This window comes from Hippopotamus amphibius, chromosome 11 (genome assembly GCF_030028045.1).
Source record: "Hippopotamus amphibius kiboko isolate mHipAmp2 chromosome 11, mHipAmp2.hap2, whole genome shotgun sequence".
Classification (NCBI taxonomy): domain Eukaryota; kingdom Metazoa; phylum Chordata; class Mammalia; order Artiodactyla; family Hippopotamidae; genus Hippopotamus; species Hippopotamus amphibius.
Window position 1 is genome coordinate 2,116,697 of NC_080196.1, and position 283,804 is coordinate 2,400,500.

Sequence of the window (283,804 nt, forward strand, 5' to 3'; positions counted from 1 at the left end):
CCAGGGCTTGCACGAGGCTGGGAGTGGTCTGTGTTCCTATTAGGTAGACTGGAAACGCCTCATCGTGCTTGGCATTGCTGTAACACTGGGGTTATATTACCCCTGCATCAAAGACTGCCTTGGATTTAGCCTGGTAAAGCTTAGAAACATGTTTCCAGAGGACTCATCTGATTCCAAGTGATGTAACCGTGTGGCAGAACAGCAAGTCAACAACATAAAACTTACAATGTCTGGCGCCCAATCCAAAGATACAAAGAAGTGGGAAAATAGGGCCCATAACCATGAAAAAGATCAGTTACAGACCTGGGAATGACAAAGGTGACGAATGACAGACAAGGACCGTAAAGCAGTTGGTGTGTTATATGCTCCACACTCAAGAAAGTAGAGGAAAACACGAAGAGGGGAGAAATGGAAAATTTTTTCAAAGACACAAATAGAACTTCTAGAAATTAAACATATAATATCTGAGATGAAAAATACTTGTATGAGATTAACAGCAGATTAGACACTGCAGAGAACAGTGAATTGAAGGTACAGCAGCCACAACTTGAAGCACAGAGAAAAGACTGAACAAAAAATGATCAGATTATCCGTAAACTGTGAGACCGTGTCAAGAAGTCTAAAATGCATACAGTTGGAATCCCAGCATTAAGTAGGGAGATGGAAAAATATTTGAAGAAATTATAGGAGAAAATTTTATGAATTCGATGAGACTGCAAGCTCACAGAATAAAAAAGAAGAAACCATCCCAAGGCACATCATCTTAAAACTGCTGGAAAATAGTGATTATCTTGAGATCATCTTAAAAGCAGCTAGACAGAAAAATAAAACATTACATACAGGGAAACGAAGTTGATAATTATTGGTGATGTCTCATACAGCGCAAGTCAGGAGGCTATAGAATTATGTCTTCAAAGGGCTGACAGAAAACAAGCTGTCCACCTAGAATTCTGTATCCAGTGAAAATGTATTTCAAAAATGAGGCAACATACTTTTCTTCAGCCAAACAAAAGCTGAGAGAGTCATGGCCAGCAGATGTGCACTACAAGAAACATTAAGGGACGTTTTTGAGGCAGGAGGAAATGAGATCCACCCAAAAAGACAAAGGGACCTGAATTGGTAAATATTGTGGATGAATCTGTTTTTCTTAGTTTTTACTCTCTTAAAACTGTGACTGTTTAAAGCAAATGTGATAACAGTGTATAGCGGGGCTGTCAAACTATGTAAAAATAGAATATGGCCACAAAAGTATGGAAGACAGGAACCACGCTGTTAAAAAGATATCGCCCTGCACACTAAGTGAGATGTTATTTGAAGGTAGATGGGATCAAATTAAAAATTTATATTATAAACCCTAAAGCAACCCTAAAAATGTAAACACAGAAGTTAATAGTGGAGATGAAAATGGAGTAAAAAATACCTGTAATAGAGAAGCAATGAAAAGTAGCCGAAAGTGAAGTGAAAGGATGGGACCAACACAGACTGCCTGACTCCCAGGACTGCACTCTTACTGCAACGAAAATGCAGGAATGGGCCACATACCGCGTCGGCCTAAAGGAGGTTTTCTCAGAGAAGGTGGGATCATCACACGACGTTAGGGCTGAAAAGCATTTGGGGACAAGAATTTGGATATTTTAGGAGGGAGGATGGGGTCTGCGCTGGTGGAGGCGGGAGGTGGGGAAGCAGAACACTTTCAGCTGGAGACGAGGAGGCACAGGGAGACGACAGGAGAATATTGAGAGGGGGCAGGGCTTGGGCTTGGTCAGGTGCCTTGAATGGAGACGAGCCTGAAGGCAGGGCTGAGCTCTGAAGGTCGGCTTGTCTCTGAATCAGGCCCTTACCCTCAGCCGTCGCCCTGGACACCCCTTCTGAATGGGCCACAGTCACTGTTTTTGGTGTTATGTTGCAAACATGGTGCACTTTGGAGTCAGTAAACCCCCGGGATTTATACACAGGCCCTCCACTTAGAGCTGCATGATTCCGGGTGAAGTTACTTCCCTAAAGGATGCGTCTGCCGGGCATGTGGCCCTTGCTCACCCACCTCACTGGAGGACAGGTGGTCCGACCACGTGAGCAGCGCAGGGATGGGCGACGACACCTGTCTGGCCAGTCTGGCTCTTCTTTTCTCCGAGTCTCTAGGAAGAGGGTTGAATGAACCCAAAGGTGCCGCCAGGTGGGGCAACCCTGCCACAGCCTGAAGCCAAGCAGAAGGCTGCGGGGCCCCGAGGGCAGCAGGGCAGGACAGCGTTCGGAGAGCTCACTTAGAGGCCCCAGGTGCCGCCGAGAGAGAACCAGGAAGCTCCGCCCCTGGACTTTTAAATCGTGTGAGCCAGCGATCTCCCAACCTTACCCCTTTTGCAAGTGAATTTTGAATTGATTTTGGACACAATCAAAAGCACCTAAACTGCACAGTATCCCTGAGAGGAGGAAATGAGACAAGCATGTAACATACGTGTTCAATAAATACTGCATGTTACCACTTTCTTATCACACACACCCCCCTTAATGCCCTGTACCGGTCGAGTAAGAACTATGTTTTATAAAGGGATTTACAGAGGCGAAGCGACCCGATAGAGACCCCAGAGTCCACAAGTGACGTGATGGAGAGCCCTGTCCCCTCTGCACCGTGGTCTCCACAGTAGCTTTCCTGGTGCGTAGTCGGCACCTGGTAAGTGTGGTTCCTGCCCCTTTCCTGAAAACGAGACCCTAGCTTCTGCCCAGAGATCTACAAGAACGCAGACACTGAGCGGCCGCTTGCCTCCGTTCGGCTCCTCGAGGTGCCGTTGGCTCTTAGAGCGTTATCTCCAGGGCCCTAACCTTCTCAAGGCCGAATCTTCCTGTCTTCGCCTCCGAAGGCTCCTCCCTCTCCACTGCACCCTGGGGTCCCCGCTGCATCTGGAGGTGACTGTCCCACGGATCCCCCGCCCCCGCCGGCCCGCTGACGTCCACCAGAGCCTTCCTGGACCGGCCAGCCCCGTGACCCCGGGGGCCCCTGGCCGCACACACCCCGTGTGTGCCCTGCACCCTCTCCTCCCACCCAGCTCACCTAAGTCACCTTGGTTCTTTCTCCTCAGTGACCAGGTGTGCAGGTCACAGGGAAGACATTCATGAAAAAAATCCCACTGCTTTGACCAAATGAATGTTCACAGTGGGTGCAAGCGGGCGTGACCAGTTCCCTACAGGTCACTGAAGGGCGTTTCCCTAGAAGCCAGGGTGTGTGTTCTCTTCAATTGACTGAATGTTGGGACGATCCTAAAATAAGAGGAGTAAGCATTCTGGTCCAGAAATGTAGATCAAGAAATCTTCTCTGATTTGGTCTTCAGCCCCCTGTTTCAGAAAACAGGGTGGGGGGAGGGGGTGCTCCTTGCATGAGACACGTTGCAGGCTCGTGTCTGCAGAGAGCGCCGGAGCCTCTGAACTAAGAGGTGGGGGTTAAACGTCACTCCTCAGCCTCTCTCTGATTGCGGAAGAAACTTCCAGTTACCCCTCCGGTGTCCATTCTCCAAGAGAACCTCTGAGTTGGTGGAGGGGGCAGGGGACCACGTGTGTACATCTAAAAGGCGGCCTCGCTCGGCACCCCCCGCAGAGGCGTGTGGCCGGTGACATGCAGGCAGAAGCTGCGGAGGGGGCTCCTGGCACCAGCCTTTGAGGTGGTTGCTCAGCGGAAGGCTCCTCTTGACCCTCCTCCTTCTCCCTTCTTGCCTAGAACCCAGACACCGTGACCAGAGCTGCAGCCCGAGGAGAACTTGAGGCTGACAGCCAGTGGCAACGACGGGTAGAGTGCAGAGAGGATGTTGTGGAGCTACACGGCCTGGACTGGGTGTCTCCAGACTGTTTTACGTTAGAGGGAAAAAAGAACTCTAAGCCACTGTTGCTGGGAACGGAACATCAGCCTCAGCTGGACACAGTGACCTGAGGACATTCTTATTTGGAGCCTTAGTTTCCTAATCTATGAGCTGATGGAGTCATATGCCATCTCTACAGTTCCCTGCGTCTCTAGGACAGATGCACCAGTACGAAAACCCCAAGGCTCATCAGATCTTGTTCACCTTGGCCTCCTGGGTGGAGTCCCAAGAGCATAGTTGTGCCACATGACCCAGCAATTCCACTCCTGGGCATATACCCAAGAGAAATGAAAACATATACACACAAAAAACGTGTACATGAATGTTCATAGCAGTATTGTTCTTAATAGCTAAAAAGTGGAAGCAGCCTAAATGTCCGTCGATTGGCGACGGGGTAAACAGACCGTGGCCTGTGCACACGGTGGAACATTGTTCATCCCTGAAACATCACGAAGTACTGAGACGTGCACAACGTGCGTGACCCTTGAAAGCACTAGGCTAAACTTAGAAAGCCAGACACAAAAGACACATGTATGATTCCATTCACATGAAATGTCCAGAACAGACAAGTGCGTAGAGACGGAAAGATTCGTGGCTGCCAGGAGCTGGAGGGAGAGGTGAGCGGGGAGGGGTGGCCAGGGGGTACGGGTGCTGAAAATGTCCTGGAATCACATAGTGGTGATACTCGCACATCTCTGTGAATATACTAAAACCCACTGACTTGTACTCTTTTAAATGGTGAATTTTGTGTCATGTGAATCATATCTCAATTCACACAAAAAGAAAAAAATGGCCATGCAGGATTTTGAGTGAAATAGACCACACCAAACTAAGCTTCTCTGGGTACGTGTCCTCAGGCTTGCCTTAAGAAGAGCATGAAGGGTGGGGGAGGTGGGGGGGAAGAAGCCTCTGAGAAACAAAGGGACGAGTGAGGCTGTTTTCAAGTGAATGGCTGCATGTTTGCTAAGAGCACGACCTTGCAAGAGGATTTCTCCTCCACGCCGGAAAGAAAGCCGCATCGTGGTAATTGTCAAGCAGTGCTGTGTGGCACGAGTCACACCGAAAGGGAGCGTGTATGCACGTCTCACTCATCTTCACAGTAAGTGCCCCGATGGAATATTCTTGCAACCATAATTGCAGTAGGACGTGTGTGGTGTTCTAGAACCAGGAGATTCAGGCTTGCCTGACACTGACCCCGTGTGATGAAATGGGAGCTCAGCTTAGGTCATCTCTGGGGCTGATGTAGAGGTGCTGGCGAATCTGGAGCACGTTGGGGTTCCCATTTCCTCTCAGACGCTTGGGGTGACTGCAGCTCACCCTCCCTAACCTCAGCCTCTGACTCCTGCATCACATCCCAGTGGGCCTTGTAATTCGGGTACCTTGCCTGCCCAGAAGTAAAAGGTCTCCCGGTGGCACCTCAGGGAGGGATGCAATAATTCCTTTGTAGAAACAGTATGCAGCACACACACCGTCACCCCCACTACCAGATCCCATCACATAGTGCTAACAGTGACAAAGGAAACAGTTTCAAAAAGTATCTCGTAACTGAGCTCTTAGTCTGTGCATTTTCCTACTTTTGAACTGTTTTCCTAAGTGTGCATTTCAAGTCACTCTACACAACTGTGCTCTCAAAGCTTCGCCGTGGAGCGTCTGCTTCACGGGCAAGTCTGGCACCCCCGTTCCAATCGTGCAGACGCAAGCCCGGGCAGTGTGCCCATGTGGGTGTGCTGACGGCGGGCTGGCAGGCTGGCCTGCTGGGTACCTCCTGTCCACTCTTTTCTCACCAGGTGGAAAGAGAAGCAGGACACTTACAGGCGCCAAGAGGCACCTGGCAGGATTCCCTCTCATCTCCAAAGTTACCCGTCCTGTGTCTGGCAGGTCACGGGAAGGCACGGCCAAGGGCAGATTGGGGGGCCCTGCCAGCTGCCCCAAGTGTTCAGGGCTCTTCAAACCAATGCTCCCCTTCAGCGAGGTTGCTGGAAGCTCTACATCAGCTCAGCAGGAAAGGCACCTTCACTGTTAACTGTAGAAAATTAAAGCCGATGCCGCTGGTTCCTGACCTGTCTGACCCTCCCCATCACTGGGTCTGGTTTTTACCATGGATAATATTCATCAGGTGAGCTGCTGCTTATTTTCATCTAGGGGGACATTTGGTAGAATGAGCTTATTTTCGCACTACGTACAGTGACACTGCTGACACTTTTTCTTTGAAACTGTTTTCATACTCCAGCCTCTTTAATATGTAAATCCTTTATCCACCTCTCATCTTTCTCTTTCTCATCTTCCTCCTCTTCCTCCTTCTTTTTCTTCTTTAAAAAAAACACTTAAGTAGGTGTAGAACCAAGTAGAATGAAATAAATACAGGGTCTGATTGAAAGTAATATTTTCTCTAATTTTGAATTTGTCTAAAAATTAGAAAAAAATCATAAATCTACAGTTTCTTTGGTGTTTTTTCATTCAAGAGGGGTATGTAGATACGTTTCACACATTTGTTTACACTCCTCTTCGCAACATGAGAAACTGACTGGCCCAGCTTAATCCGGACTCTGCCCTAATGCAGAGCATTGGCACATTTTGACAAAGCATAATTGATCCCATAGGAGCTTATAATCTTAACTGAAAGTCACTTGTTAAAAACCTACAGCTTTTTTAGTGATTGAGGTGAAATCTAGAGGCAGGCTTGGGTTCAAATCCCAAATTCCAAAGCTGCATGGTAAGAACACAGTAAACTGAAAATTATAGTGACTTACCTACTTTAAGTAAAATTCTCCAATAATCCAGAATTTATAATTTCATATAAATTCAAAGGTAGTTAATGTGAAAATAGTTTGTAATGTAGTATAAACATAATTGCTGGGAGGAAAAGTTGCTTGAGAATTTCAGTGTATTAATTTATTAATCTAAATTTATAAAATTAACTTAAAATGTCACAGTATCATATACCCTTTGACAGAAAATTCCAGTTAGAGAAATGCACACAGTGATATGTGCACACCGTTAATCACTGTGGCACAATATAAAAGCACAAACAGCCTGCGTGTCCAGTGGCAGGGAATTGGTTAAACAAAATATGGCTCAACTACATAATAGATACTACGTATCCATTTAAAGGAGGCCGCTCTCTGTGTATTTTAAAGATACACTAGTGAAAAAATGAGGCAGCAGGACAGAATTAGTATCATAACATGTGTGAAGAAGGAAAAAGGCAATAATTTACATAGGTTTGAAGACATGGAATATTTCTGCAAGGATGCAGGAAGATGACCATATAAGAATGCTTGCCCTCCAGGGAAGAAAAATGTACCAAGAGGCACAGGAGGAAAAGAGGCTTACTGTCCACTCTCTGTGCTTTAGGATCTGTGCTGTGTGCATGTAGTAACTATTCAAAAAAAACTTTTTTGGGGGAGAGGAAATAAAGTATAGTAGGATTTCTCCATGAGAATCATCACTGTGCTTTCAAGCAGGCATGTCTCAGCTAATAATTTACTTGAAGGCATCTTAAAGTTCAGATTGGTCTCCCCTGGAAAACTGGGTGTGACTGTGGTTGGTTCAGTTTTACCAAACTGAACAGTAAGTTCGAGGTTTCACCCATCCCTTCGCTTTTCTGAAGGAAGGACTCAGTATACTGTGTTCTGAAAGTGACATTTAAATTGATGATAAAGAGGGAGGAGACAGAAAAGAGGACACTGTTAGGACACAAACGTTTATGTGATTTTAGCCATTACAACAGTAGTTCCGAAAGATCTCACATGTTACATGGACGTCATCAATATTACAAAAAGAAAAAAAAAAAGGGACGGGCAACAGTAAAGAGCACCAGAGAACCGGTGCCCACCCGGAGGGACCCCAGCCCATGCTTCTCTCCTTCCGCGAGCCCCCTCCCCCCGCTCTCCTCCCGGCCTCCCTACCCGGCCTCTGCCTCCCGCCGCGCGCCCAGGGCTCAGGCCTCGTCCTCGCCCTCCTCCTCCTCGAACTCGCCCTGCTCGTCGGCCGTGGCGTCCTGGTACTGCTGGTACTCGGACACCAGGTCGTTCATGTTGCTCTCGGCCTCGGTGAACTCCATCTCGTCCATGCCCTCGCCCGTGTACCAGTGCAGGAAGGCCTTGCGCCGGAACATGGCCGTGAACTGCTCCGAGATGCGCTTGAACAGCTCCTGGATGGCCGTGCTGTTGCCGATGAAGGTGGCCGACATCTTGAGGCCGCGTGGCGGGATGTCGCACACGGCCGTCTTCACGTTGTTGGGGATCCACTCCACGAAGTAGCTGCTGTTCTTGTTCTGCACGTTGAGCATCTGCTCGTCCACCTCCTTCATGGACATGCGGCCCCGGAAGATGGCGGCCACGGTCAGGTAGCGGCCGTGGCGCGGGTCGCAGGCGGCCATCATGTTCTTGGAGTCGAACATCTGCTGGGTGAGCTCGGGCACCGTCAGCGCCCGGTACTGCTGGCTGCCCCGGCTGGTCAGCGGCGCGAAGCCGGGCATGAAGAAGTGCAGGCGCGGGAAGGGCACCATGTTCACGGCCAGCTTGCGCAGGTCGGCGTTGAGCTGGCCCGGGAAGCGCAGGCACGTGGTGACCCCGCTCATGGTGGCCGACACCAGGTGGTTCAGGTCCCCGTAAGTAGGTGTGGTCAGTTTCAGGGTGCGGAAGCAGATGTCATAGAGGGCCTCGTTGTCGATGCAGTAGGTCTCGTCCGTGTTCTCCACCAGCTGGTGCACGGAGAGGGTGGCGTTGTAGGGCTCGACCACCGTGTCCGACACTTTGGGCGAGGGCATCACGCTGAAGGTGTTCATGATGCGGTCGGGGTACTCCTCGCGGATCTTGCTGATGAGGAGGGTGCCCATCCCGGACCCCGTGCCGCCCCCCAGCGAGTGGGTCAGCTGGAAGCCCTGCAGACAGTCACAGCTCTCGGACTCCTTCCTCACCACATCCAGGACCGAGTCCACCAGCTCGGCGCCCTCTGTGTAGTGGCCCTTGGCCCAGTTGTTCCCGGCACCGCTCTGGCCTGCCAGAGGGAAAGAGTCTTCATTAAGTCACAGATGATTGCTATAAATTCCTTTTTACCTTAAACCCTTTCATAGAGCTCAGTGAGTCAGAGTTCAGATATGAATACTTCAGGTTATCATTAAAATGGCCAGAAATTAAAATATTTGGTCATGGACATAATTATAAATAAGGAAGATTAGGGACCTGCCTGTTAGAGGTTGAACTGCATTTTGCTTTAGGTTATATTAAGACAAAATCAAATGCAACTCCATATGTTTTCTAAGGTGGTCACACCCCTCCACCCTGAGCTGTCCAGCATAAAATGAGCCTCCCAGGCCATCAGCCATGCCAGTCACTCACCAAACACAAAGTTGTCGGGCCTGAAGATCTGGCCGAAGGGTCCAGACCTGACCGAGTCCATGGTGCCCGGCTCCAGGTCCACCAGGATGGCCCGAGGCACGTATTTGTTACCTGTGGGGACAGAGCGGGACTCAGACCTGCAGGCAGAGAGCTCAAAGCCTGGTACCAGCTTCCTTCTTGCAGGCGCTGCTCGCTGCCGCCCGACAAAGAGGGACATGGGACGGCAGGGTTCTCAAAGGGGCGCCCGCTGGAAAACCTCGGGGAAAGAATCCTAAATCCGCCAATCCGCCCTCCCCGGGGGCCACACTCCTGGGGTCTGGGCGGGGGGGGGGGGGGGGGGCGGGGCGGGGTATAGGCAGTCACCAGTGGCTTCGTTGTAGTACACGTTGATTCTCTCCAGCTGCAGGTCACTGTCTCCATGGTAACTGCCAGTGGGGTCGATCCCATGCTCATCGCTGATGACTTCCCAAAACTGAGACACAGAAAAAGCCTGCTCTTAGCCACGCCCCACCCCTCAGAGAGGCCGCAACTTACAATGAAAAGCCCTGGACTCGGTTCCCACAACCCAGCCTCCCAGGAGCTTTAGGGCAGCGGGACCGGCACAGCCGCAGGGCTTGCATTTTGCAGGGTCACAGAGTTGAAACTGGGCGTTTCCCGGGCGAACAGCTGCTCGCGGCAGGAGGTGGGGGTCTCGGCGGGGAGGGGAGGGGCCGGAGGCAGGGAGAGGCGGGCGCGCAGGGACCCCAGCGGCGCCACGGGGGCGGGCGGAGGACCGGGGCCGGAGGGGGCTGCAGGAGGGAGGTTTGAGATTCAGAGCACGTCCTGAGACCTCCAGGCCACCGCTTTCTTCCCCTCCCGCCGCAGCTCGACTCGGGTTCAAGCGCGTAAAATCAGTTCTTCCGGCGGCCGGGCCCCGCCCTGAAAGCGGCGCGGACCCCCCCGCGCGCCCTCCAGGCCCGGGTGCCGGGCTCACAGCAGAGCCGGGAGGAAAGGGAGGCCGAGGGCCCGGGATTCCAAGCGGGTTACGGCAGAAAGTTGAGAGGTTCCTCCCCCGCCCCCCGAAAGTCGCCTGGGGCCCACGCCCCGCTCGGCGGCACGAAATGGCCGGGAACATCTGCGCTTGGAGAGCCCGGGGCCTGCTCACGACGGCACTCGTGCCCGGAACCCCGAGGGGCGTTAGGCCGGTCCCCGGCCCCACCCCGCCCCCTCCCCGGCCCGCCCCGGCGCGCACCTTGGCGCCTATCTGGTTGCCGCACTGGCCCGCCTGGATGTGCACGATCTCGCGCATGGTGCCGGCTCGCTTCTTCTGGCCCCGGTCGGCGTCTGGTCAGTCTGTCCGTCCCCCTACACACCCACTGCGGGGTCACCGGGAACGTGCTCGGGAACCAGGCGGCTGAGAGCGCCCGCCCAGCGGGCTCGGCCTTTTATGCGAGAAGGGTGGGGCGGCCCGCGCAGGCCGCGCCCCCAGCCCGAGCCCCCCAGTCCCCTTCGCGCCAGCGCTCTCCAGGCCCCGCTGACGTAATGCTCCGGGCCCCGGGGACCGTCCGGGGGGGCTGGACCACGGGCCCGCGGCCAATCAGCGCAGGCTTGCGGACCGGGCGAGGCGTGGGGGCTGCGCGGAGTAGGGTGGGGGCGTGCGCATTGTCTAGGACGGGGGATGTGGAAAAGCTGGGCACGGAGGATTGGGGGTGGGTGGAGGGACCGAGGTCGGGAGGGGGGGACGCGAGGGCGACCGCTGTGGCAGGCCTGGTGCGGGGGGAGAGCTGGCCCTGGATGGGTGGGGCAAGGGGACTGGAGCAGGTGTGCTCCGGGTGCTGGCAGGTGGCAGGGGTGGGGTGGCGCAGGTTTCGCTATCAGCGCGGATTGCGGCGCCTCCTCCGCCAAGGGCCGGAGACCCGTAAGCCACCCTCCCTGATGAGACCACTGCCCCTTTCCCCAACCCTTAGAGGCCAATGGCTGTCCGGCGGCCGAACCTCGGTCACACAGAGTGTTGGGGGAGAACAGGTGGCCCCAGGAGGAAGTCCTGTGTGATCAATTTGTTGGGGTCTGAGGGACGTAACTCTGGACACCTAAGGCCCAAGAGCCCCCGGGGGCCCTCCACCCCGCCCCCAGCATCCGCGCGTCCTCTCTTTTGTCCCTGTCAAGGGCCCTTTGCTCCCTCTCTCAGTGGCTGCAGCATCGGGGGTGGGGCGACCTCGGCGCCTCCTTCGCCCTGCCCGACCATCTCCAGGAGTCCATAGCTCCCCGGCTGGCACCCAGGACCCCTCCACCCCGCGGGTTGGCTTTTGTTCCTTGGGAGTGGATGGGGTGGGTGTGGCTGGCCGCGCAGGGTGGACTGTCCGGCGGTCAGAAGAGGGTGCGGTTCGGGGGCGGGGCTGCGGCAGAACAAAGAGCTGGGCTACCTCCCACAGCTGAGCATTTAAACGCTGGGTTCGGTCCATCCATTGTCCCGTAAGGGGATGGGTTCCAAGGGAGGTCATCGCCCGCCCCACCGCTAACATTCTCATCTGTCAGGCGCTGGACCCCGAGGCGGCCACGAGGTCCCCACTCTTCGTGCTGCTGATGCGGGTGAGGGACACGCCTGAACACTGCAGCACCGCGAGGTCGAGGCCGCCCGGGACCCTGGGGCGCCCTCAGTGCGCGTGCGCAGACGCGCAGCTCCGGCACTCCTTCACACCCGCAGTTTCTAGGGAGTCCAAGAGGAGCTGATTGATCTCTTTGTTACTGTGTGTGTGTGTGTGTGTGTGTGTGTGTGTGTGTGTGTGTGAGAGAGAGAGAGAGAGAGACACACACACACACACAGGCAGAGCGAGCGCCGGAACCTGGCCCCCGCAACTCCGTGGGTGAAGCTTCCCCCCCGACCCTGACCCTTGACGGGTCGTCTGCACGGTGACGTGACCCCTTTTCATCCTCAGGCGGGAGGGGCCGAATGACCCGGGTTCCCGCGGCGGAGCGGAGCCCGCAGCTGTTGCCGAGTGAGACCCTCCCAGAAGTGTCAGCAAGCTGTCATCGCCTCCCTTCCCGCTGGGGGTGGAAGAGGGGCTTTCCACCCAGTTCCAGCGCACAAAGAGAGACGGAGAGAACAAAAGCCCAGCCGCCCCCAAACACCCCTTGCGCCCGGACTGCAGCTCGGGGCGGAGGCCCCCAGGCGCGGCGGCCGGAGCCGGGGCGGGGAGGTCGGGCGAGGGGCAGGGGGCGGAAGGTCGGCCCCCGTGCCCGGCTCGCGGGGCTCCAAGGGCCTGACCCCGAGTGATGACCCAGCTCCCGCAGATGTAGCAGCGTGAGGGGCGGACGACGCCCGAGGTCACACAGCCAGTGAAAGACAGGGCTCAGGCTGGAATCCCGCTTCCCGGCGCCCAGCCCTGGGCGAGGTGACCGCGTCCGGGCGGAAAGCGCTGTGGCTGGTGTCAGCGCCCGGACCTGGGGGTGGCGGCTCGGGAGGCACCGAACCGCGAGGGGAGGAACCGGGCGAGGACCGCCCCCGCGCGGCTAGTGCGGACGCGCGGGGCCGGGGCGCAGAGCGCAGCGCCCCGGGCTCAGCCCCCGCCCGCCGTCGAGCCCCGCCAGCTCCCGCGCCTAACGGTTTGTTTCTCAGCTCCAGCCTCGGCGCCGAGTGCGCGGGGGAGGCGCGTGTTCAAGGGGATGCGGGCAGCAGGACCCTTTCCTCCCGGGTTTCTTTCAGGGAAGGGGCTTAGGATTAAAGCGAGGCTGGCACTCATCCTTCCGAACGCCTGGATGCCCTTGGGGACCAGCGTGTTCGGCTCAAGATGTGCTTTCATTTCACACCACGTGCGGGTACTGTCCTGCACCCCCGCCTCCACCGGAGGGGCATTCTCCTTCACCGTTCCACCGCCCCTCCCCAATTTGCAAGTGCGTTACTGCGCGTTTTAACTTCCCCGAGGAGGTGGTTTTGCGTCGGAAGGATGAGGGTTGATGACAGCCAGGTCTTTCCCTGAAGTTTTCAGTTTATCTGCCAACCCTTATCACCCTTATTCCGGGTAGCTCCCAGAGAAGAGACTGGTGAGGGGCTTTCAAAGCAAAAACAAAAACAACAAAACTAAACAAAATAACAAAACCCCAAAACAACAGAAAATTCCACAAAGCTCTCAGTTGGGTCCTCCGGCAGGCCAACATTTTTTGTCTGTTTATCAGACACAATTCCTCTCCACCTAGGTCGTTGTATATCAGACATGAAGGTGTTAGAACTATATTTCATCATCACTTACATGCTATTCACTTTAATGATGCACTAACATTTCTAAATTGTCCCTTCCTGAGACCATTGTAGAAATTACACAGTGTAAAATACAATCGAACCTTTTTTTTTATGCATAGCATTGTGTGGCTAAGGTGAGGAAGATATCTCTAAGCTATTAAAATTCTATTGTTCTCACACTTTTAGGAGTATTTTCAAGGGCAAATTCTCAGGTGATTTTGCGTTTATCTCACACAGAGTTATTGTGTTGATTAATTGAAGAAGTCTGATTGAAAGGGGGCATTACATAGGTGATTTGGTAGTAAATTTTTAAAGCATTCTTTTCTTAAAGCAAGATATATGTTTTTACACACACTGAAATTGCAAGGCTTCTAGCCTTCGGATTTTCCCACTGCCTGCCCGCATTCACCACTTAATACACAGCTCGCAGCCCGGGTAGCCTGACAGCCAAGTCTGTAGCGGAGATGCACGCGGTTTCCTAGGCAACCGACACTTAGCCAATGAATGAAGAGGAATCGAAAGAAAGAGCCTGCAAATCCATCATTATTTCCTTTTTTACTCGTCTCAATGCTCTCCAGCTAGAAATATTGGATAGCTACCAACCCTAACATTTATGTAAAGGAGTCAAATGCCCAGAGAATCGGGACTAGGAAGGGGTCCAGCCCTATATTGTGACTGCGGGGAGGGGGTTCCTGGGACCCTCCGAGACGTGTGCTTTCTCAGCTTTGTCACCCCCCCGTTGATGTCCCACTGTCCCCCGCCTACCTCCCAGGCCTTCCCTCCCCCCGTGAGAAGCCAGCAGCTCCCGGCAGAGCTGCCCCGGGGCTTTTTCATCAAAGGGCTGCCTGGGTGGGAGCCTCAGAGCCCTTGTCCCTCCGCAGTCGTGGGGCTCCGTGGGGACCAGCCGGCCCAGGTAACAAAAGACCGGAATGAGCAGAGAAAATTCCGAGGCCGTGAATGCAGGCGGTGCCCCGACATTCACTTTTGTTCCTCCGTGGGGCTGGCTGTTTTCCCATGGCCAGCGACCGAATGTGGGTTAAAATGGCCTCGGTCCAGACTGAGAGCGCTGAGCTTTCACCGAAGAGCTTTGCCTTCTTTGTCCTACAGATCGGCAGAGGGAGTCGGACCACGGCTTTCGCAGGCGCAGTTTCCCTTTTATACGCGGCCTCCCCTCCCCCACACTATCAGGGATTTGTAAGATTCTCGGGCTGGGGGAGGGGGCAGGCCAGGGGATGCGGGCTCTGCGAGTCCCAGGGGAATGGCATCTCATGACACAGAGCCCGATTGTGTGGAAAACAGAAGCAGAGGGTAGAAACCACCCTTGCCTGGGAACGTTATAGAATACTAAGACGGACAGGTGCAGACCATGAAATCAGCAAATGGAGAAATAAACTCCGTGTGAACTGAATGCTGCGTGCAGAAGGTATGCGGGAGCCATTTTAAGCCTCAGCCCAGATCGCTGTCGTATTGATGTGAGCGCCGGGCTCTCACCGCCCCTCCACCCCCAAACGGGTCCTCCAGCCACGGGTGCTCAGGGACACCCCGGCAGCTCACCATTTGCTTGCTGCTTAAATAAAATTAAAACGTGCGTTCAGATAGATAGATGCACACAAATACACAGGGTACCACCCTCTGCCTCTCGGATTTAGATGCCTGGTCAGCATTAACGGCGTCTTCACTGCAGAAACAGGTCACCTTCTGAGCAGCAACTCCTGGCCTGGCGTGTCCAGCCTCCTTCTGAGTGGTCACCGCATATTTATGGTACGTTTTCAAGAAAATAATGCAGTAAAAGAGGACCTTTGGGAGAACGTGCTACCTCTTGCAAATAACCCCCGGGGAGGAAACTGATGAAAATATTTGGTTCCTCACATATACCCCAAAGAATTGAAAGTGGAATTTCCAAGAGATATGGGTACACCCATGTACACAGCAGTGTTATTGACAAAGCCCAACGTGGAAGCAACCCTCAGTGTTCAGCGACAGATGAACGTACAAAAAACCAAACGTGGTCCACACATACATGGGATACTCTTCAGCCTGAAAAAGAAGAAACTTCTGATGCCTCTACAACATGGATGAACCTTGAAGATATTGTGCTCAGTGAAATAAGCCAGTTATGGAAAAGACAAATACTGTATGATTTCACGTATACAAGGTACCTAGAGTAGTCAAATCCATAGAGACAGAGCGTAGGAGGGTGGGTGCCAGGGTCTGGGAGAGGCAAGTGGGGAGTGGGTGGTAATGGGAACAGAATTTCCGTTCTGGAAGATGAAAAACATTCTAACATGGACGGTGGTGACACTAATAATATGAGTATACTTAACGCCACTGAACTGTATGCTTAAAAATTGGCTAAGATGGCAAATTTTATGTTTGTGTGCATTTTACCACAATTAAACATAAAAATAATTAGTTTCTCACTGTCTATGAAATGTCTAGTGGCACTTTTTTGTCTTGGTGCTAAATCGTGCTCCAAATTTCTCAATGATTGATAGGTAGATAGATAAGTAGTTATAGATAGATATGTAGATAGGTAGATGATAAATAAATAGATTGATATTTTTAAAACCAATATCAGTTTCCTCATTTATCGCTCCTTCTTCACTGAAAGTGGTGTCAGAGGGGTCAGTGCTGTTGGCCCCTGGCTCTCCTTGTTCTTACGTCTCCACAGACTCCCTGCGGTCCACAGTCTATGGTCCAAAGCCTCAGCACAGAATTCAGCCTCTCCCACCTGGGCAGTCACCTTCCCAGTGTCACCTGCACCCTCTGCTTCCACAGCGTATCCCAGGAGACTTGGACCCACCCACCGGTCTCCTTTCAGGACGTGCTCTCTGAGCCTCTGAGTCTCCACTCACACTGTTCCATCGACCTGGAGTGACCTCCCCTCTTCCTCATCGGGTGATGTTTCCAGTGTTCCTCACGCTGCAGCTCAGCTCTCTGTGATTCGTCCCCCTGTTGCCAGGAACGACCAAGTGGTGATGCTCTGTGCTCCCAGAGGCTTCTTCACGTGGTTAGTGCCGGTTTCGCATCTATTCCATTAAAGCAGTGGTCACCAAGCTTTTTCACTGCACAACCTCCACCCATTAAAAGAGTTGAGAATACATGTCCAATACCATATATGTATACTTATTTACCCATAAATTGTATATACTTATCTTTATAAGCCAGTATCTCAAGGTACCATATACTTAGTATAATTTTATCATGAATGTTATCAGAAGTTAATTGATATTTCAAATATACTTTTGCATAACTTTTAATTTTATTTTGGCCAACATCTCACGAGACTTGAGCTCCTCATGGTTTTCTCACCTGGTAGTGGGCTTGACTAAGAGCCCGTGGAAGGAACAGAGCGTCAGCGCTGCCATCTCCTTGTTTTTTTATGTCTGCATCACTAATATCATCTTCACTTGGCAATTTCTTCGCTGTAATGTTTTAAGCCCCTCCCTTGCCCAGTTGTGAGGGTCAGTGGAGCAAGATCTAGATAATGTAGTTGGTAAACCCATCGTTGTTTCCTCTTTTCCAGGCAAAGATTCACAACGTGTGACCACGAGACACAGCATCCTGTGAGGTGCCAGCATCACTGGCAACATTAACTATTTAAAGCATCATTTCTTTATTTTTATGGAAAATAAGTACAAATAGGGTTTCTCACAGCTTCTTCCCACACTGCAAAGGCTGCTGCCACCTGTGCCACCTCAAGACCTCTGCGTGACATTAGAGCTTGTTCCATCGAGGCCTCTGTTTCCTGCTGGGTTTGACCCCTTGATGGCAGGAACCATGTCTTCTTAGCCTTTGTATCTCCCCATTGCCTGAGTAAGTGCAGGCAAACAATAAATATTCCCCGAGTAAATAAAGTTTCTCAAATATCCAGCATCCAGAGAACCCAGCTGTTCCCAACCCACACGGAAGCAGGTTAGGAAGAGAAAAAAGACCAAGTCATTTAGAAAGGTGGAAAAAATCACAGTTGTCCAGACTGTTCTAAAACAATATTCAGTGCTAGAAGATGACAATTCCTACAAAATTTTCAAGGAGTGTGTGGCCCAGTATTTGTATATCCAGTTACATTGCCTTTTAATTTTAAAGGTAACAAATAAATATTTCTGAACACAGGAGAACTGAGGAAATGTAGTTTCTGTGAGTCATTCTGGAAAGAAAAAAGGATCCCTAGAATGTAGACATAGATGTTAGGAAGTCTGGCTGTTTGAAAGCATGTGACGTAAGAGACCATGGTGCCTCTGAAGGTAGCCCGGAAGCAGATACAGGAGCCCATCAGCGGGGGTTCTGCTCCTTTGGTGAAGGACGTTAGAAGTGCTTTTCCAGGACGCTGGCAGTGACCCTGGCTGAGGACCCGAGGCTGCCGGATCATCATCAAGTTCCCTGCAAGTTGGAATTATTACATCCTTACAGGGAACTGGTTGTTTGCCAGTTTATTCCAAAGCTTCTCTGCTACAAAAAGAAGATTTCAAGGGATGGAACAACAGATGCACAGACGTTTAAAAATGTCCCATGAAAATATAAAGTTCTCAACAAATTGTAAGATTTCAGACAGAAGATCAAAGCAACAAAGGCATCTTTTGAAGAACTTAGGATGCAAAATAAGAGTCTGTCTGAGGAGGTGAGTGGGCTTAGAGACACACCGGGGGCTTGAAGAAAGGAACCAGATTGCAGTAGAAAATCCAACTCTTGCTTTGATGACAAAGGATAAATGCCATGGAAAGAAGCAGGACAAGCTATCAGTAAGCCAAAAGTCCAGGGAAATCTCTCACTTTTTAAAAGGAATCCTGTAAAACTCAGGGACGCCAAATTAAAAAAAATGCTGCAATGAAGCTAAATCAGTAAAAAAAAAAAAGATGAAGTGTTAGGTCTACCAGGCTTACGAAAAAAATGACCAAGTTTGAGAGGAGTGCGGAGCAGTGATGGAGAAATGAGAAACACTCTGACCTCAGTGAACAAATAAGATTACATGGAAACTCCTAGAAAGATGTGTGAGGAGCCTCGCTTGCAGAGAAAGGGAAATTGACCTTTTAAATCATTGCATTTTGCAGTTGAAGCGGAGGCCAATCACTGGAGTGAGATTATGGTAAAGAAATCAGAGAAGCAGGAGGATGAAGAGCTCACAGACGCATCTTTGCTGAAGCCTTTGTTTCATAAGCTGACGGCTGAGAGGTCAGCTGGGCACAGCATTTGGCCAAAATTCTGCTGGGAAACGAAATAAAAAACCTTGCAGCACAAAGCACAGATCTGTAACGACCTCTCTCGAAAGAAATGCTGTACAGGGTTCTGGAAAAGCAGCTGATTCACGACTGGTGTAAACAGGAAAAGAAACTCAAGATGCCAGCTGCAGAGGGAGTGAAGCCTCACAAGCAGAGCAAGAGGAGGAAGAGGACACCCTGAGTGCAGGATGCCAGCAGAGAGATCTCCCAAAACCCCAGGCTGATCCTCGCGCGGGGGAGCTCGCGGCAGCTGGCCCGCTGCTCTGGCTGGAGCGCAGGGGAAACGTGCCAGCCCCGGACAAGACAGGATGGAAATCCTCCTCTCCCCGCTCCTCTGCTCATGCCCACGGGGACACGGTACCCACAGCTCTGGACCTCTCTTCTCTTAGGGAAGAGAGACACCCCCAAATGACCTGCAGGTGGGCCAAGGGGATCATATGCAGTTTCTGGAACAAAATTTGCCTTGACCGTGGGCCCCAGGAGCTGTCATCAATACCCAGAAAGCTCATCCCCTCGGCAGTGATGAGTGTCAGAGAACCCGGGCTTTCAACAGGAGGACGGAGGGTGCCCACAGGGTCCCCTTGGAGAGCTCCTCACCATCTCCCACCCCTCGCTCCCACCGGGCTCTGCCTCCAGGCCTAGGGAACTCTGCCCACTCGGAGCACACTCTCGCACGGGGGGAGGCCCTACAGAGCCCCCTCTAGAATTCCAGGCCCCCAGTGCTCTGCTCTGACCTCAGGCAGCCTCCCCCAGCCTCCTCCCATCCCAGAGCCAGGGACTGTCTGCCTCCACCTTTTGCCAGAGTCAGGAATGTCTCCAGGCTCCAGGGCTGACCCTGGTCTCGTGGCTGCAGACGGGAGGACTCCGGCCTCTCCCAGACCTTCCTCGTGAAGATGAACGGGCTGCCGGAACATCTCTGGGCTCCAGATCCCTTCCTATCATTACCCAGGCTGACCTGAAACTGTGCGCTCTGAGTCACAAATGAAGGAGGCTCTGCAGATGCAGCCGTCTGCAGCACCGCCTGTTCTATTTTGGTGACTGTAATTTGAGTAATTGGCAATTATTTTAAACATTATGAAAATATGATGAAAATGAAATACCCTTAACAAATATTTTTAAAGTTTAAAAGTGTTGTCAAGGTACCTTAAGATGGAGAAAGAAAAAAACCTTATTGTAATGTGAAGGGTAGCAAGGTGCCCACTTTTGCGTTGTAATAACCTCCTCGCTCAGGAATCAGATGACCCGGAATGACCACAGGGCCTGCTCCTTTGTACGAGTGAGGCCTTCATCCTGGAAGCCACGTGAAGGCAGGCGTGTTCCCAAGCGGGTTAGCACTCCGCCACCTGAAAAGTGCGCGATGTCTCAGGCCCAGCCGTCTTCACCATCAGAAGGACCAGGGAGGGTGGGGTAGGTCACAGTGCAGGCCGAGGGCGAGAAAACAGAGCTCGCTTCCCAGTGTTTCCAGAAGCCACCCTGGTTCCAGCACTTTCCCCAGGTGGGCAGAGGAAAGGGCCTGGTGGGCCTTCCCCGGAGAGCGGGATGGCTCTGGCCTCCTCTTCGGGTGAACCAGGACCCCCACGGTGGGCTTGGGGTTAGGGTCCCGGCCTCTGGAGGTGTTGTTCCACAGCCACACAGCCAGCTGCATCCTTTAGAGGCCACTGAATTCATCCAGCAAATACCTGCTGTGTGTGCGGCGCGGCTCTCGGCCCAGAGAGACAGACAGAGAGCTGGGGACGAATTGGGCAGAAACCCCCGCCCTCCTGGGGTGAAGCTGCAGCCCAAGTTGTCACGTTAGAAAAGTGCGGTTCCTGGGTGTTGATGTTTTTTCTTCCTTATTTCCTTTCCCTCGTTGGTTTTGTTCATTCTGTGTTTATGCTTCTCCAAACCTTTCTTTTCTCTGCTAAATCGAGTGTGTGGTCCGACGAGTGATTAAAGGTTGCAGAGGCCTGGGTGACAGTGGGTCTGGGACGGCTTGTCAGACGAGGGACGGTCAAGGTGAGTCACGCTGACACTCGCAGTAATGACACCCGGCCCCCAGACCCCCACCCCCTTCTGCTTCTCTCCTTTTCTCTCTGAATGATTACAGGTTACCTGGGGTGGGAAAACAAGTGATTGATTCTGGGATTTTATTGAAAAACAGCAAAGAAGCAAACCCTCCCCCTACATCCTGGTGTCTTAGTCATCACAGGATCATCGCGAAGGTGATCGCTAAGGCCAAAGGCAAAGGTGAACCTACGTTCCATTGTCCCCTTGAAGCCCTCCCTGCTGCGGACCAGCCACCCAGAGAGAGAGCCTGAATCTCTCTAGGGCCCCAGTGCCAACTCCTGGGAGAGGGATTCTGCACAGCCCGTCTCGGCGTCCCCGGGGGAGCATCACCAGGAGCCCACAGGGGTGACCAGAGGCTGCCAGGAAGGGGCCTTGTCCCAGGAGGTGTGTGTGCAGGGGCGGACGGGTGGGGTGCAGTGGGGTGGGATGCTGGAGGTGGGGAGCGCTGTGACCGCCGTGAGAAGACAATTCACGGAACCACACCAGCCCACTGTGGTCCCTAGGCTCATGCCTGTGGCAGCTGTGAGAGTTTCCAGAACCCATGGGAGTTTGTGAGGCTGGCAGGTGAGCCCTGTTCTCTCTGCCCTGAGCCCCTCGCAGATCTGAGCGATGAAAGAGGAACAGCTGAGGGCCTGCGGCTCCTCCCGGCCCTCCACCTGCTGCGGGGTCTCCGCGGCGTCTGCGCACGAGGGACGGGAGGGCGGAGGGCAGGGCGCTCGTCCCGTAGCCTCTGGGTCCATCCTTGCAGACGAGGACCAGCGGCTCAGGCGTGCTCTCCCCCCAGGCGGCAGGCGGGTGGGGGCAGAGGGCTTGCGCCGCTGTGGCTGTTGTTGCTGTGGGACTGGAAGCCTGGCCCCGCAGGCGTTGCGGAGCTAAGGGCCGGGATACAGGAGGTCGAGGAGTCGGTGACACAGTGAGACGCGTGGTGACATCCTCGCGAACCCGGAGCGAAGCCTTAAAGACACTTCCAAGGGGAGCCCAGGTCACACAGACGAAGCGGGAGAGCTGAGGGGGAAGAGCACCGGGTTTGGGCTCAAACCACGACCTAAACGGAGAAACTAGGGCATATGGACGCCTCCCGGGGCCTTGACGTGAGGATGAGAAGTTCGTGCAGCGAGGTAGGTGCCCAACTGGGAACTACTGTCGTCGGTTAGATTAGGGGGTGGGAGGCCATGGGATCTGGCGCCGGAAGGTTGGGAAAACCCAAGCGTCAGAACTGGGCCCCGGAGTCTGCGTCTCGGCGCGGCGACTGGAAAGAGAGTGCGCAGAGTTATGAGTACAAGGCTGCACGCCTGGAATCCTGTGCGCAAGGACGTGCCTGCTCAGCCCTGGCCTCCGCGGCCGGGTGGTGAGGTCTTAGCGCCTCCCTCCTGGGCCTGCTGGAGGGCAGGACTAGGCACGCGGTGGGCAGCGGCTGAACGGCGGTCCTCCTGGGCTGGGAAGCCGTGCACGGTGCGCTCACAGCAGCAGCTTGTGGAGAGGAGCGTCTGGAAAGGGGGCACCTGACCCAGTGGGGCCCTTGGAAACGAAGCTGATTCGGAGGCGTACGGGAGAGTTGTGAACCCGGGCCTTTGCAGCGGCCATAAAAATTTGTGATTCGTTCTGGGTTCTCAGAGAGTGTTGGCCTCCTTAATCAACAGAAATTGATAAGAGGCCGGAGAGAAATTCAGGCCAGGCTTTATTAGGGCTCTGCAGCCCCAGGGAGCAAAAACAAGTAACAGGTGCCCTTGCTCCTCCCCGAGGAGGGCCGGCTGACCACTTAAATGGGCGGAGGGGTGGGGCGGATCCTTGAGTCTGCCCTCTGCCTTGGTGGTGCTGTGTGCGGGGGCTGTTGCAGAAATCTATCCCACCAGAAACCAAGCACCGCACTGGGAGGGTTGGAGAACTCAGGTTTATTGAGCCAGCGGTCCCAGATGAGCTAACGCTCCAAAATTCTGGACCCTGTTCCAGGTGAATTCTCTCCTTACATAGGTTAAAACACTTAGCTACAATTGGCATTAATTGATTGGCTACAGTTGGCATTAATTGATTGGCTACAGTTTGCATTTAGTTGATTGAATTATTCGATTGGCTACTCAATTTGCATAGGTTACAGGTGATTACAGAGCACGGGAGTTGCTAGGGGTTACATGCAAAGGGTTCTCAAGCAAAGGCGAGCAGGCATAAAGCTATGACCTCCAAATTTCCCTTATCAGGGCGGTGCCCAGGACCCTGCTTTTGCTCCCTGCACCTGCGAAGTGGCAGCTGGGTTTTGGCCTTTTTGTCGCTTGTCCATAATTTGCCCAAGCTGCACGTGCGTGCAGTTATTTTTAGTCCCTTACAGTTTCTTTGTATTTTGTTGCTGGAGTTTGTCCAGGTGCAAGCACTTCAGCAAAGGGTCCCAGGTCCCAGCCTGTCTCAAGAGGACCTGGTATAGTTTGGGCAGCAGAGTGCCTGGAGGCTTCTTAGGGTGATGGGACTTGGTTAAATACATTGCATGAATGTATTTGAACTTCTGAGCTAAGGTCACCTTTTTTTTTTTTGATACGGATTCTGTTTATTTATTTTTGGCTGCGTTGGGTCTTCGTTGCTAGGCCTGGCTTTTCTCTCTAGCTGTGGCGAGCAGGGGCTTCTCTTCATTGCGGTGCACGGGCTTCTCATGTAGTGGCTTCTCTTTTTGCAGAGCATGGGCTCTAGGCGCACGGGCTTCGGTAGCGCAGCACTCAGGCTCACGGATTGTGGCACCCGGGCCTTAGAGCCCACAGGCTCCAGGGTGTGAGGGCTTCAGTAGTTGTGGCTCGCAGGCTCTCGAGTGCAGGGTTAGTAGTTGTGGCGCGTGGACTTAGTTGCTCTGAGGCATGTGGGATCTTCCCGGACCAGGGATTGAAACCGTGTCCTCTGCAGTGGCAGGCGGATTCTTAACCACTGCGCCACCAGGGAAGTCCCTCACCTTTCTTTTTCATTTTTTTAATTTAATTATCGTAAAACTTACATAACATAAAATTTACCTTTTTATCCATTTTGAAGTATACAGGTCTGTGGTATCAAGTACATTCACACTGCTGTGCAACCCTCACCACTGTGCATCCCCAGAACTTTAAATTCGTAAAACCAAAACTCTGTTCCCATTAAGCACTAACTCCTCCTCCCCCACCTCAGTCCTCAGCACCCACCCTTCTGCTTTCTGTCTCTACCAGTTTGACTCCTCTAGGGACCTCATTCAAGTGGAACCACCCAGTATCTGTTCTTTTGTGACGGGCTTATTTCACTGAACATGATGTCCTCAAGGTGCCTCCATGCTGTAGCCTGTGTCAGAGATCTCCTCCCTTCTTAAGGCAAGTTGCCATTGTGCGGGGTGCCTAGGCATCCAGATGAGGGTTTCTCGTTGGGAGAACCTTGCTGAATTCGGTCCTGCCTTTTCCTCGGTCTCGCTGCCCTTTCTCAGCTCACCTCTTTCCCCATTCATGTAACGGCCTCTGAGCCGCTCTGTCCTGTGCCCCAGCGGCATCCTCAGTGCTGACCCCACTTTCCGATCACCCTGCACGTCCCCCCCGCTTTGGTGCCTGTGTCCAGGCCTCCCACCTGGTCCCTCTGACTCCACCGCATCCTCCCACTCTGCTCCACCTCTTCCAGGAAGTCCTCCTAAGGGCCCCATCTGTGCTGGATGAACCTCCCAAGTCACTCTGTTTGCTTCTCGCCCAGCCCTTACTGTGCTGCATTGTCACTATTTGCTTTTCCATTTCTTTCACTACAAAGAGCTTTGTTTCCTCATTTTTTGTTGTTCCCCTGGTGCCTGGCACACCGTAGTCGCTCCATAATTGTTTGCAGGATAAACATGCACGCATACGTGAAAAACTGCTTGGGAACTCACTTTCTGTGCAAGCCACGGGGCATCATTAGGATCAATGGGCTTCATGGCTGCATTTTATGAACTGAGCTAAAGAGGATCTTTTTGGTGGAGACGTGATGAAGTTTGGGGTGAATACGGAAGAGGCCAGGACTGTTCAGATCTGGTTCTGTGCACAGGTAGGAGAAGAGCCGCCGCTAAACGCCTCCTGCTCTCTGAGTCAGTACACAAATATCTGTACAGACACACAGATTCTTAAGCTAGTCAAGGATCGCTTCAGAAAGTGCTCAGATCACAGCGGACGGCTCCACGACTGCCCTGGTGGACCCTGCACGCCTTCTAGAGCCCCGTGGTGGTCTCCGTCCCCCACCCCAGAGGGGAACTGCGGTCCTGACCCCCGCCCCCCCACTCGGGCACCAGGAAGCCAGCGCGCGGAGGCGCATGCGCTCCTCCCTGTTCGGTCCATTCATCCCGATGCGGTTCGCAGTCGCACGCCCGCGCCCCCTGGCCGGGCGGGGCGTGGAGGCAGGGGTGCCGCCCTCCCTCTGCGCCGCTGCCGCCGGGGGAGGGGGTGGGCAGCTGGGGGCAGGGCGCGCGCTCAAGGGCATCTCTGTGCCCCGAGCACTCCGGCGGGGCCTGGAGCACAGATGGCCTCAGTAAATGTTTGCCGAGTGAGCCCGTGAATGGGCGTTTTGTCCCTGGGTCTGTGTGTCACTGTTCATTTGCTCCTCGGCTCGCCGCTTCCCGCTCTCCTCGAGATACAGCTGCTTTCATGGGCCCCGTCTTTAGTTACTGGGTCGCTGGGCTTGTCTTCAGGGCCGGGAGGAAAACACCAGAAACGGACCCGCCCAGCAGCTCTGTCCTGGGCAAAGGAGGTCTCCTTTGTGTCAAGAACAGACCTGGCTACACACCAGCAGGGGCTCAGGGGCTGAGTGTGCAGAGTCAGAGGGGCCGAGGGGCCGGGCTGGCCCACAGGCCGTGACTCGGGCCGCTCTGGGCACCAAGGGGCTTTGACGTTCGTGAAACCCCCCCCAGCGTGCGGAGCAGCCAGCCACCTGCCCCTCCCACCCGCCGGCCTCTGCAGATGGAGGTCTGCATCACATGATGCTTTCAGCAGGAGACACACACACGAGCAGGGAGAAGCAGTCTTTTGTTCCGCGTCCTCCATGTCTGCTAATCCCGGGCTCAGCTCTGAAGTCTGGCCGAGGAGTCTGAGAAGGCCTCAGGGGCTGCACCCAGAGCCGGCCGCCTTCTCCTCAGCTCCGCTTTGGAGCTAGGATGTAAACTCCATCCTCTGCTGGCAGCTGTGTCTCTGCTTCCCTGTGAATGTCATAGTGCCACCCACCCCACGTGGGCCCCAGAGCCTTCAGGTCACTCCCCAACAGAGTCACACCCACGATGGCCAGGTTTCCCCACACCGAGCTGTACTCGAGATGCCTGAAAAGGGTCCCCTCCAGGTGGGTGTTTGCTTATCTGAAAAGTGCTGAGTCACACAGTAACATCACATTGAGACCAAAGTGTAATTGAAATGTTAAAAGTTGGGATTGTGGGGAATTCTGAGGTCTGGGACAAGAGACCCAAGTCCCCCTGGCTTTGGTGACACAGCCTCAGCGCCACGGTCCCCCTTCAGGGCCACAGCAGATGTCCAGCCCTGGGAGGCAGCATGGAGCGGGTTCCCCCCACCCCCTGCATCCCCTCCATCCCAGCTCCCCGGTCCACGTGGGAGGCCCCCTCTCTGGTGATGGGGGACGAGGTCCTGGTGGTGCAGATGGAGGCCCGGCTCCACCTGCAGTGACCCAGTGCCTTCTGGGCCCCTTGTCCATCCCGGGGTTCATTTCCTCGTCTGAAGACTCGAGTCACAACACCCACCTCATGGCATTGTTGCGAGGGTCTCGGACACGTGACCCCCTCCCGCCAGCTGGGCTCATCTGCTGGCAGGACGCGTGCGCCCTGGCCTGGTTCATGCTGTCTCTCCTGCCCCAGCTCACGAGCTTCTCCTTCCCCGTGTGGCTGTCCCCCAGCCAGGCCCAGCGCCCCACCTAGCCTAACCGTGTCCCCCGCCTCTCCCCCCACGTGGCCCCGCGCCTGCCCCCCCCCCCATTGTTAATTACGGGCTGGTCTCTGCCCGGGCATCAAGATGAAATGCTCTTCCCAGAGCTCCGTGTGCCCTAAAAGCTGATGGGAGAAGCGGGGGTCCGTGGGTGAGGACACACGGCCCCACCCCTCATTGCTCCCCTAAACCCTGGGCTTACATCCACCCTTCTACTGGGACTTGGGGCACCCCCGGGACTTGGGGGCACCCCCGCAGCCGCGTCCCTGGCTAGCTGGACTGGGGGGAGCCTTTCACTCACCACTCATGGTTCAGCCAGAGGCAGGGGCAGGGCCAGACCTGCTCTGTCCAAGGGTGGAACTGGGGCTCCTGTGGAGTCGGGGGTGGAGGGAGGGGGGCGCCTGGTCTGCGGCAGAGGCTGAGCAGATTAGCCTTTGGTGGGGGGCTGCATCGAAGCTTAGTTGGTAAAGGAACTGTATTAACATCTTTTTAAGAGTTTTATAGAAAAATCTCACAGTGGATGATTCTATCTGTGAGAACAGTGACGGCTCAACTTGTTTCCGTCCCCTTTAAGGTGGGTTTCCCCGGAGCAGGCTGGTAGGATGGTCTTATTTTCCTCTGGTGCTGGAGCCTGATGACATCCGACCTCGGGCAAGGGTTTTCCTTTGTGGGCTAAGGGATGAACGCCCTGGCACCGCTGCTGTCGACACAGAGATTTTGTCTGCACTTGTGCAGGGTGAGCGGGGAGCTGGGCCGAGGAGGTGGGGGAGGGGAGGGAGGAGATGGGTCACTGGGGACACAGCCTTTGCGGGATTTGAGGGCAGACGGGAAATTTAAAAAAGGGATGGTTCTGATAGCCGCAAGGAAGGTGAACATTCTAGAAGACTTCCTCGGAAACAGACTGCTCACATGAGGCAGTTTTGGTTGGAGAATGCTCATTCTCCTATTTCAGAAATGAGGTAAGAGGAAAGCTGCTTTATGGGACTTACTCTGTTGAGAATAGATGGTAAGGGGATGGGGGTGGGGGCGGGGGCCACGTAGAAGGTTAGCACCTGAGTTCAGGCGGGAGGCGATGAAGGAGGTGATGGGCGGAGCCAGTAGGATTTGCTGATGAGGGAGAGGCAGGTGTGGGAGGAAGATGCCGGAACACCTAAGAATCAGGGGCCACGTTCCAAGGGGGAGCCCGCGGGAGACAGGCTTCCTGGGGGATCCTCCTCAAGCTAGAGGTTTCTAGACACATTCAGATGGAGGTGCCAGGTGGGCAGCCGGCCTTATAGGGTTGGAGCTCAGTAAGGAGGCGGGCTCTGCAGACACAGGTTTGGGAGAAGTCAGTGTGTAGAAGGTTCCTGAGCCCTGGGCTGGGGGATGAGAGGGAGAGCAGCTAGGGGAGAGGGTGGACCCCGGAGCACAGGAGGCTGGGACTGTGACCCAGAACCAGCGGGGAGCCTGAGAAGGGGGCTGGAGGGAGGAGATAGCCCAGAACAGCCTGGAAGCCACGGCAGCGCAGGCCCCGAGGAGGCTGTGTCCGGCTACGGCTCTGACACTCAGGGTCTTTGGAGGCCTCGGTGGGAGCAGCTCAGAGACAGGAAGGGCAGCTCGAGGGCGTGAGTTCGGGAAGGAGAGGGTGAGGAATTGCAGATACAGTGGGGGGGGTCAGAGTCAATGGGGAGACAAGGATAGGCTTGAAGATGGCGTCTGCACACTGATGGGAGTGGTCTAGCAGGGAGGGGAAGGCGAGGATGCAGGAGAGAGACACCCACAGCTGGTGGTACCCGGGAGGTGAGGCGGGGCCAGTGCACGAAGGGGGCTTACCTTCATCCACGGTCACAGGGCGGAGGTGGACCTAATGTTTCAACTGGAGAAAGTCCGTCGGGTTTGGTGGGGGAACCGGCCTGGAGCAAGATGTGGGTTATTGCATGCTCTTGGGGTTAGAAAATGACTCAAATAGTTCAACCACTGGGGGTGGTGGATGCCGCTTGGGCCTTGCCTCCTGACCCCAGGCCACTGGAAGATCTGGATGATGCTGGCTGGCGGATGTGTTTCGTCACTGTGGCAGGGACAGTGGTGCTTACCAAACACTCCATCTGCCCCGCACATCTTGTAACCCCTCCACCCCCGGCAGGTAGGCTGTGACAGGTGACTGTTTCTGGCTAATGAGCTACGAGAAGGTGTGATGTGTCACTTCTAAGTTGGAGCATCGAAAGGCTGGACCCCAGCGCTGCCGCCGTGACCCAAGGTGGCAGTCTGGGTCCCTGAAGGACCACATGGAGCAGAATCCCCCACCCCACCTCCTACCCTCTTGCCACATCCCAAGCTAGAAATACATCGTGAGCTGAAGATAGACTTTGTTACATCACAGCACCGCCGTTTCAGGGCTAAAATGTTACCACCACATAACGCGGTCTATCACTAACCCAAATACTGCATTACCAACCATGGCATATGACAGTTTGGGTTTGCTTTTGGAGGAAGGGCCCAAGGATCTCATGAGAGACTGCTGGGATGCTGTAAGCATCCTGCACGTTCTTGTGACTCACTGATTGTGCCGTGAACAGGCCGCACACGTGTCCGGGGCAGCTGCGTCTCCAGGAGGGGCACGTCATGAACCCAGGGCTCACCTTTCCTCTCCTGGAAGGGAGCTGACAGGTGTCCTCCCCACGGGCAGTTCTCTTATCTATCATCTCAACCCCGTAGTGCTTGGTTCCTAATGAAATTCATACCTGACAAAGCTCATGACCCAAACCAGTGGCAGGAAGAAGAGAGGAATGGATGAGTCAAAACACCAGGGCCCTGTCCTCTCTCAAGGCAGACAGCTGGTAGGCTGGCCTCTTTCGCAGCCTCCTGCTGGGCCTTTGCATCTGTGGGCCGTGGGCTACCTGGGAAACAGGACCTGCTGTCTCGTCCGAGTGTTCCAAAATTGCAGAGTTTAGAGAAAACACTGGCCCTGACGGAGATCCCTGAGTTGAGGGCAGGAACCCAGGCCCTCGTCATCGCTTTGCAAAAGCCAAGGCCGCTCTGCCCGGAGCCTGCCTCCTTCCCACCTGCCACCCTGCGGTCCCCGGCGGAATTACACCCTCCTGCTCGAGTTGGAATGGAAAGATCTTGTTACCGTTCTGCATTCTTATCTGATCTTCACAGCATATTAGCCCTGGAAGGCGCCTTGGAGATAATGTTAGCCAGTCTTCTCCATTACAGCCCAGGTAACAGAGACCTCGCGGAGGGGCCCAGGCCTGAGTGGTGGCCAGCCCTGGGCCCTGAGGAGTTCCCAACCACTCAGTCCATATTCGCGTTGCCTATGACGTGCAAGGCCCGTGCTGGGTACCACCCTGAAGATGAGAGACCCCGTGGCTGCCCTTAAGGAGCTTCCTGAGAAGGAAGATGGGCAGGAGGAAGGCCATGGCATGAAATGACTGCTCTGTGGGAGGTAAAAAGGCAGGCCAGGAGAAGCTGCATCCCGCCTGCCTGGGGCAGGGAAGCCTTCCCTCGGGGCAGAGTTGGGGCAACCCTCGGGGGTTTCTCCTGCAGGAACGTCAGGGTGGGGGCGGGGGAAGGCAGGGGGCACAGGGCAAACGGAGGTGGTGGGTTCTGGCCACCACCGCGCGGAGCTCGGTGTCTGCAGAGCCTCCAGTCAGGAGGTGAGGGGCCTTGACGTCTGCAGAGGTGCTGGGGCTGAGCATCCTTGAAGAACGATTGGGGGGAGTAACGTGGGCAGGTTTATCCACTCAGCCCATCTCTCCGGCGACAGCGAGGAGGACACATTGGGAACCCATGAAGTGGGCAGCAGGGAAGCCAGGCGGAAGGCGGCAGCCGCCGCCCAGGCAACAGAGGGCAGGGTCTGCACCAGGATGAGGCAGGCATGGTGGGGGGCGGGCAGCGGGTGGAAGGGCCGGAGGGGGTGTGGCATCCGCACTGTTCACAGAAATAGAGAGGATTCCTGAGTGCCTGTCGTGAGAAAGGGAGGGACAGGTGCGTATTCACCCGTGTAGGGACGGCAGTGGGGAGGGGGCGGGGGAGCAGGTGGCAGGGACGAGGGGTCCAGGTGCTTTGGGGCAGTTGGCAGGTGCCGGCCAGGAGGCGTGTGTGTGGCTGGAAGAAGAGCGGGGCTGCCTGTAGGTTCACGCTTTGGAGAGTGCATGATGGGCAAGACCACGGTCACGGGTGAAACTGCCCAGGGGAAGCACTGAGTGAGATGAGAGCAGGCCCCGGAAGGAGCCGTCCAGCTGAGTTCTGCAGGAAGCAGATTCAGACAATGCTGATTAGAGAGGATGCTGGTTAGGAATCCCCGCCCACCGTGGGAGCGGGGAGAGGGTGGGACCGGGCAGCGGGGCGGTATGATGCAGACGCCACGGCCTCAGCTGGCCTGGCTCCCAGGGCCCTTGGCTGCAGTGCTTGCACCTGGACAAACGTCTCCTTGAGCAGCAGAAGAGAACGTATAAGGGACTCAAGGTAACGGCGTGCACGCGCAGCTGGGGCCCAGCGTGAAGGAGCTGCGAAGAGGCCACAAACCAACGGCCGTTTCTGAGGTGCTGGGAGCAGAGGCAGGGTCCTGCGCTTGCCGCCTGCACACAGCATCACCGGGAGTGGGGGGCACACCACCTAGGACAGCCCTCCGGCCAGACCCACCGACCCCCCGCCCCTTTACCCCATCCGAGGGAGCAGCCCTCCCCTCCCTGTCTCGGGAGCACCGGCACCTGCTGCTTGTGGTCCTTGCCTTGGGCTGCAGCACCAGCCCCAGTACAGCCTGGCCTGAACTTCTCGTCGGGCCTCTTACCAATTTCCACTGAGGGAAGAGTCCGGGGACCCGGCTTGGTAACAACCCTATGGGGGCTCCGGAGCTAAAATGGCTGTAGAGCCACCGGGAAAGACCTTTGGGCGAGGTGACGCAGCAGCTGAGTCATCGAGGCGGGTGACACTCGAAGGCCCAGGGACAGTTCTTTCCTGGAAGGGGGAGCTTTCCTGCCCTTAGACCAGAGGTGCTTTTTGGCCCCCGTACTGTCACAGTTGGGCAGGGGTACCAAAAGGCTCGCACGTCGACCACCCGGGAGCAGGACATTTTCCTCCCTTTCCCCAGGGGTGACAGCAGCCCTGCCTCCTCCTGACATCAGGGTGGACCTGCCTGCTGGGATGCTCCTCTGCTCTGGGCTCGAGGAGCCCGGACTGCCAGCCTCAGCCGGTCACTGTCGATGCTTAGTGGGACTCTCGCCGCATCTCCTGCGGGAGGTGCTCTCCCCCAGGACACAGAGCCTCTGGTCGTGCAGGTTTGGGAGCACAGAACAAATTGCTGACCCTTCTAGGTGGAAGGAGCCCATCACCACCAGCTGCTCCCACCCTTGGGAAGCGGCACCAGAACACAGCTGAGGCCGGGTCTCCTGGCGGGGGGGAGGGGCGGGGGGGAGTCTGGCGGCAGCAGCTGCAGGACTGACTTTGGGAAGTGGGGTTCTGTGCTGTCGGCCCCTGCAGAACCTCCATCTCTGCTACCATGGCTGTTTTGTTCATGGCCCTTTGTGCCAGCCCCGGGGGTGGGCGTGGCAGGCAGGGCTCACCAACAGCAAGTGATGGAGTCATGCTGTCACTCGGTTGATGAATTTCTCGTCTGTGCTGGATGTTCTCTGCTGGTGGTAGCACCTGATACGATGATCTCCACACTTCATGGACAGTCCATCCACACGCCTCCTCCCCAGACCTCCTCGTCCTCTGTCTCCCAGTCTTCCTCCCTACAGGTCCTTGACCAGCCCAGCGAGGTCACTGGCCATTGCCATGCGTCCGTATGTACACTGACCCTGGGCTGCTACTCTGTCCACACACGGTGGGTGAGCAGGTGCCCCGCCAGAGTGAATCTGTAATGCCACCACCATCCGTCTGTAGCTTGTGTCGACCCAGCCAAAAACCAAGCTCAGGCTTTTACCCCACCCTTCAGCTATTTTTATGGGATCCTGCATACAGCCACAGGTATGAGCTGAGGACGACAGGGCATTGCTGAAACAGGTGACAAGGATGTAACGCATCAGTGTGGTATGATGTGGAATGTCTAGACACTGTGGAGCTCTTCAGGCTACATTTTGTCAGGGGGCAGAGAGCTAACACGGCCCTGGGCGATGAGTACTGTTCATATAGACGCATATTGTCATCCGTCCCGTGTCAATGCAAACTGTTTCTGCTCCTCTTTTCTGATCGAATAGAAAAGACTGCATTTCCCAAATCCTGGGCCACATGCCATGTGCCTGAGGCCTTGTTATTCTGCTCTGGCGAAGATAACACAGCTGCTGTGGCAGCTGCCATTGGGACTGCTGCTTGGTTGAGTTTGGGGTGGTCTACCGCCATCTTCCAGGCTCAGCTGGTGGAGCAGAGAGGGAGGAGGACCACCGCCACTGCATCGCCCGCCCCCACAGTACTCATCCTCCTCTGGACGCAGTGCTGCCTGGCTGGGGCGGGCAGTACCACAGGCTTGCACCTGGCGTGCTCACTGTGACAGCTCCTGCCCGAGGCCAGGACCCGCGGTGGGGAAGGCGCCAGCTTCCAAGTATGCCCAGCCCTGTGATACACTCAGGGACCAGGCGCGAGGCCCCAGAGGGTCTGCAGGCCCCATGGACCCTTGTTCACTGTCTGGGTCCTGCAGGCCCCACGCTAGCAGGAGGGCAGGGATGACACTTCTGGTCCCCAGATCTCAGTGTCAACTCTGACCCCTGAAATGCCTGGGTCTTCCTCTTTCCCAAGTGTACTGTCACCTGAGTAAATGGCCACTGGTCCCTTTGGGGAAGGGCTGGGTGGTCACAGTGTGTTGCAGGGGACCTGGCCACTCCTTCAGTTATTGGGTTTCAGGTCCGGAAGCTGAACAAGGGACCACTGGGGGTGACTGCATTCAGCCTCCTGAGTAAGGTGACTGCTAGGCTCGTAGCTCCTTCATGTTATACCCTTAGCTGGCCCCGGGGGCACTGTGGAGCGAAGAGCCCATCACAGCTGTCCCGCGTTGGGCTGGAGGGGCCCAGCCTTTACACAGCTGCCCATGCCAGTCACTGGGTGAGGGCTGCCCTGCGGAGGGTGTGCAGGCACTGCAGGAGGCCCCAGCGGAAGGCTCTCTGCTAGCGGCACTGCTAGCGGCGAGGACAACCAGGCCTTTGCTGAAGCGGGTCTGGTGGCACATCTCGGAGTCCACCACCGAGTCTTTGAAGAAGCCAGCGTGGCTGATGGAGTGGGTTCCTGAGGACGTGGAGGAGGACAGGGTGAGCACGGGGCGGGGGGGAGGGGCGGAGAGCTACCTCAGACAAGGGGAGGGGCATCTCCCACTTAATGAGGGGGAGGAGGAGGTAAGAATGGGGGTCACGTGAAGGTCAGAGTTTGAGTAGAGGGACAAGGAGTTGGGGAAATTAAGCCCGCAGACCGGTATTTTCTTTGTAAAATCAGAGGCTGGGTCATCTGCTGAATGTGGCCTTGGGTAGGTTTAGGGCTTGAGAAAAGTGCTCAAGGTAAATGAAAGAGTGCAACCTGGGGACCGCAGGGCAGTGTGTTGAGGGGCAGCTGATGGTGGGGGCCTGGAGGTGGTGAGCCCTGCCTGCTGGGTCCTGCGGCTTCCCCAGAGGTTACCTGAGCCCGGCGGGAGGAGCAGAGAGGAACATGCTTCCACTTGTACTGGGTGGGTGTGGGGAGGATGGGCGGCAACAGGGTGTTAGCTAGTTGCCTTAGTTTCCCCAGACAGCTCTTCAGGATTCTTTAGAGAGAAACTCTCTGTTTTAAAAATGGCGTTTGTTTTCTAAGGGGACAAAGCACCAGAGGGTATTAGGAGTTGATGTGTGGGCAACATCACCTGCTCCGTCTGTCCAGTTCATCGATTTATTCTTCTGTGGATCAGGCTTTTGGTGTTTTATTGTGAAATCTTTGTCTGATTAAAGGTCACAAAGGATTTCTCCTATGTTTTCTCCTGGAAGTTTGACAGTTTCAGGTTTCATGTTTAGGTCTCTGAACCATTTTGAGTTTCCTTTGGTGTATGGTGTGAAGTATAAACTGAGGTTCATTAATAATTAAGGAAATGCAAATTAAAATCACATTGAGATACTCTGTAGAATGGCTAAAATGACAAAAGACTGACCACACCAAGCAGCTGATATGGTCCTGGCTGTTTGATGAGGACGTGGAGGACCCAGAACTCCTACGCGGCTGACGGGGACCTACAATGGTGCAGTCACTATGGAAATAGCTTGTTAGGCTCTTAGGTTACATATGGTACAACCATTCTACTCCTAGGTCTTTAACTACAAGAAATGAAAGCATATGTCCATACACAGACTTACTCATACACATGTATTCATAGCAACATGACTGTGATATCCCCAAATGGAAACCAGCCCCAAAGGGCATTCAGCGTGTGAGGGATCAACAGGCAGCAGTGCGCCCGTCCAGCAGGGCTCTGATCATCTGTGCCAAGGACGGAGCGGCTGACACCTGCAACAACCGGCGCGAGTCTCGGCCTCACTGTGGTGAGTGACAAGGCAGACAAACTCTACACACCGTGCATTCCACTTGCACAAAACTCTAGAAGATGCAAACGCCTCTGCAGGGACCAAGTGCGGCACAGTGTTTGGGGAAGGAAGGTTACCAGGGGCTTGAGGAAGCCGCTGGGGGTGATGGACACGGACACCTGCTTGATTGTGGCAGTGGTTTCATGGGTTACACATGCCACAGCTTAAATTCATCTCCTTTCAATAGTGCAGTTATTGTAGGTTAATTACACCTTAATAAAGCTGTTAAAATCTATTGAACTGAAAATCAAGTATATAATTGAATCGTTGATAGCGAACAGAACAAACTTTGAACGATACTTACCCTCTTAAATGTCAATTTAGTCAATTTAAACCTATTGGAGATTTAAAAAGCAGAACTCTAGCCCTGACATAAAACCCAACAGTCAGTTGTAACAGAATCTGACAAAAATGGGCGGTGTGCTTTTACACACTCTCTCAACACACTGAAGCCTTCCTGTGTCAACGCCGAGTGTCCCAGGGTGACACAAATCAAGGTCCCCAGCAGGGATGACAATGGCCCCCTTTCACCTGCTTCCCACGCCTCTGAGGGGCACCCGACCTCACTTCCACTCTGCAGATGGGGAGGCTGAATCTCAGGGGTTGAACGGTTAGCCAAAGCCCACGCTTGCACAGGACATCAGCTCCGAGGGTCTGGGTCCAAAGGCGCGCCGACCACCCCCCTAACTCAGTCCATGCACTTTTCCTTTTTAGAGTTTTCCCCAATATCGCTGCCATCCTCGCGGCTAGCTGCATTCAAAGCTTCCTGCTCTTACGGGCTGCTGGGAGCAGGAGGATTTTGGAAACTCTAACCAAGCAGGAGGGACGCAGGCGGCTGCTCTGAGTGCTCGCGGTACCGACTAAACAGCGCGGGTCTCTGCGAGGCGGCGCGTCTCCACCGGGAAAGATGCTCCTGCAAGTGTACGCGGCGGTCCCCGAGGACGCCGGCCAGCCCCGCCCACTCCCGGATCCCGCCCTCCCCGGAAACCCCGCCCACTCCAGGGCCCCGCCCTTCTCCGGAAACCCCGCCCACTGCCGGGCCCGCCCCCCACCCCGGGAGCCAATGCGAAGGCGCGCTCGACCTCTCGGCGCTCGCCTGCCCGGGTCTGGCGGCGGCGGGAGCGGGTCGGGCGCGAGCGGCGGGCTTCCGGGCGGCATGGCGGCGCCGGCGGCGGCCGCGGGCGGGGACGTCTCGCTGCACAACTTCAGCGCGAGGCTGTGGGAGCAGCTCGTCCACTTCCACGTCATGCGGCTGACGGACTCGCTCTTCCTGTGGGTGGGGGCCACGCCGCAGCTGCGCAATCTCGCCGTGGCCATGTGCACCCGCTACGTGAGTGCGGCCGGGGGGCTGAGGGGATGGGGGAGGGGGCGGAGGGGAGGGGGAAGGGGGGCGCGGGGGAGGGCTGCGGCCCCGGGGGCCGGGCCGCTGGGCGCGGGGGTCTGGGCAGGGCGGCGAGGGGCTCGGGTCCGCGCCCCGTGCCCGCCCGGTGCCCGCCGAGAGACCGCGCCGTCGGCGGGCGCCAGGGCTCTCCCGGGCTGGGGCGGGGGCTCGGGGCTCCCCGGGGCCCTTCCGGTGGGGCCCTGGGGACCGGGGTCGGTCGGGGGCCGCGCGGTGTCCCGCCGCTCGGCTGGGCCTCCTCCCGCCTGTCCGTCGCGGGACCTCTGCTGTCCGCGCGCACTCGCCCGGGGGCGGCGTCGGCCCCTGCGTGTCCCCCCGGCTCCGTACGTTTACTTACGGTGCGTTTCCAGCGCAGACCTCTTTCCTGCCCGTCCCCTCCCATCTCTCTGGGGCGCGTGATGGGCGTCTCGCACTTGGCATTCAGGGGCCCCTCCCCCCCCCCCATCCTCGGGCAGCCAGCCCCTGGTACAGCAGCTCCGTGCCAACCTTGGGGACCCCCTCCCACGCTCCATGCTGCCAGTGTCCGGGACGCAGCGGGCACTGCGGTCAGCAGAACCTGCGGAATCCAGCCCCTTCTCACCGGCCTCACCTGCCACCTGGGCCAAGCCCGCGTCTCTTCTCCCTGCCCGGGCCCCCTTTGCCACCTTACGGGTGTCTCAGAGCAGCTGTAGAAAGTGCCACAGACTGGGTGCCTGAAGACAGCAGAGGCTGATGGCCTCCCAGTTCTGGAGGCCAGGGGTCTGAAGCAAGGCGTCAGCAGGGCTGGTTCCTCCCATCTCTGGGCTTCTGGTGCTGCTGGCATCTTGGTGCTCCTTGGCTGGCAGCCTCGTCACCCCAGTCCTGCTGCCAGTGTTCAGGCCTTCTGCTCTGTGTGCCTCTGTCTCTTCCCTTCTTCTGAGGACACTAGTCCTATTAGATGAAGAGTCCCTCTCACCTTAACTTACATCTCAGTGACATCTGCAAAGATCCTATTTCCAAATAAAGTTACCTGCACAGGTGCCAGGGGTTAGGACCCGGTTGTACCTCATGGAGGTTGTGGCTTGGCCTCAGCACCGCCTTGGGCCAGTTCTCCCCGGGCTGCAGACAGGCCTTCCAAGAGTCCAGAGCCTGCACTGACCTCCAGGCCCTGTCACCCTCTGGGGCACCCCTGCCCCTCTGTCTTTGCACCCACTTGCCCCTCTGGGCTGCTCCAGCCCTATGCCGGCCAGGCCTGTCTGCTGGCAGGAGAGGCTGCAGAACTAGGACGACACAGGCCCACTGCAGGGGGAGGCTGGCCGGGGACAGGAAGGGGGGTCGGGGGACCCTGGGTGCTCAGGTGATCCAGGGGCCTTGGGCCTCGCAGGTGGAGCAGCACTGCTCTTTGTTTTCCTTGCAGGACCCCATCCCCGTGTCCACCGCCCTCCTCGGGGATACGTCCGACACGACGTCTACTGGCCTCGCCCAGCGCTTAGGTAGGTCTCGAGGCTTAGGCTGCCCGAGCGCCTGAGGGGAGCTCGCTGTTGAGTGGAGCTGGGAGGCGAGTCACTGAAGGCGGAGGACTGTCTGGGCGGTGAACCCCCAGTCGCTGCAGGAAAGAAGGCCTTCGTACACTAGTCTTCTCTGGAGCTGACCTGGTACCAGCACCGTGCTCCCCGCCGGCTCCCCTGTCACCTTGGCTGCCATCCAAGCCCATGAGTGACAGGTGATTTGCTCCTTCCCCTCGAGGGAGGAGAGGGTTAGTGATGCCCACGGTGCCCAGCAGGCAGTGGCTCCAGTAACCTCTGGGAATTTAGTGGGGCCCACGGAGCAGGAGGGACCGCTCTTTGCTGTAGGTGATGTCGCTCAGAGCTTAGAAGGGAGACAGCCTGGCTTGCAGGTGGCATGAAGGGGTGTCAAGCAGGGGCCCAACGCTGAGGGCTCCAGCCTCCGCTGCACCCCGAACACGCGTCCTGTGGGTGGTTCAGGCAAGGATTGCCTGCGGCTGGTACACATGACCGCTGGGTGGTCCCAGGTGCCCAGGGACCTTGACCAGCAGGGCAGCCTTGCCCCGTCTGGCCTTTGTGTCCCAGCCATGTACAGAGCCCCGTGTCCTGGTGATGGGGTGTGGCGATGAGGCCCTGTCCCTGATTTTGAGGAGCTTATGTTGTAGTTGTGTTGATAGTGCTGTCAGCCTGATCCCTGGGGAGTGGAGAATGTGTGTGTCAGCCATTCTGGGACACACGCGTGTGGATGGCACAGCCACGTGGTGGGGGCACCACCAGCACGTTGGGGGCGGGGGTGTCATGGGCAGCCCACGGGTCGCACTAGGTGGGGTGGAGACCTGGCGGCCAGTGGCCACATCTCAGGAACGTCCACTGCACTTGTCCTTTAGCTTGAAGTTAGAGACACCTGACTAGTAACTTATTTGGTAACTTCTTATTAGGAAGCAATTTTAAATTTACAGAAAACCTGCAAGAAAGACGTAAAGGATTTCTGTGTCGTGTTTACCCGATTCCCAAGTACTGTCATTCCTTCTCTGCAATCGGGCTGCTAGTTTTTTGTGAACCACGTGGAAGGAGGTTGAAAGCCCAATGCCCCTTTGCTTCACTGCATATTTGCCGGCGTTTTGGGGTCGCACAGCCCCAGCAGGCAGACTGCGTGTGCTGGGCCTGGTGGAGGAGGGAGGGAGGCTGCAGGTTTGTGGACCTGGGACCCGTGGGTCCCCACAGTGTGGACAGAGTGCAGGAGAGGAGGCAGCGGGAGCTCGTTTGGCAAGCCACAGATAAGCTGGTTATTCCAGTGAAGTGAGATGGGCTGCCGGTGTCCTTGAGATGAGGCCTGGAAGCACTTTGTGTGCAAAAACTAGGGTTCTTTTTCTTTTTTTTGGCATTTTGTGCAAATGTTGGGGCTCTTTATGTGGTTTATATCAGTTTATAATCTACATAATTTAAACAGAACACAGGGCAAAAAATACATCCTTTCTAACTTACTGAAGTCAGATGTCAAGGGAGGCTTTTACTTGCACATACCAGCAAACCCGGCAGCCTTCGGCCACTGCCCAGCAGGGACAGGCACTTGTGGTGAGATGCTGGCCCCCCAGGGGGCTGGGGGACATGTGTGCTGAGGTCATGGAGGGCTGCTCTGCAGGGTGGTCACCTGTAGTGGAAGCATTATTACTGTTTTTTAATTAATTTGCTTTTTTGGGTCTTCATTGCTGCACGTGGGCTTTCTCTAGCTGCGGAGAGTGGAGGCTGCTCTTCATTGCGGTGCATGGGCTTCTTATTGCGGTGCCTTTCTTATTCCAGAGCAGAGGCTCTAGGCGTGCAGGCTTCAGTAGTTGTGGCACATGGGCTCAATAGTTGTGGCTTGCGGGCTGTAGAGCGCAGGCTCAGTAGTTGTAGCACATAGGCTTAGATCGAACCCATGTCCCCTGCACTGGCAGGTAGATTCTTAACCACTGCGCCACCTGGGAAGCCCAAAAATGCACTATTAACCATCGTTGGTTGTCTGGACGGGGCTGAGAAGAGACGGGTCCCGAGACAGTGTCTCGTGTGGAAGGGAGGAGTGGCCTGGGGGTGTGGGGGCTTCGGTGTGGATGGGGACCCCTTGCTCTGTGCGGCTCTGGGGGGCAGGGGTTTTGCTGCCACTGAATGCAGGCAGGCTGAGCGGCTGTGGCTCGCAGGCTCAGCTCCCCCTGCCACCTCTTTGCCTTTGCTGATGGGACTGACATGGCCACTGATGTCCGTTGGGGGAGGAGGGTTTGGCACCTGCCCCCTGTCGGGTGGGGCCCAGGGAGGAGCTATTTCACTGGGTTAAGGGACCAGTACCGCCTGGCTTGTCCTCAGGACCTGTCCTGCCTTCAGGTTCTGGGCGAGCAACTGTGCTTGATCTTTGCTGTTGGAGCAGCTCACATCAGCTCTTAATGGTGCTGTGGAAAGGAGCTAAAATGTGTGTTCCACATCCAGTTGAAAACTGTGCTTGTGTGTGTGCACGTGCACACCTGCACATATGTGTATGCAGCAGCGTTGGCTGCCCTCTGGGAGGCGGGTGGGTTGGGGGAGAAGGCAGTATTGAAGGAGGGCCTTAGGAGATGTATATTTTTGGCTGTGCCACGCTGTTTGTGGGATATTAGTTCCCTGACCAGGGACTGAACCCAGCCCTTGGCAGTGAAAGCACAGAGTCCTAACCACTGGACCACCAGGGAGTTCCCAGGACCTTAATACTTTAAATAGTTACATATTATCTGTGTTTTTAAAAAGCAGAGCAACCAGCCAGCCTGTGTGCGGAGCAGTGGGTCTCTGATGTTGGAATCTGTGAACAGACTCAGTGGGTCTGGGTGGGGCTGGAGGGTCTGCACCTGTCAGTCAGGAGGTCCCGGCGCTGTGGCCGTGGGGACCAGGCTTTCAGAACCGCTGTTCTGGATGAGGGGCGGGTCCCAGTGACTGTATCTGGTTTGCAGCCGCTGCCCGTGATGTCGTAGGAGTCAGTGCTCTCTTCTCTCCCTAAAAGGCTGCCTTCCTTTCCCAGGCCTTTCCCAGCAGTGGGTCACGAGCATCCCCATGCTTTCTCTCTTTTCAGCCAGGAAGACCAGCAAGCAGGTGTTTGTCAGCTACAACCTTCCAAACACCGACAGCAGCTTCGCATTGCTGGTCGAAAACAGGATCAAGGAGGAAATGGAGGCCTTTCCGGAGAAGTTCTAGCCAAGGTGGCAGCGAGGACGCGGGACTCGTGCACAGGGACGTTTGAATAAACGGATTGGGTCTCCTGGCTAGCAGCAGGTTCATGCTTACGTTTGTTTTTAAAGGATCGGGCTTTCTCCCCTTCCTCCCATCACCAGAGTCGGGCCCTAGGGCTGACCTGCAGGGAGGAGGAAGGAGAAGGGCAGAGAAAGTTCCTTATGGTCCTGGTGGGAGGGGCCCAGGGGGATGTGGTGGGGCTGGAGGGGCTGCTCACAGTCCTGGAGAGGAAGTTAGACTCTGCTGGGCCATTCTGTCAGGATCAAGGCCTGAGGTCTGAGGTCTGTGAGGTCTGAGGTCTGTAAGCTCCTCCCACCCTGTGTCCCCACGACCCTGCGTGTTCTCCCTGGCCTGCGTCCCACCTGCTCCCCCCACTCCCCAAGTCTCACCTCTCTGGGCCCTGTTTCCTCACCTGTGAGGTGGGAGCAGTCTCACCTGGCTGGGTTATTGCTGGAAACACTTCGTAGACCCTGGTGCCGTGGCCACCAGGGCCGGCGCCCCAGTCCCGCCTGCTGTGTTAAACGGGTCTGAGTGCGTCAGCCCTCCCCGCACCTCCTGCCCGTCTTTCCCCCACGTCCCAGGGCCCTGCTGTGTCGTCTTAATCCTCTGCCTTTTCTTGCTGCTCGAGGTGGAGTCCAGTCTTTCTGGTACACGTGCTTCTTTCCAGAAGCCAGTGTTCCTCGGGTCAGTGGCTCCTAACTAGGCTTCTGTAGCATCCCTGGGGGAGCTTTTACAGATTCCCCTCCCCAGACTCAGGCGGCCGGGGGCCCAGGCTCTGTGGGGTCGGAAAGCCCCCCGACGGGCTTCTCAGCACAGCCAAGGCCGAGGGCCACAGGCAAAGGACTCTCTGATCTTTGGGGTGCACGTGGACCCGTTTTGGCATGAGATGCGGGTGTTTTGGACCCTGTCACACGTTTCACGCCGTGGCAAGTCTCGTGTTGAGCCAGCGCGGGCAGCCAGGGCAGTGACACTTCGCCAGGACAGAAAGGCCCTTCCGGGGACCAGGCCTGGGGCTCAGGGTGCTGCCCTCCGAGGCCCTGGCGGCCGTGGCTTGGGCACAGTGGGCGCCTCTCTAGAAAGAGTGAGTGACACAGAGTCAGGGCTATGGAGAGAGTTTGGTGTAAACACTTTATTAGAGAAATATTGCTTTCTTGTTAAAAAATACTACATTAAAGAGAGTTCTGGGTTCTCAGTCTCTCCTGACTGAATCACAGTGTGAGAATTGTTTCCTCTCCAGGAACCTTCAGGCCACGCATTAGATGAGCAGGACATCCATACACAAGAGAAAAGAACTCCGAAGTTCACTGCTGCCCCATTTCTCGGGGTCTGAGAACGGCACTAAACCAGCAGTTTGATGTTTCCTCTGCTCTCTGCCTGCCTGTAAGACGAGGACTCTGCAGGCAGAGAAGCCACCCTCTGTCTCCAGGGGCAGAGCGGAGGCTGGGTTTACACAGGCGCTGAAGTAGGGACACCATGAGACCTGAATGAACAGAGTTTATTACCCGCAGCCAGTGGTTGTGAAATGCCCTTCATCGGATACCGTCAGATGAGGTAGGGAAGACATTCCAGAGGAAGTGGGTTCATGGGGCAACGTTTTTATTTCTGTACATTTACATACAAGTCCTCCCACAGTGTGACAGCTGTGACGTCATGCAGACAGGATCGTGGGAGACGGGGCAGGACCAGGCGTAGGTCTGTGCCGTGAGCAGGCGCCTCTGGGTGTTCTGTCCACACGTGGGGCTCACACAGAAACCTCTGGGTGGGGCTGAGGGGCCGGGAGGGCACGCCCACCAGCACGGCAGCCCCGCGGCGTCCCCCCTGCGGCCCGGGGACGCATCCTTTTGTGGCCCCTCAGCTGCCCTCGTTTGGCTCTAGGAAGTGGTACTTGTGGGCAGGACTTCCTCTGTGCGGTTCCTTTCTTTCTGCTCTGTGGCTGAACCAGCTTACCAGCCCTCCATCCCCTAGCTGCGAGTGATTGTAGTCTTCTAGGAAATGAACCGTGTAAAACTTTCTCACTCTGTTTCGGGTGCTGATAGGGTATCGAATGAGTTATCATTGAAAAGAACAGAAGGCAGAAAGACCGTATCTGTGCTACTTGTTGGAAGGGGTCCTGGCTCCTGGGCGGCAGGGCCAGAGGGTGCGGCCTGGTGCTGTAGGCGGGGCGGGGCCTTCCCAGGCAGCGGGCGGGGAGCTGGGCTGCGGACGTGCAACGGCAGGTGCCCGAGTGTCTCCCTGCGAAGCACGGAGGGACCTGAGCCAAGGGGTCCACGCGTGACCACGGGGGCCTCGCGAAGCAAGGCGGGACTGGCGCCTGTGGGGCTTGGGGAGGGGGCCCTGTTGCCTCATCCGCTTGGCGTGGGGTCTCACGGGGCTCAGCCCACGGCAAGCTATTCTGCTTTGGCCACGCTCACAGCTGTCCCTCAGCGGAGCCAGCAGAGCAGGAGCTCGGCCTGACCTCTGGGGGCCGCGGGAGGCAGGAGCTGGGGACCTCTCTGCCGAGACATCGCCTGCCTCACACCTGCTGGACTTTGGTCCTGGCAGCCCCGCCCTCGCAGCCAGCGTCTCTCCTAGTCCAGGAGCTGGTCCTGAGCACCGAGCTGACAGTGCTGGTCTCTGCCCCCAGCATCTACTGTTGTCATTTAAGATGGAGCTCGGGCCTCAGAACAGGGGTCTGGGAGTGCTGTGCGAGCGCCCGCCTTCCTGCAGGCGCTGGCTGCACCCTGCAGCTTGAACACCACCCCTGCGGGTCTGCACGGCCTGCGGTCTGGTGAGCAGCCTGGCCGGTGTCCCGCTGCTGGGGAGACAGGTGCAGACACACCTGGCAGGTGCGGCCCAGGGACCCTGTTGGCTCTTTCCCCTTCCATGTGTCCCAGCGCCTGGCACGGCACGTCGTGTCCTGGACAGGGGCCCTCTGAGAAAGGCTGAGGTACATCCTAGATTTGGCACTCGAGCTGCACAGGTGTAAAGAAAGGCCTTGTAGATTCAGGTGACTGCGGACTGACGCTGAAATATGGAGCAGAAGTGACTTGAGACCAGGGAGGGCCCGGAGGAGCTGGGCTGGGGACGGGCCACATAGCTGGTGGCCCAGGGGACCGTGCGGCTAGCTTGCTGGAACCACACAGGCCTGAGAGTTTGCTCACCGCACGAAGTTCTCACTGAGCCAGCGGCTCCCACCCATGTCTGCCAGCTTGTAGGAGCGCTGTTGGGGGGACAGTGAGACACAGACTGAGGGGACAGGAGGGGAGTGAGGGGCTTGTGTCCACCTCTCCCCGGGCCTCGGAGTCTGAGCAGCTGTGGGCTGGAAGTCCCCTCGCTGCTTCACACGGACCCGGGGCCATGCTTTCCCTGGAAGAATAGCCCACGGCAAAGACGCCACACGTGGGGAGGTGGACCTTTCCAGAAAGAACCCAGGCTGTGCCCAAATCGGTGTGTGCGCTGCTACAAGGCAGCACCTGCCTGGCCAGTGAGGGTTGTTTCTCAGCATCTCCTGCATCTCCTCTGAAACAGCCCCAGACAGGTGCAGAGGGCCTGACCTGGGAAGGCAAGAGGACAAAGTGAGGAACATGATGGAACCCTCAGACACGGGGGATGGGGAGGGGTCTCGAGCTTTGGTGAGTTATTGCTTCTCTCAGTTGGTCCTGATACTCTCGGGGACTGAGGTCAGTTGGACTCCCCAGTGAGGAGCCCACCCCTCGCCCCCAGGCCCAGCTCTGCGCTAACGGACGCAGAGGGCACGGGACCATCCCCCGCAGACTCTGGGGTCTCCGCTGGTGGCCAGCAGAGCCAAGGCCTGGTGACATCAAGCTGGTGATTTCTGCGTGGTGTATGTTCAGGATGCGGCTGGCGGACCATATTTGCGAGAGCACACCTCCCTCCTGGGGGGCTGCCTTAGTCGTCTATTTAGTTATTTTCCTATTAGTTTTAGTTCAGGAAGTAGCTGTGTGTTCAAGGCGTGCTGGCAGAAAAGCAGACTGTGCAGGTGGGGCCTTTCCTGCTGGAGCTGAACCGGGAGGAAGGGTGGTAGCAGGAGGCTGTCTCGGGCTCGCTGCGGCTGCTGCTCGGGAGCTTTGCTGGGCAGTCCTGCAGTGGGAGACTGTGGCGGTGCCACCACATGTTAAGATTTCTGGTGACGTGGTTAAGCGTTTCCCCCAGAGGGCTTCCAGCCTCAAGTATAAAAGGATGATCTCGAAGGAAAGACGAAGCTGGTTTTAATGATATCGTGAGCTGCCTTCCCCTAACACATGGAGCAGAAGCTCTTACCTTACAGAAAAATCCTTTAAAAACCATACACAGACTCCAGCAAGACCCTAACCGTGTACATTTCAGTCGGAAGAAAGCACAGCCGTGGGAATGCTGCAGGTGGTGGCTGGTCGGTCTCTGCGCACAGCCTCGGGGACAGCTGGCTCTGAGGGTGTGGCCGACCTCCTGGGGAGCCTGGGCTGCACGGTCCTTGAGGCACGTCCTCGGCCGCTGAGTCCCTCTTCCCGAGGAGGTGGCTCTGTGCTGAGATCAGTGAAGGGAAGGGAATAAAGTGCTTCTTGTAAAAATGACCAAAATAAATACAAACATTTCATGGCAGAAAAGAAAGTCTTTGAAGGGTCATTTGCAAAGTCTGCTTCCTCAGACACGCACACCTCAGAGTTCCGCAGGGGTCCCCGCACCAGCCTCTGCGGAGTGGGGTCTCCCACGGCCGTGCTCAGCCTGGTCCGCCCGGGCCCCCGGCACCCCGGGGCCCAGCTACATGGGCCGCCCGCCGTTGGCCGTGGCGCCGTCCGGCAGCCCGTCTCCTGCGGCGGCCACGTCGTGCAGCCCCGAGTAGTCCTTGAGCTCGGCGTTGGTGAGCAGGAGCGGCTGCTCCCCGCGTCGGGGCGGCAGGAGCGGCTGGCGCGTGTAGTGCTCGCCGTCGGGGATGCTCTCGGGCAGGCTCTGGCCGCGGCTCTCGGGCAGCAGCAGGAGGCAGATGATGCAGATGAGCGTGCAGCAGGCGAAGATGATGTGGTGCAGGAAGTAGCCCTTCTGGTTGTGCAGCTCGATGATGGGCGCCGTCAGCATGCCGAAGCCCGCGCTGGCCAGCACCAGCCCCAGCCCGCCGCACCTGTGGGGAGCGCACAGGTCAGCGGTGGGCTGGACCCACACGGGCGCGGGGCTCCTGGCACCGCCGCACGGCCTGCGTGCCTGACACCCCAGCCACCTGCACCTCCTGCATCTGCTACCACTGCTCAGGTAACCTTTCCTCATCAGCCCAAAACGTCTCACTTTGTTTTGAGAGGCGACTTTATAATAAATACCACTGTAAGGGGAAAACTAGTCTCACTTGCCATAAATAACATACCGTGTTGAGAAACAAAGTGTTATCAATTTATGCCATTTTCCCAAGACTTGCTCTTCATTTAGAAGGGGGGGGGGGGTGGCTGGGGGTTCCACAAGGCATTAAAGACACGTTGACAGGAGAGCTGCCCAGATGGCGGAGCAGAAAGACCCTGTGCTCCCCTCCTCTTACAGGGATGCCAGACTCACAGCCATCGATGAAAAGGACCGGAACCTGCTGGAAAAGGTCTACAATGGAAGATGTAAAGAAGGAACCACAACGAGATGGCAGAAGGAGTGGACTCAAGACATAATCAAGTCTCATGACCCCCACCAGGCAGGCAGCCCACCAGCTGGAGAAGAATCAGATTGCCAAGCTTCTCCCACAGGAGCGAGTGCTGAGCCCCATGTCGGGCTCCCCAGCCTGGGGGTCCTGAACCAGGAAGACAAGCCCCCAGAGCATTTGGCTTTGAAGGCCAGTGAGGCTTTTAGGAGTCCCAAAGGACTGAGGGAACAGACACTTTCTTCTTAAAGGGCGCACACAAAATCTCACGTGCACTGGGACCAAAGGCAAAGCAGTAATTTGAGAGGGGCCTGGGCCAGACCTGCCTGCTGGACTTGGGGAATCTCTTGGAGAGGCGGGGGCAGCTGCAGTTCACCCTAGGGATGTAGATACTGGCGGCAGGTGTATTTGGGAGCTTTCTACCCTGTGGACATGGTGCTGGCTCTGAGACCTGTCCCCACCCCACAGCCTGCAAGCTCCAGTGCTGGGATGCCTCATGCCAACCAGCCAACAGGGCAGGAACACAGCCCCACCCAGCAGCCAAGCTGCCTGAAGACTTGCTGAGCCCACAGCCACCTCTAGACACAGCCCTGCCCACCAGAGGGCCAGGACCCAGCTTCACCCACCAGTTGGCAGGCACAAGCCTCTCCTGCCAGGAAGCATGCACAAGCCTCTAGACCAGCCTCACTCACCAGGGGGCAGAAACCAGAAGCAAGGGAAGCACAATCCTGCAGCCTGCAGCCCCCACCTGCTGACAGCAGACCAGTGCAAGCTTCAGGACACACTGGACCCCGTACCCAAATGTGTTAGGAGATGGCCCCACCTACAAGTGATCCTACACCAGCTCTGAGATCCCTGGGCCCTGCAGCCAGACTCCAGGACCCAGCTCTTCCTGCCAGGAGTCTGGCACGAACCCCAGGACCTGGCTTCACCCATCAGTGACCCAGCACTAAGCTCCAGGGCCCTCCTGGGGTTTTGTAGTCAGCTGCCTCCTGACCAGGCCCCACCAGCCAGCAGCCTCCACACAAGGCAGAGCTTGGCAGTCAGCCAGACTGGGTGCCCACCAGGCCACCCACACAGCCCACAACAGGAGGATACATGCAGCCCTCATGATGGGGGGAATCCCCTAGAGCATACAGCTTGGGTGACAATGGGGAGTGCACTGCTGTGACACACAGGACGTCTCCTGCAGAGGCCACTTCTCTGAGGTTGAGAAATGTAACCTACCACACACACAAAATACAAACAGCAACTCAGACAAAATGTGGCAGAGGAACACGTTCCAGACAAAGGAACAGGCTAAAACCCCAGAACAACAACTAAGTGAAGTAGATTGGAGATAGGCAATCTACCCAGGAAAGAGTCCAGAGTAATGACGGTAAAGATGATCAAAGGACTCAAGAGAAGAGTGGATGCACAGAGAGAGAAGTTAAAAGTTTTTAACAAAGAGTTAGAAAATACAAAGAACAACTAGACAGAGATGAAGAGTACAGTAATCAAAGTGAAAAATACACTAGAATGAATCAACAGCAGACTAAAGGATACAGAGGAATGGATCGGTGAGCTGGAAGACAGTAGTGGAAATCGCTGCTGCTGCTGCACAGAAAAAATGATAAGCAGTGAGGGCTGCTTGGCTGGGACAAAGCCAAGCACACGAATATTCACATCATAGGGGTCCCAGAGGGAGGAATGAGAGAAAGGTGCACAGAACACATCTGAAGACACAACAGCTGAGGACTTATTTAACCTGGGAAAGGAAACAGACATCCGGGTCCAGAAAGCACAGAGTCCCAAACAGGCTCAACCCAAAGAGGACCACACCAAGACACACTGTAATTAAAATACCAAAAAATAAAAATAGACTATTAAAAGCAGCAATGGAAAAACAGCAAATAACATACAAGGGAACTCCCATAAGGCCATCAGCCGATTTTCCAGCAGAAACTGCAGGCAAGAAGGGGTGGCATGATACATTTAAAATGATGACAGGACAAAACCTATGACCAAGAATACTCTACCCAGCAAGGCTCTCATTCAGATTTGATGGAGAAATCAAAGCTTTACAGACAAGCAAAAGCTGGAAGAGTTCAGCACCACCAAACCAGCTTTACAACAAACGTTGAAGGGACTTCTCTAGAAGAAAAATAGAAGGCCACAACTGGAAACAAGAAAATTATGAAATGAAAAAACTAACTGGTAAAAGCAAACATATAGTAGAGGTAGGAAATCATCCACAAACGAAGCTGGTGGGGGGGAGGGGGTTAAAAGGTAGAAGTAGCAAAATCACCATATCCACAATAAGCAGTTAAGGGATAGACAAAACAATTAGATGTAAAATATAATGTCAGAAACAGTAACCATGAGGGGAGAAGAGTACAAATGCAGGGTTTTAAAAATACATTTGAAATTAAGAGATCAGCACCTTAAAACAATCACGTGTATATACAGACTGCTATATAAAAACCTCATGGTAACCACAAACCAGAAATCTATAATAGATATATCACAAAAAAGAAAAAGGAATCCAAACATAATGGTAAAGATTGTCATCAAATCACAGAAGAAGGAAACAAAAAGGGAAAAAAGACCCCCAGAAACAAATCCAAAACAAGTTTGAACAAAATGGCAATAGGAACATACTTATTGATAATTATCTTAAGTGTAAATGGATTAAATGCTCCAACCAAAAGACACAGACTGGCTGAATGGATACAAAAACAAGACCCGCATCTATGCTCCCTATAAGAGACTTACTTCAGACCTAGAGACATATAGACTGAAAGTGAGGGTTTGGAAAAAGGTATTCCATGCAAATGGAAATCAAAAGAAAGCTGGAGTAGCAATACTTAGACAAAATAGACCTTAAAGACTGTTATGAGAATCAAAGAACACTACATAATGATAAAATGATCAACCCAAAAAGAAGATGTAACAATTGTAAGTATATATGCACCTAACGTAGGAACATTTAAGTAAATAAAGCAAACATTATCAGACATAAAGTGAGAAATGGACAGTAACACAATAATAGTAGGGGACTTGAATAGCCCACTCACATCAATGAACAGATCATCCAGATAGAAAATCAGTTAGAAAACACTGACCTTATATGACATGTTAGACCAGGTGGATTTTATAATTACACATAAATATATAAATATGTATGTTCCATCCAAATGCAGCAGAATACACATTCTTTTCAAGTGCACATGGAACATTCTCCAGGATAGATCACATGCTAGGCCACAAAACAAGCCTCAGTGAGTCTAATAAAATTAAAATCATGTTGAGTATCTTTTCCGACCACAACAGGATGAGACAGGAAGTCAACTACAAGAAAAGAACTGCAAAAACACAAACACGTGGGGGTTAAACAGTATTCTACTAAACAACCAATGGGTCACTGAAGAAAGTAAAGAGGAAATAAAATAAATACCTAGACACAAATGAAAATGCAAACACAACAATCCAAAACCTATGGACACAGCAAAAGCAGTTGTAAGAAGGAAGTTTACAGTGATAAAAGCTTACCCCAGGAAATAAGAAAAACCTCAAATGAATAAACTAACCATACTCTTAAAGGAGCTAGAGAGAGAACAAACAAAACCCAAAGTTAGTAGAAGGAAAAAAAATCATAAAGATCAGAGCAGAAATAAATGAAATAGACTAAAAAAAGAACAAAACAGAAAAGATCAGTGAAACTAAAAGCTGGGTCTTTGAAAAGATAACATTGATAAACCTTTAGCCAGACTCATCAAGAAAAAAAGGGAGAGGGCCCAAATCTATAAAATCATAAATGAAAAAGAAGTTACAACTGACACCACAGAAATAGAAGCATTGTAAGAGACTACTGTGAACAACTATATGCCAATAAAATGGTCAACCTAGAAGAAATGGACAAATTCTTAGGTACAATCTCCCAAGACTGAAAGAGGAATAGACAATATGAACAAATCAATTACCAGTAATGAAACTGAATCAGCAATTTAAAAATTCCCAATAAACAAAAAAGTCCAGGACCAGATGGCTTCACAGGTGAGTTCTACCAAACATTTAGAGTTAACACCTATCCCTCTCAAACTATTCCAAAAAGTTGCAGAGGAACACTTCTAAATCATTCTACGAGGCCAGCATCACCCTGATACCAAAACCAAAGATATCATAGAAAAAGAAAATTACACGCCAATATCACTGATGAACATAGATGAAAAATCCTCAACAAAACATTAGCAAACCAAATCCAAAAGTACATCGAAAGGATCATACATCATGATCAAGTGGGATTTATCCCAGGGATGCAAGGATTTTTCAGTATTCACAAATCAGTTTGATACATCACACTGACAAACTGAAGGATAAAAACCAAATGATTATCTCCACAGATTCAGAAAAAGCTTTTGAGAAAATTCAACATCCATTTATGATAAAAACTCTCCAGAAAGTGGGCAAAGAGGGAACCTACCTCAACATAATAAAGACCACATATGACAAACCCCCAGCTAGCATCATGCTCAATGGTGAAAAGCTAAAGTATTTCCTCTAAGATCAGGAACAAGACAAAGATACCCACTCTCGCCACTTGCATTCAACATAGTTTTGAATAAAAGTCCTAGCCAGAGCAATCAGAGAAGAAAAAGAAAAAGAATCCAAATTGGAAAGGAAGAAGTAAAACTGTCACTGTTTGCAGATGACATGAAACTATATATAGGAAATCCTGAAGATGCCACCATAAAACTACTAGAGCTCACTGATAGTTGCAAGATATAAAATATACAGAAATCTGTTGCATTTCTATAAACTTACAACAGACTATCAGAAAGAGAAATTAAGAAAACAATCTCATTTACCATTGCATCAAAGATAATAAAATACCTAGAAATAAACCTACCTATTGCAGTAAAAGACCTGTACATGGAAAACTGTAACTTGCTGATGAAAGAAACTGAAGATGACAAAACAGATGGAAAGATATGCTGCATTCTTGGATTGGGAGAATTAATGTTGTTGAAATGACCACTACCCAAGGCAGTCTACAGATTCAGTGCAATCCCTATCAACATACCCATGACATTTTTCACAGAACTAGAACAAATAATTTAAAAATTTTTGTGGAGAACATGGAAGACCCCGAATAGCCACAACAATCTTGAGAAAAGGAGAGAGCTGGAGGAATCATGGTCCCTGACTTCAGACTATACTACAAAGCTACAGTAATCAGAATAGTCTGGTACTGGCACAAACACAGACACAGATCAGTGGAACAGAATAGAAAGCCCAGAAATAAACCCACACACTTATGGTCAGTTAATCTAGGACAGGAGGCAAGGATGTACACTGGAGAGAAGACAGTAAAGGACTCGTCCCTGGAACACCCACGGCACATACTGTGCTCCATAAACACTGGGTTGCTGCAGGTCAGACCACCCTGGTTCCTTGGCGGGAGGGTTACGGGCCCAGTGAACAGGGTGGCGTGAATACAATGACCCTTACAAAGAGCAGTGTGACTGACTCCACCTGGAAGGTGAATAAATGAGCACCTAAACCAGCTGCTCAGTCCCCATGAGTCTGGCCACTCCAGGAGGCCACACAGGACATAGGGGGCACTGGGATAAAGGGTGTGTTTTACGGGCCTTTGATACCAGTGAGACATCACTTTCTCCAAAACTCCCTGGTGTCCAGCGGGCTTTCCTGTGACTGAGTGTGGACGGTGCTGTGGAGCATGAGAGGCTCCCTGCTCTGAGCAGTGTGTGCTCACGTGGTCAGTGTACAGGGAGGGTGCAGCCCACAAGGGAAGACGTGCATGGGCTCCTGACCGAGGAGCCGGCCTCCACTCAGAGTGCAGGTGAACCACTCACACTAATATGCTAGGTTAGCAGGTCACGTCAAGTGAGGTGAAATGTATTTGCTTTACGGTAGGATTCGATGACATGCTTTTAAAAAGTACCTATGTATCTACAAACACATACATGTACATGTGTGTATGTAACATGCAACATAGTTTTACGTATTTTTTCCCACAAGACCAACTTGGTTTTCTATCAAGGATACCTTGAAATTAGTAAGATTAGGAACAACTGTGGCAGAACCTGGTTTTCCATTTTTGACTCTGTTTCTTTTAGAATAAATCTCAGTTTAGAGAATGGGATCATTACGTGCTTGGTTGTAAGGTGCCAACTTCATTTTTTTCCCTGTAAATGCTGACTCTGTACGTTTTCTGCTTTTCTCCAGGTTGTCACGAGAGGGCAGCACACGCTCATGTTTAAATAGGAGCACGGCCGCCTGATTTACAGATAGAGGAGAACCAGGGCAAGGCTGCCTCCTTGTGCTTCAGGAGCAAAGGTTTTCCCTGGGCATCTTTATTTACGAGGAATAATACTAACTTACTTTAAGGACAGAACGATAGGTATACAGGCAGATTTCTTAGAGGCAGCAAGCTTGAATTAAAAATTCTGGAATCTTCAGAAAAAAATAAAAAGAATAAAAAATAACAACAAAAAAAGAAAAAAAGAATCTTCAAATCATCCTTGAAACATGCGAACCGCGGCATCTTGAACACAGAAAACAAATCCTCCTGTTTTCCACGTCCTCCTCTGTATGACTTAACTTGTCTTTATTGCCTTTCTGTGAGGTCAAGGATGAACAAATATTTCTGCCTATCTTTACAGAAATAAATATCACTGCTAAAAATATTCAGGTAGGAATAATTAATAACACCAGTTGTCACTTACTGAGGCCAGACCCTCTACGTACATTCTGTCCCCCTACCCGTCCCCCCACGACAAGGCTGTCATGACTCGTCTCGTTTGGGGGCAGAGTTGAGCCCAGCTCTTCAGGACCACACAGGACCGCAGGTTCCCCGCCTGCTGAAGGCCTGAGTCTGGGGCTCTGGGATGCGTCCTGCACGCTTTGGCTGTCCCCTGTCCTGTCTGTTCCCCTCCTGCGGTTTAACAGCGAGGATTACCCATCATCCCCTCGGCTTCAGGTCACTCACTGAGCATATGTTATAAACATTTATGTATGTTTTTAAGACACAAACTGCAAAAGGAGTTAAATGGCCCCACGTCGTTATGCACAGGCCATCTTTGTCCCTGATGCCCGTTCCTGACGCGTGTCTGGAGCAGTGACAGCGGGTGGGGGGGCAGATTCCACTGGAGTGGGAACAGGGAGGAGTCGGTCTGAAGGATGGTCTCCGAGGAGGCAAGTGCCCGGAAAAAAGATGCCTGGAGGAAGGGCTGGGGTGCCTGAGGGGAGGGGAGAGCTCCGACAGAGAAGGGGGTGGACGGCCAGGCAAAGGAAACAAAAGCAAAAATAAACAAGTGGGACCTAATTAAGCGTATTAAAGTTAAAGGTTTTGCACAGTAAAGGAGACCACTGACAAAATGAAAAGACAGCGTACTGAATGGGAGACGATATTTGCAAATGATGTGACCCATGAGGGGTTAATACCCAAAATATATGAACAGCTCACACAGCTCCATATCAGAAACAAACAACCACAACTGACACATAAGCAGAAGAACCGAAAAGGCATTTTTCCAAAGAAGAAATGCACATGGCCAACAGGCACACGGACAGATGCTCAACATCGCTAGTCATCACGGATGCACATCAAACCGCAGTGAGATACCACCTCACACCTGTCAGAATGGCCGTCGTCACAAAGAGCACAAATAACATGTTGGTGAGGATGTGGGGAAGAGGGAGCCCTCGTGCGCTGGGGGTGGGAATGGAAATGGTGCAGCCACTGTGGAAACCAGTATGGAGGCTTCTCAAAAAACTGAAAACAGGACTACCATATGACCCAACAATTCCACTCCTGGGTATATATTAAAAAAAAAAAAAGTACTAATTCAAAAAGATACATGCACCTCAGTGTTCACAGCAATATTACTGACAATAGCCAAGACACAGAAGCCATCTCAATTTCCGTTGACAAATAAAAATGTGGTGCATATATGTATATATATAATGGAACAGCACTTAGCCATAAAAAAGAACGAAATTTTGCCGTTTGCAGCATGGATGGACTTGCAGGACATTATGCTAAGTGAAATAAGTCAGCAAAAGACAAACACTGTCTGATATCACTTATATGTGGAATCTAAAAAACACAGCGAAGTAGGGAACATAAGAAAAAGGAGTCTCACAGATGGAGAGGACAAAGTAGTCAGTGGTATCCAGGGGGCAGGGGGAGGGGCAGCACAGGGTGGGGAGTAAGAGGTACAAACTACTGGGTATAAAATGAGCTGCGAGGATGTACAACATGGGGAATACAGCCAATATTTTATAATTTACCTTTAAATATATAATAACCTTCAAAAATCGTGAATCACTGTGTTGTACACCTGAAATTTATATAATATTGCACATCAGCTATACCTCAACAAAAAAGAAAAAAGAAACCCCACAACCAGGCCCTGGCGCTCAGGGAGCCTGAGGAGGTGAAGCGGCCGGTCCCTGCCGCCAGCGCCTGCCTCCTCCCCGAACCCCCACTGCTTTGTGAGGGGCCACGGAAGACATCGAGGCCCCGGGGACCCACCCGCAACTTCCAGGTGACACTGGGCCTGCCACACCAAAGCCACCAGCTGCCTCTGCACCAGCCGGGCCCCGCTATTCCTGCCGGAGCCCAAGGGCACGGGGCCTGCAGAACTGCCCACCCCCGAGGCCACGGGCCTGGTGGGTGAGAAGCACCTGCTGTACCTGGAGGCCGCGAGGGGGGTGGTGCCTCCACCGGCAGCATCCGGTGGGCACTCGGGGGACAGCTGTCACTTGTGGACGGCCGATACCCCGAGCCTCTGTGCAAAGACCTCATCCTCCTGTTTGCTTCTCCTTACTCAGTCCCTCACCTGCACTACTGCTGCTGTTCAGAGGGTGTGTTTGTAACACAGTGCTGTAGGAAAGGCTAGTTCTCTTTCAGGAAACATGAAGCTCGCAGAGCTGAGCGGCCCCTCCCAGCTTCTCCTGGGTTCACCCGTGAGACGTCGGGGGAGGGCAGGAAGCCCATCTCCTCCCAGCAACTCTGTGGGACTGTCCCGGGGTGGACGTGCAAGCAAGGGCCAGGACGAGGGGTGCCCGGCGGGAGAGTGACTCGCCGGCCACACCAGAAAGCCTTCCGTCCCCACCAGGAGATCCCCGCCCCCGCCAGACCTCATCCCTTCCTCTGCAACTATAAAGGCATCACCGAGGGTCAAGCAGGTATTGTTTCTAGTTTGCCATCCTGCAATTTGACCCTGAGAACATATTTGTTGAATTTCTATCCCCAAAATAATCTTTCGAGGTTTGCCTCAGAGAGGAAAAGGATACTGCGTTTCCTTCAGTTCAGCTTGTTCGGCAAAATCTAATGATGATTCATGAGATCTGCCGACTGCTGGAGTGAAGGGTGGCCGCCCCCAGAGAGGGAGACAACCACACAGAGGTCTGACCTTGACCTGAAAGAGCCCTGCTTGCTGGGCTCCTCTGTAGAGGAAGGACATTTAACTGGTAAAGAAAGACGCCGAGGGGCTGCTGTCTGCCTGGGGCGCGTCACAACGTCCGCCTCACGTCGGGTGAAGCAGAGAGCTGAACCAGGGTGAGTTACTTGCATTTAATTGCCTTTTCTTAAATCTACCGTTTCCTGGCATCCTGTTCCCCGGGTGCGGGGCAGCCTTCAGGCTCGGCGTGTACGTGAGAACCTGGCAGGATGAATCAAAGTGAGGCCCGTGAAGATTCTCCGTCGCCTGACGCCCACGGACGAGGGAGGGGCGCGCGTCTGCACGGCACCAGGGGCTGAGATGGTCAGTCCCGGGCATCCTGCCTCCAACGGGACTGGCCTCCGCGTGTCTCCACGTGGGGAAGCGGGGCTGAGAGGATGCTGTCATGCTGGCTTCTGGGCTTTACCTCACAGCTGAGTAACTGCCTCACTCACAATTATATTTTAATAAAGTGTGTGCGCTTGACAAGCTAAGGATGTTCCCACACCAAGTTCAGGGGCTCAGCCGAAAGTCACAACAGCCGTGACCAGGAAGACAACGTGACCGCAGGGAAGTGATGCCTTTACAAATGGAAACCCTTCCACGTCACTGTAACCTCAGCAGCGCCGAAGGGTGTGCACACCCTCGTACCGCTGCCCGGGACGGCGCCGGGCGGAGCAGGCCCCCCGCACGAGGGAAGCAAAAGCTGCTGCGTGCAGGGCACCCCGCCTGCAGGAAATCGGACCCACTGCGGATGCGTGGGGCCGGTCTGCACACTCGGCCGCTGCCGGACACACGGGGGTTCTTAACAGAGATTTGTCAGACAAGCCACTGATGCAACCTGCTGGGCTTTCTGCCTAGGAGGCCTTCCCTTGGACTACAGACATCACCTCTCAGGCCAGTAGAAAACCAAGGCCCTTTTTACTCCACTTTTTATGTGAAACAGACTTTCTGCTGAGCCCTCCTAGGAGACTGGACAGCGTGCGACGGGCTTTTCCAGGCCCTGCCGTGTTGTTTGTACCCTAAGGCTCCCCGTTCCTCCAGCCGCCTGGACAGGACCCGGGGTCCAGTTCTCACTTGACTCTGGGTTTTCCGGGGGTCAGGGCAGAACAGCAGTCTGGAAGCTGACGCCCAGCACAGGCCCCACCTCGTCTGGAGGCCACGCCAGAGCTGGTGGCTGGTTCACCGGGAGCCGTGCCAGACAGGCAGCCCTCGCCCCACCCTCCTGTCCTCAGAAGAACCCCCCCCCCCCCAGAGGCGGCCTGCCACGCACCTGATTACCGTGGGGGTGATCTCGGCACAGAAGAGCACGCTGAGGCTCCCCACTGCGTGGGAGGCAAGCATGCCCACGACGGAGAAGGTGATGGAGAACTGGTCCTTAACGCGGTCACTCATGCCTGGGGGAGAACCAGGGGGTGGTGAGGGGGGCAGAGGGGAGGGAGGACGCTGGGGGCGGAGGGAGCGGGGCGGGGGGGAGGAGGGCGGCCTGGGGCCGATGGAGGGTCTTCCCTCCTCCCCCCTGCCCGGTTTGAGGGGCAGGCCCGGGAGATGCAGCGGCACATGCAGGCGTGGGGGTCAGAGCCTCCCAGCAGGAGCCTTGGTCGGGTTCCCGCGGGTCCCTGTGGGTCTAGAATGTGGGGCTCAGGCTGTAGCCTGAGCCAGAAGCTGTAGCCTAGAGCGGCTGGGGGGGAGGGAGCCTGCTGGTCTCCCCAGTGCTCTGGCAGCGCCCTCCCAGCCAGCCTTCTGGGTCAGCTCCAGAGAGCCTGGCCGTCCTGGCCTCGGGCCTGACCAGCCCAATACAAGGGACAGGGCACCCCAGGCTTGATTCAGGGGAACGAGAACTCAGATAACCCCAAGAGAACTTATGGGCGTGGAGGGAACGTGCTGGACCAACTCGAGCATCTTGCCCGTGGGACCTCACGCCATGTGGCGATGGGCGGGGCGTGGCGAGCTGCTGGGGGCGTACATTTGGGGTGCAGCCCGGCTCCCCACAAGGCTGCATCGGGAGCCCTGGCGTCACGGGCTCGGTCAGGCCAGGCACGCGGGCAGCCGTGTCGCGTGCTGGGCAGTGGCTCTGCCGTCCCCCCAGCCGAGAGCAGCAGGCAGGCGAGGCTCACAGGCAGGGACGGCGGCTTCCCCGGGCAGCGCGGCCAGCATGCCTCCAGCGCTGCCAGGCCTGTCCCCGAGACCCTGCACCGCAGCGGGGGCTGCTGGGATGTGCTGCCTGCTGGTGCCAGGGGAAGGGGCGAGGGCAGCGTGCAAGGCAGGCGTGAACGGGGAGGGGGGCAGCCAGGCTTTCTAGAGGCAGGAGGGACAGAGAGGACAAGTGGATGCGTGTAGTGTCCAACCTACGGCCAACTTCAGCTGCAACTCTTGGGGCGGAAGACGGAGGGGAGAGAGAGGAAAGGGAAACCACAGGTCTGTGAGTCTTTGTGGAAACGCCCTTCAAGTGCAATAAACAGACGCCCGCCCGCGCTGGGGGCTCACCTGAGTCTGGGTGCTGGCTGTACTTCCCAATCACTGGGCCACGGAAACGGCGGCGGATGAGGATGAAGGTGGGTGGGGGGAGAAAGAAAGCAGGTCAGGACGGAAGTTAGGACCGTGTGCTTCCACGTGACTGGTTTCTAAGTGAACCTCCTCTGGGACCAGCCTTGCTGCCAGCCCCACTTGGAGAGCCCAGCTGATGCCACCAAGGGCCAGAGAGCAGGAGGGATGTGGCGCAGACATGGGGGAGGGTCCAGGGCATTTGACCAAATGCAGCCCCTCCTGTTCAGAAGGGAGGGCTGGGGCCCCTCCGGCCTGGGAGCCTGGGGAGGACGCCAGCTCCGGAGAGCAGGGCCCCTGCCACGGCGCCCGCCCTCAGGCCCAAGGGTGAATCTGTGTTCAAAGTTACTCAAGTCACTGCTGGTCTGTGCTCAGGGCACCAAGCGTGGGGAAGACCCAGCAGACGGCATCAAGGTGCCCTTGCAGCCTGGTCTCCTGGGCGTCTCTGCTCAGGGACTAAGGGCTGCTGTGAACCCGGGGCTGCCACCCCCCCCCCACGTCCGCCCAACCCGCGGGGGCCGTGGAAGGCTCCGCAAAGGGCAGTTGGGCGGCCCCACCAGGGGACAGACCCCGTGTAGTCACAGCTGAAAAGAAGACCAGTCTCCCGGCAAGATGCGGAACGCCCACGAGCTTGCCCAAGTCAGAAAGCTGTTCCTGAGTCTGACCCTGCCTGTTCTAGAATCCAGGTTGCACAACACGGCTGAGAAAGGCCTCAGTTTTTTCTTTCTCTTCCTCTGTTCTGGAGACTCACGCCCCACCTTGGACATCCTGCAGACCTGAAATACTAGAAGGCTTTTTACTTTCTCAGCAGCTCTGGTGGGATTCTGCCAGCTCAGGAGGGAGGCAACTGGTCCCCGCAGTGCCCGCGTCCACGGGGAACGGTCCTGGGCGAAGGGCAGACTGGGCTGCCTGCTCCTGCCTGGCTCCCAGCGGTCAGATCCCCCGGGGTCCCTCCCCGCCTGGGGGGCTTTTGTTCGCCAGGAGCGGCACTGAGCGTGCCTCTTAGAGCTGAGCGGGCCACGTGGATTGTGTAGCTTCTCTTTAAATTACTTTTAACATTTACTGAGAAACTCCCCGGCCCCAAAAGCAGCTGACAAACTTGGGAACACGTACTGAAAAGCAGTGTCCCAGTGCAAGGGTGTCAAAGTGTATTCATCTCGCCCTTGATTTCACTCCTTTGCTCCTTGTCCTGGGACGGATCACAAAGGGACAGTGTGGCCACCAGGACAGCGAGGGCCCCGCGTGCCAGGGGGCCTGGGGGTGAGTGGGAGGAGGGGAGACCGCGCACGTGTTCCACGGAAGCGCGTTCTTCCCAAAGCAGCCGCCTCCAGCCGTGGGCTCTGGGAGGACAGCCCCGGTCCCCGGGAGCCTCCGGCTCCCCCAGGGCTGCCGGGCGCCCCGCCTGCGTGCCGGGCCCCGCCCGCCGCCCGCCGCCCGCCCGCGGCCCCGGCCCACTCACGGTTGAGCAGCCCGAGCTGCAGCAGCGAGGCCAGGGCCGTGAGGATCATGAAGAGCAGCAGGCCCCCCCGGCGGCCCAGGAACCGCACCACCAGGCACATGGCCAGGCAGGAGGCCAGCGCGATGCCGGCCGCCGTGTAGTAGTCGGCGTAGAAGTTCTCGAGCAGCGGCACCTTCACCTCGTGGCCCATCATGCTGCGCGCGAAGCAGTGGTGGATCCCGAAGCCGGTCAGCCTGCGGGCACAGGGCGCGTGGGGGCGGGGCGTGGGGGGACACGGCGTGGGGGGCGGGGCGGGGGGGACACGGCGTGGGGGGGACACGGCGTGGGGGGACACGGCGTGGGGGCGGGGCATGAGGGGGCACGGCGTGGGGGGCGGGGCGTGGGGGGGACACGGCGTGGGGGGCGGGGCGTGGGGGGACACGGCGTGGGGGGCGGGGCGTGGGGGGGGCGCGCCCGGGGGGGGGGCCCCGGAGCACGGGAGCGGGGCGCGTGGTGGGGATGCGGCGCGTGGGGGGCGCGGCGCATGGGGACACCATGCCCTGTCCAGCAGCAGGGCAGCGGCTGGCCGGGAAGGTCGCGGGGAACGCACGACAGAGTGAGGCACAGAGCGCGCTTCGGGGAAGGGCCGGTGAGGCCACCTCCCCTGCCGCTGCCTGAGGTTGGCTGTGGGCGTAGCCGTGGGGAGGCCCCTGTTCAAACCCCGTCTCCCACGGAATCCAGCTGTGAGGCAGCCGCCCCCCCGGGTCCCTGCGTTTGGCCCACATCGTGGGCACCGAGGGCCCATCAGACCCACTTTCCAGGCGGCCGACAGGCTGAGGCGCAGCCGGTGGGCACGGCCTGCGAGAGGCGCTGCCCGTCGGCACCTCCGCCTCCCCAGGCAGCTCTCGGGGTCCGGGGAGCTCGGGGATCTCCCCCGGAGAACAGCTGCCCAGCCCCCAGCGCCGCTGCTGCGCACAGGCGGCAGGGAGCAGCCTGTTCAGCTCTTCCCCACCATCTCCCTCCTGCTGCCCTGGGGCCAGTCCCCTCCTGCCCCACAGGTCACGTAAACCTGCAGGGAAACGCGTGTCCCATCTGCCCAGACAGACACCCTTCTGGGACGGGCATACAGGTGTGTTGCGTCCCCTCTGGGACAGGAATACAGGTGTGTCGCATCCCCTCTGGGACAGGAATACAGGTGTGTCGCATCCCCTCTGGGACAGGAATACAGGTGTGTTGCATCCCCTCTGGGACGGGCATACAGGTGTGTTGCATCCCCTCTGGGACGGGCATACAGGTGTGTCACGTCCCCTCTGGGACGGGAATACAGGTGTGTCGCGTCCCCTCTGGGACGGGCATACAGGTGTGCCGTGTCCCCCTCTGGGACGGGAATACAGGTGTGTTGCATCCCCTCTGGGACGGGAATACAGGTGTGTCGCATCCCCTCTGGGATGGGAATACAATACAGGTGTGTCGCGTCCCCCTCTGGGACGGGAATACAGGTGTGTCGCATCCCCTCTGGGATGGGAATACAATACAGGTGTGCCGTGTCCCCCTCTGGGACGGGCATACAGGTGTGTCGCGTCCCCTCTGGGACGGGAATACAGGTGTGTCGCGTCCCCCTCTGGGATGGGAATACAGGTGTGTCGCACCCTCCGGCATGCGGGCAGCGGGCTCTGAGGCCCTGGGGGACGTGCCCGGCAGGAGCAGGGCTCTGAGCGCCCACATCCACCCCTGAGCTGAAAACGCCCTTGTCTCCCAGCCTCCCTCTGTGCTCTCAGTGGACCTAGAGGATGCATCAAAGTCAACTGCAGACCTGGCCCCGTGGGAGGAAGCCTCCCTCGGCCCTGACAGTGCATTTCCGCTTGGAAACACTCGGCAGGGCCGGTCCTTTGGGCCACGTTTTATAACTGCACAGGTGGTGACTTCGGCGAGGCTCCTGGTCTTGGGGGGTCTCCCACCTTAGTCCTCTGACCACAACAAAGCCAGAGAGACTGGCCCCCCTCCCCGCAAACAAGAGTCATTAACATGGAAGCCCCCCCTCCTGCCTATGTCACAGTTTGTGTTTTTTCCAGAATAACAGTTGGAGGAGCGACTCCACTGTCTACGGTCCACTAGCCCAGCCAGCGCCTGCCCGACACCAGGCCGCGGGTGGCCGGGCGGGAGCCACTCTGCCCCGACTAGGCCTGCGGCGAGGCCGGCCCTTCCCCTGCCTGGGCCTCGGCTGCTGGGCTGCAGGATGAGGAGTCAGTTAATCTGGGCTCTTCCACTGCTTTGGGGGTGGGACCTTTTGTGCCCTCCCCCAAATTATGTAACCTGGAGCCCCGGTCCTGGGAGCTGATGAAGGGGAGCTGCTCTGATGGAACAGCTGTGGGGACGCAGGGCCAGAGGCCACCCCCAGGCCTTACTCTCTACCTCACGGCAGTCCCGAGACTGCGCACGGAGGGTGCGACCCCCCACCCCCAGTGACCTCTAACCCCTGCACTGCTCTGATGACCTCTGACCCTGAACGAGGCCCCACCTGGGCAGCAGGGAAGGGCAGGGGTCCCGGGCCGGGGCTGTCGGGAAACGGTGTGAGCCGAGGGGGCGCAGGTCCCAGCCCGGGGCGCCGGGCTGGGTGTGGTCAGCAAGGCAGGAGGGCCTCTGTGGGCACGTCTGGGGGTCACGCCCAGGCTGGGACGCCCCACAGCACCAGCGGCAGCCTGGGGTCGGGGCCCCTGCAGCGCTGGCTCCACGCAGGGAGGGAGGACGCGCAGCGGCCTGGGCCTCTCGTCCGAGACGGTGCCTGGGAACCCCCACGTGGGGGTCCCGTTTTCCCACCAGCTGTGCCTCGAGGGGTGGTGCATCCCCAGACGGCCCTGCTCCCAGGATCTCCCTGGACCCGAGCCCGCCCTCTGGCAGCCCCGTCCTCGGACGCGTCTGTGCAGCCGAGTGGTGCGTGGGGGCGGGGCTGGGCTGCGGGGGCTGGGGGCCCGCGTCTGCCGGCACGCGTAGCCCCTCAGACCCCTGTGCGGAACCTCTGACGGGGCTCCTCGGGCCCCGCAGCGAAGAGCGCAGCCCTGGGCCGCCAGCCGGAGCCCGTCCCTGCACTCTTCTCCCGCCCCGCGCCCGTGACTCACGAGTTCACACACAGCACCACGATGTTCTTCCACAGGTTCCGCGTGCCCACCACCTTCACAATGCAGACCTTCTTGGGCCTCCGGGAAAGCTCCTTCTCCAGCTCTGCAGAGAGAGGGGACCCGTGAGCCCCGCTCGGCCCGGCCCGGCTCAGGCAGGCAGCCCCACCGACGGCCCGGTGCTCGAATTCGGGCGTCAGAAGGAGAAGGCTTGTGTTTCTTTAAGGCAGGGGTAGGGCCTGGCTCACAGGATAGAAAACGCGACACAGAGACACTGACTTTGCAGGGGCAGCTGCCCACGGGCCTGCAGGACACACGAAACAGCCCCCTGCGTGGGCTACGTCCACTCTGTAAGGACTACGGAGGCTGTGGGCGGGCGCTGAAGCCCTGGTTGGGCTCAGGCAGGCGTTCTCTTCCTTTAGAGCGTGGTCCCTCTGCTCAGGGGCCAGGAGACGCACGCGCTGCTTTGGTCCCCAAACCAACTCTGTGGGCGCAACAGACTAAGGCCGCTTCCTCTGCACCTGCCCCTGCAGGGTCTGCATCTTAGAAAGAGAAACAACGGACTGCATGAACACGTGGGCACGTGTGCCCTGGTGCCGTCCCCTGCTCCTGACAGCTGGGAGGGAGCAGGACCCAGAGCCGGTGAGAGCCGCGTGCCCCAGGGTGTGAGCGCGTGGCCGGCCCGGGCGGGGTGAGGTCCCCCAGCACAGACACCAGCATAGCTCCTGTGCAGGGATACCACTCTCCACACATAGGAGGGAAGTGAGTCCGTGTCATCGGGATGGAGAAAACAAGCTCCTCCCAGGCAGTATTTTAACCTGAAAGACGTGGAATGCAGTGATTTAATTAGGGAAATGCCAGAAATGAGGCCCTTTGACTTAAGAGCATTGGCCTGCTAATGGATGAGCCGGGACAAGTTTGGGGATGATGGCCGGACACTCCAAAAGGAGCAAATGTGGCCCGAAAGGAGAGAGGTCTACTCACCCCTCACTCCCCCACCCTCCACGCCAGCACATCCATCTCCCCGTCTCTTGGAAGCAGCACAGGGAAGCCGCTTCTGCTGGGCTTCCTGGGCTCCAGTCCCAGTGCTACTACTCACTAGCTGTGTGACCTCTGGCAAGATACTCAACCTCTCTGTGCCTCAGTTTCCTCATCTGCAAATGGGGATAATTACAGTACCTTGCATAGAACTGCTGTGAAAAAACTTAAGGTAATACATGTAAATCACTTCTAGGACTTATTAAATACACAGTTTTCAGGGTTCATTCCAAGACCTACTGGGTCAGAATCTCTGGGTGCTGGGTGGGGCCCCAGAGTCTGGATTTTAATGCCCTCCTGGTGACAGCATGGCTCGGATGCAGCTGGTGTAGACGTTCCTGATAAACAGGAACCCTATGTATCTGAACTTCCCCACTTCTTCGGATGCCCTCCCAATCAGTCCTGCCAGATACAGACAACAGCGGCTCTTGGGAGGTCCTACTTGGGGGAGAGAGGGAGCGAAGGCCGGCCCGGGCCAGCGCCGCCCCCCCCCCCCCCTCAGGCCGGCGCCCCTGGCCAGGACCGCCAGCACTAAACCCGTAGCAGGCAAGCCTGCATGCCTGGCGTGGGCACAGCCTCAAGTCTCCCCAGAGCAGCAGGGGCACATGAGGTCCTGCCTCCCTCCGGCCTTGGACTGCAGCACGTTCCTGGTCTGAGGACTGACCTTGGCAGGAGGTAGACAGCTGGCTGGGCAGCTGCTGTGGCCGAGAGGAGCCAAGGCGAGCACCAGGGGCGTGTTGGGGGTGACTCCCGTGCCTGCGGGCGGGCCGCGGGGCTGAAGGGGACCCGTGCTCACCCGGCATCACGCCTTTGATGTCGCTGTCGGGGCTCATGCGGTTCTTCTGTGTGACATGCAGGATGAGCTTCTTTGCCGCCTCGAACTGGTGGGTGGCCATGAGCCACCGCAGGGACTCAGGGAAGATCCTGCAGAGAGACGGGGAGTGGGTGAGGGGCTTCCCATCAGTGGGCGTGGAGACGCGGCTCGGTGGGGGCAGGGAGCAACCAGCTGGGTTGGACCAGGTTTCCGTCTGCGAGTGGTGGAGGCCGGCGGGTACTCAGGGCTCTCTTGGCCCAAGCAGCCAAGATGAGACTGTGTCCTGGGTGTTCTTGGTTTTCTTTTAGAACGTGTAAAAGTTGCAGTTTTTAAATGTGGCAGAAAGAAGCAGAATCCTCCCAGCTGGGTCAAGAAATCCACCTACACGTTTGACCACAACCCGGGATTTCTAAAGCACATTCCAGCAGCTCACTGAAGGGCTGCTTTTTGTGATACTTTGTCTCAAACAACATGTTCTAGAATGATTTTAAGTTTGAAAAAATGCCCCCACACTAGCAACCTGGCAGGCACTTTCCGTTTTGAACATTTGAAGGCTGACTTTCCCAGGGCTCAACTGAAGAGTTCCCTTCATCTTGCTACTAACTGCCTGGGATGCCTCCCTGAGATGATGGTTTTCAAGAGCTGGGACGTCCCAGGTGGCGCAGTGGTTAAGAATCCGCCTGCCAATGTAGGGGACACGGGTTCAAGCCCTGGTCCGGGAAGATCCCACATGCCGTGGAGCAACGAAGCCCGTGCGCCACAACGACTGAGCCTGCGCTCCAGAGCCCATGAGCCACAACTGCTGAGCCCACATGCTGCAACTACTGAAGCCTGCGTGCCTAGAGCCCATGCTCCGCAACAAGAGAAGCCACCGCAACGGGAAGCCCGCACACTGCAACACAGAGTAGTCCCCGCTCGCCGCAACTAGGGAAAGCCCGTGTGCAACAACAAAGACCCAACACAGCCAATAAATTAAAAAAAAGAAAGAAAAGAGTCCCTAGCACCAGATTCCTTGCTGGTTTGTGTTTAGGATGAAATCTGGCAAGGAGTCCCATCGGGAAAAACTAGGCACCAAACTAGTGTCTTATTATCAGTGCATTTTGTAATTTCACATTTATAATGAGCCTTGCAAGTAGGTCAAAGAAAACAATGTGCCTGTTTGGGGGGTGGGGTGGGGGTAGGTCAGCCTGATTTTTCTGTGCAGGTCCCAACAGTCAACTCTGCAGGTCACAAGGTCTCTTGAGAAACCAGCCACTGCCACATGCGCAGGGATGGAGGCTGTGTTCCCTCAGGACTTGACTCTGAAGCCGGCGGCACCCGTGGGTGGGAGCAGCAAAAGCTGGACATCAAGGTTGAGGATGACAGCGTAGCCTCTGTGGGCCCAGCACTCCAGGTGTCACTGTGTTTCAGGTTAGTTACAGGGTGTCAAGGAGTCAGCACTGACGCTGATGAGAAGCTGTCTTCGCTGCTACCCACCAGCTGCCCGGCCAGCTCTGGGAGCCTCTAATGAAAGTAAGCCTGACGCGGGAAAAGCTACCAGTGGTAAAGTGTTACTTCAAAGTCACATCACTAATGGTGTAATGACTGTCACTCCCTTACTTGTTTGAACAAAAATCAAGTTCCTAAATGTAGATGATGTATTTTGCAGAAACAGCTGACTGTAGTGGTACATTGGGATGGTCTGATCGGAGTGTTACTCTACGCTGGGAGACCCGGGTTGTCACCAAGAGTCGAAAAGCCACCCTCCCGGGTGGCTGCACGGAGGTGCAGGAGGGCTAGGGGCCCGCCCGGGGAGGTGTGGCCTGAGTGTTAAGACGGGCTCAGAAAGTCTCACGTCTTTTCACCCAGGAGCCCACACTGGAAAGATGATAAAACATAGGTTTCAAAGTGTAGGCACCGGTTTTTTTTTTTTTTAAATAATAAAAGTTAATGTTTATTAGCCTCTAGTTTTTACAAATTAATTTTGAATAATGTAGTTCAAGCAAACAGAAACACTCAGAATCAATATCCTATAGGTATTAGTATCTTGCCATCTTTTATCAGATCTTTTCTTTATAATGAAACAACCTAACACAAATGCCACCCCCACAGCTCGCACCCATGTCATCTCCAGCTGGCGGTTCCGTGGCTCCAGGGCTTCTGCGGGAGGATGCGGGCAAAACGAAAAGTCTCTACTCCTCCCGCTCGAGTCCTAAACCCCTGGCGGGACGCGAGTGGCACAGGAAGGGGAAACGCAGAGCCCTGGGCAGACGTCCCGCCTCCTGCCAGGGGATGGTCACAGACAGACGGACCGCTCACCCCGAGGCACGGGGTCTGCGGCCTCCGAGCTACATTCAGGATGGTTAGAAGGTCCAGGACCCCTCACTCACACTTCCGGAACCCAGAAGGTTCTGAATCCAAGACCTCCCTGTTCAACTCTCTTGCAACAAAACCTGAACTCCCTGGGGGCAGGACCAGACCTACTGGGTGTGAGTGTCCGCCTCAGGCGTCGCTCTCCTGCGAGGTGGACGCTTCCAGCGGACATGTGAGTGTCTGATGGACACGTCGCGCATCTGAACGGGGGTGGGGGTGTCTGTGGTGTCTCCACAGGCGGTGGCAGGGTGGACGCCCCCCCACGTCACCTGCCTTGTCCCTCCGGCTGCAGGCGTGAGTCACAGGTGAGGAAGCTGGGGTTAAACACTCCTGCTATGAAGTTAATTTTTGATTAAGCAAACCACAGAGAGATCTGTTCTCTACCTAAAAACTAAAATATTCCAGAGAAGACCGCCTCCCCCCGCCCCCGCCCTGGCGCCCCCGCCCCGCCCCTCCGCGCACTGACCCCTGCCCTGCGGGTGCGCGTCCTTCCACCACCGGAGCCCCGTTTATCTCGAGGTGCTCCCTCTGCTGTCACACTGCCGCCACCGCCAGCGCAAAATGCCAGCCTCACTCTCAAATCCCCCTCCTGCCAGATCGGCACGCGGTTGCCCCGTGGTGGTCCGGAGACCGCCACCCGGTGTTGTGCACCGTGGTTTCCACCCTGAGGTCCTGGGTAGGAGCCACGCGAACGTCCCGCCATGCGCTGGGGACACCAGCGCGGAGCAACCTGAGGCACCTCGTTTCCCAGCGCGTCCAGAGAACGTCCCACCGCGCCTGGACCTGCAGGCCACGCCCCCCGTGGCCTCCGTGACTCTACTGAGGCCGAGCACCAGAAGTGAAGGGGAGAGGCCCCTGACAGCGCCAGGGAGGGGACAGAGGACGCACTGCAAACCCAGGCTCTCTTCAGAGCAGAACCCCAGGTCTCACTCAGACAACCGAGTCCCGGGTGAGGAAGCCCCCGGTGGTGAGGGGGTGGGGGAGGTGGGTGGGGGCACAGAGGCTGGGGGTGCAGGCGGCAGGAAACCCCCAACGGGGAAGGCTTGGGCGTCCTGACCTTGCCTGGGGGCACAAGACGTCACCCCGCACCACGGGCACTGCTGCAGGAGCTCACTTCTGTGACACACGTGTTCCTGCTGACTTGATGCAGACCCTGCAGTCACTCACCACGGAAGGCAGAGTCACACATCTGGATGGGGGTGGGGGGCGGGGGGGGTCTCTGACTTGCCCTCAGCCCGGCCCCTCAGGGCACAGCGGGTGAGCCTGGGGGGCACTGATGTAGGGCCAGCCTGGAACCTGGCCCTTGGATAACCTAGGGCAGCGTCACTTTCCCCACTTCGTCCTTCCAATACTGCTCAGCAAGAAAAAGTATTCTAGAATGCTGCCCACCCAAAATAGCTACAATGAAGTACTAATTCCTAAGGAATTACACAGAATATTTCTTTACGTGGAACTACCTTCCCAAGGGTACACGTAACTATGTCAGGACGGAAAGCTCTCCCTGTTTCCTGACTGATGCCCTAGAGGGCTGCTCCTCCAAGCTGCGCACCAGGAGCCCCTCCCACCGGCCTCCCCTCTTCAGGCCTTTGATGCACCACACGCTTTTCAGACCTCGATGCTTTATGATTTCGTGGTAACGTGTTGCTCCTGATACACTTTCCCATCTCTGTTTCTGGTATTTCCTGCCTTTGCTGTTATTTGGCGTGGTCTCAAGCACGTCCGACGTGCATTCATGGATGTGTTTTACTTGCGCTGGATGGTCACTCGCAAGAATCAGAAGTTAAGATGCAGTACTGTGATTCTTGCATAATACTGTCAGGTTGATATTTTTTCCTTAACCTTGAACAATAAAACCCAGTATGCCTCCCCGCCCCTCGGAGGACCTGCCACAGACACGGACGCCGTGCTGGCTGCCTTCCTGCTCACGCCCTTAATGCCTGCTCTTGGCAACGCTCTGCAGTCAGCGCGAGTCGCTCTCTTCAAGTCACCCAACTGGAACATTTACTCACGAAGAAAACGTGGACAGGAAGTAAGGCTGACTGCTGATGCTTTTTGAAATTAATTTTATCCTCAAGTTGTTTTGTCTGTTTCCGATGTACTTAGTTTTGGGTGACGCACCTGTCGCAGGTGTGCTCTCGCGTTGCGGATGTGATATCACTGCACTCGGGATACATGTGCACGGAACACGATCAACCTGCCGGGGGGTGGGGTGGGGCGTGTAAATCAAGAAATGCCTGACCGATGCGGGGGGGGGCTTCTATCACACAGGTTGGAAACATAGAGGGAAGCACACGCGTGCGGTCGGAGGAGCGGAGCCATGGAAGCCTCTGCAGAGATGAAGTTTCCCTGAACGTGGGTGAGAAGAGCGTCTTCCACGGCTGTTCTCACGGTGCTGTGACTTAGAGGTGATTCTAGCTGTTGGTGTTCTGGGGTGTTGCCGAGGATCACGCTATGACATTCTGAAAAGATTCTCAAAATGAAAAAACAATCACTCAAAGGCTAGAATTGAATTAAACACCAGTTGGGGAAATATCTTAAGTCTTTCGGTCAAAGCTCTTACAAAAATATATGCTTGGTTCCAGTAGATATGGTTTCATTTGAATTTTTTTTTAAACTTTAGTTCTGTTTGGTATAAGCAAAAATGGCTAAGTAGGTTCAGTTCACGGTAGAGCAAATGGACCTGAACAAGCTTTTTAAAAAAAGTCAAGTTCATGATTTGAGTGAAATTTAGTAAATTAGGGAGAAGGGCGAGTATGAAATTAAAGAAAAGTTGGCTCTTCGGATGCTTAAACCCCTAAGTCTTCGTAAGGCAAATCAACTCTTCTTGAAAATCTTTGTAGAACTAGGAATTCTTTCATAATTAAATGGCCATGCCACTAGCGTATCTGTCACATGAACTCAGAACACGGCATCTCTGTTGCTTTTCAAAACGATACACACCTAAGCTCCGGAATTCTTCCACTACAGCAGAACTGTGGAGGGAAGATAGCGGGAGGCCAGGTTCATAGGCCCGTTTTGCGACCTTGGGCAAGTCACCTGAACCTCCAGGCCTCTGTCTTCCCCTCTGTAGACTGGGCTGGGGTTGTGGAGGGACACCAAGGCCTCCCCGGCCCCCGACACTCTCTGCCCGGTTTGCTTCCAGGGGCTGATGGTAACTGTGGCCCCTTCTGGAAGTGAAAAAGGACGCTGCTCAGGCCGTGCGCGCAACACATCCTGCGGCTGCGTCAGGCCCTGCCAGGACGAAAGGAGTCAGGACAGAAACCCCTCGGAGCCGGCCTCCTAGAGGCTACGTGGCGTGGGACGGACAGCAACATATAACAGCTGGGGTACATTTACAATGTGCTTCGGTTCCCACTAGAGACAGGGGAGCACGTGGCATTCCTCTGGGTTCACTTCCCCCATTTTCCCCCTCCTCCGACTCTCCTTCTTCTCCTTTTACTAAGTCGTCCATGTGGGCAAGGGTCGAGCGGGAGGGAGCGTTAAGACACACAGCAGGGCATCTAAGACGTGTGCGGCAGGGGACTCGTTCGGCATGTTTGCAAATGATAAAAATAAAACGAGATGTTGAAAAACAACCTGAGGAGACAGTGGGCGGAAGGAACACAGGCTTCGTGTGGTTCTGCTTCTAACGGGAGTTTTATCGGCACCTCTGAATCAGCAGCGCCTTACAGGGGGCTCCAGGGCCCCCTGACCCCGGCCTGTGGCTGCAGGCACGTCCCCCGACGGGATGATCACCGAGGCCACAAACGGGGGCCCTGCCGGTTGCGCCCTGACCTCAAACCCGGCTCAGGAAGGCGGCCTCTCGCACGGGCACGCGCCCCTCGCCCGACTCCAAAGCGACCGTCTCGGGGACGGCCCAGGCCCCTCCAGTCTCCCGGCCGCTCCCCCTCCTCGTGGGGCGGGACGTGCGCTTTGCCAGAGTCCCTGCGGCCCACCCACGGGGGCTTGGACCCAGACTCTGTCTCTTTATCTGTCCACGTGGGCTTCTGCCAGCCGCCAGCCAGGCAAACACTCAGCAGCTCTCACTAGACACCTGGCACCAGAGGGCCGTGTCCTCAGTTTCTGCCAGCAGCCAACAGCTCGACCACATCACTCCCCCCACCCCCCCGCCACAGCCTGGTCCCTAGGCTCCGAGGTCCTCAGGCTGGCCCCTGCGCCCCCACTTCCTCGGGCAGCGGACGGAATAGCGGAGCACAGGCAGGCGCGGGTCCGCGTGGACCACGGCGCGGCTCTGGGTCAGGGATGCTGCCTCCGGAGCGGAGGCCGGACCCGCGGCGGCCAGTGCCTCTCTCCCGCCCCGGCCGCCTCTCCCTGCGTCGACGTGGAAACATTTCAGTTGGCTGCGGGGGTTCCTCATATTTTACATACTCTCTGCCCACTCCGAAGGCAAACATGGGGCTCCCGAAAATTCCACACCGTCAGCAAATCCCTAAACACCCATTTGGAGAACATCCCGGCCTCACTCCTAATCGCTCATCCGACGCGCGGGCCACCGTCTTCACGTCTGTGCGTGTGTCAGTATCACCTCCTCTCCCCGCACCCAGATGACCTGCAGACAAACAGGATTTGACGAAAAATTTTTTTTGCTCTACATTTCCTGAAACTCTCCCCAAATTAACTACCTGATAACCTGCACAAGTAATCACTGCAGGTTCACTCGGGCTCCAGAGGCTACAGGCCTTTCGTGACTCACTTTTTCCACGTTCCTGGGAGGAAAACACCGTCCTGTGAGGCCTAACCTCTGGGGATGCAGTCACTGAATGCGGCCTCCCTCCTGGTGTGCGCGGGGCCCCGAGGCCCTTGTTTCACCTGTTTGCAGTGTTACTTTGACCCCCATTGAAATAAAACTGGTTTTGACGGAGGAAGGTTTTGTCCCCGAGGTGTGTGTGGGCAGGAGGCGGCTGCCTGCCGCCGGCCGCTGGGATACGCGCAGGTGCTGACTCTCCTGACGGCCGAGGCGTCGCCTGCCGGCCCTGCCCCTCGGAGCAGGGCTGGGGCCACCCGCTCTGTGCCTCCGTGTCTCCATCCGCCCGAGGTCCTCCTTCAGAGGCTCTGAGTCACATCAAGTGCCAGGCAGCAGCGGACTCCGCGCAAACCCTCAAGAAACATTAAAAATGTGTATTATTCTGGCCAGAATATTTCCGATGATATTGAGACGAGCCAAGTAATATTTAGGAGCGCTTCTCTACTGGAATTGTTAGTCATGTTTTTTCTGGATATGTATCTAACATGATGCCCCTTAAATATTTTATTGGATTGGCCAAAATGTTCATCTGGGTTTTTCCATAACATCTTGCAGAAAAACCCAGATGAACATTTTGACCAACCCAACACAGTGGCTTGTTTCTTGAAATTTTTAAAGCTCTAGGTCGCTTTTAGCAACGCCCTTCCCGAGGGGTTAATTGTTCCTCCTCTTCCGGGAGGCCTAGCTCAGCTCCCCCCCAACCTCCTGGGTTTCAAGGTTTATCTTCCATCTGAGGACTGGATACTGTTGCTTGTTCTCCAGTGAGACCAGCCAGCTGATCTTCCTCCCACTTCCTCCTGATTCCACAGGGTCTGTTTTCTTCTCCTCCTTCTCCCAGACGTTTCCCACGATCACAGCGACTGCCAACAGCACCCCATTAATAATTCAGCATTTGCACACATCTTGACCCTTCTCGGGGCAGTTCATGCAACACACACCTCAGGCGAGTCTCGGGGGAGACCTGTCTACCCAGGCACTTGGCTGGGAGTCTGGGGAGCGGGAAGGAAAGCCGCACGCAGGCTCCCTGCAGGGGTGAGGGGCACACGGACTCTAGGACAGGCATGCAAGGTGGGACCCTTCCCGCCCAGCAACCTCCGTCACAGGCCACAGCAGAAGACCCCGAGACGCACACGCATGAGGGTTTATGTCCTCACAGTGCAGATAAAATCACTGGGTTCAGTACCGAGGTTTTTTTGCCACCCTCTATGAGTTCCAGGAACACCTGCGTCTTCTGCTAACTGAGAGCACCACAGCGGAGCTGGGCTGGGCAGGAAAGGCTGTGCAGCGTCTCACAGTCCTTGAGGATGGCACCTGGCTCACTGCAGACGGAGACCCTCTTCCCACAAGAGGGTGGGTTCCCCACAGCCAGCCCACACCTCCTTTTACACCTTACCGCACCTTCATTGGAAGAGGACCGGGTCCTTTATCCCGGAAGCAGACGCCTGGCTTTCCCTTCTTGCTGGGCAGCCCGTCTGGGGCTGCAGCCGTCACCAGCATCCCTGGAGGGCGGGCATCCTGACCCAGGGGGCTGGGGGCGCAGCGTCTGTGTTGCTCACAAGCTCCCCGGTGGTGGTGGCGGCGGCGGCGGCGGTGGCGGTGGCGGCTCGGGCCCAGGGGCCGAGCTCTGAGAACCACTGACATTCGAAACTCAGTTTTTAATGACTTTCCACACATGTGAGTGTTTTTGGCGCAGCTTTTTGAGGTCCTGGTTCCCCAGCTAAAAACAGGAATCATCCCACCAACCACTGGCTCACACCTAATCCGAGAATCAGGTTAATATAGCTTCTCACGCAGAAGCCTGCAGCTGATCTCGGGAAAAACGTGTCCTGAAAACGTTAAGACGTGTTCAAATCACGATCCCCGGCGGCGCCCCTGCTGGGAGGGAGGCACGTGAGGTCCCCCCACCCCCACCCCGGCGAGCAGCTCCACGAGGCAGGAGCGAGGGCCGTTGGCGGTGGCGCCCGACACCTGGCAGACGCTGCCTGAGGAAGGGTGGCCACCCTGTTGCACCGAGAGGCCTCACCGGGGACCTTGCTGAACAGGCGTCACGAACGTCCCCAGCGGACGTGCACGTGCTCGTTCTCGCAAACCACCACAGGTGCTCGGCACCCACAGTGGTGCTCTGCGGTGGGTGACGGTGTGCACCAGCGAGCTGGGAGAGCGGCCCAGACATCTCCATCACCGTCCGGAATTCCTCCTCCCAGGTGTCCTTCCGAACACTGCAGGCAGACGGCGCGTGGGTGGCCTCCTCCGCCGGGTCACTCCTCGGCGGTGAGCTCCACCCAGGAAAGCCGAGGTCGCGTCTTCCGCGTGCACCTTCCCGATCGTCCACCCTGCAGTCGCCCTGATGCCTGGACCCCTGATACACCCCCCATGAGGGAGGCCCCTGGCTCCAAGTGCGTGCCCCTGAGGGACTCCCAGGGTACCACCTGCACACTCGGAAGCCGCAGCCCTGCCGGCCAGCCCGGCTCCAGCCTGGCGTCACTGCCACCCCCAGCGTGTCTCAGCAGAGCGTCTCCCGACATCCTCGTCCTTCCTGTGTTCAGCATCTTGCACTTCTCCCCCCCTCATGTGTTTTCTGTGGCCCTGGAAGAATGCCACATTTAGTCCAGAAAAATGATCGATCAGTATGACTTCCTTCCAGGTCAGCAGTGAAACTCCGCTGCCCTTTCTCAAGTGGCAGCAAACGCCCAAGCAGGAGCCGGCATTCTGGCCGGTGCCGGCGTCCGGAGCGCGCAGGCTGCGTGGGTCTAGCTTCCAGCACGGGCGTCCGTCCGTGGCATCACCAGCAGCTGGGACAGGCTTTACGTTCGGGCAGGAAGTGTCTCTGGGACCCCTCGGCCTCTGCTCCTGCTTCACCACAAGGCGCCCACATTCGACTCTGTGGAGCCTGCTGGAGGGCGGCAGCCCAGCTCTCCGCTCCCGAAGCTCTCCCCCCAGCTACAGCCCACAGGCCCACAGCAGCTGCTTGTGCCCGGACCCGGGAGCGGTGAGCCTCCCGGCAGCTCATCCATCTCCTCTCTCGGCTCCACGTGCGGGGGCACAAATCGTCCACGCATCACACCCCCAGCCCCGGCCGGCACTCCCCCCGGCCCCTGCCAAGCCCTGCGGGCCCCAGGCCCTGGCACCTGGCGGCTGCTGCAGCCCCAGGCTCACCTCATTCCAGAGCACGCTGTGCCCCTGTAGCTGCCCCAGGGCTGTGTACCAGTCATTCCTTCGTGTTCTGTATTTTCCGATGTGAGTGGAGGGAGGGCTGCTGCTCCCAGGGTTAGCGAATTCCTAGAGACAGCAAACAACGGGCCCAGTGAGGGCACCTTTCAGATGCACACCGACCCATCCTAGGCCACCTCCCACCCCCTCCTCTGCGGGCTCTGACACCCCGGCCACTGCCCCCCTTCCCTCATCACCCAGAGCCGGGGACCCGACAACCAGGACAGCCCTGTGCCCCAGAATCCACTGAAAGGATTCGGACAAGCGAAGCCCAAGCCTGCCCACCTGCCTCACACCCCTCCCCCCAAGAAACCACAGTGAGGCCCCTGCCCACCTGCCCTCCCTCCCTCGGCCTTCTGAGACCCGGGTGCTTCCCCGTGTGAGCCCCCCGCATAGTGTGGGGACCCCCTCCTCTCGGTAACCGTCTTCTTCCCAACCCTGGATCATGAAACACCCTACGTTTCAACATGGGCTGCGGTTTCAGCTAAGTCTCTGAGCTCTTCACAGAGGCTCCTCCATCACCCTCGAGATCAAAGCTTCCCTTCCCAAGCCCTCCCTCAGCTCCTGGTCTCATTTCTGTTATCCTTCAGATGCTTCTCCGGGGACTCACTGCTCTGCTCTTCAGCAGGCTCCACATTTCAGATGCCCCCAGTCTCCCATCTAGGGAGCTGGTCCAAGCTCGGGCCATCTGCCTTCTTACCCTCCTGTGCCCCAGCAGATCCACCAACAAGATCTCCTGGGGCCACGTGCAGAACAGACCCGGAATCAGACCTGTCAGGTGATCACCCTGCCACCCGAGCGCAGGCACCACCGTCCCCGGTACAGACCAGCAGGGCATCAGCACTGGCTCTGCCCCGAGACCCCTCCCCCACTGCAGACAGCATGGCTCTCAGGGCACAGCCCTGCCCCCCTTCAACTGCCAGCGTGTTTCCAGGTCTCAGAGGAAACTCAGTGCTCGAGGCCCCACACGTCCGACCCCCCTCTGTGTCCAAGGTCATCTTCTGCCCCCACTGGCCCGTCAGGCTGCAGCCACGCTGGCCGCTGCCTTCCTCTTCCACAGAAAGCCAAGTGAAGCCAGCGTTTGCCCTGGCCGTCTCCACGTGCCGGGAACACGGTTCCACCCAGAACCTCGTACGATCTCCTCTTTTGGATCGTGTAGTCTTGGTCCAAAAGTCACCTCCTTGGCGAGGCTGCTCCTCTTCATCCCAGTGCTTACCTCCCTCTCCTCCTAGTGCTGGTTATCTGAAGGCACGTCCTCGGCATGTCTGGGGGCTTCTGGGCTGTGGGCCCCCCACCCCCGTCGAGTACGTGTCAGCGAGCGGAGGCCTGGTGACGTGTAGGGCAGGGTCCAGGCCCCCTCGTGCCTAGAACAGCACGCGTGGGGCAGTGGCCACGACGTGACGCACGCGGTGAACTGGCTTCTCCTCCAGACGGCTCTGTTCTGCAGAGTCCCTGAGATGCCAACTCCCCGATGAACAGTTTTTGGCCTTGGTGACGGGTCCCCCGGGCTCTGTGAGCTCATCCTTGGTGAGACTCTTCTTCCGTGAGTCTCGGCTCCAGTGACTCCCCACGGAGGTTTCACTTCTGACCCCGAGGGTCCAGAGAGCTTCCCTGTTTTCCTGTCAACGTCTCCGCTTTGGAGAGCGGCTGGAATTTGGAACGACGTGTAGCCACGTGGGGTGCAGACTTCAGGGCGCCAGCGTCTGAAGGGTGACTCCTTCTCGCCCGCGGCCCGGGGCCGTGGGCCAGCTGTGGGGCCAGGCCCTGTGCTGCGCGGAGATCTGTTATCGCGGAGGCCCTGAGGCCTGGCTTCGTCCCGGAGGGCTCAGTGCTAAGTGCAGAAGGGGCCTGAGATCTCAGCCCCGGGCCCCATGCAGGGGTTAACCCCGGCCCCTGGGCGCCTTCCTGGTTCAGATGCCCTGTGTGGCCTCCGTGTCACTCCAGCTTGAATGCTGTCCTGGCCTGGGCCCCGGCGCCCCTTCCCTGTGCTGGAGGTTATCGCTGTCCACGTTGGGTTAACGCACGCTTTTGCCCGGTGTGTGCCTGGATGCCCCCAGCCTCCCCCCATCCTCTGTGCTCGTGACCTGCCCCTGCATCTGGGGACTCGATCGTGCGCCCTGGTTTACAGCCCTGTTAATGCACCTGCTCCCTAGGGCTGCTCCAAAGCACCGGGCGCGCACGCGGCAGATACCTGCTCTTACAGGAAAGAGTGACTTTACGCGTTTTGTCACCAACGCCGGTCGTGCCGGCCGCTGCAGCTCACCACCCGCCCCAGGGGCCAGTTCATCCCGTCAAACCGCAGAGCCTTGAGGGGCGAGGAACCTTCTACTGCTGCGGGGGGGCGGGAGGGTGGCCATCACGGGGGCCAGACGGAGGGGGCGCCTCCGAGGCCTTTAAAAGCCAGTGACGCCCCCGGAGCCGCTCCCGGCTGCAGGCAGGGGTGGGACACATCCCTCACCGCAGTCCCCTCACCTGGCCCGATACACCCGGGCTTCCACACAGGGCGGGGGTGGGGCACAGGAACAGGAAAGCAGCGGCTGGCGTCCACGATCACTGCTGAGGGCCAGACACGTGCCAGGGCCCCACACGGTAACACGCGTGACAAGCTCCACGGGCGGGTGGAGCGGGTCCACCCAAACTGGGGCCCCTGGGCGCCTCCGGACGGCGTGCATCTGTCTGTCCGCACACACATCTTATCAAAGGACCGTGGGCGCCCTTTCTACCGTAAGGTCATATTTCTACATTTGTGTGTTTCAAAGAACTGTTTTTCTTGGTTTTATAATGTATTTACGTGCATGAACAGTTTTACCTCGCCTGTCATTAAACCCTGATGTATTTTTTAAAACTTAAAATAAAAAAACAAGATAACGTTTTCCCCCATGGGCCAGGCCCCCAGACCTGCTCCAGGAAACCCTTTTCTGCCTTTTCTCCCTGTCAGGTGTCCTCCTACCCGGGACAGATAGGAGCAGAGCCTGCGCTGAGCCTCAAAGCCTGGAGGCGATGGAGACGCCGCCGCCTGTCCTTACAGGTGAGTGAGTCTCCGGGAGGCTGTGCCCCCGTGCCCAGGAGCCAGCAGGCAGCACCGCTGCCCTTGGGCGCCGTGGAGGCTGGGAAGCCAGAGGACAGGGGTGGGGGGGTTCCTGACGGCAGAGTAGATGCACCAGGGCCGTGGGCTCCTCTCGGTGGTCAGGGAGGTCGGGGACGGAGGCCTGGGGAAGGTGGGAGACAGCACAACCCCAGACTCGGGGCCAGCTGGGTGTCCTCACTTTTGTCACCTGTACAATGGGGCCGTGAAATGCCCAGACCGAATGACCTACCATTTGTCCAGTGTCACCGTCTGTGTCCGACACAAACACTATATGAGCAAGTGTTAAACAGGGAAACGCCCTCGACTTCCAAACCAAGCTCAGCTCAGCTCTGGGCTCAGCAAGAGAGGGGGCCCGCAAGCGCCGGCTCCAGAGCTGCCCGCTGCACCCCGCTGTGGGGAAGGATGTCGTTCCTTGCCTCTTGGGACCCTGTGGGAGGGAGCAGGGTGTCCTGAGACACACGGGCTCCTGCGGGAGGGGTGCCGTCCAGCCTCAGCAGCTGCCGCCCCGGCGCCGCCTCTCGGCAGGTGGCCCTTTCCTTATCTGTCCTCACCGCGTCCCTGGAGCTGCCGGGGCTCTGGGGACGCCGTGAGCGAGAACCCGGATCTCGAGGAAAAGGCACCGGAGTCCGGCTCACGTGATTTCTCTGCTGGGGGTCTACTGCCACGTGGGGGTGGGGCCAGCCTATGAAGCTGAAAGGTCGCCGCTTTCTTCCCCTCCCTGGCATCTTAGGAAAGGAAGCCCAGCTAATAGCTGTCTCTGCTAGAGTGAGCGCTTAAAGCTAAGACACAACTGACTTCTGGCCAGAAATTGGGTTTCCCTCAGTGACTAAACGATAGAAACACAATGTAGCAGGCACAATCTCCTCTCCAGTGCCTCGTACCCAGGGGTGAGGGGGGATGGGACGAGAGTTTGGCATAGAGAGGGGATGGGAGGGAAAGAAAGGAAGGAAGGAAGGAAGGAAGGAAGGAAGGAAAGGGGTTTTTACAGAAAGGGTACAAGGCTCGTTTTTGGGTAAACATCTCTCTATCCAAGAGCGGTGTTTTTCAACCTTTGTTAAACATTAATCCCCTGAAGGGTTTAAAAGCATCTAGTCACCCAGGTCATACCCCCAGGCCAGTGTGTTCAGTTGTTTTTTTCCCTAAAGTCAGCAAGCCAAACACTAAAAGTTACACACGGTTCTAAAAGGCCTCGTGGGCTGGGCCAGAGCAGGGGCGGACGAACTTCTCCTGCAAAGGACCAGAGAGTCAATGTTTCCGGCTTTGTAGGGCCATGTCGTCGGGTCATACCAGCTCAGCTCTGCCATCGTGGCATGAAAATGGTCACGGATGATACATGTGGACACACGTTAGCACAGCTGTATTCCAATAAAACTTTATAGACACAGAGGGCAGGCCAGAACTGGCCCCCGGGCTGGAGCTTGCCCATCCTAACCCAGAGGGGTTGGGGGCAGGGGTGGCTCTGCTCCATCGCTCCTGCACATCTTCAAACACATTTCCTCCTCCCAACCCCAGACCCCGCCCTTTGCAAACCCATTCACGAAAGTCACCTCTGAACACCCAGCAAGCAGGCGTCCCACAAGACCATGGAGGGCAGGTCTCTGGAGCCGGGCGAGGGCGCCTGGGGCTCACTCCCCTCCTCTGTCTGCTTTTGTGTACGTTAGAACGTTTCCCAAGATAAAATGTTTGGAAGAGAACATTTTTTAAGAAGAGAGGAAAATTCCCTCATTAAAAAGCCACACGCTGAAGCTGGCAGGACGTCTGGGGACTGTGGGGCCAACGCCCGGGACGCGGTGCAAGTGGTGGGGGTGGGGAGGGTACTCACGAGCCCGGGACGCGGGCAGGTGCAGGGGGTGGGGGCAGGGGGTGGGGCAGGGGGTACTCACGACCAGCAGAGCAGCAGCAGCAGGAAGGGGCCCACGATGAGCGCCTGCAGCAGCTGCCAGCCCCGGCACAGGGCGGCCAGCCCGGGCATGAGGAACTGCCCCGCCGTGGCCACAAAGCTCGCCACCATCGTGACCATGAACCGTTTTCCCGGGGGGCACAGCTCGATCCCTGCAACACAGAAGGGACAAGGGAGCGTGAGCGCCGGGCCCACGCGCTTCCCATCCGGCGGAGGACTTCGAAGGGCTACGTCGAGGCTGAGACGCTCGTTTTTACAGCCCGAGGCGCTGAGGACCCGCTGCGAGGGGAGATGGCTGTGCGGGGCCACAGGGCGCGTCGTGGCAGGAGAACGTGGCTACGGGGAGCAGCCCGGCCCGGGAACCAGGAGACGCTGCCTCACAGGGGGACACTGTGTGCCCCGCACGCGGCGCCCACGCCCTCTGCTCTCGGGGCGTCTCGGGGCCCCCTCTGCCGCCCCTCTTTCCGTCTCTGCTCCTGCACCAGGCGACCCTCCCACCCCCTGCAGAGGGCCCAGGAACGTCCTGCCCCCGACGCCCCCCCCACCTCACCACCTCCCAGTGCTCCCCGAACTCCGAGTCCCAGGCAACCCACCCACACGTGAGACCGGGACAGACCGGCCGCACCCAGCCTATCTTCTGACCAAGACAGAACCTGGACCGTGAAGCAGACTGGATCACCTGGGGCGGATCTCACCCAAGCGCCCCCTCCCCTTCAGAATTCCGCTGTCCCCGTGACCTGGGCGTCCCACGCACCCCTCTTAGATGAGGGCTCCGCCAGCAGGGGCAGGTCTGATGCACCCTCATAGCTCCAAAGGCACCCCTGTCTGCCTTCAGTAAATGTCAGGACATCACGGTCTCTCCTGTTTACAAGAATCTACGCTCTTAATTTGACCTTGAGTGGAAAAGATGGTCACAGACCCTTAAACTGTAGCACGCAAATGCCACCCAGCACATACCCACGACGTGAATTCCTGCAATAAAGATCCCCCACTAGAACATGCAGCTGCGTTGTACACCTTTCCCCCAAAGAACCTGTAATTTGTTTGCTATTCTTCAACAATTTGCAGGATTCCCTAAAGCGCGCTTTTTTTTTTTTTTTTTTTAAAGTGTAGTTAAAATGAGTTTTTAAAAAGGAAAGAAAGGCTCTCAGGAGAGAATACCTCTCATGCCTGTGTATCCAGAGACTGCCTGTCGATCAGTGGTTACCGCCCATCTGCTGGTTGTCCAGAGGCCAGAGTGGAGGTCGGAGGTTGAAAGGCAGTAAGAAGGGAGGCAGACGAGAGGGGGAAACAGGCAAACTACACTCGGTCACAAGGACGGACTTGGCGCCAACAAGGATGAGGCACGATGCCCGCCGACCCCTGTACCAGCCGATACCTACGCCCGCGGATACCTACGCCCGCGGATACCTACGCTCGCTCATCTGCAGGGAGAAAAGAATCCAGTCATCAGAATCTCCATCCCTGCCCTGCCACAGACAGGTCAGCATCACAGCTACCCATGGGTGAGAGAGGAACCTGGCCTTGCTAATACAGACCTTCTGCCGTTTTATGAAGAAAACAGGATCAAACAGCCCTCTCCTGGCCACTCACTGTGAGGCCCAGGCCAGGTTCACATAAAGGATTATTTCCTAGCGGGGCTCAGGTATTCACCCCACATCTGGCATTTCTGCGTTTAAAAACAGTAAAGAGATCAGGGTCTTTTCGAAAAGATGAACAGCTGCAGGTTCTCGCTTTCCCCCATTAAGCACAAGCAGTGGATGTGCTGCTATGGAAACCAGATTTCAGCATCTGCCAGGACAAATGTGATGCTCTGAGGCCCGCCAGGACAGGATCGGATGAGAAAACTTAGCACTTGGCCACTCGGAGAGGTAACGTCAAGACAGCACAATGGCTTCACACCCTCGGCTTCGCTCGTTCGACAGGCCCTGCACGTGGCTGGCACGTCGCCTTTTCCCTACCTGGCTCTTTGACTTCTTGATGCAGTAACTATGAAAATACCTGCAGTTCCCGTCCTGTTCCCCCCGGCCCCCTCTGGGCCGTCTGATCCCACCCACCAATCTCCAGCACGTGCCGTCGCTCCGAGGATCACAGGCGACTTCCCAAACCCGGGTCCGGGTTTGTGGATGACAAAGGAGCATCACCCCCGGAGGGGCAGGTGATTGCACGCTCTGACTCCTCCCTCTCCCCTCCCTGGGTATTCGGGTTACGGTCGCTAGGACGACGATGACGTCATCGTTTTCACGCTATAGGGTCTCTCCTTCCTCGCCCGTGAGTGGCCCCAGCCACCTTCTCACTCCCAGTGCCTGGGCCAGACGCATCAGCATCCCCTGGGAGCCTGTCAGACACACAGCGCCTCAGGCCCCGCCCACAGGATCACACCTGCATTTTAACGAGACCCCCAGAGGCCTCCCCGAGAAGCACCGGCGCGTTGCGTTTCCCCCAAACCGTGAGCATGGCTCACAGCAGGAGAGACGTTTTTGCCTCCCAGACACACATCTCCCAGAACTGAATAAGTAACAACATCGCCCAACCTCTCCAGGGCTTCTGTTTTGCTAGGAATCCTAGCAGACATTTTACTTTATCTCATCAGGTAGAAAAACGTAGAGCGTTCCAGCAGATCTATGGTATTTTAGCATTCCTGCTGTGGCAATGGAAAAACACTGCCATTTGATGTACGGACACGGGTATGACACCTGCAGACGATGACCTTTCTGCCTTGACTCGCCAGGAATTCATCCTGAACTGCCTGAAATCAGCTACGTTCTGAAGGTGACTGGAAAGATGTTTTTTAAAAAAAGCAATTATCAAAGAACCGCAGGCACTTTGGGTGTGCCATTAATCACATATTCCTTTTGGATGATGAGAAATCAGCTTTTCTGAAGTGAGGAGAGGAAGGAATACATCAGCGCGTGAAAGCCCTAAGTCCCCGCATCCGACGGGGGTGGGGATGCAGGTAGTTGCTTCCACCGGAGAAAGGCCTGAGCCAGCTCTGCCCGCAGGAGCACTCAACCCTTACCCTTTCTTAAATACACTGCAAACCTGTGTGTACGCTTGCTGCAGGTCGGGAGTGGACACGCTCCTGGGACCTCCAAGTGCTCCCAGATGCTCTAAAATGAACCCCCAGGGTTTCTCTGGATGGTAGTCGGCCGTAAGGAAGGAGGGCATGCAGCCGGCCGACAGCACCCACAAGGAGGAGGAGGAGGAAGTGGGCCCTGTAGGGGAGAGGCTGGGGCCCCAACATGGGCCCAGGGCGCACAGGGGACCCCTTCCCTGCCTCTTTCCGTCCTGCGGAGGTCGCGCAACCTCTCTGTGCTGCTCCGTCCTGGTCCACAAAGGAGGTAACAGCCGTCGGCTGCACAGGGATGCACATCCAACCGCCACACCAGGCTGGCACCCCTACAGACCTCAGGCTCAGGTCTGCGCCCGGCTCTGGGTGAGCTCGTGGCCCCGAGAGACCAAGGCCAGGGAAGTACGTTCTCCCGTTGAGTGATGCTGGGCTTCAGACAAAACTCCATCACCACTGACAAAACGTCGTGCGCACAAGCCCTGTGACGGGCTTCTTGGGTTTCAGCAGCCTCTACTCTCCAGGCCACGCTGCCGAGGCTGCTTGGAAAGCAGTGTCTGCCCCGGGAGAGGGTCCCGCTCTGGCTGCCCCCCCCCCCCTTTAGCTGTGAGGCCCACACCCGCCTCCCCTGCCCTCACCAACGCCTACACCAGGTCCCCCAGAAGGAAGCAGGGCGCCTGGACTGGAAAGAAACAAGCCTGCACGCGGAGGCCGGCACACGCCTGGCTTCTGTCCCCACGACTTCTCCAGCCCCTGCGGTTTCCCTGGGGCACCGCCCCTGTCGCTGTGGCTGAACCCAGACGCCGCCCCACCCGGGACGGGGTGGCGGGGCTCGACCCGCTGGAGGAGGGAGTCAGGCGCAGGAAAGGACGGTCTCCCCAGACTGTGTTCAAGCACCAGCACGGAACACGCTTCTGGATCAGCCAGGGAATGAGAAACCCAGGGCACTGCTGAGCGGCTCAGCCGTCCCCGCACAGGAGCCAGCCTGCCAAGGGCCACGGGGCCCCACGCAGCCCCGGGGCAAGAGCACAGGCCGCTCAGGCCACAGGTCCAGACTCACGTCCTTCCACGCGGAGCCCCCGCCCATCCCCCAACGGCCTCTGTCACCAGCCAAGTAGCTGAGGAGCCACTGGAGAGAAACTGCCCGAGGAAGGAGGAAGGGAGCCCCGCCGAACGGAAGGGAGGGCACCGCTGCCCCCCGCCTCGGGCACCAGCTCCCTCCAGCCTGGCCCGGCCCAGCCCAGCCTCGGGGCTCCTCCCAGCAAAGGGGGTGCGCTCACTGACCACTGCCCCCCAACACCTGCCGGCCTCGCTCCCCTTCCCTGCTTTCTGCGCTCACCCAGCTGGCCCGGAAGGGGACATGTCACTCGCTAATTAGTACCGCCCTGGCCGAGGACACGGGGCCCCCAGAGTCCCGGAAAATAGACCTGTGACATGGGATTGTGGAATCCTTATTATAGCAAGAGCACCAGAAATAACCAGTCATGGAGACTCAAGCAGCATCGGAGGGCGTGACGGTGAAAGGCTGCTATTATCACAGCAGCTCCACGTCTTCCCTTCCCCGTGGAAAACTTCCTTTTCCTCTCAATTTAGGACCTGCCAACCTAGCGGAACGATGAAAACCACCTCCATTTACAGAAAAAGAAAACAAAAATACGCAAATGTAAATATTTCCTGCACGCTACAGTGCAGGGTCTGCCAGACACACAGACTTGAATGCTTAACACTCAAATGCAGAACCACGTCACCTGCCTGCCGGTTACCCATCAGGTGTGCAGCCCTGGGCCAAGGCACACCCTTGCGGTGGCTAAGCATGCAGTGGGCACTTTTCCTGCGTTATACTCACTCAATCTGCACGTCTCCGTGATGGAGGTACTGTTTTTAATGCTCGCTTTACACAAGAGGACCGTAAAGCTCAGAGTTTAAGGTTAAGTGACTTGTCCAAGATCACACAGCTTAGGAGGGAACCAAGTAGGAACTGAAACCAAGTTCCCTGCCTCCCCCACCACCGGTGCGTCACCCTCCTCCCCCCTCGGCCGGTGATGTCCCTGGAGGGTCCGGCCTCCTTGCTGTGCCCGCTGGAATCTAAGCTCCTGGGGGCCGGGCCTCCTTGGCTGTGCCCACGTCTCCTCCTCAGGGCCCGGGACAGTGCCTGGCACACAGCGGGGGCTCAGGTATCTGTCACATGAAGACCTCATGATGGACTCTTCCTGTCTAGTCCAGTGGCTTCACCTGTGCTCCTCTTCCTTTAGATTTCTGCAACGGAGTCAATTAGGGTCACGGTGGCTGAGATGGGTCAGTGCATCTGCAGAAGCTCGTGGTGGCTCACGGATGCACACGCTGATAACAACTGGGGGGACATCGCCCACGCAGCCCAGCGTCCCTTCCACACGGCGAAGTCTTTCCATCCCTTTAAGCTTCTTTTAAAAGAATGTTACAATTACTCAAAATGAGGATGAAGTCCTTGCACTTCAGGTCTGCTGAGCATTTTCAAGCCGAGTGAAGGAGCAGGTGCAGAGAGTGGGTGATTTCGGGTCCAGAACACAGTTTAGGAATCACCGTCTGTTTCCAGCTGCCAGTTCCAAAGTGCCCATCCTCAACCCTCATGTTCTCTGGTACCATCCGTTCTATGGGTCAAAATCACACGTGTTGACCAATCACGATGCTTGGCCAGCGATGTATCCAAGCAAAGAGACGTCTCACAGGCATCAGACTGGAAACCTCAGAGGAATGTGGCCAAAGAGACTGGGCCTAAATGACGTCCAGCTTTGCCCCAAATCTGCCGCACACAGCCCCCCAGATGCCGGAGGGCTGGGAAGATCTTCACCTGCATTGTCTGCATTGTCGTTATTTTACAAGCTTGACAGGCACTCAGGAAACCAGGGGCTGGGTTTATAGTAAGTAAAATGTATCTCAACACAAGGTCATAGTATCATTACTGTATAATACCTGGTAATAGCAAATGTACTTCACTCTTTGGCATAATTTTCCTAAATAGAGAGGAATTCTTAGCAACCTAGTCTTTTCTAAACAAGGTCTTCCTTTTTTCTTATTTTCCTCTTCTTCTTACCCTCCCATGTCTCTTGCGTCCGCATTTTAAAACATTTTTGAAAGTTCACACATTCACCAAGAAGAGCGAGTCACGCAGTGAATCCCCACACGGCACGTGTAGGGCCAGCAATGACCATATTTTGCTTCTCTTGGTTCTTCTGCCTCTTTTCTTTCACTGTTTCCTGTAATATTTTATTTTATTTTTTTACATGTTTTCTTATTAAATCTTACTAGTATTCTTTAAGGAACAAACACACAGGTGAGTAGGCTACAGTGAAGAAATCTTCTTCTTATAAGAGAATTAAGAAGACATTAAAAGATACTTCCAGGTATTATCTTCAGTGATGCTTCTTATCTTCTTTCTGGGACTCCAGGTAACATTCAGCCCCTACAGCTACCACAAATGCAGCAAATCCCCATTTGCATCCTTTCAGTAATGCACCAACAAAGGAAACATTATTTGCAAAGCCATCCAGGTATCTCCAAGCTTCACTGCGGCCCCATGGGTCCCTTAGCCCTCGTGCAGCCAACTTCTCCTGGACAGTTTCCGATGGTGTCCCTTCTATCTTCCGTTGTTTATAATCTGGAAGTTCCATTTTACTATGACCATGTTCAAGTCCATGTCCATGGGCCATGTTGTTTGGTTACTTTCTTTCTTCAGATGATTCTTTAAAAAGGTAGTATTACTGTGGTTAACACATATGGATCACATGAACTTTATCTGAGAGCAATCTGATCTCTCAGGACACTCAACAGTCAACTCCTGTAATATTTTAAATCGAATTCTTGAAATCACGTCGTTTCACTTCTAAACACAGAGACGTCTGCCTATAAAAAGGCTATTTTCTTACATAAACACCAATACCATCACCACATCTAACAAAATTAATAATTCTTTAATGTTATTTACTCTCCAGTCTATGCTCAAATTGTTCAATTACCCCCAAAATCTAGTTATGGGTATATATTTAAAAAACCAGGTCCAAACGAAATTCATATGCTCAGCTCTAAGCCTCCTTCAACCTAGAAGAGCCTCTCCCGACCCCCTAGCTTGGGGCGCTGTCTTGTTGGAGAGGCCAGATGGGCTCTGGTTTTGTCTGAAGACAGTTCCCTGTGGGGTGTTGACTTCATTTGTTATTTTAACCTCCAAACTGTACGTTAGACCTGAAGGTCCAGCTGGACTCAGGTGCAACGTTTTTCGGTAAGAATGGTTCGCAGTGGCTCTGTTCTTCCTGCTGTAGCTCCCCTCCCTGCTGCCCCTCAGGAGGGGCACCTACTTCGGAAGATGCTGAGATTGACTGACAGATTCTCGTGGTGGTGTCTCCGCCTCCCGTTCTGGAGCCGCTCACCAACCCCGTCCTCCTGGCCTTAGCATCCTCTGATGGCCAATGCCCGCATCAGTGACTTCTTTAGGGGGCGCTTGCTTTTCTAATTCTGTCATTCATTGTGCATCTTTTTCACCTTAAATTATATTCGTAAAGAAGAACTTTTATTCACCAATGAGGGCCATCCAGAAGAGGCAGGACTACAGAATCACAGTCACACCAGGCGATGGATGAATTCACATGTCCCGTCACCTCTGACGGCTCCCATGCGCTCAGAGCAAACACAGGACTTTGCGGTGACTCGAGGCCTCACGGGACCTCCAGCCCCTCCCTGCTCGGACCTCATCTGTCACTTCTCCCGTCCATCACCCACTTCAGCCCCCGGCCTCTTCGCTGCACCTGCCGTCTGTCCCCTGTGCCTGGAACACCCTCCCCGGGTGTCACATGCTCCCTCCACCCAAGTGTCACCAGATCAGGGAAGCTCTGCCCAACGACCCCACACAAAACAGCCATCCCTACCCCATCTCACTTCCCCCAGCTCTTCCTGATGACTCACCGCACAGGGCACGGTGTCTCTGGACAGTGGTTCTCAAGTGTGGTCCCAGACCAGCAGCAGCACCTGGGACCGTGCTGCAAACATGAATTCTAGGGCCCTTCTCCAGACCCGCCAAATCCACATCTGGGGCTGCATCCAGCAACCTGTGTTAACAAGCCCTACAGCGGACTTGAAAATACCATCATTCAGTCCTTCTAATAACCCTGTGAGGGAGCACTAGTTTATCATTAAATTTTTAAAAATAAATTTATATATTTATATATTTATTTATTTATTTGTTGGCTGTGTTGGGTCTTCATTGCTGCGCATGGGCTTTCTCTAGTTGCAGAGAGCGGGGGCTACTCTTCCTTGTGGTACAAAGGCTTCTTAGTGCAGTGGCTTCTCTTGCTGTGGAGCATGGGCTCTAAGCGCACAGGCTTCAGCAGTTGTGGTGTGTGGGCTTGGTAGTTGTGGCGCACGGGCTTAGTTGCTCCATGGCATGTGGGATCTTTCTGGACCAGGGATCAAACCTGTGTCCCCTGCATAGGCAGGTGAATTCTTAACCACTGCGCCACCAGGGAAGCCCTATCATTAAATTTTAAAATAACGAAACACAGACTTCTGGGCCCCACCCTCAAGATGCTGGTTTGTGAGGTCAGGGTCCTGGAACCTGCGTCTCTAACTAGTTTGCAGGTGCTGCAGGTTCAGGGACCACACTTTGAGACCCAGAGCTTTGAACACCGAAGGGAGAGTTTTACACATCTTAACCTTGAGATCCCACATTAATGTCCCTTTTGCAACATTAGCATATGAAAAATAACACAGCTTCAGTCTGCACTACACCTTATAACACCTGTTGGCCTGCAGGCCTCGGGGAGACTATATATGCTCGCTTTTTTCCCCATTGAAGAAAATAGCTCTTCCATTGCCCCAAAGGCAAGGCAGGCAGTGGTATAAAATACCCGCAGTTGCAAAGAAGTTCAACTCTCAGCCTATTTCAGATGAAAGGAAGCTCGGAGAACACCCACCAGGGCTGGTGGAGTCAAACGCCAGGCAGGTAAGAAACGTGCAAACCAGCCTGGGTGAGTGGCGGGTCTGTGGCAAATCACAGAATGCGCGCTCTGTTCAAAGGCCTTTAAAGTCAATTAGAAAGTTAAACCTCTGTCTGGGCCACACGGAACGGGCGGGGCCAGGGTCTGCCACGCGCTGCCGGCCTGCAGGTTCCATTCATGGGGAAAGCGAGGTCGCAGAGGTCGCTGGTGGCAGCCAAGCCTGCTCCTCTCTGCCCCCCGTAACGTCCAGCACTCAGCAGATGCTCAAAAATGCTGAACTGAAATGACAACAACGAGGGAGGCGCACGTTTCCGTGGGAGCCCAGCCCCTGGGGCACGAGGGACTGCAGCTCCTGCCCGGCACCTCCCCGCGTGGGCAGGAGGGTCTCACGGCTGCCAGGAGCCCTCGGGGCTGCGGCCACAGGCGCGCCGGCAGCCTCCTGGTCAGGCCAAGCCCCGCCCGCCCCACGGCTCCCAGTGGGTGTCTGCGCCCGCGGCAGCGCAGTCAGGGGCCGCTGCCAGGGCGCTGGGGGGCAGCTGTCCCCGCGGACCCGGGCCTACGCCGCCAGCACACACGCCGCACCTGTCCTTCTCATCCTTTTTTCTCTTTATTCTTGGAATGAACCTACGAGGTAGGTAGTTACTATCTTTCTTTCAGATGGGATGGACGGGTCAGGAGAGCTTTGGCAACCGCCCTGGGTTCTCCCTGTGGCTGAGCCAAGTGCCTCACACCCCTCACCTCATCCGCAGGAACCCCCTCCTTGCCGGTGTTGGCAGTCTCACATGTACGCACAGCTGGGCAGGGAGGAGGCTGGTTTTGGGCAGCCTGGGGGAAGGTCACGGGAGGGAAAGGGGCAGGACCCAGTACGGGTCCCCTGTGTCCTGCACACGGGCTCCATGGAGGGGAACTGGCCGGCAAGGGTCCGGCGAGGCCCCGGGCTTGGCTCTGCCCCAGGGACCCTGGAGGGCTCCCTCTGGTACCGGGTTTTCTTTTGTAAGAGGAATGCTGGAGAAGATTACAAAGGTGCGGAGGGATCCGAACATGCTACTTTGGTGGAAGGATGGTTTTGAGCTGAAGGCAACGGAAAACCAGCAGAGGCAGGAAAAGCTCTCTATCCTCCTCCTTCCCGCCGGGAGGAAGGGCACAGCCTCTCTGTGCAGGGTCCCCCTTCCAGCTCCTGTCCCAGGAAGAGGGGATGGGACGGCTCAATCCTGGCGACACAGCCCACCCGAGTGCACGTCACATGCCTCCCTGAAACAGCCGTCATCTTCCATCAGTTTCCCCTGTATATTTACCTCCGCACCATCACCTCCCCTAGAAGCCCAAACCCTTTGTCTTGTCACTTCTCCACCCTTTGTTAAAACTGCCTTTAAGTTATCAGGCCTAACTGCTTTTTTGGGTTTTCACTTCCTTTTCTGTGAGACCTGTGTACACATAAAAATTAAAATAGTAACATCAAATAAAATCTGCACGCCTTTCCTCTTGTCAATCTGTCTTCTGTCAGTTTAATTTGCAGGGCCTCAGGCACTAGACCTAAGAGGGTAGAGAAAAGAGTTTTTCCCTCCCCTCCAGTTGCATCCTTCAAATTGTAACACTTCCTTGGTGTGCGATCACCTTCGTCATAATTACCAGCAACGAGGACAGTGGAATGAAAAGTCTGTACAGGATTTAAAGCACAGGCACTAAGGTGCCCTCAGTCCCACAGGGAGACGCAGCCTCTTGGGTTTTCCTCTTCTGAGATGTTGGCTCTTTCTAGCCCAGAGTCGCTCTTCCACCAAGAGTAACTGCGCGGAGCAGAAGGGGCAAGAGCGACCCCAGGAAGGGGCTCCAGGAGGAGGGTTTGGGGGTCCGGGGGCTCCACAGAGGCAGTGACCCCCAGACGGAAGCCTGATGTATGTGGTGGAGGGGCCAGGGGACCGGGTGGGAGAAGACACACAGAGGGGATGGAAAGGTCGGGGGAGAGTGGCCAGTCCCTCCTCGGGACAGCTGTGTGGCTCTCACTCCCACCGTGACTAGACTCCAACCCAGCCTCCTGCCAACGGGGGTGCGCAGCCTTTAAAACGTCTGCCCCAATTCGGATAAAAATGAAAGCAGTATTCCTTCCCTTGCCCTGCCCTCCACCCCCAACTCCCTGATGTGAACAGACGCTGACCATCACTTGCCAGGTGCAGCAAGGTTCCCAAGCCCTGGCCCCATCCCTCCTGGGGCGAAGTCTCAGCTTTCCAGCTCACGACCTCCTTGAGGGATATCTGCCCCGAGGCCAGCCTCCCCCTGCAGATGTATGAGATTAGAAAGGACTGTATCGGCGAGAATCCAGCTGCTGGCTGCTCCTTTCCCACGGAAACAGCATCTTCCAAGAGAAGCTGCCCGGAGGAGGCGGTGGGAAGAGCAGAAGTGCTGACATGGGCTGGAATTTCCATTTCCCAGGTACCAGCCTCATGGCTTTGAGCTGGGTACTTAACACGCTCACGCCGTCCCGGGAGAGGGTGACGGGTCCCGGCTGGAAGCACCGGTGTCAGGAGGTGAGCTGCCGGGCATGTCTGCTCCAGCGCCTGGCACAGCACATCTGGGTAAGAACCAGGGTCCCTGTCCAATGGCCCCAGGGACGTTCACCACTGTGGCAGAGGCGCTCACAAAACGCCCCTTTAGTTCCAGGTAAACACAAAACAAACGAACCTTTGTAAAAGTTTATAACTCTTGTGAAAGCTGGGGATTTTTCGCATGAGAGCAGCAACTTCCAAAGTGCCTAGAATTCTAACCACAGTACACGGAAGGGCCTTTCTAAATGGTCCATTGTGTGCAGGTGAGGAAGGATTCTCCGGGTCCCACATGAAAAGGAAGTAGACCATTGTCACAGCAAACGCAGAAGCAACAGAGCGCAGGCCTCGTGGAAATGGACGGGCCACAGGGAAAGGGCAGCCCCGGAGCGTGAGGATGGGAGAGGTCCCAAGAGACTTGTTTGTGGGTCATGATGGCATCTGTTTGGAAGGGACACATTTAGTATTTGGAAAAGCAGCGATGGAGACACTGTGGATTCCAAATAATTCTATTTAGAAGAGCAGTGTCTTCACACTCTATTCCTGGTGAACGGCCGGGAGCCCCATCTTTCATGCTCCCTGTGAATGCAGGCGTTTGCATCACACACACACCTTCCAAGCGCTTCATACTGTTCCAAACGGCCTGCTGTGAAGTCAGGGATCATACGGGCCCCCTGAGTTCTTGGTTCTCAAGGAGGTACGTTCAGGACGGACAGCACTTTATAGAGAGCAAGACCCCCGCGTCGAGGGCCTAGAGAGGCCGACCTGTCCCAGGTGCCGCGTGAGCCACAGTGGGGAGTTTCCCAGAAAGCATCCCTCCTCTCAAGTTGAGAGGGAGCCTGTCAGGTACAAGGAAAAGTTCTGTCATTGAATTATAATTATTTTCTTGTTTGTTTAAAAGATTTTATTCCAAAGGGCCTACTTTTAAACGGTGCAAGAGTCTGTCTCAAGGCCACGCTCTGAGGACACACCTGCAGCTCACTGTTCATAAGACGACTGTCAGAGGTCCTGGAAATGTTGATGGCGGGTTTGTTTTGTTCGCTCTCTCCCTCTCCCCGTTTCTTTGGTCCAGAAAATAAAAGCACAGAACGGGATGCTGCAGCCACCGGCAGTCGTCTCCGTGGTATCAGGTGACATTCAAGTATAAGAGCCGTCACACGAGACCACCCCAGCGTCTGGGGCACGTGTTCAGCCAGCGCCTCTGAGCTGTGCTGGGCTGCCTGGGACACAGTTGACAGAAGAGAAAGAGGCAAAGGGGCAGAAACCGAATGGACTATTCACTTATCATCCGCGGCTCCCACAGCTTTCCCGCCGGGGCGGAGGGGAGCGGGGTGGGCGGGCAGAGGAGGAGAAGAAGCCATGCTTGGAATCTGGTTCAGGAAAAATACAAATTTGAGTGATGGGCTTTATCCAGAATAAAAAAAAGTAAATTCTTTAAAAGAAAAGTTAACAGCTTTAAAAAATCTCCATGTACTTCTCTCATGTCCTAAACAAATTCTAGGATCCAAGTGATGAAATGTATTTTGATTCACGGACAGAGGAAGCGACCTGCTGAAGAGAGGTAAGAAGGTAACCCAGGGTTTGTAACACCTAAACTAGCATTTTATTCCCCTAGGGAGATAACGTGGGTTTACATGCTGGGTGCGTCTGTGTGAAGACGTAGGTCCAATCACCATGTTAAGATGGGACCCTGAATTTCAAATTAAACCCATTACAGTGTGATAATTTAAGGACACGGATCTCCTTAACATACTTCAACTCCTCCAAAAAGCCGTCATGTGGCTCATAAACTGAGATAAACCTGAAAAGAACATCTCAACTCATTTAGGCAACCGAATACTAAAGTGGAACTGCAGAATGCAGTAAGCCCCAGAGGCTATGCACGTGGGGCCAGGCTGCATCCCCCCAGGCGCTGTGCCTCTTCTGCGTGCAGAGGTCCCTGAAGGCAGTGCTTCTCCCAGTGTGGCTCCCTGAACCCTCCGCATCAGGCTCCCCTGGGGCCCCTGCCCACACCTACAGAATCAGACACTTCCTTGGTGGAAGCCGGAGTTTAACAGGGGGTCCAGGAGATTCTGAGCCACCTTTACCATCAAGCTTCAGCAAAATCGTTGGGATTTTTCAACTGCCTCAAACCACCGTCATGCAAATAACACCTTCACCTGTTAGTGCTGGGGAGGAAAAACTTTCCCCTACCCTTTTAGGTTCACTCATTAGGGGCCCGTGAATTAAACAGACAAAAGGAAGATTAGCAAGAGAAAAGACAACATTCACTGCTGATGAATGGACTGGGCTCACAAAGAAAGTGGCTCACAGACATGGTTCGACATCTACACACTCCTGCGTATGAGATAGATAACCAACATGGATCTCCTGTGTAGCCCAGAGAACTCTACTCAATACTCTGTAATAACCTAAATGAGGGGAAGAATCTGAAAAAGAATAGATACATGTATATGTGTAACTGACTCACTTAGCTGTACACCTGAAACTGGTACAGCACTGTAAATCAACTACACTCCAATATCAAATAAAAAGTAAATAAAAAAAGAAATTAAAAATTAAAAGAAGCAGTTAGAATTTTGGGTTTATATGTCGTCTTTTTTAAAAACTTAATTTTATTTTTTTACTGAAGTATAGTTGACTTACAATGTTGTATTAATTGCTGTTGTACAGTGTGAGTCAGTTATACACATGTAGACATGCCTTTTTAAAATATTCTTTTCCGTGACGATTTATCACAGGATACTGATGACAGTTCGCTGTGTTATACAGCAGCACCTTGTTTGCGCATCCTGTATCTCACAGTTTACATCTGCTCATCCCAATATGTACCATCTTAACATGAGGAAGGAGTCAGGATTTCAAAGGACAATGAATGGCGAGAAATAAATGCCAAGTACACAGATGAAAGCAATATTGGAAGGTGAGGTTTTCTGTTTACACAATTTCTCATCTCTGGTGACAGAGTCACCCTTCGCCCCTCCCCCCGGGATGGGAAGGGTCCTGTGAAGGGGATTTCTGGGAGTTGAATTATTTCGGAATGATCTGCTTTCAGGCAGCGAGGGGAGTGCAGAGAAACTTCCTGCATCTGTCAACGCTCAGCCGTCCTCAGCTCAGCAGAACCCTCGTGCCCCCGTGGTGCATTCTGGACCCCTTTCCTGGGAAACACTGCTTTGTTCTCACCACATTCTTGTCCTGCAAACAAGGCTATTCCCATTTTACAGGGTGGCCCTACGAGGCTGGTGACCAAACAGGCCTCGTGTCACGAGGCTTACAGGACCTAGGCCTTGAATCCAGACCTTTAGATTCTAAACACCAGATGAATTCTTTAAGAACGAAGCAAACAACCCTGCCCTCCAAACACACACGCGAATTCCCATTTAGACACACGGTCTCCCTGTTACTCATCTCTTCTCAATAAGACTCTCGGTTTATCACCACGAGCACTAACAAGACCAGCCCTGAGTAAGCAACGCTCACCCACGAGGGCTCACGCCGTGTTTGCGGAGACCTAGTTAAACACTCAGCAACCTGCCAACGTCTGAGGCCCCCCAGCTTGCTCCTCAGTTGTCCACCTGCTTCCAAACATGACGACACTGATTGATGACCCCAGGGACGGGGACAGGGTGGAGCCGGGCCCAGCGAAGAGCTAACCGTTGTCAAACACGCGTGCTGACCGGCGAGCGGCTCGCGCACGCGAGAAGGAAGGAAAACATTTTATTTGGAAAAGGACAAGTGGAGGGTGTGAGAAGGCAGAAGAAGGAAACCACATTCTACAAATATTCAGGGTATTACTTCCTTCAGGAAATTTTATGCTGGATTCATTAATTAATTTAAAGAAGATTTTTCCTAAGGAATGCAGCACACATTAGAGGGTTCAACCCCGTCTCTGACAGCGTCCAAGGAATGTTCCTGTTTCTACAGCTGTTTCTTCCAGAGCTGTACCTGACCAATACGGTACTCACCTAAGGCTTTTTAAATATAAACTTAATTAACGTTAAACAAAATAAAAAACTCAGTTGCTGACGTAGGCTAGCCACGTTTCACGTGTTCTGCGGGACAGCACTGATCTAGAATCTGCTGTCAAAGTGTCTAAATAAAGACAGTTTGTCAACATTCTCAAGAATATGTAAGTAGGAAGAAGGGGGAACTGAACTTAAAAGATTATTTTTAAATTATGAAACATTTCACGTATATTGAAAAAGTATAAGAAGTACTAGAAAACACGCATGTGCCCAACACTTGGCTTGGTCAAATCTTCACGTTTACCATACACCCCCGCTCCCTCTTCTTTAGTGAAGATAAGAAAATACAACAGATAGAGCGGAAGCCCCAGGGACCCCTTCGACGAGCCCAGCGAACGCTCTGCTCAAAGTTCAGAGCAGGCCCGCGATGCCGTGCAGCGGCCACGGGGTGAGGGCCCTGCGCTCTGGACCACACGGCGTGGGTTCTCAGCTTCCCGGACGGCTACGAACAGCTCCAGGACCCCTGCAGATCCGCTGGAGGTCAAAGGAAACTAATCTGAATGCCCAGAAAGACGTGTCAAGATCCTTTTCCTGGAGGCAGAACTGGAGAATGTGTCTTGAAAGAAGCAATTTCAAACTTCGAGCACGCTAAAATCCGTGACCCTCAGGCACAAACGCCTTCACAAAATCCTTCAATATCCCCCTTCGGTCCCTGTAACTGCAGAAACAAGCTTCTTACAACTCTCCCCCTGCCGCCTCCTTGAAACGAGTAAAGGCGCCTCCACCACTAGAGCAAACCCATGGAAACGCTGTGCTCCTGGCCGCTCAGGAGCCGGGCAGAGGCAGCTGCCGCCCTTCTCTGGGTAAATCATTCAATAAATCTTAATATCAGGAAACAAGCAGACCCCTCACTGAGCAAGCTTCCTTTATACAAAGAAAATGGCTATTTATCGTCCAATATTTGACAAAAGGTCCACTGCTAAGCTCGTAATAAAAATGCGAGTATGTCCCATGCGAAGGACATCTAGCTGCACCAGGATGCTTTACACGCTTTCACGTTAGTGTCACTTCTGTCATGTTCTTGAGTCCAGTGGATGCCAGGCTTCCGCACGTGTGGAATTAGCACACAGAGGTGTTCAGTGGCTACGGGGATTCGAATGCAAAATGTGTGTTTTTTTGTACAGTCCACCTTCATTCGCCCAAAGAAAACAGTTCTCAAAGGGGAAGGGCTCCCTTTTAAGTTATTAGGAAAGTACACGTAGCCTACAGCTCTACACACACGGTGCCTTTTGCAGGACAAGACGGGGGACGTGTGAGCAACAGGGGTGAGGTGCCGGCTCCCAGGTCACAGCAGCTGAACGCAGAGCACGTCTCTCCTGCTGTGTACCAACCGTGCTGCCCGGGAGTCAGGCAGCGGAGCTGGCCTCTCCTTCAGCATTTAAAACGCTCCACTTACAACTCGGGAGGTTCAGCCTGGAACCACCGACACCTCCTCCTGCTCCAGCTGCTCACAGCCACGGCCGGGCTCCGCCGTGTCACAGCACGCAGCTCCCTCCCGCGCGTGAAAGATGCCACCTGACCTCCACGCTGCCCTCCCGCTGAGCCCCAGCTCTGCTTCCCTGCTTCCCTGCTGGCCAGGTTCTGCTGCATCTAAACCCACCACAGCACATCCGGAGCTAAGCGCCCCATGGCCCTCCCCACCTGAAAGCCGGCCGTCCCCCTGACTTCCTACGTCTGTTAATTACACATCCTCCATCCCCCAGGCTGAGGGTCGCCCTACCTGGTCTCAGTCTGTGGGTCCGGGAAGCGTCCTCCCTGCAGACCCCTGAGACCCGGCTGTCCTGTCCTTCCCTCTTCCTTCCCTCCTGCTCCAGGGTATTTCCCCCGATCTTTTAAAGAATTATATAAAAAACAACATTGGCTATCTGCTTGCTTTGCAGGAAATTGTAGACATTTCCTCAAGCCATTAAATATTCCCCCAAGCGAGAGGTTTCGAGGCTGCAAGGGGTTTGACCCTATTCATTCAGGTACCGTCCACTCTCTGGTTGCTTCCCACTCTGCACAGTTACACTGTCTCCCTACAGGCACGTGCATGGTCTTGAGGGCCCGCGCCCCTCTCACACGCCTCCTGACCCGGAGCAGCCCTGGGTGACGCCGCTGGACTGACCGACCAGGGCCCCTGAAGGCTGCGCTGCCCTGGGCTCTCCTCCCAGAGGTGCTGAGTGTCTGCCTCCGGGAAAGGGACGCAGACCCGACCCTGCAGGAAGCCCCGCGCCGCAGGCCTCCTAAGCTGCTTCCCTACCGCGGATCCTCTCTCCAGCGGCGCCTGCCTTCACTCAGGGCTCAGGACGGGAACCTGGTGCTTCTCCACACGCCCTCCCTGCCCCTCCTCCCCACCCCCCCATCCATCCCTCCCCTCTCCACCGGCCTGGGCAGCCACAGGGGCCTCCTCGCGGCCTCCCCACCTCCCAGTTGCCCAGGTGCACTGCAGCCAAAGTCACCTTCTCAGGACCAAGTCTGGGAACATCTCGTCCCTTGTCTAATCCCCCCCTGCGGCTCCTGCTCTACCCAGGAGACAGCTCAGGAGGGCGTGAGGGGCCCGCCCGGCCCTGCTCAGGCCGCGGCCACCAGCCCTCCCGCCCGCCCCGGACAGGCCAGCCCTGCCCGGCCCCGTGCCTCGGCCCCGCCGCTCTGCTGTCCTCCCCGGGCCAAGCCTCCCGTGCCGCGCGGGGGACGTGGCCGCAGGCTGCGCTCCCCCTGCCCCTCGTGCGCATCCTTCTCGGCCCCTGCCACCCCCACAGCACTGCCCCGGTGGGGACGCACGGGTCCGCTCGCCCGTACAGCATCTGCCCGGACCTGCAGCCCCGGGAGGCAGGGAGGCAGGGGCCCACGTGGCTGCCGTCTTTAACCCCTGTCCGCTCCTCCTCAGAGCCTGCCCGTGACAGGCTCTCTGTGCCGCGGGGGGCAGGAAGTCAGGAAGGCCGGGCGTGAGCTGGCTTCTGATCGCTGCCTGATACAACGACCCCAACTTACAGGGCCCTGACACTGAACCAAAGCCCACCCGCCTCCATCCCGGGCAGCGGTTCTATCTCCCTGTGAGCTGCCGTTTCATCTTCCCTCGCAGGCAGGGAGGCGCTCTGGCTGGTCTGTGGCCACTGCTCAGTGACCGCTGCAGCCTGCACACTGCCACCTTCCTCTCAGGGTTCTTCAGCGAGGCCGCCGCCTGGTTCCCGGCTCCGCATCTCCCGCGTGTGCACGTGGGACGTAGGCCCTGGTGACGGGATGACGTGTCCTGCCTGGAGTGACTCGGCATCACCACCGGACACCCACCCCGTTCTGGATACCGAGCTGGGCGTGGGGCCCTCCCCGGCTCCCCACGCCTCAGGCCGGCCCCTCACCACGGCCACGGCCGCTTCCTCAGACCCACTGGGAGACTGTCCAGGGAGGAAACGGCCCAGGCCTTCCACCTGCACCGACTCACTGACCCTCACAGCCACGAGGGGACAACCGCCAGCCGACCTCCCGGAGCTGCCCCTCGAGGCCAGGCAGAGGATGCTTGAGAAATTGAGACTCTCCGTTCCAGGGAGGACGTGGCCGAGTCCCCTTCCCTTCCCCTCTCACCTCAGCCTCCATCCTCCACCACCGCCCTGGAAATAGAAGCTAATCTTTCATTCTCTCTTCAGAAGAGTTTCTCCCCCTGGGTGAACAAGGAAGCCACAAAGCACCACCTGAGCAGGGGAAGAAGGGAGCAGGACGGTGAGCCTTCCTCCCGACAGCTCGGACCAGGGGCACCCCACGGCCTCAGAGCTGGGAGAGCCCCGGCCGCCCAGGGATCCGGCCCTCAACCACCAGGAAGAACAGGGCTGTTCCGTGGGAACTCCAGCGTCTCCCCATCCCCACCTCCCCCCATCCCCCTTTTCTAGAACTGGTCCCAGGCAGGAACCTGAGGGTCTGTCTCCACCTCGCCCCCAGCCCCCATCTCCATCAACACCTCCCGAAGACGTTTCGGCCCAGCTGACTCTGACCACCAACACACAAAGCCAATAGCCCAGGGCAGCCCTGGAACCTTCTCCAGGTTACAGGTCACCCACAGGGCAGCCCCCATGGGCCCCGAATCATCACAGCCCCAAACATCCCTTCCTGCCTCCGCCTCCACCGCCTCACGGCCTGGCAAGCAGCCAGGGTTGGCATGACTTGTTTTTATCAGATTAAAATGTATCACCCCTCTTCCCACGCAGGATTGTGTTTCTTTTTGGTGAAGGCTACCCCCAGCCAACCCAACGCTTTAAATATCACTCCGTCTGGGGAGACAGGAGAGCCGATTAAATATCACTCCGTCTGGGGAAGAGAGGAGAGCCGAGAGGTGAAGACGGATTCTTGGAACCATCTGGAAATAAGCAAAACATGAGAGCAGTAAATTCATATTTACTGAGCAGCGCCCCAGACAACCTGGTATCTTAAGAATGGATATTTGCATGTTGCTTCTGTCTCTCAGGCTACAGACCTAGGAGAGAGATGTGCACTGAGCATCCCGATTCCTGGGATACAGGAAGGAAGGGGACCACACTCCCCTCTGTCCCCCTGACATCAACACTCCACTGATGCCGACTCTTTGAGTCCCTTGGGGTACACAAAGTTCTGGGGGATGGGGAGGGCCGTGGTTGATATAAAATTCTTCCCAAGTAACTGGACAGCATCGTGACCCAGTACACACACACACACACACACACACCAGAAGGTTCATGACACAGTACTTAACCCACAGAATGTGTGTCGCACTAAACTCTACTCTTTTCCTTTTAAAATGCTGGGAAGGATCCCCCTCAGCGGACGTGGTAGCCCCCTAATGTGCTAGGAACTGCAGTTTTCAAACACGGCTTTGGGGCAGGGCTCGGATCGCTTTAAAAGCAAGTGGACAGGGGGCCTCTGAGAACTGTGACCCCGGGCCCTGTCCTGCCCGCTTCCTGGTTTTGTACAACCAGCCGTTTGTATTCAGCCCGTGAACTACAAACGGTTTTTACACTTTCAAAGCGTTCAAAACAACCGAAGGAAGAATAACGTTTCTTGTGTGGAACGTACGTGGAATCTGCATTTGAGAGGCTGCCAGCAAAGTCTGGCTGGGACACAGCCGTCTGGGCTGCCCTCGCACCAGCGCACAGACCAACGGCCCGCAGGACCCAAAAGGCTGACTCTCCGGCCCTTTATAACAAAACTCTGCTGACGTGCTCTAAAGCTTTGATAGGTGCAGACGGGCCCATGTGGTCAGTCTGTCGAGTGGGTTGCCAGAGTTAGGATGTGTTAGGTTTACTTCCGTTTGTAACAGAATGATCAGTGACATCGCTCGAAGGGTGCAGTGGTTTTTATTAAGAGAACAGATTCCTTAAGTACGCTCAGCTGTTGGATGGGAGGCGCAGCCCTGGAGGTTCTCAGGGTGTAGGCGGCGGGCCCTCGCCACGTGTTCCGAGGGCAGTGAGCTTAGTCACCCAAAGGCATTTTCATTTTTAATGCTCTTCTCTTACTGAGGCATTTAATTTGTGGTGGAAGAAAAGGATTGTTTTAAAAACCCTTTTGGAACTTACAATCACGAGCGTGCATTTCCTCTACAAGAGCGAACACCAGGCTGATTAGAGCAAATTTCTCTTCACGTTCAAGAAACCACGGTGGATGGAAAGTTCCCTGGGAACGGCTGCAAACAGCCGCGGCCAAGCTGCCGCCTGTGCACAGACTCACAGGGGAGAGAGTGCGGGGAGGCTCGGCTTCCGTGGGGCCCACGCTAGAGGGGAAGACAGCTCCGCCGGCCCTGCAGCCTGTGGGCCTTTGTCCAGCTCATCCGAGGACGGGGAAATGCCTGGGGATTTGGCCGCTCGGGGGGACAGAGGAGGGAGAAGGAAACGAATGAGGAGGAGGCGGCTGACCTTGGCTGGGTGGGCGCTGAGCCGCGACCCTGGGCCCCGTGCGAGGGTGGGGCCGCGAGGCGCCCGCGGCCACGTGGGCACCTGCACGGGCAGTGGGGCATCATCGCGCCCCAATCAAGGGCCCCTTTGTGGCGCCCACTGCCGCCCCACCCCCCACCCCAGAAGCCTCTCCCCGTTGCCCCTCCTGGCCTTGGCCTGGGGACGTGCCACTGGCCACTCTGAAGGCTTGGCAGCCCCTCTCACCCCCGCACTGCCCGCAGCAGCCGGCCTCGGGGAGGCCACGGGGCTGCCATCTGGAACCAGAACAGTGCCAAGGGGACCCGGCGCTTCCCTGCAACGTGGGCCAGGACCCCGGCGCCAAGGGCCGTGCATCAGCCCCGCGCCCCGCCCGCTCCCCCGGGCAGGGCCCAAGGTGCCGAGGCCTGTCTGCGCCGGGCAGACGGCGGGGCCAGCGGGAGGGCAGGGAGGGGGACGCAGGGCTGTGGCGCCCAAGGCCCGGCTGGCAGCGCCCGACTCTGAAATCGAGTCATGGCCAAGGCATCCCAGCCTCGCCCGCGCTGGGCGGGGCCGCTGGCAGGGGGGCGGCGGGCCCAGGGCGCGGCCAGGCCTCGGGGCACACGACAAGGGCAGGCGGGGGCGGGGTGTGTGGGAGTCACGTGCACACACACTGCACAGACCCCACACTCCCTCCCTCACACACACCCCACGTGGATACCACACTCCACACACACCCACACCCACACACACCACACAGACCCCACACGTGTGCACACACGCACACCACAGACACACCGCTCACACCCCACACGCGCCGCGAGAGCGCCAGGCTTCAGCTACCACGGTGGCTGAACAAAAGGGAAAGAAAAGCGGCTCTGAGGACTTACTTTCCAGAGGCTCTGCTCTCTGCCTCCCCCTCACGCTCGTTTTTCCACCCTGAAATAAGAAACCTCTGTCGAGACTCCCCGAATCACGGAAAACAGGGTCCCCTGGTCCTCACGTCACATCCTCACAGCACGTGAGACCCGCAGCGGTCTAAGCCGCTCGTCTGCTCTGAGGACGCAGCAGCACTTCCAGGAATTACAGTTCTTCACCAGTCTGGGGGAGGGGGGGCGGTTTGCTGAGACTGAGCGTGACCACGGGCGGGGGCCGCGGGCCCGGCCTGGGACAGGCTGAGGGCAGCCCAGTCCTCCAGCCACCAGAACCAGCCCTGGTGATGACCCGTGCTCCGGCAGAACTTGGCGGCTGAGGAGCGGGGCAGAAAGTTTTATTTAAAAACGAAGGCGGAAAGTGAACATAATTACTGTACAAATATCGACCCGTCCCAGAACATCAGGCGATGTGAGGTCCCGCCCGTGCGCTGCTTCACCTGCACAGAGGAGTCACCTCCCTGCAGACACGGTGGCCGAGGCTACGGAGGGCACAGGGCTGGGGTCCTCGCCGGGCTGTCCGACCCCTGACACGAGAGAGCAGCCCCGTCTCCAGCACCCCGGCACCCCGGCACCCCTGCCGCACCCAGAACCCTGATCAGGAGGTGCCTCCGCCCCCAATTCCACCCTCACCCACAGTGGACCCGTTTAAACCACCTGCCACGTCTCCCGAGCTCTCTCATCATCCTGCCTCGGGGCCTGGGTCCCCCCCGACAGAGACCCTCGGTGCTGGGCTTGAAGACATCGCACTGCTCTGACTAGGGGTTTACCCCCCTCTACAAGATCATACAGAGTCAAAACATCAGGAAAGACGTTCAACAGAAAACAGAGGACTCGGGCAACTGGGATTTCTGTCCCCAGATCACCGAACGGGTCGAGCGCCGCGTTCCCCGGGGAGGGGGCGGTGGGGGTTGGGTGGGAGGCTGTGCCTCTTTACCCTTTACTGAAGCTCTGACGCGGGTCTGCGTCTCTCCCGCTGCCACCCAAATGGGAGGGTTCCCGGGGCCCTTCTCAGCAGAGCAGACCCTCTCCTCCACGGGCGGACGTTTCCGGGATCCCAGCGCGGCCTTGAACGTGACACATACAGAGGCTCCGAGCCCCAGCCATGGATTTTTCCCCATCTCCTAAAGGTGGGCTGCTTTGCTTTCTCAAGGGAGACGCTGGGGAGAAAACACACTCCTGGGGCAGACGGACTGAATTCGCAGCTGTTCCCGGGTGACAGGCAGCGAAGCCACCTTCTGGGGAGGCGACCTCCTGGGCACACGTGGGCGGCTCGTGGGGATTTAAAGGACGATCACGGGTATTCTTCCCCTTAGAGTAGGCACGGCCAAGACGAGCTGCATGAAAGGCTCATGGAGAATTCCAGGCCAGAGACACACAGACCGGACCTTCCCCCAGAGGTAGTCAGGGCACCAGACGGCAAAGACCCTGTCCCCAGGGCCCTCCGTGGGAAATTCAACGAGAGACGCACATTTGCCCAGAAGCCGGTGAGTGAGGCCCTCAGAGACCCCCGTTCTCCTGCCTTCACGTGAGGGTGGGTTGGGGAAGGGAAGAATATTCCAGAGAGGCTGGGAGTCTGCCCGTCCCGCACCCCCAGCACATTTGGTCTGTGCCTCTGCCACGCGAGCCCTGAGTGGGGTCAGACGCCACGGTCGTCCCCAAGACCCTGAGCCTCAATGGCCATACACTGTCCCTTCACCCCAGCATTCGGCAAGCACTCAACAAGTGATGGATGGACCATGTGTTCGTGGCGGGATGGAAACTCAGTCTCTGTTTTGCAGGAGATGCCTCATTACGAGTGTTGGGGGGAGAGGAAGCGTCGGAGGGGCTGCCCAGATTTCCGTCGTCTGCACCATCGCTAATTCCCACCGTTTGAATCAGTGGTGAATATCTACAGTGGGAAGGAGCTGCCCTGGGCCAGGTCACCGTGGCTGCTGAATCTCGTAAGTCAATGTCGTGACCTCCCACGTCACTTAGGAGGTAGCTGTGTCAGTCCACAGGTAAGATGGGATCACAGAAAAGTGATGATCTGAGGGTCAGAGGGTACAGCACTGATTCTGTCCCTAAAAGCGCGATGCATCTGGATGCCTCTGTGCTACACCTTTTCCTTTAAACAGGAAACAGGCAAAATACTGAGGTTTCTATTACTGAGTTTACACAAGAAAAAACCAGCGCCTCCACGTGTAGGACACGCGAGCGTCCACCTCCTTGTCTGTGGTCCCCGTCCCCACCCTCTTGGCGTGGTTACCGCCCTCACCAGTCAAATAAGGGACCTCCCTCCCAAATCGCGACCAGCATCTCTTCACCTCACGCCGTGGAAACAAAACGAGATGAAAAGAGGCCCTGCTGCCATCAATCTCCTCATCTTCGAACTGAAATCAGAAAGAAGAGCATCGGAGGAAAGAGATGACCGTCCTGTGCCTGGTAAGACGTCTCTGAACTTAAAAATAAGAGGAAGCACGTTTCCTGTTCATCGGTTCTTCACGTCCTATTCTGGCAAGATGGCCATCTCTCCTTCTCTCCGTTGGTACAACAGAAAGAAAGGGGGCAGGGCCGCCAGCTGAGGGCAGGCAGAGGCCCGAGTAAGGTCATGCCCGTTACATGACGATGGGGTCTGATCTGGGCCCTTGCACCCCGCTCCCCCAAGCAGCCCTGCGCCCAGGCTGCAGGCTTGGTCACCAGCTGCCCTGCCCAGGCTTCTAGAATTTAACTTCAAAGCGGAGGAAGCAGAAGCACAGGATTTTCTGGCTCCTCCATTGCACCCGTTTGCTGTTTCTTAAGCCAAGGCCCAAGTTCAATCCTGAGCAAATCCAACCATCAAAGCTGACGTGGCTCCAGGTCCTCCCTTCCGACCTGTCAATGCAGAGGAAACTCCCAAACACAGTGCTGAGCTTTAAAAAAGAAAAAAAGGAAGCTCAGAAGAACAGAACATAGGATACCACTTATTTAAAGTTTTTTTTTTTTAAGGCAAAATGGTAGCACACAGTGTTCTAGATACGGCTTAGGGACGCACACAGTTGGGCTAAGACGAGAAGAAAATTCATGGGGTGACACAGAGATGGGGGTTCCGGACGAGTGGGGAGGAGGACGCAGGGCAGGAGGGCTAGACCCCTCTTTTTTTAAAAAGTTTTATTGAAGTGTAGTTGATTTACAATATTGTGTTTCACCTCTGCTGTACAGCAAAGTGACTCAGTTGCACACACATTCTTTTCCATTAGGGTTCCTCCCAGGATGGGGAACGGCCCTGTGCTGCACAGCAGGTCCCTGCGGCTCACTGTCCTATATGTACCACTTTGCCTCATGACGCTTGGCTGCCGAGTGTGCGGAGGGCGTGTGACGTCAGGAATACCTCCTGTCGACGGAGCGTGAAAGAGATCAGAGCACACAGCACGTTCCTCTGAGTGCCTCCTGGCGCGTGCCAGCCCTCGGGAGCTGGACCGCGGGCTCCCGCGCTGTCGGGATGGAAATGGTGAGCAGCCCGACCGCTGTCAGCGCTGGCCCGAAGCGGGGCACTACTCAGCCGCCCGCAGGAAGGTCAAGGGTCACGCCCCGTCCTGGACCCTGCAGCAGCCTCCTCAGGAGGGGCGGCCTCAGAGGAGGGACCCCGGAGGCCGCTCACCTCCTCACCTGCTGCTGAAAACACAGCCCACCCTGGACAGAGCTGCCGTGCTCTGCCCTCGACCCGTGCCTGCACGTCGCGGGGCAGATTTCAGAGGAAGAGGGAGAGAACCGAACCCGCTGCCCGGGACCCCGTCCGCGCAGCACATCCCTCCCCCGTCTGAAGCTACGTGGTAAGCGCTCTGCTTCTGTCCTCTGCTCAGCGGGGAGGACCGGCTGGCTCGGGCCTCGGGGTGTCGAGGTCGGGCCAGTGACACCAACGGCCGCCCAGAGGGAGCTGCGCCGTCACACCCGGGCCCTTCGCAGCATTCTTAGAGGCGGGACTTCGGAAGCTGTCAGTAAATCCCATAAATAAGGACACGGGGTATTACGCCCATTTCTAAGATGGGAAATGGCACCCTCCGAGGTTGGTTCATCGACACAGGGGTGGACCAGAGGCACAGGCTGCTGGATTCCCACCACTGTGGCCTCCCACCCGGAGGCTGCAGCAGCCGGGAGCACACACAGTCTTTAAGCAGCCGGTCCAGCAATGCAGCCTGCAGGAGAGACAACCAAAACAGAACAAAAACCAAGAAGCGAGGCAGGTGCTGCGCTCAACGCTCACACTGCGTGCACTGCACGGCCCGCACCACAGTCCCTGAGTCTCAAAAGTCCAGCGGCCTTTAAAGCCAGGGGAATGTTTATCATTGTTTTTGCCAAACAAACCCTCCCTTACCGCAAGCAAAGGTCAAAAGCACAATAAAACTCCCAGTGCAAACAACCAGCCGGAGGACCTGACTTAGCCTCCTCGGAAAGTCTGTGCTAACGACCATCTAGACGGCGCTCTCAGGTCACGCAGGCAGGTGGCCCCGCGACAGCACAGGGGCTGGTCCCCAATCAAGCAGCGTGAGGAGGGGACCCCACAGAGTGGGCATGTGTTCCCACCTCCCCACTCTTGGCATCAGCCACGGATCTAACCTACTTCAAACACTGAACTCCGTGGGCTATGCTGTTTACCTCTTTCTAAACATCAAAAAGACACCTAAACACGTATCATACATAAAGATTCAGAATCAAATGTTCTTTCTTCTGACCAAATTAAAGCTCCTTGAGCTTAGGGAGTGTGTTCTTATTCAAAGTCCCATGTCCGGCTCTTGACCTGGAGAAAACCCTGAGTGATGGTGAGTCACGGAAAACAGAAGGCTAGCCGGGCACAAAAAAGGCACCCCGTGTGCCGACTCAGCAGGGACCGTGCAGAAGCACTCTGCCGGGGGAGATACAGCGATGATGAAGAGGCCTCAGGGGGCTGACAGTCCGATGGAGGAGGCACGGGACTGTGAGATCAGGCAGCTGGGGGTGAGGAGGGGCAGAGAACCCTGGGGAGGACTCTGGTGCAAAGGGGAACCTAAGCAGGCCTGTCCCGCCTTGAGGGTGACGGGGAGGGGGAGGGTGCAGCTCCCTCCCGGACAGAGGGTTTGCGCAGCAGAGGCCGAGAGCCGGCTTGGACGCCAGGCTCCAAAGTCCCCGGGTGGGTCTGTTTCGTCAACAAGGACGCCAGAAGGAGCCGCAGCTCCGTGAGGAAGCGGCCGCAGGGGTGAGCCCCACCGGAGGCCCGGCTGCCCTTGGGTCACGCGTCCTGGGCAGCTTTTGCCCTCCGCGCCCCCAGCCAGGTCTTCACCGCCTGTCCTGTTTCCACGCCGGGTTCGCCGCGCCCGCCTCCCCGTCCCCACCCCTGTGCGTCCACGGGAGGACAGGGGATGCAAGTTACACAACTGCCGAGAGGGAAACTCTTATTCGTTAGCGCCGCAGAGACGGGTCAGAGACCAGACAGGCCGCATCCAGGGTCACGGATCATCTCAACTGAGAAGAGGGTGGGCGCCGAGAAGGGGCAGGGCGGAAAGCGCCTCCTGAGACCCACCCGACGCGGGGACAAGCTGGCAGGCGCACCTCCCGCAGGGCCCGCCACCACCAGGCAGACACAGACGCTCATGAGCCAGCCGGCACCCTCCTCCCTCATCACAGGCCACACACAAACCTCCATCTGAGCACGGATCCCGAGGGCAAGCTTAAAACCAAATGGAAACCAAAGGAGACCTACAGCCAGCCAGCAGGCAGGTTAAAGATGTGTAACGTCACCGATCGCTAGGGAAACGCTGACACCAGTGACCACGAGGTGCCACGTCACACCCACTAGGACGGCAGGAAGTGGAGGAACAGGGACCCTGCGCACCGCCCGTGGGAATGTGAGATGGGGCAGCCGCTGTGGAAACCAGCACGGAGGTTCCTCAAATAGTTAAACATAGAACTACCCGTGTGACCCAGCAATCCCACTTCCGGGAATACACTCCAAATAATTGAAAGTTGAAACTCACAAGTGTATTTGTATCCTTCTGCTCACAGCAGCACTGTTCACAGTAGGCAAAAGGTGGAAATGATCCAAACTCCCGCTGACGGATAAACAAAATGTGGTCTAGACAAGCAAGGGGTTATTCTTCCATCTCAAGAAGAGATGGAATTCTGATACAGGTGCCGACATGGGTGAACCTTGAGGACATTTAGCCAGTCACAAAAGGACAAGTCTTGTATGATTCCACTCAAAGGAGGTCCCTAGAGTCATCAAATTCACAGAGAGAGAAAGGACAGGGGTAGCTGCCGGGGGCTGGAAGAAAGGGGATGGGGAATTAGTGTTTAATGGGGCAGTTTCAGTTTTGCAAGAAGAAAAACTTCTGGAGGTGGACACTAGTACAACAATGTGAACCTACTTACTGCTGCTGAAATATACACTTAAAAATAGTTAAATGCTAAATTTTACATTATGTGTCTTTTACCACAATAAAAAAATCCCCTCCCAAACAAACAAACAAACAAACAGGAAAGTAGGCACATTTGCCTCTGGAGCTCTGACCTGGTCTATGTCCACCCGCCCCACCCGCCGGGGTCCTCACTGTCCCCTTTCCCTGCTCGGGGATCAGACAAACTCGGTCACCACAAGGTGGAAGTGACCCGGGAGTCTGTTGTGTTACCATCCTCAGGGCCAGGAACCTGTGTGGCTTAAAATAGAGAATTGCATCCTGATGGTCAGATGTCAGGCACCCGCTCAGCAGCAGGGAGAGGTCACTTCAGGGCCTTTTCACCTCCTGGGGTCAACCCCGACCATCTCGTTCCGCACATCCATCTCCACGTCTCCACTTACTCCCATGTCCCCTGCCACCTAAGCCCAGGCGCTGTCCCAGTTCCTAAGGAAACGAGCTGAACCCTCCATGATGGACACAGGCCAGAGGTGCAGACACCCCCACGCGGTGCGTCCTCTCGCGGGGACCCCAGGCTTCCCTGGGATGGAGGGAGGGGTCGTCGAGAGCTGGGTGTGGATGGAAACAGTGGGTTGGTTAGAGAGAGCACAGGCGGGTAGCAGAGGAGCACGGGGCTGGGCGGACCCTCCGTCCAGGCCACGGACAGCATCCCACACCCCACACGTCCATAGTTCGTGGGCTTCCTATTTCTACGCATCTTACACTTGCCCCGAGTTAAACTGCTCCAACGACTTCAGCCCCAACCAGCTGTGATTTAGATCAGGGCTTCCTCCCAAAGAAGCCTGGTGGCTGCATGTCACAAAACACACCCTCTGACCAAACACATCTCCTACCAAAACAAGGTGCCGGATGGCACTCTGAGGGAGGGGTGTGGGGTCTCCCAAGCGCTCCCTTTGTAAGGCGCTGGAAGGTGCCCACGTCATCTTTTATCTTTTTAAAAGACTGGGTGGGTCCAGTCTGTGCCAGTGGCTACTTCATCCTGTCCTCTCTGCTAACCTCACACCCCTCAGCTCACCCCAAACAGCATCCTAACGGCCAGGTGAGGACCTATGTGTCACAGTGAAGCAGGTGCCCGAGGGTCAGTGGCTGAGCGGTCACAGAGCGGGTGGTGGTCCTGCCTGTCATTCGCTCCATTTCCAGAACTCTGGGGTTTGGGTGTTCCATCCCCAGGTTCACGGTGGGCAGGGGTGGGCGCGGCCCTGGAGAGACCGCGCCACATCAGCAGCACCTCAGTCTCCCTGGAAATAGCCGGGAACGCCCTCTCTGCAAAGCACAGGCTGACAACACCGAGCCCTACGTGATCCAAGAAAAACACCCGGTGGGTCTGTTTCCTGGAGCTCTTTCTGTTGAATCACATTTTGTGGCAGTGAGAAACGACGCCATCTCGATAGGTAACGAGAAGCCCCTGCAGCAGACGTGAGAGACGTGGGACACACGAGCGGATCCCCACGTCAGCAGCCGGGAGCGCGAGGACGCAGCCCTTGCCCTTTTCCGGGGAATGGCACTCAGCTGCAGAAAATACCGCACATCCGAAGAGCGCACCCCGGCGCGCTGCCACGCGGAGCGCCACACCCGCCGGAAACTCGGAGGAGACAGCGGACACCTTTCCCGAGAGTCACAGGCAAGGCCGCCAATTAAAGGCCCTGCGGACCTCTAGCAGAAAACAAAACAATTTTAAAGGTTATCATCTTAAAGTATAAAAGACCAGTATACATTTTAATCAGCGATGGAATGCCTACTAAGGAAACTATTTTCTGACTCACATAACGGTTGCACAGGCCAGGGTCCTGTTCCTTCTGGGGTCTCGCCCTGGAGCCAGCCTCCACGGGGTCAGGACTCAAGACCTGGCAAAGCCCCCAGACCCACCTTTCTCGGGAGGTGGTACAGGGCCAGGCGGACACCCCCAGTCCGTCACCCCTGTCTCTCTGGAGTGAGAAGTGGAAGAGAGCTGCAGGTCCCAGAACAGAAGCCCCCATCGGCTGGGAGAGGGAACCCGGGCCAGGTGGTGTTAGGGGACCAGCAGATGGAGATCTCTGCGCACAGGGGGCCCGCCGTGCCGGCTCCTGCCGCAGCGCCTGCTCGCCTGCGAGCGCGTGTAACAGCCCTCCAGCCACAGGCCGGGGACGGAGTTCTGACCCGCGTCCTCCCGTGAGCGGCTCAGCACTCAGCTGGGAGCAGCGTCCAGCTCTGGGTGAGGCTCTGCTCACCCCCTGCCGCCAGGCTGGCAGCGCCGGGCCGAACCAGAGCCCACCGCCGCCTCCGGCCCCTGTGCCCACAGCAGGAAACGTCCCCCTCCCGCCCCAGGGCCCTGCGCCGCTACTCTGGCCTGTTCTGCCGCCCCCTGCCCGTCACTCCCGACGGCGTCAGAAACGGGCTCCCCTCGGCCGAGGGCTGGATCGGCCGCGCTCAGGTGGTGGCGGGGCTCAGATCCCTGTGGTTTCAAATCAAAACAAAGAACACGAGCACAGGCCCCTCTTCCAGGCGGGGCCTTCTTCCTGCAGCCCTGGCTGTCCGGTCTCCCCTGGGCCCAGGAGCAGGGAGAAGCTGGCACAGCTGAGCCTGCGGGGACGTCAGGGCCCAGGGCCTCAGGGGCTCGTGAGGCTCGGTCCCCAGGGCCAGGCCACCGGCCAGGACAAATGGAAAGGACACAGACGCGGCCCAGCCGGGATGCCGCAGTTCAGCCGCCATCCTGCTCAGGGAGGTGTGGTGCCCGCGGCACAGGCAGAGGACAGGCTGGGGGGGGGTGGGGAACGGGAGGGCACGGTCCCCATCACTTTCGGGCCATCCGGGTCATCTTGATGAGAGAGGCTGCTGTGTGTAACCCACCTGGACCTCTGCGTGGGCTCCACTTTACAGGGGACTCCACTGACGGTCCCTCCTAGCCTAGCACCGCGGCGGCACCAGCTGTATACTTCCGGGAGGACACAGGGACGTGGGGCAGAGCCAGCGGACAGGTGACCCCGCAAGGCATCAGGTACCTGCCCGGCACAGCCAAAGGACCTTCTCAGACTTTAGGCCATGAGTCTGCTCTCGTCGGTGGCCTGGACGGTGTGGCTGTGCCTGACCTGGCCTACGTCCGCATCTACTGAATCAGGTGCTAACTTCCGGCTCCCCTGGGGCACGTCCGTGAGCCCCTTTGGGGTGGGACACAGGTGACCGTATACACAGGAGAAGTCTCTCTACGCAGCCCACACACAAAGCCACAACAAGACCCTGCTGGAAACCAACACCCAGTGTCCTGATGGTGTGACCGAACGCTTGCACGGGGTTTATGGTTTAGAAGAACCTTCCCTGCATTGGCCTCCCACAGTGGCTGGGGAGGCAGAGCAGGTACAATTCCCACTTTATGTTTTAAGAAAACAGGCATCAGCGCTCCGAAGTAAGTTGTCCCACGTTACGTAGCTACAAAGTCGCTGCAGGACCAGAATCCAGGTTTTCAGGCTCTTAGAGGTTGGCTCTCTCACGTTCATTCCCTTCTTTGAAAGAGAATAAACAGTGGTGAGGACCTGTGCCACCAGCACTGCAGGACGAGGTCGCTCCCCGGGCTGGGGTCACCCCTGGAAGGACACCTAGACTCAGCACAGGTGAGGGAGGGTGTCCGGAGGTGGCCTCACGGCTGCGTTTCAAGGTCAGTGTGCGCGGCTCACACGTGAAGGAGCAGCGGGGGAGGGGATGCCACCTGGGGGAGGAGGAGACACCCCACGCCCGCCCCTGGGCCTGCCGCTCGGGGGCGCAGCACAGGGAGTGGCGGGAGATGGGGGGACACGCGGGCTGAGACTGGGGCTCCGGGGTCACTAAATGATCTGAGGCGGAGGAGTGATGGCATGGGTCTGGGCTTAGAAAGGCTGCTGTGAGTGGAGAGGGGGTTAGAGTTCCCGGGCGTAACCAAGCCCGGGGGCTGGCGGCGTGGGCACGAGAGGAAGAGAACGAGGCGCGGGTGCTGCTGTGGTCGCTGGGATGGGAGACGGGTGTGTCCTTATTCCTCTCCCGGGCTCAGGAAAACGCGGGAGCGGGCACAGCAAACCTGTCTCAGCCGGATGCTCTGATAAAGCACCAGGTATCCCGAATCACAGGCTTCTCCACCCGCCCCGGGGGTATCTGCTGGGTCCCCAGGGAGCACCCATCCAGGTGCCGAGGATGTGGCGGCCAGAGAAGCCGGCAGCACACCTGCCCTGGGACACACGCATTCTCTACTTTAGTGTTTCTGGCAAAGAATTAAACACTAAAGGACACAGATTAAACCTACAGCCATGGAAATGACCCACCATGAATCACCAGAATAATCCCATTTAAAACATTCTTCTCTGTCGTTACCCAAAGACTGTGTTGGGCCACATTTTTCTCCCCCTGAAAATTTTAAAACACTTAAAAAATTAGTTGTCAGGTCTGTAATGCAAGTGTCTTTACCCTGAGTTCTTCTGGGAACATCTGCTAAGTGGTGGTAAATGTTTAACTCACAGTATCGTGGGGGGACGGGTTAATGTGTGTTAACTGTCTCGTACAGTTCCTGCAACAAATAACTTATTATTTTATTATCACCACTGGGAATACATAAAAATTAACTTTTCTTGAGTTGTTTGGTACTCAAGATACCTCACGTCAAAAAATCCTTCCATAGGATCTATACAACTGCTGAAGTCCACAAAACTCACTCCAACCTTTCCCAAGCAAAACAGCCCCCCCAAATATCAGTCTTTTCACTAAGTTACAGAGCTTGTCCTAGCAGAGGACCCCGTGGACCTCCAGCTGAGGGGTCCTAGCGATGGGAGGGAAAATCTCGGAAAAGCAAGCGGCCTCCATCTCCCACCTGATCCTCTGTGCAAAAATAAAACTTCACTGCGGGGCTTCCCTGGTGGCGCAGTGGTTGAGAATCCGCCTGCCAACGCAGGGGACACAGGTTCAATCCCTGCTCCAGGAAGATCCCACAGGCCGCACAGCAACTAAGCCCAAAAACAAAACAAAACAAAACTTCACTGTAACTTTCCAATGATGCAGCCAGCACCCTGGAAGGAAGGGGCAGGGGCTGCTTGAGAGTCTCGGGCAGGAGCAGGTGCGTGGACCCCAGGCACGCGTGAGTGTGGCCAGCATTCAACCACCCCGTGAACTCCCGATGAGAGCAAAGCTTTAGAGGAAGTGCACGCGTGGCTCAGAGGAGATGCCCTAAATGGTCTGGGAATGAGAGCGAGGGCTCAGGCAGGTCAGCTCGCTGGTCGTCTCAAAAGCGTCTGTTTCTAACACTGGCATCTCAGGCCCCAGGCCCCTGCAGGGCCGTCCTCCGCGGCCCCGGGACCAGGCCCCCGCAGCGCCTGCCACCGTCCCTGTGGCCATCTCACCCCAGCGGCCCCCAGAGGCAGTGCAGCCAGGGCGCGGAGAGAGGGGCCGGGCGCTCACCGCACAGCTTCCCAGCCTGGCTCACAGCAGCTCCAAGAGGACACCAGGGCATCACCCCCGCCCAGGCGAGGAGCCTGGGCCCAGGAGGCGAACTGGGTCGCCCGAGGTTACAGGGCTGCGGGGCAGACGGGCCGGGCGCGAAGCCAGGGTGAGGTGCGCTCGCGTCGGGCGACCCCTGACTACTTGTTCGCGCTGAACCATCAGTCACACAAGGTGAAGGAGCAACCCCCGTCCCCCTTGTGTCCCAGGGACCGCGGGCGGGGCTCAAAGGAGCGACCACCTTTCCTTCTGCAGAGGACGGGGCAGCCGCCCGCATCTTCCTCCCGGGGCTGCGTCACGTTTCCTCCCCTGCCACGTCCTACTACGCAGTCTGGGGCTCGTCCAGAAGCTTCCGGCTCTCTGCACCACCGCCGACAGTGGGAGAGGCCCACCACCCAGCACAGGTGGACGGGCAGTCCTCCCTGGGCTCCCGCAAGGTCAGGGGGACTGAGGGTGAAGGGCAGAGGCAGGAAGTCTCCTGGGGTCGGACGTCACCATCCTTACTCCCCTCCTGTTTGGACAAGAGGCATTTTCTGGAAAAGGAGTTTTGACCAACACGTGACCCCTTGCTTCTCTACGAGGAAGTGCTTGCTAGACCCACAGCGTGGGACTGTGCCTCCTGCCTGGCCCTTCTGTGACGCGCCTTCCACGTAACCCCGGCACCGGCAATGTAGTCGGCTCTCCAGGCCCCCGCCCCTCACGCCCAGCCAGGCTGTGTCACCTTCAGCCCGGGAGGCACAGATGCGTTTGGGGGTAGCCGTGAATTTTCTGTAGTTTTATGTGAGACTGTATGGGTGTGCAGCTGTAACATATGCATTTTTCCAGGGGAAGAATCCACAGTTTTCATCCCATTCTTGAAGGGGTCTCTGATCCACAAAAGATGCAGAAGACTCAGAAGCACCGCTTTAAAAGTTTTCATTGCTGTCAAATTGGCCACATTTCAACATAAAGTGGGTCAGAGAGATTGGAAGTGGAAAAAAGTCAAGGATGGGCAATTTCATCTGTAAGATTTCAGGAAAATTAAAGCAAATCCTCTGATGGGATATATTATGAGAAAAGACTGCCATCGAATGGGGGGTTCCTGGCCACGGAAGGGGTGAGCCGGGAGGGAGGACGAGAGCCGTCGGAAACGCCCAGCGGACCGGAGACCTTGCCGTCCCCCCGTGGACTGTTCCCAAGGGGGCTCCGCAGGCAGCTGGCTTAGCCTGCATGCTGGTTCCTATTTTTACTTAAGCCTACTGGAAAACCGTGTGTGCAGCACAGACGTCCCGGCCTCCCCCCGGGACCAACCTGCTGACACGTCGGAACTGCTCAGAGTTGAGCTAATTAAAATTCTGTGGTCTTTCCCAGAGATGCTCTATTTTTAACCTAATTCTGGCTGTCACTTAAAGTGTGAGGTTTACATTTTTTTTTTTCTTTCGGTGAGAAAATACCTTTCCCTTCTTAATATTCCCATGAATAATTTAGCCTAGCTGATAATTCCTCCAGTCTCCTTCAAGCATGTCTTCTGAAGACAGATGGGGACATTCCGGGCAGAAGAGAAATGAAAAAACATGTGAATCCCTGCTTCCCACCCTGCAGGGAACCTAATTAAAAATAAAAGAACCACAACAACATAAAGATGAAAAGGACGGCAGCCCAAGTGCTTTGAAAATCACTATCACCTCCCTGTAAATTTCCTACAACTCTGTGTTCAAAGCGACAGATCCACCTCATGAATGGTTCCCAAAAGTTCAAGTGTAACTTGCTTATTAGCAATAATGGTGTAAACAAATGAACCAGAAACAGATGCAGACTCACAGACAGGGGGAGCAGACTCGCAGTTGCCCAGGGGACGGGGGTGGGAGAAGAATGGATTGGGAGTCTGGGATGAGCAGATGCAAATTATTACATGTAGGATGGATACACAACAAGGTCCTGCTGTAGAGCCCAGGGAACTACATTCAATATCCTGGATGAACCATAACGAAAAGAATACAAAGAAGAATGTCTATATGTGTATAACTGAGTCACTTTGCTGTACAGCAGACATTGATACGTTGTAAGTCAACTGTACTTCAATTAATAAAAGAAAAAATGGTGTCAACATAGGTTCTCAATTCAAGGCCACATATTTTAGGGGCCTTGGGCCAGTCTGCACAACCATTTTAACCCAAAGATTGTTGAAATGCTTCATACTCCGAATGTCCATGTGTGGAAATACTCCTGCTTCGGTATTAGAAATGGTTAATATGTCATATTTTAAACATAACATTTTTTCTTGTGAAAATTTCCATCACACGCAGGTACACATCCAGCCAGATGTGCTGGCCCAGATGTGCGGCCCCTGCAGCCACAGGAGGCGCCTTCCGGGGTCCGAGGCCAGGGAGCTCCTGGCTCACGGGACTGTGGGCCCACCTGCCTGATCGTGGCTCAAACTCCAGGTTGAGCAAGGTCGCCAGTGACCTTGCTGGTGCCTCCGCCTGCCCGCCTTGTACACATTTAATGGGGAGGGAACATCGATCCTGGTTGAGTGTCAACAACCCTATCGAGCTCTTGAAACCAGTGGGGCCTGCAAGGCAGGACATCACGGACTCACTTCTCCGCCCACCTGCCGGAGGGTCTCCTGACCACGGGTGCCCCGCCACCTGTACCCACCACACGGCAGGCCTTTCAAGGGCTGACAGCACGGAACCAAGTGTTCAATTTCCTGCAAACAGCTCCTCCCCGGGGGCTTTTTTACCCGTTCCACAGCTCCCAGGGATCACTTTATTTCATCTACTCTCTAAGAGATGTGGCAACACAAACACGAACCTCTTTGGAAAAGAGTCTCGGAGAGTTTCCGTAACTGGATTCCTCTCCTTGAGCCCACGAGCATTTTACTTTGATGTTTATCTGGTACCCAGTTACTTGCACAACGGAAGACCTGCTTTCGAGACTCAGGGGCTATTACAGAAATTCGATTCAGGCACTGCTGGCTGAGCGGCTGCCAGGTGTGGAAGACGAACGTGAACAAGATTCCCCTCCCACGGGTGCAGGCCGGCGGGCCCAGGACAGGCCAGGCGTCAGCGGCCTTTGCCACCAAAAGCAAAATGGCGAACATCTTAGGTGCTGCGGGCCACGTGGTTTCTGTTGGGACCACCCGACACTGGCACTGCTGTGCAAAAGCCACCAGCCTGCACAGAACTACGCGGGCAGGGCCGGGTCCAACAGGACTCTACTGATGGACGCAGAAACGTCCATTTCTTACAGTTTTCACACGCCACCAAACATGCATCTTCTTTTGATGTTTTACAACTTGCGAAAAATATAAAAACCACTCACAGCTCCCCGACCATATAAAATGGACAGCTGGCCGAGCGGCCCGTGCCGTGGCGTGCAGGCTTCTGGGTCTGCCCCTCCCTTGCTCTGTGAGGGAAGGCGCGTTGCCTGGATGTCCCGAGCTTCACTCTCCTCATCTGTAAAATGGGGGTGAGAATCTTTGCCTCGTGGGTTCTAACGATTAGACACCTAAACATAGAAAGCACTGGACAAGAGCCAGCTGATCTCCTTCCTGGAGGGGTGGCCTGTTGACCACAGCAATAACCGCTAAGCTTCCTGAACGTTGGCTTCCTGCCAGCACGGTGTTAAGTGCTGCGTGCTTTTTATAGTATTTTACCTAATCTACGAGGCCATCGATTTTAAGATGCACCATTACTGAATGGACCACCAAGAAAGAAAAAGCTGCCAGTTCACCTCTAACACAGCATCGATTGTAAGATGCGTCTTGATTTTACCAATGCTAAAACCGTGTGCGTAGTGGTGGCGGGACTGCATTTTAGAACCGATGAAATACGGTACCTCCTTTAAGCCCACAACCATCCTAGGAGGTGGGTACTCTTATCCCCATTGTACAGAAGAGGAAACGGAGAAGTCCTAATCTGTGCTCAAACAGCTGGGACGGAACTCAGGCAGCCCGGTCCAGAGTCTGAGCTCTGCCTCTCGGGCACGAACGCCTGGCAGGAGCTGAGACAGCTGGAACGCTGAGCAGGGAACGGCAAGGTCCAGGAGTCAAGCACAGACGAACCTTGTCTTCAGTCAGAGAGGACACACACCAGGCCGGCCAGACGTGTCCCTCTGGTGCTTCAATGCAGCAGGTGACTGCAGCAGCAGGGAACAGGGAACAGGGGTCTCAGATGCAGAATAAAAATGGCAAGAAGTGAACACCACATCCTTTCTCTGTCCCTATTTTCCTAATGCCCCGAAGACCTACGAACAGATGCTGAAGTTATACATAAGCCAATTGGAAGCTGTGCTATAAATTGTATTAAAATAAATAGAATTCATGGCTAAAATTAAACAGCCTGTGGCAAGGCTCTTGTGTAAATAAAACCACTGTTCCTTTGTAAAAAAAAAAAAAAAAAAGAAGAAGGCACGAAGCAGCAGCATCTCAGCTGCACTGGGAATCTGTCCAGCTCAGGCGAGGGAGGGCGTATGCTCAGAGGATGTGGTGTGATGCCGGGACCTGGGATCTCAGGAGTCGTCCCTTGGTTCCCTGAGCAGCAAGCACGGCCCTGGGGACCTACTCCGTGCCCTCGGGGTGGTCCAGGCCAAGCAGCGGCTTCCTTCTGAGCCCCGAGGGTGTGCGCCAGGCACAGGGGCCTGTGCGAGCAGCTCCAATCAAATCCCTGGGCGCTGGGTCTCGGATGAGCTCCTGGGGACACCGTCTCACACGTGTTGTCACAGCCAGCAGCTGGGGAACGACGTACCCCCCCCGTGTGACTCCACTGGGAGCGGACACTGGAGCTCGGGCCTGGCCTCTTCCGGACTCTGCCCTTTGCTGAGTTTGCTCCATACCCTCTCCTGCAGTAAATCACAGCCAAACTAGAAGCTGAGATGCTGAGTCCGGTGACTCCTCAGTCCCGGGGGTGGGCCTGGGGGCTGGGACACAGCCACCCTCAGCAGATGCGTGTCCGAACACTGGCCTCCTGGAACAGCCCGCGCGGGCGCTGCGTGGAGGTCACTGCCCGTGCCGGCCCTGAAGCGAAGGTCGTAGGAAGCCGGGTAGCAGCCTGTTCCGCTCCGGTGTGGACCAATCACCGCTTTCCCGCTCCTCTGGGAGAGGTGACCTCGTGATTTCTGTCCCTCGGGGAGGAGACAGCACTGGAGCTGGTGGCGGGGATGACAGAGGTGGCAACGGCTCACGCTTCCGGGACCTGCCACGTGCCAGGCCTCCCCCCGTCCACTCCGTTCGCCCAGCAGCCCCGAGAGGCGGGCGCCTTTATCATCCCCATCTTTACGACAGGGAAGGGGACACGAAAAGGCCAAGAACTGCCTGGGTCGCACCCTGGTTACCGGCAACAGGTGCTCCGGCTTCAGAAGCCACGTTCTCACCACTACCCCGAACTCTCTCTCTGGACATAGACATACCTCGGAACCGGTACCAACAGGCCCAACTTTACCCACCCCTTAAAAAAATACAGTATTTCATACAACCCACCAGCCTCAGAATGACGCGGGGGCGTGTTTTACTGCCTGCTCTACCCCCCTGAGCCGTGTGGCCAGTCCGTGCCTGGCTGGACTCGGGTCCCTCCAGGGCACCACGCTTTGTACATGGCAAACACTCAGATGCAGACAGACGGGAGGGGGTCACCATTTGGGACGGGGGAGGGTCAGCGCAGCGAACGGGATCTAGGTCTCGGGGAACTCAGGGACGTCGAGGTGGGGGGGTCTCAAAGGTACGTGCCCAACCGTCAGAAGGGAAAGTGCACATTCACGGGGCAGCAGCAAAGCAGGCAGAGAGGTGGACCCGGCAACGACCACGAGAAGCCGAAGGCCCGCGAGACAACCGGCCGGAGTAAAGGACGTGCCTGGGGAAAACTGGGGGAACTCAAGCTTCCCTTAAAGGGAAGGCGCACGTTTCAAAGCCGTGGGCAGCCAGTGGGGAAGAAAGTGAGGATCCGGTAAGAAGGATCTGGGGGAGGAGGGAGGGATGGGCCAGAGCCCTGGGGAGAGGGAGGAGGCGAGAAGCGGCTGTGAGAGTCTCAACACACGGGAACCTGAGAAAAATGCAGCTGGAGCCCAGGACCCGAGGCAGGTGCCGCAGCAGGTCTGCTGCTTAGACAGTACGAGCTCGGCCAGCGCGCCCTTGTGAGCTGACGGGCGGTGCTGACGATCTCGCCTCTCCCACTGCAGCCCTTTAGGGTCCTCGTAGACGTGGGCTGGAGCCGCTGGTCGCTGAGGGTTTCAAGAACCATTTCTTTTTTTTTTTTAAATTAATTATTTATTGGCTACGCTGGGTCTTCGTCGCTGTGCACACTCTTTCTCTAGTTGCAGCAAACGGGGGCTACTCTACATTGTGGTGTGCGGGCTCCTCGTGACGGTGGCTGCTCTTGTTGTGGAGCACAGGCTCTAGACACGTGGGCTTCCGTAGTTGCAGCACATGGGCTCAACAGTTGTGGCTCACGGGCTTCGTTGCGCCGCAGCATGTGGGATCTTCCTGGGGCAGGGATGGAACCCATGTCCCCTGCACTGGCAGGCGGATTCTTAACCACTGCGCCACCAGGGACGTCCCAAGAACCATTTCCAAGGAGAGGAGTGATGGACTCCGGTATCTCACTAAAAACAGCGGCGGGGGTTCATGATGGCCCGAGGGCGAGCGCGGAAACCTGGGTGAACGATGGTGATACTGAGGGAGGTGAGGAAGTCGGGAGAGAAAATCAAAGACGTTCTTCACATCACACAGAAAAACCTGTTTAAAGGAAAAAATAACCCGAGCAGCTGTAGGAAGGGAGACTCTAAACGACAATAAGCTACAAGTTAAAAAAAAGCAGGAAAAAATGAAAAGCAAGCCCAACAGAAGACAGACGCGCTGACGGCTGCTTCATCTAACTGGTTACCCGTTAACCCTCCAGCACCCCAGCCTCAGACAAACCACCCCTGTCAGAATACTGCTTCCACAACTGCGGTCAAAGCTGACTGAGTCTCAGGACTACAACTGAGCACATTCTGTGTTTTGAAATAGAGAATCAGCCACTGACCGTCAGGAAGCTAACTGCTTTCCCGTTTTTGAGCCCAGTTATACACCTGCCTGACCACTCACCTACTAGGTGGCCGTGCCCTACGGTGAGCTTTGCTACCCGGGGACCAACGTGGGCCCGTGGCAAGTGCTAATAAGGCCACAACTGTGGGCAGAGAGAGGAGTTTGGGAGAGAAACTGCTCCGTCCTGCCACAGAGCCTACTTTCTGCAGATGTGATTTACTGCTCTGGGCACAGTCTCTCTCTCCGGCCTCTGATCTGTATATCATACGGTTGTATACTGAATATACAGGGCTGGTAGCAAATACAACAGGCTAAGCAATTCTGCAGTTGGCCCCTTGCCGTTAATCATCTTGCCTTGTACACATATACTAGGTCACTCCCGGGTAAGACCGATTTCTGGTTTAATGGGGCAGAAAGAAGAGCTGCAGATACAAACGTCTATCAACTGTCTCTACTCTCATTAAAACACTCCCCTCAGGGGAAATCACGTGCCTCATCTGTTTACTTGGATTTGCCTTTTAAGTAGCTGACACACCAGGAATTTTAACAGTGGAAATAAATTCACTTGGTGCCGTGTGTATTTCCGCTCCCTTCCTAGCAGGCATTAGAATATTTCATCTCTGAATATTTTATAGCGATGCATAATTCTTTGGAAAACACACTGCGTTCGGGGTAATAAAGGTCCTGCAGATGGTATTAAACAATCGTGCCGGTCGGAGCACAGCCGTAAATGCTGACGCTGGTCAGAACACGGCGCCCACTGTGCCCCATCTCGGGGCGGCACCCGGGGTGAGAGGCCGGACCAGGGGCTGGGCGCCCGGCTGCTGCCCCCTCCCCTTCATTTCACGGTCTGATCTGAGTGAGTCACGTAACCACGGCCGTGCCAAGACCACGGCGAGGCCGAGGCCAAGACCACGCCATGGTGCACAGTGAGCCCCCTCCCACCGCTCCCCTCCGAAGCCCACCTCTCCGGCCGGGTTAGGGCCCCCGCCAGGCCCGCACCCTCCGCTGCTCCTCCTCGTCCTTCACGGCCCCAGGCCGGTCACTCCGCAGCCTCTCGCGAGAGCACGTGCCCTCTTGTCTCCCCGGCACCAAATACTCTGTCACAGCCCCGCCTCCCCACCACCCACCCACGGGAAGGCCCCCCCACCTCTCAACACGCAAGCTGCTTTCTCCTGAACGTCCGGTGACTTTCGGCCACTCCCGTCCATCCTTAATTCATTCACTTACATCACAAATACCTTAGTGTCTGTGAGATACAGCTCAGCGCAAGCAGGTGCAGGTCACTGTACACACACCTGTGTTGGGTCATTTGGACAAACCCCGATGGGACACACGTGAACCGTGTGGGCCAGCAGGAGAGGGAAGGGTGCTGACTGTACAGAGAAGAGAGTAAAGCCGGGCGGGGGGTTCGGAAGAGTGAGACGGGACCCCTCCCCGGCCTGGGAGTGGAGGCTGGGAAGATGGGCAGAGAACAGGGCCCTTTGTGTTCACGGGGCAGCACACGGACGCATCCTCCTGCCAAGGATGATGGGCAAATCCGCGAAGCTGTCCACGTAAGAACAGAGACGGGAAGGAGGGCCTCTGATTGGCCCCATGAGAACCGGGAGAATCTGGAGATGCAAGCGGACAGAGGAAGAGGGCATTTCAGGGGGAAGACGCACCTCCCGAGGGACCCGCATTTGGCCGGTGCCGGAGGTCAGAGGTCACAGGGCCAAACGTCCGGCAAGCACGGCAGAGAGGGCCTGGAGGGTTCTCTCAGGAAGTAAAGGCCAAGGGCGCACGGACACCTGGGCCAGGTATCGGCACCCACTCCCGCGAGGCTGGAGGCGACTTTACCCAGTGACCCCTGTGCTATTCCTACTGTGACCGCAGCCTCGGCGTCCCTTGAAATGCCACCCCTTCCCGTCCTTCCGGGACGTTCCCTGACAGCCGTCACCCCTTCCCTGTCTGAGGGGTCCGACCACTGCCCACGAGGTGTGAGTTCTGACGCTGGTCCCGACACCACCTGCCCCGCCTGCGGTGTCTCAGCCTCGTGCCGTGTGGATCTTCACACGACGGATGAGCTGGACCGTGGTCTGGGCGCTCAGATGCGGCCCAAGCAGGCCTGTCTGCGTGACACTGGCGGGTCGGGGGCTGCCCAACCGCCCTGTCTTCTCCAGGATGTGGGTCTGTCTCCCCGACGGGCTCCCATCCGGGCGGCCCCGACAAGCCCCGTCCTCCGACGTGGAGCGCAGACAGGAGCCAGAACCTAAACACACCTCTCCTCTGCCCCAGGCACACAGGCCCTCTGCCCCGGGGCGCCCCTTCTTCTTGGCAAAAGTCTGACCACTGGCCAGATGGGAGGCTCCCGGAGAGAGAGGCCTACCTTTCTAATGATAATCTGTAAACTTTAAAAATCACCGCATGCTCCCGGAGAAAGCGCGGGGCCTGTTTCCCACTGTGGAGGGTGAAACGGATTTCTCATGCTGCGGGACGCTGTTGGGGAACTGACGACACGGGGCGGCACGTCAGGTGCTGTATCTGCAGGGCCTGGGGAGGGGAGGGGAGGGGAGGAGGGCAGGAGAGGGTGGAGAGCATCTCCGCCTGGCTCTGGAACCTCCGCTTACGCGACACAGAGGCAAGCACACCTGTGGGGACGGGCGTGCTGCCACCTCCCCTTCCCCTCAGGACTCAATGTCTCCCCCTAATTCTACCCCCGCTGCACGTCACCCTGAACACGAGCTGAAAACTGACACCCCTGGAGCTTCAGGCAGACACTATGCAGCTCACACTGAAGACCGCAGCCGGGTGGGCTCAGGGCCCCGTCGCTGCGCCCGCAGCCCCCTCGGTGCCCGGCGGGAGCGTTTCAAAGGGGTCCTGCAGTGCTGTTCACCAGGGGTGGTGACAAAGGTGCATTCCCCAGGGTCAGGGATCTTAGAACAGGATCCATTTCAGCCTTTGGTTGGAGGAGGGGGTGGCGGGAGGGGGAGACAGACAGAGAGACAGAGGGGACGCCTCCGGGTGAGCAAGGGAGAAGGGGGAGGGGTGAAGAGAACGGAAACCCGAAATGGCAGCTGTTGAAGACACAAAAGGAGACACGTCCTGGGCCGCAGTAGCACCTGACGTGTGAACAACACACGCTAAGCGTGCAGGCCAACGGGGTGACCGCGTTGCCCAAACGCAGCAAGTTAGGCAGGTTTTGGAGCTGTCTGGATGGGTTTCAGGTGGACAGGAATCCATTCGTGCGCACACGGATGATGCTGTGGGACGTGACACCCATGCCAGCCTGCTCCCCTGGAAGGCCCGACGTCGCTGGCGAGATGTGAGGGGGAGCGAGTGCAGCCACGGCAACGGGAGCGGATGAGCCCTCAAGGTGGCTGATTTGGACCCACTGGTGAAGAGTATTTCTACACACTGGGGTATGTCTGCATCACAACAGCCTGACCAGGAGGCCAGCATTTCCCGACACCATCACAACACCACACATTTTGGTAGATGTATCAACACATACAACATCCTATGGAATTGGACCCTAGTTTTGGAACGTTTTATTTGTTCTTTACAAAACTCTACCCAAAGTCAACACTAACATTCTGTCATGCTTGTCCTCACTCACTGACATAAAAAAAAAAGGTACAAGCAGGGTGCCTGCCAGGAGAGAAACCCACAGCGGGCTGTGTATTAAGTCATGGACTATATCACCCTGCGGGGACAAAAAACTGAATAATTTCAGAGGCTGAAAGCATCCGAAGTTCACTTCGTGATCACACTACATGCCCAGTGGGGGCGGGCGCGGGCTCTGACCACCACGGCCACGTGGGGGTCGGGTGGGCGTCAGGGGGTCGGGCGGGGGTCAGGGGGCCGGGTGGGGGCTCTGACCACCGCGGCCACCTGGGGGTCGCGTGACAAGGTGTGTCAGAGGCCCCCAGTCTCCTGCAGGTCACTAAATGCTCCAGCCCAGGCGGGACACGTCACGTCTGCTCACAGCTCGTGGGCCAGAACCAGACACGGGGACCTGCCCCACCTCAAGGGAAATACGGGCCAAAGGCCCCAATGGCGTCTACACCTTGTTACGTGGAGTTGATTGTTGGAAAATGCTTCACGCACACATCACGCGTGAAGAGGCTGACCCGATTTCCCGAATGCTTTGTGTCCTGGGATGTCTCCAGAGCCCCTGCTCCGACTCCTTCGCCGGAGCTCCAGGACCGCCCCGGGAACTCACTCGAGTCCCTGCCGTGCCGTCTCCACCAGCCACGCGGCGCAGCATCCTGGGAGACGGCTTAGCCACACCGCGCCGGCCACCGACCTGGACCACAGCAGGGGCTCGGCCCCTTCAATTCCACACCGTGCGACTCTCACCAGGGCGGCTCCTGTCTATCCTGCCAAAGGCGGGGCATCACACACGGCAGGAGAGCAGACGGGCCGGCCGGGGGTTTCAGGACGGCGCCCCAGCTCCCCAGCAGCAGTGTGATGGCAGCAAGTGCCTGGTGTCAGCCCCGACGCCGGGAGAGGCGGCCGGGGGGAAGAGTGCGGCTGCCCGGCCAGACTCACTGCGTCTCAGCCTCAGTTCTGCCCTCACTGGCCAAGCGACCATCTCGCACGCGGGGAGGTGACAGCTCCCCCCCCGCCGTGGGGGGAGGGCTGAAGGGCCAAGCCCAGCTAGCACTGGTGCCACTGTCCTTTTTCTTGTCCTCATCGCCTGACCCCAGCTTTGGCCACATTGGTTTCAAACGAATTTGTTCCACAAAGAGCACGTCACATTCCTAATGCAAGCCCGGGAGGTGGGTTTAAGCAGCCCCATTAAATAAGGAAAAGACCGAGACGGACCCAGGATCAGAACCTGTCCACACGAGCCTGCCCTCCTCCCCTGCAACGTTCTCCTGGGCTTGGCCTGATATTGTGAACACAAGAGCCACACCAGGGTTAGGAAAACAGCTTGGTAAAGGCTGACCCGCCACTTGTACCTGGAACTCTTCAAAGAAGCCGCTCTGCTCAATTCAACAAACAAAAGGCAATGTTTCCACCCCTCAGCCTCCTCCCCTGCCAAACGCATCCTGTACGCTGGACCCTCCATACGCACAGCCAGCCAGGCTCCCACCGCAGATGTGGAGGCAAATCCGGGAAGGAAGGGTTGCAGAAAGGACGGGGAGGTGACCGTCCAAACCCTGTCCCCATCTGCAGCTCAGAGACCCGGCGGCCTTTCCCTTCATGGCTCCACACGGACACACAGCAGGCTGACCGGCAGGTGTGCTGTGGTGTCCGTCTGGAAACCACTACCTTTCCACCTGGACTGGAGCCAATCGCCTCACCTTCTGGCCTCAGCCCACTCTGCCTATCCTGTCTGGAAGGCACGGTGTGATCGGGGGGCTTCCTCTCACTGTCCTCCTCTCCAGCCAGGAAAGTCGTCCAGAGCAGAGGTCGGCAAACATAGCTGATGGGCCAATTCGGCTCAACGGCTATTTTTGTCAATAAAGTTTTATTGGAACACGCCTCTGTTTACACATCATCTGTGGCTGCTTTGTGCCACGACGGCAGAGTAGTTACGAGCGAAACCCTAAGGCCCAGACAGCCTGAAGTGTTTCCCATCTGGCCTCTTCCAGAAAGCGTGCTGAGCCTGGTCTAGGGTTTGTGGCGGGGGAGGGGCAGGGAGGAAGAGCTCGGGCCCCCCCAGGACGGCTTGGGGCCTGTGACCGTCACAGGCAGACCCCCAGACCAAGGGCGTGGCTTTCCTTTACGAGATACCTTCTCACGTGCTGGATGCCGGGACACAGCAGTGAGAGAGAGACGCGATCGCTGCCCCGTGGGGGGTCTCAGTTGCGTGCTGGGATGCAGACGGGGCGTGAGGGAAAGAGAACAGAGATCCGTGAAAAATCACTTCGGGGCCACACGGCCGTGAAACGCGGGCGTTACAGCTGCAGAGGGCAGCCCGGACGCGCCTGGGACAGTGCTGCGCGGAAACAAAAACGCCCAGGAGAGCGCACACTGCAGGATCCCGCTTAACGAAAAACTCAAGACAGGCAGAACGGAATGACATACTGTTCACAGATCCCAGGAGATGAGGCAAAACTGTAAAGAAAAGCAAGGGAAGGAGAAACACAAGAGCCGGGCTCGTGGGGACCGGGAGGGCAGGAGCGGCACGGGTTGCAGGGGAGGGACGCACGGGCATTTCACAGCCACGGTCACAGCCCTCGAACGTGCGAGGGGCCAGCATCTTGCGTGTCTGACTTGTTAGTATTTTTATATCTGTTCAATATCTAATCAGACTGACCTTGGGAAGCACAGTCTCTGTGATGAGTGAGGAGGGCGGGGATGCGGGAGAAATCTCTGGAGAAAACGGCACACCTGTCACTTACGGACTTGAGCACATTTCACCCTAAGAAAACGTCGTAGAAGATTGTTCTACCAAAGAGCACCTGTGCAGAGGTCCAGAGGTGCTGCAGAGCACAGAGTTTTCAAGGAGCTGAACCAGCAGGTGAGGGGCGGCGGGGACGCGGGGCTGGGAGGGTCCCCGGGCCGCCCTGAGGACCCTCACAGGCCACAGTGAAAAACGGGCACTTCGTTCCCAAAGCAACACGAGCCTTGGAAGGACTGAAGCCATGGAGTAAAAAGACATGGTCAGAGTCATCTTCTGAAAAGGTTCTTCTTGCTGTCGCAACATGAGTTTATTCTGCTGTCCCGACGTCCCCTCGGGTTTCTGCTGGGTGGAGAGCACGGCTGGTCCCTGTCTGTCACGGATACGCACCACCGGTTACACACACAAAACCGAGGTGTCCGGCCAAAACCACCAGGCCCTTGGCTAACACAGCTGATGGGCATCAGCCTGTTATGGGCAGAAACACAAACGCATTGTGTAAACCAATACTTTGCACACTGAGTTAAATATCAGTGCACAAGTAGAGGTTACAATTATAAAGACACTTCAACGATGAATCTGCAAAGCAGATGCTCCTTCTCTAGAACAAAGAATCTCTTACCACATACCAACTTTACAATAATAGATTTTAATCTACCAGACCCATTTTAACAAGCATTCTCTCTAAATGCTTCCTAATTCTTTAAAAGAACAGATAAGTGAACGTATGCATGCTGTCTTTTAAAATCATATCAAGTAGGAAAATCAGTTCAAAAGCACATTTCTCTAGTGGCAAGAAGAAACACGCATATTTAATAATGATAATTATTATTATTATATTAAATGCCACAAAGGAAACAAAACATAAAAACAACACTGCTTCTGGTTTCATCATCCCACCACCTAGTTCAAACTTGTAGCTTGATTACAAAATAATGACCATATTTTTTGCCTGTTAATTCCATTTGAAAAAAATGTCAACATAAACTCTTAGGGGTGTAGGAAGTTAGACGAGATAGCCTCCAAAGAACATAGCGACTCTGAAAGTCCTGAAAACTGTGTGACCTGGCGACTCCGCCTAAAAGGCTGGGAGCAGGGGTTGGGACAGACGTTTGTGCACTCACACTCCCGCAGCGTTATTCACGACAGTCCAGAAGTGAAGCAACCCACGTGACCATCGACAGATGACGGGTAAACAAAATGCGCTACCTCCATGCGGTGGAATGTGCCTCAGCCTTGAAAAGGAAGGTAGTTCTGGCCCTGACAATATTATGCTCAGCGGAAATCAGCCCCCAAAGACAAATACTCGATGATTCCACTTATACGAGGCCCCTGGAGTCATGAGATTCATAGACTGGAGGTAGGGTGTGGGTGCAAGGGTCTGGGAGGAGGGGGACGGGGAGTGAGTGTTTAACGGGGACAGAGATTCAGCTTTGCAAGATGAAAAGCATTCTGAGATGGATGGTGGCGACACTAATACTATCAATATAGTTAACGCCACTGAGCTGTACACTTAAAAAGGGTTAAAACGGTAAACTCTACATTATGTATATTTTACCACAATAAAACAAAAAGTTTCAAAACTTTTGGATGTCTGAACTGAACCGCACAACAGCTGACTTAATATTAGAGACGTGACGTGTCCCTCACTGTGGACCTAATCGTCTTGGTTCCTTAAAAGCATCTGGGTTCCCTGCAGACATTCTTTGAGGGCACAAGTGCTGACCAGAGACTAGGACATCCGTGTCCTCCTCGTTGTGGTAACAAACACACGTACCTGCTACTGGCCCCCAAACAAAACCCCTGTCCTCAAAACAAACCGCCCCTCGGAGAACTCTGTGTTACCAGGACAGAGAGGTGCATGGCACCTGGGATGCCATGAGGGCAGACATGGTCACCAATTATCTTCAGCCCACCTTCTCCAAAAAACAACCACAGAAGAATCCATTAGGCCACCAAGATAGCGTGACAAGCGCCCCAGCTCTGAGTTCCAGCAGGATGCAGCCACATGGAAAGCACTGTACTCTGAATGATGCAGCTCTCAAATTCCCCATCAAACATCAGTCCCTGCTGGACCAGAGAGATCTCAATAGGCTTAAAAAAGCAGCATCTTCCCACACTCCTCCTAGGTCTTTAATTACCTGACAAATGGATTTATCACATGACACGGCTCGACATTAGCGAGAAACACAGCATTGTGGCCACTGAGGCTCGGAAAGCTCCCCAGGCGCTCAGAAACGGACCAGAGGGAAGATGAGAGGGTGGCAGGAAGGGATGTCGTGGGGAGGCGGCCCCGAGGAGGCCCCGCAGGAAGGCAGACGAGCCTCAGAGCCGGAGGGAGAGAAGGAAGAAGAACAACTCACTTGTCCCACAGAAACCATGAGCAAAGCCCACAGCCGTGAACTTGGTAACTGGGCGTTTGTGACTCATCCTTCCCATCCCCCCTTTGCAAGTTTGCTTGTTTGGAGAGTCAGGGGAGGGGCTCCAAATCAGGCAGCCGCAGGAGGTGGGTGGTCCTCCTGAGACAGCCTGTGCTCCGTGCCCAGAGGAGACGGCACCGCCGGCCACAGCCACCCGCGGGCTCTGCTCCTTGGCGGTCAGGCCACGCGATGCTGGAGATGGCCCCGGGCTCAGAGCCAACACGATGGTCTGGTGGATGAAAAAAGTGAGTATGTAGGGGCCAGCAATCCCACTGACTGGTGCGTACACACCCAAAAGAACTGAAAGTGCAGTCTCGAAGAGACATCTGCACACCCGTGTTCCCTGCAGCACTCTTCACAACAGCAGGAAGGTGGGAGCAGCACCCGTGTCCGTGGACAGATGCATGGATAAACTACACGTGGTCTAGACAGACGACGGATCATCACTCAGGCCTCGAAAGCAAACTCGGAGACATTACGACGGGTGAACCTTGAGGACACTATGCTCAGTGAGATAAGCCACCACAAGAGGACAAATGGTGTGATGCCCCTGCTGTGAGGTCCCCAGGGGAGTCAGATGCACAGAGACAGGAAGTAGGGTGTGGGTGGTGGGGGCTGGGGGAGGGGAAGACAGTGTTTAAGGCGGACAGAGCGTCACTGGGAGATGGATGGTGCTGATGACTGCACGACCGTGTGAATGTACTAAACACACCCACCCAGAAATGGTTAAGATGGTGACGTTTATATTATGTGTTTCATACCACAATTTAAAAAAAATTTTTTAACTTGAATGCAGAGAATCCGGGTGTGGTAAGAGAAATAACCTGGTGAATTCCGAGTGAGCAGTCAGGGAAGCCTCTCTGAGGAAGGGCAGAAGGTGGAGGGCGGGGTGAATGTCCAGACAGCGCTCCCTGGCATCTTTCATCCGCTCTCCCCTGACCGCTTCGCTTCTGCACCTCTTCAGGCTGCTTTCCTGCAATCACCACCCCCTCCAGCCTCACCAGGTCTAAACTCACCAGAGGGCGGAACCCCTGGGTGGTTACTTGGCCTGGGGCCCGTGCGGGGGACTCACGGGGGAAGCTGGTCCTTCCTGATGTGTGAAAGCATCGCAATCACGCCCCGCAGACCCGGCACGAGAGGAGAGGGTGCGGATACATGCATTTCAGGTTGTCGCCAGGTGCTCGAAACCCACCGCACAGCTGCCGCGGAGGGCTGCCCTGCTGGAGCCCGTCTCAAAAATCTGTCCCCAGTGTGTCCCCTCTTTGCTAACTTTGCAAACGATGTCACTTGTCCTCAAAAAGTAATTCTCAGCCAGCCAAAGGGACACGTGAAAGGGACATCACCATGTTGCATTTCAAAAACGGCCCCGTTTTGGATGAGATGAACAGAGCCCTTCCCAGCACAGCGTCACCCGGCCAGCTGCCGCCATCTGTCCGCTGCCTCGTCTGGAAGGGCTGCCAGCTGGGAGTCACGTCAGGCAGAAAGGAATGGGCTTCTTGTCACACCTCCTGGCCTAAGCTAAACCTCTCATCCAACGATTCTAAACAAGAAAAAGGCATGACTGCCTGGAAACTGTGCATACATTCAGCCTCTCAGGTGACTGGCCTCAAATCACAGAACACACTGATCCGAGTTTTAGAGATCCCCACCCCCCACATAAGACCGCAGAGTGACCCGGCACCTCTGGGTCCTGCTACCCGCCCCCTCCTCCTCTCACTGTGCCCAGCGCCTCGTCGTGTGCTAGTGCAGACCTTCACGTGCGCGCCAAGAAGTCCCCTCACGTCCGCAACGACCGTACGGCAGGCTCTCCCGCGGGCGGCGCCGGGAGTCAGCCTGGGGCTCCCCGGGCTCTGGGCGCACGCAGGGCTCCTGCAGGTCTACCACCTCCCAGGGAGGGCCCGGGCTGCGTGCGTCCCCTGCGGCCACCCTGGCCCCTTCACTGTCCACCTGTCTCATCTATGAAGGGTGGGGTGGACACCAGGGGGCCGGCCTGCACCTCGCAAGGGACCCTTGGCATTCCCGAGGCTGGGGTGCATCCCTGGACCCCGAGGGAAGGTACAGAGTAGGTGGAACTCTGCTGTATTTCGTAAACATTAGTTTCAGGTCCTGAGAGCTTAAATACAACGGCTGGACAGGACCAGAGCCAAGGACGCGGACACGGACGCTGCGGCCCAGCCTGAGGGCCCGCGCGCCCACCGAGGGGACTGCAGGGCATGCGGCTGGCGCCGCGCCTGCTCTTCAGGCGCATCTGGTGCGCTGCGTGGGTGGGGAAGCGACACCCAACTCTTTCCACACTCACCAAACCCCCGTGAGGTCTTTTCCCGTCGTTTCGCTCCCATTCAGCACCTACCTGGGCAGAGGCTGCAGGATGGGCCCTGACCCGCCACCCCCGCCACGGAGCTATGCTGAAGGTGACAGCAGTGACTCGTTGGCAGTCAACCAACCGTGGTGAAGACAGGGCGTGGTGGCCTGTGTCCTCCTTCACGCGGACCAGCCCCTCACTTCGTGCTCATTCAGATGTTACTTGCACACAAGGTCACACAGGTTCTGCTGGCAATTCACCAGTCGTGGTAGCAGAGGGTTCAGTGATCAGCTCTGAATCCAACCAATGCCTTCAGCATCCAGTCCACATCTGTCTAGTTCACGAGGCTTTCATGAGAAATCTCCGCTAATTACCTCTACTGTTTAATCACCTACGTAACACCATCACGTGTCTTTTCCCATCACCTTTAATAGGTGGGAACTGGGCAAGAGAACGCCAGCCTTTCCCGCTTTAATATTATACAGTCGCACACACATGCCTTCTCTGTGACAGTGCTGCCCAGGTTTTCATCAGACACCCCTTCCGTGCTAGGTACAACCCCAGGTACTGGAGATGCAGGGGGGAAGAAGGGGAAGGTCCTGCTCCGTGGAGTTTACTCCAGAGCAGGGTGTGGTATGGGTGGAGATGCAGAGAAATAAACCTATTTCCAGGGAGTGGGAGATGCTTGCAGAAAGGCAGGTGGTCCTAAAGGAATACTTTGGGTGATGGGTAGATGGATGGTCTGAGAAAGTTTTGCAGATGTCACACGAGCAGAATCATGGTGACAAGACACAGCTGGGCCTGCAGGGGTCTGGGACGGAGCATTTCAGGCAGAGGGAGAGGCTTCTACGAACGACCTGAGGAACCAGCGAGAGCCTGGCACGTGGAGAATGGAAAGAAGGTCAGCTTGGCTGGAACACGAAGTGAGGTCAACAGGGGTCAGGCCTCGTAGGGCCTCAGAGGCCGTGGGGAGGAGCCTGGGCTGCACAATGAAAACCGCTGGAGGGTGTGGCAGAGGCCACAGGTCACCCCCCAGGACACCCCCATCTCCCGCAGGCTCGTGATGTTCAAGATGAGACAATATTTCCCAGCCCCCCCGCAACTGGGTGTGGGCAGGTTACTGCGGGGATGTCAGACGTGGTACCCACGACCTCTGAGAAGTGACCTTCACGGGAAGAGCATTCCCGCCTCCTCTTTTCCACAGCCGTGCTGGCTGGAATGTGGACGTGATGGCAGGATTAGCAGACAAGGAGGGTCCGGGCCCCGGGGTCAGGAGACTGTTGATGCCAGGCCTGGATGGCTACAGTGATGGCAGAAATAAACAGCTGCTTTGCTGAAATCCCTGTCACTCTGGTTTTCAGGCTTTCACAGGGAAGCTGCTGCTAACTGGCCCAGAGGGTCTGCAGTCGACGAGCACGAGGTCTGGTTCACGTACAAACATCACCCTGGTTGTGAGAAGAATCAGCTGCACGGCTCGAGCAGGAACCAGGAAGATGGCTCAGGAGGCTCTTGTGGTCGTTCAGGCAAGAAATGGAAAGGCTTTGCCTGGGGGGGGAGCTGAGGGAATCGAGGGCCTAAGCAGAGGATCTGAAGGACGCGCTGATCGAGGGGGAGAGGGAGAAAGCGGCTCAGACGTGTGGCTGGAGCCACAGTGTGGACGGTGGTTCTTGGCTGAGGCTGGGAAGACGAGGGGGCGTGGCTGTGGGGCTTTGGGGGGGGGGGGGACGGGGGGACGAGGACTCTGCTTTGGCCACACTAACCCTGAGACGCCTTCACCAGCCGAGCAGGCACCCACAGGCAGGGGGGTAGAGGGTGTGGAACTTGGTAGGGAGGTCAGAGCTGGTGAGTTACACCATCCCGCCATGATTTAATGCCGTGTTTCCAGCAGCCGCCAGCCACGTGCGGTTACTTAGATTTAATTAAAATTAACTAAAGTTACAGATTCAGTGCCCCAGGCCCCGGCCACGTCTCACGGCTCAACGGCCACACGCGGGCGGGTCAGAGCACCGGGCAGGGTAGACAGAGCCACTCCCACCAGTGCCGCGAGGTCGCTCGGAAAGCTCTGGTCTAAACCTCTTTGGAAATGGTTTATTCTGACGGGTTTGCTTTGTCTCACAGGCTGACGTGTGAGAGAGAAGGGAGAGAAAATAAAGGCACGTGTTTTCCCATTTTCTTTCTTTTTCTGTAACTGAGACATGTAACCACCACACGCCTCCGAAATCCTTCCGGTTCATGTTTATAAACTGTTTACAGTCATTCCTGATATTTGAAGCCATCAGAGGTCTGCGTAACCTTTCAGAAGGTAACTCTCCTGAGGTTTCAACTGTTCTTTTATCCTGAGTTGCCGTATCAGCCCTGAAGGGGGATGGGCGCCTAAGTGATGCTCTATCGTCTGCTGAAGGCAGACAGCACCCCCCTCCCCCCGCAGACGCCAAGGCAGCGGTGACGGGGAGGAAGAGCCAACTGTGCAAACATTCACTCCTACTGTCACCAGGTGGACAGGAAAAATGCCAAAAAGGAGAGCCTGGAAAAACAGCAAAAGAGCAATTATCCCCTGAAGAGAACATGAAATCAGACCCTACCGTGACCTCACAAAGGAAACGGAAAATAAACCAATCCCCCACGTCGAACGGGTCGGAGGCCGGCGTCGGGGTTTTCGGGGGATGATCACAGAGGAGAGACAAGGCTCGGGCACCGCGATGCCCCTCCCGGGACGTCGGCCTGCAGCTCCCTGGGCGGTGCGTTCTGCGATGCAATTACACCCTTTCACAGAACAAGATCCGAGTGCCCCAAGCAAGCCGATAGCTGACTACTCCAGGCTCACACCAAAGTTCCAACAACAACCCCCACCCGTGGCTGGAAGCCAGAGCCTGTGGGAGCCGCGTGAAACACGAGGACGGACGCTGAAGGATGATTCTGGAGGAGACCACCTTTTCTGTGACAAAACCGCCAAGAAGAACAGCTTCAGTAAATTTCACTCGCAGGAAACAGAGTTCTGAACAATTGGTCCTCCACCGAACTTTCTCCAGGGATGCCTTCCATCACAAAGAAGTAATTCTGGTTCAAACCGGCTAGAACTAGTGAGAACTAGAAGAGCACAAACTCTTGTTCCTTCCCAGCCGCCACGGGGTGAGAGGGCAAGGCCCCCAGAGCTGTCTTCCCGAAACACAGAACGGAGCAAACACTTTCTCAAAGTCGGCGATGGCTGTCCTCTGCGTACAAAGTGAAGCTGGACACCACGCCCAACACCCACGTCCTCGGAGGCCCCAGCCCTTTGGGAAAACCATCCAGGCCCCCAAGATGTCTCTCTGTGGAGAGGTCACACCCACTGGCCAGGCTCCTGGGTGAGAGGGCGGAGGTGCCTCTTGGGAAGGTGCCTGGTCCTCGGGATGCTGGAAGAGCCCAGAGATGCCGCTGACCCGGGAAAGGGACGGGGAGCAGGGGGCAGGCCGGGGTCAAGCTGTCCGCCCGGTGCTGGGGAGAGCTGAGGGCGGCAGGAGCGAGGACAGGGAGAGGATCACCAGGTGAGGCCGGACTCTAGACTCCAGAAGGCGGGTTCCTGAGTGCGGGGAGGCCTCCAGCCGCCTGCAGACGCGTTCTTGGTGGTCTGCAGGAACCTCTCAACTCCATGTTCTCGTGTCAGTGGAAATCCATCTACATCAACACAAGCATCACCTGGACTCTGTGGGTGAGCAGCCCGGAACCCAGCGTGGACATGGGATTTCAGACCCACGTTCCCATCTAGATTTACACTCCAAAGGCCGAAGGTCACCACGGCGGGCTGCACAGACACAGGCGGAACACTGGTTTGAACAAAGCAGCAGGAGAACAGAGTCACCACTTGTGTACGGTGGCCCAGGATGTGACCAGGCTGGGGCTGTGCCTGGAGAGGCCACATTCGTCAGCCCCAGGACACAGGCAGTAAGGAAGGTTTCCCGGCCCAGCCCTGGTCAGCGCTGGACTAAGCACCTGTTTAGCTAATATTTTAATAATGCCACAGATCTCACTTTATGATCAAGAGAAGCAGACAGGTCGGCAGGGCTGTCGAGGGGCCGGTCGTGGTGGGTAAGAAAGGTGAGTATTCCATACAGGCGAAGCCTCAAAGCTGTTAACACCACCTTAGACAGCAAAGTTACGTGAACCGGCATCACGCATGCTGGACCTTCTCAAGTCCAAACACCAAAATAGATTAAATATGAGACTGAATCTGAAGCCATGTCTTTCTGCTGTTTAACCCAACAAGGCTGAACGGGTGATTCTGTTTCAGGAAAAGATCATCACCCATCACATTCAAGTACCATTCATTTGGATGGTATTGGTTTTGAAGTTGGAGGTTAACACTTTGGTGTTACAATCATTTAGAAGTTGTAAGAACTAATGCAAACTCTTTATGGGATACTGGTACCCATTTAAAATAATATCAGGGCTGTTACGAACAACAGGGCAGTTACCAGTATAGGCACTGGAACCACGCAGCCCCGGTGTCCAGTCCTGGCTCCTCCGTCTCTGGTACATGATCCTGGGCCAGTCACCTCACCGACACCTCAGGTCTCCGTCTGTCTCGTGGGGACAGCAGTGGTGCCCAGACCATGGGGTTAGGGGTGGAGTAACTATACTACAGATACTGCACTCAGCACAGCATCAAGGCACACGGTCAGGTCCAATCAGTGCTAGCTCTTCCTGAAAGGTCCCACGCACCTAGGGAGTAGAGGTCTCCGTTTCCTTATCTGTAAAATGGGAGTCTTAGTAGGATCCACCTAATACAGTTTGTATGAAATTTTTAAAATATGTGTGTGTGAGACAGATCTTGAAAACAGCTGCCAGTGGTCCATTTCCTTGTGTATTTCTCAGTGATGAATGGTGTGTTCTGGGTGTGACAGGCACCCAGGTACTGGGGTCCAACAGAAGAGCCGAGGGCCCCTCCTGTGATTTGTCCAGGAGGACCCTTCCTTTAGTTTATTATCTTCTCCTGCCCCTGAAGTGCTTCGGACCTTAAAAATGCAGTCCGTGGCGCTCTGGAGGGATGTCACAGGGGAGGCAGTTTATCAAGCCGACTGCTGGAGAGACAATTAAGAAGCGGATTCTCAGCCCCGCCTCCCCCACCACACTGACTCTTGTACGTGACCCTCAGCGCGCGGCCAGCCCCGTCCGAGGCTCCCTCCAGCTGAGCGCGCCGGGCTTGCTGTGAGCTCAGGGAAGCCCTCGCATCAGGCCCTTTGGAAGAGGAAAGGGCTGAGGATCACAGGGCAGGATGCCTGCTTTCAGCAGAGCGGCGGTCGTCACATGCCCGGAAGCACACGCTCGAGCACACATGCCCACCGGCACTCCTCTGGCTCCTCATGGTTTACTGATGGCAGCCGTGTTTATTCCCGCAACCCTGTGCGCCACCTTTCACGGTGAGAGACGGATTTAAGCACCTCGCCCAAGAGCACGTCGGGCGACGGGGGACCTGGTGCGCATCCCGCAGCGCGCCCGCCCCAGCCTCCTCCCAGCGGCTGACACGTGACACGTGCACGCCTGCGTGTGGACGAGGAGGAGGTTGGGCGCACGGCAAGTGTGCAGGCCCTGCCTTTGCTGTGAGCGACATATCCCTCGGAAGACAAAACTGCATCTCTAGTTCACCTGCAGTTCTGAATTCCCAGCTATTGAGCCATGATAATGCACGGTTGCTGCTGACTTCAAGAAAAAACCTCATGGACTTCCCTGGTGGCGCAGTGGTTTATAATCTGCATGCTAATGCAGGGGATACGGCTTCGATCCCTGGGCCGGGAAGATCCCACATGCCGCAGAGCAACTAAGCCCATGGGCCACAACTACTGAGCCTGCGCTCTAGAGCCCAAGAGCCACGACTACTAAAGCCCACACGCCTAGAGCCTGTGCTCCACAACAAGAGAAGCCACCACAGTGAGAAGCCCGTGCACCGCAACCCAAGAGCAGCCCCCGCTCGCCACAACTAGAGAAAGCCCGTGTGCAGCAACGAAGACCCAACACAGCCAATAAATAAATAAATAAGAAAAAAAAAAGAAAAAAACTCATTACCAATTTGCCTTCTAACAACTTTTTCTACCCAACTATAGTGACCATTTACCAGGGTTACCTGTTTGCACAGCAATGTGGATGCACTTAAGCCACTGACTTGCACACGTAAAAATGGTTGTGATGGTAAATTTTATGTTATATACATTTTACCAAAAAAAGTTATTTTCTTTCTAAAATACTTGACATGAGGACAAGATGGTATCCCTCTGGGGAATACAGGAATTAAATTTATGCTTGAAATGGTTTAGATTTCATTAATCACTAAATAGAACTAACGTTGCTTTTGCCCCAGTCACCTCTGACCTACTGGGCGACCGCTGCTCCATCCCACAGCTGTTTCTCAATCCTCGTCTTACATCACTGGACACTCTCATTGGGCCCGTCTTAGTGCCCTGGTTATCAGGCTATTCTGACTCCTCACTGACCATTCAGGCTACTCCTTCCCACCTCCCTCACTGGTTCCTCTTCCTCCACCCATCATTTCTCACGTTGCATGGCCTCTGGGCAAACACAGCTGTTCCAGAACCTGTAACTGCTCCCTTGATGCTGCAGACACGTGGACCTTGCTCCTAAACTTGTGAACAGCCGGTCACCTGCTGAATCAATCCCGCCAGATCCTCCTGAAGCACCACCCACTCGTCATATCTGAAACTGAAGCTGTCATTGTCCCCCAGGAAACGTGCCAGAGGAGGGGAGGGGCCGGCGGCTTCAAAATCTACAGGATTAGGAATCCGAAAGCCTGGGCCGCATCCCTCGCCCCACCATTTGGAGTAGAACCTGTCTGGGTGCCCAAGCTGGTCACAAGTCACCCCCCTCCCTTCTCCGTTTTCCAGTCACCTAGGCTCAGGTCCCACCTCCTCAAGGTCTCTCTTTCCCATGGTCACGGCCTTTGTCCAGGCCCTCCATCCTCACTTGGATGCTGCGACAGCCACCAGCTTCCAGCTTGGCTTGCTTCCTTGGTCTGCTCTCCACTGCCGCCGCCTGAGCAATCCCCCCAAAATGTGCATCTAAAACTGAACCTTTCTGCTTGAGACCCTCCAGTAGCCCAGCACTGTCCCAAGGTCACGGAGGACAGAATCCTTGTGCATTGTCCCAGCCTCCTTCCCAGGCTTCACTATTCACGATTCAGACTCTGGGCTCCATCCAGCCCCTAATCACCCACATTACCCAGGATGCACTAAGCTCCTCTGGCCCCTGGTCACTCACATTACCCAGGATGCTCTAGGCTCCAGCTGGTCCCCATCACCCACAGGACCCAGAATGCACTAGGCTCCTCTGGCCTCTGAGTATCCACTGCAAACAGCAAACGCCTCCTCTCCGTGACCCTACCAAACGCACACTCTCAGTGCAGCCAGGGCCTGGCCCTGCATCGCCCTCACCAGACTCTGAGTCCTGGCAGGCAGGGCAGGAAGGCGTATCTGCCTTTGTGTGCTCAGCCCCTGATCCCCCAGTAAGTACTCAAGTTAACCATGTCCCCTGGCACCTAGTAAGCCCTCAAATGCTTGCCGAGTGCGTGAGTGAAGGAGAAAATACTGTTTTCACGACAGCCACCAAAAACGTAACCGAGACTCTGAAGCCGAGTTGCTCTGGCGGGACCCAGAGTCACATTGTCGCTGACAGCAGGCCTTCGAGGGTCTGCGTCACGGGAGCTACATTTCTCTCTATTCTCTCAGCCGAGATCATGTCTTCTTTGCCGACAGGAGTCTTGGCAAACCAGTGCTGATTTCACCTCCCACCAGATCCATGTGGATGCTTCGAAGAAGCCTGGTCTCCTCCACTTGCTCTCCACGTGATGTTTCTTTCCTCTCTCTTTTGTTTCAAGAGTGAAAAACAAAACAAAGTCACTCCAGTGTCACCCTCTTACTTCTCCTCAACCCCCTCTTCCAGTCAGCACAGCTCCCAGCACGTGTCCCTTCCCGTCTTCCCAGACGAGAAAAGAAAATCCCGTAGCGTCTAACGGGATTCCTGGCGCAGTCCTGTGAGCCTACCTGGCAAACGTGTGGCAAGAAAGGAGGGTGCAGTGAGCAAGAGAGGCTTTCCCAGGAGTGCCAGGAGTGGGGGCTGCGGAGCTGCGGCCACGAAGGCAGGGAGGCCGTCGACCGTTACCCCTGCCCCTCACTCCTCCCGCGTCACTTCTGACCTCAGCCCCTCAGCACTGCAGCCTCCAGGGAGCAACGACTCAGGCCACCAGCGTGGCTGGAGGAGGCCTGTTGGGGTCCCGCATCCCCGGGTTCCTGTCCTTCCAGCCCCCTGGGGCAACGAAACCTCAACACTGGAGGAGGCGCCTGGCTGAGCTTAGAATGAGAAGCCAAGGATGCTAAAGCGGGAAGGCCTGGGGGCAGCGGTGGTTTCCACTTGGTTTTGTGTTATTGTTTTATTTTGACAGCGGTACTCAACGTTGACACCTAGAATCCATTTGGTTTTGTTTTCTACCCATTTTCTCCACAAATGGTTCCATGGGACACACTTTGAAAATCGGTGCCCTGACTTTAGAGAGAGGGAGACAGAAGCTTGGAGACAGTAGCTTAGAGACAAAGCAATTGGTCACAGACGCACAGTCGGTCCACCGCAGGGCTCATGCTACACTTGGATCTCCTGATTTCCAGGTCTTTCTCCTTCCCCTTTGGTGTATGAAGAGCTTGTTTCAAATGAAGCACTCACACAGCACTAAAATCCCAGTCTGGGAAACACCTAGTCCTTAACGACAGACACAGTGTTCATAACATCCTCCACTGCCTGGAAAAGGCATCCAAACACTTTAATTTTAGAACGCCAGATACCTAAATATTTTCTATTTTTTCTGCCAATTTTGAGACGGGACTACTTTCATCAAATTCAAATCACCCAAAGGCATATGCGCTCTGAAGTCCAGTTACACACACCTCTGCCCTAACTTCCGGCAGAAGCCTGGGTGTCCAGGCCTCCGTGACGCCTTCCTCCGCCCTTGCGTTTCCACCTTTGACGTGCAGGTGACACAGTGTCTCCTTACACACCCTACAGACATGTGCACTTCCTTCAGAGAAAAGTCTTAATGTAAATCCAAGCGGTGGCTCGCCTGTGAGAAGCGGGAGAGAGGTTTCATCATTTTTATTTGAAGAACTGGCACAACTTTGAGAAACACGAGTCCCCGGTGGCGCTTCCTGGTTCCTTGCTGGACGACTCACCCCTCCAGTCTCAGGCCAGCCGCGGTGCCCCAACCGGTGCCACCCCAACCGCTTGGGGGTGGGGGTGGGCGCACTTGCCGGGCCCCCCTGCCCTCACTCAACATCCTGAGGGTGCGCGGGGGGGGGGGGGGGGGGGTGGGAGGTCCCGGGAGGTGTGATGGGGAAGGTGGGCGAGGGGACAGGGGCCTGGTTACCTCTCTCTTACCCATCTGCTCCGTTCAGTCTGGCTGCAGGTTAGTAAAGTGTTTCCATGAAGAGAAAGACTGATGGGGAAACCTAAGTCCATTCTGATTTCCCAACCATGCCATTTTGAACCTGACCAAACCAAAATTCTTCTGAAGTTTTAAAAAAATGTTTGCCAAAGGCTTTAGGTAAACTCTGACTCCCTTCCTTGGTGGACAAAGCCCTGTGGGTAGAGCCGGTCCCACCAGAAGAACGGGGCCGTGGCTCCCAGGGAAGGCCTGGGTGCCTCAAGACAGGGGAGGTGGGGGAGGAAAGAGGTGACAGACCACGATGGCCAAGCAACACATTCCCTTCACCCAAACGCCGTGCAAACATCTGCTCCTCAGGCGGCTGAAGTCACACGTGACCCCACAGCTCAGTATGACTCACTCCCTGAAGCTGTGGTTCAGTCGACTGTCTTCTTAATGTAAAGCCCAGCTTCGATGCTCAAAAGCCCCGTGGACTGAACTATGTCCCAAGGAATATCAGTTCAGAAAAACATCAAATTATAGAAATATAGGCAAAATCACAAGGAAGAAAGTCAGCCAGCACTTCGGCGATGACTCAGCCTGAGTCCAGACCCATCAACTCCTGAGCCGGTGAGACCCAGGGCCCCGCCCCGCCCCGCCCCGCCCCGCCCCGCCCCTCCCCGAGCCCCGCCCCGCCCCGAGCCCCGCCCCGCCCCGCCCAGAGCAAACTCAGTTCTTTGGAGACTATTTACCAGTTAAGACTCTACTCCTCATTTTGCAAAGTGATCAGTACCTCAGTCACCTGGGAACTTTTTGGTCTCTCCTTTGATGATGTGTAAAATTCGTCCAATGATTTACGCTTTCTGGGTTTGAAGAGGGCTAGTACAATGAGAACGTGAAGCTTTGAGAGAATTTTTCGAGGAAATTGTTCAAACGAAACAAAACAATGGTTTTGGTTTTTCGCCTAATTGCTGTTAGGTCAAAAATCAAAAACAAAAACAAGTCACGTCCATTCACCCCCGTCACTATGCTGCGGTCTCTGCTGGGATAAGGTGGGGCCCATTACTTGCACTCAGGGTGCGGGGAGATTGCTAAAAGTGGGGGGAAGACACAGATCAAACGAGGAGAGAAACTCAAAGAAGCATATTAACAACAATCCTCTCCCCCAGGACTTACCACACGACATCAGGTCAACTCAACAAGCTGTCATCTCTCTGGGCTTCATTTCAGCAAGCACACATCTTAACAAAAAAAACCACATCACCCCGTCTGGGAGGTTACGAACCCTTATTGGAAAAAGAATTCACCCCACAACAAATCACGTCTGCTGTGTTGAAAAGCGTCTATTTCTTTCGTCTCTGACAAGACTTAGTTTTTTCATAAACAAATAAGGAAATGTGATGCTCACTTCTTTTCTTGGTCTGTGGTTCCCTGCCCTGGCCCAGCTAAGTCGAGATTTTCTACCTTTTTTTCTTCTTCTTTTTTGGTCCGGAGCTAAAGGGCTACCATAAAGCCACCAGGGGGGCCCAAGTGTGTTTAATTATTTCAGTGTCTCGTGTGGCCTCAGAGGTGGCAGGAAGCTCGGCTGCAGCCGCCACCAACCGTTCAGCATCACTTGCAGTCTCTGGCTCCGCCAACCTGCTTCCAGGTACGGACTCCCGGGGAAGATGCCAGCCATCGCTAGTGTATGCCCTAATTACACAACCACGTCTCCCTTTGGTGAGCTGAAGGAAACTGAAGTTTAAAGGAGAGAGTCTTTAACTGGAATGTACCTTAGAAAAATTCCAAAACAGAAAAAACCTGAAGCAGCCTTGCATACACAACAAAGCACAAACCTTTCACACATCAGCAGCACGTCTCAAAACAAAGAGCCCACTTTCGCGGCAAGCTCCGCGAGAACCGAAATCTGCAGAAATCATGACTCTCCCTGCTTACAATGCTGAGAACCTGCAAGACTGAAAAAAGAATGCTATCCAGTTCTCTTTTTAGAAAGTTCAGATCTTCCCAGCAGATGCATGAAGTGAGATAAAAAGCTGCCAGTTGAAGGGGGAGAAACTGTCAGGACCATTAAAAGCGTATCTTCCAAATAATCAAGGCCCCCGATTTTAAAAGTTTTCTTTTGAATCAGGAAATACTTCAGCCCTGTGACCAGGGTTATCAAGTAGTTGCTTTAAGCAAAACAAATTCCCAAGCATTCACTAAGCATGTATACTACTGTGTATAAAACGCTAGCAAGCACACCATTTAGGAAATTCAGTCACCTGCCCTGTGGGCCCAGTGCTGGTCTCTTAAATTCTTGTCACCAGCCTGTCTTCTCCCGAGATGGCCAGAGACTGGAGCTACCCCTGCCCAGCACGCAGCACGCCGCACGCCTCCCCAGTGTCGCCCATTATAACTTTGTTGCTTTTTTTGAGTCTCCCTTCTCAAACTTAGCCCTCCTGCCGTCTCTCAATCAACCCCCCGATTTATGCTGTATAAATATTATCTCAGTGAACTCCAAGTAATCATTTACACCCTTTTGTTTTATTTTAATTTTTCTATATCAGATATTGTATTAACTCAGACAACGGGCCCCTGGCGGATACTTGGAAATTTTCACTGCCATGGTTTTTGTCATGACCTTTGACTTGTGATCCCAATCTAAGAAAACGTAGCTAATTATTTACGCCCTGCTTCATTTCAGAGAAAATCGAAGACTGCTTACACAAATCCACATAATAAAATAATACTTCAATCATGGAGATAGGAAAATGGGACAAGGGAGAAATGAAAGCAGAAAATCTCAAGTTGAGCCCACACACATGCTAGATCAAACTCTAAGTTTTCCAAGCTGCCCAGCAGTCAGTGGGAAGAGAGCGAATCACTTCTCGGAGGCTGAAGTATGACAGCCCGCTGGTCAAATCCGGCCACCATCTGTTTCTGTAAATAAAGTCCTACTGGAACGCAGCCACACCCCATCATTTACATGTTATTTATGGTGCTTTCAGAGCTGAGTGGCTGCGACAGAATAAACACTTACTACCTGGCCCTTTACAGAAAACGTTTGCAGATGCCTGGGGCACTTGATTCTGCGCCTGCAAGACGACAGCAAAGCAGCTTCCCGGGAAAACCACACTATTTGTACGGTTCTGAAGTGTACGAGAACGTTCCACCATAAAGAGCTTACTGTGCAACCTCATGGAAAACAGCCCCAGCTTCATTTCTCGCAGTACACGCAGCAACAGATTTCACATGGCCAACAGCGAGCCCACATGAGGCTGAAATGCTGCCCTTTGGGGGAAATTCTCTCCAGATCTGGCTGAATTCAGGGGACGGTGCAGAGGTGGCCAGTGCCGGCCACCCCCCGCCCTCCTGCCTTATCACAGGCCGGCAGGGCTAACGGGTCAGGCTCCTCTCCCACTGGGCCCCCAGGGTCCTCCCAGGTCCTCTCTGAGGTCTGTCAGATAAAACCGATACCTGCTTCAAGGCTCTTTTCCACGAACGCTCTCTGCAGTGAATGTGGTAAGTATCGGGGTGGTGAGATGGAGGTTATTTCTCTGCTAAGTTCCCAAAGCGTGGCTGTCCTGTCCCGCCAGCGTGCAGGCCGTCCGCTGGGACAGCGTCCCCAAGGAAGCAAAGGACAGACGCCCTCCTGTGAGAACCGGAGCCCACGGGACAGCGGCCTGCAGAGCAGACCCCATGCGCCTGCACAAACGTAGGGCCAGAGGGCCTGAGAGCAAGGCCTGCAGCATCTTCCAGAGAGAGCGTGGGAGCCGCCCCGCGGCACAGCCCACGGGTGGGCAGCGATGGAGAACGGCCCAGGCACCTCGTGCAAAAACACTCAAGCCCAACACCCACCCACGACGTTCGTTCACAGAAACAGACCCTCCGAACAGCCATCACTGTCACCCACTGACCTGGAACACAGACACTCCCAAAGAACCCCCAAGAGCAAGGGCTCCAACGTAAATGCAAATAACCTGGAAACAGTGATTTCTAAGAAACCACAATTCAATTCAATGTTGGAAGAAGAGGACAAAACTGCCAACTGTGGATTTAGGAGAACACATCTGTAGCCCTTTTCTTCTCTGTAATTATAAAACTACATTATAATCGATACAGCTCTATTCTCTACACTAGGGGAACAAAATCCAGGTTACCTAACAGTGTTATTTAAAGGGATCACAGACTAAACTAAGCGAGCTGTACTTTCGGATAATCAGAGCTTTCCTTATTGACCCCACTGGAAATTGCGACTGAAACTATAACCGATCCGGCCTATGTTGTCAAAAGGAAAGAAAGAGAACATGTTATAAATCATCTTACGTTCGTCCTAATAGTTCTTCCCACACTGATGAAAAAGTATAAAAGTAGAAAATAAGCAAACACCCATGCCTAAAACCTTCCTCCTCCTTGTGGTGGGCGGCCCTGTGCCAGAAAACACCAGCTGCAAAGAAGGGAGACCTCCGCGTCCTCGACCTCAGAGTGAAAAGGGCCACAGACGTCACAGATCAACAGGACGTCGTCTCCACCCTGAAAAGACTGCAGTTACTCTCCCAGCACCAATGCTTCGGGTTCAAGCCCAGACCCCTCAGGCCACATGCGAACGTGGAAAATCTGGACTCTGCAGAGCCTTAGAGAAGAAAATACAAGCAAAACCCTTGAGTCCGTCAGAACACGGAGCCCAGACCAAACGGGAGCAGGTCCTCGGTTGGCTCTTCCAGAACCAAGCGCGGGGACGCCCAGATACGCCCAGGTCTGGAAGTGCGGGGGACGTCAACACAGAAAGTTCCGGGGGAAGCAGAAGCCCATCCACACCCGCCGTGGGCCGATGCCTGCTTCTCCAGGCAAGGAAGCAACGCCCCCCCACCCCCACCCCCACCCCTCGCCTGACGTGTCCTGAGCCTGAGCTGGAGCTCAAGCTGGAGGAGGGTAGAGATACAGCCTGGACACAAGCGTCTTCACAGCAGACGAGGCCTGTCTGCGGTCTGTGCTTCCAGAAGCTGCCGCCGCCACTCTCCTGAGTCCGGCAGGCAGACGCCCTTCCCAAACCCCGCACGCGGACGCCACACGTCCCCGCGTTTCTTCAAGACCCGCCGTGAAGGCTCCTACTTACGTATTGCGTACAGGGTGAGAATCACTCCAGCCAGGCAGAATCCTTCGAAGAACCTGAGTGTGCTGAACATGGTCACGTTCACGGACAGCGCCACGGTCAGCCCGAAGATGAGGATGAAGATGACGGAGAAGAGCAGCACGGGCCGCCGGCCGAACCTGCACGCGGACAGGGACACGGTTAGGCGTCATGGCCGGGCGGGGCCGCGCGGGTGCTGGCTGGAGGCTGGGGACGGGCACCGCACTAGACTGTGTCCCTCCTGGGCGGCCTGCGGCAGACGTGGGGACACATGAGCAGCCACCACCACGGACCTGAGACAGGACGCGGGTCCTGTTGGCGAGTCGCTTCCTGAGCACGTGGGGATAATGCGACACAATCCACAATAACGCCCCACACATCGGCCTCGACACACCCGGTATAAGGTGCCCCGAGCAGCCGCTGACCTTTGGAACTGGCTCCAGAGACACCAGGCAAGCGGCTTCCGGCCGCCTCTCTGGGCTGCTAACTCGTCCGGCCCCACCTCCCCGCGGCCTGGCGGAGCCAAGAGCCAGGCTGGCTGCCAGCTGTTCTCAACTAGATGGTGACACGTCATTTTAAGGGATCACAGGCTAAACTAAGGTCTCCTGACCTGTGCGCGATGGGTGTGGACCTGAACGTGAAGCCCCCTGGGGCCCATCCTCTGCATCTTGGGAAAGGGCAGCGTGCCCCCGGGGCTGGCGGGTTGCAGTGCAGCCGGTGAGAGCTCGGTGACCACGGGGGGCGATGCGCTTCCAGGCATGGCGGGGGGCCCTTGTCCCCCATCCCTCCCAAGCTAACCTGCCACCTGTCCCAAATAAGCGGACCCCTCCACCGCAGAGGTGAATTCGACACAGCCCACGTGAACCAGAAGCAAAGCTCACAGAGCCACTGGGCTCTATTTGCCAAGGGAACAGAGTCCACGCCTGGTACCACAAACAGCTACATGGACTTAGGACAAGGCATCTACCTTTAGCAAAATGCTCAGAAAGGGCACACAGAGAGAAACGGAGAGTCGATTTGTGGTTGTCTAGAGCTGGGGTGAGAATGGGAGTGTCTACAAATGAGCAGAAGATGGAAATCTTCTGAACTCAGCATGTGGTGACTGTAGAACCCTGGGAACATACTAAAACTCACTGAGTTGTGCACTTAAAATGGGGGAGCCATAAGGTATATAAATTCTCTCTCAATCAAGCTGTTTTTTAAAAAAGCAACACTCAGTAGTGCATGGCCTTGCCCTGTGCAGGAGATGGGTGTAATTTCTAGAAATGCTGGGGGCAGGAACTCAGGGCACAATTTCATTCAGAATTCCTTAGTTTTTGGAGTGTCCTCATCAGTCACTCTGGTTTAGAGAAATGGGGCCCAGGCTGTGAGCTCAACTCAACGTAAGGCAATTTTCTTGTTGAGATTTTAGCCATGACCTCCCTTGACTTGTGCTGGGGTCACTAAGCCTTTATCAGAAAAGACTCCATGGTAGTTTTGTCCAAATCCAGCTTGATTACAGAAATAAATTTAAATATGGCTTAGCTGGTCTCCTACAATGAAGGAAAACGAGGTCTGACTTACCAGTTTTTTTCCCCTCGACCCCCTTGTCTGTAACGTGGGGATAACCATCTGGCATCACGGCTGGGGGGCATCATTAATGGGGGTGACAGACAGGCCCCTTCCTGTGTCCTGCCTCCCCGACGCCACTGACACGGTCTGCCCTGTCCTGACACGGTCTGCCCTGTCCTGACACGGTCTGCCCTGTCCTGACACTGCAGGAAAGATTCTGGATTTTTTTTTTTTTAACTTGTAGAAATGATTCTAAATCTTTCCCTCCCAAATAGTTGCTATAGTAAAGTTAAAAATAGTATCAGGAACTGTGGGACAAACGTGGTCTTCACAATCAGAGTCCCGGCCCCAAATCCAGGCCCCCTGAGGAAGGATGGGATCTTGAGGAAGAGCAGGCTCGGCCAAATGAGCCTCGTGCTTTCTTCAGGAAGGGCCGGCGGGTGTAGACACGTGCAAGTGATTTAGAAGCCACTGGAGTTCAAGTGTGCACTGGCTCCCCCCAGGGCAGAGGCCCCCTCCCCCATGAGATGACTGATAAAATCGCTCCCCCAGATCTGTGGTGCAGAGGCTGTACAGTCAGCACCTGTGATGGTCAGAATAACGGCCTCAGGGGTGCCCCGGTCCTGATCCTCAGGCCCCGTGGCTGTGTGCCCTCTCACAGCAAAGGGCGCTCTGCAGACATGATGAAGGTGAAGGACCTGAGGTGAGGTGACTGTCCAGGTGGGTCCAATCTAAGGACCTGGAGAGCCTGTCCTGGCTGCAGGGAACCAGAGAGATGACCTTGCAAGAAGGACTTGACCGGCCACCTCGGGCTCTGAAACTAGAAGTGGGGCCGGGAACGCGAGCGGCTCTAGAAGCTGCAGAAGGCAAGGAATTGGGTTTTCTGCCAGCGCCTCCAGGGGTGGTGCAGCCCTGCAGGCAGGCACCCTGACCTCAGCCTGGTGTGAACTCCAGGACCGTACGTGAGCTCAGCTAGGCCACCAAGTGCCTGGTCACTGTGACAGCAGCCCGCGGGAAATAGGACGGGGTCTCAACAGGAAGCAGGTATCCTGCTCAGATGGAGGAATCCAAGGAGATTTTAATCAAGGGATTATTCACAAGGGGTGGGCAAGCTGGGAGAGAGATCTAGGGCTCCTGACAGCGGGAGCGAGGGTGGGGGCACAGCCCAGAGCCCAGAGAGAAGGGTGCAGGGGGGCGCCCTGCAGAGACCAAGCGGGGATGAAAATGCCCCCACCTCAGTGTCCCCTCCCTCAGATCTCCAGCTGGTGCTCCCCGCCGTCCCCAGCCAGGCTCAGCCGGGAGCCAGAGGGCAAGGCGGCCTGAGGTGCAGCCCATAAAGGCAGCCTCCCAGGCCCGGCTGGCCGAGGAATGCAGGCCGTCTAGCAGGACCCAGTGAGGAGGAGGCGTGAGGTCATCGGGTGAGCGCCACTGACCAGGCTGGTCCCCTTCTTCGATCCAAACAACACGTTATGTGACAATATGCACTGCCCAGCCCCAGAAAAAATGTATGCGGAAAACAGTCACTTTTTAAAGAAAAAAGCATACTGCTCAAGTTTTCTTAGATGCTGACTGTGGTCTCAGCTTAACCTACGACCCGATCAACTTCCCAACGCAGCCGTGAAACGGTGCCAACGGCCGTGAAATCTCTACTTCCCGCTACCTGTTTACCGCTTTTGAAGCAAGGCGCTAGCAGGGAGTAAAATGCCAAAAATGAACCAAGCAAGGGTGGAAAACACCAAACTTTCACACTGGAACTGAGGCCCACTCAAAATGTGCAGAAAGCCCCAGTGTGAGCCGCCTGCCTGCCCTGACCCTCCGGCACCCCCCGCCCCCCCGCACGCCCTTGAAGAAGCGCTGGCATCCGGCTCTGGCAGCTCGCCAAGGAAGACCCCAAACTCTCCCGGCCTGCAGTGTGGTCAGGGAGGCCACACGGCATGGATGGGCAAGAAATAAGAAGCCACAAAACCCCCTCTAAACAAACTAAACTGTTGCAGATCTGGTAGTCGAAGTCCATACTTACTTTCCCTACTAAACCTCTGAATCGGGACAGTAAAACCTCAGTCAAGTCTGTGATTTCAGAAAGAGGTGACAAAGTTATATTACTGTATCTTCCCCACCTATTTCAATGCAGGGGTCTAGGAAACAAAAGTCCTTGTGGTTGAAACATTGGGATCAGAGTATATTTTAGATCAGTATAGCTCACTCTGAAGACCTTTTAAGCTCAAGTATTTGGTTTAAAAAAAAAAAACCCAAAACCCTCACCCCTTCCCAACCTTGCCCCCACCGTCCCCCAAAAAAACCCCACCAAACCCCACGCGAGGGCCGGGTGTGGGTTTCCAGAGGTCACTGACCGCGTCTCTGCTACTGTCCTTAAGAAGCACTCACGAACACGGACTAAGCAAATTCTGCACACACAGGAAATCACACTTCATGTTAACGCAAGGAACTTCTTAACAGATGCTAGCTTTGGGGAAGAAGTTCCAGAACTTGAAAGTGGTCTCCCTGGGCTCCCCTGCCGCTCTGTCCCCACAGGCACGCGCGGGAGCACAGCCAGCTATCTCCGCTGACAGGGTGCGGAGGGCACCACCGGGCAAAGCTTCAGGCCTAAGGGGTTTGCTCCGCATCACTCTTGACCCTATTATGTCTCTGGGTCCAAGAGGTCCTCATTCACAAAAAAAGTTCCCTTAAAGAGAAAAGAACGTCCGGGGGGGACAGTCCCCCACGCCTCTCTCCTCGAGCAGCTCACTACCTGCAAACCCCACCAACCCGGGCCGCTGCCTCCCTGCTCAGACGTGTCACCGCTGCTGGCCTGTTCGCAGAGGAAAGCCCTGCAGCACAGTCTACACCCGCGGAGTCAGGCTCTGGGGCGTCCGGGGCTGAGTCTCAGATCCCGGCTCGCCAACCTAAAAGCCGAGGGAACCCGGGGATTTTACACAAACGTCTCTCCTTCCACGTTCCCACTGTGAGACGGGGGTGGTAACAGGGCTGCGGTGCGCGTGGGACACCTGAATCCACGGAGACACTGAGCGCAGGGCCGCCAGCGGTGGGCGAGCAGGCAGTGCGGGCTGCTAACACGGTCCACCCTGACACCGTTACCATGATTACCCCCCATCTCCATCCCACCAACCTCCCGCCGCACCCTGAACCACACACCTGGCCCCTCCCCCACCCAAGTAAAGCATATGCATCCTGGCCTCTGGTCACCACCCCTCTGCCCGCACTGCCCAGCCGCTACCCACACGCTGCCCACTTTTCAGGTCCAGCTCCCTGTGGACCCAGAGAGGCATCTCCTGGCCAACCGACCACAGGGGCTGACCCTCTCTAAGATCCGGGCGGCATTCGGGGCCCTCGTGGGCACAGGCCCAGTGTCCAGGTCTCGGGGGGGACGAGTCTAGCCTGTTCTCTCCCCTCTTCTGATGCTGCTGGTACATCCACCTGCTCAGGGCCCAGCCCATAAAGCCTTGGAGCCACGTCCCCGGGCTCTTCCTAATCGTACTCTGACTGTCACGAGGAGATGGAGCTGCAGGCTGCGCGCTGGTTTTGCTTAGATTCTAGCAGCCGGGGAATTGCAATGAATTTTAATTCTCACTTCAAAAGGGTCTGCTCTGTGCACGGGCCGACTCTTTCCATCCTGAACGCTGCAGACGGCAGCTCCTACTCTGCTCTGACACCAGCACCAGGGCAGAGGAGAGCCCCGGTCACGGCGACCTCACACGGACCGCGCCCCGCTAGGCAGCAGGGGCTGGCCGTGGCTCCCGGGTTGTGCAGGGGGCATCGGGTACTCACCAGTCAGCAATGCATCCAGTTATCAGGTAGCCAAAGATTAATCCAACCAGTAAGGAGAACTTAGCGACATGGACCTTCCAGGCATTATCACACACAAGATCCCACTAGAGAGGGGCAAACAGAAGAGAGATCAGAGAGAAGCACACAGAGGCCACTGGTCACCAATCACAGGGCGACACACAATTGTACTCAGGGTCGTGACACCCTTTACAGCCTGTGTCACACGTACCACTAACCGTCTCCTCAGTGCTTTTGAAAATCCAACAAGGGGGAATAAAATTACACCCACAGAAGGCGGTGTAACGTTTTAGTTTGGGACAGAGGATACACGTGTGCAGGGTCTGATACCCCTGGGGCATCTGGGGATGTGTGTTCCCTCCATCCCGGCCACCGCGGGGGAGGTGAGGCCGGGGGGCCCCGATCACTGGCACAGCGGTCACACGGCCCTGCAGGTGGGAAGCCCCTGCCTGCTTTCTGCACAGAGTATCACAATGACACGAGGAAATTAAAAGCAACTTCTACGTTTCCATCCCCAAAAACTCCCCAAACGTCGTAAGTCATCTTAAAAAGAAAGAGGGTTAGCAGTAAATATTGAAACATCAACTTTACCTAAGAATTCTTATTTTTCCCTCATCAGTGTCTCTCGTGTTTTCCCATATCCCACACTAAAGCCACCCACTCCATGTGGCGCGAAAGCCATTCAATTGGTGGATACGACATTCAGACTATTTTTACAAGTAAACTTCATTATGTAGAAAAAGAAATAAAAATAACCCTCCAATTTTTCCTTGCTCCTGTTGCAGACGTGGTAGAGAAATGTATGTCTGCTCCCTCGAAGTGACGTGTGGCCACGTGGAGCGCACGTGAGGACATGGCCCTCGGTCCACACGCAGCTGATGTCGGGGCCCGAGGGGCAAACAGACCGGGTCTGGGCTTCAGCGGGGTTTGGGAAAAGCCGAGCTTCTGCACCAGCCGCGGTGGAGGCAGGCGCCGGCCTGCACAGAGCAGGGAGGCGGCCGCCTGTCCTGTGGTTCCCGGACGCCCTGGGGCGCACGCAGGGCGGGGCTGCACGCATCTCACCATAACCGTGCAGGTACAGGGGTTCTTTACAGGGAGGCCGTCCCCGTCTGCCCAGGGACCCGCAGCGTAAGCGTCAGCTGAGCATGCGTTAGAAACGCAACGTCTCGGGCCCACAACAGGCCCCGAGTGGGACGTTCTGGAGGAAGCGCAGCAAGGCGGTGTGTGACAAGCCATCCAGGTGACAACAGTGCCGCGCAGGCCTGCCGTTTCCCTGCTGTTTTGAATACAGGGAACGAGCTTCCCAGGCCTGGCCCGGGGCTCAAACAATCAATTCCCAAGTGCAGGGCGAGGTCAAAGGCCGCCTGAAACGTGTACAGGCAGGGCTGGTATGTGCTTCGTGCCGCAAATGTCGGGTCAGAAAGCTAGCGTGTGAGCTAAAGAGGCTTCTGGAGGCCAGCCTGGAAAACCAACACTCACGTATATATTGTTTCTAGGAGAAAAAGCATTTTTAGTAACATACACCTTTCAAGATGCAACCTATGTCGAACCTCGGCAACGCAGGCTCTGCCCGTCCTGGGAGCTGCAGCATCTGAAGTACCAGCGTGTGTACAGTCTGTCTCCCCAGCCCTTTACACATTCTGAGGCTGTTTCTGAATTGTCTTCTCTCCTCTCTGCTCAGCACAAGACTCTGCCCACAAAGTAATCCATTCCGAGGGCAAGAGTCACAGCTACCAGTCCACCCGGCTCCTCCGGGCGGGTGAGGAGATGCTTACATGCCTGTAGTCCTTACAATCCCAATCACATCACACCTTCCTGAGCCTCGGCCTGCCACACTCTTGGCAGGAGAACGGCACACCTGGTCCCAGGCTGCTGCCGGGGGGGAGGGGGGTAGGGGAGGAAGGGGGCTCGGGGGCTGGCTCTGCGGTGCCTGTCTCCACCCTGACGTCCCACTGATGAGCCTATTCGAGGTTGTGACGCTTATATCAGATGCCAGGAGACAAAAGAGACTTTGATAAAAGGATCTGGGGCGGGGCAGGACCGCCAGCACTGCTCTGAGTCCAGGCCCCCACGCCATCACGCGCCTTGGCCCTGGGCAGCCACAGCCCAGTTTAGCTGCTGCCTACTCCGACGCGGAGCACACCTCTACCAATTAGCAAGGCGGGGGGCGGAAACTGAACGAGCCGAGGAAGACAGCACCGCTCCCACGGCCGGCCGGGAAAGGCAGCCTGGTTAGGCGTGCCGTCCCCGGTCTGGGTGGGCGGGGGGTGGGCGGGCGGAACTCAGGGCAAGGCCGTCACCTGGCGCCTTAAGCCCCTCGATCCGGTGTCAGAGCAGGCAGCATCCCTGAGGCAACAAGAAAACTACTCCAGACCCCAGCAGGCTCCCCAAGATAAGGTTCCTCCTGCCTGGGTGTGCCAGACACCCCGAAAGCCTGGAGGCCCCCTTGAGGCCCATCCTCCAAATCAGGTGGGGAGGGGCCGGGAATCCGCCGGGACAGCATCCCGTGTCTGACCTCCACTTCCGATGAGAATAAAATACACGCAGATGTCGTACAATCTCCAGAAAGTATGAGGAAGCCTTGAGATCCCCTTGCTTTTGAAACCTGCCCCATCATCGATAAGGTACAGCAATCAGTCTTTTCGCTAAGCAAAGGCTAAGGAACATTAAAAAACCTAAATTGTGCAAAGCCAGGACTCAGCGGCACAGGCTTTGTCTCTGACGTCATCACCTGTCACCTCCCTCTTCTCACACCCCCACACCCATCAATCACCAATGACAGAGGGGGCACCCCTCCCAGCACACCTGGCACCCATCCCCCACTCCATCTCCGCCTCAGACAACCTGATTTACAGGGACGCGGAGGGGTTCACTCACCACCCTTCCGGGTGTGGGTTCCCGCAGGCTGGGCTGGAAAACACCACTTCCGGACTCCCTTACCACTACGCCTTCACGTGTGATTGAGGTTCTGCCCGTCACCTGCACACCCCAAAATAAATTCCAGTGCACAACCTCATTCTAATTCTTGGGATGACTTAGATGAGGAAGAGCGTTAAGCTGGGAACAGGTGGGATGTCCGTTTGGTGGTCAGAGCAGGCAGGGCTGGGTCTGCAGGTGGCTGACGTGTGATCCCAGGGCCTGGGTTGGGCCGTGACCTCCTGAATCCCCAGCCTCCTCCCTGTGACCCAGTCCCGGGACCAGGCAGTTCCCGGGAGCTGCTCCAGGCATCCTTCAGGAGGCCCAGCCCTCAGCTGCTCCTGCAATTCGGCGAGCGCTGATTTCATGACCAGATCTCCCTGGGAAGGAGTGTGCAGGGCAAGAGGAGAACTAACACAGGGGTCTGCATGCGCTAACCCCTCAAATCCATTCCCTTCACAGCGATGAGGACAGCCATCTGATTACACCCTTCATCTCTTCGTCAGTGGGTTCAGCAAGATCGTAAACGCGTAGACGTCATGGCCCCATTTCGTAGTCTGATGCCTGCTTTCTTTGCCGTTGTTGCAGGACCAGGGATGGTCCACGGGGATGGCCGTGACGCCCCCAGGGAGGGAACTGACCCTACGACATGATCTCAATCTTAGCTGCCTGTGTGCTGTTTTTTAAAAAAAAGGCAGCAGTTACAGAAAATCTGGTAGATTGTTTTCCTACTTATATATTTTAAAGATAAGCTAAAAGAAATAAACATTATATTATTTTCAAAGGAATAATCTCATTGTTTGACTTGCCAGAGGAGACAAATATTCATCAAGAAAACTAATGAAATTTCTAAAGAAGATGGAAAATACAGGGGAGTTGAGGAAAGCAATCTTATTTTCAGCAATCATGAATATTATGATAAACTGCAAAACAAGAACATAAAAAAACTGGAAGGAAACAGATTACTTATCCAATTTCAAAGTGGAGAGAGACTCCCTAAGGATAAAAACTAAGAGAGAAAAACCACCAAAGGAAAAGGTCATGATTTTAGAACAGTTTGTCTCTCACTCCTTAATTATTATTCATTTTGCTTATTATTTAAAAACTCCATCCATCAAAAATACCATCCACAAAATCGTAAAGACATAAGTTTGTGAAATATATTGGAAAGCAGGTTAGAATATGTCACCCGCCCCGCCCCCCCCCAATGCCACTGTGACATAAGGATGATGTTGAGCCAGAGGCAGACGAGAACGTGCAGATGCAGAAAGAGGACCTCTCAGAGCGTCCCTATGTGCCTCAGAGCAGAAACTTCTGGGGGATGAAGGAGGAGATAACCCCCCCCCCACTCCCCCGGCAAGTTCTATGGCTGTGAAGACAGAAAGCTGGCACGGAGATGCGTCTGCAAACAACCTCACTGACAAATTAGGAGTCTGAGAATAACACGTACGCGCTGCTATATATAAAAGAATCAATAAGGACCCACGGCATAGCACAAGGGACTCTACTCAGTATTCTGTCATGACCTAAATGGGAAAAGAATTTGAAAAAGAATAGATATAACTGAATCACTCTGCTGTACACCCGAAACATAACATTGTACATCAACTATAGTCCGCTCTAAAATAAAAATTAAAAACCACCTCACTGAAACAACCCTCACCTTCCATTCGTTCCCCCCATATACTACCTCCCAAGTTTGCTGCCCCTAAAAGCCTCAACCCCTTTTCCTCTGTCTCCTCACTTCTCTACAAATGTACTGTCCTTTTGTTAAGACGCGATGTGAGCCCAAGTTCCGACCACCCCTTTGAGTCACTGGTCACTGAGCACTCCTGTGTGCCCGGCTGCACTTGGCAGTGAACCCTGGTTTCCTCTTGTTCAGCTGCCTTCAGTCTAGTTCCCAGGGCCCCAGCCTCAGAACCTAAGAGGGTAGAGCAAAAAGGTTTTCCTCTCCCCTACAACAGCCAAAGGAATACTATCCGTATTTCCATAACAATATAGACTGACAACCTGACTAGAAATGGGTGAAGCACTCAGAACATTAACAAAATACGAAACAAATGTTTAAAAACACCTGGGAAAGGCTCGATTCCACTAACTAAAAACAAAGCTCAATATTTTATTTTCAAATTTTTTTTTTTTTTTTACTTTCCCAAAGATGCAGGAGGAACAAAGAGGACTGAATCTGTACTGGGCGTGTAAACCAGGCGCTGCGTTTCTGGAAGGCTGTCTGGCAACGTGCTTCCCGTGACTTGAAATCGTGAATGCTCTTTATCCCAGCAATTCCCTTTCTTGGAACTTTTCCCAAGGAGGCTGAGGGGTGCCCACAGAGGTCCTGGTGCGATGGTGCTCAGTGTCTGTAGCTTGTAAGAAACGGGCACCTGCCTGATGGCCAGCAAGACTATCCGGCATGAAAATGTTTGAGAAAAGTGCTCATGACAAAACAGGATGAGGAAAGCCTCAGGATAAAACTCACAAATAGAGGAGATATTTGTGTACACGGGAAATTTGAAGACATTCCAAAATAAAGTGACTATCTCTGGAGAGTCGAGTTTTATTTTGAACCTTATACTTTTATTGACGCTCCCAAACTTTCTACACATCATCTATAAGCCTTATAACGAAAGAAAAAAAATATAGGTAAAAGTAATATAAACTTCCCACCCACAGTGGTAGGTGGACGTGGTGGTAGTTGGAGCGAGACCAAATAATTAAAAATAAAAACCAACAATCAAAAAAACCTTTTCAGCTTTTCAGGAGTATGCATTTTAGCACAATCTAAACACTCAGACCCAGCAGAAGCTTGTTTGGAAAGTGACTAACAATGTCTCCGGGGCCTGAAGATTACTGAGGATGTCAACGCTCACTGACTGAAGCCAAAACCTTTCTTTAGGGAAGTAAGTGAAAAATTTCCCCCCAGTTTCATCTTCCGTGCTGGAGATCCCCATGTGGGCTGCTTCCATTAGAAACCATGTGGGTTTCACCAGTCACAACACACGTCCTCGTGGGTTCTAAACCTGGGGAGTCAGCACAGATAAAAGGAAACGTTTCTGCTCGGATGACAAAGGGGACAACACTGCTTAAAATTTCAAAAGCTTAAATAAAACAAAATTCCTGACTGAGCTGGAGGAATTTAGAGAACGGCAGGGTCAGCATTCTCCTGCAACCTTTTCTTTTTCCCCTAAAGCGGTATTTCAGCAGCCCCTCAGGAACCCCCGCTTCATACGCCAGGATGTGCCCTGCTCTGCATTTCTTAACGGGAGACAATAGGAGTGTCAAGAACACACGCATGTGCACACACACACACACAGTCCACCCTGGAAGGCCGGCCACGTAAGCTGCACCCGCGAAGCACATTATCTACAATCGGCTGCTCCACATTTAGGCAGCCTGTGCAGGTCTATGTTCATCAGTGTTTTTTGTTTTTTTTTTTAATCGAGCAGTATTTGGATTTTTTTTTTCCCTAAAAGACTCTATCAAAATTCAAGAAATACAGCATGTTTTGAAAACCCCAAATTATCCTCTGCTTTTTGCCTGGAAGCTCATCCCTGATGTCAGGAGATGCCCTGTCGACAGCAGTGAACACAGGTGCCAGCTGGGGCTGGCACCACCCCCACCCCCGCTTCCTTACATGACACAATGGACGACCTGGCCAGATACTCTGGGAGGGGCTTTTTTTCTTCTATTTTTTTTTCAGCTTTGTTTCCCTGTTTTTCATTACTTGCTGCTCAAACAGTTCCTCAACTTTCTCCCCCCGACTAACTTGGTGCCAAAAAACCAAACGCAGCACGCTGAGGGAAACAGTTGAACCAAAAATCTACTGTGAAGCCGCTGGTGCTCCCGGGAAGAGACCAGCAAACCCGCTCTTCCCCGTGTGCGGGAACCCGTCCAAAACCACAGCATCGAAGCTGCTGAGCTTCTTCACCTTCACGTGGTCCATTCTGGACGCGTGTAGTAATTTTAGACTCATCTAACCCTTATTCAGTGATCTCTCTTCTTCTTTTTCTTCTCCACAACGTCTCCTACGCCTGCTGCCCTTTGGCTGTAGTGCCACCTTCGCGGAGCAAGAGGGATGCAAACGACAGTTACTTCAATCTGTGGCCATCCGGGGCTTTCCGGGTTCTCCCTGAATGTGACCATTTTTAAAGGGCTGGAAATATAAAACCTCTTACTTGCAGCACAGGGAACTATATTCAATATCTTGTAATAAACTATAACGGAAAAGAATCAAAAAGAGAATACAGTGATATATACATACATATTATGTATAACGGAATCACTTTGCTTTACACCTGAAGCTAACACAATACTGTAAATCAACTATACTTCAATTTAAAAAAGTAAAGAAAAATTTAAAAAGAGACCTTAAAGAGGAAACAGAAAATTAACCACCTAAACAGGCCCTGAGTAGCAGATGTAGGACCACCTCTGGGAGGTAACAGAAGGCACTCGATTTTCCTTTACTTTTTCTGAAAGGAAGCAAGGATGAGTACAGTTCTAAGCAGAGGTTGACGTTAGTAAATGTCCTTACGAATCTGCCATAAGGCCCTCTAAGGCGCTGGGGGAGGCTGTATCTACACTCCACAGGCAGCAGAGATGATAAAGCAGAGATGACCTTCCATCAACCAAAACCCTGGAGTCTTTCCAAATCCTGCAATGCCTATTTTACTACCTCTAAGAAGGGAAATTGAGAGTACACCCTATACATTAAAGAGGCCTGCTGCAAAACCAGAAGAGTGGGGGGGGGGGGGGGGGGGGAGGGACTCCATTGCCCTAAGCATTCAACCTGAGGGACTATTCCTGCCCTAACTGAAATCAACACACAGGCTTCTCACAAGTAATGGATATTAAGTAACTGAAAGAGCAAGAAACTAAGCAAGAAATTGAAAAGTTGTTGCATGTGTTACTAAAAGAGATCTTTTAGTATATAATTAAGCCAGGAATAAACCTGGACTTTAACATTTGAACCAGCCTCATTAATTCTGGAAGGGAGCCAAGGGGATCTTTGGACAGTAAAGTCAGGGAATCCTTGGAATGAGGAGAATGTGATGACCCAGGTGATCAGTCGGAAAGAACTCCGGGGCAGAAGGAAAATTATCTTTCACCTGCGGAAACAAACACCTTGTCCCTTCCCGCTGCCTGGCGGCTGTGACCCTGACATCTCTCAGCCCGGTGAGGTGCCTCTGTGCCGAGTCATCCCTCGCCTTCCTGCCCGGCCAGGGTCCAGCCACGCCAGGGCACCACCAGCTTCCCAAAACCTGCAGGGCCCTTTGCCGGTCCCACAACATCTATGCACACCCCGATTTTAATGGCTCAATGGATAAAACTCAACCTAAATTATTTAACGCCGTAGGTCACCTGTGAGTCAGAGAAGGGCAGCCTTCTGTACTGCTGGCAGTTTTCCTTCCAAGGGGCATACATTACCTTTGCAAGCACACAATTAATTACAAGGGGTAGAAAATTAGAAAGATACAATGAATATACTTCCATGCATTTAATAAACTCAGGTGTGCAGCTCTCCTCTTCCTAGCGCCCCTGCTCTGTCTCCTACAGCGACCTGTACTCAGGATAAACACCCAGATTATTTATTAGAACATATCATAACTGCCTGCTGTTTACAAATCTTTCTTTCACCAGCTCAGGGGTTGGCAAACTACAGCCTGAAGGCCCAGCACAGCCCTGCCCCCTGTTCCACATGTAGAGTCTGATGGGGCCCAGCCACGCGCCTTCATCCACACCCGTCTCTGCTGGTGCACACATGTGTGTTTGCAGAGCAGAATGGTCTGCAAAGCAGAAAACATCCACTATTCAGCCCTGAAGGTCTGCAGACCTGGCACCTGGACTCGGCCGTGGGTGCCCTGAAGAAAGCGGCCAGGTCCTCTGTGTCTAAGCCAACGTCTGGGACGGGGCAGGGCAGCACGTGGAGCTGCCAGCCCAGAAGGGGACGCGCTCTGTGTCTGCTTGTGTCCACCGTGCCTCTTCTCAACCCTCTTTCTCTCTGTGATTATTTCCTCAAATAGGATTTAAATAATTAATACATAATTACATATTATACAACATTTATACAGGCAATATAGTTTTTAAGTGTTTCCGCCACACTTTTCACCATTAGTAATTTTCCCTAAGGGAAAGAGAATCCTAGTTTTACTATAAAAGCCCACAGGATATAGGGTATGAGAAATTTATTTAAAACAATTAATAATTCTCTCTTAATAGAACAAATCTGTTATATAAATTAAGCATCATCTCAACATCTGTTAAGCGCCCGGCATGGTCTCAGTGCTCTGCTGGCTGCTTTGACTAAGCGTCTCATTCAGGCCTCAAAACAGTCCCACAACACGGGCTTATCACTAGTGAGTCCATTTTACAGGTGAAGAAATTGAGGCCAAGGGGAAGCAACTAGCCCAAAGTCAAATGGTTTTTCAGCAGAAGATTATCAATCTGTATCTGATTAAAACTCATGTTCTGCCCCCTCCCCCCGCCAATCAACTCAAAGAAACAGCCCTCGTTCGTGCAAATACAAACAATTCTCTGCTTTATATTAAATTGTTATCAGCGATAGCATTTGTCTTCCGAGGTATTCAAAAGACCTCAGGTACACGGAAGCAAACCCTTACCATGGAAGTAGGACAAGCTTTGCTGTACTTCACTGCTATGATAACTAAACAAAAATAGCTAGTGAAGTCCCTGTAAATAGCAGGTATGTACTCAAAGGCAGCTATTGAAAATAATATGCCCGCATCTTATTTTTCATAGACTTTTAGTACCAACATGTTGGGAAAAGTTGAGGTCAATCTCCTAATTTTAAAAATAAGAAACCTAAAGTCCAGAGAGATGGAGTGACTTGTTCAAAATAAAAAGCTTGTGGCCGGGCCAGGCCTCCTGGACCACAGACACCCACACTGCCATGGAAGACCTCACTTTCTGACAGGCAGCCCTGATGCAAAACAACCAGGCCCATCACTGCCGAGCAGGATGACAGCGTGTGGTCCAGCTCCCAACCTCATGGTCATCTGTCGGCACCACCTTCACTCTGGTCCAAAGCCCTGACGACATAAAGGATTTTTTAAAATTAACAACATTCTAATTGTGACCAACTCTTGGGCTTCTTGTCAGATAGTCGCTTTTTTAATAATATATGAATCAGAGCAGTTGAGAAGCTAAACCAGTTTTCTCCCTGTTTCAACACTGGTCTCACCATCTTGAAAGGACATGAATATTATTAGGTGAAACGGCCTCTTCAGACAAGGATGTTGTTTGCTTTGCCCAACTCAAATGAGAAGCGAGTACAAATGTGAACCGAAATGATCACCTTTTCCACGAAGGTAGCTGACACCAACCTGCTAAAACGAGGTCCCCAGAACCCTCAGCTGCTGAACTCACAAAAGGTCGAGTAAAGAACACTAGTTGGGGAATTTTTTGGTAAAATTTGGCCTTTTTCTTTGTTGTACTTGAGCTGGGCTATCGTTTACCAGGGTCTCCGAGAAAGAGCATCATTAGATAAAAAAGAGCCTGGAGGAGGCGTGAGATTCAGAGACCGACACGGGGGGCTGTGCAGGGCCGGGCCGGGCCGGCGGGCGACCGTCCGGAGCAGTAGGGCACTGCCGTGAGAGCACAGAGTCTCAGCGGATGAACCCGAGTTTCTAGTCACTGACCAGGTGAGTTACCTCACCTCTTGGGGCCTCAGTTGCAACATCTATGATATAGAAGTCATAAAACTTGTAACAGAGGTTATGAATCAAAACTACCATAAAGCACGTGCCTGGTGCAGTCACGCGCACAGGTGGTTATCACTCATCAGTGTTGTCTGTCATTCAGGCAGCTCCTTCGGGGCTTATGTCTGCTATGAGTAACACCTGAAGGAGAGCTAATGAAGCCACTTTCAAAAAGGGTTTTGCTATTGACAGTCTGTGTTGTTCACCGAGCCTCACCCTAACTGAGCCGAATGAAGGGGTATTTTCCAGCTGTACGTCCTGTCTGCACGGCCAGCACCGGAATAGAAAGTGGGAGAGGCGGGCCTAGGAGATGCCCCCAGGGCACAGCTGTGTCCACAGCTGGGGAGGGACTGGACGGGGAGCGGGCACCTCTCCACGCGGGGTCTACACGCCTTTCCCGTCCTTCCCCAGTGTTCGGAGGTGACGCGCTGCTCTTCGACCTCATCAGCTGCAGGTGGGACAACAACACAGCCCCACGTCCCAGATGTCCCACAAACAGTCATTAAACACGACCGCTTCTCTGACCCAAAAGAGGAAAAGGAGGTCGGTTCTCCAAAGCGAACAACACTATTACACCCAAAAGGGTGTTTACATTTTTTTCCCCCATGAACCAACAATTAACCTCCCCCAAACACTGAGCCAAATTGGCAATGTGACAGCAAAAGGTGACAGTGCAGTTTGCCTCCGGCCACCCAGGACTTGGTGGGACATGAATGTGCAGATACAGCCTCGGGGAAGGACACTGCCATCCACTCGGGGGGGCTCCCCGCGGCTCCCCGCCATCCACTCGAGGCCCCTGACATCCCGAGGGACAAGTTAACAGACAGATAGACAGACAGAGAGTTCTCCAAGATCTTCCTTGAATAAAACTCAAAGCATCCTTAAGCCAAAGCCTGAATCAGCTCTGAGGAGTGCTGCCCACTGCCGTGAACACCAGCTCTCTTGAGGACAGACCCCAGGGATCACACTGGGCCCAGCCAGGTGACATAGGGACATGGAGAACAGACTCAGCTGGACAAGGGCGGAGGGGGCAGAGACCCCTCAGGCCGAAGTGGCTGCGAGTGGCCAGGCTGGGCCTCGGTGGGGGGCCTCCCTTGCAGGTCCCAGACAGCTGCGAGGATGTTCTCGCCTTTCTCACCCGCCAGGCTGCTCAGCATCACATGGGATTTAACACTGGACGGCTGGCTCCTGAAAGGCGTCTTCTGCTATGGGTGCAAGTGGAATCCCAGCACTTAGGAGCCTGTGGGGCAGCCCCTTCCGTGAACCTTTGGAAACTGGCTCTTTCTCACAACAGTATTAACTGCATCCATGTTTGGGGCTTGGTGGACGTAGCCTTGCTCATTGAGCCAGGGCACCTGAATTCCACCCCAGCCTAGGGAGAGCTCTGGAAAGATGCGCTCCACAGGAAAACCCTCCATCAACCACCGATTTGAGGGAGCGGATTCTACAAAGCTCGTCCCAGGGCCACCATGGCCACCCCCGGGCAATCCCCACTCTGTCCCCTCTAAGGCACACGGGAAGCAGAAGACAGGGGAACGGTCCATAAGCTAAACCTGCAAGTGAACTGTGCTCCCCTGCAGGGCTGCAGCTTTAAGACACATTCACTTCTAAGTTAGCAGCTGAGGCATTTTCTGAAGGTGCTTGAAAGCGCATGGACCCGTGTTCGTCTGCAGTAACAGTCAGGGGACGCTGGAGTCAGCCCTGCAGGACTTCTCAGAGCCTTTACCGTTCCTGTGCACCGTGGGTCCTGAAGAGGGGCTCTGTGGCTGCACGTCACAAACTCAGGAGGCCTTGGAAACCCTCCGCCCTACACACTGGGCATTTTTCGAACGGCAGGATAAGACACGTTGCCGGGTATGTTTCGTTTGCCTTACGACCTGATATACAACCACAGTGCAAAATTATAACATGACAATTTGGGGATTTAGAGCCTGGGATACACCACTTTGGTTACCCCTGCATCTATGTGCGGGGAGGGGGCTGCTATTCACGTGTGTCAAAGGATATTCAGAGCAAGCAGAGGGATTTGTTTTCTACCTTTGATCAGAGAAAATAAAAGCAATAACTGTTTCTCTGTCTTTGCAAGAGATTATAAAGGCTAATTGGTGACAGATGGACAAACATTCAATACTTGGGAAATGACATACAGACGCTCAATCGTGGCAAAAAGCGATCACGGTGTACAATTCCCCCTCCTCGAAAGGACGTGTACCTGCACTGGACATCGCCGCCTCTCTTGCGGGGGGAGGCTTAGCAGCCCAGGGCCCGTGGTGCTTACGGGCTCTTTAAGAAGTAGTCTACGTACCCAACAGAAGTGAAGGCAGGGACACAAACAGATATTTGTACATCCATCTGCAAAGCAGCCCTAATTACAGTAGCCAAAAAGTAGAAGTAACCCAAGGGTCCACAGACACAAAACGTGGTGTGTACACAGGATGGAGTATCGTTCAGCCCTAAAAGGGGAGGAGATGCTGACACAGGCTACGTCATGGACGAGCTTGAGGACATGACGCTCAAAGAAAGGAGCCAGTCGCCAAAGGACAAATACTGTCTGATTCCACTTATATGAGGTCCCTGGAGTCAGAGTCACAGAGACAGAACGTGGAAGGGTGGGTGCTGGGGCGGAGGCTGGGAGATGGGGAGTGAGCGTTTAATGGGGACAGGGTTTCAGTTTACGAGGATGAAAAGTTCTGGTGGTGACGGCTGCACAATATTGTGAACGTACTTGATGCTAGTGAGCTAAATACTCAAAAATGGTTCAAGTGGTAAGTTTTTTTATGTACGTTTTACCAAAATAAAAATAGTGAAATAAAATTGTGCTCCAGTTCTAACAATGACAGTCCTGAGATGTGACTCGTCAGGTCCTGCTTCACTTACACACAGAGGATGCCCGCTTGACAAGCAGGAGGTACTGGGGCAGCCACTTCCTGCCTGCAGATTCTCAGTCTTAGGGGTTCGTTTCAAGACAACCTTCTCCAAGGCCCAGACCATTCCTTGCGGGGAGATGCGAGGAAAGGAAGCGCGACAGCCCTCCTGCCCGCACAGCCGGCTGCTCCCTCCCTCGGGCTTCACTTCCCAGAACGACCGCTTAGGTTCCGTCCTCACACAAACAGGTTCCTCCCTTTCCGTCCTCACGCGCGGCCAGCGCCCTGGTCCGGGCCCACCGGGGCCTGGTCTGCGTGTTCAGAGGGCGGCACAGCTTCCGTGTTTAAGGGCTATTTACTGCGTGCCAGACCCCGGCAGTAACAGTGCAAAGTCCTGTCCTTGCTGCCCAGAGTCTAAAGGCAGAAAACAGGCAGTGAGTGAGAAGGAAAGACAGGTGAACTGAAGGCGCTGTGAGCTGAGCGCACTGGAGGGGCCTGGGGCTCCGCCTAGTCAGGACTTGCCCTGTTGGCCGGGCGGGGGTCGGGGGTGGGCGGCGAAGGGTGGGCAGGAAGGAGAGCGGCTCGGGGCGGACGCGAGGCCGGAGGTGAGGGCGGGGAGCGGGGCCTGCACCCCGCCTTGCAGAGGGACCCAGCCCTTAAATGGGTTCACACGTCACCGGACATCGAACCTCACGTTGGCTCGCTCGATGGTGCTCTGGTTAGAAACAGCCTGACCCAGGCTGGCGGTCTTTTGGAGGAAGGGGACCGCGTCCCCGAACCTGCTGTTCAGGGGACGGGGTGGGGGGGGCAGGAAGGGAGAGAGTGACCGGGTAGCTGGGGGAGGGGGGCAGGCAGGCTCCAGCCTTCGTGCAGACGCACCACGGGCGGGCGCGAGGGTGCAGGCTGTGCAGGCGGAAGGTCACGGCGGAGTCCAGGACCAGGACTGACTCTACCATCAGGTGCACCTTGGCGTGAGCGGCTCTCTCTTCTGAGACAGTCGCCCAGAGGTTTTCTTAGGGTGAGAAGGCAGGGTCCCCACGCGTGGCCGCGGCCCAGGCAGGGGCCGTGTGCCACGAAGGCTGGCCTGCCAGGGCGGATCTTAATTTTGCCCGGAGGCCGTCCACGCAGCTTATTTTAACAGTGTCGCGTTAACGGCTGAGAAACGGTGGCGATTTGTGGGATGCCTCGGAGCAGCTGCCCTCCCTGCCCCAACGGGGGTCCCTGAGCCGGGGACTCAGGGGAAAGGCGGGTCTCCACGCTCAGAGCCCGCGGAGACGGAGGCGGCCCGCGGGGCGTCGCCTTTCATCTCCACAAAGCCTGCCCGTTCAGCAGCATCTCCATCTCGGAAAGAAGGGTCCAGGAGGCCAAGCAGCTCCAGGAGCTGGAGGTCTGAGTGGAAACGTGGTGAAGAGCCGGGGACGGGGACACGGGGACCCGGGTCCCCCCGCCCGCGTCAGCACAGCCCGGGCGCACAGGACCGCGTCTCTACCCGACCAGCCCCAGCGCTCACAACCACGCGGTGCTTGCTGTAAAGTCGAGACTGTGAAAAAGCCACGTGTAAAATCCTTTTTCACAAGGTCTTTTTTCAAATCACGGGGCTGCGTGTACAACACCCAAAGGAAGCGAGCTTCCTGGCTGCCGTGCACAAGTGCCGTTCAGAACACCCCCTACCCCAGCCCAGGAAAGCCGCCTCCTCGCCTTCCTCTTGGGCTCCGTAACTCCAACAGCCCCCAGGATAAACGCGTGCTCTCTGCTGAGCACGGCGGGGCCTCCCGTCCCGACACAGTTACCTCTGTACCAGCGCATCACGGGTGCCTCGACCTGCTTCACCTGGCGTGCGGCTCACCTCGGACGACGCGTGGGCACAGGCCCAGGCACGCCTCCCGACAAAATGCCCCGCGACTCGCCAACACAAACGTGAAAACCCTGGGGAAATCGCCACGATTTTCGAGGTTCCAAAATGCGGGGAGCCGTCTGCCGGCACTCTGTGGCTTCCTTTACGGTCTGCAGACGGAGCGGGCAGACGGGGAGGGCTCATCCCCTCCCGCGCCCCAGCCCGGCTGGGACACGCGCCCCTCACCCCCTCCCCGCCCTGGAGCAGGACCCCGCCGGGCAGGTCCCTCAGACGAGACCTCCCCCTGCCCTTCCCTACGAGCGTCCCTGCCAGCGGGCTGCCACGCCACGCCCAGCCGTGGCTGGGAGACGGCGGACGCCTCTTGCCCCAAAGCTTCTTTACCCCTGGAGCCGTCTGCCCTCACCAGCCTCACCCGGGCCTCCCTGAGCCAGGAGGAACGCGGCAGGAGGCCCTGCTGCTCCGAGCCCCTGGGGTGGGATGAAAGGCCACAGCATCCGGTCCCCGCCCTGGGGTGGGGGACGTGGCCTGGCCAGGTGCGGCCCCTCCCGCCGCCCAGCCCCACCCCTCAGGCCTCCTCTTCAACCCCTAGTGATGTGCAGCCGCTGTGAGGCCACGACCCCCCTCAGGGCCAAGGAAACGCCATCTGGATGCCTGCGTCTCCGATGCTGTAGCCCCCTCCCCCACAGGTACCCCGCCACTCCTGCTTCCCACCCCCGGGAAGGAAAGAGAGAGCGGGACACTTACCCGGATTATGAGCACGTCAAGACCTCCCACCAGCTGCTCTGATTCTGTCAATCGACTTGGAAGCCTCAGAACGGAGAGGCAGCGAGGAGGAGGAAGGGCTCCCACGTTCGTGGCAACCTGCGCAGGACGGCCACAGACAGGAAACACCCCAGAGCCCACAGACAGCGGAGAAGCCGACGGGGCACACACAGGCCACGGGAGACAGACCAGCAGCGCGAGGAGCAGCGACCACTGACGTAGGTGGGGACGTGGACGGATCTCCCGTGTGGCGCCGGGTGCGGGCGGCAGACACCCAGGCCGCACCCCGCACGGCTCCGGTGTGTGACCCCCTGTACCAGGCGGCGCCTGGCTGTGCTGGTGGACACGGACGCACTGGTGGCGTGGGGTGGGTGATGGGAGAGAGGCCTGGGGAAACTCCCCAGGGAGGGGGCCATTTAGGTGGTGGTTAAGGGGCAGATAAATGGGTCCAAACCCACTGAACCATACACTTAAAATCCGCCCATCTTCCTGTATGTTAATTATACCTCCATTTTTTTAATCTGGGGAATTGTTTGAAACGCGTCCCCAGAGACAAGGCAGAACTACCCAGCGGATGGGGCTTCCGTCTCCTCCCCCCTCTGACGGGTACCTGGTGACAGGTGGTGATGGGGAAGGGGATGCGGGGTGGGGGGGTGACAGAGCCCAGAGGGCCGCGTGGCCCTCCAGGTGGGAGGGCATCTGTCTGTCCTTTCCCTTTTGCTCAAGCAGACGGTCTCCAGGCCGAGAGCTCGGGGCAGAGAGGGAGCCGCTGGCACAGGTGCGGCGTATTCCAGGGCCCCTCCCACTCCTCCTGCTCCTCCCCCTCCTCCGCTACAGCGAAGGGTGCCCACGGGCGCTCCCCGCCCCGTCCCCCGTCCCCCATCCCTTCCGCAGCCTCCACCTGCCTGTCCCCCCATCACCACCTGCATTCCAACCACTGCAGCCACCTGCCTGCACACCTTCACTTGACAACAGACAAAACGGGCTGGAAAGCCCTCTTCTCGCAAAACTGACACGAAGGACAGGACCACCCGTGTTCCAGGAGTTAGAAGCTTCTCTCATCTCCCTGATTATGTCATGGGCCGAGTTGTGTCCCCCCAACAAGAGCTAGCGAAGTGACTCTGAACCCCGGTGGCTCAGAATGTGACTGTGTGGAGAAGGGTCCTCACAGAGGAGATGGAGCTGAAACGACGCTGTCAGGGTGGGTCCTCATCCAGTATGGCTGGTGTCCTTCGAAAAGGGGGGTGTGTGGACGCAGAGACACAGGCAGAGGGAAGATGACGTGAAGACACACGGGGAGGCGGGCGGACGCGGAGGACTGGACGGGTGCATCCCAGCCCAGGACGCCAGGGGCCACAGCGGGTCCAGGGGCCTGGACGAGCCTCCCTCAGAGCCCCCGGGGGCGCCAAGCCTGACACCCTGGACTTTCCGAGGCTCCGTGCCGGCCCCTCCCGTCACCTGGTGCACACGTGAGTCTGGTCTGTCCCTTCCCCACCCCCGCATGGCCAGGCGCCCTGTCCCTCCTCTCCGCTGGCACGGTCTGTCTTCTGGAAACGTGGGGGCCGGTGTTATGGAGGGAGCGCAGGTGGCGGAGCGGGGCTGACGTGCCTCATGCACCGCGTCCCTGGCCGCGCCCCTGAGCCTCCAAGCCTGGGGTTCCTCACTCGTCGGCTGTGATAACAGGAGGGAGACGTGCACAGCGGGGCTGTGCGGCCACCACCTCGCCCGGAAGCCTTCCACCCTCTGCTCACGGGCCAGGGGCCGCCTGGGCTCCTCTGCGCACAGCAGCCCTTCTCCCCAGGGCCGCTGCTCTGGAACCCAGCTTTGTGCAGGCGCCCGCCCCCACGGGGCCTGGGGACGGTGCATCCCCGGTGAGCGGTGCTGGCCCAGGGCAGGTGTGCGACCCGAGGGGGTGCAGCTAAGAGAGGAGCACCCCCGCTCCAGGCTGCACGGAGGGGTTGCCATTCCCTCCTCCCCAGGCCAGGAGACGGTGGGGGCCGCAGGGGGCCGCCGTCAGGGGCCGTCGCCTGGCCAACACGAGGACCTCGGCACTTGGCCGCGGGCTGAGGCAGGTCCCCTCAAGATCCATCTGCTGAAGTCCTGACCTCCAGCACCAGAGACGTGGCTGCATTTGGACACAGGGCTTCCAGTGGGGTCACTAGGGTGGGTCCCAACCCAACAGGACCCGTGTCTTTACGAGGAGATCAGGACAGAGACAGGCACAGAGGGACAACCCTGTGAGGACGCAGCGAGGAGGCGGCGTCCACCAGCCCAGGAGGGAGGCTCAGGAGGAACCACCCGGCCCACACCTGACCCTGGACGTCCAGCCTCCCGCCGGTGAGGGACCACCTCCTGCTGCTTCAGCCCAGGCTGCACGGCTGTTCCGGCATCCGCCTCCTACGCGGCGTCGGGACGCGCCAACGCTCAGCAAGGTCGGGAAGAGACGCAGCAAAGACTGCGGACTCGGCCCGGCCCGGCCCTGACTTCCAGAAATGTCTTCGGCTGTCCTGTGTATTTCAGCACTCCGTGTGGCCCGAGGTTTTCTGCCATGTGCAGCGGACAGCAGCCCTACCGACGCCCAAGGGTTCAAACCTTCACAGCTCTGGGCCTTCTCTCCTCCCGGTTGAAACGAGAGCGTCCTCCCACGTCCTGCCACCAGGACTGACCCCCGACACACACCCCACCCCCACCCGGCTCCCCGCTGCCCACGCTGCTCTCTTTCTCCTCTGTCTCCGGGGATGCCCCGCGCCCCGGGGCGTGACCCACAGGCTCTCGACACGGCACTCTGCACACAGAGCTGCCCAGCAAACATCTGGAGGTCAGGCCCTCTGGACGTGCCTCCGGTGGCCTCCCCCTGGGTGAACGGGAACCAGATGATTAGGCCGCCACCTCTGCTCTGCGTACAGATTCAACCGGACCGCTGCAGAAAGGCTGCTGTGGGTCGTGGCCTCTCCTCGGCAGGAGCAAATGCCTTTTGGAGACTGAAAAACCTACTCTCGGTGTTGTCAGCTGAGCCTTTAAGTTCTGGTCACCCTCTGCTTTTCAGGTCACTTCCGTTTCCCCCAAATTGCTGCTGGAGGGAGACCCACAGCCAAGGCTCTAGTTTCTCTTTCTTCGCCAGCCTCCCTTTAGCCACGTATCTGAGACGCTCGTCGAAACTCCAGTCAAAAGAGGACTAGAGTTACAAGTGGGGAAAAACAAGATGGCAGGTGAGAAACTAATTAAGGAGAGAAACCACTGCTTACACTTAAACCACAATTCAATTCAATTCAAACCTGTTATCAGCAGACACACAAAAAGCAAAAAAACCCAAACACCCTCATAAACTTGATGATATCCATTTCTGAAAAGCGGGTTCTTCTGGGACTTCCCAGAAAAAAGATTAAAAATAAGTCTTCTATTACAATGAAATAATACAAAACCCTACCCTGGGACCTGGAAGATTTGACAACCTGCCCACCACGCAACGGCTCCAGAAGCTTCCAAGCTGTGCACAGGCCCCGACCAGACACGTCACCGCCTCACTCTCCTCTACCTCGCTGGGCGACCGCTGGGCAAGGTATCTTCATTCTCACTCTAATGTTACTCCTGAGAACCAGCTAAGAACGCTCGGCGAGGGCTGCCTGCCTGGAGCCCAGGTTGACTCTTTCCTAGGGATACCAAGGACGCCGGGTACAGACCCTCAGAAGGACAGCGAGTGGGACAGAGAGACGGTGCTGTGTGCATCCAAGGACAAAGATCTCGCGGGCTGCGGAAGATGGGTGGATGGTACCGGTGGCTGGCTCCGGTTAGTGGAGGGGCCCCAGGCCGGCAGTGCCAGTGACCCTCCCACAGGCTGACGTTCGGAGGGACGCAGGGTGTGGGGGACGTCACGCTACGACCGCTGCAGGCTCGCCGCCTGTGCTGAGGGGGCCACCGTGATCAGTTACTCTGACACCGTAAACAGTGCTCGGTGTCCGCGCCCCACGGGGCAGCTCTCATTTCCTGCCGCTGAAACACGATCAAATCCCCTTATGGAAAAGTCTAGTCTGAATTAGGGCCATTTAGAAAATAAAAACCTTTTACTTGCAAATTCATGTTTCCCTTTCAAGTCATTAACCATTATTCTAAGCAGAGGTTCAAAGGGCCTGTTTAATACGTGGTGGGTCGTTCGCAGGTCCACCTGTAGGTCAACGTGCCAGGCTGGTGTTCGGTGACACGCCTCTCTGCTCAGGCCGGCCACCGGCTGAGGCTCGGCTGACAGCACCCCTGGGCCCCCAGACCCCCCCCCCCCCCCGCCGCCATGGGGCAGAGGGCCCGGCTGGGTGGTCATTCCTGGCCTCTCTGCAGCTCCTGCCTGGGGCTCCGTGGGCTGACCCCTGGCCATTGGTTGGGTGGGGTCAGGGAAGACAATGGACGTCTACACTAGCCTAGACCAGGATGTCCAGACCTGGCCCTCCTGCCCTCTGGGGCCGGATCCCTCTCCGGGCTGGATCAGGGGCGGGGGTGGGGAGGCTGTCCCATGCATCATACCGCGTACAGCAGCATCCCCGGTCCCTACGCACCCGCTGCCAGCACCCCTCCCTTCACTGCCACCGCCGCCGTGTCTCCAGACACGGCCACGTGTCCCCCCCAGACCGCAGCGTGCGGAAACATCCGAGCACGTTTTTAAACAGCTGGCGCCTGGGTCCTACCGGTATTGTGCAACGTTCCCCGGGTGAGTCTGGGTCTTCCAGACACCACCCCTGCCCCCCGTCCCAGATCCAGAACGGCCGATTCTGTCCATATGGAGCTTTCATTAGAAGAAAAGGCTCTGTGACTAAAAGTTCTGAAAAACACTAGCTTAAAGACATAACGTGCTTAGAGCTCAGGATAAATCTGGCTGATGAGCTGCTACTTCAGATACATCACATCACCCTTCGTGGTCCCCAACGGCTCTTGAAACTGGACTTCAGGCCTGAGCTGACCTGTGATTCTGTCCTCTTCTTTCTATTCTTGTCATCCTAGAATTAAATCAGCCTATCCCCGACTCCCCCGTAAGGGTCACAGCCCCCAGCCACCTTCACCTTCACCGTGGTGAGCACCTCCTCGGGCCAGGTACCCAGAGCGCGTATCTGGGCCAGGAAGGTGGGCGTGGGGCCTGGAGCGGAGGCACAGGGAAAGGCCTGGAGAAGGGGCAGGGTGACCAGGAGGCAGACTCTGGGCTGGAGGAGCACCGCGTGCAACGGCTAAGATTGTCTGAGGAAGGATCAGGGCTGCAGCACACGGTGGGGACAGCGGCAGGAGAGGCAGGTGGGGTCGCAAAACCCCCCCCATCAGGCCCAGCTCCATCCTAAAGTCCAGGGAGCGCCAGGAAGGACCTGAAGCACGGGAATCAAAAGAGCCACCGGCGACGATTTAGGAGCAAAGCACCCGGATTTGAGGCAAGGGAGGTGGAGGAGATCAGAGGCCGGAGTACAGGGCCAGTGCCGCAGGAGATGGAGCACACAGGCCTGGGCCTCAGGGAGACAACCAGGCGCAGGCGGAGCTCTGGGGCTGCCCTCCGCCGGCTGCGCTGGAGCTCAGGTGTTACAGGCTGAACTGTGTTGACGTCCTGAGCCCCAGCAGATGGGACTGTATTTGGAGATGGGCCCTTACAGGGGTAATGCACTCAAAATGAGGTCACTGAGGTGGACCCTGATTCAACAGGGCCCCTGACCTTGTGAGGAGGAGACCAGGACACAGAGATGCACAGAGGGACGACCGTGTGAGACACAGGGAGGAGACGGCACCTACAAGCAGGAGAGAGGCCTTGGAGGAGCCAGCCCTGCCCACACCTTGATCTTGGACATCCAGCCTCCAGGCTCTGAGGGGACAAACGTGTGTTGTTTCAGCCGCCCCGTCTGTGGGGCTTGTCTCGAGGCCGGTAAGGGACTAAGACACCTGGAACGACCCTAACCAGTGGGTGACGGAAAGGACTCTCGAAGGAGACCAGGAGGAGAGTGGCCAGGAGGCAGACGGGAAATCCAGGCAGCGCACCCGTCCCGAGAGAGCTGAGGACTGAGGGGTCACTGCCAAGGCCACAGACAGGCGGCCTGACGTCCCTGAAGCCATCCTCTGACCTGACATCACCATCCTGATGCGTCTGTGGCACTGAGACCACGAGGCCCGGGCAGAGCCAGCCCCTCCCAGGGGCAGACATCTCGAGAGGGACAGGCCCCCGGGCAGAGGCCACAGCCACAGTTTTTAAGGGACTGCAGCTGGGGGTGGTTGGAGGGGCTGAGGGGGTCCTGAGGACACGGCGCAGACAGCTGGGCGTGAGCACTGCTCCCCAGGCCCCGGACGGCGAGCACACACCTCCCCGCCCCCGCCCCCGCCCCAGGTGTGCTACCTCTGCGCTGCCCACCTCCGCTCCCGTTCCCGTGCCCTCCGCCCGGCCCCACTGCACCCAGAACCCTCCATCTGACACTAGTCCAGCTGCACCAGGAGCTCCTTCTCTGCGCAGAGACGATCGTCCCATCGCCTGGGTCACCACCCAGGCGGGGCAAGGCCTGCCACAGAGCAGATGTCCCGAGAGCAGGACCAGGGCCAGGCTCCACCCAGGCGGGAGGGGTTGCCTGACGGGGGGTGCGGAGGGGAGCTGTATGGAACTGTCTTCAAAACATAGGACATGACAGCACCTGTGTTCACACAGCACTGTCACAAGAGCCACGAGGAGGAAGCCACACAAGTGTCCACTGACAGATGACAGGCAAACAAAAGGGGTATAAACACAATGGAATGTCACTGTCCAGCCCTACAAAGGAAGAAAATCCTGACACAGGCTACAGCGTGGGTGAGCCCTGAGGACACGATGCTCAGTGAACTCAGCCAGGCACAAAAGGACAGAAAATGATTCCACTTACGTGAGGGGCCAAGAGCAGTCAAGTTCACAGAGACAGAAAGTAGATGGTGGGGACCGGGGGCCGGGGGAGGGGAAGGGGAGTCGGTGTTTCATGGGGACAGGGGTTCAGTTTGGGAAGAGGAAAAGTTCTGGAGAGGCTAGAGGTGATGGTTGCACAACACTGAGAATGTACTTAAAGCCACTGAGCTGTACACTTACAAATGGTTACAATGGTCAATTTTATGTTACGTATATTTTACCACAATTACAAAACTAATTTTTAAGTAAGACAAAAACTTTGTGTTTACTGCAAACGCCCGTGTAGATCCATTCGGGACCAGTGGAGTTCATCAGGATGAGGAATCCATGGTGCCCAATGTGTACAGCATCTTTAGACACACAGGAAAAGCAGCCTCTAATCGAAGCTGCGAGGAAACCGTCTGCGGCGCAAATTATGGGGCTGAGGGTAAAACCATCCACAGTTGGATAAGACCCTGGGAGGCCGGTGTACACCAGCACCGTCTCCTCTGCACTTACTCTTTAAACGATGCTAAGAACTAAAGGGTGACTGTCACCCAGCACGGTTAAGTTATACAGAGACTGACCCTCTTCCCCACTTTAAAAAAAAAAAGGCCGATAAGCACTCGGGCCACATCCCTCTGACTCGACATTCCTCCCACGGGCTCTGTGGCTCAGCCGCGGGTTCACTCCTCAGATAAGAAAACTGCCTCGTTCCTGGAGCAGGGTTTCCAATGTCAGCAGCCCCCCGGGCTCCCTGGTGCCACGGCAGGCCCCGAGCTAACTAAGCACCCAGAGCTAGACCGGTTAGGGCTGGGCCCCCGAAACACAGGCCCCGCCAAGGAGAGTTATGCTCCCGCTGCAAGGAATCGAGAGAAAGACACAAAACACAGCGAAGGAGCCGGGAAGCAGAAGGACGCGAAGTCGGGAGGAAAGACGCGGAAAGGTGCGGGGAGCCCTTGCCGAGTTTGCAGCGGTGACAACCGGCTCTGTGAACAATGACAGGCGGGGGGGGGGGGGTCCCCAGGAGCAGGGCCCAGCTCAGAAGGGCCGCAGTCCGCTTAACACTCTGTGGTTGCCGTCTTGATCTTGGGACTCCCGTATAATCAAGTGGCCCTGTATTTTCACCTTGCACTGGGCCCCGCACGTTCTGTGGTTGTCTTGACTAGAAGCAAGGTGTGGAGAAACGAGGAGACCCGCCCCGAGTGGGGCAGGGCTGGGGGCGTCATTTTGCTGCATGTCTCAGCGTTTGCCCAGGGGCTCTCTCTGAGCTCCCTCTGACCTGGAGCGGACGGCTGAGGCCATCTATACCCATTTCCAGAAAAGAAGCCTCAGGAGGGCTGTTCCTGCAATTCCACACCCAGCTTTAGGAGCAGGGGAAGTGACATCCCGAGTCTCTGGGAAGAAGAAGAGTACTTTGTTTAACGCGTTTAAGGGTTGAATCGTCAATATTCATTCACCCTCCATTAACTGCCAAACAGACCCATCTCAGGTCCCTTCCACCCCAGTGAAACACAACTACTGCTGCCACGTCTCACATGGTCTGAAAGGGCCCCCCCGCCCCGCCCCGTGCTCTGAAACCTGCCTCCCCCGCCCCAGCTGGACGTCGGAATTGCACCCGGGAATCTGGCATTGGACAGAGGATCTGGCATTGGACAGAGGGACGCTGGCCTCCGTGCTGGCCGCTGCCTGACCAGGGACCAGGTGAGCAAAAGCCAGCCTGGCGGGGCAGAGGAGCCCGTTTCAGGAGGCGCCGATGTGGCTTCCGAAAGGCCGGCGGTGGCGGCGGCGGCGGCAGGCTCCTGAGATGCCCCCGCCCCACTTTCTGGTCTCAGATCCCACCCTAGGTTTCCGGCATCTTCCCAATCAGCTTCTTTTCTATTTTGTTAATTAATGTAATTCGACATTTATTTTCATTATTTGCAACCAAACAAGTCCTGAGAAGAGAGGGTTCGAGAGCGCCAAACACTGTGCAAGGGATGCCCCGAGAGCCCGCCGGCGGCCGGCGGTGTTCTGTGACAGCGACGCTTTGTTGTAGGGGAAATCCACGTACGTCAGCGCAGACCGCTGCCCCCGTCCCTGAAATGCAGGCTTGTGAATCCCTGGGTCACTCTTCCGGCGGGGAGGGTAGCCCGTATGTGGTGACCAGCACTGGGTAAACGTTGAGAGAGGGAGAGAGCGCAGCGCCACGTCTGCAGACCACCGGGGTCAGGGTCGATACCTCCCGCGGACCTGGCAAAGACCACACTCCGGGTGGGCAGGGGCTGCTCCCCAGAGCCTGGCCCTTTCCCCGCGGGCACCTGCCCCGAAGTCAGGTCCCCGATCCCTGCGGTCAAGGCTCAGGTTACCCTCCGCCCCTCTTCACAATCCCACTTTCTCTCCTGTCCGTTGCCCCCAGCACAGCCAACCCAGACCTGTACCTCGGTAGACAGTCCTCCACTGAAGGGCATGGACTCCAATTTCTGACCCAAGACCTCGGGGGAGGCAGAGGAGCACGTGGCACAGCTCCCCGCCCCCATCCCAGGTCCCTCGCCAGCCAGGAAGTGCCTTTCCTTTCCAGATCCCTGAGCCCTACAGCCAGAGACCTGCTCTGTTTTCAGAGAAGAACTCTGGGAACCAACCAACCCCTTCGAGGGTCTTTCAGACAACCCCCCCGGAGGTCTGTCCTGGAGGGACCCCCTCAGGCCACGTGGATCGGGGCGTCCTGCCTGAAGGGCACACCCATCTTCCACGTCATCAGTTTCTGGGCGAAGGCAAGAGACACCTGGGAACTGCCATGGACTCAACCACCCTCCCAGCTGTGGCCTATCAGCTCCGCCCCACCTGAGCACTCCTGACCTGACTCGTTCAGCCAGTCCTCCGTCCTTACCCCACAGACCAGGAAGAAAGGAATCCGAGATCTCCAGGTGCCTCCTGGGGGTGGGGGGCTCGCTCCCATTCTGCCCCCCAGGCAGCCCTGGAAGGAAGGGGAGCCCTGAGCCCACTTTACCCGCAAGGTTCCTGCCGGTGAACGGGCTGTAACCCACACCTGCCAAACTACAAAGCTCCACAGCAGCACAGGTGAACTCAGACACTCATGGTCAGGACTCAGTGGGTAAAAGGGCACACCTCCAGTGGGGAGACAGACAGACAGACGCACGGCCAGCGTTGGGGGCACTGAGCGCGGACCGGTAGGGTCTGAAGGATGAACGGGGACCAGCAAGCAGAAGGGAGGAGAGGGTTCCCGGACGTGGGCTCCCTAGGCAGAAGGAGCAAAGATGAGGGAGACTGCCCGAGAGTCTGCCCAGCCCAGCACGCGAAGCCACAGGTAACAGGGCACAGCCACGCCCATCCTCAGGCCACAGCAGGGTCACCTCTGATTGGCCAGTAAAGATGAAGAGAAAGGGCAGGTACCCCCATCACTGCCCCCACCCCTGGGTGGGGCCCCTGGGGCGGAGGCAAGAACGCCCTACAGGGTGAGCGGGTGAGGGATTCTGACCCTAAAGCGATGGCTCTGGACATGTCAGTGACCCCTCCCTGTCAGTCTCGTTCCCCTCCCTGCCCTGAACTTTGGACTCCATGATAAGACCACGTTTAGCCGTGCCCAGGGCAGACGTTTACCTACACTGGGCGCTGGACAGAGGTGAAGCTGGTTGAATGAAGTTAATTCTAGCTGGTGTCTTCCCATTTCAGGGCCCTTCAGCCTTGCAGAAATTTAATTAACACCCTCCCCTTCTGAGCCAAAGGCCAAGAGAAGATGCTAGAACTCTCCAAGGGCAGTGCTTCCCCGATCAACAGCCCAGGAACAGGGTCAGGCTCACTGGCCCAAGGCCTGCCCTAGACCTGCCGGCCAGTGGGCTCCTCCTCGGGCCAGCAGCCTCCTTCCGGCAGCAGAGGCAGCCCCGGCTTCCCCACTGCCCGTCCGCGGGGCCCCAAGCAGGGTCGGCCCGGCCCGCTCCTCACCCCACAGGCTCTGCCGGGGCGCCCTCTGTTCCCAGCCCATCCCTCAGCTGGCTCAGCTCATCTCATGACTGTGAGTCACCCCAGCCCGTGCTCCCAGCCACCCTGCACCCTTCAACCCCAGGCTCCCGCAGGCCACAGGGACAGACACACGCACACCCCCTCCCCTGCCTCTCTCCTCCTCAGGCCTCAGTCTCATCGCCGAGGCCAGCTGGTCTGGGCTAGGCTTTCCGTTCTCTCTCTCGTCTCCCACTCTTTCTGCTCACTTAACTCAGTGTGTAATGAAATTAAAAAGCGATGATGGTGATGAGAGTTAGGGTGCGCCCGCCGCGTCAGGCCATCAACGGGGTGGGAGCTGAGCTACTTCTGCCTAGCGCTGCCTCCCCAACACACAGCACAGAGCCTGGCCCAGAATCTGCACTCCCGGCTGTGAAAGGGAGGAGGGAAGGGAAGGAGAGGTTAGGGGAAAAAAAAGAGAGGCGTGGCCCGAGGTCACACTCAGTGGCGTGATCACTGCCTAACGACTGTTTCTCGGAAGAGAAATAAACCCAGGTGTGCAGTGTTTGCAGATTTCCGTGGTGTACACGCTCTCACTACAGCCGATGCTCAGGCACCAGCCCCGCATCCCGAATGTGCGGCCCAGCCGGCTCCCTCACCAGGACTGACATTCGGGGTCCAACGTGCTTTTAAGATGACATCAACTTTTGACTCAATCCTTCCTGGGACTGAAGGCCAAAATGAACTGGGACTCGCAAAACAATGCTAAAGACAAGAGGTTTGCAGCTGGTCCAGACCAAGAAGATGAAGGAAAGGTGAGCCCTGGGGAAGAACGCTGTCCCCCAAAAGATGGAAGAGCTGCTTAGCAACTGTGCAACTTCCGGTCTCTCCATCAGTGAGGACCACATAGATGCTATGCTTAGGAGCTTGTCATGAGCGAGTCAAAGCCTGCGAGAAATGCTGTTATACCCACTGACCTCACATTTATTTCCCTTCCTAGCAATTCACCCTAATACCTCAATAGAAACAAATCTGACACAACACCAGAGCAAAAAGGTACTGAGATCATAAAAATATTAGAAGAAAACATTTCCCCCTAATATTCCAGGATTATAGAAGCCCTAAATCTACCACAAAACCTGGAAACCATAAAAGATTCACTTGACTCTATACAAACCAAAAGTCTCTGCATGACAAAAATACCATAAACAAAATCAAAAGACAAACAGCAAACCAGGGAAAAACATTTACAAAACATCCCAAATGCTTAATTTACTTTATGCATAAACTACTTCTATAAATCAGTAAGAAAATAACGCCCGGCCCCAAATATACACAACAAGAAGGCAAAGGATGTGAAGAGACAGTTCAAAGAAATGGGAACACAAATAGCTCAAAAAATTTCAGAGATATTTAACCTCCCTTCTAACAAGAGAAGGCAAATGATAACAACAGCCAAATACAGTTTCTCACCTGTCAAACTAGGAGAAATTGCAAAGGGTGACAACGCCCTGGCTCAGGGAGGGTGTGGGGGCAGGGCCTCACACCTTATGGATGGAAGTGTGAGCTGGTAATCAGATCTCTACGGACAGTATTTTGACAACATTTATCAAGATAAAAATGCAGCCTAGTTTGACCCTCCGCTTCTAAAAGTTTCACACAGGCAGGAATTTCATTATATGAAGACTGGAAGAAATCTTAGTAGGTGACTTCTTAAATTATCACACAGAAAAGAGGGAGGGGCTCCCTGTACTGTTAACGCACCCATCCCCAAAACAGGGGAACAAAAGGCATGAAACAATGTATACAATATGTTACAGCTTGAGAGAGAAAAACATATAAATGAAAATGTACCTAAAATATTTCTGGAAGGATATATAAGAAACTGGTAACCATGGTTGCTTCTGAGGAGGGAAACTGGAGGCAGAGATGGTGAGAAATGTTACTTTTACTGTTTGTTTTCTGTCCCATGTGGTGCATTATCTATCATGTCAATATCTAAACACCAGACAGGCACAAAGATGTTCACTGTTGTGTTGTATACAGTAGACAAACTAAATAAATCCACACTCGGATGGCCTACAGGTGAGTTCTTTCTAAAGATATTCCTATAGCTACGATTTTGTAATTATTTTTCACCCTAATTAAATTGTACTGTCACTTTAAATAGCTTCTAGTCTTGAGCCCCAGAAAAAGAATTCAAATTACTTCCTGGGATAGTTAAACAACTCTCAGGTTACTTATAGGATAAAAGCCATCAATCTATGAGAACTCTTGGTGAATAGGAAAAAAACATCAGAGGACTGGAGATAAACAAACATCTTAAATTTCCTGTACAGAAAGAGAGTGGAGCTTAGGAAGGGTCGCGGACATTGATTTCAGGCCACATTCTAGGGGTTATTCACAGAGGTGGCGCACATCAGAAACCAGCAAGGGTTCACTCGGAACAACGCAGGATAAACCACGCAAATTCCTGAGAGCAGTATTTTAAAGTCAGCAGAGTTGCATTAACACTGACACTCCCTCGACGTGGCTGGCGATAAAACGCAGAGCCATGAGGGGCTGGTGAACTGACTTAAGATCCAAGACAACACTCAGTGTAGAGACTGGCTTGGACGGCTCGACATTCTCAATCAAAGGAAATAACGTGTGAAAATGATCTGAAAACTTCATAGGGCAGCACAGAAGAAAGGCGGCATTATGATTATTATTATTATTCTTTTGAAGACATTGCAAATTCTGAAACAGATAATACCAGGGACCAAGGCAAAAAACAGAAATAAAAAAGATCCTAATAGGAGAGATCTAACAACCCAAAACTAGCAAGATGAAACCTACATGGTGCCCCGCATGACATGAGAACAGGCTGAGAGAGTCCTGACTTAACGGGATCCCATGGGGTTCAGTGATCACGGCCTTGAGGTAGACAGACGACACGTCTACTGAAAGCCTTAATGCATCAACTGCAAACATGGAAGTGTCCAACGTCTTCTCTTCTGATCAGGACACACAGGGTGTGCCGGCTGTGTTCTGGGTGCCGTGCTTAAGAGACACCTATGTCACATGGAGCCAATCGCATGGTGAATTCTGTCCCGTGTGGAAGGACTGAAGAAGCTGGAGATTTCTTAGCCAGGGAAAAAACCCATGCTCGGGTATCCTCAACTATCTGAGCATGCATGATATGAAAGAAAAGGAATCACTGGGAGGAGAGAGCTACACAAACAGGCACGAGATGATGCGAGTTATTTCCACCAAAAAGCATACCTCTCTGCAAGGAAGAGAAACCACGGAGTGGGCTGCCAGCCGACAGGCTCTGCAAGGCACAGCCACGCCAGGGACGCCACCCAGGAGGGGAGAGGCACTTGGCAGTTCCAAGACCCCCTTCAACTATAACAACCTGGGACTCTACCTGGCTTGGCAGTTTCACGTGTGTAGATGCTATTATAGCCTGTATAACAGACTATATAATATTTATATGACATAGATATTAATGATATATATCTATAACATATATGTAATGCAGTGTAATATGTGCCTGGTGGTTCTTCTGTACCCCCCCTCCCATTAATGCCTGGGGAGAAAATAGGGCCTCTATCGCAGGGGGGGCACACACAAGCTGAAGGAAGCCTAGTGATAAAGACGTTGCATGAGGCTTCTTTGCGAGTGGGGAGATCATGGCTCTCAGTGTGGAAAGAGGGTACAAAAGGCAACTTCTCGGACCCTGAACTTCCATCCACTGACAGAGGAAGATGCCTACCACTTCTGCTTCCACTTGCAAGCCAAGCTGACAGGCACCAGACCCCTGGAATCAGCGCCCATCACGGTAGAGCTTCCACATCTGTACATCTGATACAGGATCCAGCGGACGGCACCAGCAGAGGAGGACGCCGGCACCAGCAGAGGAGGACGCCGGCCTCAGTCCCTGCCAGGATGTGCTTAAGAAGCTCTTGAAAGCACTGGTTATGGAACAGAACTCTCTGGAAGGACAGGCCTTTATTTAGATCTTATTTGCGCATGGAAATCAATATGTCCTTTTTAGTCTCTACCTGACAGGAAAATGTGTCTCTACCTATTGTCCCCAAGGCTTCCCCTCCCAGGCTGCCCTGTCAGCTGCACGTAACTGACACAGCAGGCACCCCAAACCACACTGTGTGCACTCGTGTCATTTCCACCCCGTCCGGCTCTCTCAGGTGCCTCATAGACTGCTTTCAAGAACTGTTCCAGTTTTTTCCTCCCACCATCCACGGCAGGGTCCCCACCACCAAGATAATGACACGCTGACCCACCTCCTAACTTCCAAGTTGGCCTCCCCCGTGACCCCACCCTCTACACACACCTGCTCTGAGCTACATTATTCCTCCTCTACTTTAGAGAGAGGCTCAAAGGATTTGACAATGCCGCAAATCCTTACTTCCACAGACTTACAAACAGCATTAAAATAGTCAGATAATGACCCCCATGGATGGGAAACAGTCACAGAAATGCCTTGGCAAAGGAGAGGCTGACAGCAGTGAGGGGGCATCGACGTGAACCAAGCTAGAAGGAGCTCCCCCAACAACAGCTAATCTAAACAGTTCCCAGGGGACAGATCGCTTCTCGCCAGGCTGGTACAAGCTGAAGACAATGGTTATGATGATGTAAGAGTTTCATCTTACACATCCATAAGGCACAACTGTTTACTAACACACTTTGGAGGGGGGGTTACATGCACATGGATTATTATAAACTGTCACATTTCAGTCTTGCATTTAAAAGAAGCATTTCAAACTCTGCCCAGAACTGCCCAGAAATGGGGGAAAGGTCTGCATTCACTTTGAAAGGCGAATTAGTTATTTAAAACATGGAACGGACAAAATAACACAAGCTGTTTGACAAACTGACAGGCAATCTTGACATGCAATCTCTCTCCTGTGTTAAGAAACCCGGAAAATTGTAGCTGTCTTAGGCGCTGATTTTCTAGTACTGCCTATTCTCCATTTTTATGCCAGCCGCACATCTCGCCCAAACACTCCTGCTCCGTTTCCCAGGATGCAGCACCTCTGCTAGAGGGGCCCCCTGGGCTGGAGCAAGTCAGATGTCCAGCTAGAGCTGGCCAGGATCTGATCTCAACGCCTGGACAAAGGGGCTGCTGTGTGAGAGCAGGGGTGGTCCCGGAACACCACACACTCTTAGCACCCTTCCTGTTCTCCACTAGCGTTTGCTACAGTTCCAGGGAAACACGTGAGGGACCACCGGGGTGGCAAAGCCCACTGTGAAACACGCCGCCCTTTCGCGGAGGACTGAGCTTGCGGAAAGGGGAAAGGACTTTTCAAAAGCTGTTTGCTTCTATGGCTACAACTTGGGCTCTTTAGTCAGCTTTAGTCTGTTTCCAAAGCCAGCCGGGATGGCTGAGGTTTGCCAGGAAGAACACCTGGGGAAAGGAACCATGCTGGCGGAGGCTACTTCCCTGTGGGAGACTTGGGGGCAGCTGGCCCTGCAAAGGGCAGAGCCTGGGGCCTGGCTCCAGCGGGAAGACCTTGAGAGAGGCGCGTCCTCCAGGGCCAGCTGGTGACAGATCAGGCCTCATCCTCCGTGGGCCACCCCTGCCTGAACAGCTCGAGGGTGGAGGAGGGAGCTCGAGTCTTTGCAGAGGGAGGGGCGCCCCTTGCGTGTGTGCGCTGGGACGGGAGTTTGGGTGCCAACTCGGACGGCTAAGGTGCCCCTTGGAGCTGGGAGGCAGGGCCACCGCGCAGGGCTTCTGGAGCCCGGCTTCACAGCCAGGCAAACACATCTGTTCGGGGGGCGGAGGGAGAGCGAGCCCACGTGAGGCGCGTGGACACGCGGGCTCGCACCACTGCGGGGCCCGGGGCTGCACGAGGGCGCGGGGAAGGGCGCGGGGACCGCGGGGGGCACAGCGCGCGGGAGGGGGACCCGGGGCCGGGGCGGCCGCGGCTCTTACCTTGCTGACCACGTTCTGGACCAGGCCCGTGCGGATGCCGTAGTCCCACGCGTGGCAGTCGCAGTTGGAGGCGTTGTCCCCCCTGTCCGGAGGGGACGGCAGGGGCGGCGCGTCGCCCCCGTCCGCGCCGCTGCCGTTGCCGAGGGGGCCCGCCGTCCCCCAGGCGGCGGTGGAGAAGGGGGCGGTCGGGGGGCTGGTCCCGCTGGCCGCGTCGCCGCCGCCCCACCGGCCCGTGGCCGTGACCCCCGCCGGCTCGGCGCCCTTGCCGGCCCCGCGGCACCAGAAGTTGGGCTGGTCCAAGAGGAAGGAGTCCGAGAACTGGCTGAAGCCGATGAACAGCGCCGGGATCCAGGTGAGCAGCACGAGCGTGCGCTGGTAGCCGCCGCCCAGGCCCCCGAGGAAGGGCAGCACCGAGCCGTCGTAGTCCAGCAACAGGAGGCTCGGCTGCGGGCCGCCGGGGGCGTGCGGCGCGGGCAGCGGCTGGATGTCGCCGCCGCCGCCGCCGGGGCCCGCGCGCCCCCCGAGGGGCGCCGAGGCCGCCGCGTCCCCGGGCGGCAGGGCGCCGTTCTCCTCGGCCGCGGGCGGCAGCCGCCCGGGCCCGCCGCCCGCCGCCTCGCGCCGCCGGTCTATCGCCATGGCCGGGGCCCGCGGCGCCCGCAGAGGCGCATAGAGCGCGGCGGAGCCTCCCGCGGGGCCCCGGGCAGAGCGCGCGGGCCCGCCGCCGCCGCCGCCGCCGAGGAGGGCCCGCCGCTCGCACGGACGCTCGGCCGCCGCGCGCCTCACTGCGCCCCCATGGCCGGCCACCCGCGCCCCGGCTGCAGCCCCGGCGGGCGCCGGGCGGAGGGCGGGCAGAGGCCGCGGCCCTCAGCCGCCGCGGCTCATCGGCTCCGCGCCCGGCGCGCGAGGAGGAGGAGCGGCGCGGCGCCGGCGCCTGTGCCTGTGCCGGCCGGCGGGAGCCCCGGGAGCGCGGCGCGGGCGGTGCGGGCGGCTCCCCGCGCGCCCGGGATGTATTTATCCGACCCCGGCGCCTCCCGGAAGCCGCGAGCTCGGGGCCAGCCCGCCGCGCCGGCCGCGCTCCCCGGCTCGGCTCCCGGCCTCCCCCCGCCTCCCGCGCCCGGCCCGCCCCCTCCCCCCCGCCCCCTCCCGCGCCGTGGAGGTAACGCGGCACCTGCTGCGCCGGCTCCTGCGCGCGAGCGCCCCTTCCGGCCCGCCGCGCCGCCTCGGGAGCCCGGGAGCCCGGGAGCCCGGGAGGGGCGGGGACTCGGGATGCCCGGCCGCCGCGCGCGAGGATCCCAGCCCGCCTCCGCGCCGCGCCGGGCGGGGCGGGAAGGAGGGGGCGCGGCGCGGGGCCAGCGCGCGGCGCGCGGGCGAGCCGGTGGTCTTCAGGCTCGGCTCCCGCGGGCGCCGGCTTGCGGTGCCCTCTGCTCGCCGCCCGAGGGCCCGCCACCGGCTGGCCGCACCCCACGCCCGGTCCCGAGCCCGAGGGTCGCCCGCGTTCGGCAGCAGCCCTCTTGCGCCCTTTCGAGGTGCCGACACGGTTGGTTTTCGAGCCGGGGGGGCGCCTTTGTCGATTTCAGGTCGCAGGTCACTCGCCGCGTCGGGTCGCCGGCGACCGATCGCAGCACCCACTCCCAGATGGCCATTCCTCGCCCCGCGCCCCAGGGAGGCCGTGTGGGCACGGCGCTGGGAGGCGGCGTTGCCAAGGCCGGGTTAACGTGCGTGACCGTGAGCGGAGCGGAGCGGGCGCTCGCCACCCCCGCGCCGAGAGGCATTCCCGGCTCGGGCGGAGCGCACAGGCGCACACGCGAGGCCGGCTGCCCTCCTCGCCCGCGCGCCCGCGCCGGCCAGCGCCGTGTGAACAACACCGCCCTGCGGCAAAGGGCCGCGTTCGCACGCTTCCTCCTGCCCCGGGCCTGCCCGGCACCGTTCGGCTGCGTGCCGGGTGATGGAGACACCGGGGGTTCTGAGAAGTTCACTAATGGGCATCTCGGATAGAGCATCCTTTTCCGGCCTTGTGGAGGTTGGGGGTGGGGGGGTAGAAGAAATGCTTTTGCTTTCCAAAAGGATACACTCTAAGCTGCATATACTGACCACCCTCTTTGTATTTCCATTATTCACTTACCTTTTTAACCCGCAGTTCTTTTTTGTTATGGGCGACACGTACTTCACTGGGTAAAATACTGGCACACCAGAGGGAGAATTCTTTAAAAGGCTTCCGGTGGACCGGGCCTTGGGGTGGGGAGCTCCTGGGCTCTCCGTTGTGGCTGAGAAGGGGAGGAAACACCAACCCTCCGAGAGATGGGTCTCAAAACCTGCACGTGTTTTAACACCAAGGACTTGTATCTCAGGAGAGATTGAACTTAGCAGGCTTGGCTCTCACCTACACACTGCTCACTCAGTCCTCATGGGACCCCCAGGAGGTGGGTCTTCCAGATGAGGCTGTAGGGGTGGATGAGTCCCGGATCAGGCCATGCCCCCAGCAGAGCCGAACTCCTGGCTGGAACCAGCTCTCCTGACTTTGCACTCTAGGGCCTCTCCGTTTCAACACGCGGGGTAAACAACAACAACAAAACCTCAATAAAACAAACAAGCAAAAAACCAAGGAAAAAAAATAGAGTTTTGTCAACATGCATTTTTAGGTGGGAGACGCCCTAGCCCTACGTGGGAGGAATTTCATAGTCAAGCTGTTACTAGTTCATATCTCAAAACGGTGATAAAAATCCTCAAATGGTACATTCCCAGGATTTGGGGACACACTCAAAATAGTACCCTTTAAAATTCAAGCTAAAAGGAAGCCACATAAGAGGTTTGGAATTAGCTGGCTGCAGCACTGAGCCAGGCACTGTAATTAAGCTGCTGATTCGATTAGGGGTTTCCCTAAATCTCTCTTGGATCAACATGCCCCCTCCCCACCAAATCTAGTCAGGAAGATTAAAAGGTAACAATTAAACTGACCTTTAATTTATTAAGACGTACCACAAATGACCTCACAGAGGGACCTAGAACAAAAAGAATAAAGGGAAAGAACTGGAAACTCTGATGGCTGCCCAGGTGAGTATTTAGATTCACTGGCTCCTGTAGGGCGGCCAGTCCAGCACCTGCTATCATGTTACCCTATCCTGCTTTCCTGCACCGTGGTTATCACCAAGCGCTAGTTTTCTGGCTTCCTTATTTACTTACCACCTCCTACCTGCAGACAGTTCCTGTGCTCAGCTGTATTCCTGGTGCCTGGCACACGCAGGACACTGTATTTGCCGAATAAATGAGTGTATCCAGTTATCACTTGGTGATATTATCTGTTAGGATCCTCTGTCTCTGTTTACTTTGCTTCTTGTCACCAAGCAACCTTTTCATGTTTGTTTAATCTCTCAAATATAGTGCTCAGATCAGCCAGCAGGAGAATTCAAGTGATCTTGACAATTCTATGTCTTATCCTAAGTTATTGTGATTAGTGGATCAGCTCCCTATGTGAAGTTCTTCTGGACAGTTACCGGTTTGCAGACCGATGGTTTGTAGGCCAAAAGCAGCTCTCAGACCACACACGATGTTTCCAGAAAAAAAAACTACCAACATTTGAAAATTGGGAGAGTGAACATTTTTTTAAGTGTATTGCAGAAGTCCTGGCCCTTGTCATGCCACGTTTCCTTGGAAGGCAGCGGAGGGACAGGAGTTCTCCAGCTCTCCTTGTTTCTGCCGGACACACAGGGATGTGAGTACACGTCATTCGTCTGGCCCTGGAGAACGTCTGAGATTGTGACCCTAAATTTATGTTAGTACCCTAAACTCACCGATCTCCATTTCTCTTCCTTTGAAAGCATGTTAAATGATCTGTCTGTAATTTTTTTTTAAATTGAGAAAATAACAACAAGAAATAAAATCTGCAACCAAATCACCAATGTACTTGAACAATTTTATTTCCTTGGAGATAGCAGGAGGGAAAAAAATATTTAGCTTACTTCTAAAGTTGATAGAAATCTAATTTTAAATCTTCCATAATTCTGTGAGAGAGAGTTTCAGGGAATTGGTGTCATGGTTAATTAACTTAAAATGTACAAACTAGTCATAGCAAATGGATTTCACATTGGTTTTTTTTTTTACCTGTATACTCATGTTTTTTATTTATAGTTGAAATTAGATATTTTTAAAATATCATGTCCTTTTTTTTTTAACTGCAGTTTGATTTCTTTCTTTCAAATAGCTATTTGAAAAGTAGGTTATCTTGATTTCTGGAGGATGGGAGAAAGTGATATGGAATTACTTCAAACTGCTTGTGTACATGTCAACATTATTTACACCCTTTGAGTTTTGGAATGTTAACTTTTGACTAACAAGGAATTCAACATTTACAAAATCTATCATAAATGAAAATGCAAAAACTATTTTTGTTCTGTAGAAGAAGCAACAAAAATGTCACAAAATCTATCCTAAAAAAAACTCTACAGATAATACCTTGAGGAAAACTACTTACTCGTGGAATACGAGCCAATCCATTCTTCCTGATCAAAAGACCAGGTGAAAAGAATGAACAGAGTGGCGATAAGACTCCTATGCAAAAAGCCATTCAATTGTAAATGTGACTGATAGGGCCGAATTAAAAGCTCAGTTAAAATTTAATTTTGAAAGCTTTTATTGAGTTTAAAAACAATTAGTATAACAAATTGATCTAGAATTGGAGGCTGGCTTTTGTTTGCTAAAAATCACAGATGTCACGTTTGCCTTATTGTGGTTAAGAATATTCATTCTGTTATCACTTAAATGTAGAATCTAAAATACGATACAAATCAACATATCTACGAAATAAAAACAGACTCACAGATACAGAGAACCGACTTGCCCTTGTGGTTGCCAAGGGGGCCGCGTAGGGGAGGGAAGGAATGGGAGTATGGAAGTAGCAGAGGCAAACTGTTATATACAGGGTGAATAAACAACACGGTCCTACCTTGTACAGCACAGGGAATTGTGTTCAGTATCCTGTGATAAACCATCACGGGAAAAAATATGAAAAAAGAATGTGTGTGTGCGCGCGCACACGTGTGTATAACCGAGTCACTGTGCTGTACAGAGGAAATTAGCACAACATCGTACATTAACTATACTTCAATAAAATTTAAAAAGTAAATAAATAAAATGTAAGAATATTCTCAGTCACACACACACACACACACACACACACACACACACACACACACACACACGGGCTGCATCAAAGAGACAGGCTCCTGACCTGAGCAACAGGATGAGAAGTCGTGTTGGTTAAGAACCCAGAGTATGAACGGACAATCCCCGGGGCTGTACTGATGTGAACAAATGGTTGGATGCAGAAAGAGGCGGGCGGGGAAGGAGAGGTCTCCCTGGGGAGAACTGCAGGTGCCGTGTGCAGGTGCGGGGCCCTGGAGAGGGTGGAGCACGGCTCAGCACCCATCGGGGTGGGCCGCCCCCGGCGTTCGCTTCCAGAGGGGACAGCAGGGTGTTGTCAACACCCACAGCGACGATCGCCTCGAGGGCATGTGGCCTTGCCCGGGCGTGGGGGGAGGGCCTTGACCTCTGGGGTGTGACTGGGAGGGACGCGCCCGGGGAATCCCAGCTGAGGGATTCTACAACATACCTGGCCAGAACTGAAAACTGCCAGGTCATCCACAGCAAGGAAGTGTGAGAAACTGTCACAGCCCAGGGGAGCCCAAGGAGATGTGGTGATCGGGTGTGACGTGGCGTCCGGAAGGCGCCCTGGAGGGGGAAAAGGACCTTTCATCAACACTAAGAGAACCCGAGGGAACTGTGGACTTCAGTGAATAAAGTGTGTCTGTATTGGCTCATTCCGTGTGGCAAATACACCAGACTGATGTGAGACGCCAACAGGAGGGGACACAAGGTGCCGGCCATGTGGAAACTCTCCGTACTATCCTTGTACTTTTTCCTGGAAGTCTAAAAATATTCTAAAATAAAAGTTTTATTTTTTAAAAAAAAAGGCGATTTAGGGACTTCCCTGGCAGTCCAGTGGTTAAGACTTTGTGCTTCCACTGCAGGGGGCACGATGTGGCCAAAAAAAAAAAAAAAAAAAAAAGGCGATTTAACACTTTTTTCAAACACTTTCAAGTTCTAAATCAGTAATTTTCCCCTGTATAGTTTCTATCTCTGCGATGATGTATATTTTTAATTTTATTGACGTCTAGTCGATTTACAGTCTGTGATGATATGTTTAATCGAGTGGAGATTTCATGGTTTGGAATGCAAAGTTGATGGGGGAGCAGGAAAAAATTTCAAAAATTAAAAAATAAGTTTTAATAAAAGCGTGTGCTAGTAACTGATTTTTTTAAACTACTCCAAAATGTTAAAAGACACCGCAGCAGTAAAGCTGCCTGCTGTGGTCCAGGCTCCGGTCCGTCCGAAAGGCGGGCGGGGTAGGGGGGTGAGCCTCGCGCGAGCCCAGCCCGAGGGTCACGACGGCTAACTCTTCTAACTCTCCTGTTTCCGGGAGAAACAGCCTCCATGTCCATCTTTTGTTGTGTTTTGATCGTCGACCCAGAAAGGCACTCATACCAAGTTTTCCTTTAACTTTTCAGAGTTCTTCCCTCCTGCCTCTTACCCTCGAAGAGTCCATCTCTTTCAAGTTAACACAGAGCCTTCGGGGAAGCAGCCAAACACGTGTGTGTGGGATAAGCAGCCACTCTCAGGGGATGGGGTAGAGCAGCCGTGGCCTCCAGGTTAGAGGTCTCTGGCAGAGGGTTTCCATCAACCAGCAAATGCTGGGGACGTAAATCGAAGGGCAGTCAAGGACACGTCGACATTCCAGTGTGCGTGCCTGAAGGACAGAGCCCTGAGTCACGTCTCAGGAGCCCCGCTGCCTGTCACAGGGGCCTGGCACTCAGTAAATATTTTGGAGATGGATGAGGAGTGGGGTGATAGACAGGGTGTATCCAGAAAGAGAAGCGGGAACAGTCGAAGGAACAGCAGGAAGGAAGGCACTGGGGTACAGGGAGAATTACACGTTTGCGAAGGTTTAGGGCCCCCGTGGTACATTGCTGTATTAGGGTTTAGTCATGTGTTTACAGAATAAGATGTGACGATGCTGTTTGTGAACTAATAAGAAATACATCTCAGGGCCTCTGCCCCCGGCTCCTGGCACAGGCCTAAACCCTTGTGGTTTCCTAAGTGATGAAAGCACTAGGAGCATCGCTTGCTCTGCCGCGGTGACTCGGGGCGGGCTCCCGGAAGCCGGCTGGTTGCCAGAAAGCCCAGGCCATGATGAGAAGCTTGGAATTTCTAGCACCCCCTCCCTGTTTCTCTAGAGAGGGGGAACGGGCCGGCAGTGAAGGAAGTGACGTCAATGACCAGCCATGCCCACGTGAGGAAGCCCCTGCAAAATCCCAATAGTGTGGGGTACAGAGAGCTTCCAGGTGGGCGAACACATCCACTCGGGGAGGGTGACGCACCCCAAGTCCACAGGGACAGAGGCTCCTGCTCTCGGGACCCTCCCAGACCGCTCCCTGGGCACCTCTTCATCCGGCTGTCCATCTGTGTCCTTTCTCCCATCCTTGAGTAAATTGGTGAAGGTAAGTGAGCAGTTCCACATCGGTGAGCCCCTCTAGCAAGCTAATGAAACTCAAGAAGGAGGTCATTGCAACCTCTGCTCTGTAGCTGGTGGGTTAGAAGCACAGGTGATGGGCGGCCTGGGCTGGAAACTGGCGTCTGCAGTGGGGGGAGGGGGCGGTCTTGTGGGACGGAGCCCTGATCTGTGGGCTCCAGTGGTTGACTCCGGGCCAGGGGTGTCAGAATTGAGTTAACGTGTAGGACACCCGGCTGGTGTCGCGGAGACTTGCTTGATGTGGGAGAACCTCCCCCACACGTGGTGACTGGAAGCGAAGTGTTTTCCGTGAGCAGCAGAGGAGACCCAGAGGCGAGAAAGACACGGAAGGGAAGAGCGTAGGGCGGACACTGCACTTTTCACAAGACTGTGTTAAACGTGACTTTAGGAGTTCTGAAAGGACGTTAGGAAAATGCTAGGGAAATACCTCACTTTAGAAAATGACTTCACTGAGATGTATTGTACTTGCACACATTTTTCTTTTATAAAGTTTATTTTTTAAATAAATGTATTTATTGATCGGCTGTGTTGGGTCTTTGTTGCTGGGCGGGCTTTCTCTAGTTGCGGTGAGCAGGGGCTGCTCTTTGTTGCAGTGCGCGGGCTTCTCAGTGCGGTGTCTTATTGTGGAGCATGGGCTCTCGGGGCGCAGGCTTCAGTATTGTGGCACGTGGGCTCAATAGTTGTGGCTGGCAGGCTCTAGGTGAGCAGGCTCAGTGGCTGTGGCACTCGGGCTCAGTTGCTCCACAGCACGTGGGATCTTCCTGGACCAGGGCTCGAACCCGTGTCCGCTGCATTGGTAGGCGGATTCTCAACCACTGCGCCACCAGGGAAGCCCCACACATTTTAAATGTACCGTCCAGCAACGTATATGCCTGCAAAACCCTCACCCCATCCAGATACAGACATGTTCCTCACCCAGAAAAGTTCTGCTGCACCTCTTTGCAGACAATCCCCGCCCCGCACGCCACCCTGGACAGTGACGGACCCGCTTCTCTCACTGCAGGGGAGCCTTTCCTGTTCTCAGCTTGGAGGACATGGACCCAGGCACAGCTGTCCTGTGTCGGGCTGCTCTTACTCAGCATAACGCCTGTGGACTCACCGTGAGCACGTGTCACACTTTCTCCCTCTGTATTTACTGCTGAGCGTGTTGCATTGTGTGGACACCCCAGGCCTTGTCACCCATTGCCCTGTCCGTGGGCATTTGGGTGGTGTCCACTTGGGGCCATTTGGAATTCAGCTGCTCTGAACCCCCAGACACAGTTCTTTACGTAGACGCGTGTTTAATTTCTTTTGGGTAGATATCTAGGAGCAGCATCGGTGGCTTGCACAGTAAGTCATATCTTACTTTTTGAAAATGATACCTTTTGGGTCACCAATCCACAGAAAATATCCTTACGGCCACTATTTGAACAAAGAACCCAGGCTGGATGGAGCGTCGTCTGAGCTGGCATGGACCAGCTTCCTCTCTTAGGAGAAGAGAATAATGCTGGTGTTCTTTGAGGACACAAGTGACAATGGGGAGGTGGCACCGAATATGCCGGTTGGTGTGTCTGAGCTGAAGTGAATACTTTACACGTCAGTATCTGGAAATGGACTTATTTTAGGCAGCATATCAGGGTCTCATACTTGCTTACATAGCAAGACATCGACAGGAAATCGCCAATACTGCGAGTGCATTCGTATGTTTTTCGTATGAAACTCAGGCAAACTGACATGCAAAAAAAAGACTTTACTAGCTTATGTCACCAAAAAGACCAGGGGCAACATGGCTTTACACACGGCTGAATCCTCGTGTGTCTCCACCTCCCGGGGCTGCTTTCTTCTCTGTCACCTTCATTCTCAGGCTCCAGGTGGTGCGTCCCCTGCTCGCTCGCCCTGGCAGCTCCTGCAGAAAGACGCAGTTCTTCCCCAAAAACATCCCAGCAACACCCCAGCCAGTCTCGTCCTCTTGACTGTGGCCAGCAGGCCCCATGCTCTTTTGAGCCTTTCCCTGCAGTGCCCAGGCTGTGAAACTCCAGCCAGGCTTGGCCACATGCATGGAGGTGGCCTTAGCCTGGTCTGAACCACGTGCCTGGGGAGGGGGGGTAGGTAGCAGAATTCCCAGTGCAGTTACCAGAAGCAGAAACGATGTCCGTGTCCGAGCGTGTTAGAAATGTCATGCAAATTGTAGATTTTTAAATATATCGGTGTCACTCAGGATCCTTAATCTGAGAGAGAAAGTAGACAAGATGTTCGTTACAAGTTGTCAGGAGAGAATCTGCCGCTTTTCAGGATAACTCAGCAAATAGATTAGAGGGAACTACTACCCACAGAACACCAGTGACTCCGCTTTCCCCTAAAGCAGGTGGCGGAGTGCTACTCATGTAGCTGTCATCACATGATTGGGATACAGGACCTCCCAAGGCCGCCTTTGCCCAGACCCGGCATCTATTTTTGTTGGGCAGGTCAGGGGCTGGGGAAAGGAGGCCAGTGTCCAGTGGAGACGTTTTCTTAAAGCATTGCTCTTGGACCTAGTCAGCAGGAAGCCCTGGGAATTCAGTTCCCCTTAACCTGGGACAGGTGAGTGGCAGGAAGTGAGGCCCCCATACCCTTGCTTGCATCCTCATTCCAGGGTCTGCTTCCAGGCATCAAAGCCTAAGTCCAGGAGAATTAAAGTTTGAAGCCACCCAAACACTTGGTGGGATCTCATCATGGAGAAAGCAGAGCATCTGGGGTCAGACCTCCTGACTTTTCTCCGGACCTCACACCTTCTGGCTGTGTGACCTTGAACTGGTCCCATCACCTCTGTGAGCCTTACTTTCCTCATCAGGAAAGTGGGAATAATCGTAACACCTGCCCTTACCCACTGATCACCTGTCACATGGGGCTGCTGTGAGGAACACGTGAGATCGTGGGAGCAGGGGACGTGGACGTGTGACAGTGGTACAACATCCAGGACAGTTTAGGTGCTGTCAGAAGTGGTCATCTGGACCCCAGCCTCTCGAAAGATCCAGACTGAGCTTATGTGGTTGCTCTTCCCCACAAACCAGGGTCAGATTCCAACGTCAATGAAACAGAGAAAAGAGGCTGGAATCCCCAGGACAGTTCATTCCATTAGCTCTGCTAAATAATTCTGCAGCCAAGCCCGATAGAAACAGAGCTGGAGTTTGCTGCCTGTGGTCAGACTTCCTGGTAGCAGATGCTCTGGCCCTGACCTCTGTGTACCATCCCGAATCCCTGGTGGTTCCTTTGTCCAGGAGCAGGCCAGCAGGTCCTCTATCTTGTTGATGGGGCTAAATCCACATCACCAAGAGTGGGGGGCCGGCACGACCCTCTGGAAGTGTCCACCCCACCCCGCCCCACCCAGGAGCAGCCCTGGCCAGGCTTCCCTGGCCCCGATCTGATCCCCTGGAGGAGCTAACGCCTGGCCTGGCCCCACGGCACCAGGCCAACCCTGTCCTGCTGCAAACACATCGCTCTGCATCTTTGACAAAACCAAAGATAGGACACGCTCGTAACAAACCCAAGTGCCATCCCAGTCACCGACGCCCTTCCCCGTGTGTTGTCGCCTCACTTGAAGTACCTGCACACCTGTGAAGGCCGCCGTGGAGGTGAGGAGGGCAGGCTGCAGAGGTGCTGAGCAATTTGCCCAAGGTCACATGGTACCCAAGCCAGGACTCCAAACCAAAACTCAGACTGTTCTCCTGCCAGACTCAGGATGCCAGCCCACCACGCTCAGCACCTGCCCGTTCCCCTCCCGTCCTCTCAACAGAAAGTCATGCCAGGGCCTCCTTGACCCCTGCGAACGCCTTTGCTCCTGGAGCCGGCGTCCTCTCTGCGCCAACACCAGTGACCTTGGGAAACCCCGAATTGCTTCCCTGCAGGAAAATGCCCACTTACAGCTCCTCAGGCCAGCATTGCCCCCCACCACCCTTCCCGGGGGCATCTCTGAGCCCTTAAGCTCTCAGGAATTGTTTATGTAGTCATTTCACCATCAACCCTTAGTGAACAAAATAGAGCCCTAGACAGGGAAAGCTTCTTAGAAACTTGCCTGATTCCCCCGTGTTTTGGGCTCAGAAATATTCTCCCACTGAAGAGGCTCTGGAGTATGAAATTCTGTGTCTTCCCCTCTGTCTTCCGTGTGCGAGATGCTCAGAAAATCCCGCTGTCGGACACGGAACTGAGCAGAAGCACAGGGGAGCTCCTTCATCCCTCACTTTTGCCTGGAGGCCCCGGAGGGACTTGCCCTCTTGGGCTGAAGCCCGAGCTGGTCTGAGTGGTCAAGGGAGCTGGGTATCACCCTGGAGATGCTGGGGGAAGCTTTCTGCAGAAAAGATCCCTGAAATGAGAATCTAAACTCCGTTGCCTATGATTCTATTTTATGTTTTTACTTTTCCCCCCACCTAGTTCATTAAAAAAAAAACAAAAACAACCTTAATGCCCTGCATCAGATGAGACTTTCACATATATAGAAACATATTTTTATTTTATTTAAAATTTTTTTAAATTTTATATTGTAGTATAGTTGGTTAACAATGTTGTGGACAGCAAGGTGCAGTTGGACAGCAGAGTGGTTCAGTTATACATATACATGCATCTATTCTTTTTCAAATTCTTCTCCCATTTAGGTTATTGCTGAGTACTGAGCAGCATTCCCTGTGCTATACAGTAGGTCCTTGTTGGTTATCTATTTTAAATATAGCAGCATGTACGTGTCCATCCCAAACTCCCAATCTATCCCTCCCCCCACCAGCCTTCCCCCCGGTAACCATAAGTTTATTCTCTAAGTCTGTGAGTCTGTTTCTGGTTTGTAAATAAGTTCATTTGTATCATTTTTTTTAGATTCCACATATAAGTGATATCATATGATATTCATCTGACTTCACCTAGTATGATCATCTCTAGGTCCATCCATGTTGCTGCAAATGGCATTATTTCATTCTTTTTTACAGCTGAGTAATACTCCATTGTATATATGTACCACATCTTCTGTATCCATTCATCTGTTGATGGACATTTAGGTTGCTTCCATGTCCTGGCTGCTGTAAACAGTGCTGCAATGAACATTGGGGTGCATGTATCCTTTCGGACCATGTTTTTCTCCAGATATACACCCAGGAGTGGGATTGCTGGGTCATGTGGTAGCTCTATTTTTAGTTTTTTAAGGAAGCTCATACTGTTCTCCATAGTGGCTGCACCCATTTATGTTGCCAGCAACAGTGTAGGAGGGTTCCCTTTTCTCCACACCTCTCCAGCATTTACTGTCTGTGGACTTTTTGATGATGGCCATTCTGACTGGTGTGAGGTGATACCTCATCACTGTTTTGATTTGCATTTCTCTAATGATAGTGATGCTGAGCATCTTTGCACGTACCTCTTGGCCATTCGTATGTCTTCTTTGGAGAAATGTCTATTTAGGTCTTCTGCCCATTTTTTGATTGGGTTGTTTGTTATTTTGGTATTGAGCTGCATGAGCTGTTTGTAAATTTTGGAGATTAATCCCTTGTCGGTCACATCCTATGCAAATATTTTCTCCAATTCTGTGGGTTGTCTTTTCGTTTTGTTTATGGTTTCCTTTGCTATGCAGAAGCTTTTGAATTTAATTAGGTCCCATTTAGAAACATATTTTTAAACGATCAGAACATGAGCACACGAGTCTGTCCTTGTCCCAGAGGACAATGGACCCGTGAAGAAGGTGCTGCTATTGTTCAAAACGTTCAGCCTCATTTCCTGAAATTGCATTTGGAGTTTGCAGCACATTCTTTGAATTTTCTCAACTGTGGGAAAATTTTTTTACGCTCTTGACTTTAAGTCACTGAAAGTCCATTGAAACCAAGCTGAGCGATTAGCCTGAGACGCATCCCGTGGGGCTTGAAACGACCTTGACTATGAAGTAAGGAGGGGGGGTTCTACGTGGTCCTCCGTGTGGTCCTATGTGTGGTCCTGTGTGGCTCTGAGGGTTGTGAATTTGTTCTGAGGCCCAGGAGGCTGTCAGGGAGAGGAGGCCTCCCCCCGGCAATGGTGACAGTGACAGCGACAGGCCTGGCCGAGCCGCTGAAGGGCTTCCCGTCTGCTCCATCCTCACTCGAAAGCACAACACTCCCTCTGGATCTTTGCTGAGCATTTATCCCTCACATCGTCATTTAATGAGGGTGACCCCGTGTCCACACGGTGGGAGGAGGTGGCAAGAGTTGAAATCACCCCTTACCCACGTGACTGCCTCATAAAGGCAGTTTCTTAGCTGCTCTGCTCAGCCTAGCTTTCCAGCTGGGCAGATGACATGGTTCCTCGGGGGTCTCTCTTCTCTGATTCTCAGTTTTTTCCCTTTCAAAGGAGAACACGTGTGACGGGCACCAACCACGTCCCCACCTAACGCGCTCTCAGGGTGTGCAGTCCTGCTGATCCTGCCCGGAGTTTCCACACACAGCACCCTCGTTAGGGGTCTGCGAGGGCATCTTCCGTAGCTTCCGTTTCACCTGCTGATTGCCGGTTAGGCCAGGCGGGAAGATGACTCCGGTGGTTTCCATCCTGCTTCTAACCACCAGGCCCCACGGGTTCTGGACTCGACTCCAGCGTCTGCGCGGGTGCTGGGCCTCACTCTTTGAAGCTCTCTGTTGCCAAGAGAGCCTATTTTGCATTAAATCCAAGTATGAACTCCCTAATTAAGGCCCCTCGGAAGCTTTGCAAATAGCCGCCCCTGCCCCTGCCCCCGGCAAGGAAGGACAGGCTCTCCAGGGCTCTCAGAGTCGCCTGGAGGCCAGGGGTGGCTGCTCCCAACAGAGGCAGGGAAGAAGTGGCTCGCGCAGGGGCGGCCGGTCCGTGTGTTTGCGTGTGCATCACGGCTGCTTTCCTTCCAAGACAACAGAGAATCAATACCCTCTCCCTCACCCGGGCGGGGAACACGGTTTTGGATGATAACACGAGGAAGCTAAGCGGACCCTCCAGCCTTCTGACCCTAAGCCTCTCGGTTTCTGGGAGAGGAGACCTAGGCCCAGGGAAATCAACTCCTTTGCCGAAACCGAAGATTCCACCGGAGGCCAACCTGGGGCCGGAGCTCAGGTCTGATTCCCAGTGACCGCATTCTGGGTGCTGTTCCCTGGAAACGGTGTTTGTGCAGGATGCCCAGGGTCAGTCGTAAAACGACTGACACACAATCAGTAGGGCACCTTCCCTGATCTCCCTCCAGCCTCCTCTCTCTGGAAACAAATAGTTTGAATGTATTAAAATAAGTTGTCTGGAGTTGCTCCCTGAAACTTGAAGCTCTCTGAAGATTCGACTGTGTCCTTCATCTTTTGAACCTAGGAGGGGCTCAAAAAATGGGGGATGAAAGGGTGAATAAAACCAGGCAAACGGCTGTCCCACCAGGACCCCCTCGACTCTCTTGCTAGTGCCAGTGAGTTTGGTTAACCAGCCATCAGGGAGCTTCCACCACCTTTCCCTCTATTCCTCTATTATTTCGAGGACGTTGGCTTCTTTTGAAAACATCGATGCAACATTTAAAGTAAATTAAAATCCAAGATAAAAATGCTACCCACTCAAAGTGTCACTTTATCTCCTAAACTTTATCATATGCGGCCCCCAGAAGAAAAGCGATTCTTCTGGAAAGGCCAGACTCTCGTGTGAACGCTGCCCTGCTAGACATTTCTACGCCTTCTGAACATTTCTGAGTCTTTTTCAGTTAACCTCTGACCGCAGCAGTCAGAGTCCTGGAGGAGCTGACTTCTGTCCACAGGGAATCATTTCACAAACATCCAAGATGCTAAAAAGGCAGCAAACAGGCTCTGAGGCTCAGCATCCACTCACAGCCACGCGGGTCTATGGCTTCCAGCCCTGCTTGTCGGAGGAAGACAAGCCTGAGTGGAGGAAGACGTTCCTCTTTCCTTCTGGCAACGTGATTCAAATGCTGGACCGACACAAAGTGAAAAAGCTTTGCAAAGTTAAAACCGGTGCAAATACCCATCGTATTATTGGGTTGGCCAAAACGTTCGTTCGGGTGTTTCCCTACGATATTATTATTCTTATTCAACATGATTCAATTACTATTGAATTATTATTCAATTATTCAATATTATTCTTATTTCAGTAACGTACTCACAGGTGCAATGACTGACTGTCGGGGGAAATGACTTTCTAGAAGCCGTGTCTCCCCTGAAGGAAGTGCTGGTTTCTCGCTCAGGGGGGTGGGCTCCGGACTCTGCGGTGAATGTGCGCCAACTTGGGGGGGAGAGACCCCCGCTTCCCGGCTCCTTACATCACCCGAGTCTCCTGCAGTGGCTCCTCCCTCCTCTCGATTCCTTCGGGGGTTACTTGTGTATCACGCATGAACCACATGCTGGGTAGGTGGTGCTTGTAAAGAGAATAAGATATTCCCGCTGCTTTGCTGATGCTTCCAAGGCCCTTTGATGTCTCTAGAGCAGCGGTCCCCAGCCTTTTTGGAACCAGCGACTGGTTTTGTGGAAGAGAGTTTCCCAAGGCCGGGGGTGGGGAGGATGGCTCAGGAGGTGGCGCGCGTGACGGGGAGCGATGAGGAGGGCAGATGAAGGTTCTCAGTCGCCGGAGGCTCACCTCCTGCTGTGGGGCCCGGTTCCGAACAGGCTGTGGACCGCTGCTAGCACGAGGCCCGGGGACTGGGGACCCCTGCTCTAAAGCAAAAAAGCCACTTGATAAAATACCGTCTGGTCCCCGTGGTGGCCTCTGTCCAGGAAGCGTTGATTCCCGTGGCAACGTTCTGCCTCCTAGACCTTCAGCGGGAAACCGTGGAATTAATTCAAACTTAAAACCCTTCAAAACCTCCCTTTATCAGCCACCGATGGTAAGAATTTTTCAGGTGGTCATGATTTTCAGTGTGTGGATGGGGTTGTTTTCATAGTGAGAGAAATGAGGCGTCTGCCCACGGTGTCACGTGGCGGGGACATCCACAGACACGTCTCGTTCCAGCGACACAGCGGGAAACTCCAGGACGGTGGCAGGTGAGGGCAGCGGGCACAGCCTCGTCGACTGAGGGGGGCAGCGCTTTACTTGGAGCCTGTGGACCCGGAATTATATACCAGTTGTGTGCACTTGTCTGGGGAGAAGGTCCTATCTTTTCTCAAGCTTTCAAGTGGGGCCAAGACATCTCAAAGGACGGAGTTCCTGAGGTGGAGACCTTTTTTATGTCAATTTACCGTGATGTGCTGTAAAAAATTGTACTTTGCTACAAAATTTTAAACATGCACTTAAAAAAAATGTGGATAATTTTAAAGCGAGTTAATTTATTTTAGGTTCAGAGCCAAAAAAGATGGTAAGAAATTAATTCCGTGCTGCAGAGCCAGGCATGTCCCTTCCCTGGATGCACAGTTTCAGTTTGAATGATGGCTTGACGGGTGTCTGAAAATGTGGATTCTCGTTTATTCACAAAACGATCATTGGCCCTAACACCACGTGCCATGCGCTGTGATGGGATGACTGCCCAAAGGCTGAAGGGACCGATGGAGATTCACGGTCCAGGTGGCACCTGGGGATAACACTGAATGCGCTGAGAAAGCAGGTGTGGGGCATCACAGAACTCTGACCTAGGCGGAGGTTCAGGAAATCTTAAAGTATCCTTGAACTACTTCCGAGCTTCAGGGGTGCGTGAGCCGCTGGGCAGGGACAGGGCAGCAGGAGAAGTTCCGTGTGGCTAGGAATCACCTGGGGCTCGTTAAAACGCTGACTCTGAATCTTCGGGGCTGCGCTTCTGAGAAGCTGCTGGCCGACCCCACTGTGAGTAGCTCAGGGTGGCTGGGACTCAGAGAGGGGCTCAGGGTGGCCTTGCTCCAGACGCCTGGAAGAGCCTCTCTCTCTCTGAAATGTTTCAAACATTCAGAAAGGTACAGAGAATAATATAAGCCTCTACCATCCTGATTTTACAAATGATGATGGATCTGCCTCGCGGTTTTTCTCTTTTTTTAAGTATTTTTATTTCTGGCTGCGTTGGGTCTTTGTTGCTGCACATGGGCTTTCTCTAGTTGCGGCGAGCGGGGGCTACTCTTTATTGCAGTGCATGGGCTTCTCATTGTGGTGGCCTCTCTTGTTGCAGAGCACGGGCTCTAGGTGCACGGGCTTCAGTAGTTGCAGCCTGTGGGCTCAGCAGTTGTGCCTCGTGGGCTCTAGATCGCAGACTCAGTAGTTGTGGCGCACTGGCTTAGTTGCTCCGAGGCATATGGGATCTTCTCAGACCAGGGATCAAACCCTTGTCCCTTGTGTTGGCAGGCAGATTAACCGCCGCAGCACCAGGGAAGTCCCTGCCTCGTGGTTTTTTAAAGATACATTCTCCCTTCACACTTCTCCCTCAGCATCCCCCTCCCCCCCCCCCGCCCACCGCAGCAGAACCTTCTTCTGGTCCTGGTGTGTATGTTTTCCATCCATGATGGCAAGAAGAAACAAATATCAATGCAGGGCCTGGATGTAGAATGATTTGAATACGCTATAGCACATGATTTCTATAGAGGCTTTCAAATCAGACTCATCAGGCATTTGAAAATCATTTATCTAAACGGGTCTCTGAAATGCACCAGGACATTAAAAATGACTGCGAATTATGTTTACTTCATGTTTTACATTAAAAAATAGGAAGCATCACAATTCCTGCTGAGGATAAGAGGATGTTTTCTAATCCTACAATTTGCTCTGCAAACATCCCAAACAGCATCTGATTCCAGCCTTGGGAACAGCCAAGTCCTTTTCAAAAGCCAGCTAATGTGCGCGTTTGCAGACACAAAGACCAAAATAAATCAAGCGGGGCCACTTTGGTCCCTCAGGTGATGAGACCTGGGGAGGAAGGAACGTGAAGAGGAAGATGTGGCTGGCCCCTCCTGCTCTGGGGGCCTGTTCCTCCAAGGTCTGGAGAGCGTGCGCCAGGCTTTGGCAACATAGACGAATAAGGGCTCCTGGGCTGCGAGGGCTCCACTGTCTAGGCAGAGAGACAGAGCAGAATTATGTCGTTATGATGCAACATGGGAGAGCTCAACGCACGTGAAGAAGGGCCGTTAGAGCACAGAGAAGTGGAACGCGGGGAAACACAGGTAAGTCTGCTTGTGACTGCTTATCGGTTTAATGATCTTGGCCTTTGTCTTGGCTGAGATGCGGACGTCTCCTGTGCTGTTTGCTTCGTAACTCAGGGCACAGATGCAGGAGACGTGAAGTCTGGTGGTGCTTTGCATGTGTGAGCAGGAAGTCACTCATCAAACACGCACTTGGCATGAGGCCCTCTGCCAGTTTCTGCGGATACTGAGGGCTGACACGGTGGTTGGTTTGAGTTTAAACATTAAGCGGTACTTACCGCCTTCTAACATCATGATTCCGCATCTTTGGACAACAAATCCCCATACTGGAGGGTGGTGGTAGGGTTACTGAGAGCCTAGAAAATTGGAAAACAAGAGCCCGGTGACTGGCCAGCAGAGCCTGGGGTGTGTGGGCTACGTCTGGCCCTTCCCCCCCGACGCCCTTGGCGACACCACTGCCCTCCCAGGCGGAGACTGGCCACAGCTGAGACTCATTTGGAACCCAGTATTTGCCATCCTTGGTCTCTGTTCTAAAAAAGTGTCCCCCCCGAAAGAGAATGCCCCCCACACTCACAGGCGGGCGAGAGGCCAGCGTGGGCGAGCACAGACGTGGGCTTTGGTGGTTTGACTCTCAGACCACGTAGGAGCCGGAAGTGTGACTGGGAGATCCTTCGGTCTGCTGGCACTCTTTGCCTCCACGCTCGTGGTTGGTTTAACCCTTAGGACAAGCCTGGGAAAGGCCATGTCCCCCCATCCCCACCGCCCATGACAATACTGAGACACGTGGTGGTTAAACAGCTTCCCAAGGAGGCAGGGCCAGGCTGGAAGCAGAGGTGACCTGAGTCTGGTGCTCATTCCAGGGAGTCACAGCTGCCCACCCAGGGGGCTGCGGGACACGCCGCCCGGGCGGATTGGGGAACAAGCTGCATTTGTTCAGAATGCTGGTGGAAGCGTGGGTGTTAAAGGCCACTGTCGGGGGTCCGGCCCGGAAATGAGGAGCGTGTGATTGGAAACTGGAGGAAAGTGATCCGGCTGACCAGGGGCAAAGAACGTGGCTGGACTGTGCTCTAGGGTGGAAGGCAGAACTTGCAGGTGATGAAGCTGGATGTTTAGCTTAGCAGATTTCCAAGCCGAGTGTTGAGGGAGTGGCTTGGTTCACTTCGAGTAAAATTTGAGAGGAGAGAGAGACATTGAAAGCAGGGGCTGGAACAGATACGTGCACACCTGTGCTCACAGCAGCATCCTGCACCATCGCCCAGAGGTGGAAGCAACCCAAGCGTCCGTGGATGGACGATGCGTAAACAAGTGTGGTCCGTACACAGGACGGAATATGACCCAGCCGAAAAAGGGAAGGAAATTCCGACACAGGCTGCAACATGGACAGACCCTGAGGACATTATGTCCAGTGAAATAAGCCAGATACAAAAGGACAAATACTGGGTGGTTCCACTCGTGAGGCTCCTGGAGTCGTCAGATGCACAGAGACAGAGTAGCATGAGGGGTGCCAGGGGCTGAGGGGGCGGGAAGGGAAATCCGTGTTTACGGGGGACAGAGCAGCATTTCGGGGGACGGATGGAGGTGACAGTTACACATCACTGTGAATGCACTTGTGAAGGTGATGCACAGCACTGGACACATAAATAGGTAAAATGGTAAGTTTCATGTTATATATAGTTCACAGGTTTTAAAAATCATAAAAATATTTTTAAAACAAAGAAAGAAGAAAGCTCTCCAGTGAATTCTCACGCCACCAAAACATGCCCTGAACCTTTTACATCTCTCGCCTCGCAGGGCCTGAAAGGCTCTGGTTTCTTCCCCCTCTGCATCCAGCCTGTCACCACATCCTGTCACCTTCCCTGGGATTGGTCCTTCCTCTCCCATCCCCACCCTGCTGCCCCAGCTCAGCTGGCACCGCTCGTGCCTGCCCTGCTCCTCTCTGGTTGGTGTCCCTGCAGCCTCTGGTCCAGAGTCTGTTCTGCCTGCAGAATCACCCACCTCTCCACGTCCACAGGCAGTTGGTTACCCTGTCCACCGGTGGTCCCAGCTCAGGCCCCTGTCCAGGCCGTTTGCCCCTCCATCTTCTGTTCCCACAGTCACCCCCGCACCTGTGCTCCATCTACCCCCCCCCGCCACGCCTGCCCCCAGTCATCCTCCCGTCCCTCCACTGCTGTCACCTTCAACATGGTGTTGCACCTGGAAGCCCCAGCTGCCGTCCTCAGCATCCCTGGAGCCTCCCCAGGTAGGGAGGAAGCTGCTTCCTGCCACGGACCACTTTGTGCTTCTTTTGCCCCAAACTCCCAGCAGGTGTTCCACAGCCACCAGTCAACGGAGATGAATAGATTTCAACTTAGGCAGCTGAGCTGAGCAAACAGCAGGTTACTAATCAGCTTCCAAAATATCAGCTCTGCTATTTTAAAGCTATTTAGGATGTGCGGTCCTGGCCCAGGGTGTCTGCCAGTGGCAAAAATGTGCTGGTCCTCCTGGTTGGGGAGAAGGCGGCTCTCAGGGTCACCTGAGGGCAAGGCTGGGAGCATCAGGGTAGGAGGACCGCGTGGGAAGGAGCTGGAACGTGTGAGACAGAGGAGCTGTGGAGAGGACACGTCCGCCATCTCTGGAGAAGCAGCCTCTGCAGGAAGGCAGCGTGGATTCTGACTCTCAGACCTCAGTGGTGCAGGGGCTGATGGGGCTGGTCTGTCTCTGGCAGGGAGGAGTGAAGGTCAAGGTCGAAGGTGGCCGAGCCTCCCCCGGCCACCACCTCTCACCTCTCATTCCCCCCCACCCTCCCCGTCCTTCCTCTTACCCCTCCCCTCTCTCATCCCCCTCCCCTCTCTCACCATCCCCGCCCCCCTCCTGCTAAAGCGGCATCCATCTGGGTAAATGAGAATCTGAAAAAGCAGGGGGCACCCCTCGTGGCGGTGAGAACCTGACCTTTGTGTCTTCGATGCCCTGACGCTCCCTCCTCGCCTGTGGCCTGAGCTCCTCTGTGCCACGTGCTGGGAGAGAGCCAACCCTGCAGCCCAGACCCCCAGCCCTCCCGGGCCTTGCACCTCGTCTCACGCCCGTGATGTTGCCGTGTGCTGGGCCTGGTGCTACACCCTGAGATGCTCGGATGGACGGGAAGGGGTTCCGGGCGCAGGGAGGGGAGTGGGCAGGCGTAGCAAGGTATGTGATGCACGTTCCAAACAGCAAGGTGCTTAGGACCTGGTGCTCGCCTCTCACACTGGACAAAGGGGAAAGTGAAACCCTTTCATGGGGGTGCTTCCCTGGTGGCGCAGTGGTGAAGAATCTGCCTGCCAATGTGGGGGACGTGGGCTCGAGCCCTGGTCCGGTAAGATTCCCACATGCCATGGAGCAACTAAGCCTGTGAGCCACAACTACTGAGCCCATGTGCCGCAACGACTGAAGCCTGTGTGCCTAGAGCCCATGCTCCGCAACAAGAGAAGCCACCACACTGAGAAGCCCACGCACCACAATGACGAGTAGCCTCCACTCTCCACAACTAGAGAAAACCCACGCACAAGAACAAAGACCCAACACAGCCAAAAATAATAAAATAAAATAAAATAATTAAATAAAAAAATTTTTAAATAAGAAAACCTCTTTAACGGGGGCATATTTCATTTTCACTTTGTTTTTTCAAATTCTATATGATTAAAAAACACTCTTTATAGAATGGTGGAAATGCCATTCTCCCATTTTATAAGATCCAGGCTGGTAAGAGCCCTCACTGCCAACGCGGGAGGCCGGCAGGGGCTGATGCTCGAGTGAAGACATCTGAGGATTTTCAAACACCTGGTCTTGGGAGTGTCCTACTGGGTTGTGGGCCTAAAGGACCAGGGCTGAAAGGCCCTCCTCCAGACCCCCTCATTCTGCTATAGCACCAGCGACAGCAGAAAGCCTCTCTGCTGTCCCCTGAGGGCCACAGGTGTTACACGGGTGGGGGAGCCGGGTCTCACCTGGGGCACAGCTCCATGCATGTCTCTGTCCTAAATTAGGGAACAGACACCATGGCCCATGGCTCCACTCCCAGACTTTCTGGTAAGATCTTGCAAAGCCCCAAAATGATCTCATTTTGTTGTTATTTAGAGAACAAAAGCTGTGTCTGACCACAAATATTTTCCCACCATTGAAACTGGTGGTTAAAATTCTCACAGTTAAGGCTGCTTTTTAAACAAGTGCACCTGTTGAAATGTGGCTCCTAGGACCCAAGGGAAGGATTCCTGAAGGCTAGGGTGGAAGTACCTGCAGGAGGCCCAGCTCAGGCTTGCTCACCTGGGCCCAGAGCTGGGGGCATGAGGACCTTTCTCCAGCTCCCTGAGTGATCCTAATGTGCTGGGAGGGTTGAAAACTGCTGCCTTGTGTTCCCAGGACTCAGGAACCACCAAGGACAGTCAGCAGGTCCCTCACAGCCCAGTCTCTCCAGCCAGTTACGGAGAGATCTGGCCCCGCTCGGCCCCAAACCCAAACCCACCTTGAAGAGCTCAGCGAATAACATGGACGTTCCTGAAGGTCTTGTCGGGAGACGGAGGAGAGGCTTGCGTGGCCCCCACGGAGGCAGCCGACTGGAATCTGCAAACTCCCCTCTTCTTTGGAAATTGCCAGACTTCTCAATGTTCAACACCCCACCTTGTCTTCCTCTCGACACCCCTTCCCCCAAATCTGCCGGTTAGCACAGCCCACTCCATCAAACAACAGCCAGCGGACGGCAGCCTGAGACCCCGGGGCACACCTGTGCTCGGACGGCGGGGTCCTGATCCGCCGCCTCGAGGAAGGACGTCTCCATGGGAACCGAGGGGATCTGGGGGGAGGGCGTGGAAAGGACCCGTTGTACATGTGGGGTTTGGTTTGATGATTTGGGGGAGGGTCTAAGGAAGCTGGCATCGGTCTAGAGTGGAGCTTGGATGCTGTCAGAAAGTGCGAGCGTTTCTTTGGGCATTTCCATCATTTATAAGGAGGGGAGACCAAAGAGAAAGCTGTAATTGGCAAAGCAGCAGTTACGCATTTTAGCCAATAAAAGGGTTTTTGTGGGTGTCACAGTGACCTTGTTTTTGTTTGTGCTGAGATGAAATTATGAAGTGGCCTTGCTTTGTCTCATTTCATTATGACGTCAGGGGCTGGTGTCCGATAAGGCAGCACAGCGGGCCACTCCCCGTGGCTCACGTCTCAGTGCTCAGCACAAGGCACACCTGTGGGCTTCCAGGCCGCCCCTCTGCCTGGTGCTTTCTAAGCGCGGCTACGGGCAGGGTACCTTGTGTGTTGGGTGAGGGGAAGGTGAAGGGGCTTTATGATGACGTGCAGGCGGTACGCACCTGACACCCCTCCACTGATTCAGGCCACGCCCATCCACCAGGCCTCCTGAGAGCCGGGGCCCCCTGGGCGCCAGGGGTGAACGGCATCCCATCCCTAAGATGCCACGGTGTTCATTGACTCTGTTGGGGGGGAGGGTGCACGGTGCGGGGCCAGGAAGGAAGGTCATTTGTCTGCCAGGGCTGCTGTAATAAAGACCACAGGCGGGGGACTGAAAAACAGTCTTCCCCCTCCCAGTCTGAGGCTGGACGTCCAAGATCAAGGTGTCACAGGGCTGGTTTCTCCTGAGGCCTCTCTCCTCGGCTGGGAGACGCCTCCTCCTCCCTGTGTCCTCACAGGGTCGTCCCCCGTGTCCATGTCCTCCTCTCTTCTTATAAAGACACCTTCACGGTGGACGAGGGCCCACCCACATGAACTCAGTTAACCTTCACCACCGCCTGGGGTTAGGGCTTCATCCTGTGAATCTGAGGGCACAGCTCAGCCCATGACAGGCTGTCAGGCAGTGGAGGGAAAGGTGCTTTAGTGCCCAGAGGCCAAGGTGCAAACCTGTGGGTGCCAGGATGGTGGTCCCTGTGGGCCGGGCACGGATCTCAGGGGCCCCACAGAGGTGACGGCCAGGCCCGCACAGGGGAGGAGGCTCACCTGCGGGCACAGGGGCGGGTGGAGCGGGCAGAGGAGCTGCCCAGCCTCGAGAAGGGGAGACACTGGGAGGAGGGGTGAGCGGGCAGGGGCAGGTGGTCCCCCTGCCCTCCTGTGCAGCTTTGGGGCAGAGACGAGGGTGCCGCCACCCCCATGCAAGGAGCGATTCTGGGGCTTGTGTCGGGTCGACCTGGGACCTGGTGTGGTGGCCACGCCGAGAGGCCCACTCTGCTCCCTGGGACCCGGGGCTCTGGTTTACTGGCCTGTGTCTGTCCTGCCCCACCCCTCTCTCCACCCTCAGCACCTCGCACCGGCCTCTGAGTGGGGCTCCGGTCCCAGTGTTGTCACCCGCCAGCCGGGTCACCTTGGGCAGCTTTCATCACCTTCCTGGGGTAGGTTTCCTCATCTGGAAAGTGGGACAAGGCCACGGCCCCACAGGGCTGCAGCCCCCAGCTCAGACCCTTCCCTTCCCCTCGGCCCGATACCACCAAAAAGAGGAGAAATGCACAAGGGCACGTTCACACACATCAGCTCTGTCACACTGAGCTGTGCAGGACTCATGCGCTTGTTACATTTGAAAGTTAAAAAAGAAGATGTGCCCGGGTGTAGTCACAGCCCAGGAACATTCAGAGGGCTTCCCTAAGCTACAAAGACAAAGCTTCCTGCTTTGTCTTTCTATGAAAAGGAGCCCTGAAAGTCAACTAACCCACCCTCCCACTTTATGGGAGAGGAAACTGAGGCCCAGACACTGGCGGGGCCGAAGGGGATGAGGGCTCACACACAGGACACTCGGCAGGACACTCAGGGCCAGCCCGGGGCATAGGACTAACAGTGATGGTCTAAATTAAAAGTGTGTGTTAGCTCCTACTTGTGCCTGCGTCAGGTGCTGTGCTAAGTGCTCTGTCTCCGTTAACTCAGTTCTCCTGACGACCCTGTGAGGCACGGACTGCGAGATGCCTGTTTTAGAGATGGGGAAACCGAGGTCAGGAAGCCGTCGTCCCAGGGCCACGGTGAAGGTGGAGCAAGGATTTCGACCGAGGCGGTCTGACTTTCCGAGTGTGCGTTCTTCACCTCTCTGCGTCACTGCCTCGGAGCCACTGGTTCTCAAAGGGTGGTCCCTGGACCAGCGGCGGGAGCGTCACCTGGGAGCTGGTTCCAGATGCCGGGCACTGGCTGGCCCAGACCTTCTGGGGCAAACCCTCCAGCGGGTTCTGATGCTCAGGCTTGAGAACCACTGCCTTCCTTTCTCTTCTTCCCCTGGGGTCCCTCGGCTGGGGGTGAAGAGGAGGCTAGAGAAGTCCAGGGGAGGCTGGGACATCCCCTCCAGGGCACACTTGGGTCACTGCTTTTGAATTTTAATGAGGGCAAGAAAAGGTCTGGGCTGGGGAGTTGCCATGTGGTATTTGGTCCATTTCTTTCTGCAGAAGTAAACGTGGGGCTTATTTCTGTATTTCTTCTTCCCCATTGCCTAAGTACCTACCACAGAGTGGACCATTGACAATCAATAAGCTTTTATGATGCTCCTAAATTACTTTTTTCTACACAGAGCTAGCCTGAAAGCAATCGATCTCTGCGGGGAAAGGCTTCCTGGATGGAGGCCATGTTTGCGGGAGAGAAAAAAGAGCTCTGGGCAGTGAGGTGGTGAAACTCTAGAAACCTGGCCTGTTCTACTGCCAGTTGCTTTGCGTCTCTTTCTTCTTTTTCTTTTCTTTCTCTCTCTCTCTCTGTCCTTTCCTTTCCTTTCCTTCCTGCCCCCCTCTTTCCCTCCCTCCACCCCCTTTGTTTCTTTCTTTCTTTTTCTTTTTCTCTCTTTCCCCTTTCCTTCCTACCTTCCTTCCTTCCTTCTTTCTTCAAAAGACTGAAATTGACACAAAGAGTTGACTTAGCCCCCACCAGACTCTTTGTACCAGAAGACCATTCATTGAAATCAAAAAGGTTGAGACATGCCTGACGTGTATAATCTAGGCATGGGAAAGAAAGAGTTGACCCAGGGGGTGATCCAAAAGAAAAAAAGCCATTTCGAGGCTTGTTCAAGTTCCCTCTGAGGGCAACTTGTTCAAACACGTGGTCACACCTGTGTATCTGCCCACCCCCCGGCCACGGCAGAGGGCTGTACACACACTTCATAGCCTACAGCACACTTGAACTCCGCTCATTTTTTGATGACTGTTACCGAGCTCCAGGAGATGCCAGCCAGGAATCATTGCACACTCTCTAGTACAAGTCTCTAAAAACTCTTAAATCCTATATATTTATTAGTTTAAAGAAACTAAGTAGCCATCTCAAATATATTTATATTTACGCTATTGTACAAATGTGTTCATTACAAAACGTGATGCACAGGGTTTGGCTGCAGATGAGAGAAAGTTTCAACAGAAGGGATTTCATATGAGGAATTAGACGCTCCCAAAGATCTGGAAGAATAGGCCGCAGAATCCGAGAGACGACGTCTAGAAAAACACCGTGGGACGCCTCGCGAAGGAGCTTCCGCCCCTGCTGCAGTCAAGAGGTCGTGGGATCAGGAAGATCCCCCGGGCCTCTTGGCTCGGTCCCTGCCCTGGCCAGTTACAGGGGGACCGAGAGCCTCACCTATTTTCTCCTTGCTTGGATGTGTGCGCCTTTAAGTGTAGATGTCGACCTAACCGTTTTCTTCCCCTCTTTCCCTTATTATTATTTCATTTACAGATACCTTTACTGTTTCGTCTGCAGGTGAGAGAATAGTCAGTGGGATTGGGACTTGAGAAGTAATGAACGTGTCTGGCAATGGGTACAATGGCTCCCGGGGCTGTGCACCTCCTCCTTGGTGGGGTGGGAGGGGGTGGTTAGTGTAGACTTCCTCACTTGCATGAAGTACAGCTGTGTCTTGCTAGGCAGAAACAGACTTGTACACAAGTTCAAGCGTGTGTGAAGGGGAATACAGAAGCCAAAGGGCCAAAGGGGTGGACTGTTACCAAGACTGAATTATTGCACCGAACCCTCCCCGCTTTGCACCACTCTGGGATCTGAGAGCTGGTCCCACAGGGCACGGCTGCGGCAGCTCCGAGCGAAGGTCAGCAAAGTCCCCAGCACCCTCTTCCGGAGGCTTCACCTGGGGTGACTCCAGTGAGACACCTCCCATGATCAGCTTTCTGGGGCACCTTAGAGGACAGACTTCCTGCAGCTTCTACCAGTAAAGCACCCCAGCACCTCCTCTGCCACTGGCTGAGCCACGGCCAGGACCGGCAAGTGGCACACGGGTCTCAGCCCGGGGTGGGGTGTCAGCGGCTTCCGGGCCCCTCTCTCTCAGCCCCAGGGGTCATTGCTGCTCCTCGTACCTGGTCTTCCTGTACTTTCTAGAGCTCCCTTTACCTCTTCCTCGCCAACCCCCATTACTCCCCTCCCCTGCTATAGTTAGTTAATAATGCTCTTTATGAAGGTTCGCCTGTTCAAATTGCCGATTGGGCCAGACGGATGCCCTTTGCAAGACGAAGGGGCTCCTCTCCCTGGATCCAGGGCCTTCGCCCTCTGCCGGCTGTGGGGAGCTTCCCCAGCACTGGGGGTGGGGGGCCTCCCTCCGGTGACTCTCCCAGTGGCTGGGGTGTGAGAGCCCACAGCGGAGGGGTGGGGTGTGCACCCTGGGAGAGGGGTGAGGGTGACAAGGAAGGCGGGAGGCCCAGGTACTCAGGCGTGTCACCGGGTGCCTGTCAGGGATGTGTGTGGAGGACAGACGTGACAGCATCCAGCTGATGGCAGCTGGAAATGTGGTCAACACGCAAACATCATGGCTGGAAGCACAGGGCCTGGGAGGCACGGGTTTGGAGCTGCCCAGCCTCGGCAGGCAAAGAAGTCAAGCCAGGAGGGGGTTGGAGCAGAGCCTGGCAGGTCCCCTGAGACGCACAGCCCCCGCCCTCGTAATGTACACTCGGGAGTGAGCATTCCGGGCGCCCTGACATTTTCCTTCCTGCAGCCCTCTCGGTGGAACCGGCGAGAGCAGTGATAAAAGGTCACATGACGACGCTCTGTGTCAGGACAGCTCACGCCCTACAGACGGCTTCCATGGGCATGACGTCAGTTGACACCAAACACAGCTTCCTGAGGGCCAAACAGGTGTGTCTCCGTCTCACACCTGCGGAAGTTGAGGCCCAGAGAAGGTAACGCACCCCCCCGTCATGTGGTCAGTGGTGGCCGGCCTGCAGCTTAAGTTCTGCGGTCTTCTTAGAGGCCACACATCATAGAGCTTCATGAGTATTCTGGGAGGGCTGTTGGTCTGGACAAAAAATGTGGTCTTGTCCCTGGGTTCTAATAAACGTGTAGATCTCGGATTCTCTTTCAGCTCCAGGCTGAAAGCTACGTAAGTGCTTAGGAAGAAAACTTCTTTTGAACTGTAGGTAAAATATCGCGCAGTGCTGCGGTGCCGTCGAGGGTAAGAGACTTGAAAGGTGTGTGGAAACCGTCTCCCGTCTCCTTGCTCTAACCTTCCAGGATTGACAGGCATCTGGGGAGGGCGGCTGCTTCCGGTTTCCGTGCTAGAGCAGCCGTGGGAACAGCATTCGCCGTTGCACACCTATGCAGAGCTCTAAAGGCACAGGGTACATGGTGTGAGTGTCTTGAGTCATGTGACAAAATTCTGACAGAGAATGTGGAACAGGTTGGGTTCTGGGCTGGGTAGCCTGTTTCTAAACAAATCACATGGGTTTTTTTTTTTTTTTTTTTGTCTTTTAAGTATTTATTTATATTTTTTTGTTGAAGTATATTTAATTTACAGTGTTTCAGGTGCACAGCAAAGTGATTCAATTATACATATATATGTGTGCATATATATATATGTTCTTTTTCAGATTCCTTTCCATTATGGTTTACTACAGGATGTTGAATCTAGTTCCCTGTGCTGTACAGTAGGTCCTTGTTGTTAATCTATTTTCTACGTGCTAGTTTGTCTCTGCTGATCCCAAACTCCTAATTTACCCTCTTCTTTCCCCTTTGGTAACCATAAGTGTGTTTTCTTTGTCTGAATAAATCACATGTTTTGGAAAAAAAATACTCCACAGAGATTAAGAAAGAACAAGTTCAAAGATACCCTGAGGGAACGTGGTGACTCAGTTGGCAGACGAATAAATTACACCTTCGCTTCAGACTAATTCTGTGTGCGGTGTGCGCGCCTCCAAAACACATGCAAACAAATGTGAGCAGTTACTCGGGGTTTAATTGGTTTAATGTATTAAACACTATGTTGCAAAACCAGGACACTAAGCTAGCAAATATAATTGTGGAAAGAGAATCCAATTGAAGATTTCATTTATCAGGGAAACATTTACCTCTGTTCTCTGCAGATTTCTGTTCCAGCAGTGAGTAGTCCTCTTCATTGAGACTTTGTGTCACCACAGAAACCAAAATGCTTTGTTTACCTTTGCACCATCAAATTGGAAAAGAAATGGGCAGATTAGCTGGGATCAGCTGGAAGGATTCCGGATCGGATGGGGAAAACCCACAGGGACCCAGATGTCTGTTTCCTGCACTTGTTTCTATGAAGGAAGCCCAGGTCACCCTCAAAAGAATTCTGTTTTTAAGAAGGAAAGGGGCCAACAGGGTATTCTCTGCCTCTGAGCTTATGGGGATGTGCTCAGAGCCAATGAGATATAACCTTAGAATCACGTGGGAGGGACTTCGCTGGTGGTCCAGCAGTTAGGACTCCGTGTTCCCATTGCAGGGGCCCAGGTTCCATCCCTGATCAGGGAACTAGATCCTACATGCCGCAATGAAAAACCCTGCATGCCACAACAAAAGTCCCACGTGCCACAACTAAGACCCGAGCAGCCAAATAAGTAAATAAATTAAAAAAAAAAATCACGTGGGAAGGAGAATGAAGTCCCACTTAGTCCCCTAGGAATATATTCTACCCACCACTAACATTTGCGGGATTCTACGGAGGAAACAAAGAATCTTAAAATACTGTTCTCTGGCCTCAGGGAACATGGATTTTTATTTGAGTCTACCTGGGAGACTCACCATCTCCCAGGGAGAGAAAGGGAGAAAATAAAAAGCAGGCAATGTGGGGTCTGGTCTGACGGAGGCGCACAGGCTTTCCTGGCAGTTCTTCCTTCTTTCCTTCCGCCCTTGGATAATTCCCCAGGGAGGCCCTCACGCATCAGGACTTAGAAGCTGAGCTCTGGGGTCAGCAAGACTCCACGTCAGGTTCAGATCTGACTTAGTGGGCTCTTAGGGAAGTTATTTAATCGTTCTCGTCAGTAAAATGGGGAGAGTCTCACCTACCTCTCAGGCAATGGTGAGGCCTCAGTACGCCCGGTCGGGGAGGTGAGATAAAGTTCTGCGCCACTGGGCTGTTTCTCCCACACACACTGCTTGGTGGACACAATTCCTCATCACCTCCGCCCTCGCCTCCAGAAGCACAAATTGATACAGGGAAGGAACACAGATGCTATAATTACCATCTTGGCTTTTGAGGCTCCTCTTTTCCTGTTCTTAAAATTTTTATTGAGATGTGACAACGTACACAAATTGTAACTGTACAAGTCAACCATGAAATACATACGTTTCTAAACTGAAAGGTCTGAAAAGTGACCCACACAATGAATGGAAAGACACCCTTTTTTTAAAAAAATTTTTTATTGTTTATTGTTTACAATAAACTGCATATATTTAGAGTGTACAATTTGGTATCCCAATCTCCCAATTCATTCCCCCCTAACCTTCCCCACTTTCCCCACTTGGTGTCCATATGTTTGTTCTCTGCATCTGTCTCTATTTCTGCCTTACAAACCGGTTGATTTGTACCATTTTTCTATAGTCCGCATATATGTGTTAATATACGATATTTGTTTTTCTCTTTCTGACTCACTTCACTCTGTATGACGGTCTCTAGGTCCATCCATGTCTCTAAAAATGTCCCAGTTTCATTGCTTTTTACAGCTGAGTAATATTCCATTGTGTATATGTACCACATCTTCTTTATCCATTCATCTGTTGATGGACATTTAGGTTGCTTCCACGTCCTGGCTATTGTAAATAGTGCTGCAATGAACATTGGGGTGCATGTGTCTTTTTGAATTATGGTGTTCTCTGGATATATGCCCAGGAGTGGGATTGCTGGGTCATATGGTAGTTCTATTTTTAGTTTTGCAAGGAACCTCCATACTGTTCTCCATAGTGGCTGTATCAATTTACATTCCCACCAGCAGTGCAAGAGCGTTCCTTTTTCTCCACACCCTCTTCAGCATTTACTGTTTGTAGATTTTCTGATGATGCCCATTCTCACCTGTGTGAGGTGAGATTTGCATTGTTTTGATTTGCATTTCTCTAATAATTAGTGATGTTGAGCAGCTTTTCATGTGCCTCTTGGCCATCCGTATGTCTTCTTTGGAAAAATGCCTATTTAGGTCTTCCGCCCATTTTTTGATTGGGCTGTTTGTTTTTTGATATTGAGCTGGATAAACTGTTTACATATTTTGGAGATTAATCCTTTGTATGTTGATTTGTTTGCAAATATTTTCTCCTATTCTGAGGGTTGTCTTTTCGTCTTGCTTATCGTTTCCTTTGCTGTGCAGAAGCTTTGAAGTTTCATTAGGTCCCACTTATTTATTTTTGTTTTTATTTCCATTATTCTAGAGGGTGGATCAAAAAAGATTTGGCTGTTATTTACATCGAAGAGTGTTCTTCCTATGTTTTCCTCTAGGAGTTTTATAGTGTCTGGCCTTACATTTAGGTCTTTAATCCATTTTGAGTTTATTTTTGTGTATGGTGTTATGAAGTGTTCTAATTTCATTCTTTTACAAGTAGCTGTCCAGTTTTCCCAGCACCACTTATTGAAGAGGCTGTCTTTTCTCCATTGTATATCCTTGCCTCCTTTGGGAAAGACACCCTTTTTAAGGCACATTGCTGAGATAGTAAAACACCAGGAGGAAGGGAAGACCCTATAAACTTCCACAGTGGGAAAAAAAAAAAAGGTCACATACAAAGACAAGAGTATCCAAATTCTAGGAGGGCTTCTCAAAACCTGTAATGGAAGCCAGAGGACCAGGGAGAAATGATTCTCAACCTACCCATGTATCCATCCAGAGGGAGGGTAGAATATAGGCATTTATCAGATATTCGTGGTCTAAAAATACTGACGTTTCACACATCCTTTCTTGTGAGTTATTAGAGGCTGTGCTACTAAAATAGAGAAGGAGGAAGACATGGGCTCCTGAGAACGGAGCATCTGAAACCAGACAGAGGCAGAGAGCGTCCAGGCTGAGGCTGGCGGGGGCGGAGAGGCCGAGCTGGTCCCAGCCAGGTTGCGGTGGAGGAGGGGGAGGTGATGGGGAGGGAGGGGGGATGGGGTGGAGGACCGGGGATGGGGGTTTAGGAGAGCTGGAGCCTGGACGCTGGAACTGGTCAACTAGAGGTGGGCTGTGTTTGGTCACGTGGGTGATCGATAGGATTCAGAGGATTCTCAGGGTGCTGCTGGAGGAAGAAGCAGCAAAGGAAAGAAAGAGGATTAACCCCCATGTGATAACTGCTGTTAGATCCAGGGGAAAGAATTAAAGAGATGTGTAAGGAGGGGATTCCTTGGCGGTCCAGTGGTCAGGACTCCTCACTCTCACTGCCAAGGGCCTGGGTTCCATCCCTGGTTGGGGAACTAAGATCCCACATGCCTCGGGGCACGGCCAATAAATAAATAAATAAAAAAATAAATAAATAAATAAAGTCAGTGCACTCTACTAAAAAAAATGTGTAGGGAATGAATTGAATCACGTGTTCCTGGGGGGGAAGCGGGGGGTGGGGTTGGGGGAGATGAATCAGGAGATTGTACATTAATATGTATAAAATGGATGGCTAATAAGAAGAAAATATCAAATTGTACACTTTATATGCAGTTTTTTGTATGTCAATTATTTCTCAATAAAACTCTTCAAAAGGAAAAAAAATAAATCACGTGTTCCTGGTCTAATAAGGTAAGTGCAGACTATTTATTCCGTCCAATAACGGGAGATGGAGGAGGAGGTACTGAGGGCCAAGTGATGTCAGGGACAAAATTCCCATTTTTCATGACAGGAAGTCAGTGGATAATGTCTAAAACCAATAAATCAAAAAATAAGGGTCTAATGATATTATTTAGAATTACTGCTGTGAACAATGGAATAGAAAATTTACAGGTGCCATTTTTCATCACAAGACTTGTTCTGTTTGATTTTAATCGTGTAGATGTATCACTTTGATAATTTTTTAAAAGCAAAAGGAAACTCAGAGATGACGGTCTTGAGAGAAAAAGCTGTGATTTGCAAGAGTGCCAGCAGCACAACTTAAAAATGCCGGCGCCGAGGCGTCCAGGCGAGTCGCTGCCCCGCAGCGGGCGTCCTGCCCTCGGCCCCAGACCCGCGTCCGGGACAGAGGCGGGGGAGGGGCCGGGGCAGCGTTGTGTCCCCCTCCCCCCCCCCCGCCTGCCCCTCCCTCTCCCCACCCTGCGGGCCAAACCTCTGCTGGGAAATGAAAACAGACGCCTCCAAAAAGTTTGGGAATTTGAGAGTATGAGGGCCTCCTGCCCGACTACCGGGAGAAGCCTGGGGTCACAGCAAACCTTGTAGAGGTGACCCCAGCCCACTGTGGTGAGGACTGTGGCAGCAGCAGGGACAGGTGACAGCCGGGCATGCTGGGTGCACGGGGCCCCCAAGAACCCCCTTATCTCCTGACCCTAAGCCTTCATTTCGCCTGTGCTAGTCAGGATGGGCTGCTGGTAACATCCCGCATCCCAGTGGCTTAAAATGATGACGTTTCATTTCCTGCTTGGGCTACACGTCCCTCCTGAGAGGGGGTGTGTCTGCTTCACACAGTCGGTCGGTCAGTGGGTCGTCACCTCAGGACCCAGGGGGATGGAAATGCCACCATTTCTGATGACCAACGGACCAAGGCACAGCTGGGGGAGACCTGCTCTTGGCTCTTTTAAGTTTCCGCTCACCTTTCATCAACATGACCCAGGGTCCCCCAACATCAAGAGGATGGAAAGTGCAATCTCTCCAAGAGCCCCAGGAGGAAAGAAGCCTGAGAGAGTTACTGAAGCCCCAGAGGCCTCAGCATTGGGGGAGGAAAACAGAGTGTGTCTCTGTACCAGGGCAGGGATGCAGGGTCCTCGGATTGACTGGGAGGGGGCGATGGAGTCGATTCTGACACCCAGGGCCCGGGGGGATGCGGTGTGCATAGGAGCAGGCAGAGCGTGGCCTCCGACAGCCCCCTCCCCACCAACGACCGAGAAGCCCGCTCACAGAGAAGGCAGCGGGGCCCACTGGGAGAAACTGCGTTTCCTGGGAGTGACTCTAGGAAGCTTTTGGCCTCCAAGCAGAGTGGAGACTCAAGGAAGAGACGAGATTGAAGAGAAGTGAAAATGTGGCCGTTCTTGCTCACCTGAGCTTTGCGTCCTGCGACAGCTCTCCCTCTGTTTGTGGACCCTCCCCCGCACAGCGTCTGGCAGGAGGTCACCTCCAGTGGGTGGTCACCCTTCCTGGGCTCCACGCCCTCCTCCATCTAGAGCTCGGTTCTGGTTCTGTGCTTGCAGGCTGAGGATTTAAGATGCGGCTCCAGGCCTCTCCGGAAGGAGACCGTGCTTGGAGGAAGACTTCTGTTTGCTGGGTCACGAGGTGCGGGTCCACACCATCACGCGTGCAGGTGGGACCTCTTGGCCCTCCTGTGACGTGGTTAGTTTCTGTCCCTCTGACAGTCATGCTGCACTCAGTTACTGGCGTGAGCGTTGATCTCACTGAAACCCCAGATGGACAGAGTGATTCCTGATAGTTTGATTTTTAAACGCAGGATGACAAGTGAAGAAATGACGTTGCCCTCCCTATAGGGCTTGGGGAAACTTGGTGTACGCTGACGTCCGGGAGCTGAAGGGAGAGGGCCCATATGGGAAGCTGGCTCCGGTCCTGGTCTGCGACCCCAGGGCTGGGTGGCCTGGGGGCGGGGTGGGGGGGGAACGTGCCTCTCTGGACCTTGGTTTGTGCATCTGTGATGTGAGTGGATTGAAAGGATGGTTTCCCAAGGTCACCTCCGGTTTTAGCATTCGGGTCACTTGTGACCGCAGAGGCCAAAGGGAAGGGAGGCAGATGTGGGGGAGGACGGGCCGGGAGGACTGAGGAGAGGGTGAAGTGAAGAGGGGAGCCTGGGGGGGACCCAGCGTGGCGCATCCCCCTCCTGCCTCCTGGACGCACTTGGTTAACGCCGGAGACACAGCTGAGCAAAGAGCCCTTGGCCACGCCTCTCAGAATAGAAGCCTTGGTATTTATTTGGAAGACAGTAATTTCATTTTCCAGGGAGAATTTTCGGTAAAAAGAGTTGACGTGGGCAATTAAATTCTTACCTTTCAATATCTCTGCCTAAAAGCTGTAGGAACAGCAATGTCCTGTATTTCCTGTGAGCCAGCACTTTCCAAGGACGTCGATGACCTAATCCATTCTCACAACACTGCGATGTCAGGGCTCGAGACCCCCGTTTCCCTGTGACGCCCACTGAGGCTCAGGGAGGTCGGGTCGTCGTCCAGCAGGAAGGTCTGTTTTATCCCCAATCCCGTGCTCTTCGTCTGTGGCCTCCAAGGCTGCAACCCTGCCGCCCTTACGGAGGAGGGCTCCCCGTGCCCTCAGACTCGCAGCATGTCCGTTTCTGGGTCTCCCCTTCATCTTCGCCTCCTTCATTCTCCATCCTCTGGAACAAGCACCGGTGCTCATAAAGTGAATTGGAAGGGAAGGTTGGTGTTGAGACATCTCCCCACTGCCTGCTCGGCCCCGCACGCCTGCCTCCGCCCCACCATCCTCGTACTTTGGTGTCCCTTCTCCGTGCAGACACAGGAACACAGAAATGCATGCTCTTGCTTCCTACTTTCTTACCCCAAAGTTGGCACACCGAATTATACCCCACTCTGCACTTACTCTGTCTTTACGCAGCGACGTGTCCAGGAGATATTTTTAATTGCCAGGGAGTTCTTTGTTCCTTCTCCCAGAGATGGCGATTCCACCGGGTGGGTAAGGCATCCATTTACTTAGCCTGGCCCTCGGATGCGGCCGCTTGGCAGTTTCCACATGTTTTAGAATCACAGACAACACGACAGGGTGTCACCCTGCAGAGGCTGGTGCCCACTTAGCAGGTGCAGCCCCCGGAGTGGGTCACTGAGTCAGGGAAAGTCCATGTGACGTCCTGCTGGCTGTGACCCTCACACGGGCAGGTGGACAGACTCACGGAGAAAGGACGACAGCGTCAGCCTCCCAGGTCCTGGACAACAGAGAATTTGGTCAAACTTTTGCCATTTTCCAATCTGATGGAGGAAAACGTGCACCTGGTGTAGTTTTCCTGCTCGGGTCTCTGACTGCAAGGCTTGCACGGATGTCGGGCCATGTGTGTTTCTTATCCTGTGAATCGCCCATGACCTCGGCCCATTTTTTTGTTGGTCCTGTGGTCATTTTTGCTTTCCTCTCTGAGAGTTCTTTACATATTTTGGAGGAAAAACCCCTTTCTGTGTCGCGAGGTACAGATGTTTCCCTAGATTTTGCCCTTCCCCTCTCTGTGTTGCGCTTTGGTTTTGTTTTCTTTGCGGACATTGCTGTTGTTTATATTTGCAATTATTAATCTCTGCTTTTTGGCTGCTGGACTTTGAGATGTACGTGGATGTGTCTATTGACTCTGATGTTATCCTATCGGAGTCCCCAAAGGAATGACACGGCGTACTCGAGCTAGGGTGATTTTAGGGTGGGGTTACGTACAGAGCGACTAATGACAAGGGCCTGGGCAAGTTTTAGGGGCGTCCCAGGGGCAGAGCGAGAAGGGGGACCCAGCAGCGACCGAGATGCCATAGCTCTGGGCCCCTGGGGGAGGGGACAGAGTTATGCAGCCTGGAGGGAGAGGGCTGTGTATACCAGGCCTGCTAGACGGGGGCCCTCGTCTGCGGAGGAAACCAGGAAGGGGACACCCTGCCCTCACGTCCCTCCTTCCCTCCTGTCTGGTCCTGGTTCCCCGTTGGGAGAAGCCTGCTGGTGGCATCTGGGGTGGGCAGCCATCCAGGGCACCGAATGAGGGGGCGAGTGGTCCGAACTCCATGGGGTGGAAGAGATGGAGCCCACTTACAGAACCCCATCTGGCAGCACTCACAGGGTCTTGCTTTTATGTTTACAGCTTTGCCCCAGTGGAGCTTCTCTGGCTGTACTATGTGTGGTGCGGTCCCACCTTCCTTCTCCCCAAGAACTAGCCACATGTCCCAACGCCGTTTATCACAAAGCCCCCCTTGACCCGCACTTGTCGTATATTAACATCCCAGCGTCCCACGTTCACAAGGGTCTATTTCTGGACTTTCTCTTCTGCTCCATTCTATGCTAATCGCCAAGGCCCTGTGGTGGGTTCTAAGGACTGGGGAGACCAATACCTCCTCATTTTTCTTCTATTTTACAGTTTTCCTGGGCTACGTGTGTGTGTGTGTGTGTGTGCGCGCGCGCGTGCGAGTGCACGCACTTGCTTATTTCTTTTGAGTGGATTTGCGTGTCTACTTCTGAAGGAAGGAAACTTGTTAGGACATTTGGGGAGATTATGTTAAATTTATACACTTATTAATGGAGTACTCACAACTTTAAAACATAATTGATTTCCACTTTAAAACAATGATTTGTCAAAAAACTGGTTTGTTCCTGGGTCTTGGCACCGAAAACAAAGAAAGAAAGAAACCTGGCAGACATGACCTTGCCTGGTGAGGAAAGGACAAACTGACACCTGGTTCCTCCTCTGGGATGCATCAAGAACGCATCTCTCAGGCCAAAATGCAAAACCCGCAACCAATCATGAGAACAGGTACGCAAAATCAGATTGGGAGCGTTCTCCAGGAGAGGCCTGTGCTCTTTGCAAATATCAGTATCGTCAATTACACATCAATAAAGCTGAAAAAAAATCAGTATCTTTAAGTACAAAGGGATGAGGACCTGTTCTAGATTAAAAGAGATGAAGGGGACATGGCAACTGCCTGCACCGTGCGGTCCTGTGAGGGTCCTGGATCAGGGAAGATGTGTCCATCGCAGACGTGAGGGGACAATTGACAGGATCTGCAGGGTAGGTTAGATCACAATGTTATTTCAATGTCAAATCACGTGACCTGATAATTGTCCTGTGGGTGTGTCAGGGAACACTCCTATTCTTACAAAATGCCTGATGGAATATTTAGGGATAAAGGGTGTCAACTTAAAAAAAATGCACAACCTGAGAGTTGTGAGTTAAGTTTTGTTTGGCGTGAAATGAGGACGGCAGCCTGGGAGACAGCATCCCAGACACCTCTGAGAAACTGTTCCAAAAAGGTAGGGGGGAAGATCCGTATATATGTGATTTTGGTGAAAGGGAAAAACGTGCAACCAAGCACGTATCGTTTACAGAAGGTTACTGCTGGTCACAAGGAGCCGTCGTCACCATGGAGGAGTTTGGTATTTTTCTAGATAAGAGGAGACACAGAATTGGGCCCATAAAGTTGGCTCCTGAAGATATCTAACTCTCTGAAGACCTGTTCTGCCAGTTTTTCCCAGAGCACAGAGGGCCTCATGTCAGCCCTCCACCCTGAACTGCCTTCGGGCGGTGTTGCCAGCAGCTGCAGCAGCGCGGGATTCCATCTTTGCAGAGACAGACGGCAAATGCCAATGGCGAGACTTGACAAGAGTGTCTGCTGCTAACTTTCAGATTGTTCACAAAAATCATAGCATCCATGTAAACGTAGAGAGGAGTAATGAAGGAGATGGGGCAAAACGCTGATAACTGATAACTGGGTGAAGCATACACGGGGATTCTTGCTACTATTCTTATAACTCATTGCTGGCGGTTGGCTTCTAGAACACGGTCCTCACGCGTTTCTCCGCAGCATCTCCACAAGGCCCAGCACTGGGTGCCACTGGTAGGCTTGTGAGGTGCCAGGTGGCCGCCAGGCTCTGGCCACAGTCAAACTGGGAGAAAGAGCAGTAATCGCTGAGACCGGATAGCTCCAGGCCTTACGGAGCGTGGACCGAGGCTGCAGGGAGCCGGAGTCCTTGGTGGCCGGGACCAGCCTCCAGAAACCCCTGAGGGGTTTGGGAAGGGTCTGTACACAGATGGCGCTACTCCAGAAAGGGACGCACGAATAAACGCTGGGGACGCCGAGGAAGGCTTAGGGTTGATGCCAGAAGGAAACGGGCTCAGGAAACAGATGCTCTTTCTCAGATGGACCCAGAAGCGCTTAGAAGTGGGAGCTGGAAGGAGCAGCATTGGGGGGGGGGGGGAGGGGAACTGAAGCACAGGATGTGGGACCCGAGGGAGGAGGGGAGGGGCCTCCCACCTGGGCCAGGGTCTTGCTTAACAGGATCCAGCTTCGCTGAGCATCTGTGCGGGTGTGTGTGTGTGTGTGTGTGTGTGTGTGTGTGTGTGTGTGTGTGTCTGGCAGAGATAGCGAGAGGTCAGGAAGGAGGCCCATCTTGGGTACCTGCTGGTGCCAGGACCGTAACTGGGTTCCACTAGGCTATTACCCCCAATTCTTGGCAGCGCCAGATGAAGGGGTGGCCCAGCTGGGCAGCAGTGGCCCGACGTCCCACTCAGCACAGCCACCGCAGTGGGCCCTGAGGGTGCACCGCCCAGGTCCCCATGCCCCTCTTATGGTTCCTGAGTTCTCAAGCTGGGGCATCCTGGTCCCTGCGCTTGGCTTCTGGTGGCAGCCCCGATTCAGGATGGGCCTTGGGCGACCGGAGCCCTTTGCTTACCATGCAGAGGTCCGCAGGGGTCTGGGGGTCCCTCCCGGGGCGGGAGGGGCGCTCCTTAGCAACCAACTGGTGAAGGAGTTTGAAAGCCCAGGCCCTGGCTCTGATGGAGGACACACTCCGAGGCATAATTTTCACTCCAGATGCCTCTGCAGGCTGGGCCACTCCCCATCTTCTGCCCTGACGCCCCACTCTTTAATCAATCAATTTCTCCAGGGGACCTGCCTGAACCGCTCACGTGCACTCGGCCATGGCCCCCGGCCCTCCTTCCGCGGAGCCTGACGCAGACGACCACGAACACAGTCCAAGAAGTGACCGAACGAGGGACAACTGTACCCTCAGGACTTGGTCAGGGAGATGGCCCCATGTGGGGGTGGGAGACTCCTCGGATAATTACTTGCAAGGGAGGGGTGAGCCTGCGCTAACTTGCTGTCTAGAGGAGCAGGGCCAGTTCCCTGGGGCTTTCTGTTTCCTGATCTGGAGACAGGGCCTAAGTGGAATTGTTTGGGACGCTGGTGTGTGAGCTTTGCCTGGAGGGGCGGGAGGGAGGGGACTGGAAGCAGCTCTGCCTCCGCAAAGACGCATAGATGGGGAGGCATTCCATTCCATTGAAATGTCTGCTTTCTCAGGGCCTGCAGTGCCTCCAGCAGAGCTGCTTCAGGGTGAGAAAGAGGAGGGATTTCTGCTGGGTCCTGGAAGAGCGGCCGGGAAAGGCAGAGGCTGCCGGGATGGAGAGGACCTGCCCGATGGTGGTCCTGGTCCCTGTCCTTGCAGCCTGAGTGTCAGACGGTGGAGCCACACGCCACTGTGATGCTCCGTGACCATGTGGGACAAGTCACAGCTGGGTGTCCGGCGCCATCCCAGCAACGGCCTGTGCTCTGAGGTCCGAGAAGCACCAGGATGCGTCTTAAGCCTGAGCTCTGGTGGGACTTCAGCAGGATAAATGACGTTCAACTAAAGGGTCCAACAAACATACTGCGATGTAGCCGAGCTGGTGTCTGAGCCAAGGACAATCCACACAGATGTGAGTTGCTCTTCTGAGGCTGATTTCCTTTTTTCCAATGTTAGCATTTGAGCTTTGGATGAGCTCGTTTCCCTGGTGTGAAATTCGGAATTTATAAATTCAGATAGACCTATGAAACGATTTAGAATTAGTCGTTGAAAGCCTCTAACTGAATAAATCACCAGCTTGCTTCTAATTCTCTGGGATTACCAAGATTATAATTGCCAGGATTAAACGATGTGGGAGTTCCCCTTCCCCGTGTGAGTGTGTGCGTGTGCACACACACGTGCACACACACGCAGTCTCTAAACTGTGTCACAATGGTGTAAAAATCTGACTTCTGAGAATCACACGGAAGGATTAGAATAAAGGCTAGAAGATGTGGGGCAGTCCATCCTGCTCCATATGAGGACGGACGTTTTAACAATTAGAGCTCCCCCAAGTGCACGGGGATCCACCGGCAAGGAGATCAGCTCTGTCAGAATTGTTCAAAGGAGGCTGATGGAGTGGAGTCTTACCAGGATGCTCGAATGGGTGATGGCCTCTAAGGTGGTTCGCAGATCTGAGGTCCTCGGTCCTGTAATTTCACACCTTATAGACGGTACCTCGCGGGGAGGGGTCTTCCCTTTCCTCCCTCAAGTTATTGTCTCCTGCCCACAGTTCCATCAAAGCAGCCAGTCCATATTCTCATTTGAGAGAACCTGGGCTGACTGACCGTGAAGGAGCAGTTGGGGTTCGTGGGCCCTGATACCCACTTTCTCCCCTTAGTTTGTGAGCCAGTGTCCCCTGAAACCCCCAACTGCAGCTTGATTAACCCTGTTGTTTCTGCAGGGTCACAGAGCAACAGCCAGGCCTGCCCAGGGAAGCTCCCCACTCCCCATTGCATCCCCTCTCTTCCCATCCCCTCCATCCCCATCTCCTCCATCCCCATCACCTCCCTCCCATTAGCTCCCCCTCCCCTTCACCTCCCCTCTCTTCCCACCCCCCTCCCTCCCTATCACCTCACCTCCCATCACCTCCCTCCCCATCACCTCCCCAGAGGCTACCCTATATCTCCCTTTATTCCCTATCACCCCCCTTCCCCCCAAGTTCACTGCAAACCAGGGGAGCAGAACTAATAGGAGACAAACACCGTCTTTCTGCAGAGAGTTCCACAGACCAGAAAGAGAACTTTTCCGAAGAGATCATGATGCTTTGTGACCTAAAGGTGCAGGATGCCACATTGCTCATTTCCTTCATTCACAGTCTCCAGTGGGGACAGTTTGTCTGTCCTCTGCCACTGAACTGTAACCAGGAGGCCCATAAGAGCCTCCGTTCCCATAACCCCCAGGGAGCCCTCCACGATGAAGCTCCTGCCGCTGTCCCCAGCCTTACCCAGGGCACCCTGGCTGCAGTGTGATCACCCATCGCCAACCGTGGAAGGAAGCGAGCTTTCCTTTCCTGAGCAGTCCCACCGGCATCACTATCAGTGACAGGTTTACACCTTAGATGTTGCAAAGTAAAGACTGGACAGCATCCAGAATTCCGATGGTATGCGCAGAGGCCACACTCCAAGGAGGCAAGAAAATAGGCCTGGACTGGGACCGGGACCCAGTCCCCTCTGTGGGACCCTGGGGGAGCCATGGGCCATCCATGCCTCCCTTTGTCTCCTCCTCCGTGGAGAGAGTGCTGGGCACAGTGATCTCCAAGGTCCAGCCAGCTTGAAACCTCTGTCACTTGACAGCTAGGGAAGAGTTTAAAACAAGTATGTATTTTTCTCTACAGCAACCCCCCCTCCGCCGCCAGTTGTTCTTAGTTAGGTTACAAACAGGAAATCAAACCAAACCTGGACACAAAATCCCACCCTGGGATCGAGCTGTTTGTAGCCTGTGTATTGGCTCCAGCCCTCGACCTTGGTCACCAGTGTCTGTGCTTCTCTCTCCTGAGCAAATGATCCTGACACTCACGAGAGACACGGCTGTTCCCTGCCTGCCATCCACCAGAGTCCTGCGACCCCCGCGCCTGCTGCGTTAACGCCTCTCTGGGGGTGACGACGTGGCATTGTGCGGATGAGCCGGAGCTGGACATCCCAGCGAGTGGCTTTGGGGGCGGAAGGAGCCCTTGGGCCCCGATGGGCTCGGTGGTGGGTGAGTCAGCACAGGGACAGGACGGCAGGCACAGCCTGTGAGTGACCCTGGAGTTGGAGGCAGGGAGAGAGCCGTTTACACCCAATGGGTGCAGACCTAGAGGCAGAGGCTTGCGCCCCGGCTTTCCTTCCCCAGAGCCCGCTAGTAACAGCTAAGGCCAGTTCTGTGCTAAACCTGAGTCCTCTGTGTTGCCTTCCAAGTAGGTTGGAGGTGAGCTGGCGTGGGAGGGGAGGGAGACAGTGGATGTCACTACCGGTGACGGTCTGTGGCTGTCCAGCGCGTCACAGTGGCATCTGACAGCAGCAGCGTCTGCTCACTTCCCAGCCGGGCTGCACGCATCAGAGGAAGGATGCATCTGCAGGGAAGGGGCTGAGCCCCAGGAGCCGGCAGGCATCACCCTGGCTTTTTACCAGTAGATTCTGTGGTCCAAGGATGAAATCACTAGGTGGCCAGAGAAAATGACTTTAGATCAGGGGGCATGACATGCACTCCAGAGAAAAATAAGGGGTTCACTTTCCTTTTCTGCACAGGGTCAGCCCAACTGTGGACCGCTGTGCCCTCTCCCCTTCAGCTCTGCCTGGAATTAACCTCCCAGAGTCAGACTGTCGGGTGCAAAAGAGAAATGAAACAATGCAGTCCTTGAAAACTGGATACCATGTACCTCCAAGGGTGCAACATTCCAGAGAGCATATTGGCGCTGATTTTGTTGTATGTTATCTGGTACAACACTGCGTAATTAGCAACACAATAACCCAATTTAGCAAACATTAAGCAGCAGCTATCCACCGGGCATGCTGGTAGCTGCCAGGACTGCAAACGTATCTAGGTCTCTGGCTTATTCACATGATGGTTGTCAGGAAGGAAGTTAGTATTAGAATTGCTTAATAGAACCACCTCTTAAGTAGTCACTAGGGTCTTTAAAAGAATACGAATCATTACATTTAAAATTTATTTACTTTATAAAAGGACAAAAATACACTAAAGTTGTTGAGACAAATATTTCTTTACCACAAAAGAGATTATTCCTCTTAGTATAAGAGATTACAGAAAAATGAGTGAGTTGGGATTTTACACACATGGGCAGGTGTACACACGTCTGTCTGTACTGCACATCTCGACTTTAGAACATATCAATTGTCTCCTTCCAAGTGAAGCTGAGGGTACTGGCGTCCTTATGCTTCCATTTCCTCTTTTCTTCCTCTTCATTTTACTGTCAGGTTATTTTTGTTGGTTGAATTGAATTCCCCCAAGAGATACACTCAAGTCCTAACCCCTGGGACCTGTGAATGTGACTTCCTTCGGAAACAGGGTCTTTGCAGATGTAATCACATTTAACTGAGGTCGTATTGGGTTGTATGTAGTGGGCTCGAATCCAGTGATCCGTGGCCTTACAACGAGAGGGACGTTTTGACACGGACACACAGAGGAAAGGACACCGCGCGAGGACAGAGGCTGAGGGTGGGGCGTTCGCAAGCCTTGGAACGCCAAGGGCTGCCGGCAACCCCCCGGAAGCTGGGAGGGGGCCTGAGACAGACGCCCCCTCGGAGCCCCAGAAGGAGCCAACCCTGCCATCAGCTTGAGTCTGGACGTCAGCCCCCAGGACGGTGAGAGAATACATTTCTGTTGGACCCCGTTTGTGGTACAGTCACTCTCACATCGCCCAGGTTTACGTTAGTCACAGTGTGTTTGGTAACGATGATTCTTATTGGTGTGTGACATCGTGCGCTTTGTCTTTAAACAGATTCACTGTGCACCACCTGTGCCTCGAGCCACACGCGCCCTTTCTCTCTCTGGTTATTTTATCTCCCCATCTTTGGACTCCTTGGAATTCCTTCCCCCTCCCTCCGCTCTTCCCTCCCCTCCTCCCTTCCTCCTTCCCCCCTCCCCCTCCCCCCCCCCCCCCCCCCCCGTCCTCTGCCACCTGCTTAAGGAGCTCCCTCCAGACAGTCTGTCTGTCCTGAATTACAGAGGTAACTTGACATGACGCCTTCCTTCTCTGAGACCAGGTTGCTCTTCTCCACAAGCAGTGTGAAGTCTGTTCCTCTTTCTGTTGCTTTAGAGAATTGCGCGGGTGGAGGGAAGGACTTGGGTTGACCTGCTCGGGTGCATTTGTTGGACTATCTGGACGTTCTTCCATGAGCCAGGACCTGCTCCACCTCGTGGCAGAACACACCGGTTCCCACAGGGAGACACCGAGGGATTCGGGACCTTTCCCTCCTTCGGGCAGCGGGCAGCGTGCGTGCATGTGTCCTGCTCGCCCACCCTCCTCCCTATTTTACCCGTTTCCCTCTCACAACTGATCCCACCCCCTTGGGCAGAGGAGAGAGGCGGCCCTCCTCTCAGCTTGGGGGACCCTCCAGTGTGGCTTCCGGGATGGGAGGCTGTGCAGACTGGCTGTGCCGGGTCTGTGCCCTGTGCTCTGCTCCGGAATCCACTCTTCCTCGGCTTCCAGTTTCTTAAAGCTACTCTTTTGTGGTTATCCTCTTTTCTTCCTCGGATGCTGTTGGAAATCTTTTTTTCATCAGTTTAAATTTTTTTCTTATTTGTATTGAAGATTGGGAAGGGAAATTCTGTAAAGCCCTCTCATTTTTAATAGTGAACTGACCTTGAACTGATGTTTGACATAATAACAGCTGATATAATAATAGCAACTGATGTTGTCTGGGTAGATGGATAAATATATTCTTATTCAGACTTCTAACCCCATCATCCTTATCCTAGCAAATTGGCAAAGAGGCAAAGGATCACCAGGGATGATTTTTGCTTGAAAGGCAGTGTATTAGGGCCCGAGAAACAGCACCAATGGGATCTATGTCTATATATCTATATGTCTATATCTATATCTTTATCCAGATCTATACCTATATCTACCTTATTTTTTATGCCTCCTTCTCTTCCTTCCTTCCTTCCTTCCTTGTTCCCTCCCTCCCTTCCTTCTTGCTACGATCTACAGAGAAGTTTATTATGAGAAATGAGCTCATCTGGTGATGGAGGCCGAGAAGTCTTATAAACTCAAAGGCCCAAGAACCAGGGAAATCAAGGGTGTGAGCCCATTCCTAGTCCGAGGACAGGAGACGATCTATGTCCCAGCTGCACAGGCAGGCAGAGAGAGCCAGAACGCCCCCTTCCTCCCCCCAGTTTTTCTCTCCAGGCCTCCCTCGGATTGGGTGCAGCCCAGCCACACCGGGGAGGACTATTGCTTCACCCGGTTATGGAGTCAAATGCCAACCTCTTCTGGAAACACCCTCACAGAAACACCCAGAATAACATTTAACCACGTAGCTGGGCGACTCGTAACCCAGTCATGCTGACACATCAGATGAACCACCACAGCCAGTATTCGGCATGACAGCTAAGAATTCAGATCCCGGGGTCAGACAGACACGGGTTTGAGGTTTTGGCTCTGCTGTTTACATGCTGTGTGGCCTTCTCTTGGCTTACTTAACCTCTCTGTGCCATAGTTTCCGCATCTGGAAGATGGGAATGGAAAGAACCAGCATCAGGGCTAGTAGTGCAGTTGAAAGGAGATAATAAGTGAAAGCTGTGAGCGTTATGACTGGAATTCAGAATGCCTGAGCTGGAAGGGATCTCAGAGTCAGTCTGACCCTTTCTTATAGATTATATGCAACAAGGGAACTGGAGCCCAGAAAAGCACAGCCTACCTGCCTCCAAGGACAGCCTAGGACAATGGCATTCGTGCGTGGTGCCCAGGATGGAATTCTGAGATCTGTGATGGCGAGGTTATCGATCCCAGCATCGTCCAGGGCACTTGGTGAGACAGGAAGCCGGCCCAGTCTGCACAGCCTCCTCAGGGCACCCTAGTGGCCAGGGCCAGCCGTGCTGCCACGGGCCGTGTCCGCAGCAGGACCTGAGGTCACGCATCAGCAGGGCATTCTGTTTGTGTAAACTACTTTATTCATCCCAACGAAGGAGCCTTCAACCCCCCACCCCCCACTTCTCTGTGAGTTTTATCTTCTCGCCCTTACTAAATACGACCTTTGGGGGAGGAATGTTTTTAAGAAGCAGTTCGGGGAGTGCTGGGAGCCAGCCACCACCAGCCACGCGTCCACACTCGCCATGACTTACTCATCGCAGCAAGACTCCTGAGTCCAGGGCCTCCTATCCTCACGTGGCCCGATGATACAGCAGAAAGCGGTTTCTGCTCCTCTTTGAGTCACCTGTGGGAAAACAGAGGCACAACAGTGGTCAGTAGCCACCCAATAACGGCGTGTCTGAATGACTCAGCCTGCAGACGTCCCTCGGGGGATGGGAAGGGTCTCAAGCCGTCCTGTTCCCGTGCAGGATGCACAGCCTGTTGGGTGGCGTCCGCATTAAGCTCGGGAGCAGGACCCGTCCAGCAGGGAAAAAGGCTATCCAACATTGTGGTTTGAATAGCTCTCGTTCACAAACAGTGTTTTCCGAGGAAACCGCTTTAGGGCTTAAAACTCCAGCCCTCTCCTCCTTGTCTTCTGGGCCACACCCTCCACTGGCCACACCCTCCGCTCTCCGGCCTTCCAGGTGTAGCTGCTGCAGAGCTATCTTTCTGAACCCGTCATTCTCTCCCAAGCCCATGAGGTGCTCAGTACACACTTGTTGAACTGACTTGGATCAGTGAGTTCATCCATATTCAAAGGATAATGCTTTGATAGCACCGACAATATTCCAAGTAAATTTCAAAGGCAATTCCAAAAGATTTTTTTGCAAGGGAAATTAAGTGAACACTGGCTGCTGTCAGGGCTTTACACCGGGGTGGTTTGTCTTGCAGTCACATCCGAGTCCAGTGTGGGTCAGGGTAGCTCTCCTCCAATGGGACTGGGTCTGGGCTGTTTCTGCTGCTGCACCATCCACAGGTCCTCCCTGACGGAAGGCCACCTGCCGACTCAAGTAAGGCTGATGAAAGTTCTAACTTCCACTGAAACTATCTTGTCTTTACAAAAAAGGCTAGACTCACAATGCAAATGTTGATCTAAAAAACACTAGATTTAAACTAGTGACCAGGGAAGCCTAATTACGAAGTATCATTACATTCCAATTACCTTTACCAAGTCATTCTGTTCTTTAAAGAAATGTATTAACTAGTTATCACGTGTGGAGTCCTGTGCTGGGAGGTATGGGATGTGAAAGAGGTAGAAGGCGTTGCCCACGGAAGTGAAGACTCCATCTGGGGAGATAAATGTGTCGTTGGGGGAGAATAAGAGTGAGTCTCTGCAGGCGTGAGTCAGTTTCCTCCAGGGGCCAGTGGGAGGGACTAACTGGGTCCTGGTGAGACTGGCGGCAGTGGGGGTGGGGGGGGGAGGACTGATGGCCCAGTAGGACCTTCCGGCCTGAGTGGGCTGGGGGCTGGGGGCGGAGTTGGAAGGGGGCACTGACACAGGGAACAGCATGGGAAAACCCTGGCGCAGAGAGAGCGCAGGCAGAGAGAGCGCAGTGCATTCGGAGCGCTGAAAAGGTTACCGTGGCTTGAGCGTGCAAGCAGAGGAGGTGGGCCTGGCAGAGAGTGAGCAGATGCCAAGTCCCGAGGTCGTGAGCAGGGCTGTGTCAGGCTCCTGGGCTTTACCCTCTCTCTGCCAGGCCCACCTTCCCCTCCAGGCCAGGGGCTCTGTCTTGGGTCCTAACCTAGCTCTCGACCATAGGTCAGGCACAAAAGTCAATGACCCCAGGTGAGGTGTTAACAGAGCGATGCAGGTGTTCGTAGAAGACGAGCCACGGAGCTGGGAGACGATACTAGCCACACGTGTAACTGATAAAGATTAGCAAGCAGAGGACACAGAGAATGACTACAAATCAATGAGAAATGACCCAACAGAAAAATTAGGAAACACATTGAACAGGTCAGACGTGGAACCATGAGTGGCTAATGACAAAATAAGATGCTCCCAGACTGGTGATCAGGAAAAACATACAATAAACACAAAGATTCAGGTGCTTTCTCCTCCAGGGTATCTGCATGTTTATTAAGGATATCAAAGACCCAGAATCTTTCTGACCCAAAGGGATGGCCTCAGATGGTGACACTTCCAGTCTTGGGTCAAGTTGGTAGAGAAGGTATCTGGGGCAAAGAGTCCCTTGCTTTTTAAATCTCTGCCTCCTTTTATTGTTAATGAGGCATTTTTGGTTAATCTAAGCACTTCATTTAGTTTAATCCTGGTCTCCACATAATTAACGCAGCCAGGACTTCATAGGTGGTGTAGTGGTTAAGAATCCGCCTGCCATTGCAGGGGACACGGCTTCGAGCCCTGCTCTGGGAAGATTCCACATGACACAGAGCAACTGGGCCCGTGCACCACAACTATTGAGCCTGTGCTCTGGAGCCTGTGAGCCACTACTATTGAGCCCATGTGCCACAACTATTGAAGCCCACATGCCTAGGGCCTGTGCTCTGCAACAAGAGAAGCCACTACAGTGAGCAGCCTGTGCACCACAACAAAGAGTAGCCCCCGCTCGCCGCAACTAGAGAAAGCCCGTGTGCAGCAACGAAGACCCAACACAGCCAATAAATAAATTTATTAAAAAAAAGAAAAGAATCCTCCTGCCAATGCAGGAGACACGGGTTCAAGCTCTGCTCTGGGAAGATTCCACATGCCATGGAGCAACTAAGCCTGTGTGCCACAACTATTGAGCCTGTGGTCTAGAGCCCGTGAGCCACAACTACTGAGCCCATGTGCCACAACTACAGAAGCGCATGCGCCTAGAGCCCGTGCTCTGCGACAAGAGAGGCCACTGCAATGAGGAGCCTGCGTGCCACAATGAAGAGTAGCCCCCATCACAGCAACTAGAGAAAGCCCGCATGCAGCAACAAAGACCCAATGCAGCAAATAAATAAATAAAATAAATAAATAAATTTATTAAAAAAAAAAGTTAACGCAGCCGACAGTGTCCCCAGGAGAAGTATCCCAAAGCTCCCATCATAGTGGCGGCCCCAGCAGACTTTTCCAGCCTCAGCTCACGCAGCAGCCTGATTTCTCATCCGTTGCCTCCTGTACCCCATGCTCCAGTCAGAGAACGATTTAAGCTCTCAGAACATGCCACAATGCTTTAAACTTTTGCATCTACGTCCTGCTCTGCTTGGCATGTCCCCTTCCAAATTACCTTTATCAAGTCATTCTCTTCTTTAAAGAAATGTGTTAACTAGTTATCACGTGTGGAGTCCTGTGCTAGGAGGTGTGGGGAGTGGAAGAGGTAGAAGGCGTTGCCCAGAAAAGTGAAGAAAGACTCCATCTGGGGAGATAAATCTGTCATCTGAGGGAGAATAAGAGTGAGAGTCTCTGCAGGCATGAGTCAGTTGGAAAACTTGTACCCATCCTTCAAGAGCCAACTGAAATGTTCCCTCTGCGACTCGTTCTTTTCCTGATTTTCCCAGGCGGCATTAGCATGGCCCTTCCTCTGTGCTTCACTTAAAACAAAAGAAAGCTCTCTTTTATAACAGTACCTGCCCCCACTGTGCTGTAACTAATATATACTATTTGTCGCCTGCCCCCCGTGACCCTCAGGTGTGAGCCCCTAAAGGTGGGGATTGGGTCTCCTCACCGTTGCATCAGGGCAGCGCCTGGCCTTTGAGGAGTGATGAGTGAATATCCTTTTACATAAAAATGAACATCCACAGGTTCTCTGAATGTTTTTAGGATGGTCAGATAATCGGTGGCGCCCGAGTGTCCAGGAGAAGGCTTGGATAGACTGCAGAGTCGAGTCCCACAAATTCTAGGCTTCCATTAAGTGCACATTTGTTCTCTACCAGCGAGCTCACGTAGATCACTTAGCTGCAATTTTGCAGGAAAAAGAAAAAGCACAGAAGTGTTTTTAGCAGGAACTTTTAATTGTATCTTTCAGAAAAATCTCTGAGGAACTTCTTTTACTTTAAGTGCAAAACTCGACATTCTGGGCACCGTATTCGGGTTCCTACGAAACCCTGGATGGGCCCTGGGCCGTCACGATGGTGCTTCTGAGAGAAGAGGGCAGATGGTCTGTGGTCTCAGACCAGGGTTGCAGGAAAGTGCAGCTGCTGGAGAGCAGGGTTCTGTCCCCTGACCCCGTGCCCCCTTCCTGCTTTGTGACAACGGAGCCCATTTCCAGAGCTGGCCGTGAGGCGGGGGCAGCGGCTCCTCCCTATGAGGGGACACTCCCTGCCGAGCTGACTCAACCCCCCCAAACCTGGAAACCCTCACCATCCTCAGCAGAGGGTCCCTCTCTGCGTATGCTGGTCACATGGCCTTCATTCAGGAGTCACCGGGGCTGCTCAGCGGGCATGAGAGGTGAACGGGGGCTCCGGCCGCTAAGGGGAGCCAGGGGCCAACGGGATGCAAGGAGGTGCCGAGAGCCTCACAGGAGCACAGGTGGCCCTGAAAGTGCTGGGTGCAGGCCACTGTGCACAGTTACCCACTGCTCTCTGCGTACTAGTGGGGACACCAGGCGCTCAGACCCCACGGGAATCGTGCCCTCCAGGGCCGGGCAGGGCTCAGCCCGCAGAACAACACGTGGCTTTGGGCTGCTGTGTGTCTGCCTTCACCAGGCCAGCAGTGCCCTGGGCCCCTTTCCTCACTGCTCGGGGAAGTGAGGTACCGAGGAGGTAGGTGGTGAGCCCGCCCACGCCAGCAAGTCCCCGTCCTCCCGGCAGCCCCGGTGACGCTCTGCTGACAGGGCCTGCAGCGTGGGAAGATGGGGTGGAGGGTGGTCTCCGGGGGCAGAGGCCAGACTTGGATTCTTCCTGGTTTGCTACGAGAACAGGCACCTGTGGTCTCAAATCCCACCCTCAGCCCCCAGATAGCAGCTCAGGACCACCCGATAACCTCACGCCTCGGGTGTGTCCTGCAGGCCTGCTTGCTCTCTGCCCTGGAGAGGCCACACTTCCCTGCTCAGTTCGGGGAGGCGTCCTGCATGCATTTCATCCATTGGTAACATGTGCCGACCTCCCTGCCCGACCTCCCGGGATGAACACCCAGGTCACCTAAGTCCGTCTCAGGCTCTGCTTGGGAGGGAGCCCAGCCTACGGAAGTTACTCACTTACCTGCGCCTCGGTTTTCTCATCTGTATTATGGGCGTGTGTGACACCGTCAGGCACCTCACAGAACCCCAGGGGTTAAACCTATACTGCTTTCGCACAGCGGGGGCCCTAACCGAACATTTATTTCCGTGTGACTGAGAGGATTCCATCTACCAGCTGAAGGGACCACATAGGCTTTGCTCTCACCTGACATTTTGTTACTCCCAGAAATACTACCTTAATCACTATTTTGATTATGTGAGCCCATCCCTATGGATGAAAAAACACCAACAGCAAAAAATAAATAGGAAGCAGGCAAATGGTAAAACAAACAAACAAACAAACAGCATCCTTACAGGAACGAGTTGGCCCTCGGATGTTAATCCCCCTCCCCACCCAGGGCCCGTCCATAACCTGCTCGCCCCTCAATCAGTAACAAGGACAGTGCACCTCAGCGCATGTCCTTTTCCTCACAGGTGTCACACGGGGTCTCCTTCGTCTGTGCGTCGGCGGGGTGCTTGCCGTCCTCAAAGCCTCACGCCACCCTGGCAGGCACGCGGCAAGGGGACGGGGTGCCACCACTCGCCCCTCCTCGCCTGTGACATTTACTGACCTCATTGCAGGGGCTCTTTGCTAAGATTCCTTCTGGCCTCTCGGTCACTGCCCGACTGAAGAGGACTTGCTCACAGTACACAGCAAAGCTTCCCGAGGGCAGGAATTCTCGGGAGGGAAGCTTGGACATCCACCCAGGGCTCTGGCCGGGTACATGCACCCTCCTTGCGGTTCCACGGCAGCGGTGGGTGTGAACCTAGAGACAGGACGCACCTGGGGCACCTGGTCCTGGGGCTCCAGGTATGAGGTTAGCGGCTCTTAACCTGCCCTCAGCTGTGAGTTCACCACGGGCTCCCGAGGCCTCCAGGGGCCACAGGTTAAGGAACTAGCTTTGAGTTTGTGAGTCCACGCAACTGGCCTGGTGATTCAGAACCTTCTGACAATGAACTAGGTCAAATTTTTCTATTTTTAAGGGTGATTTAAACCTTTTATGGCCCCCAGAGAGCATAGGGGCTTCTCAATGCCATCGCAGAGCCCTGAAAGAGTTAGTTGATTCTACGTAGGGGTGAGACTTACTGCCAAGGATCTTAGGAAGAAGGTGGTTGATAAGATTAACTGGATAATACAGATAAAAGAAGCCCTAACTCCGGTGGCTCATTAACTGGACGGTGCTTCAACCCCACGCAGAGACCTGGCTAATAAGAATTTTTTCCTCATTTTGGAATCAGACTTATTTATGTTGAGATCTAGACCAAGGGGTGGCAAACTTTTTCCGTAAAGGACTAGATAGTAAATATTTTTGGCTTTGTGGGCCAGATGGCCTTTGTGACAACAGCTCAGTTCTGCTGTTGTAGCAGGAAAGCAGCCACAGATGATAGTAAACCGATGGGCATGGCCGTGAGCCAATAAAACTTTATTTACAAACACATGCCTTGGGCCCGATTTGGCCTGCAGGGTCTTAAGCGGGAGCAAGTTCTTTCAGACACGCTCTCTTCGTGAATTACCTGATTGAGTCCTCCCAACAGGCATTCATTCATTCAGCAGATTTTTGTTGCGCCCCTACTACTGACATTTTGGTGGAGGTAATATGGTGAACCAAAGTCACATCCCCTCTCCATGCAGTTTACAGATAGGTCTGGTTGAGGGTACAGGGAAATGAACAGGCCAGGACACCTGTGTGAAAAGCCCTGGGTGGGGTCATCTAAGGGGTGATGAGAGCAGAGGACTCTCCACCCAGACTTGAGAGGTCAGGGAAGGCTTCCTGGAGGAAGTGGCCTCAGAGCTGTGGCTGGAGGGAAGGTCATGCACTGGCCAGGCTGTCCAAGGAGGACAGCTGGAGAGGAGGAAAGGGACCACCCCAGTGAAGAGGAAACGGAGTGAGTCTGAGCAACAGAAAAGAACTGCTGATTCCTGACACATCGGATTCTGGGAGGGGTGGGGGTGGGGGTGGGGGGAAGGGAGAGGAGGGAGGGGCTGAACCACACAGTGTCTCGGGAGCCAGGGAACCGAGGCTGAACTTTGTCCGCAGGGCTACAGGGAGAAGTGACATCATTGGATTTGCATGTAAAGAAGAGTCGATCCATTTGGGCTGCAGAGAAAGGACCAGGGAGGATGTGGGCAGGTGGGGAGGATGGCAGCCTGAACAGGTGACGTGGGCAGGTGGGGAGAGGCACCTGCACTTGAGTTACAGAGGAGCCGAAACAGTGGACGCTGGGGAGTCTACGTGAACCATTGGCTATTTCTTAGATGGAGAATATGTGGGTTTGAGGCAGGAGAGGGGACAAGAGTCGGCCTGGAGCTAAACTTGGATGTAGGGTCAAACGGGCCCCAGGGAATCCTGGGTAGAGTGATGGGGTGGTGACCAAGACGGAAGGGTGCTGATGGGTATGTACTTAGGCAAGAGCGGGGAGGTTGGCAGCTCAGGGGAGGCTGAACTGAGATGTCAGGGCGACCATCAAAGGTACGCAAAGTCAGGCTCGAGTTCAAGTGGGAAGGACAGCCTGTAGTCAGGAGGAGGTACTGCCATAGGGAGAAGAGCCAGCGTGAACATGACTTTGTGCAGAGGTGAGCAGAGGGGACGGCGCTTTACAGGGAGAGGGAGGGGACGGCGCGGGGTGATGGGACTCAGCAGAGTCGGGGAGTGAAAATGTACAGGGGGGTGGGTCCGTGTGACACCATCTGGGGTCGATAATTGGGGCCTATAAGAAGTTAGGTTCCCGCAGAGGCCGGGAGACGGGGCCCATCTTCAGGTGTGGCTGGAACAAAGGGTCAGCTCTCTGGCGGCCTTGAGTTTTCTGAGGCAGGCGCTAGGAGGGGGGCCTCGTGTGCCCTAGGGATGCAGCCTTGCGCTGTTAGAAACGATGTTACTGTTTGTGGACGTCTTTTCAGGCCAAGGCCGAGGCCGGGCCGGGAAGAGGGCTCTGAGGAGGCTGCGGAGTTTGGTGAGGCGTGTCCATCGCCGCAGGACGCTTGGTTCCCATGGGGACTCTGGAGCCGGGTGGCCCTCGGGAGCTGCTGCACGTGGGAGCAGCCGAGGTCTGTGGCCGCCCCAGGATGCGGTGAGACCTCAGTCAAGGCTGCTCTCTTTGGCGGCGGGCAATTCCTGGAGGGACTCTTCGTGTGTCCAAATCTCCTCTTCTTATGACACCAATCAGAATGGATTAAAGCCCACCCTAACGATCTCATTTAACTTTAAATAACTCTTAGAGGCCCTGTGTCCAAACACCGTCACGTTCGGAGGTGCTGAGGGTTGGGCGTCAACTCAGACTTTGGAAACGGGGATGAAATAGGAATTTGTCAAGGTTTTCTTTATGGCACAGTTGCTAAATAATTTCTGTAAACAGTCCATGAACATTTAAAAAAGATTTTCTGTTTTATACAAAAATAGTGTTTGTATTAAATAAAGCTTATGTAATTCAAGTACTCTAATCGTGTCTTTCTCTACTAGACTTGTTAAATTCCGATAAAATTTTAAAGCCCATCATGAGCTTGTCAAATTAACCTTAAATTCCTAAAATTTCTTTTTTGTTTCAAGTATTTTCATGCAATGTAGTTTGGTGCGTAAATGTCTGTGGCTGTTACAGTTTCTTTAGGGATGACATCTTTCATCAATAAAATCCCTCTGCACCTCATCTGATGTTTTGATCCTAAAGTGTACTTTGTGTGATACTAAGATTTTTGCCATTTGTCACGGCTAGCATTTTCCTGAGATATTCTCACTCATTTCTTTGCTCAGCTTTTCCCTTTATTGTTTGTTGTAGGTTATGTACCTTAAAAATAGCAGCTGGCTGTTGGAGAGGGTGTGGAGAAAAGGGAACTCCTGCACTGTTGGTGGGAATGTAAGTTGGTACAGCCACTATGGAAAGCAATTTGGAGGTTCCTTAAAAAACTACAAATAGAACTACCATATGATCCAGTAATCCCACTACTGGGCATATACCCAAAGAAAACCATAATCCCAAAAGAAACTTGTACCATCATGTTTATTGCAGCACTATTTACAATAGCCAGGACATGGAAGCAACCTAAATGCCCATCAACAAATGAATGGATACAGAAGATGTGGCATATATATACAATGGAATATTACTCAGCTATAAAAAGGGATGAGATGGAGCTATATGTAATGAGGTGGATAGAACTACAGTCTGTCATACAGAGTGAAGTAAGTCAGAAAGAGAAAGACAAATATTGTATGCTAACTCACATATACGGAATCTACAAATGGTACTGATGAACTCAGTGACAAGAACAAGGACACAGATACAGAGAATGGACTGGAGAACTCGAGGTTTGGGAGGGGGCGGGGGGTGAAGGGGAAGCTGAGACGAAGCGAGAGAGTAGCACAGACATATATATACTACCAACTGTAAAATAGATAGTCAGTGGGAAGTTGTTGTATAACAAAGGGAGTCCAACTCGAGGATGGAAGATGCCTTAGAGGACTGGGGCGGGGAGGGTGGGGGGGGAGTCGGAGGGAGGGAATACGGGGATATGTGTATAAAAACAGATGATTGAACTTGGTGTACCCCCAAAAAATAATAAATAAATAAATAAATAAATAAAAATAGCAACTGGCTGATTTTTTTTCTTTCATTATCTGTTCTTTTCTTCTCGAATGTAAGACACAGCAAGGAGAACAATTTTATCCGTGCACATTATTTACTGTGATTGATACATTCAGTCTTTCTCCTGCCGTCTTATTTTATGTTTTATGTGCATTGTAATTTCTTGTTTCTTCCCTTTTTTCTACCTTTCCTGCCTTTTCCGTATTTGATCATTTCATGTCTGTTTTTCTCCTCTAGTGGTATGAAAAATTACATCTAAATGTTATCCCAACAGTGGTTACCCTCAAGTTATTACAAACATATTTTATCCTACATTCTTCTCTCAGAGCGAAGAATTAGACATTATTCATAACAACCAGCCTCACAGAGTCAAGATCGTGAACACGCATTTACTTTCCTTTTCCCCCTCTTATCGCCTGGTTTTTGTTAAATAATCTGAGAGTTTTCTTCATGTTTCTCCTTCTCCCATTCATTCCTTTAAAAATAGTTTAAAATTCATTAATTGTGACTATTACACGTAATGGTGAAGATTGGCAGTTGCAGTAGTATCGGTGTTTTAGGATGGAGAAGAAAGGGGTTTTGGAGTGTGTACACTCTTTATCTGGAAAGTACGTTTTGGTGAACCTTTTTGTCATGTAAGAAAAGCATCTACTCATCAGGGGTAACTAACCCAAGTGCAGCTGCTTCGGACTGAGATGTTCAGAAAAGTGAATTTTTATTAATCTGGATGAAGACTGACTTGTGGTGGAATCACTGTTTGTTCTCGGGGGTTGCGGACTTCTTCCCTCAGGCTGCTTGCTCAGGGCTTGGTGGTCTGTAGCTTAGGGTTCAGGTGGTGCTGTTTTTTGTCTCCATGCCGTGTGGAGGAGTGACTGGGCCTGGCACGGCGCTGGCTGTTTTGGCGCAGAGCTGTCCAGGCACGTTTCTTTAGGATGGAGAGCCCAGGTGTTTGGGCGAAAGCCCTGCGGGTAACCTGGATTATCTCCGCTGACCCACAAGCGTGGAGCACAGTGTGTTGGGTTGGGTGGGGATGGCTCAGAAGGAAACAAAAGTTCCTACGGTCAGCCGTCCAGTTTTTCTGAATAATTGCTTTGTTCATTGTGTATATTTCGCACTCCTGCAGCTGCTTTTAAAGAGGTTGATGCGGACTCTCAGAGACTCATCCTCTGAGCTCTCCACCGAAATGGAGCAGGACACTGTGGCCCTGGCTCCCTCCCTCCCTCCCCGCCACGTCCTCAGCCTGCCTTTCGTCTGTGGGAAACCGTTAGCCAGAGAATAAGTTTAATCAGAGAAGTGAGAAAATGCAGAAACAAAGGAAAACAGTCAAAGGAGACCAAGTGTTAATAGTTTAGTCATTAAGCAAAGTCAAGGACCTTTAGTTCCTTCTCAAGGGCTATAGATAACCTTCTGTGTCCTGTCTTGTAGATACTGAAGCCCCCACCAGGTGGAAGACGTTAACGACATGATGACCAGGCTGTCGCCGTGACATCAGCTGCCACCGTTCCAAGAACTGGCCTCAAAGAGATGAGAACACACCGACCCTGGAGCTGAAGGTTAACTGTACCTAAAACAACCAGATGACGCTGGTCAGACCACCGATGACCAAATTCAAGGTGACTGTCAGAGCCGACGGTGCTGTTTCTGCACGTAGCCCCCTCCCTCTGTCTATAAAAGCTCCTGCCCCCTGATTGTTGCGGGGGACGGAGTATCAGCCTTTGGACAGGCGTCTGCGCTCCCCTGATTGCCGGCAGCCAAAATAAAGCCAACTTTCCACCAGCCTGGCCTCTTTTCTGGCTTGTGAGCGGTGAGCAGCCGGACCCCACCTTCGGTTACGATACCTGTCTTCACTTTACAGTTTCTGTCCCCTTTGCCCTTTTATCCTGTGTGGGGGGGACCTTCTTCACTTGCTTTACCAACCCCCACATTTTATTTCCAACCGTGTTCTTTCTGCGGCTCGGTTCCTGGATTAAACGTTGTATTTCTTTAATCACTGCTGTTTCCCGACAGCTATTTTCTAGGTCTCTCGGGGGTTCTTCTCCACAGGACCCTTGGGGGTGGTTTTATCCTCCTGGACGGCACTGTGAACGTGAATCCGCGTTTATACAATAAAAGATTCTCTTCTGTTTCCTGCATTAAATCTTTTTAATCGGGAGCCACGCGTGCTAGTTGCCGGCTTAGCCTCCTCTCTGGGTCCTCCCCCCCTCCAGAGTCTAGCACACTCCCTGTGTGACCGTGTGTGTACCTTACAGTCAGGGCTGGTAGGGCGCCTTCAGCATCTAGCGCGGGTTAGTGTGTAATTCCCGATCCTAGAGCAGAGCATCCTGATCTGTACTTCCACTCCTGCCCAGGGAAGGTGCTATTCGGAGAATGTTCTGGAATCACAGAGGGCAACCAGCTGCTTTGCTTGAGAGACTTAGAAGGGCCCCATCTGCTCCCTACTCCTCCCTGCCCCTCCCCCGCTCCCCGCCACGGATTCATTCAAGATATTATATCGTCATCTTTCGATGAATAAGGATGGCATTTAATCCAATCTAAGCTGTCTCGCCTGCTGATAGTTCTTCAAGCTGGAAAAAGTGACAAAAGATTTCCTCAGTTCCAGTGTAATTATAATTCTTATGATTCCTTTGGGGAGGTATTTTCTTTTCTTTCTTTTTCTTTTTAAATCATAGACAATGTCATTACCATTCTCAAAAGTCTTCCCCAAAATTTTAAGAGTAAATGTACCTTTCTGTATACTTAAATACCTTTTAATGATCGAAATCCTTAGTTTAAATACTGAAATGCATCTAAACATAGAAAGGAGGTGTAGCACATCGTGAAGAATCCCGGGGCTGGGATTCAGAAAATCTGGATTGCACAGGCTGTGTGACTCTGAGGCACCCCATCACCTCCTGGGGCCTTGGTTTCCATTCTCTGCTCCGCTAGATGGAGGTCGATTATTCAGACACCTCGCGTCCCACCAACGTTATCCGTTCCTTCATGCAGCAGGCATCCACCGCCGGATACGGAACCATGTACACAAATATAGAAATAAAACACTAAAGGAGGAAGAAGAGGAAGAGGAGAAGCAGGAGGAAGAGGAGGGGGAGGAGGAGGACAGAGGAAAACCAGTAACTGGCAAGAACGGCTGCTTAATAATTCATCACAAGTATGATATTTACATTTAAAGGCACAACGGCCACTTAAATTAAGTTGCTGGCCAGTCAGAACAGAGCCACCGGAAAGTAATGGCAGCCTGATCGCTGCTCCCTCGTGAGCGAGTGACCACATCGTCCCCTCCCTGCCCACGTCCCAGCTGCTGCTCCCTGCTCCCCTCCCAGTGTCACCTGGTTGCTGGCAATTGCATCACAAAGCTCTTCCCATCAATGGCTCTGCAGTTAGAAATGGACACTGAAAATCACGGTGCAGATTCCGGGGGGGTAATACATAGACTTCAGAAGCTAATTTGTACCTGAGTGCATCTCTAATTACGCAACAGGAATGATCATTCCAACCAGTGCCAGCTCAGCAGTTCCCCTGCGTCTCAGGGGGAGGTTGGGACACTCAGGGTGGAGGTGTGCCCGGGCAGGGAGGAGGCACAGGCTTGTCTCGGGAACACCCACGGCAAGGATGTGTTACTGATACAGAGTAAGATGATTTCACCTTTCTCGACACACACCTGCAGCCATCACTTATTGGGATACATGGTGGATACTGTCGCAAATGAGCTACGTCACTAGGTACACAGTCCTGCTGGTTTGTGAGACACCATCTCCAAAGTGTATGCACCTTAATTTTTTCTACTATGGTTTCTCTACCCTACATTTTGTAACTACGCTTACTTCATAGTGACTCCTCCGAATCCTCTAGAGGCACTTGGAACAAATTCCTACCACCTGGGAACAGCTGTCCAAGCCATGCGAATCCCCTCCGCTCTTGGCTGCTCCTAGGACACCTGGTCACCCTTCTACTCCGCCCGCCACCGCGCTCTGGGTTCCTGGGAGGGCAGCTGGTGGGGGGAGTCCTGGATTTATTGCCGAGGAGGCACCAGGAGGAGTGTGTTTCTGGCATCCCAAGTGGGAATGAGAGCAGCCTTTCAAAACTGTTTAGAAAGAGCGATTTGGTTCTCTGTTAGTAATGTAGTCACAGTGCGAAAGAGCATTTGGAAGGGGAGACATGGCGTGGCTATCTTTGGAAACAATGTTCTGCAGGGTCTTACCAGGGGAGGGGGAGGACCTGGGAGAATGGGGAGGACTCTGATTCTACCATAGTGAGCAAAACTTACCACCGTGCTTGCCAGAAACTACATTATTTACTTCTCCTAGCACTGTAGCAGGAGCAGTATGCCCATTTTACAGGGGGACGTGCATCGTGGAGAAATCACATAATGGTCAAGTGTCACCCAGGCAGTAAGGAGCGGGGCCAGGATTCCCACCCCGTCAGCACCACTCTAGAATCTGCATCTCCATGGCAATGGGGACCATCCAGCCCCCTGGTTCTCCTTCACAAACTCCTCCGTCTATACTAACTGGGGTAGAGAAGGCGACACATGCAAATATCAAAGCCCATCTCCTCTCCTTACGTTTTGAGAAAGCCCACCTCCTCTCGTTATGCTCTATTAATACCATCTTTTTCGTTGTATCTAATTTTCAAGGTGCTGAAATTTGCGAGCTTCTCTTGTTCCCTGTAATGCTTTATCCTCATCATTAAAAACATGTGGGTGTTGAATTCCAACCGTCCTCTGTCTGTGACCGTGCCCTGCTCAGCAGAGCACAGGTAATTGTATTCAGAGATATTCTTCCGCCTTGAAGGGAGCTTTCAGCCGCTGGCAACGCACTGGGAGCTTGCAGGTGCTTGGCTTCACACGCTCCTGGAAAGCTAAAGGCTCCCACTGTGGGAACAGTCCGGGTGAGGCATCGATGTTTGCTTGAGTGGTGAAAGCAGCCACTTCAGCCCTGCTCTGCAATCTGCACACTCCGGTGAACTTGGTGTTTTTTCCCCAAATGGAGCAGGTTAATAGATTTAGCTGCTATGCAGAGAAGTGGTGTGTGTGCGTATGCATGCCTTTTATAAAAACAACAACAACCACCCTGAAGTCTAAAAAGAAGCATTCTGTTCCTTACAGAATGACGGCAGGGGCTGGTGCCTCTCCCCTCGTTCCTACAGCAGGGTTTGGGGGAGACTAAGGCCCCCAGGACACCCAGACACCACATCTGCGTTAGTGACCGCAAACCAGGACAGGTGGGCTGTGGCTGTGTAAGGAACGGAGCCTCATCTGCTTGTCCTTGTGGTTGTTTACTTTTTCAGTTCTAAAATCGAAGTTCATACCGTCCTTGTCATTTTTCTGGGAAGGGCTCGGATTCACTTTGTCCCTACTTTTTAAGGATTGGCACACAGTAGGTGGTCACCAGATATTTGCCAAATGAATGAATGTGAAGTTTTGCTTTTTTATCAAATGACTTTTTGCAATGGGATGCTGAGGGAGGCTTGGATCTTACCAGATCTTACTGCTCACGCCAGGAGGTCGTAGACGTCTGTGGCTGAAGCCCCGGCATCACCTTCCGATGCAGCGAACAGCGGGTGGACAGGCAGGTGGGGGGAAGGGTCAGTCACCAGTGCGGAGAAGACCTTCCAAGGCTCCAGGGACCAGCTGCCGTCCGTACAAACGGCCCCATCTGTGTGAAGGTCGCAGTCAAGGCTGCCCCAGCACAAGTCGGAATTCAGTCCCGATTGCCAAGGGCCAGAGAGTACACACGTGGAATAACCGAAGAATTTCACGCACGGGAGGGTCTCACCCAGACCTACCCGCCCTCATTTTAGTTACAAACGTGGCCATTCTGTTTCCCATGGCAGGTTAGGAGCTGTAGGTCACGTGCGGGCAGGGTGATGCTGCCCAGCAGGTATCCCTATGGCCCCTCCAGTGGAGGAGCGATTTTGTCACCACAGGGGCCACAAACCACGTGTGGTCTCTGCATCCTTCTCAACCCGAGCTGCGGGCTGCTCAGGAGAACCTGCTGTCCTCTGCCGTTTGGGGGCCTCGGAGAACAGCAGGATTAGGCCTCGGATTGGATTTCTTGAGAAGGCAGCTCAACGCCGTCCTCCTTGGGCAGTTTTTTTTAATTAAAAAAGTTTTTTTAATTGCTCAGCGTTAGTAGTTTTAATGATTCTGTAATCATTACATTTGAAATTTGAAAATCATTTGAAATCATTTGAAATTCATAATTTGTTCTCCATTTTATTTTCCAGGGTCAATCTTTCCTTGAGTAAAAAAGCAAAGTTTTCGTAACTGTGCTATTGTGACTGTGTATCCACCCGACTTCCCCACTGGAGACAGGCAGAGGGACAGATTTTGTTTTGCTTTGTTTTTAAACATGGATTTTTAAACCCAGTAGTTTCTGTTTCTCAGGTTTATAATCATGGTCTAATCTATATGCGGTGAAGTCAGGGCCAGAAAAGGATGCCTTAAAATGCATTTGCAGCAAGAAACCCATGCAATCTGCTCCGGGGAAGGGAAGTTATCAGCACTTAAAGTTCTCTCTGTCTTGAAAGAGAGTCTGGCTTGGGGTCTCTCAGTCAGGGTTGCAGTCAAACCGTCAGCAAGCCTGTCTCATCTGAAGGCTTGACTGAGGCTGGGGAAGAGGCCTCCAAGCTCAGACCCCTGGCTGTGGCAGGAGATGCTACGGCCTCAGATCCTCCCCTTTCCTGATGGCGTGGGGGTCCCCACAGTGCCACGTGGAGCTCCTTCCACGAGTGAGGGGTCCACGAGAGCCAGGCAGAGACATTGTCTTTAATAACCTGAACTCTGAGTGACACACCATCACTTCTGTACCTTTGGTCACACAGTGTGGGAAGCAAACACCCAGAGGCAGGCTTGTGGAGGGTCACCTTGGAGCCTGGCTGCCACAACCCTCCTCTGAGGGGCTGACTCACACGTGTCTCCTCACGGCCAATGTTAGGCACAGGTCTGGCTAGGTAGGAGGTACTCAGAGAGGTCTGTGGACGACAGATGCCGGACACAGATGCTGGACAGAAGCTGGAATTAAAATACCCCTGAGGATGCGGCATAATCAGAAATATTTCCTAATGAGCATAATCAATACTGCAGAATATTTTTCTGATTTTTTCAATTGTTTTCATTTATATTAATGAAATAAGGTTTGAGCCTAAATAGAATACAATTAAATGTCCGGGAGAGATCTGGATGGGCTCTAGCTGATTATTTCCTCCCTAAATACCATAATAGATACGGATTCTGCTCAAAAACCATCGGAAAGAGAAGGCATCATCAGAGAATAGCAAGCCTCATGTTTACATCTCACATCATTCCATGTGGCTTTGTACTGAGCCCTTGGCTTTTGTATTCTCAGAAAAATGAAGCTGGACTCCTTGGGAAGAATGACAAATCTAAATTCAACAGCCATTAACTAAGCATCTGTTTGTTTATAGGTTTGAAGGAAGAAGTTCTCTCCTAATTTAACTGTTCTCCATGAGTTCTTAATTCCCAAGATCAGAAAAAAAAAATAAGTATTTTTAGGTATAAAACATTTTTGGTATAAAAAAATTCCCCATCATTCCTGCACTGTTTTCCAATTTATAGAAAAATAGAGCTGAAGTAAAAACAATGACAGCCACCATTTACTGTGTGCTTCTAGTATGCCCTGCACTCTGCTGTGGGGTGGACTCATTCTTTTTCTTCCATATTTCATGGTGATGGAGGCCCAAGACTAAGGGAGGTAAAGTAATTTGCCCGAGGTCATAAATGCACCGTCTGATGTTCAGGTCTCTTAACTACTCCCTTATCCATCACAGTCTACAAAAATATAAATCTTCCTTCGAGAGAAAATGGCACTGAATTATAGAGTTTAATAAAACTTTATATGAGAAATGACTGAGAGTTATATATTCAAGGATAACTTTGGATAAATAAGGTCTCAGTATTTAATGTTGTAGAAAAGGTGACCGTACACTGGCGTTTCTTCTACTTGATCATGTTTTGTGTCCCAGAATAGGCTTAAAGACAAGTCTGAGCAACACATTCTTTTTTTTTTTTAATTTTTATTGAAATACAGTTGACTTACAATGTTGTGTTAGTCTCAGATGTACAGCAAAGTGATTCAATTATACATATATATAAATATATATTATTTTTTACATTCTCTTCCATTATAAGTTATTATAAGATATTGAGTATAGTTCCCTGTGCTATACAGTAGGTCCTTGTTTATTTTATATACAGTAGTGTGTATATTTTAATCCTGAACTCCTAATGTATCTCCCCCTTTCCCCTTTGGTAACCATAAGTTTGTTGTCTATGTCTGTGAGTCTGTTTCTGTCTTGTAAATAAGTTCATGTCTACATTTTTTTAAGTTTCCACATATAAGTGATACCATATGATGTTTGTCTTTCTCTTTCTTCCCTTAGAATGATCATCTCTAGGTCCAGCCGTGTTGCTGCAATTGGCCTTATTTCATTCTTCTTTATGGCTGAGTAATATTCCATTGTATATATTTGTACCACACCTCCTTTATCCAGTCATCTGTTGACATGCTGTTGGTGGGAATGCCGATTGGTGCAGCCACTGTGGAGAACAGTAGGGAGAGTCCTTTAAAAACTAAAAATAGGGTTACTGTGTGATCCTGCAATCCCACTCCTGGGAAAAGATGTAAACTCTGATTCAAAAAGATACACACACCCCAGTGTTCACAGCAGCACCATTTACAGTGGCCAAGACATGGAAGCCACCTACGTGTCCAACACAAATTCTTATTTAATTAAAGCTTGCCCTCCTCTTGATGATGTGGGGTTGAAATATCATTATAAACTGTACGGCCAACAAGAACAATTGTCACCTGAATTTGCCTTACAAGTGACATTTGGGCCAGGCTAGATGTATTGTAGGTAAAGTCTGTGGAGAAGGACAGACAAAGGAAAGCGGAAAAGACGCACATGCTTGTGGCCTCGTGCAAATGCGGAAGCGGAGGCGCGTCCGAGTTCATTGTTTCCATCGTGTGAGAAATGGCCACCTGACCAGATCTCGGCTGACTGACTGTTCACGCTCTCATTCTTCAGCAGTACTTACTGCTGAAGAATAGATTTCTATCTTCCAGTTACTGTGTCCCTCCAGCGCCTCTCACTCCCAGCCACCCACTCGGACACTCGGCAGGGACGTGGTGGCTTGACGTCTGCGCCCTCTTGTCGGGAAGAGGCAGGTCCTAGAAAAGCACTAGAACAGGCTTCCCCGAAAGGCACTCCCGCTGGCCTGGCCCAGCTCCTCTTGTGGGCTTTTCTGAGGAGCAAACCAGTTCCGCGACCCTGATTAGAACCTGGGGAAGCCACTGCTGTCCCCTGCCCAGGCCTCTGGAGCCTCGCGTGTCACACGAGAGGATGCGGGCCCAACTGCCCATCAGAGCTAAGGGAGGTCATCTCAGGGGGAGGGCGTGTCCTCAGAGTCCCCGGAAGCCGTGTCCACGGTCATTCGGATTTCTGGGGAGCTGGGCTCTTCGAGATGCGACGTGAAGCGGGAGACTCCCGTGGGTGTCGCTGACCCTCCCGTTTTGCGGTCACTCTAGGAAGTCCCCTGACTCTGTAAACCGCAGCTTCCCGCTACGGGAGAGGCGGGCCGGGTGGGCTCAGGACACCGAGGGCAGAGTGGCTGCTGGGGTCACGCTTGTCCCCCACATGCTGCCGTGACTCTGGGCCTCAGTTTCCCCACGGTGAAAGTTAGGTTGCCGTGAGAATTCAGGGGGATGGTACCTTCAGAAAAGTCATGATCGTTTCTGGCAAAGAGCAAATTCTCAATAAATATCAATATTTCTTGTCCACATGACTGAGGGCATTTCATGGAACCCTCACAACCGGGTGAGCGAGGTGGTGTTATGATCCCATTTTACAGATGACCAGATGAATTTGGAAGGAATTCAGTTACCAGTCCAAGGCCACGTGGTAGCAGTTGGTGAGACCAGAAGAACTGAATCTCGGGCCTCTGACCCCAGAAGTGAAGTTCATCATGGAGGCAACCCCTGCCTCAGAAAGAGAGGCTGTGGCAAAGGGCAGGTGAAAGGTGGAAGGATGGAGAGCCCAGGACTGGGCCCATTGGGCTTCCTCGGTTCTTCCCCCCAATCCTTCCTTCACTTGTTCGTTCAACACAGACTGAGCACCTGCTGGGACCCTGGTCCTGCCTGGAAGCTGGGCGTGATGGGGAGCAGTGGAGGTGGCGTGCTTCTGCCCCAGGGAGCTCACTGTCGGTCCACAGAGATGGGCTTCACACCCTAACTGTGATGAGCGAGGCGCAAGAGCAGTGGGGCTCGGACCCGCTCTAAGGAGTCACTTTCTTGAGGAGTGGCATCTGGGCTGAACTCTTAGGAGGAGGAGCACACAGGAGGCAGGGGAGGCAGGGAGAAGCCAGGCTTCGGGCCAGGTGCTTCCCGGGGCAGGAGGCCCACGGGTGGTCTGTGGTCCTTAGAGAAGCTGGGAAGGCTGCAGCCCAAGGAGCGGGCAGGTGAAGACAGGGCTGGGGAGAGTCCTGGACTGGTCAGCGGCCTTCAGCCTCGTGAGGGATGTCACCCTTGACGTGCCATAAGAAGGGACGTAGGGATGACGTTTGGGCTTGTAAGATGGTCTGGCTGAGTGCGGAGAGGGGTTTGGGGGCAGCACCACAGAGGAGGAGACCAGTTGGGCCTGAGTTCTCTGCTTATCCAGCCCCGTCCCCTGGTCCGCAGGAACATTCTAGGCACCCAGGACATCCTTGGGTCACTTGGGATGCTAAGGGGCTTCAGATCTTCTGCCAGCTTCCTTCACTCTGGCCAGCCCTCCTGCTTTCCCTCTGCCCAGAGGCCACCCTCGGCGTCCCCTCCACCAACCATCTTCCCCCTCCTCTCTCAGCCTCCCTGACTCCACCCGCAGATGCTCTTCTTGCGTTAAAAACATTACATGACGCCGTCTCCCTGCCAATGCTTCTCTGCTAACATCAGAATTAATGACCTAAATTTGATTTGCAAGGTGGCTCACATTTCACTTTAATAGTTCCTGACTTAAAAGCATTTTAATAAATGACATTTAATATACCAAAGAGGTACCGAGTATTAAAATAATTTAATTTCTTAATACAGGGCTTTCATTTTTTTTCATAAAAAAGAAAACTTTACTTTTCAGAAAATGAAAAAGATTATTACCAGGGATTAAGTCCTCGCCTGGACTATGCTCTCATTGTGTCTGTGATTTTGCTCTAATCATCTCACCGGTGACACGTCTTGCAAGGGGGAATTGACGAGACTTGGTGGTCCCAGACAGAGCTTTCAAACTGGTTTCTCCCTGACCCGGGGTGGTCACCGCTTGCTCCGCTGTCTTGGCCTGGGATGTGGACTGCGTCACGTGATTCCAGAAAACCATAGAAAGGGGCTGGCCTCCGGCTTATGAGGAGCATCTGCTGGAAATACAGTTTCCTTTACTTTGTTGTATTGAGAAATAAAAATGCTCAGGTGTGTTTTGTTGTTTGATCTGAATAGTACAACTCATGGCAAACGTTATGGGTTTTGTTACCCCAGCAGCTACGTCTACGGAAAGTGATGTTTCTGGTTATCTTCCCAGCTCGAGGAATGCTGACAAAGGGACTCATCCCCCACTTCCACCCCCGCCCCCCACCCAGCACTGCCCACTCCCCCTGAGTGCTCACCCTGGACCAGGGAAGGACCGGACAGGAGCGTGACCAAGGAGAGACACGGCCACGCATCCCTGCCTTGAGCCAGCTTGGGGCGTCCCACCTGCCCCGCTGGGGTGCACCTCAGCTCCGAACCCACCGTGTGCCCTGAGTCCGCTGCCTGAGCAGCAGGTGGCCCAGGTCTGTCTGCGTCTGTGCTCGTGGCCTCTCTAGATGCCCCGCTCTGCTCTCACCGCCCAAGGCTCTCACCTTGACCCTCTCTGGTCCTCTGCACTTGGTGTTTGCCCCCGAGCTTCCTGATTTGACCCTCCCGCAGGAACTGGGCCTCCCTGGGCTGGTCCCTCTGGCTGGGTGCTGATGCTGGTGGAGGAAACACCTTTTCTTGCTGGGAATAGAACCTTCTTCTCAGGGCCCTCTGCCCCCCAGCCCCCACACACTGTGGGTGCGTGCCCTCCACCAGTGAGGGGTGAGGGTCCGTTGTGTTTCAGGATTCAGAGCTCAAGTCCCTGTTTTGAGAGCCTGGTGCTATACCCTGGGCCTGGGGTCATGCACCCGTGGTTCTGAGACCTGAGCCCCTCAGAACCCCCTGGAGGGTTGTGAAGACAGGTGGGCCCCCCCCCCCCAGAGGTTCTGATGCCACAGGTCTGGGAGGGGCTGAGGATTTGCGTTTCTAACGGTTCCCAAGGGCTGCTGCTGCTCCTGCCGGGTGTTTGGGAGGCTGGCCGCGCCTGGGGTGGCCCCACAGGGTCAGAGGGCACCTTCCAGCAGCTGGCTCAGTGGTGGAGGGGGCTCTCTTATTTGGCGGCCTGGCCTAAAAGCAGAGCCACCTTTGCTGTGTAGCTGGGGGACCAAAGAAAGAATGTGGGCTTCAGAGCTGCACTAAGCCTGGCTCAGAATCCTGCCCCCGTAACTGCAGGTCAGGCGGCCTCCCTGGACCCGCAGGAGAGCGGAAAAGCATCCGTCTGGAGGATGAGACACGACCGGCTCCTGGCACAGCTGGGGTGTGGAAGGAGCTCACTGGGGGATGGATGTTCTACGAACAGGTCCCTGGGACTTTCCTACTGGAATCCCAGCTTCCAGGAATGCTGGGGGGAGCCTTGCACACGGTTTTCCTCAGTATTTTCCCACCCCCTGCAGAGTTTCCATTAGGAGGCTCCCAACAGGCAGGAAGGGGAGGCAGGGGACAGACACCGAGGGCAGGAGCACCGTCACACTGGGAAAAGCAGGGAAGCACAGATGACTGTGTGACTGCTCTGGGCCGGCCTCGTGCTGGTCGCATTTCACAGATGAGGAAACTGAAGTTGAGGGACTTGCTGTAGGAGAAGCAGAGCTCATGGGTTAGCTCCAGGCAAGCTCATTTCAGAGATGAGAAAACCAGAGAGGTTAAGTGACTTGCTCCAGGACACACAGCTGGTACGGTGGTAGAGTTAGGACGGGTCCCAGCTTCTAAAAGCTGGGCTCATCTCACGGTATCACAGCTTCCTCCTCACTCTACCTGGAAGAGCTAAACCAGGAGGGAAGGTGTGAAAGCTTTTGAGCTATAAATAACTTTTTAGTTTCTTTGTTGTTCTTTCGTACAAACGGAAGCTGGTGTGGGTTTCTTCTTTTAGGAGACTAACTGTCGTCCAGGAAAGACTGAGGGCATCTCTCTTGATGATGGGCTTTGATGTAAAAACCCCTCCTCCAGTGGTCACGCCATGTCTGAGGAAGTAGCACAAGGACCGTTGCCCAAGGCAGCTGTCACCTTCAATGAGCTTTGTGAAATGTCCTGCCCCCAGAGAGTTCATTTTTATTGATCAAATAATGTGTCATATGTGGTGACTCCAGCTCTGGGGCACTTCCAGAGCCCCATGGAAGGTTTTCACATCAGGAACCAGGGGAGAGATCTCGGCTCTGAAAGATTAGAACCGGCTCCAGCAGAGCAGCCTCAGGCTCACGGTTGATACGAAGGGATCCGTCTTCTGGATCTGGCCTCTAGTTTCATCACCCCCCCCCCCACACACACACACACAAACACACACACACACACACCCCATTTCCTCTCTCTTCCCCTTGTATCCAGAATAGAGTCCGCGTGATATGGAGTCTGAATAAGTAAATTGTTCATTAAAATAAGATAAAACGGGATTTGATCCCGGGCTCCTGTTTGGGTATTTTATTTTTAAAAAATCTGGACGTTAACTGTCTTAAGTAGTCAAAAACCCCGTCACAATCTAATTTCACATTTTGTCCTCCTGAGAGCCATTGCACCGTATCCACGAGCATCTTCTCGGAAGACGGGGGCTGTGGGTCAGTCATGAGGATACATCAGAGGACAGAACAGCCCCCTGCGACCTCACCTCGGCAGGAGCGAGAGGGACAGTAAACCGCGGGCTTCGTAAAGAAGGACATTTTTAAGGGGATTCATGCTAAAGGAAGCAAGCAGAGCGGGGAGGGGCTGGGGCGGGGGCGGGGGCGGGCTGTGCACGTGATGTGGTGGGGGCGGTGCCGTCAGGCTGGGCCTCACTGGGGAGAGAGGGGAGCACCGACTTGAAGGGGAGATCGAAGTGGGGGGAGGGGAGCAGATTTCCTCTCCAGGGATCTCCCCTCCTGACTCACAGGGAATAGCTCTCTAGACGCAGCACTGGGGTGAGGCCTCTTGCTCAGGGAAACATCTAGAAGTTCTCCCGTCTTCCTGGTAGGCTTTGCTGACACAAGCCAGCGGCTCGCACTGAATGGGATTTAGAAACACATCCTTTCAGGGTGAGCCGCGCCCTCCCCTGGACGGGCGTGGACGCGCTGCCTCGGAGTGCCTTGGATGACGCTGGTCTGCACGCGGGCAGAGCAGGCGCAGGAGAGGCTGCTGCTGGCTTTGCTGCTTTCACCGCCAGAGAGCCGCCGAAGCAACCCCTCGCGGTTGGCAAGGCCAGGGACCAGGACCAGGGCAGGGACGGCAAACAGAAACGCCCCTGGGATCTAGGGAGACAGACACAAAGGAGGAACCTCCAGGAAGCAGGAGAAACGAGCAGATACACCTGATGGGAGATGGCCCGGCCACCCCACTGCCTGGAGCCTTCGTGTGGCGGAGCCTGGGGTCCTGGGATCCTGTTCTGACGACGGTGGCACAACGGCCAGTGTTTGTTTTCACGGGAGGGATCACTCTGTCCATTTGATGTTGAAATACACACAGATGCTCTGGGCCTGCCTCCTGCTGGGTCAGGCGGGTTGCCAGGCAGTGCTCCACCCGCAGGAAATCAGCCTCGGGAACAGCTGCTCTGCTCGGCACCGTGGGGACACGGGGCTGGGGACATGGGAGTGGACGCTTAGGGCCGGGCACCAAGGTTACATCTCCAGCCCTCTTTACTGTGTGGCTGGAGGGAGCGGCCCTTTCCACGTCCTGCGTCGTTCAGAACTCGCTGCAGGGCCCACAGATGACCGTGGGGTCTCCCTAAGGAGAAGGTAACATTACACGCCTGCCGTCTGGGTATGCGCCTACCCGCGGGCATGGACACTGGGCGCTGTTCTGTCAAGTTCCAATTCCCATGGTCCTTAATGTTACCACAGGTGAAAAAACGGACCCTCAGAGCTTGGCTCCCCGCTGGGCCTAACTTGAAAGATATGCTTTAAAAAAATTCCTGCGGTGATGGAAAAAGGCCAGCTGGTGCCTCACGTTCCGCTAGCATCACGTGCTCAGCTGCATCGCACAGAGCGTTCTGGGGAAATAGCACAGTGATGGGTGAGACAGGAAATGCAAGTGGTTCACATCAAAGGGACTCAAAATGCAGGTCTGAAGGTAATGGGAGTCCTTTCTCTTTTGAGTTTCAATTCCAAACTTAATTACTGCCTACAGAGATAGTCCTGGGAAACTGTGAGTGTATAGAATTTTTATACAAGCATTTCCTTTACATCGTTGACTTACAAAGTCAGTACCGCCCTTTGATCCAGGCAAGCTGGCTCCCGCCTGTGGAGGCTGGGGATGGCGGGGTACCCTGAGCCTGGTCTGAGATCGTGTGGGTCCCAGAGATTGTTTCTCCCTTTGGAACAATCTCTCCAGCCCACTACCCTCCAGCCTCTGCCTAGGGTTGACCAGATGCCCAGAGCTCTGGGTGCACAGTAAGGTCATCCTGGAGGGTTGCCTGGCAACCTCTCACCGCTGGTACCCAACTTCTTTCGTGGCATCACATGAAATGGGGCAGCCAAATGATGCTGGTGGGCTGGTTTTGAGTGACTCATATTGTGTATATGGTAGGGACCCCCCCCCACACACAAATTGTGCCTCTCTCTTCCCACAGGAGGTGTACATAGAGTACAACTTCCACTAATTCCGAATTTCTGATAATTTGGCCAGGAGTTGATTTTTTAAATTTTATTTTTAATTTTTATTTTATATTGGAGTACAGCTGGTGAACAATGCTGTTAGTTTCAGGTGTACAGCAAAGTGATTCACTTATACATATACATGTATCTATTCTTTTGCAAATTCTTTTCCCATTTAGGTTGTTACATAACATGGAGCAGAGTTCTCTGTGCTGTACAGTAGCTAGGAGATGATCTGACACTGTAATTTTTTGCCATTAAATGCAAAAGTGGTGGGATTAAAGACTGTCCTGTTAGTACATGTCTGATGGTCAAAATATTATATCTTGCTTTAAAAAGTATCAGGATAATAAACCAAGTTATTATACAATTTACTCTAAATATAGGAGATTGGGAAAGATTATAATTATGCTTTAGACCAAATCGTAACTCTTAGAGAGAATTTACAATTTATAGTTGTTTATCATCTTTTTGTGTCCTCAATTTTATTTATCTTTATAAGAAGCATAACCCTCAAACTTGATAGTACAATACATGTGAAATTTTTCCCTCTAATGTATTTTTTCACTGGGATTAGAACAATAGCACATATTGGCTGTTAGAAAGCTCCAGTTACCGGAAAGCTCCTTTCTCACATTCTTGATTTTTCCCTCAAGCCTGTGTATCTCTATGAACATCGCTGGTTAAGGTGAATTAATGGTCAACTAAATACCTGAAAAATAGGTTGCATCTTGCTGCGGCTGAGAGAGTGTCCGCTGTGGGAGCCTGGGCCAGGTGGCTTCACCTCTCTCAGGTCCCAGGTCTGCGTCTGTGAAATGAGGGGCTGGCCCAAGTGGCCAGTGGTTCTGGGTCCTGCACCTCCCAGGAGTTTTCCAAAAGATCATTCTTTTCTATTGAAGTAAAGTTGATTTATAATGTTGTGTTAGTTTCTGGTATATAGCAAAGTGACTCAGTTATATATATATTTTTATATAGGTATGTATATATATTCTCTTTCATATCCTCTTCCCTTCTGGTTTATTACAGGATACTGAGTATAGCTCCCTGTGCTCTACTGTAGGTCTTTGCTGTTTACCTCTCTCATACATAGTCGTGCGCACCCGTTAATCCCAAACTCCTAACTTATCTCTTCTCCTCTTTCCCCTTCAGTAACCATAGGTCTGTTCTCTGCGTCTGTGGTTCTGTTTCTGTTTTGTAAGTAAGTTCATTCGTGTCATATTTTAGATTCCACAGGTGAGTGATATCATATGGCATTTGTCTCTGTCTGACCTACTTCACTTAGTATGAGAATCTCTAGGTCCCTCCACGTGGCTGCAAATGGCATTATTTCATTCTTTTTTTTTATGGCTGAGTAATATTCCACTGTATATACATGCCACATCTTCTTTGTCTATTCATCTGTCAGTGGACATTTAGGTTGCTTCCACGTCTTGGCTATTGTAAATAGTGCTGCATTGAACACTGGGGTGCGTGGGTATTTTCAAATTAGAGTTTTCTCCAGATATATGCCCAGGAGTGGGATTGCAGGATCATATGGTAATTCTATTTTTAGTTTTTTGAGGAACCTCCACACTGTTCTCCATAGTGGCTGCACCAGTTTATGTTCCCACCAACAGTGCAGGAGGGTTCTTTTTTCTCCACACCCTCTCCAGCATCTATTATCTGTAGACTTCTTAATATTGGCCTTTGTGACTGGTGTAACAGGCAGCTCTCATCGTAGTTTTGATTTGCACAAAATATAATTCTTTATATAAAGGGGGTGCATGGCCAAATAAGTATGGAAGCTGCCAGACACTGTATTGTTCCTTTTGGAGATTTCTCAGCACATTTGCGTGAGACTCTGAAGAGCACGACATAAAAGAAACACATACAACTCGATTTAACTCAGTGCTTCCAAACTCATCACACCTGGAAACTTTTCTCCAAACGACATGCTGGGACAGCCTGCAGACCTAGTGCCCCGCAGCAGAGCAGTCTGGGAAGCCGAGGCCACAGGGTCGGCGCCTAGTAGGTCCCTGTGAGTCTGTGTTCCTTGGGTTTGGTGTCACCCGCAGGTGGAGTGCCAGGACTCTGGGGCTTCCGTCTGCTAAACCCACCCACCCACACACTTTCCCGTGAGGACCCAGAGTCTAAGGAGGGGCAGTGAGGCTGCGGCTGGGGCGGAGAGAAAGACGCGTGGGTGTCGGGCCACCATCCCTGGCCCAGCTTGAGGCTGGAGTGTGTTTGCAGGAAAAGGACACCACGGGCCATCACGTGTGTGTGGGGGTGAGGGAGATGTGCCCGGCCACAGCACTAGGAGGCCAGGACTCAGTGCCCTGCTATGGGGCCAACACACACACACACACACACACACACACACACACACACACACACACACACACACACACACACACACACACACACACACACACACCACCTCGTGGAAACGTGCAGGGTTTAACACATGAGTTTCCGTCACATGCTGTTGAAATCTAGGGTCGATGCAGGAGGGAATCGAGACCACAGACAAGGAAAGGGGAAGAAGCGGCGTCTGCCTGGGGCTTGCTTTCCTAGAAACGCGCCTGAGGGTCTCCCAGGATGACGGCCAGATGAGTCCCAGGACACAGAACGCGGGGGACCCCAGAGACTGTGGCTCCACCGGGCTCACTGCATGCACGGGTAGGGGCTTGGGGCTCCCGCCGCCCGGGCCAGGGGCCCTCCTGCCGCCTGGCTCCTCCCAAGCGGGCAGCAGCCGCGGACACGGGGGGACACGTCCGAGGACCCGGGGGACAGATCCCGCAGGCTGTCCGTGTTTCTGCGGCTTCTTTTTCTTCCTTACGTTTCCGTGGTCTTAGGTAGTTTCACATTTGCTCCCTCCCACCCTTGTGCTTTACTCTTCGAGTGTGTTCTTCAGCGAGCGGATATTTTTGAATGCCCAGAAGTAAAAAAAAAATCGTCTTAACTTTATACTGTTCTCCACCAGACTTAAATCTAAAACTACTCATCTAATCTCTGGCTCCTACAAGCAATGTGGAAAGTAATGCCTTTACAGATATTTATAGGAAAACACTCACTCACTCCACATTTGTGTCAGGTCCTGTTTTCGAAAGCCTCTGGGAGTTTTCGTGAATAAAACAGACCCAGATCCCTAACGTGTGGAACCGCCGTTCCAGCGCAGGGAGGCAGGGCTGTGAACAAAGGACATCACAAGAAAGCAAGTTCTGTTTTCTGCTGGAATTGTGCTGCTCAAGCCTCAGTGTGCCTCGGATGCCTGGGGCCTTGTTCAGCACAGACTCAGGGTCAGTGGGTCTGGGCGGGGCCTCTGCCGGTCCTGAAAGCACACCTTTCACGGCAGAGTCTGAAGGGGAGCCGTACACGGACGGGGTGGGGCGGGGTTGCAGGGGTGGGAGGCTGGCCTTGCTCTGAGTGGAGGCCTCACTGAGAGGGTCCATTTGTGTGAGATCTGGAGAAGATGAAATACTAGGGTTTCTTGGTCGGGAGGTTAGGGGTTTCCAGGAACAGCCCCAGCAAAGATGTGTGGACGGCGGGGGGGGGGGCGGGGGAGGGAGGGAGCAGTGATCAGCAGGACCGGGCCACGGGGGCACACCAGGCCACGGGGGCACACGCGGGCCACGGCAGAAGCTGAAGGAGGAGGGGAGCCGTGGAAAATTCCAGCAGAGAAATAAAGCCGTGTTGCTGACATCCCTCTGATTATCTGTTTAAGACTGTCTGGGGCAAGGGTGGAGGGAAGGCCACTTAGAAGGCGTGGCAGCGCGTGTCTTTGCCCTGCTCCTCGTGGGGAGGGTGTGTCTGCCCGCCTCCCCTCTGTGCCCACTCCTCGTCCGAGGCCCAGCGGCTCTGTGCGGCATCCTCCCCGTCGACCCGCCGTCCCCTTCCCCCAGCTGCCGGCGCTCATGACATGGGAGGTGGAGGAGCAGGCGCGGTCACAGGCCCAGTGAGCGGCTGGACCAGGGCTGGGCATCCGGCAGCAGCTCCGTGGCCGCGGACCTGGTGCAGTGGCGTCTCGGGCGTGTGCGTGGGAAACACTCAGACCCGGGTGCTCTTTCTCACAGCACGCGGGCCGGCTCGGTCCCGCTCCCCGGATGAGGCATTTCTGACTGCGTTACCTGCCGGAAAGGAACTCTGACCGCCTTCACCCGCCTGAGGATCAGAGCCCGGCTGGACTGGCTCTGCTGTGGTTCTGCTTCTGGTCCGGGGCAATGTTTTCTTGATTTTGAGAAACGCTGTGTCATGGCAACTTTTTTGGTTTTGCTTTGTCTGTCAGTGATGTGTATTTGGAGCCTAGGGGTCAGGGCACCCCTCAAAGAGGCCGCTTGCAAAGCCACCTGAACCAGACATCTGCTAGCCTAGTCTAGGCTCAAACAGACTTAATTTTCCAAGCATGGTGAATTGTGTTCGACTGAAATCTACGAGTCTGCAGTTTCCACCTGCTGGTGGTTGTACATCCTGGAGTCACGTAACATCTTCAGACTCAAAGCAAATGTGCTGAGGGGAAATTCCAGGTGATTCTTACCAGTCACATCTCAGACTCACGAATGCGACGACTGGTCTCCTGTTTATACCTCCTGGTATCAATGAGGCATCAGAGAAGGGAAGTGGCTTTTGTAGACTCACACAGGTGGGTGATGGCAGAACCAGGACTAGAGCCCAAGTCCACAGCTTCACCCGTCACTCCTAGGCCAGAGGGGCCCTGACTCCATGAGGCGGGCTTGTGTAATGGGTCATGGGCATCGAAGATTGAAACCACGTGGTCCAGTGTCCCTCTTGCTCAAACACTTTATCACAAGGTTCACTTGTGTGCAGGCACTTTCCACTCCCTTGATGTGGATGTGGCAAGTGAAAGAAATGTCCCTACTGAAAAGAAGCCAGACCTTTGCTTAGAAATAAACTCCCAAAATGATAGTAGGGAGATTTCAAGTTAGTGAGTGCATGTTAAGCTATTTCATTATTCCTTTAATTGGATGAAAGAGTATGAAAGGTCCTTGCCAGAATAAAACCACTGATGTCTACTAACGTCATGTTTCCAGTTGACATGTAGATATTAATTCAACTCAGCAAATTGCTCTGTGTAAAGAAGTTATTATTGAACGTAAAATTATGAACACATGTATCTTGTGTGGTCCTTAAACTTTTTCAGACAAGTTTTAATTGTATTGTTATCCTCTTTTAACCTATAAAATCCTCCAGGAAAGATAGTGTTTGTGTTATTATCCCCTTTAAAAGATGAGGAAATGAAGGCCTGGAAAGAACACGTGCCTCATTTTAAGATGGTGCATCTAGTTAATGTCAGTCTCACACCTCCCACTGGACAATCTTTCCAGAAGGCACACGTTCTACAAGATCAGATCCTGTCCTACCTGTTTCAATGCTGTCTCTGATGCTGACACCAAAAAAAAGAGTATTGTATAAGAACACAAGCCCCTGCTGAAACTAGGCTCGGTGGTTATGACTTCTAGCAGAAGTGCCCTGACCTCCTCATCATCTTGGATCGCTCATTAGTGCCCCTACATTTTACTTCGTCCTTACCCTGTGGAGCAATGCAGTTTTGTATTTTAGATCATTTTAGCAGCCCGTGAAGTCTTTCCTCTAGTGAATCAGTTGCATTTGCCAGTGGACTTGGGAGGCTGTACCTCTGTTAGCTCAAATGGCAAAATACACTGTAACTGTTTTCCTCCCTCCTTTATTTTGGAAATTCTCTAATCGAAGGAAAGGTGAGAGAGGCGTACAATAAATGTCCACGCACCCTTTCACATCTTATGACATTGCCTTCGTCTTTCTACATGTGAGGATTTGCTGTTGTTGCTTTTTGGGGTTTTGTTGTTGCCGTTGAACCATTTGTCAGCAACTTGCAGCCATCGTGACACCTCGCCCTCTACCCTCAGCACGTCTCCAGAGAAGAAGGACGTTCTCCTACATAACAGCATCATCTCTCCTTTCAAAACAAAACTTAGAAGTTTTCAATCCGGAAAGAAAATTTTTACTTGCAAAGAGGCAGTTGAACCAAATAGACCAACTCTTTCCTCTAAATTTCCCCGTCTCTCTCTCTCTCGTTCACACACACACACACACACACACACCCCGTCCCCCACACACCAATATTAGCCCTGCTTCACCCTTTTGGACTTCTCTCTTTTTGAATCTGATGATGTAACCCTATTTCAGTGTTTCGTGGAAAGAAAAGCAGAAGACAAGGTCTTTATAGACACAAGGGGTCTTAGAGTCACAGCAATTGGTGGACGAATCTGTTCATAACTTCTGAGCCCGAGTTTTTCCACTGAATCACTAGTGCAATGCTTGTCTGGGCTGGGAGAACGTGCAACGTTTTTCCCACAAGCACAGTCAAGAGAATTGTGTCAGTGTGCGTGTCCACTGGTTTGACTGGGATCAGGGCAGCTGGAGTCCTCAGCTGGGTGCTCTGTTTCCCTGTACCAGCCTCCTGAACCTGACTGTGTGCTGTGCACTTGCCCAGACCCTCCTAGGTTCCTGGGGCAGGTGGTCCTGTGAGCAGCACTCCTCTTGCCTTTCTCCTGAGCGCCTCATGGTCCCGGCAGCCTTGAGGGTGATGTAGGACGGGTTCCTGTGAGTCATGATTTGGTATCCAAAGCTTGTCTGAGTGGCTTGCTCGACAGAGAATTTAAATTCCATAAGCTCCAATTTTTTTCATGCACTGCCCTCTGGCTCTGAATTTGGAAATATGTCCTGGTCCCTTCCAGGAGGTAGGTCGGCCCTACTCCTCCGGGCATTTAAATATGCGCCTGGATTCCCACTCAGGAGCATCTAAGCTATCACTGGTGTTTTAAGGTGATGAGTCAGGTGAGACGCCTCAAGCATTAGTCCAACAGTGAACCCAGGAGGAAAGAGTTCAGGTGGTCCCAGGAATCTCTGGAAATCTTACAAGTATTTCTTGAGATCAACATTCCTAACTCATGCTGACGAAGTTACAGGAGAGTTGAGTCGTCCAGCTTGCCTAGGAGCTGTGATGAGGTAGAGTTTACATACAATACACTGCACGTATTTCACCTGTGCAATTTGATGTTTTGGCCTACGAATGTATCACCGTCACCACAATGAAGAAAATGAACACGTCCATCACGCCCCAAAGTTTCCCCATTTCTAGAATTTTATGTAAACAGAGCCACACAGCATCTTCTTTTCTGGTCTGGCTTCGGTCACGTGGGTTATTGTGGATTTCTGCACATGGCTGTGGGTGCCAGCACACACTTTATCTCTGAGTAACGTGGCGTGTACGCCGTGGCTTGTTTACCCATCCTGCTGTGGATGGGCACTGGGGCTGTTTACAGTTTGGGCCCCTTCCAACTAAAGTGTCTATGAATGTTTGTGTACAAGTTCTTCATTCCTCTGGGGAAAGCGCCGGGAGTAGACGGCCGGTCATAACGGGGTGTTTGTAAAGTAACTGACAAACTGGTTTTCAACGTGGTTGCACCATTTTGCATTCCCACCAGCTGCATGCGAGAGTTCCACTTCCTCACACTCTCCCCACCTCTGGCCTCATCCATCTTTTCACTTCCAGCCATTCTAATAGGTGTTAGCAGTAGCTGCACGTTGGCTTTATTTTGCATATAGGACTGTGTTTAAAATGTGATTTAGAACACAAATTCTGGGATCATCCGCTGTACTGCAATTACTGCACTGTACATGTCCCTCTAAGTCAGTCACTCGATGCCTTGTAATTCTGTTTTGTCATCTAAGACGTAAAGGTATGAACCCATTTCTTCTCCGAGCAGAGTCACGGGACGTGTAAGATGTTCGTGGTCCCAAGCTTGGGTGCCCTGAGTCCTCCTCACCTGCCCTCAGGTACGGAATCCCACACGTGCTCCTGCAGCTGCCAGCTCTGCGGGCGGCCCAGCCTCAGCCAGCCCGTGTGGGTATCAGCAGGGCCTCTCGCCGGGGTCCGCCCACTGGCCCCCTGGGCCTGTTCTCCTAATCCTTGACGAGCCCCGCATGTCCTCACTGGCGGCTGCTGAAGCTCCAGCCTCACTGTCGGTGTCCCGCACCCTCCAAACCACAGGGAAGTCTTGGGTGGGGGTGGGTGGCGGACTCTCTGCTCCAGATGTACCCTGGCAAAGGGGCTCCAGAGCGGTGCTCAGGGACGTCTCTGTCTTTACCTAGAGCCCTCTCTCCTTTGAAAACACACACTCATTTTATTTCTGATGAAAGCCAAGGTTCAGACTGTTTAAGTGATTGGCCCGAGATGAGCTCTTGAGAGGATCTCGCAGACACAGGAAATAAGTCCAGCACGAAGTTCACCCCACTAAAGAGCACTGTCTTGTTCCATGTTTGTGCGTGTGTCTGTACACATCCACACAGGTATGAAAACTCGTGTGCAAGTGAGGTGCACCCCCCGCAGCGTGTGGCGTTCTTGTAACACATTTGACACAAGGCAGCGAGGTGACTACAATGCCTTTTCATTCAGATGAAATGAATAATTCAAAACAAACGAAGAATCGGTCTCATCGTGCTGATTAGAAATAATTGACAAAAACCGCGGAAGATAAGTCATGGCAAATAAAACGAACTTTCAATTAGCAGTGTGTCAAAGGCTAAAAAATGCAATTAATAATAAATACAAATGTTGAAAAACCTTGTTCTTTTATCTTTCAGTATCTTCCCTGAGCAGGTCTTGAGTAATTTTTTCTTTCTTGAGAAAATAAAGGGCCTTTTTATTTGCTTAATATTAGCTGTAGTTGCTATAAATGATGAAAAGGAAAAGCCTTATTTCTATTGTCGGGAAATCTAGTACAATAACACCACTGAGAGCTCAGATAGCAATCTGCAATTTTCAAAACATTTTGGCAACAAGAATTATCTGAAGACTTAAATAAAATAATTGTGTATTTCGTGGAGCTCTGAAATTTCTAGGATGAACAAAGGGGGGGTGACAGAAGCCAGCAGTTAATTTTCCAGAGCTGTGACGGGCGGTTTTATTGGAACATGGGCTTTTCAAGCTCGGATGTATCCTCACATCATGTTATTAGTGGAGTTTAAAGAGAGGGTGTAGCTTAGTGATTAAAGAACGGAATCAAGCAACACGGTGCCGCCTCTCTCACAAGGAGAACTTTTGCAGCGCCCACTGAAATGCTCTCTCAGTGCATGGTGTGTGGATCACCTAAACCAGAACCTCCCAGCAGCTGGAGGAGTCCCACCCTTGGCCTGCGGTGCCTCTGAGTCAGTGTCTGGGGGGCCGGGAAGATGCATTTAAACATCTCACGAGGTGCTTCTCGTCCTTCTGGAGTGTGAGGCCCCATCACGGAGGCTGTTCTTGCTCAAAGTGTCACAGACACCAATGCGGAGATGTAGTGGCAGCCGGAGGAGAAGGGTGGTGGCTTTGGGACACCTGCCAACATTCTAGAGTGACCTGGGGCTGGGTCATGGCTGGATGCAGTCCCCCCCACAGCCTTATTTTTTTTATTATTATTTTAAAAAATATTTACTTATTTATTTGGCTGCTCCGGGTCTTCGTTGTGGCATGTGGGATCCCGTTCTCTGACCAGGGATCGAACCTGGGCCGCCTGCATTGGGAGCGTGGAGTCTTAACCACTGGACCAGCAGGGAAGCCCCAGTGTCAGTATTTTTAAATGGTTCCCCCACGGTGCGCTTTCTCCATCTGGAAGCCAGAGTCACACACACAAGCCACACAGCTCCGGCCCGAGCCCCTCAGACAAAGCACACTGCGCGGTTGGGTCAACGAGAGCTGTGTCATCGTCACAGCCCTGGGCCCTGGGAAAGCCTCTCAGACTCGCTCACGGGACACCTGGCCAATGACCTTGGACAGACGGGCCCTGCGGAGGCTCAGGAAACTGTATCAGTAAGACATCTCTGTTCTTCTCTTTTTTCTCTCCCTTATACTGAGAAATTATTTAATTCAATTCAACTTGGTACCCACTAAGAGCTTAGCACTCAATTAAAATTTTTCATTTATTTAATTCAGGAAACGATAACTAGTACTAGCAAAGAGAGCTGACGCTGATAGCATGCTGGCCGCGGGGACACTTGACTCCTGTGGTGTTGAATGGCCTTCATAGCCCCGCAGGGAAGGCACGCGCATTAGCCTCCTTCCTACCTGTTTAGGTGCTGTCCTGAGCTCCGCAGTAAGGGGACAGAGGCTTGAGGAGCTACGTTACAAGGTCGCAGATCTTGTGAGTCTTGGCCCCGGGCCTGCGCTGCCCCTAACTCAGCGGAGGGGCAGGCAGCTGCCAGGCTCTCCCTCGGGGCTCCATCTGCAGAAACATTTTTCCATTCAACACACGTTATGTGAGGATCTGCTGTGTGCAAACCTGTGGGACAAAGCCCAGCAAACGTACATCACACTGAAGGGGCTGGGTTCTGGGTCAGGCATGGGAAGTCAGCGGGGCAAGGAGCCCAGCCCTCCAGGCACGACCCCTGCCCCCACAGAGAGGGCAGAGGGAGACATAACGGCTCGCGAGGGACTCCAAGTCTAGGGCAAGACGTGCCACAAAAATGACACTAAATCTGCTGTGCCTGTTTGGTGGATTGGGACATGATTCCTGATCTGTGGATGGAGATGACGGCAGGTGGCAGACCTGAGGATGCTCGGCTGAAACAGTGCAGCAGCGACCTGAGTGTCTGGCGATGGGAGCACTTAGACGAGCTGTGGCGCAGCCGCATGGGGTGACATCACAGCGGTTCTGAAGGATGCCACAGCGGGAAGAGGTCTGTTGGTGCGGAAAGACGGGTGCGCTCTAAAAGCAGAAAACAGAACAGGGAAAACATTAGCTTACATGAGACTAGGCTATACATCATCTCCTTTTTTTTTTTTTTTGGTCAATCAGTTATTTTATTTTTCACAGCAAAAATGCTCACAGCAAAGGTGTCTATGGCAAGAAGCTTATGGCGAAAATGCCAGACATGGGCTTAAACAACAGCAATTCATTTTCTCAGTTTGGGAGGCTGGAAGTCCAAGATCAAGGTGCTGGCAGGGTCAGGGTCTGGTGAGAGCTCTCTTCCTTTCCTGCGGATGGTCCCCTCCTTCACTGTGTCTTCACAAGGCCTTTCCTCAGTGTGCGCATGTGGAGAGAGAGATCTCTCTTCTTCTTCTTCTTACAAGGCCACCAATCCTACTGGATCAGGACCCCATCCTTCCAGCCTTGTTCAGTCTTATTCGCCCTTAGGAGCCCTAACTCCAAATGCAGTCCACAGCATCCCAGCCCTGCTGCGTTGCTCAGATTCATGTCAAGCTCCTGTGCAAAATACATTCATCCCATCCAACAGCCCCCGAAGTCTTATTACCTCATTCCAGCATCAACACTCTCATCCAAAGCCCAAGGTCTCATCTAAATATCATCTAAATCAGAATACATCATCTATTTTTGAAAAATAATAGATACAAACATGTATAAAGATACACAAGATAGGCATGTATGTTCATATGAGCACAAAAAACACGAGGTTCATATGTTTGTATACATATTAAAGGCATGCACTATAGACCTGTGTTTATGTGTTTGCGAAAGGCACATGTGACGTGCATGTGTGTTTGTGTACATAGAAAAGACACACAAATGTATGTGCACACCTGCACATGTGTGAAAGAACCATAAGAGGTACATACGTGTTTGCACGCACATGGAGGACACAATGTGCATGTGTGTATATGTTTATATATGACACATGATGTACATGTCTGTATGCACAGGGAGGCACATATGATGTACTCATACGTTTGTGTGCACATGGAGGACACGTGTGATGTGTATATGTTTGGGTGCATATGAGAGACACACATGTATTGTACATGTTCGGATGCATGTGAGAGACGTGTATATGTGTATATGTTTGGGTGCCTATGGGAGCACTTAGAGATTACCAGTGGTCATTTCTAGATGACTAGAATCACAGCTGTTTGATGAGGTTCATTTGCTCATCTATACGTCATGAGGTTTCTATGATGTATATGCAATGTCTTTTGTGGTACGAGGCAACAACTTACCAAACTCCCTGTCAGGAACACTCACTGTTCACGGTTCCATATCTTCCACGATTAGGAATGTGGCACCAGGCACCGTATCATAGCCACTGGCCGATATCTGGCCTTTAGCAGATGTTCTCGTCATTGGAAGGGTGAGCCTGGAGCAAGGGGTCCTCAGAAGTCCAAGGACGGGAGGGTCTTGCTTCTGTCCAGTGCCAGGGGAGGAGGAGTGCTGGTCCCGCTTCCTGCCGCATCCCTCGGGGTCCTTGCAGGGAGGCTGGGGGCCGGCATATGACTTCCATGCCCGGCCAGGAGTGCGGCCCACAGTGGCAGCGAGGAAGCGCAGGCCCAGGGGTCGGCAGGAGCAGTGCAGAGGGACCCGTCAGAGGCAGCAGACAGGGTGGTGGTGGAGGGAGGACCCCCCAGGACCTCGTGTAATCCTGATGGGAGATGGGTGGGAGGCCGGGTTCAGAGTGGGACTGGGGTCACTTTAAAGAATATGCCTGTTCGCTATACACATAGATCTACATGTGTGCACATATATATATGTACATTTCATAAACACACACACATACACATATATGTACGTTTCATACACATACTTGTGTAATATACAGTAACATTTCTGGCATCCCTGGCTTGGTAGACTGAGGTTCACGTCTGCTACACTGGCAAGGATGGTGGGGGCAGAGGCATGGAAGGTTGCAGCAATGTGACTAGTGATAATTTTAACACAATTTTCCTTTGATTTATCTGTATTTTACACTTTTTACATTTCCTAAAATAGAGATTATTTAAAATTTTTATATTTTATGTATTATGTTACAACATAAAAAGATACTTACAAAATAAATTTAGAGAAAGAAACAGAGTTCTAAGCAGTATATACAGTGTAAGAACTATTTTTTTTGTAAAAAAGCAAACTAAGACTACCTTCATCTAGCACAAACAGACAAAAAAGCCCATATAACCAATTAGAAAAAAAGATTGGAAGGAAAGAGACAAAAATGATGTTACTATGAACATCTTTAGAGTTATTTTAATTTTCCTCTACTTTTCTGAAATTTCTAAAAAAAATTTAATGAGTGTGCATTATTTTTAAAAGAACTTTGCAGGGAATTCAACTATTTGAATAGTTCCTGGATGTATACACTATTCCACAAATAAGCTTTTAAAAATCTTGCTTCTGTGGCTGTTTTCTGTTTGGATTGTAAATCTTTGGAAAGTGTGGAATTTGCCATTTCTACCTGATCTTTCCTAAATGAAAACTTAGGAAGTAGAAATCCTTTTCTCCCCCTCCAGCTAATTTTAAGATCTTCTCTTTATCTTGGATGCTTAGAAATTTCACCCTGAATTTGGCAGATGTGGTTTTGTTTTGTTTTTTTGATTGTGATTTGTGATGCACTGAGTTTGGACTATTGGCTGATCCTCCGTCATCTGGAAACTTCTCGCCTATTATCTCTTTCAATATTTATCCTTCATCATCCTCTCTCCCCTCTCCTAGGGCTGCTATGACTTGATCTTAGCTCATTTGATATTGTCCCACAGATCTTGTGCACGTTGCTTCTTTTTTCTGCTTTTCTTTTCGGTTTGGATAATTGTTGCCAATCTGTCTGCTGCCTCCAATCTATTGAAAAGCCTGTAGATTGAATTCTTCATTTGTGCTTCTTTATTTTTTATATCTAGCATTTCCATTTGGCCCTTTTTTGTAGTTTTGGTCTCTACGCTGAAATTCCCCATCTGTTCACACATGCTGGCCACCTTTTCCCCTACATCCTCTAACATGTTCATCACAGTCATTTTAAGTCCTTCTTTTCCTGAAGTATAACATCTGAATTATTGTAGATGTAATTATAGTTACTGTTTTCTCTCTTGACTGAAGGCCATATTTTCTTCCTTTGTTGCATGTTTTGTAATTTGTATTGTGTGCCAGGCATTGTGTGCAAAGCAGAGACTGAAATAAATATTTACTGCAGAAAAGGACACACCTTCTTCTTCCCGGTGCGTGATGGGTGCTGAATCAGTCTCATCTGTCATGGAGCTGGTTCTGGGATTTGTTGAAGCTTTACTGACATTCAGTTCACCACTAGCATCAAATGCCTTTGAGGAAGGGGTCGTGACTTGACCCCAGCACAGCTCAGCACCTGAGTCCCGGCAAGACTCTGGGGTCTCTCTCTGCTGCGCAGCTCAACCTCCGGCCATGTGAGGTGCACGAGTTTTCCTGTGCCAGCTCTTTGGATACCTGGGAATCCTCCCTGGCCTCCAGTCCCACTCCCATCTTTCTGTTCTTCTCTCCACCTGCTGCCTTGCCCCAGCCTTTGGACATTCACTACAGGACACAGGGGCATGAAGGCCTTTCTCTCAGCTCTCCTGCCTCGTCCTGAGCATTCAGCAGGCTGCTGCCTTGTACTTGGGCCTGGATGGACGTCCAACCTGTGTGTCTCAGGAGGACTCGGTGCCTGTTTTAACGCCTGCTGGAGCTCTCCTAAAATTCTTCATAGTCTATCTTTGAACTTGTGCTTTGTAAGTGAGGTCTGATGGGACCATGGTGCATGCACGGTGGAGAGATGTAGGGCTACTGTGCAAAGACAACGGGCCCAGGCCTGCAGGCGTGGGAGGCAGTGTGGGCACTGACACAACAGCCGGGGGCCCAGGCGCACCTCAGGGCCACCCAGGCCAAGACTGACAGTGGCAACAGGAGCCGTAGTGGCGGGGTGTGGGGGGGGAGGGCTCTGCACGGGCGGCACTGCGCCCCGAGGCGGGAGGGCGGCTCGTCTGTCCGTCTGCAGGTCCCACCTCGCTGGCGTCTGCACGCACGCTCACCCCGCGGCCTGGCCGCCAGGACGGGAAGGGCCTGCGCTCAGGCAGGAAACTCCGTCAGTGGATCATTACGGGAAAAGAGCGTATCAGCAAGTTAATTCAACAGCTTCCGGCCAGAAACGTGTTCTGTGGGGCAACCCGAGCGCCGCGCGAACCAGGCGCTACGCAGAGCACCTGCCCCCGGCTCCTTTCTGCTTTCACTGCCCGTCCCCTCCCCTCCCCTCCCACCCACCATGTCCTCCGGCCTTAAGTCATGACACACTTAAAAAGTACTGTGAACTCTCAGGCTTGGAGCTTTTTGACCCTCACTTAGGGTCACCCCGGGAGCACAGGAAATCGGGGAAAACTGTCCTCAGTCGCCACCCTGGGATCCTCACCCCAGCATGTGCTGTGGGGTGTGGGGAGGGGGCAGGCACAGGCCAAGAGAGGGGGGCCGCCTGAGGAAAGGAGACCGCAGCCACCCCCGGGCCTGGGCCCGTCACCCCTCTGCCGACGCTCAAGCGGGGAGAGGGCAGCTCCTCCCTCCCCCCCCCAGTCTCTCTGGTCTTCTTTCGTGTTTATTTGAGCCCGTTTTAAGTGCTGTGACCGGGAGGGTGGGATGGCAGACTCCTGCTTGTCCTCCGAGAGCCAGCTCGGCCGCCGCGCCCCGGGTGCCCCCGGGCCTGGCCAGACACTCCCCGTCCTGTGGTGCCACCGCCCTCGGCTTCCCTGGCTCCTGCCTCTTCAGCCCCTGGGGCAGGAGAGCAAACAGGCGCCCGCGACTTCAAAGCGGAGCTCGGCGGCCTGGGTGCCCCCTCCCTTTCCCGGCGGAGAAAGGTTTGCCATGGAGGTGTCCAGGCTTTAGGCCCTGGGCACAATGCTGCCTTGTTCTTGTGGAAGAACAGGAAGGGAGAAGAAAGAACTTGCTGGAAGTTGCAAACGGTGAAGGAAAGAAGATTTACACACACAAAAAATAAGCATAAAACATTTTCTGAAAGTGGAGTTTTCGGGGGGGGGCGCAAATTAGTTTGACGTATGATTAAGATGAGGATGTTTCCTTATAGGAAGCAAGAGAGTGGAGAAAGTCATCACAGACGGAACCTTCCTGAACGTTCTAGATGCCCCCTCACCCCAACCAACAGCCCGGCCTGTCCCCCTAGCCTGGCCCCAGGCCCCAGGCCACTCCTCGGGGCCGCCTCCTGTGATGGGACCCGCGGCCACTCCCAAAGTTCTCTGGCGCCAGCCAGGCAGCAGCGGGGCCGCGGGCCCGCGGGAGCGACACAGAAGGGACGTCATTCCCTGGCCTCCTTTCAGCCTTTCCTCGGGGGCACCTCGCGTCGCCAGTGTCCGGGCTCCACGCTTCTCTCTGGGAGTGAGTAGTAAACCCATCAGCAACCAACTGATTTCCCAGCTGCCAACCAGCAGAGTCTCTCCCCGTTAGAGCCTTGCCGTGCTGCTGGGTTCCTGCTGGCTAAGCACAGTGGACCCCTCCCTGCTAGGCTCCGTCCACAGACTCTCCCCGCCCATCCAAAGGGAGGGTCACAGGGACACACTGGGCGGGGGGTGTAACCTGAGCCACATCAAGACCCCCTGACCTGGGACCGTGGTCTGTGGTGCTCCTGGTACCCAGGGGTCCTTTGAGGGTGGGGTTGTGTCTTCTCTGCGTTTCTGCAGCACCCAACATGGTACTGAAACCGCAGGAGCTCAGTGATGAGGACAGGAGAGAGAGGGAGCAAAGGATGGGAAGGAGAGAAAGCACTGTCCCAGCCCAGTGCCCTTGGGGAGAGCGGGGTTCTTGCTTCTAATGGGTGGCCCTTCCTTCAGAGCACGGATGGCGGTGGAAACAGGACTCCTGTTCCCGGCTCGCACGTGGCAGGCACGTCTCCCCCCATTTCCTCTGGAGCAGTGACCAGGGCGACATCCTCCTCCCGTGATGCTCCAGGGAGATGGAGCTGTGCAGCCCCATGCAGGCAGAGTACAGGCGCTGACATCACTTCATCCCGCTTGTCTTAGCCTGACACACGCTCCCAGTCATCCCCGCCCTCGGGAGGGAGGCAGCTAGGCGGGCCCCAGACAACCCCAGCAATAATGCCACGTAGACACTTCAGCGGGGCAGGACGGAGACCCGGGCTGGGAACCTCCAGGGTCCAGGAGATGATACACAAGCAATGATTTGCTGTGAGTGTCAGCCCGGCAGCAGCAACCACTCTGCCTGCTGCCCGCCGGGGAGGCCTCAAGAGCAAGAGGGCTGTCCCTCCACGTGCTGACTTGGAGACAGAGCGTTCACTTTTTCCCTGAAATTGAGCGATTTGCTTGGTGACGATTTGATCCAGTCTTGGGCCTTTCTCTTGATCAGGAGACAAACACCCTCTTACTACTAGACAGTTCCTTCTGGGAGGGCAGGTATCAGTCTCGTTGGATATTAAACCCCTCACCTCAGCTTGCGGTAGGTGCCAAGATAGAAGAACTCATGACTGGGGCAGGACAGTTCCACGTCTGATTAAGCACACAGGAAAGGGCATGGATTTTCCAGGCACGTCAGGGAAAGGGGTGAATCCAGGGCTCAGGACGAATCGCTGCCTGTACCCTGACCTCACGGCCACCCCGCAGGCCCTCACCTGCGCCAGCCCCTCCCACACCGCACGCCTGTGACGTTCGTGCTTTTTCCTAGAATGAGCTGTATTTCCTAGAATGAAGGAGGCAATTCACATCAAGCCTGGGGAAGAGTTCTCTTCCTCCTGAAAGGCTGGCTGATGAGGCCACGGGGAGAGAGGAGGAAACACACTGAAATAAGCTGCTTTGAGCTTCCCCACAATTTCATCTGAGGGTTTCTAAGCGTTCCCTTGACTTCAATCACATTTTCACGAAGACACGTCTTTTGGTGGATGGGGAGCTAGTCCTTTGCACCTGCTGTTCCACACGCACCTCACACACACGCTGCTGACGAAAGTTACTGTCTTTTCCCCAAAACTCTTCTCTTCTTCGCCTTCCCCTTGGCAAACGACACCTTCGCCCTCCTCGTCCCAAAGCCTGAGGCTGGACATCCGTCCCGACGCCCAGCTCCCCTGTCCTCACACTGATTCCATCCCAGGGCGGGTTCTCTCCAGCCCCCCCCCCCGCCCAGGGGCTGTCACCCATGTCCTAACCGGGATTCCCACCGCCTCCGCCGGCCTCCACTCTGGTCCGTGGGCGTCTGCCTTCAAGGCCCCTGTGACGGCGGCCACCCCTGCGTTCTCCGGAGGACGCCTTCAGGCTGCTCGTCACCTCACACGGGTCCCTCCAGGGTGCGTCTCTGCGGCCTCCCCGTCATTGCTCAGCTGCTTCCCCACGACACACACGTGCAGGCGAGAACACACACACACACACACACACACACACTCACACATGCTCACACACACTCACGTGCTCACACACATATGCACCCTCACGCACACACACATATGCACCCTCACACACACACGTGCTCTCACACACGTTCACACACAGTTACACACACACACACCCCTACACCAGCGTCAATCCCACAGTCCCCTGGACTCATAGCTCTGGTCCTCCCCCACCCCGAGGCCCCCCACTCATGGCCCCCCTGTGTCTTTCCCCGCCTGGCGGGACGTGGCCCAAGTGGGACGTCCTCCAAGGGGGCTCCTGTCTCGCCAGGAAAATGGGCGCTGTGCCCTGCCTCTACTTCCGTCCTCAGCCCCGCGTGGGACAGCGACGGGCCTGGACCCACAGCCGTTAGGAGACCCAGGTCTCCTCCGAGGGTGGCCGCGGCGGCCACATCTCCCAGCACCCGGGTGGTTCCTGGCTCACGGCAGGGCCTCCGCGTGTGTCCGAGGGCCTCGAGGGCTCAGACGTGGGGCACAGGGGGTCACACGCCTCACGCCACGGACAGAGACCGAAGGCTGGGCCGCAGCCAGGAGTCCGGTCTATTCAGACGCTTCTGGAAGATGGAAATCTTGCTGTTTGTAATGACTTTGGACTAACGCCCCATAGGAAGGATGACTTACACCAAACCTGAAGACACTTTCTAGAAACGCGGGTGAGCGAGGGGAAGGTGTCAGGATGACTCCATGAGTCGCTGGGGCTCTAGAGTGTCTTTTGACAAAGGAAGACGCCCACATATTTATCCACCCATAGTGTGTGCTCTAGTCTCTCAGCTTATGAAAAAACAGAGGACTCATGGACGGGAAAGCTCAATGGCAGGGCCTGATTTCATGACCAGTGGACCAGAGCCAGGGGTTCTGTGGCAGGTTACGTGACGGGGCCGCTCGGAGGGAAAGCGGCCCACTGGGTAGACAGGGGCTCGGCGTCGGGGCTCGAGGACGCTGCCCTTTGGATTGGCTGACGGCAAGCTGGACAGAATAAGGAACGTCTTTGCCTCTAGAATCTGAGAGTTGGAAGAAATAGTGAAGACGACGCATCAGTATTTCAGCAACTCTCACCTGGGTGTCAGAGTGCCCAGGGATTCCTGACCAGGAACTGAAAGAGTAGCTTCCACTGCAAACCAGGGAGCACGCTCCAGCCGGTGGTTGGACCGCCAGTGCTGCTAAGCTGGGGCTGGAGATGCTGCAGACACCCCCCGGGGCACCCAGAGGCCCCACAGCAAACAGCGATCCAGCCCAAGCGTCAGTCACGCCCAACCTGGAAAACCCTCGTCTAAAACAAACACCTCGTATTGAAACAGGGAGCTACCTCCTGGTGGGTAAGTGGGTTCCACAAGAGCTCCTCCTCTAAATAGTCCCAACCCTTCGAGTAATCTTGGCCAGAGAAAGGAATTTTGGAAAAGATTTCCTTAGCCGTAGACTCTCCCAAACTGTAGGCTCAGTCCAAGGTGTGTGGATGGGAGTGAAACCACAGCACCGCCTCAGGAACGAATCTCCAAACCACCCAGATGAACCAAACCAGCAGGAGAAACCGTCCTACGCCCGAAGGTGGGGCTGTGAGTACCGGAGGGGAGAGAGCAGCTCTTCCAGCCTCGGAGACCCTGGGGGACAGTCCTGGCCCTGGCGCCAGGCCTGGGGCAGGGACTGAGTTGGGGGTATTACCTGGATGGGGGCTTTGGTCCAGGGCTAACTGTCCCTTTGACACATCTCCTTGCTCTTGCCCCTCCCCCAGCCGCGACCTGGAGGCTGAGATGACAAGGACGTTCAGATTGCAGGGTTTACAGGGAAGCTGCTGGTGGAGAGCGGGTGGTGCTGTACACAGCGCTGGTGCACACGCACCGGGGGCTCCCAGACGCTCGCCCCTTCGCCCGTCGGCATGATTTTCCTTGGGTTTTTCAGTCCCAGAAGTCAGAGACGGGGACAATACTGTATCGCACAGGGAACTCTATCTGGTGCTCCCTAACAACCTCTATGGAAATGGAGTCTAGAAGAGAGGGGGTGTATGTGTGTGTATAACTGATTCGCTTTGCTGTACGGCAGGAACTAACACAACGTTGTAAACCAACGATACTCCAGTAAAGAATTAATTTACAAAATGGACAGTCTCTGGCAGAGCCCTGCCCACATGCACGCTGGGCTCATGAGGCCGGTGACAGTGACGACGGGTGGGAGTCTCTCTCCCACACGCATAGGCCTCCTCGGTGGGAAGTTCACTGTATAGCAAGATCCCCCGCGGTCCCCACTTCTTAAGGGAGAAGAAAGAAAAAAAGCTTGTTGCTTTTCATCATTGCAACAAGAAGAGAGTTCTAGACTTCTTCTCCTTAAATGACCAAACATTAGATGCAAGTCCTCCTTCAAGTGCCAGAATGGCCTGTAGCCCCACTGCTGTCTCATTGTGGTGCACCGTGGGCTGCCCTCACCGAACCGTCCATGTGGAGTCCGTGTCTCAGTCTCGGGCCACGGTTTGGAAGCTTTCGGCCAGTGGGGAAGAGAAAAGCCGGCCGGGGTGTCCTCTGACACCAGACCCCGCAGTGGCCCTCCTTCCCATCACGTCTGGAAGAGGACGCAGCAAGGCTGACGGGAGGGGCCTGCGGGGGGGACACCTTCAAGTTTCTGCTTTCGGAAGACTAGTGCCTCTGCTGCGACGGCTTCAGCGGCAGAACGAGGGGCTGCCCATCTGGGGAGCTTCTGGGGCTCCAGGAACACTGAGGCCTCCCTGGGATAGACTGGGATCGTGTGTCAGTTCCCCCTTTCCACGAGGACTCCTGACACAATCTGTGGTACAGACACAGGGTCCCCGCTGCCGAGGAAGCCACGAGGGACGGAGGTTCACCAACAGTCCGGGCAGAGGGTGACGTTCCTTTGGTGCAGGGGAAATACACACCTTCCCACCCTGTGACAGCCTGGCAGGATGGGAGAACCGGCTCACTCAGCCAGGGTCCAGGTGCCCCTGGGCCTCTGGCATCCACGGAGGCACCCACGTTGCAGCAGAACCGATGGTGCAGGAGAGAGATGACCTGAAAATCCAGAAGCTCTCTTTGCCACTTTCCCTGGGCTTTCAGACCTTCCAGACTGTTCTAGAGGCCCAGGCTCTGCACCTGCCTCCCAGGCAGGTACCCTGGGCAGGTATCCTGGATGCTTCTCAGGCTGATTCTCAGGCCCCTCCCCCCACCCCCCCGCAGGTGAGACACCTGAGTGTCTCTCCACTGAGTAATTAGGGTGAAACCACAGCACAAGCCCAGCCCAACGCTGAGATCAGGCAGCTGAGAGCCACCTTGAGCCAGCGATCAGAGGCAGCGTAATTTATGGAAGTGGTGAAGACAGCATACCGTAGTGCTTTTTATTGGAAACCCGTGATTTATTTTATTATCCGCATTTTAGGCAGTTTAGCTTGTTTACAGCTGCCAATAAATCGTGTGGTTTGGAGAATGACATTTAATGAATGCATGTAATAAATCCCCTATTTCGGACATAAATAAAAGATATGTGATATTTATTTGTAAAAATTGCCGCCACCTCTAAATACATGTTGGGTTGTTATTTAAAGAACATTGTCCAGGAACAGTCCAAATTATCCCCGGGGCGCCTGTCTGTCTTGGTTCTGCCCTGGGGGCAGAGATCGGTTGAGACGTCTCAAAATTTGGGAAAAAGTAGTTTATGCCTTAGCTACCCTTCAGGAAGGAAGGTCATTTCTCTTTCTGCTACTTGCAGGGTGGGGTTGGGAGGGAGGCTGAGAGGGGTGGGAGGGAGGGACTTCAAATAAAGGTGGGGGTCCTATAGAGAACAGACTGGGGGAGGGGTGAGGGAGGGGAGGATTGGGAGGTTGGGGTTAGCAGATGCAAACTCATATATAGGATAAACAACAAGGACCTACTGCAGAGCACAAGGAACTATATTCAATATTCTGTGATGAACCATGATGGAAAAGAATATGAGGAAGAATATGTGTGTGTATAACTGAGTCACTTTGCTGTACAGTAGAAATTAACACAACATTGTAAATCAACTAGACTCCAATTAAAAAAAGATGGGGGTCCTTTGCTACTCCCTGGGGAGTCCTTTTCCACAAGAATACATGGGGGGAATTTGGGGAGCCAGCTTTGTGATTGAGAAGCTAAGCCCCGGGGCCAAGGCTGGCGATAACGTAGGGGAAGTCAGCACATCGCTTTCAAGGTCGGCCTCTAAGAGCTGACGGAGCTGTGACAGGATTTTCACTCTGGACACACCCGCCCCTCTCAGGGCTCGGGCTCGGATTCCACGGCCAAGCCTCCTGCGTTCAGACCCAGCAGGCAGTGAGCAGAAGGGGTGGAGACCCCTCCTGCGAGGAGCAGTGGGGCCGGCGCCAAGGGCCAGGGGGAGGCGGCCAGAGAGCAGCCCCGCCCGTCCCGCCCAGGGGACCCAGGCCTCCTCCGTGAGGGTTTTGTTTTCAGCAGGAAAACAGGAGAAAGGAGCCCGCGGAGCCACTTTGCACCCTGTGGCCTCTGTGCTCCGCAGGCCCCATCGCCCCACCGCCCTGAGCACTGTCTGGGCGGCAGAGCTCGGGGGAGGGCCGCCTCCTCTGGGAGCGGCGGCTTCTGAAGCCAGGCTCACGGCTCAGTGAGTGGACAGTAGCTGCCTCCCGCCTTGGCTGGGAGCCGGTGCCGCTGAAGGCTGGCCACGCTCCTCACGAGAGCCGCCGCCGCCCTGAGATGAGCCCTCCCGTCACCGTCACGGTTCACTGTCCTGGGGGCCCCGTTGGTCCAGGCACCGGTCCTGATGCAGGGATGGGAGGAGGGGCCAGCCTGCTGGGAATGAACCTGAGTCTCCCCGGGGGGCCAGTGATGTCGGGGAGGCAGTCCCCCTCCCTGAGACCCTGGTTCCAGCCGGGAGTCAGTTACAGGCGTCCTGGCTGCTGCAGTGAAGGCTGGCGACAGGGCCCCCTCGCTCAGTGCTCAGGCATCTCCTGACACCTCCAGCGTCCCCATCTTTCTGACACACCGTCTGACTGACCCCAGGAGGGCCTTACCTGTGAAAACCTGAGTTTCCCGGGGGCTGAGGGTCACATATACTTGGCACCAGTCTGGGCGGACCTCCCCTTGAATGTGTTACCGTATCTTGGTTGTCAGCCTCTTGAAGCTTAGACTCTACATAGCGTTTTCCTCATGTCAAGAAGAGCCCAGCGCATGGTTTGTGGCGGTGGACATGGTACATGACGCGCGGAGACAGGCTCGGGGTGCAGGTCACCAGCTAGGAGACCGGGCCCACTTCCTGCAGCGTCCTGGCCACCAGGCTCGCATGCAGAGGGCCGGTGGGCCGAGGGCTGGGAGGCCCCTCTGTCTGGTCTCTGTAAGGACGTTCTCCACCCTTGGGGATAGATGTGTCCCCCTCCGAGCACAGCATCCCCAGGTGCCTCTGAGCCACGGCCCGCGTGAGCTCCCCGCGGGGAGATGCCCAAAGCTCCACCTCCTCTGATGCATGGACAGTCATTTCTGCCACCGCGGGGTGGTGAGGCTTCTTCCAGGAAGCATGTGGAGTCTGAACCGTTAGTGACCTCGGAACGTGATGGCCAGTGAGCGGCCACGGGGCCAGAAGGAGCCTGAAAGTCCTCAAGAGCCTTCCCTGCAGCGGCCGGGACGAATGCCCTCCCCACCTCTGCCTAAAGCCGTATCACCTGGTGCTGGGGTGGGGGCTGGGGGCGACTCGGAGGGACGAGGTGCCCTCCCGTGCGGCACATCCCACGCTCACTGGCAACACGACTGTCCTGGAGGGAACTTCCACGCAGGTGGGCGAAGGGCCACACCGGGGCCCGCCGGGCGCCCTGCCCAGGGGGCACGTGATCACCCGGCTCTCACGCCGTCTGTGCCACCCGGGCCCCACGGACCTCTGCCCGCCAGCCCCAGAGGCCGCAGCCTCTCAGCCGCCGGGCCAGCAGCCTCCAGACTTCCCGAACCACAGCCGTCCTGAGACACACACTCACACACACGTACACACGCTCACACACACACACACGCACACAGACATTCACACTCACATTTGCACACACATTCACACTCACATTTGCACACACAGACTTACACACTCACATTTGCACACACACGCACGCACGTACGTGCACAACACACACCTACACACAACACAGCAATCAAAAGTGCAGTGTGTCCCACTAGAGCCTCTTCTGCCCGCCTCTCAGGCTTTATTGAAAGCTCTCACAACCTATGAACCTGATGTCATGAGTCGCTGGTGGGTCACAGCCCACCGTTAGGCCCCCCGGGACCAGCAGGTAAACCTGAGCCCGGCCGTCCCCTGAAATCAGGTCTGTCCGTAGCTCTGCTTCTCAGCAGGCCCTGGACCCCCGGGGGAGCCTGCAGAGATGCAGACCCGCAGGCCCTGCCCCCGACCTGCCGACTCGGGGTCTGCATGTGACCAAGGTCCCCAGGTGACTCACACGCAATTGAAATTCCAGAAGCACAACTGTCCCGGAGCCGGCAGGAATTTCGCAAGTCCCTGCCAGCGAAGCCGTGCTGAAATCTCCCCCAGGGAAACCGGCCAGGGCTGGGCTGTGCTCCGGTTTGTTGAAGGCGTGGTAGGAAGGAATGCGGGAGCCAGGCGGACGGCAGGCCCCCGGACTCTGGGCAGGGGCGGGAGGTCATTACTGGAAGCTGAGGAGGGGAGCGGTCACCCTGATGAAAGGTGCAGGAAGCTCGTGGTGACCCAGAAAGGTTGCAGGCTTAGCAAATAAGAATACAGGCAGTCCTGGGGACACACGTGTATTAAACGTCTTTGCTGTTTATCTAAAATTCAGGTTGAACTGGGCATCCTGAATGTCACCTGCAGCCCTGGAGCAGAAGCCAACCGCCCATGCAATGCTGACTCCTTTCTCTCTCCTGTCTCCACCCTCCCACCCAGCCCTGCTATCTCCACGCTGCAATCTTCCATAAAAAGACAGAAGTGGGGCGCAGGGGATGGCGCTGGCCCCGGGGACACTGGGAGGTAGATTCTTGCCCTCCGTCCTGCTGGTCTGATACAAAGTCTGGCAGCTGGGTTGGGACTGCTCCCCTCCCCCTCAACCTCCCTGGTTCTTTCCATCCCGGGGCCGCCTCTGACCTGCCTCCAGCCTTTACATGCAGCCCAACCCCCACCTGGACAGAAGAAGGGCTGGAACTTCCACGGGGCCTGAGCAACGCGCTCCAGAATCCCCTTCACTTTAGTTCAGTGAGGCTTTCCCACAGTGGCTGAAAGGCCTTCAGCAATGGCAGCCGCCAGTCCAGCGGGGGAGAGGGGGTCTCTCATGGACGAATCTCCGTCTCTCGGTGAGCGCGGCATCGTGTTGGCTTCCGTGGAGGCTGGAGAGAAGGGCTGCAAGGTGAAGGGTCCCCAGGCCAGTCCGGGTCTTGCTCTCCGGGGAGAC

At 54.4% G+C, this 283,804-nt stretch overlaps 4 protein-coding genes and 2 long non-coding RNA genes across 14 annotated transcripts in view; 3 read left to right on the plus strand and 3 right to left on the minus strand.

The window, feature by feature from the left end:
* Positions 1-7,534: 7,534 nt before the first annotated feature.
* LOC130831051 (tubulin beta-2B chain) lies at positions 7,535-10,694 on the minus strand. Its single transcript, XM_057698524.1, has 4 exons — positions 10,419-10,694; positions 9,551-9,659; positions 9,188-9,298; positions 7,535-8,846 (listed from the first exon to the last, which is right to left on the minus strand). Exons 1-4 carry the CDS (start codon positions 10,473-10,475, stop codon positions 7,786-7,788), a joined length of 1,338 nt encoding a protein of 445 aa, XP_057554507.1. The 5' UTR covers positions 10,476-10,694; the 3' UTR covers positions 7,535-7,785.
* A 25,456-nt stretch (positions 10,695-36,150) lies between these two features.
* Positions 36,151-41,179, plus strand: PSMG4 (proteasome assembly chaperone 4). Of its 2 annotated transcripts, XM_057699863.1 has the most exons (3): positions 36,156-36,384; positions 37,829-37,904; positions 40,990-41,179. In XM_057699863.1, the coding sequence occupies exons 1-3, from the start codon at positions 36,211-36,213 to the stop codon at positions 41,109-41,111; spliced, it is 372 nt and encodes a 123-aa protein (XP_057555846.1). In that variant the 5' UTR covers positions 36,156-36,210; the 3' UTR covers positions 41,112-41,179. The 2 variants fall into 2 exon arrangements, with proteins under 2 accessions (XP_057555847.1, XP_057555846.1); XM_057699864.1 differs by lacking the exon at positions 37,829-37,904 and having other exon boundaries at positions 36,151-36,384.
* Positions 41,180-42,726: 1,547 nt separating this feature from the next.
* On the minus strand, positions 42,727-186,496 carry SLC22A23 (solute carrier family 22 member 23). 7 transcript variants are annotated; one of them, XM_057699538.1, is made up of 10 exons: positions 185,398-186,140; positions 152,535-152,638; positions 147,183-147,337; positions 80,411-80,579; positions 65,116-65,243; positions 63,285-63,387; positions 60,190-60,422; positions 58,674-58,706; positions 57,460-57,583; positions 42,727-46,242 (listed from the first exon to the last, which is right to left on the minus strand). In XM_057699538.1, the coding sequence occupies exons 1-10, from the start codon at positions 186,031-186,033 to the stop codon at positions 45,885-45,887; spliced, it is 2,043 nt and encodes a 680-aa protein (XP_057555521.1). In that variant the 5' UTR covers positions 186,034-186,140; the 3' UTR covers positions 42,727-45,884. The 7 variants fall into 7 exon arrangements, with proteins under 7 accessions (XP_057555521.1, XP_057555524.1, XP_057555523.1 ...); XM_057699540.1 differs by lacking the exons at positions 42,727-46,242; positions 57,460-57,583 and adding an exon at positions 58,174-58,484 and having other exon boundaries at positions 185,398-186,147; XM_057699542.1 differs by lacking the exons at positions 42,727-46,242; positions 57,460-57,583 and adding an exon at positions 58,443-58,558 and having other exon boundaries at positions 185,398-186,145.
* Positions 86,659-87,180, minus strand: LOC130831424 (NADH dehydrogenase [ubiquinone] 1 beta subcomplex subunit 3-like). Its single transcript, XM_057699546.1, has one exon. The coding sequence runs from the start codon at positions 87,178-87,180 to the stop codon at positions 86,884-86,886; it is 297 nt and encodes a 98-aa protein (XP_057555529.1). The 3' UTR covers positions 86,659-86,883.
* Positions 186,497-224,134: 37,638 nt separating the features above from the next.
* Positions 224,135-244,478, plus strand: LOC130831869 (uncharacterized). 2 transcript variants are annotated; one of them, XR_009048135.1, is made up of 3 exons: positions 224,135-224,216; positions 225,849-226,656; positions 243,783-244,478. It is a non-coding gene; the product is annotated as an uncharacterized LOC130831869 (long non-coding RNA). The 2 variants fall into 2 exon arrangements; XR_009048134.1 differs by having other exon boundaries at positions 224,147-224,981.
* Positions 244,479-283,248: 38,770 nt separating this feature from the next.
* LOC130832092 (uncharacterized) overlaps positions 283,249-283,804 on the plus strand; it is a 3,105-nt gene continuing 2,549 nt past the window's right edge. The window contains exon 1 of the long non-coding RNA XR_009048186.1: positions 283,249-283,804. This exon is cut by the window's right edge and continues 219 nt beyond it. This is a non-coding gene — a long non-coding RNA (uncharacterized LOC130832092).

What these genes read in the sequence shown, in the direction of transcription:
- SLC22A23 (XM_057699538.1), bottom strand. Translation starts at nt 186,033, where the DNA reads ATGGCGATAGACCGGCGGCGCGAGGCGGCGGGCGGCGGGCCCGGGCGG. An exon ending in TCCAGAACGTGGTCAGCAAG is followed by an intron (nt 152,639 to 185,397) that starts GTAAGAGCCGCG and finishes GCCCCTCTCTAG; the next exon opens with TGGGATCTTGTGTGTGATAA. An exon ending in ATCACCCCCACGGTAATCAG is followed by an intron (nt 46,243 to 57,459) that starts GTGCGTGGCAGG and finishes CGCTCCCCACAG; the next exon opens with GTGCGGCGGGCTGGGGCTGG.
- LOC130831424 (XM_057699546.1), bottom strand. Translation starts at nt 87,180, where the DNA reads ATGGCCCATGGACATGGACTTGAACATGGTCATAGTAAAATGGAACTT.
- PSMG4 (XM_057699863.1), top strand. Translation starts at nt 36,211, where the DNA reads ATGGCGGCGCCGGCGGCGGCCGCGGGCGGGGACGTCTCGCTGCACAAC. An exon ending in TGGCCATGTGCACCCGCTAC is followed by an intron (nt 36,385 to 37,828) that starts GTGAGTGCGGCC and finishes TTTTCCTTGCAG; the next exon opens with GACCCCATCCCCGTGTCCAC. An exon ending in TGGCCTCGCCCAGCGCTTAG is followed by an intron (nt 37,905 to 40,989) that starts GTAGGTCTCGAG and finishes CTCTCTTTTCAG; the next exon opens with CCAGGAAGACCAGCAAGCAG.
- LOC130831051 (XM_057698524.1), bottom strand. Translation starts at nt 10,475, where the DNA reads ATGCGCGAGATCGTGCACATCCAGGCGGGCCAGTGCGGCAACCAGATA. An exon ending in GTACTACAACGAAGCCACTG is followed by an intron (nt 9,299 to 9,550) that starts GTGACTGCCTAT and finishes CTGTCCCCACAG; the next exon opens with GTAACAAATACGTGCCTCGG. An exon ending in GCCCGACAACTTTGTGTTTG is followed by an intron (nt 8,847 to 9,187) that starts GTGAGTGACTGG and finishes TCCCTCTGGCAG; the next exon opens with GCCAGAGCGGTGCCGGGAAC.